At 40.5% G+C, this 288358-nt stretch overlaps 6 protein-coding genes across 8 annotated transcripts in view; 5 read left to right on the plus strand and 1 right to left on the minus strand.

The window, feature by feature from the left end:
- The first annotated feature begins 23998 nt into the window (after nucleotides 1-23998).
- Nucleotides 23999-47824, plus strand: LOC311492047 (C-terminal-binding protein 1). 3 transcript variants are annotated; one of them, XM_084550173.1, is made up of 11 exons: nucleotides 23999-24235; nucleotides 34026-34180; nucleotides 36447-36591; nucleotides 37859-37962; nucleotides 38361-38463; nucleotides 40078-40202; nucleotides 40662-40751; nucleotides 41250-41380; nucleotides 43728-43855; nucleotides 44278-44392; nucleotides 45149-47824. In XM_084550173.1, exons 1-11 carry the CDS (start codon nucleotides 24196-24198, stop codon nucleotides 45342-45344), a joined length of 1332 nt encoding a protein of 443 aa, XP_084406299.1. In that variant the 5' UTR covers nucleotides 23999-24195; the 3' UTR covers nucleotides 45345-47824. The 3 variants fall into 3 exon arrangements, with proteins under 3 accessions (XP_084406299.1, XP_084406300.1, XP_084406301.1); XM_084550174.1 differs by having other exon boundaries at nucleotides 43734-43855; XM_084550175.1 differs by having other exon boundaries at nucleotides 45129-45299.
- A 20824-nt stretch (nucleotides 47825-68648) lies between these two features.
- On the plus strand, nucleotides 68649-75580 carry spon2b (spondin 2b, extracellular matrix protein). The gene is made up of 6 exons (XM_084549463.1): nucleotides 68649-68710; nucleotides 69535-69799; nucleotides 70085-70308; nucleotides 71614-71805; nucleotides 72175-72361; nucleotides 74893-75580. Exons 2-6 carry the CDS (start codon nucleotides 69577-69579, stop codon nucleotides 75069-75071), a joined length of 1005 nt encoding a protein of 334 aa, XP_084405589.1. The 5' UTR covers nucleotides 68649-68710; nucleotides 69535-69576; the 3' UTR covers nucleotides 75072-75580.
- A 2120-nt stretch (nucleotides 75581-77700) lies between these two features.
- LOC311492049 (transmembrane emp24 domain-containing protein 11) lies at nucleotides 77701-81457 on the plus strand. Its single transcript, XM_084550177.1, has 5 exons — nucleotides 77701-77902; nucleotides 79858-79949; nucleotides 80335-80460; nucleotides 80561-80707; nucleotides 81008-81457. The coding sequence occupies exons 1-5, from the start codon at nucleotides 77773-77775 to the stop codon at nucleotides 81155-81157; spliced, it is 645 nt and encodes a 214-aa protein (XP_084406303.1). The 5' UTR covers nucleotides 77701-77772; the 3' UTR covers nucleotides 81158-81457.
- Nucleotides 81458-81532: 75 nt separating this feature from the next.
- On the plus strand, nucleotides 81533-88865 carry rnf212 (ring finger protein 212). The gene is made up of 12 exons (XM_084549655.1): nucleotides 81533-82309; nucleotides 82914-82975; nucleotides 83107-83181; nucleotides 83379-83435; nucleotides 83697-83755; nucleotides 83859-83918; nucleotides 85074-85138; nucleotides 85857-85917; nucleotides 87458-87500; nucleotides 87631-87688; nucleotides 88242-88311; nucleotides 88554-88865. Exons 1-12 carry the CDS (start codon nucleotides 82201-82203, stop codon nucleotides 88681-88683), a joined length of 849 nt encoding a protein of 282 aa, XP_084405781.1. The 5' UTR covers nucleotides 81533-82200; the 3' UTR covers nucleotides 88684-88865.
- An 11276-nt stretch (nucleotides 88866-100141) lies between these two features.
- fgfrl1a (fibroblast growth factor receptor like 1a) lies at nucleotides 100142-159189 on the minus strand (the record flags this gene model as incomplete). Its single annotated transcript, XM_084550213.1, has 7 exons — nucleotides 100142-101726; nucleotides 101963-102143; nucleotides 102233-102405; nucleotides 104266-104565; nucleotides 109012-109089; nucleotides 133324-133596; nucleotides 159129-159189. The coding sequence occupies 7 exons, from the start codon at nucleotides 159187-159189 to the stop codon at nucleotides 101299-101301; spliced, it is 1494 nt and encodes a 497-aa protein (XP_084406339.1). The 3' UTR covers nucleotides 100142-101298.
- A 59703-nt stretch (nucleotides 159190-218892) lies between these two features.
- Nucleotides 218893-288358, plus strand: part of slit3 (slit homolog 3) — a 220386-nt gene continuing 150920 nt past the window's right edge. The window contains exons 1-4 of the mRNA XM_084549682.1: nucleotides 218893-219622; nucleotides 233733-233804; nucleotides 239100-239171; nucleotides 242616-242687. Of these exons, the coding sequence (XP_084405808.1) occupies nucleotides 219432-219622; nucleotides 233733-233804; nucleotides 239100-239171; nucleotides 242616-242687 (407 nt within the window). The 5' untranslated portion in view covers nucleotides 218893-219431. The remainder of the gene's footprint in view (nucleotides 219623-233732; nucleotides 233805-239099; nucleotides 239172-242615; nucleotides 242688-288358) is intronic.

Here is a 288358-nt window from a genome sequence, read left to right on the forward strand (position 1 = left end):
GTTTCAAATGGCTAAACTGCTTCAGCCATAGTGCAATGACTGCCATATTAAATTAAAACAGGATTCATAGCATAGAATAGGTTTACAAAATGCCTGCATGACATGACCAGCTTTATACACTATGTTGTCTCATAAAATTGAATTTGGTCATATTTATCGACTATAACTGACGATTTATTGCCTTTGTGTTAGACTATTATCATCAGTCTTTCATGTGTTAATGTGGTATTTGAATATCCTTGTCACACAGCAGAGCTCTATCTATGTGGCTCTAAATATACATGCTGTGGCAATCCCAATAGAATTTTGGAGATTGTGAGAAAATTAAGCGTAAAGATGAAACATCATACAGACTGGAACCAGACACAAGACCTGAACTCAATCATAACAATAGTATTCAAATAAAATTGTGTTCACATGGATAAACCTCAAAACACTTGAACAGGCCCTATGTTCCACATTGGAAGCCTGCATGCAGATTTGCTCCGCCCCCTGGTCTAAACCAGAATTCTTGGTTCGTTGAGTCTTTCAGGATTTTATCGCAGCGGACCACAGCGTTTTTCATACTTTTTTTATTCTGTTTTTATTTTATGTACAGTTTGATATTTATTTTTTACACTCATTTAAGTTCCGTGTGTTTCTGTTCAAGAGAGCCAAAGTTACCAAAAGAGAGTCAAATTCCCTGTATGTGCACATACTTGGCCAATAAAGATGATTCTGATACTGATTCTGATTGTGTGAGATTATCTCAAATGAGATCAGACCCAACATAGATTCAGTAGCATAGCAGCAGGTGGAAGGGGGAGTCCGGCCATTGTACAGTCATTGTCTTGTTTGGCTTCTCTGATTTTGTTTCCTTCATATCTTGTCTTCACAAGACCAGACCAGGCACCCCCACCCCATAGCAATGACACTCCTTGTTGGCAACAGCCATCCCTAACAGGATGCAGTCTGATACAGGCATACACAAAAACGGTTTAGGAACAACTACTGAGCAAGTACTGAGGGATCTGACTAGTATCTGAGGGATGATCCACAAAGCCCCCTCCTCTCAACCGGACCCAAAGACCCCCACTACTTGACCGCTAACCCTCTGGTTCGTGGACAACCCGCTCTACCTACTGCTCTACCTACTGAGCCAAAGCTGTTTGTACAGTTTACAACATTAATCTAACCAGGTTAGCCTACCCGTATGCAATAACACAATGGATGGACGTTCTGACAGGATTAGCTACTGAGCAATGGCCGGTACATTTACACAAACTTGACAGAGGAACCAAGCATGTACACTAAAGAGAAAATGAAGGCATAGAAATCCTTAGATGTCTACAACTATGTCGTGAATGGCCAAGATCAACACTTAAATTACAAAGATTTAACAGATTGTGTCATGTAAACTGGAGAACAAAAATGCATCAGGCTTGGGCTATTGTGAACCGAACTAACGGCTACATCTTGACAGCTAACTGCACTAGCATGGCTGGTTAAGTAACCTACATCTTGGATTTGTTGACTATAAAGTTAACTACATATGTGTTATATAGGCTAATGAATATGCCGATGAAAGCTATTATATAAAGCAAAATGTTGTTAGCTGTGTTATATGTTAAGTAAAATATGAATTAAATGAAACTTGCTATTGAAGTATTAGCATATCGTATTTCTAACACTGGCTAACTTTCTCGTGCTATTTTGTAAAAGCACACAGAAACATTTTGATGATTGGCTCGGTCCAATCCTTGCATTTTATTGTGTTTATCTACAAGTTTTTCTGATCTTCGTGACTCGGAGTGGCAGCTGCAATGAAAGTGGTTGATGACAGAAACCATCCTTTAAGAGTGTTTATTTTGCTCATAGGCCATAAAAGGCTCTGTAGAAAATACCACATGCTGCTTGTCCTACCTTTTTTTGCGAAGTGTTTTAATTGTGTTTTTTTTTTTTAATATATCACATTACATTCCATATATATATTTAATTTTTATTTTTTTATTTTAATTTTTTTATGCATCTTCTGTAACCACTTGTCCTCTGTAGAGTCGCAGGGGCGATGGAGCCTATCCCAGCTGTCATTGGGCAAGAGGCAGGGTACACCCTGGACAGGTCGCCAGTCTATCGCAGGGCTAACACAGAGAGACAGACAACTATTCACACCTACGGGCAATTTAGAATCACCAGTTAGCCTAACAAGCATGTCTTTGGACAGTGGGAGGAAGCCGGAGTACCCGGAGAGAACCCACGCAGACACAGGGAGAACATGTAAAGACCACACAGAAAGGCCCAGTCGTTCCATGGTTTTAAACCCTGAACCTTCTTGCTCTGCGGCATCAGTGCGAACCACCATGCCACAGTGCTGCCTTATCTTTTCATTCATTCATTCATTCATCTTCTGTAACCGCTTGTTCCTGTTAAGGGTCGCGGGGTCTGCTGGAGCCTATCCCAGCTGTCATAGGGCGAGAGGCGGGGTACACCCTGGACAGGTCGCCAGTCTATCGCAGGGCTTACACAGAGAGACAGACAGCCATTTACACTCACGTTCACACCTACAGCCAATTTAGAATCATCAATTCACCTAAGAAGCATGTCTTCGGACAGTGGGAGAAGCCGGAGTACCCGGAGAGAACCCACGCAGGAGAACATGCAAACTCCACACAGAAAGGCCCAGTCGGCCTATGGTTTCAAACCCTGAACCTTCTTGCTCTGCGGCATCAGTGCTAACCACCATGCCACAGTGCTGCCTTATCTTTTCATTCATTCATTCATTCATTCATCTTCTGTAACCACTTGTTCCTGTTAAGGGTCGCGGAGTATGCTGGAGCCTATCCCAGCTGTCATCGGGCGAGAGGCGGGGTACACCCTGGACAGGTCTCCAGTCTATCGCAGGACTAACACAGAGAGACAGACAGCCATTCACACTCACATTCACACCTACAGCCAATTTAGAATCATCAATTAACCTAACAAGCATGTCTTCGGACAGTGGGAGAAGCCGGAGTACCCGGAGAGAACCCACGCAGGAGAACATGCAAACTCCACACAGAAAGGCCCAGTCGGCCCATGGTTTCAAACCCTGAACCTTCTTGCTCTGCGGCATCAGTGCTAACCACCATGCCACAGTGCTGCCTTATCTTTTCATTAATTCATTAATTCATTCATCTTCTGTAACCACTTGTTCCTGTTAAGGGTCGCGGAGTATGCTGGAGCCTATCCTAGCTGTCATCGGGCGAGAGGCGGGGTACACCCTGGACAGGTCTCCAGTCTATCGCAGGGCTAACACAGAGAGACAGACAGCCATTCACACTCACATTCACACCTACAGCCAATTTAGAATCATCAGTTAACCTAACAAGCATGTCTTCGGACAGTGGGAGAAGCCGGAGTACCCGGAGAGAACCCACGCAGGAGAACATGCAAACTCCACACAGAAAGGCCCAGTCGGCCCATGGTTTCAAACCCTGAACCTTCTTGCTCTGCGGCATCAGTGCTAACCACCATGCCACAGTGCTGCCTTATCTTTTCATTCATTCATTCATTCATTCATTCATCTTCTGTAACCACTTGTTCCTGTTAAGGGTCGCGGAGTATGCTGGAGCCTATCCTAGCTGTCATCGGGCGAGAGGCGGGGTACACCCTGGACAGGTCTCCAGTCTATCGCAGGGCTAACACAGAGAGACAGACAGCCATTCACACTCACATTCACACCTACAGCCAATTTAGAATTACCAATTAACGTAATCAGGATGTCTTTGGACAGTGGGAGAACCCGGAGTACCCGGAGAGAACCCACGCAGACACAGGGAGAACTTCCTTATCTTTTCAACAGGTCATAAACTTAACAGGTCAATCTCAGGAACAGCTCTCAACCGGATCCAAGAAAAAAAAACATCAGTGGATGTGAAGCTGAGCAGTTAAGAAGACCAGAAAGGAAACCAATGCATGTTCTCCCTTTTCTGGTGATCGTTTACCATCTGATCAGCCACAGCTCTGATTTCAGAACCCTGAAATGTACTTCTGAGTTCCTGTAATTCTTGTTGCATAGCCTCATTTACTTCTGTCATGGCCTCTTCCCTGGCACAGCACCTTTCGTTGACCTCCTCAAGTTGTGTTTCCAAGGCCACATTTTCACTCTTCGACACACTATAATTGTGTTCCAGATCTTTGAGAGTGTTATTAAGCTCCTGCACTTCTATTTTCGGGGACATGTCGTTTTTCTCCATGACCTCTTCTCCATCGCACAACTTTTTGTTGGCTACCTGAAGTTGTCTTTCTAAGTCCTCAATTTCTTGGTACATGGACTTGTTGTCACTCTTCAACATATTATACCTGTGTTCAAAGTCTCTGAGCTCTGTGAGAATATGTCTGACCTCCTGGACTTTCTGCTGCAGAGCCACATCCTTTTTTCTTGCAGTCTCCTCTTGATCACACAACTTTTCGTTGGCCTCTTCAAGTTGTCTTTTCAAGTCCTCATTTTGTTGGTGCATGGACTCGTTTTCACTCTTCACCACATTGGAGTTTTGTTCAAGGTCTTTGAGAATATTTTTAAGCTCCTGCACTCCTTGTTGCTGGGCCATGTTGTTTTTCTCCATGTCCTCTTCTCCATCACACAACTTTACGTTGGCCTCCTCAAGTTGTCTTTCTAAGCCCTGAGTTTCTTGGTGCATGGACTCGTTTTCACTCTTCAACACATTATAGTTGTGTTCAAAGTCTCTGAGTTCTGTGAGAATATGTTTGAGCTCCTGCACTTCTTGTTGCAAGGCCATGTCGTTTTTCTCCATGACCTCTGCTCCATCACACAACTTTTTGTTGGCCTCCTCAAGTTGTGTTTCCAAGCCCTCAAGTCGCTGGTGCTTGGCCTCATTTTCACTCTTCAGACCAGTATAGTTGTGTTGAAAGTCTCTGAGCTCTGTGAGAATATGTTTGAGCGCCTGGACTTCCTGCTGCAGAGCCACATCTTTTTTTCTTGCAGCCTCCTCTTGATCACACAACTTTTCGTTGGCCTCTTCAAGCTGTCTTTTCAAGTCCTCATTTTGTTGGTGCATGGACTCGTTTTCACTCTTCACAGCATTAGAGTTTTGTTCAGGGTCTTTGAGAACATTTTTAAGCTCCTGCACTTTTTGTTGCTGGGTCATGTTGTTTTTCTCCATGACCTCTTCTCCATCACACAACTTTTTGTTGGCCTCCTCAAGTTGTGTTTTGAGCTCCTGGACTTCCTGCTGCAGAGCCAACTCTTGTTTTCTTGCAGTCTCCTCTTGACCACACAACTTTTCATTGGCCACTTCAAGTTGTCTTTTCAAGTCCTCATTTTGTTGGTGCATGGACTCGTTTTCACTCTTCACAGCATTAGAGTTTTGTTCAGGGTCTTCTTCTTGGTGCATGGACTCATTTTTACTTTTCAACACATTACAGTTGTGTTCAAAGTCTCTGAGTTCTGTGAGAATATGTTTTCGCTCCTGCACTTCTTGTTGCTGGGCCATGTTGTTTTTCTCCATGACCTCGTCTCCATTGCACAACTTTTTGTTGGCCTCCTCAAGTTGTGTTTTGAGCTTCTGGACTTCCTGCTGCAGAGCCACCTCTTGTTTTCTTGCAGTCTCCTCTTGATCACACAACTTTACGTTGGCATCTTCAAGCTGTCTTTTCAAGTCCTCATTTTGTTGGTGCATGGAGTCGTTTTCACTCTTCACCACATTAGAGTTTTGTTCAAGGTCTTTGAGAACATTTTTAAGCTCCTGCACTTCTTGTTGCTGAGCCATGTTGTTTTTCTCCATGACCTCTTCTCCATCACACAACTTTTTGTTGGCCTCCTCAAGTTGTGTTTTGAGCTCCTGGACTTCCTGCTGCAGAGCCAACTCTTGTTTTCTTGCAGTCTCCTCTTGACCACACAACTTTTCATTGGCCACTTCAAGTTGTCTTTTCAAGTCCTCATTTTGTTGGTGCATGGACTCGTTTTCACTCTTCACAGCATTAGAGTTTTGTTCAGGGTCTTCTTCTTGGTGCATGGACTCATTTTTACTTTTCAACACATTACAGTTGTGTTCAAAGTCTCTGAGTTCTGTGAGAATATGTTTTCGCTCCTGCACTTCTTGTTGCTGGGCCATGTTGTTTTTCTCCATGACCTCGTCTCCATTGCACAACTTTTTGTTGGCCTCCTCAAGTTGTGTTTTGAGCTTCTGGACTTCCTGCTGCAGAGCCACCTCTTGTTTTCTTGCAGTCTCCTCTTGATCACACAACTTTACGTTGGCATCTTCAAGCTGTCTTTTCAAGTCCTCATTTTGTTGGTGCATGGAGTCGTTTTCACTCTTCACCACATTAGAGTTTTGTTCAAGGTCTTTGAGAACATTTTTAAGCTCCTGCACTTCTTGTTGCTGAGCCATGTTGTTTTTCTCCATGACCTCTTCTCCATCACACAACTTTTTGTTGGCCTCCTCAAGTTGTGTTTTGAGCTCCTGGACTTCCTGCTGCAGAGCCACCTCTTGTTTTCTTGCAGTCTCCTCTTGATCACACAACTTTACGTTGGCATCTTCAAGCTGTCTTTTCAAGTCCTCATTTTGTTGGTGCATGGAGTCGTTTTCACTCTTCACCACATTAGAGTTTTGTTCAAGGTCTTTGAGAACATTTTTAAGCTCCTGCACTTCTTGTTGCTGAGCCATGTTGTTTTTCTCCATGACCTCTTCTCCATCACACAACTTTTTGTTGGCCTCCTCAAGTTGTGTTTTGAGCTCCTGGACTTCCTGCTGCAGAGCCACCTCTTGTTTTCTTGCAGTCTCCTCTTGATCACACAACTTTACGTTGGCATCTTCAAGCTGTCTTTTCAAGTCCTCATTTTGTTGGTGCATGGAGTCGTTTTCACTCTTCACCACATTAGAGTTTTGTTCAAGGTCTTTGAGAACATTTTTAAGCCCCTGCACTTCTTGTTGCTGAGCCATGTTGTTTTTCTCCATGACCTTGTCTCCATCACACAACTTTTGGTTGGCCTCCTCAAGTTGTGTTTTGAGCTCCTGGACTTCCTGCTGCAGAACCACCTCTTGTTTTCTTGCAGTCTCCTCTTGATCACACAACTTTACGTTGGCATCTTCAAGCTGTCTTTTCAAGTCCTCATTTTTTTGGTGCATGGAGTCGTTTTCACTCTTCACCACATTAGAGTTTTGTTCAAGGTCTTTGAGAACATTTTTAAGCTCCTGCACTTCTTGTTGCTGAGCCATGTTGTTTTTCTCCATGACCTCTTCTCCATCACACAACTTTTTGTTGGCCTCCTCAAGTTGTGTTTTGAGCTCCTGGACTTCCTGCTGCAGAGCCACCTCTTGTTTTCTTGCAGTCTCCTCTTGATCACACAACTTTACGTTGGCATCTTCAAGCTGTCTTTTCAAGTCCTCATTTTGTTGGTGCATGGAGTCGTTTTCACTCTTCACCACATTAGAGTTTTGTTCAAGGTCTTTGAGAACATTTTTAAGCCCCTGCACTTCTTGTTGCTGAGCCATGTTGTTTTTCTCCATGACCTCTTCTCCATCACACAACTTTTGGTTGGCCTCCTCAAGTTGTGTTTTGAGCTCCTGGACTTCCTGCTGCAGAACCACCTCTTGTTTTCTTGCAGTCTCCTCTTGATCACACAACTTTACGTTGGCATCTTCAAGCTGTCTTTTCAAGTCCTCATTTTGTTGGTGCATGGAGTCGTTTTCACTCTTCACCACATTAGAGTTTTGTTCAAGGTCTTTGAGAACATTTTTAAGCTCCTGCACTTCTTGTTGCTGAGCCATGTTGTTTTTCTCCATGACCTCTTCTCCATCACACAACTTTTTGTTGGCCTCCTCAAGTTGTGTTTTGAGCTCCTGGACTTCCTGCTGCAGAGCCACCTCTTGTTTTCTTGCAGTCTCCTCTTGATCACACAACTTTACGTTGGCATCTTCAAGCTGTCTTTTCAAGTCCTCATTTTGTTGGTGCATGGAGTCGTTTTCACTCTTCACCACATTAGAGTTTTGTTCAAGGTCTTTGAGAACATTTTTAAGCCCCTGCACTTCTTGTTGCTGAGCCATGTTGTTTTTCTCCATGACCTTGTCTCCATCACACAACTTTTGGTTGGCCTCCTCAAGTTGTGTTTTGAGCTCCTGGACTTCCTGCTGCAGAACCACCTCTTGTTTTCTTGCAGTCTCCTCTTGATCACACAACTTTACGTTGGCATCTTCAAGCTGTCTTTTCAAGTCCTCATTTTTTTGGTGCATGGAATCGTTTTCACTCTTCACCACATTAGAGTTTTGTTCAAGGTCTTTGAGAACATTTTTAAGCTCCTGCACTTCTTGTTGCTGAGCCATGTTGTTTTTCTCCATGACCTCTTCTCCATCACACAACTTTTTGTTGGCCTCCTCAAGTTGTGTTTTGAGCTCCTGGACTTCCTGCTGCAGAGCCACCTCTTGTTTTCTTGCAGTCTCCTCTTGATCACACAACTTTACGTTGGCATCTTCAAGCTGTCTTTTCAAGTCCTCATTTTGTTGGTGCATGGAGTCGTTTTCACTCTTCACCACATTAGAGTTTTGTTCAAGGTCTTTGAGAACATTTTTAAGCTCCTGCACTTCTTGTTGCTGGGCCATGTTGTTTTTCTCCATGACCTCATCTCCATTGCACAACTTTTTGTTGGCCTCCTCAAGTTGTGTTTTGAGCTTCTGGACTTCCTGCTGCAGAGCCACCTCTTGTTTTCTTGCAGTCTCCTCTTGATCACACAACTTTACGTTGGCATCTTCAAGCTGTCTTTTCAAGTCCTCATTTTGTTGGTGCATGGAGTCGTTTTCACTCTTCACCACATTAGAGTTTTGTTCAAGGTCTTTGAGAACATTTTTAAGCTCCTGCACTTCTTGTTGCTGAGCCATGTTGTTTTTCTCCATGACCTCTTCTCCATCACACAACTTTTTGTTGGCCTCCTCAAGTTGTGTTTTGAGCTCCTGGACTTCCTGCTGCAGAGCCACCTCTTGTTTTCTTGCAGTCTCCTCTTGATCACACAACTTTACGTTGGCATCTTCAAGCTGTCTTTTCAAGTCCTCATTTTGTTGGTGCATGGAGTCGTTTTCACTCTTCACCACATTAGAGTTTTGTTCAAGGTCTTTGAGAACATTTTTAAGCTCCTGCACTTCTTGTTGCTGAGCCATGTTGTTTTTCTCCATGACCTCTTCTCCATCACACAACTTTTTGTTGGCCTCCTCAAGTTGTGTTTTGAGCTCCTGGACTTCCTGCTGCAGAGCCACCTCTTGTTTTCTTGCAGTCTCCTCTTGATCACACAACTTTACGTTGGCATCTTCAAGCTGTCTTTTCAAGTCCTCATTTTGTTGGTGCATGGAGTCGTTTTCACTCTTCACATTAGAGTTTTGTTCAAGGTCTTTGAGAACATTTTTAATCTCCTGCACTTCTTGTTGCTGGGCCATGTTATTTTTCTCCATGACCTCTTCTCCATTGCACAACTTTTTGTTGGCCTCCTCAAGTCGTCTTTCTAAGCCCTCAATTTGTTGTTGCATGGACTCATTTTTACTCTTCAGCACATTATAGTTGTGTTCAAAGTCTCTGAGCTCTGTGAGAATATGTTTGAGCTCTTGGACTTCTTGTTCCAGGTTTTTGAGGTATTGTGTTATTGAAATACTTTCATATTCAAAGCCTTTGAATTGATCCACGATGTTCTTGAGCTCCTGAACATTTTCTTCAAGAGCCTTGTTCTGTTGCATCGTGCGTTGTACTTCAACACAAAAGCCTCTGTGACCAACTTCATCTTTCTGTGAGTGATTTGAAACGTTGACAGGCTCTTGCATTTCTTCATTCACCTGATGATCGGATTTTTGCCGTGCTTGCCTTTCAGTGTTGTCAATATCTGTTTGAAAGAGTCTTTTCTGCTCAGAGAAGGTCTTTACCATGGTATTATTTTGAAATCTTAAAGAACAGATGTCTTGTTTCAGTAAAGTTGTCTGGTTTGCTTGTTGCCATTCCAGATCTTTCAGGGTTTTTTTTAGGTGTAGAATTTCTCTTTGCAGTGTATAATTTTGCTGAACCATGGCGTCTTTCTCTGCCCTGTGCATAAGGGTCAGTTGTTCTAGTTTTTTTCCCAAGGTTGTCTTCTCAGTTACCAAGGTATTTGACATCATCTGCAATTCCTTGTTCTTTAGGCCGAGAACCTCAAGTTCTTTGCACAAGGACTCATTTTCAGCATACAGACGGTCTGCATCCTTCTGTAGAGCCTCATTCTGAGCACAGAATACCTCATTTTCTATTTGGAGGGCTCTTTTTTTCTTGCATCCGAAAAGTGGATTTGTTATGCGAAGGCCCTCAATAGCTTTGTGGAGGTACTTGTTCTCTTTTTCATGGTCCCTGCTGATTTTTTTGAGGGTCTCAATGTCTTGGCGAAGGATTGCGTTCTCCTCCATCAGAGATGGGAGGGTAAAATGCTGCTCGTGCTCACTCATTTCTTTGCTTTCTGATAGCAGAATAGAAAATGTCTGTGCCTACTAAAAACAATTCTTTTGTATGTGTCTCACAAATGGTAATGAATGTGTCCTTGCTTAGTAGAGTATTTTTACTTACCTCAGCAGTCTAGAATGAAGAGTTGTCTCTTGTATTTTGTGTCCTATAGTACCAACTTATATGCAATCAGATAGAATATAGTGATGTCATGCTTTGACGTCACGTGCTTTGATGTCACGTGCTTTGATGATCAAAGACAGCTCTGCCACACTTCCATGGTTGCTAAGCAACAGCACCAAGCTAAATATTTAGAATGACTGATGCAGATGGACGCACGACACAATCATGGTGTCCATGTGATAATGACAGCAGTCAGTCTAACAACGCAACAATTATTTAAACTGTTGACCTGTACAATTAAATAAACATTGGAACATTTCTTCTTTGAGTCTGTTCTTCAAGGGCTTGACAGACATATTTTCTGACGCGCGATCTCTCTCCGCTGGTGTTGTGTGTTCACCTGTGAGCGTGCACATGTTTCCGTGTGCGCGCATCGGGACGGAACTCAGCCGTGCGCGATACCGAGAGCGGAGGAGAATTGCAAACGTAGGTCAAATCATGTATCGACACAAATGGCATGCCTTTATGTAAATAACATAAAATAAGGCTATTTAGTTTGTTTAACATAAAAAAACAAACAAACAAGGAATAGACTTGTTCTATTGGACAGGTAGCCTTAAATGACTTCTGTTGTGATCTGAATCAAATATTGATATAATGAAATAAAATTAAATAAAATTAACTTGATCCCTAATATAATGGTTGGGGAAACACTGGGGAACTATGCTGCAAAGTGCAGTGGTAGCAGGGCTGCCACCTTTCAGAAATGAAATGGGACGCCCACCACGGCTCCTCGGGGCCATGACCATCACGGGCCGACTCCTGTGGGGCAGGGTGCTCGCAGCAGTGGCATGTTTTATTTTGTGCTGGTGTTTTTAGCAAAGGGGTGATCAAGAAAGCAATTAGTCATACTTAAAGCCTGAAATGCTTTATTAACAATGAACACATTCTCTTATAAAGTGCAGTTAATTAAATCTTAAATGAAATCTGTACCAATTAACTTTTTAACTAAATGTATTTATTTATTTGTTTCTTTATTAACTGTTAATCTATTAGTATGATTTGTTTTTTTTAAATGACCATATATAATATTTATATTGGCTAATACTACTATATATTAAATAAATGATCATTCATTCGTCCTAAACCACACATGTCAAACTCAAGGACCATAACTGTATCAGGCAAGACAATATTTTATATCCATCAGAACTGACCCGCAGGCATTTTGCGTGCGTCAGGTAGGTACGTCATTCAGCTCCTCCTCCCAACTTTATTGACAAACTCGTCAGTCTCACGGTTGCCTTGGCAACCGCTCAGCGTACCGGTACGTCAGCGCGGCGCTCTGCTACAAGCATTAGAGCACTAAATACTAAAATATGCAGAGGTGGAAAGTAACGAAATACATTTACTCACGTTACTGTATTGAGTAGTTTTTTTGTGTATTTTGTATTTTTCAAGTAGTTTTTAAAATCGGTAATTTAAATTTTACTTGATTACGTTTTGAGTGAAGTATTGTATTTCGCTATATTACAAATCCCATCCGTTACTGAGTAAAAAAAAAAAAACGTTGACTAACGAAAACCGAAAAAAAAAATCGCGCCCGGAACCACGTAGTGAGTGACGTATGGTCAGCATGTAGGCTACCACTACCAAGCGCCAAGTCTTTCTGTAGGAGATTGAGAACGAGATGGAGGTGGATCAGAAGAGCGACGACGGTTCAGAGACAGTTTGATTGACAGTTGATTATTTGAAAAAGTTTTATGGGATGGTCAGAACTAAAATTGCACATTATACCTTTCTAAGGGTCTTACATGTCATGTGTGACATGTGTTATGTTGTCATTACATGTGTATACATTTGTATAGACTTTTATACATTTGTATAGATTGTTCTTTAATTAAAAACTAAACAGTTTTGGATGTATGACCCCTTGTCCTATTTTCACTACATGGGAGAGATCCCCCGCCCCGTTCTACAGGTTTTTTTTTTAAATGTAACTAAGTAACTTTTACTTAAAATACATTTTAAATTAGCTACTTATTACTTTTACTTGAGTAATTTTTCAGATGGGTAATTTCATTTGTACTTGAGTAATATTTCATCCAAGTATTGGTACTTTTACTTGAGTACGATATTTTAGTACTTTTTCCACCTCTGAAAATATGTTAACGGAGATCCTGACACAGAGACGCAGTAACGCTGTACCAGTTAGCAGCGTCACTACGTCTTTGTGTAAGACGTACCAGTTACCAGACTGTTTGCACACACGGCAAACAGAAAACTTATTATAAATGACAACACCACTGCAGCTAAACACCAGTCTGTTAACATACATGCTAACATACAGACACACTGAAAGTGTCCGTTGGCCAAATAACAGCATGTTTAACACGGTATTAGCATTAGCATGTTAACTTAGCCCCGTGGTTAGCTCCGCTGATTGAGTTTGACACCACTGTTCTAAACAACCAATCAAACCACAATAGTCTAAAATAGGCTATGACCATGAACTGACAATCTTCTGGCAAAATCATTGACCATTATTGTTAGATTTAGTGTTGATCTGTGTGTGACAGACATGTGTTTTGGACATTTATGGAAATACATGTTGTGTCCCGTATTGGTTTACGGGACGCAACATTTAATTGCCAAATAAGTGACGATTCCGTATTTTACGGGACGGGTGGCAACCCTAATGTGGTAGTGCAATAGTATAACTGAGCTGCCAACTCTGCAATTAGTCGACAACTTGCTCCACCACCACCTGAGACATAGCCGATGTCAGGTCATCATATCACATTGTTATCAGAATCCCAATACACATTTACCTTTAACAGACATCAGGGTTGAATCAACGGCTAATACCAACAACCATGTGCCAGTGGACACCGCATTAGTAATAACAAAGTGCATTTAAATGTCAGTCTGCCTGTACACATCCAACAGGCAGACTGACAAAGTGCATTTAAATGCACTTTGTCAGTCTGCATGCATGTGCCGGATGCGAATACGTCACAGTTAAGCATTGGGCGTCACACCCGTGGGGGATGGGGATGTTGCAACACCCCCACTTTTTCAACAAGGTGATTTCATCCCCCCCACTTTTTACTAAAGTATTAAACCGTTTGCCCGCAACGGCAGTGTACCAGCGTACTGATAATGGAGCGCACCTCAGACATGAAAACCCATTGGTCAAATTAGATTGATTGACAGCCATCCAGCCAATCACAGCCATTTGACCAAACCCACTAGTCCCGGCCGCCCGGGAAAGTAAACAGTTACATGCTAACACGGAGCTGACGTTAATCACTGCCGCAGACAGCAAACAGAGCAGACGAATGAAACGGTAATTTAACAAGTTAATAATGTAGAATTTTTGTCTGTAAATAACTAAACTATGTCTTGCTTTGTGTCATGTCAGCTAATATTAAGCAAGCCAGGTGGCAAACAAGGTTAATGCAAGCCCAGTAAAGTTAACCCCTTAATGCCTAGTGTCGCGAATTCGCGACGCACTGTTTCCGCTCAGACTGCAGCCGAAATAAGCATGTAATACTCCAATGTCGGTTTGTGCACATTCAAAAAATTCCGATGAACCTTTTGCAAGCACTAGTTTCTCGTAGGACCGGTCAGAGTGATAAGCAAAAATACAAATAATTAATTTCTTTATATAATTGAAAAATCAATTCAGGCGTTAAGGTGTTAATGGTAACTTACAGTTTTCTAGAACAATCCACTGATTTTGATATTATTCAACATTATCATTATTCTTTGTATTAGGAATGCCAAAAAGAAAAAATCAGCAGGAGATTGACTTATTTTTCCACTCAAGTTGTCATGTAATTAGGTGACAGGAGGGAAACAGAAGGCTGTCAATCCATAAATGCACTAATTCAACTTTATAGTAGTACATATTCTTGCATGTATGTGTTCATTTACGAGACTTAAAGCTATTTGTTGGAGCTTAAAACTTTCTTTTCAATGAAGAAAATCCCCTACATCAACTCATCCCTTTTACTGCTCTCAGAAACTAGAAAAGAATAGAAATGAAGACAATAAAATGCAATAAAACTATTAAAATCTTAAATAATAAAAGGAATAAAATAATAATATAGAGTATGATAAAGGCTAGGATGAAAGATTAGTTAAAATAAATTAGAATAACAAAATATATGTGAAATAATGAATAAAAAGCAGATAAAAGAACAACAAAAGAAATGAATATTTCCTCATCAAAATCAAGGCTGTAGAGGTTTGTTCTAAGTTTACGTAAAATATTTCAACACTTCCATGTTCAGGAATATTAACATTGAGTTCTTTATGTAGGATGAGGAAGGGAAGTCCAGGAGTCAGGACAAAGGAGAGCATGGAGAAGATGAGGGAGAGAACAGGAGAGAAGAGAGAGAGAACATAAGAGAAGAAGAAAGGAAAGAAAGAAAGTCACTCACACTTGTTCCTAATAAAACATAAATTAATTGCTTAATACCATGGTACGTGATTGTTTGTGAATATCTTGGGTTATATAGCGTTGTGCTATATTGTACATTTTGAATGCAATATTATTTGCATATCCTCATGAAGAAAATCTAGAAATGCATTGCATTAGTTTTCCACACACACACACACACACACACTTTTAAAATTGCTGCTCCACCCCTGCAGTTAAGTAATGGCAAAAGTGCATGAATTATGGGATTTATACTTATGTCAGTCACATAAAATTTTAAGTATACATTACAAAAAGTATGAAAAAAACCCTATAAAACAAAGCGATGCAAGGCATGTTTTAATTAGGCCAGACCATTAGTTTCCTGCAGCGATGCCCTTGAAATTTTCCAAACAGGTGGCCAGATGGGCCCACTGACAGTTGTGGTGGCACACATAAACCAAAGCTTAGCTGATGTTTTCCTTCAAGTCAATGTCGATATTTGTGAGGATACTACTGTTCACTGACTGTAGAGCCAATAGAATAGTAGGAGTTTTCCTTCAGGGCTTTAAAACATGTCTTCTGGCAGAGAGTCGCCCAAGCAGAGAAACTTTAGGAGTCAGAAGCAGTATAAAGGCAGTGACAACTGTACTGTGAGGAGGGAGAAGTGGATTGTGAATGGGCCAAACGCAAGATTTCTGCCCAGGACAGGTTTGTGTCCTGTGTGATTACTTAGTACTTTTAGATTTAGTTGACTTAGTATTTACAGGCCTTTTTAAGATTATGCTGCAATGTGGTCACATGTATAGGACTAAAGCTAGTCGGTCAGATTTAGCTTTCACAACGTCAAACACATGTTAGAAACAGATTCATTTAGAATATTTAAATGAGTATTGAGTCTTTGGACTCTGGTATACAGTTTTTATGATATCACCTTTTACTTGTTTATGCTAAAGCCCATTGTATGTACACATCCAACAGGCATGAAGCAACATTAGCATTTAAGATTCAAGACTGAATATTTAAGTCATGTTTATTGTCACTTCCACAATATGTTCATAACAACATACAGAGGTTAAAATACTATTTCTCCTAGTCCCACTGCGCCACATATGCACACACTATCACACACACTAACCACAACTACTGCTGCACTACTTCACTACTTTATTCACTCCACTAGAACATACTAGTACTGCTATTGATAGATACGACTGTACAGGCTAACCGGAGTGAACATCATTATTGACATATATACAGTTTTTTGTTTTGTTTTGTTTTTTAATGAATTAGCATTTAAAGTTCTAAGCACCCAAAGAATTCTCCATCTTTTTTTTTTCCAGTTGTGGAGATAAGTATTATTTCTGCAGTATTTTTTATTCAAATTCTCCAGTTAGTTTCTGTACCGGTCTTGCATTTGTCTGTCTGATGTTTGGTTTTGAATCAGGGCTTGAAGTCCAATTGCTGTGTCAGTTATTTGATTTATTGTTTATCTAAAAATGTTAGACGCTCTTTCCTTGATTTAGTTCAAGAAATGGAGAGAACCGAATTTGCAGATGGTCAGATGGAGTCCATTTACCTAGCATGTGCACTTCACCAGGTGGCTGCTCAACTGATTGGTTGACAAGGATAATTGCTTCAGTGGTTGTTGGGCCAGTGGGCTGGTTGTTAGACTCACTATTTGACTGATTGTTCTGTGTACAAAGTGCTCAGAGAGGGGTTTTGATTGCTCCTTCCCCATCAGGCCATATTTCTTTTCCTGTGTTTGTGGGAGCACCCTCCCCCCAGCTGCAGTGAACATATTGCCATGGGCTGCAGTCCAGTGCCAGGCTGTGCTGATTGGCTGGTACCGACTGTAATCACTTACAATTGGCCCATTATCTGCTGCATGCCACACCCCCACCCAGCTTTGGAACAAAGTTGAACAGTGGACACACACAGACAGGAAGGTGATGCAAGGTTTGTGATACATTTTTGGCCCCGTATCGAGTACTTCCTGTGTGTAATTTGTGTGTAAATGTGTGTCAGTGTGTGTTGTAGCGGCGGCGCTTACAGCTTGGCTCTGCACTGTGTATAAGTTCTGGAGAGATCACCCAGTGCCAAGCCAAATAAGGGGGAATAACTCTCTCGCTGTGTGTATTTAGATTATGAAGGCTCCCTTGTGTGTGACTGTATGACTATATCACTGTGTTCATGTGTGTACAATGTGTGCCAGAGGAAATTTCCAAAGACATGGTAATAACTTTTTTTTTTGCCAAGTTGTGAGTTTTACTGCAATTTATCAAGAAAGAAGCGATTGGTCTTTAATTATCAGGAACAATTCTTGTATTTTGTGCCCATCTTTCATTACATATTATCACTTGTAAGGAAAATGTAAGGAAGTAAAAGTGACGGGCTGTAATTTGTGTGATGAAACTGAAATTTTATGCCATTGTCATTATGCCTAACAGACCAATGCTGTAAAAAGTTAAGTTTAGAGTGTCAGATGCAGTGACCCACCCTTGACTCTTTCATACTAGAGATTAGACAACACAAATGAGCAGCAGTTACATTGGACAGTATTTCACCAACCCCATTGAAATCATTGTCCTTCCAACTTAACTGATTACACTGCCAAAAAATAATCTGAGATGTGTGTGTTAACATGCCCTAAAATATCAGTCACAGCAGATTTTTTTCTGACGCATAAAGTGGTTCTGCCCATGTGTTTACTCAGCATTGCTGCATACATCGATTTTGACTTACGTTCATCTTTACAAACACCTGTCTGAATACTTTTTCCACCGCGTATGTTTCCATGGGGGCTCTCTAACCCCCTGGAAATTTGTTGTGTCACCTGATGGGACATGGGACAAACAGGCACAGAAAGGATGCATTTATTCCAACCACAGAAAAATGATTGGATTTAGGGTTTACACCACCCCCTTAATCCTGATCAGACCAGTCTGTTCTGATTGAGGTCATTACATGAGACATTTTTATTCTATTTATTATTAGTGTTCATGCAGAGGTTGCGCTAGACTTTTTCATTGTCCATCATTTTGACTAAAAGGGTCATAAAAATGACATCATCTATTTTTACCCATCACTTTAAGTTTTTAAAATGATAATAATGGCATATTCAATAGCATTTAATTTGAGTTTATTTTTAATTAATATTCATTTCAAACAAGCTGAACAGAGAATCCACACCGTGGATACACACATCAAGTAGAGGAATATACGTAGGCTAACTTTTTCTCTGCAGTGACAAAAACAACTGACTGTGGCCTCAGGAGCTACATATGAACAATTAAATGAAACGATTTAACTAAAAATTAAGGCATGGAACAAGATTAAAAAAAAAGAAGAAAAAAAAATCAAATTAATTAGAGGCTTTGTAAGTAATTAATTTTGATGAATCACATATTAATCGCAACAATATTTGCCCCAAAAAGCAACATTTTGTTGACATGGCTACCATATTCAGACATGAATACTGTAAACACAAGCTCTTTTAATGTATTTAATTGCATTTCAATTCAAAACAGTAGAAAAGGAAAGAAAATATCCCTGGCCAAAACTGAATAGACCTAAAGTTAAAGTGCCATTTTAAATACTTTAAGTACCTTTTCAGAACAGTACTGACTTTAAATGGTATAAAAGTTTAGGCTGCCAACACGTCTCGTCCGTACAAGGACCGGGACTGCTAGCGCTAACAGCTCTGGTACCGTAGGATTGAAGTGCTTTGGCGGTATGCAAACTTTTTTTTTTTTTTTGCACAATTTGCACAAAATGCCGCTTTACCAAGGATTCCATCAGGTAGTTTTTGTAAATAAAATTTGCCTTCCATCAGAACTAGCAACGTGGTTTCATCCGAATCCTCCATTTTGGTAGCCGTTATCCAAGCTGGCCGAGTATATACAATCAACGGCTGAGCTCTGACGTGTGCATCAGTGTAATCGGTGTACCAGGAAATCGTGCACTGAAAAAAGTTCCGCGTTGTTTGGAATGTAAAATGCAATTGGAGACAAGAGCCAATAAATAACGTCACTCGCCACCAAGTGGTCAAGTGGTGAATTGCAATCCGTCAAAATGACAGATGGCCTTCAGATTTTTCCGTCACAGTTTTAAAAAAACGGTCAATGATGGAAAATATTCGGTTAACGCGATCCCTGGATGTCCATGTGAACATAGCATGTGTCAAAACCTCGTATTCATGGGAGCATCCTGTTGGCAGCTATTCTGTTCATGATATTTTCACAAAAAATAAGACACTTTTAGACATTACCTTGACTGGTAAATAGCCGTTTTCCACCATATCATAGACCAGCCATAAAAAAATCAGCAGCTGCAGTGTAATTGTTGTGTAATTATGTTGAATGAAGTCACATGGATGCGACCCTTGGATTACCACTGATAACAGACATTTAAGTGTTATAATTGTAGGGGATTGTGAGAGACCGAGCTGGCCAAAGCATGAGAAAACTCAGGTGGTTTAAAGAAAAAAAAAAGATTTTATTTACTCAAGAATGCAAAAAGAAGTAACTTACAAAAATGATTTAAGGTTCTGGGGCCATAAAAGAGGTCAAATTAACAGAACAACTCAGCTGTAACTGAAAAACTAAACAGAACAGACTGAAACGAACTCAACAAACAGACCTAACAGAATGAACACAGTGGGGCACACTTACAGTGGCTGATCAGACCCATAGACACACTAGTGGGAACTGAGACCCACTACTAAACAAACAAGGGGCTGCACAGTGGCAAGGTGGTTAGCACTGAAGGTCCCGGGTTCGAACCCAATTTCTGTGCGGAGTTTGCATGTTCTCCCTGTGTCTGCGTGGGTTCTCTCCAGCTTCCTCCCACTGTCCAAAGACATGCTGGTTAGGTTAATTAGTGATTCTAAATTGGCCGTAGGTGTGCATGTGAATGTGAATGGTTGTCTGTCTCTTAGCCCTGTGATAGACTGGAGACCTGTCCAGGGTGTACCCCGCCTCTCGCCCGATGACAGCTGGGATAGGCTCCAGCAGACCCCGCGACCCTTAACAGGAACAAGCAGTTACAGAAGAAGAATGAATAAACAAACAAAAAAACAGAAAAATCTTCTCTAATCAAACAAAGACCCTTTCACTCAGCCTCCTGCTCCATACCTCCCGAGGCAGCACTGGTAACTACAAAAGAGATAATATAAATGTAATGTGTGAAAAAAAACAGTGTCATGTCTTTTACCCAACTATATGTGTTAAAAGAAAACCTTTTAAAGCAAACTAATTAAGAACACAAATGAACTACAAACTAAAGGTGTCAGTATCTACCTCCCTGCTCCTCCCTTTTCTTTTCCAGCAATCTGATCCTTCATCTGTACCGTCGGCCTCACATATTCCACCTGCTGTCACTCTTCTCTTCCTGCCTCCTCTCCCTCTTTTCTCCTCTATGCCTTTTGCTACCCATCCTCGCACACAGTATTTTAGATTGCCAGTTTCTGCAGCATCTGCTTTCTCCTCTGTAGCCGTATCCACATTGTTCTGCAGTTCACTGTCAGCATCCATAAATCCAATTTGCTGCTCATGCATGTGCTCCAGCATGTGCATGTTTCAGATGCCATTTAGTTGTGTGGACATTCAAGCATTTCATGCATCTAATTTTTGGATGTGCGTGTTTACATGCTTGATTGCAGCAGCTTCATTTTGCATCCTGCTGTCACTACATGTGTTTTCATGCGGCCGCTTGTGTGAGTGCACGTGCACTATACTTTTATCTGTGTCCACGTGCCGGCATATATATTTGTAATTATTTGCGCGGGTGTGTCAGTGATAGCTCTAGGTCTAGTTGGCTGTCAGTCTTGATAAGGCCAGCGGTTGGGAGGCGTTAGCCGGGGCTGCCGCTCGCCTGGCCTCCGTGCGGTTGATCTGCTGAGAGGGAGCTGAACCATTAGACACGCTGCAGTGACTACAGAGGGTGGGGGGAGAAGGAGTGCGAGGGTGAAGATGTATGGTGAGAAAGCTTTAGATGGGAAAAAAGAGAGCAAGAGATGCGGGAATGAGGAATGGGGGTGTGAACAGGATTGAAAGAGAAATTGGGAGGGAAAGGAGACAAAAAGCAAGATGGTCAGGTAGAAGAGAGAAGGTTCGGGGCAGACATATGGGACGTGAAGTAGGGAGGGAGGGAGGTTGAAAAAAAAGATGAGGTGTGCAGTGATAAGGACAGGAAAGGGTGTAACTTGTTAATATTCGCCCTTACACAAATGAGAACATTCACAGCATGAAAGTGTGAAATTCATTAAACGCTATCTTAGGTGGTCAAATCTTTTTATTTATACCCTTTCATCTCTCACTTTCCTCTCTCCTCTGTTCCATCATTTAATATTCTACCAATCATTAGCTTTAATCTATGGAGTACTTGTTCTATCCTCCTCTATCTCTCCATCTCCCCCTACATTCAGATATCACTGCACTGTCGTCTCCTCTCTCTCCTCTCCTTATTTAGAAGTGCCGAATACGTTTCATGTTTCTTCTGTTTCCTGGGGGAATATTGGCCTCTTGTGTGTAAGAGGTAGCTGAAGTGAAATCGCCATCGGCCTAGACAGCGAGATAAATGTGTCTGTAGCTTCTCACATACTTGACACCAGGTTGTCAGTTTGAATTTGGTCTGAGAACCAAAGCCCCTAACTCACTCCTCCTTATAATAAATACAACTGGGATTGTTATATTCAACGCTTTAAGGCGCTGGCTTCATAGGCAATTCGTCAAGTTAAAGATGGAACCGGCATAATTTGCAAAGGTTATTATGTCAAAACATTAGACAGCTCCAGTGGTGCTTCTTCAAACAGCAAGTGGCTGTGGAGCAAAATTCAGTGCGTCACAAACTCGTTATATCCACAGCAAATCACTAAAGTAGCTATTGTGACATACTTCAACATGTGTGATTTTTCTGATCAGACATCAGTGTTCACAGTGCTGACGTGAAAATGGTGGAACCGTTAGGAAAGCAGGGAGGGGCTCGGATCTGGTCGCAGTGGCTGCAATTCATGAATGACTTTAAGCCACGCTTTACGAAACAAACATTCAGTTTTACCACTTCCTCGCGCTGCTGCTGCTCAGATACAGATCTGAAATGTTTACCGCTGCTGTGAGAACTGTGAGTATCTAGAACGGATCAGGCCAGGAGAAAAATCTAACTGATTGTATTTGGTATCTTGTTGCACACAAAATGGCAGCTTGTGTGCAGAAAGATATTTTTGGTTTTAATCTTAGATGTGTCAAAAATCTGGTCAAAAGAAGCTGTCTTTACATTTATTAATATATAATATTGGCCTGAATTGTTCTCATGGACTGCATACTGTGTATTTTATTGAATGACATGAACAAGTCTCATCTTGTCCTAACCTTTCTATCTACTTTGTATTAAAAGGACACACCTAGAGTCACACGCAGTCACAAAACATACCAAACTGTTTCTGCTACTCTCCTCCCTTCTGTCTATCCCACCTCCCTCTACCAGCTAGCCTCAAGCAGATGTGTTCCCTGATATGCTCAGGGTTCTGCTCACTATTAAAGGGAGTGGCCACCTTCTCTTTAGTGCGTGCTCTAGAGGTTTCAAGCAATGTGGAGGAACATCGAGAAGAACCTAAAAGCTGGAGTACAGCGGCTAAAAAAAATCAACCAGATGCCTGGAGCCAATATTCATTTGTATCCCCCTGCTCCATTATCTCTATAAAGCAATGAAACAAGGAGGAGGACACAAATAAATGACAGGAATGATTGAGCCTACCAATGGTGTTAAAAACAATGGTTTCCCTGACCGTCAACCCGGCCCACTGGCTGTCTGTGACATTTACCACTAGTGAGGATGTGATGTAACCATCATTGCTGGTAAACTAGGTTAGGCCCTGGCAGTTAGTGGGGCATCTGAGGCAGCTTATATCACAACAATCATCAAGTGGCCATGTGTAGATGAGAGAAGCTGCAGGAATAGAAAGAGTAAGGCCGGGCAGGTGCACACTGTAGGTGTCAACCAGACCAACTCAAAGAGATGGGTAGTTTTATAAATGTGATTATGTTCTGTAGGGCAGAGAAAAAAGTTTCACAACCAGTATACATGCACGTTAGAAGTAGTAAAAGTGAGAATCAAAAAGTCATAGATGAGATTATCCCGGCTGCTAATGTTAGTTCTGTTTGTGTTATATGTTAAACGTAATTTTATATTTTATAGTCAATGCAAATAAGAATATAAAAAAAATAACATAACAGTAACTTTACTTTGTATACAATATTACAGCATTATGAAAATTAAAAAGTAACACACTTATATTCCTGCATGACACACTGTAGATATGAGTGTTGAAAACTGGGTGGAAATACAGCACATTTAATGCTGAAGAAAGTGTGGAATATTAGGAGAAAGTTTCATGGTTATCAGAAATGAAAAAGTCAGAATGTCTTAAAAGAAGATTAACATACTTAAATCTTTGAAGAAAGTTAGTGGAAGAGAAAACTTATTAACATGGGCTTTGTTGTTATTTATTAAAATGAGAAATGATTATTGTGTTATTTCATATTTGAATAACGACTGCAAATGAGGTTTGGAATTGTTTTCCTGATAATAATAAGAACCGGTTTTTCCTCTCTTTCCACAGCCTTTTAATTGCATAACTCTTCTTTCTTGTCTTTTTCTTTTTTTTTTTGGCCCTCTCTGTCGTCTTTCAGGAAACAAAAGATGAATTTTAGCCGGCACTGGCTCCTCCCCATTCCTGCTGTCTTTCACACACTCTCTCAGACACTCACTCTATGTGTGCTCTGTCTTCCCCCGTCGTCTCTTGTACACTCTCACACTCCTGTAAATGCGGCTCTTCTTGCAGTTTGTGCGCGTTTGCACGTTTCTTTTTCTCCCCCTTTGGTGACAGGGACGGGAAGACAGAGAGATTTTGTGTAATAGAAAGTGAGAGAGGAAGGGGAGGGAGGTAGCTATAGACGGCAGGGAGGGAAGGAGGGAGGGAGGGGTAAGACAGATAGACAGAGCAGGCGAGCGAAAGGGACGGAAGGGAGGGGAGAGAGAGAGAGAGAGAGAGAGAAAAAAGAGGGGGAGCACATGTGTATGCTTGTCACTAAGGGGCTGGGAGAAGGACTAAGGGAAGCGAGGTAGCTGGCCACAGCCGCCATATGCTGACTGGATTCCTGTTCATGTCTGCTGTGTGAAGCTTGTAGGTTTCTGTTGTGTGCTGGCCGGCTGGGGAACGCACCATGGGAAGCTCACATCTCCTCAACAAAGGCATGCCTCTAGGTAAACAACTAGCACTCTGCTTTTATGTGGGAACTCTCTATGTGTGTGTTGTGTGTGTGTGCGTGTGTGTGTGTGCCAATATTTGTGAACTGACTGTACATTATTCTGCCTTCCTCCTTCCCCTCCCCCTTCTCTCTCTTCTCTCCCCTTTTCCGTCTTCCTCCTCCTCCTCTTTAATTCTCTCTCACTCTATTATCTTTTTTTTTCATCGCTCAGCCTCTCTCGTCACTCAAGAACGGTTAGCCCTTTCTCTAAAGCCCTGTGCGTGTGCGTCTCCCTCTGAATGTGTGTGAAGAGGCAAATCTCTCTGCTATTGAAGGCTGCTTGAACACCTCCATTTGCGGCGACAGAAATAGACCTCTCTCTCTCTCTCTCCTTTCGAGGGCTAGCAAGGACATGACACATATTTCCCTTTCATTGTGCTTCTTTTTCACGGAGAGCCGCTGCCTTGAAGCACACACACACAAACACACACACACACATTTCGCAAGCGCGTCCGCAAATGCACATACAGGGAACTCTAGTGACACACATATTCAAGTATAAACATGAATGCCCAATGCACACAGGCAGGTGATAGGTGCTCGGTGTGATGACAGGGGCTTGAAAAGACTGTTCTAGAAAATGGGATCAAGGTAGAGCTGTGAGGAATAAAAGAGGTAGAGGGTGGGGGGTGGGGGGTCGGGTGTGGAGCAGAAGCAGGAGGAGGCGGCGGAGGAGGAGGAGGAGGAGGAGGAGGGTGTGAGGATAATTGATCATCCACCACCCTTGAGCCGAATTAGTACGTCTGTGCTCACCTAAATCTGGATTTGCAGGAGCCATTTCTCCAGAAAGAAGCCATAATACGTGAAGTCATCAGCTGTATCTCTTGATGATATCAAAGATCAAAGTTGAAGCTCAGATCTTTTTTACTTTCTCTTTCTTCCCTTCCCCCTCCCACCATCCTCCCCTCCTCTCCCCTGCTTTGGGAGAGATCCTCTCCGTATCTGCCCTAACAGGTTGAGAGTTCAAGGTCACGGGAATAACGACGATTACGGTTCATGGGAGGTTTTGCCCTTTTTAAGGTCCGCATGCACAAATCACTTTGCCGGTCAATGATTGTGACGCTGATCTGCTCATCGGGTTTGTTACGGCGCGAGATCGTTGGGCTGTGATTGATAGATGTACCGATTCATGTTTCTAAAGGCAGGGGGTCCTCTGATCTGTCTGATCTGCTCACAAAGGCCCAGATCAGTGACACACATCGGTCCTCTCACTCACTAAATAAGATTCCTTCGATAAATGACTGAAATGTAATCCTGTTTTTCTTTATCTAAACACTAATTTGGCGCACCCGATAGAAACAGCTGATAAGCCAGTTACAAAGTAAAGCGCAGCGTGATTGTGCTTAATGGCCCCAGGCAGTTTCCCACCAGGAGGTTTCATGTAGACATGTTATCACGACAAAGGACAAAATCAAGGAAACGGCTGGTGTGGTGACATGTCGTCAGCTTAGAGAGAATCGGCGTTACATGAAATTGCCATGAGATAACAAGTCATTACAGATCCTTGCTGGAATGTTAAAAATAGATAGCTGCAGTTTACACACACTTAAAAAAAATGCAGTTTAAAAGGTGGGTATAATTTACGGTGTTTAGCAAATACACTGTGGCACTAACAACCATTAAAACACTCGGTCTGTTATGCCCAAAATATATCTAAGTGTAAGAAAAATACTTGAAGAAAGCTTGAGCTAAAATCAACAGTGGAAGATCTGCCAGCCATTACTGAATGTCTGATCACTGATCACAGTGTACTTGATTGAGAAACGCTATTCAGAAACGGGGACATGGAAGTAAGAAGGATGACAGTGTAGACAGATGGCTAAATAACAGCCCTGCAATGTAACATCCAAAAACAACAATTAGGAGGGAAGCTACAATTCAGTTATGAAGACTTAGCACTAAGCACTTATTATCCGAGTGCATGCACCGTTGCTAACTACCTATATGTCGGCATACTCAGATGAGTCTGTTTACAGTAAGACCTGAAGATGACTTTCCAGCAGGTAGTTGCTGTTTTCTTTATTAAAACAATTGCACTGCAGTTTTTTTATGTAAAATAAATCATGTTGTCTTCTTTGTTTTTGAATGCATTACCTATTTTAATATTAGATTAGCCATGTTGACGCTAATAAATTGAACAAGTAAAATTGTAAAAGTGTATGTTCTTGAAGTCGGCCCCTAAACTCCAGTTTAGGAACCCTTAATCTACATACAATTAATGCTTCATAGCCTTAATAATCCATTAGGAGGCCATATATACTCCAGAGTGTCCACACTGACCCCAATCCAATTGAAACTTAAAAGTGATTGTGACTTTTTTCTCTCTGCATGTTAACAGTTAATCCATTGAACCATGCTGGCAGCCATACAATAATCCAGTTACAGCCTGTATTTGAATGTAGTATTTCCTGTGGTGCAAGTATTGTTTGAGGCAGTAGCTTTTCCTGTTTTATGGCAGCATTGCGGTGACGTGCACAGTCTTGACATCGAGAAAGGTGTTCGGAAAGAACTGCAGGTGGTGGAAATGTATTTATTTTTACACATTGAAACAAATATATCATATATATTATCGCATGCCCAGCCTGCAAGATTCTATTTTTTTCTGTAATTGTTAAGTGTCTGATTCAGTGCAGGGCTGCAGTGTATATAGTTTTATTGATTTATCGCACTATGCATTATTTATACTATGAGGCAGAAAATTGCGGCTGTTTTATATTTATTTATTTTTTTATGATGGGAACAAAAAGCTGACGAACCTGAACTGTAACTGTGAGTGAAGACCTTGTGTATGTGTGTGTGTCTGTGTCAGAGGCGCCTGCATGGTGAGCTACTCTATATTTTTTATGTGTATCACTGCATATAGCACTGTATATTAGTCAACCAGCATGGGTCGGAGTGCTGAGCGTGCACCTGTGTTTGTGTGCATGTGGGTGGGGCAGAGTGTTTGTGTGTGAGCACATGAACAAGGGAGGACTGGCGATGAGAGATGTGTCCGTCCCCATTCCTTTACCCCAGGGCTGAAATGTAGGTAGGCAGAGATAGAAAAAAGAAAGAATAAACGACTGCAGAAACATCTCTGAACACTTTGTACCTGGACATTTAGGTGTTTTTTTTTTTTCTTTTACAATGATGATATTAAACGCCGCAATGCTAGAAATGGCAGGAAATGGCAGAGGAGATAAAGAAAGCCTGGGGAAGTGAGACTGAAATGAGAGACAGAGATCTGAAAATATGGCTACAATAGATGAAGGGGCGGTGAGATCAACAGTGAGGGGCTGAAAGAGGAGGAGATAGGGGCTTTCAAACCACGCCATGTCGCTGCATGCCACAGGAGCCAGTAACGTTATAAATTGGCTCCCACGGTCACAGACTGATCACAAGTGCCGACAGCAGCGCTTTTCTTTCTTCTCTTCTTTTCTCTCCCTTGACGGTGGAAAATACAAAAACTGCTGCGGAAATGTGTCCTCCGCCGCGGTTCAATTTCAGTTCAGTTGGAAAGGGACTGAAATGAGATTTAATAGAAGCAGTCTGACCTTATTTCAGAATGTAAAAAGAAAAAAAGAGAGAAAATATTAAAAAGGCGCTTGTGTGCGTAAATTTGGCACTAACTGGAAAACTGAATTGTAGTTTAAATAAGCTCAAATGAAGTATGTAAAAACTTATCAGAAAGGCCACGTGCTATGGTGTGAAAGTGGAAGCTGTGTATGATTAGGTTTCCTTTCTAAGAGCTAACTCCTATTTTCATTATGAGTAAATAGTCAAACGTGTTCTTGGTTATTTCATTAATAGTTTGGTCTATAAATGCCACAAAACTGATGATGTCTTCAGATATCTTTTTTTATTTATTTTTTTATCAGATAACTATTCTAAAACACTAAAATTTTAAATGGAGAATAAGAGAACTAACACATCCTCATATTTTAGAAAGTGGAACTAAAAAAATGTTGCCTACTAATTTTATTTGCATCAGTTGAACACATTTTTAGCTGTGTTTTCATTAATAAACACCAAGAAAATGACCATACTTGAAAAGCTAGAACTAGCAATATTGCTTAAAAATGATTTTAATTTATTTCGGTCAATCTGTTTTTATAGTTCAGTGTTTGTTATATTGTAAACCCACAGATGCTCTGGAAAGGCCTTCTTATGTGAGCGTGTGGTGACAGCCTGTTGTTGTGGTCAAACCTGTGGCCAAGCAGCTTGTTTTGACACATCACTCCCTACTCCGAAGGCTGGCAGACTTCCCGGCAACCTGCACATTTAAAACAAAATGAAAAAAAAATTCTTTGTCATCATCTTTGTCGACAGACAGTCCAAAAACATTTTCTCCTTCCTCTGGGACAGTATTCCAGCTGTTCTTGTGAGCAGGTCAGTGACAGCTGGATGTATGCAGGCTGCAAGGCTTTCCCACCGGCTCTCCCGCTGCAGCCATTGGCAGATGCTTTTCCCGTCTCTTAATGTCAGTCAGACGGCATTACCGTCATTTAGGTCTGATTACACATTTTTGCGAGGGGTGCAGTTTTCATATCTGGAATGTCATTTAGTCCAGCCCCTTAAGAACAGACCACACCAGCTCAGCTGTTACTGTACAGATGGCTATTGTTTTTTTTTTGTTTTTTAGAAAACAATGAACAAAACTTTCCTTTTCTTTCTTGTTTTTAATGTTTCCTTGGGTCCAAATCAATATGTATTATTCATGGTGGTGAATCTGAATTAGAGCATAGTTGCAGAGAAATGCTGGATGGAAAGAAAAAGCAGAGTGGATGCTGTGGGCCCCGTTGGCTGTCAAGAGGCCTGTTTGCACGGTGAAAGCTCCCAGCAGTCACCCAACCCCTCGGCTGTGTGTATGGGTGTGTGTGTGTGTGTGTGTGTGTGTGTGTGTGTGTGTGTGTGTGTGTGTTGGGGATGGGGGGTATTTAATGAGAGAGGGAGGAAAGAGAAGGGAGAAATGGAGAGAGTTCAGAGTTTAGAAACTGAGCAGGCAGAGAGGGAAAATGTCTGGGTAATTATTCATTATAATGAAGGGTTTAACGAGTACTTAATGTGACGGAAAAGTGAGAAAATACATTTAATAAAAGAGACAGAGAAATAATGGCCATTTGTTCGATTTAGAAATTCAAAGAAAAAAAAATGGTTTGTGTGAGAGAGACAGTGTGGGACAGTGTTTTATCATATAGTACTACTCAGCAGTCAGTAGTGCTGGTCCTCCCAAGGTCACGCATGGTGCTGGAATGAGAGCTATTTCCTCCCTCAGTGTGTCCAAGTGTGAGCCGGAGAAATGCCTGGAATCCCTGTTACTTTCTTAAAAAGCGCCATTCAGCTGCACAACTGACAAGAATTTCATTATTTCCTGAAGTCATATAATTGTGAAAGTGTTTAATTACACACCTCATCTTTGAATCCCACTCTGTTCATACACAAACGTAATCTTGTAAAAGATTTGCTGTGCCGTGCAGCAAATCTTACAGTTCAGGCAAGCGTGTCCGAGTTACAATGAAGGCTGTGTTGAGTCTTTTTCGTTGTTGTTCAATTGCAATGTCTCCACTATGCTCCATAGATTTTGTATCGATGTGTAAGTGCAATGGCCTCTGGGCAAATCCTATTAGGGAAAGCTAATGTTTTACCGAGCCACATAAGGCATTTCGAGCAGGATTTGAGTTTCACCTTATTGGTCTTACCACACTGTGGGGGCAGCTTCATCAGATCAGGTTTCATGCCGTAATCTGCAGATAAGAAGACAATGCAGAAAATGGTCAATGGGGCGTGCTACGTTTTGAGATACCTTTGATTCAGTGCGTCTTGTCAGGGTTGCAAAAAAATTGTAATGTACTGCATTACCCTTCAATTTGGTTCTATGAGTGAAAGCACACAGGAGATGCCTTCATCTTTATAGAGTAGAGTTCAATTGAGACATTGTCAGTAATACAACTTGCTGTAGGCAAAGTCATGTACCTGACACTGTAACTCTTAATACAGCAAAAGCACTTCCAGTAAGTATTCTTAGACAAGCTGCTAATGTGATGTATTTTCTTACTCTAAAAAAGATCAAGGAAGAGATTTCTTTATACTATATATATATATATTTTTAAAATTTATTTATCCTTTTGTACATGCTATAATAACAGTTTATATTGATCCTGTGTGCTACTGTTCTTTCTCCTCTGCTGCTAGAACAGCACTGTGGGATCAGTAGATAAGATTATCTTGGTTTATTTTCTCTCCCCATCTTATCTCATCTTATGTTATCTTGAACCTTTGCATTTCTGTCATGTCTTAACCACAGTGCAACTTTAAACCAAACACAACCCAAACTAAAAGGTGTGGTTGGACGCAAGCACTACTGTAGGTGCAAATATGCCTAAATGGCTCGGTGCGTGTATCTTGAATGCAACGGCACAGGAGGAAATGCTGGCGTTCTCATTTTAAAATAACTTATACTAAACAGAATTGTGCAAAGCATTTCAATTATTCTTGTTTCACAATAAACACAGACCCCTCAATCCCGTTTTCAGAAAGCACAGCAGAAAACGCTGCAGTGCACTGAAACGTGAGCCTGAAATGCATGTCATCGCTGCATACATTATTTCCCCATGCATGCACACCGTCTCTGTCAACAAGCAGAAAAACAATGTGTCTCTGCAGGGAAAAACAATAAATCCCCACAATCTTACTGTCCACATTCTCGTTTCTCGAGAAACAGGATTATCATCCACCTACGTTGGGAGAGTTCATTGCATGTTGTTCCGGCGTCTCCCTGTTTTTTTATTCATATTATTCATACGGTTTGCACTTATTCACTCCTGGGAGCTGCCAAGGTTTATCACTGTCCTCACCTTCTAGACACTGTGCTGCTCTAGTGGAGCACATGGAAGGAATAAAATAAGACAAAAACAGCTACTAGTAACTGGCCCAATGCACCTGATGTAACATGTCAACACACTTCCTGCACAGAAAGTATTATTTTTAAAAGTATTGAAATTGTCAATGTAAGCGCCTACGTGGTTGTAGCCTACATGAACGTCCTCCTAAGCCGCTGTAAGCATGTATACTTGTGTGCTGGTGTGTTGGCATTGTTCTATATTATGCTGCTAAAACGCTAGCCTGCTGTGCCGAGTTCCTATAAACAACTGTGATTGGAACTGAGCTGCTCATGTTGGAGCTGGAGCAAATAAATATTGAACCTTAACTGAAATCACTACAATAGCAAAAAGAGAGTAGATGTCTGAGTAGGTGTTGTGTAGGAGGCTGAATCTTCAGTGGCACTGAGAGACGAGGCTGAGGAGAAGCATCTGGACCCATTGTTAAATATCTGGGGTGGTGCATCCCAAGCTATGGCGTAGATCCAATGCAGAAGCATAAATCTAGCTTTGGGTGTCATACACAATCAAAGCGCACCTCTCCAAACCATTTTGCACCAACATAAAATGGTCAAACGAGAAGAAATCTAACAATTGTTGAAAAATCGATGGGATGCAATCATGAAACATGTGAACTAGTGTTTTTTTTTGTTTTGTTTTTTTTGCAGTGTTCCTCAGTATTGTCAAAAAACATGAGAAACGTGAAGCAGGTGTCAGTACAAAAGAGCAAGTTAATTGTGTAAGAGAAGCGTTAAGATGAGTCTATCAGTGATTTTTCCTACCATTTATTTCCCTTATAGGCCACTTAATGATAGCTCCTTACGGAGGAATGTTAATCTTCTAACTAATTTGTGGGACTGCCAAACATCTGTCCACAAGTATGGTTCTCAGGGATCCTTGGCATAGACCCTAAAAAGCTTTTTTTTTTTTTTTTTTTTTTTTTTTTTTAAGTGAACTGTTTAAAATGATGTGTCTTCTTTCTCACAATGTTAAAGCTGGAAAACCACTGTCAACAGTGGATCCATCTGGAGGTCTGAGTCTCCAGAAAGTTTTGGGAGGAATAATTTGAGTAAAATGACAGAAAAGGTTGCTTATTTGAGATGTCAGCCCGCACCTCCCAGATGGAAAGACGTCAGGAATAAGTGAAGGGTGCAGTCAGCATCGGCGGAAAGAGGCAACTCTGCATTTATTTCATCTGGAGTTTTAGAGAGCTGTCAAAACTTTACATGTCAAAAGAGTCCCAATGACAAACAAACACACCGGCTTCGATTTTCCTCAGACTCTACATCCGTCCATCCCTCAGATGTCTTGAGTATCAGTCGATTTATCTGCCAGTGATTTGGGATGATGAAGAGAAAAGAAAGAGAAGGGGAGAGAGATCCAGGAAAATTGCTATAGGAGGGAATATTTCAGGAAAACTAATTCATGCTACTCACATCAGCTGCTGTCCTTGTTAAACCAGAACAAATTTAGTGGGGTCATGTGGCATATCTGGCTTCTTAAATGCCACTTATCCTCCTGTAAGGCCAAGCAGCACTCTGTAGGTAATAGTTTAATCTGAGGAAATGATTTAATAAAGCTGTGGAAAGGTTGCAGGAGTGGCTCACACTTACTCGGTTATTGACAGCTCTTAGTTCACTGGCCACCTCTCTTCACACACATCTCTTATAGTATAGGCAGTTTAGACTTCTGCGTTTAGTTGACGCAGAGGCTACGGCGATAACGCAGACACCTTGGCAGACCCTTGGCAGACCCTACGTAGACCCTACGTAGAGCCTAGCGCCGTAGCTGACGTGTACCTCCCCTAGTATTTCTTCAGCAGGAAGTATTAACAAATATTAACCTGACTGGCAAAAAAGACACAGCGCCAACTAGTGTTTGGGTGGTGGTGTTACAGAGCGAGCCAGACTGATGAGTGCACGAGTCCAAGTATAAATGGCTCGCATTGGTGTTGGCTATGTGCGTAGTTCCTTGTGTTTAAGTCCCACAGTACCATATAAGTGCCTTTAACTGCAGCACTTCCTTACTCATCTGCCTAACACTTACTCAACCAATTCATTGTTTTGATGTTTTTCATGTGCATTTTTCTTGTATATATCTGTAAATAGACACTCTCTGTCAAGCATATATTAAATGGAATCTAGCGCTTTGGGCTGCATGCCTCCTTGTTTTCACCCCCATTTTCTTCCAAGTAAGTGGCTCCCAAGAGTCACTCTCAGCAATTCATTTATATCGTCGTTGAATACTGTATAAGAACTAATTATATGAACTGGTACAAAGTACAAAAAGATACCATCATGATGTTTTTGTCTCTCGATATTTGATTTTACAAGAGCGTTTTTTTTCCGAGGGCAAGTGTATCTTTTTTTGGCATTATTTTCTGCCAGCGTACCTGCAATTCCTCCCTCATCCATCTTCCCTAATTACTGCCTGGAATCAGCACATTTTAGAGTCAAAAAGTCTGTAATAATTAAAGCAAGCCAGTGAAATATTTTAAAGTTATGAGGAGAAATACAGTTGTTGATTATGACCTCACACTATGGGAATTAATTAAGACTGACAGCTGCTCTGGGAGATGTTTTTCTTCTGCTATGCTTATTGTCACAGTTGTCATAGCAACTGCATCAGTCCAATCAGTCCAGCAACATTGTGAGATACAGATGAAGCAGGGCCTCGTGTTTTAGTGAGAAAAATGACAAATAATTAATATTAATAGTGGTGTTTAAGATGCTGTCGGAAGATTTGACCACAGAATGAATGTACATGTAAAGTTCTTAACCCCTGTGTGGTATACACTTTTGGGAACCTCTGGTATACATATTCGGGGTTTGAAGAAAAAAAAAATTAACTTTGTTCTGTTTATCTGACACTTTTTCTGTTTTTGTTTAGGTGTCAGGCCACCCATTGTGAATGGGCCCATGCACCCACGCCCACTGGTGGCACTGCTGGACGGGCGAGACTGCACTGTGGAGATGCCCATACTTAAAGACGTAGCAACCGTGGCATTCTGTGATGCTCAGTCCACACAGGAGATACACGAGAAGGTAACAGACTTATTACACACGGATATCATAACATCATTAAAAAGTTTAGAAATTTCAGTATATTTTATTAAAATCAAATTTATTTTAAAGCTACAGTGTGAAATGTTTGTCTCTCCCATCTGGCAGCGAGTGTAATTACATAAACACCGTTGAGGCATGCATATGACAAGAAACCCTCATTCACCTCTCTTATTTACTCCCTGTCCAATTAGGGAATGCCGTGATAATGCTAATCCTTTGTCCTATGCGTGTCGTAAGAGTTTCTTTTTCATATGTAATGTCAGACATGTTTCTTGGAATGCTTCCTATTCTTTTATTCTTCTATTTTCCTTCCTGACCGCCAGAGACGATCAATAATAAAACCTTAGTTACATCTTTTTACTCTCTTCCCAACCAGCTCTTGCATTATTGCTGGTTCACATAAAACACAACCCGACTGGTGCGTCGGATTTAAATCTTTGGATATTTACCTGGTTCTGATTAGCTTAAGTAATTCAGCAAGAGTTTGATTGTTACAGACGTTCATTTAAAAAGCCCACACTCTAGCTTTAAATTAGATCTAAGTAGAGATAAGATTTCACAAAACAAACAATAAAAATCTCCTACATTCATCTCTGGTATGTCTCTGGTATATTTTGGGACACGTTTGACAAGTAACATTAGGAAACCAAGTTGTGGCGTTTGCAGTTTACCCCATCAATCTCAGATCCAAGCAAGCTTGACGCTGGCGCTGAAACTAATTATCACTTTCATTATTAATTAATCTACTAACTAATCTTTGTCATTAAAATTGACAAAGTTGAAAATGATTTTGAAACTGAAGAACAATGTCCAGTTTTCAGACACACAAAGTAATACTATAGTATGAAAATGCTTATTTTTTGTCCGAGCAAAAGTCCAAAACTCAACATTGGACATTGATCTGTAACTGAATAAGATCAAGATGGCACCAAGCAGAAAATTGAATTTAAGGCTTTTTACAGAAATTTGCTATGATGTATATCAAGCTCATCTTTTAATTTTATACATTACTTTGATTGATAAGTGATCTTGGAACAGGAACATTAATTTGCCAATTCACTGCCCATCATTATGAGCCACAGAGTTGGAAAACAGGTTCATATCATCCTCTATTTGATCACAACATATTTAAATTCCAGACTAAATGGAACAAGTTAATTTAGTCATTTGTTCCATCAACACCTGTGATATCTGAAGTCAAATTTTAATTTTAATACTGTCTGTCATTAAAGAGGCCCAGAAATGTGATAAAAGACAAAAAAGAAATATAAGTTAATAACAATAATATGTATAAATAATAAGAATAAAGAGCACAAAGAAAAAACATCAAATGTGGGTCATGCTCATATCTTGCCACCATGGATCATAAATGGGTTTGTATGTCTGGCAGGGTTACGTCTTGTTCTGGGTGTCTGCCAGACGCTCTCTCTGTGAGCACGCTCAGTAGGCCACAGTGTGGGAGAAACAGATGGCTCTCCCCTTCGCTCACTATCTCTCTCTCTCTCTCTCTCTCTCTCTCTCTCGCTCACTCTCTCTCTCTCTCTGTGTGTGTCTCCCTGGTTAGCAGCCACCTCATTGTGTAATTAAAAGGGCTTCTTTACTGTAATTGAACCGCATGTCATTTTCATCCTCACACAAGAAGCCAACTGCTGGCAACGTTAGAAAAAGATCATACGATTAACAGAGAGACAATTAAAAGGCAGCGGCTGACGCTGAACTGGATTTTCACACTGAGCCATATATTCCTATTCTATGTGATAATCTAATTATCCGCCTCTGAGTCACAATATGTCTTCAGCAGTTTAGACAATCAGACACCATCCTGATCAGGAGTCGCTCAGACTCACGTGTGAATGAGAAACCCGCTAATATTAGACTGCATTGCTAGAGACAGACACCTTATCTTGATTCCTGTGGTTACAAAACGGTTTCTATTGTATTTTATTTTGAGGAAATGCAGTTATTCCTTGCAGGCAGCGACATACAAAAACAGGATATGGGGCGACATTAACTACATCCAGAAAAAAGAACAACATACTGAGAAAGACTGATTGTGAACTCAGTGAACTCTGGCTGCACACGCCAACAAAATAAACTCTTACAGATGATATTTACTCCATGAAGTGTGTACTGCATATAGCCAAATTGGTCTATACTTTCTGCTGCTTTAATTCTGTTCATATTGACAGTTACGTAGCTACATTTCATGAAGATGCACTCATAACAAAATCTGTGCTTTGTTCAGGTCCTGAATGAAGCTGTAGGAGCTCTGATGTACCACACCATCACTCTGATGAGAGAAGACCTGGAGAAGTTTAAAGCTCTGCGTATCATCGTCCGCATCGGCAGCGGTTATGACAACATTGACATCAAATCTGCAGGAGAACTCGGTAAGAAGCTGGAAAAAGGGCTGGAGATCAGTCTTTATGAGTTGACACTAAATCACATTAATCACTGGCAAGGACTTTGTTATATTGACCAGGAATGTACACTTAGGTTTTTCTGTTGGCTGGGTGAGATGACCAAAAACAACAACTACTAACTAATGCAACTCACAAAAACTACAGCTACAAACAAAGCTACAACTTTTTTTTTCTACCTAAGCTCAAAATAGAGTTTCTCTACTGAAACTATATTCAGCATCTTTACAAACATAAGCTTTTTAACACATTTTTCCCAGTATGAAATAGCAGCGCTTCTGTAATTTCTTTCTAACTTGCTGCTTTTTAGTTGTTTTTGTTTGAGTGGTTTTGAGATAGGTGTGGCGGTAACATCACTATCTCATAAAGACACACATTCCCATTCCACTGCATGCTTTTGTTTCAAGTGTTGCTACAGGCTTGTTGTGCTGCAACATTTGGCTTTTAAAGACTAAATTTCAAACAGTACATTAATCTGTTCTGTGAATTCAAACCATTTCTAGTTTATCGTCTACAGAAGCTGGGTTTGGGTGAAAACAAATGGAGCACTAATCTGATTTGTGACATTGTTCAAAAGCTTGAATTAATTCACTGGTTATCGCCCAACTAGGTGTTGTGAAGCTTGAGTCGGGTTTGATTTGCTGCTTGCTGTTTCACCAGCGTTGAGTCTTATTAAAGTAATATGACCTATAGATTCAAAAGTAAAAAATGTGCGTTTAAAAAATTAAAAGCAGACGTTGAAGTTTATTTTCCAAATTAGGAATAGGTGCAATGATGGCACAATTTCTAGGTTCATGTGAAGGTTGTAGGTGTGCATAATTAATCCCATTTTATTTTCAGTTACCTAAGTACTAACTAACTTCTAACACCTCTATAACTCTATGACTTACTCTAAGTGCAACAGAGACACGACAAGCTCAGAAATAAAACTATATTCTCCTTACTTATAAAGTAAGTCAAACAGCCAAAAGGCAGCTGCCATGTTTACAAGAACTCACTCTTTTTTTATTAATCTCTTTCCTGCAACAGCCTGAACTTCACTAACTTCCCCTATCTCCTGCTACCAAGAAACTTTGCTATTTTAAAGTATAGTTTTGTGTTTTTTAGAGAAACCTGCTGACATTGCACCTTCTGCCAGGACTTCGCCACCGAAATAGCTTTTACTAAACTTCATCCCTCCCCACAAATGGCCCTAAAAAAGCTATTACTAATCCTTATCTGCTCTCTGGTCCAACAGGCATAGCTGTATGCAATATGCCAGCCGCCTCGGTGGAGGAGACGGCAGACTCCACGCTGTGTCACATCCTCACCTTGTACCGACGTACCACCTGGCTGCACCAGGTTCGTGGCCCCATGTAGCTGATAAAAGAAACTTAAATGAAGTGGATTTAAACTGACTAATTCAAACTGTATTGGTTAGAGGAGTGCATTCGGTTATCACAATCTCAGTTTGGACAATTACTTATCACTGTCTACTGACGAATCAGCAAAATTGAAACGTTTCATTTTCTTTAGAATGTGGCTGTATTTGAAAGACGTTGATGTAAAGTGTAGAAGGTACAGTAACATGTTCCTCAAATCATTATTTAGACTTCCTTCATAATCATGATCACAATAAAATAAAAGGATTTAGACTTTGGTCTTTAAGTCCTAACAGTAAGACATAAACCTGGGTCATGTTAAGCTGCTATGTTTTTGTCTAATATTTGCATGTGATAATTAATTGTTACTCCTGCCAGGCTCTGCGGGAGGGCACGCGGGTTCAGAGCGTAGAACAGATCCGAGAGGTGGCGTCAGGAGCAGCGAGGATCAGAGGAGAGACCCTGGGAATCATAGGGCTCGGTGAGAAACAACACAAACCCATCTTTAGGCCTCGTCACTCTGAACCAAATACTAGGATCAGCATGTTAATGTGCTCACAATTGCTGAGTTTACATAGACTATGGTTTTCAACTAATAATTAGAATAATAGCTTCATGTATAGTCTCTTAATCGGAGCAGACAAAACATTTAGATAATCCATTCAATGGCAAAATATTAGCTCCCTAATAACCATGTAAAAGCCTGATCTGACTGATTTTCTCTGATTGTAATAAATACACACGTTAGCCCTACGTAGGGTGAGCATCAGGTGACGTGGCGAGTTTCCAGGAAGTACAGAAAGTGTTTGGAAGCCAGAATCATTGTAGGCAGCAGATTATTAAAAAACAAAAGCAGCCATAGAAAACAATAAAATAAAGTCAACATCTTACAGGGTGTCAAAGGCCAAGGAGAAGAGATGGGTTCTGGGAAGTGACTTAAAACAAACAGAGAAGTGGCCTGTCTAATGTACAGAGGCAAATCATTCCACAATTGTGGAGCAAGGAATGGTCCCCTCTGAGCTTCAGTTTAGTTTTTGGTAAACTCAGGAGCAGCCGTACAGCTGACCTGAGAGAGCGGGTGTACCAAGTAGTCGACTTTACTGCTGGACTAATTGCCTTCACTGTACCTTCATAGAAGACAGGTGAGGAGCCCAGTAGGTCGTTGCAGCAAACTAGCAGCGGTTCATCAATTAAATGTTATTGAAGGTGTCGATTTATAGGCTTAACATATCAGCACACAGTATTGATAAGTGCAAGTGTTTATGTTCAGTTCTGTTGTGTTCTATTAGTTGACATTGCTGCTGTGGTTGTTTATGGTGTTGACGTGGGCTACAGCCGACCGTGGACCGTGTTCAACAGTCCGTAGCTTCTTTTGTGTGAAACGCTACAATATGCATTCAGGTCAAGAACATAGATTTCATTGTTGCAAAGCATTACTTTCTACTGTGTTTTTATGTGTGACGTCATCGACTAGTCGACACAGACTCGATTTTCACCATATATTAATTGCAAGTCGTTCAAGCCCTAGTAATGAAGGTGTGGCAGCTCAGAGAGGCAGGGTGAGACGAGACCACTGAGAGATTTAGAAGCAAACAAAAGCATTTAAAAATGGATCCTAAAATGTATGGGCAGCCTGTGGACTGAGGCTAAAATGGGGGAAATGTGCTCGTGTTTACGTGTGCCAATTAAAAGACGTTTCAGGTTTGGTTGAAGACGTATAGTAAATGTTGGCAGGTTTTTAACCATTAAGCAGTTTCTCTGTTTTAAATTTTAATTCATGAAGTTTTGCTCCCTGCTCAGCTAAACTGGCTTCCCAAGGAGTTACTTCCAATAAAATATAAGCGGATTAACCAGAAGCAAAATGCAAATCTCTTTCCTGTAGATTGTGAGAGTTTTTTTTTTTTCAGTTAATAATGAGCAAACCTGTGTCCAGAGCATTATATAATTTGTGGAAGTTCAAAAAAACAGGGAAGGTTAACTATGTTTTTTTTTTTTTTTTCTACTTTCCATTCAAATGAATTTGTATGTAAAATGCTCCTGTGTGCATATTGATGTGTGTGTGACTCCATGCCTGTGGCTGCTCATGTGTTTCTAGGTCGGGTGGGCCAGGCTGTTGCACTCCGAGCCAAGGCCTTTGGCTTCAATTTGGTTTTCTATGACCCTTATTTGGCTGACGGAGTAGAACGATCCCTGGGACTACAAAGGCTCAACACACTACAGGTAACACACATACTTACTGGAGTGAGACCGTTTTGTGTTTGAGACTTACAAATGTTTCCACCACTTATGTTTTATAGGAAACAGTTATTTATGCTGACAAGAAGCCCTTCCAGACCTCCACACCCTTTAAGCCAGCCAGTAAATCATTTACCTTGATTCTTACTGGCGTAGCTAATGGACATTTTATGGTGCTGAGGCTGTAAAAGTACTGAAAGCTAATCCATTTCCAGGCCTAATTTCTTTTTTAAATGATTCAGGGACTCAGTTTAGCGAGAAATTGCAATGGATTTGGATTTTAAGCAGTGGCATGACATTTGCCTGTCTGTGAATGAGTTTTGCATTTGCCCACATCCCCACTGCATTGCACTGCACATAACACAGACATCAGCAAAGTATTTATCTGTGATACCTGACTGTCTCCTCAAAATCATTTCCACCTCTGCCTCTCTTCCTCCTCAGGATCTGCTCTTTCACTCTGACTGCGTCTCTCTGCACTGCAGCCTCAATGAACATAACCACCACCTGATCAACGACTTCACCATCAAACAGGTAGAGAACAGCTCACACACACTCATACACACACACACTTAAATGATTTATTTATCCCAACATCAACTACTACATCCCGTAGCTATAAATATTAAACAGGCAGATACCCAGGGAAGCCCACCACCTACATACAGATTAATGAGTTTCTGTACTGTGTGCACAGAATATCTATTGATGCTGGCTCTTCTTCAGCCCGGAGGATTATACACTAGCTCTTAAACAATTCTGACCTTGCTGCAGGAGCAGCACTGAATAGACAATTGCTTTATGGGAATAAATAAAACATCACATATTTATTTTAATGGTTAGGTTTCAGTGTGAATTTCTGAGAGCAGAATATGTGATTTTGAATAGATGTGCTGCATTTATCCTGTTTCATATTTAATGTTATTGTGACTTTAAATGTCCCCAAGACAAAGTGGACCAATTTTTACATTTAAATCTGGTGTACTGCTTTAAGTTGGAGTAAATCACTGGCTTTGTGTATGTGTATTAAAGATGCGACAGGGGGCGTTCCTGGTGAACACAGCCAGGGGGGGCCTGGTGGATGAGAAGGCCCTGGCTCAGGCCCTGAAGGAGGGGAGGATACGTGGAGCTGCTCTAGATGTTCATGAGACAGAGCCTTTCAGGTATTACATTTTTTACATAATATAACCTATCAAGGAATTTAAATCTAGTTTTATAGACACAAAAACATGTATACAGTAGTATTACACTGATCGGCCAGAACATGAAAACCACCAACCTGTGAAGGTAATAACATTGATGATCTCATTAAGAAACCTGGATTCTGGCAATTTGGTGGATGCAATATTGATCATCACCTGAACATTGGTGCAGACCAACCACAGCTGCATGGCAACAGCAAGGGGGTGTTCCTTGTATCTGTGTGCCGTATGTTCCCCAAACACCCATGCACCCAGCGACACCCATGCACCCAGCCATCCGCATGATGCCAAAGATAACAAGATGCACCAGACCAGGCTACCTTCTTCCATTGCTCCGTGGTCCAGTGTGTTCTCATACCTATCTGACACCTACCTATCAGAACCAGCATGAACCTTTTCCTCAGTTTGAGCTACAGTTGCTTGTCTGTTAGATCAGAGCACATGAGCCAGCGTACAATCCCCAAGTGTATCAGTGACCCTTAGCCCTCCATGACCATATCACTAGTTCATAGTGTTTCCTTCCTTGGACCACTTTTTATAGCTACACTGACCACCACAGGCCAGGAACTCACCACAAGAGCTGCATGTTGCATAGACATCAGAATTAGGCCTTTGTCAAACTTGCTCAAAGTCTTCCAAAGATATGTCCTGATTATACACTGCTCAGAAATATCAAAGGAACACTTTGAAAAGACATCAGACCTCAATGGGAAAACAAATCATGCTGGATATCCGTACTGATATGGACTGGGTAATGTGGTAGGAACAAAGAGATGGCACATCATTTGATGGAAATGAAAATTATCAACCTATAGAGGGGTGAATTCAAAGAGACCCCAAAAATCAAAGTGAAAGAATTATGCGGCAGTCTAGTCTATTTTGCTGAAATTTCATTGCAGCACCTCAAAATGGAACTTAGTAGTTTGTATGGCCCCTACATGCTTGTATGCATGCCTGAGAATGTTGGGGCATGGTGTCCTGGGGTATCTCCTCCCAGATCTGGACCAGGGCACCAGTGAGCGTCTGGAGAGTCTGTAGAGCAACCCGACGGTGTCGTAATGACATAATGTCCCAGAGGTGCTCTATTGGATTTAGGTCAGGCGAGTGTGAGGGGGCAGTCAGTGGTATCAATTCCTTCATCCTCTAGGAACTGTCTACATACTCTTGCAACATAGTGTTGTGTACCAGGAGGAACCCAGGACCCACTGCACCAGTGTAGGGTCTGACGGTGGGTCCAAGGATTTTAATCTCGATACCATGGCAGTCGTTGCCGTTGTCTAGCTGGTACAGGCCTGTGCGTCCCTCCATGGCTATGCCATCACAGACACACCACCAAACTGGTCATACTGAATGATGTTACAGGTGGCATAATGTTCTCCATGGCTTCGGGGTGAACCTCCTCTCATCTGTGAAAACCACAGGGCGCCAGTGGCAGATCTGCCAATTCTGGCTTCACAGGCCTACTAGAGGATGTCGGGCCCTCAGACCACCCTCATGAAGTCTGTTTCTGATTGTTTGGTCAAAGACATTCACACCAGTAGCCTGCTGGAGGTCATTTTGTAGAGCTTTGGCAGTTCTCATCCTGTTCCTCTTAGCACAAAGAAGCTGATACAGGTCCTGCTGCGGCCCTGTCCAGCTCTCCTAGAGTAACTGCCTGTCTCCTGGAATTTCCTCTATGCTCTTGAGACTGTGCTGGGACACAGCAAATCTTCTGGCATTGGCACATATTGATGCGCCATCCTGGAGGAGTTGGACTGCCTGTGTAACCTCTGTAGGGTCCAGGTATCGCCTCATGCTACCAGTAGTGACAGTGACCCTAGCCAAATGCAAAACTAGTGGAAAACAGAGAAAAGATGAGAAGAGAAAAAATTCCAGTAGCCTCCACCTGTAAAACCATTCCTGTTTTGGTGGTTGTCTCATTGTTGCCCATGTAGTTCACCTGTTGTTAATTTTATTAACACCAAAGCAGCTGAAACTGATTAGCAACCCTCTCTGCTACTAAACTATCCCAGAGGTTTAACCGACTTGATGCTGTACTCTGATTAAAAAGTGTTCCTTTCATTTTTTAACAGTGTATAATTAACTGATGTATCATTTGATGGATTATTAAATGACAGTTTGATAGTCTGTTCACTGCTTGAGTCAAACAAAATGCCAGCATGTTAAAAAAGACAAAACAAGCAATTTAAACAATGTCACCACTGATCTGGTAAATTATGTATGTGTTGTTGCTGGCAATTTGTAGAATGAGTGATTCAAAATATTGAATAGCGGCTCAGGCTGATTGCAGTGTATTTACATGTGTCAGTTTCAGTCAGGGTCCGCTGAAGGATGCTCCCAATCTGATCTGCACACCGCATGCTGCTTGGTACAGCGAACAGGCATCGCTTGAGATGCGTGAGGAAGCAGCCAGGGAGATCCGAAGGGCTGTGACAGGTAGTACACACACACACACTGTCATGGCAAGACACAGAAAACATGACCCCTGCTAGAAAATGTGAACCGAAGTAAAAAAAAAAAAAAAAAGAAATATATATATATATATATATATATATATATATATTTTTTTTTTTTACCCAGGTGTATTGCTACAGGCCCGTCACATTTCTTATTCTTCCCATTGATGTGGTTTCCCCTGTGGCTCTGTCAGTTTACAACAGGCTGTTTAATCTTGTCCTAACGTTTGGCATAAAGTGGGTCAGTGTGGAAAAAATAAATCACATATACTTTGAAATGTAGCACCGTAACACTAACTAACTAGCTCCCAGAAGTGACTTGTAGAACACGGGACCAATAATTTAAGGCCCGTTACTTCCATAGTTGACATATTTTTCCATCTTTCTTTTGTCTTTTTTCAGGTCGCATCCCAGACAGTCTGAAGAACTGTGTGAATAAAGAGTTCCTCACTCAGAACAACCACTGGGCAGGAGTCGACCCAGCTGCCGTTCACCCGGAGCTCAACGGGGCTTATAGGTAACAGCTGACTTGAATTCTTTCATCTGAATGAACAATTATTTCACAAAAATCTTGGAAAATCAGTTAGATTAGTTAGTTATAAATCTGCAAATGACGATATAGAATGTAGTTAGTGATATGTAGCATGTTGCAGCCTTGTTGGATCTACAGAGTGTTTGCAAATGTGATGACAGCAATGACTACATATGATAAAGGAGGCAGCACACTTGTCTATAATTATACTGACGGACAGATAGTGTCTCCGCATGGCATGAGGAATTCAACCAGGCAGTGACAGAAAACGACAACAACATACTGGTTGCTGAGGAAGTGTGTTTGTGGGGGGGATCACAGTCCAAAATAGCAACACAATTCACATGAGAGGTTCACAGCTCACAACTCCTGTTATAACACCGCTCTCCATTCTATGTTATTAAAAATTGAACAGTTTTTGTTTTATATTCCTCTGAGACTTCGGTCATCCACAAAATAATGTAATAAGCATTTTGTTCTGCTTATAGCATTAATAACAAATGTAACATTTCCACCCAAAATAACCACATACATTTAGATCATTCACAATTAAGCTCTGCTGGACAAATGTAACCATGATGAATGAAATTCAATTAATTTCTGTTGTATTAAAGTTTTTAAGTGGTCAAATAAAACAAAATCTATCTATGATAGTTGGTTTGGTTTTAATAATGTTACATAAATCTACTGCCATTTGAATGCCTCTCTACTGTTGTTTCAGTCTATTGACTCTCCTCTCAGGTATCCCCCAGGTGTGGTGAGTTTGCCAGCGGGCGGCCTCCCTCCACCCGTTGAAGGCATAGTTCCGAGCGCCGTGCCCATTACGCACACCCTCCCGCCTGCTGTCACACACCCACCCCACGCCCCGTCTCCGGGACAAAACACAGTGAAGCCACCGGAGGGCGACAGAGAGCAGCACCCGAATGACCAACTGTAGCCACACATCCACTCACAAAACACGCTTGCCTGTGTTGTCTGGTGACTGGGGGAGGTTGGCAACTGGTGTCATAGCGATAAGTTCCTATAGTGACAGGTGCGGCGTCAGACCGGTCAAGGTCCCAATAACAATCGATGATTCACAACTCTCTGGTAATTGGTTCCCATCAGCCAGTTCAGTCTCCAAAGAGGAAGAAGATGAGAAAGAAGAGTGGATAGCTGTTGAGATGACATGGCAGCTGTCTTCTGCCCCGACAAGATGATCTTTGCGTTCTATGCCTGAAATAAAAACATTAACTGTCTGTTGATTTGGGAAGAAAAAATACTGAATCAAACTCCGCTGTCTTAGACTGTAGTGTGTCGAAAGTTAGAAGGGTGAGATTCATGTCTTTCTCTCTTTTCGGTGTCCTTTCCTTAGTTTGACGTACAAACAAAGTTAGTAGGTTATGAAATGAATGTAACCTGTTTGTGTACAGTTTTTAGACTTGCCGCGAGAACATACTGATATTTGTATTTCAGTCTTAACAAAAAGAAAAGTGATCTCTCTGTGTAGCCAAACTGGTTTGAGAATACGATGTTTTTTTTTTTTGTGTCCCCAAATTAGCAAGCCCCCTACCCCCAAAAAAGAGGCAGCTTTTTGCACACCATCTCAGGAAATTAAGTTTCCGCAGTTGGTATATTATTTTTTAAAAGGTTTTGTTTTATAAATTCCTTTTTATGCCACTTAGTGCTTTTGTTTTTCTACCTGCTTGCCTTTTTGTGTCCTGCTACATTAGAAGAAGAACTTTACCAAGAGCTAAAGTTGGTTCTAATGTGTGCTTTTGTTGGTTATGTTTAAGGGGCATGTGATTTTGCTCTTGGGACTTGTGTAAATGTTTGACCCAAATCGAGGGGGTTGTAGGAGGAAAGGCTGCAGGGAGGTGGAAAAATGGTATGCTTGGCTGGGGCAGCTTCATTCTTTGTCACAACTGTAATTGATATGTGTGCAAGGTGATGCACTGAGAGTTTGTGGCAGACTACAGTTTGAGAAAAGGGGATTTCATCTTGTCTTATTTGTGTCTAATGAGTCAGTTCTACCCCTTTTGCTCACAGTAATTATGCAGGTCATGGAGCATGAACAGTTTCATGAGTCATTGTTTTGCATCATGCTGCTAAATAAGTATTTTCCTGAAGTTGCCCTTTAGGCTACAGACATCACCAAACACACTTGCCAAAAATCGCCTCATTTGAAATTCTGAACCTATTTGTACAGATGTCACATCCAGTTAAGAAAAGTTAATGGTTACTGACAGATATGGAACTGTTGTGTGCTTGAAGTTGGACCAACCAACCAACTATAACTTATTAGTTTGGTCAACCTTCTAAAAGAGGAACAACATACTTGTGAGAATGAAAAAAGTATCTTTCATATATGCACAATGAAGTAAAGACATTTGGTGATAGCATGTCAGATTTCTGCAATTTCCGCCGACTAGTATCCCTTTAATCTTCCAAGATGGGTCCTTCCTGAGTATACCGTTTAGCCACCCTCTGTGGCCTCTGTGTCTATGTGTACATATGGTGTTCTGCCTGCCTGTGTCAATGTGACTTGGTTGTATCTGTGTCTAAAAGAAAAAAAAAAGCAGCACTGGGAGGAGGGGTGGTGGCAAGTACTCTCCACAAGGCATCATTACAAAGACTGCCATCTAAATGCACAACAAAACTAAAACTGCTTTGAACTTGGCTTAGAATTCAGCCAGTAATCTGTATTTCTACTGGTTACATTCCCACAATGTCAACAATATGCTGATATAAAATATCCATAACTCCTCTCTGGAATATTTATTACTGATTACAGTTCATGTGTTATCAGGCCAGCGGAGTGACGGTGCTTTCTGGATCCCCTTCTACCAGCAGCTGAGTAGTCAAAACAGTTTACTGTTGCCTGCCTGGTCTTCTTCATGGTGAGGTAGTAAGCGTAGCAATCAGGGATGGAAATTCCACTAGCCATTGGTGGGTATTTTACAGCTTAGGCCAGTTTTGGGTTCTCACTGAATCTGAGCATCTCATACAGAAGGTACTGTCAGGCTAGAGCCCAAAAATCCCCAAATCTGTGCTGAAATATCCTGATCTCAAGCTTTCCTCACCAGATGCCTGTCATTTTGTGGGGGAGAAACTCTTTGCTAGTTCTTCCTGATGTTAACTAAAAGCATTCCTCCTTCAAACCGACGGGTGCCACACCTCCAAATGACAGACGAGCTTTTAAAGTGTCGAGGTGCTCCTTGAAGTTCCATCCCTGGTAGTAACACACAGTCCACTGTTGCCTACTTTGGTCCCCTTTATGGTAAAGTAGTAGGCGTAGCAATATACAGTATACATATTCTATATTCTACAGTAAATATCATTATTTTTGGTCAAAACTGACAACCTGAAAAAGATATGTTTGTGACTGTATGCATTTGTATGAATTATTTTAAAAGGAAATAAACTGTGGAAAGGTGACACCTGTGTCTTGATACTGATTTGTTTGTATAGTCTCAAACACTTTACACTTTAAAAACACTTTACTCTTGGAAACCCTAAAAGTTGTAAATAAATGCCTTCAAAGATACATTTCAGGAAATAGAGTAGAAATAGAAATAGAGTCTGAGAACAGTTTACAATGCTGTATTCTACTTTTGGTAATTACTTTATGTTTTTGGAGTTGCCTCATCACAGCAGATTATGGCAGATTATGATTTTTACTTTCATTTGTCATCTTATATGAAAAAATTAATTACCTTCGGTATTTTTGGAGAAAAAAAATGCATATGCAATAGTTATTTTCATTATTTCCATTGAAAATAATATTTTTCGATTCTATTTTCAGCCCCAGCTCATCTTCTGTAGACTGCATTTCAACATCCTTGTCAAAGATACAGCAAATGTAGCCTGCATACCAACAAGCTTAGTTCTCAGACGTAATTATATGTGGTATTGAAAAAAGGCCCTCTGTAGTGATTCTGGTTAGATGAACTTGATATGAACGTTTTTTCCTCTTGTATATTTAGTGAGAACGATGCACTGTGCTCTTTTTGCTCAAAATACTGATTGACTCCACTAGGTGTCACTAGCGCAGCTGTCATAATATTGAGAAAGACAAGCAGGCCAAACATAACATCTGAATCTGCAGTGGCCCTGAATGTGTTTGTGGGTTTAATTTCTTTATTTATGCAACAATTTTATGTTCATCTTTGTGTGTTTCTCCAACACACTGTGCACCTGTGTCACCGTAGCACTTTAGTTGTCAATATGACTTGCAGCCCTACTCAGTCAAGCACACAATTAAACAGAATACAGAGTTAATGACTGCTCAAGAATAAAGCCTGGTATCAAATCAAATGTCACAGTGTAAACACAACGTCCAGAATAAGGAAGCTTAGGTGATGAGGTGTGGAAATGTCATAGTGTCTGTATGCTATTTGAGCTGGGTATCGAAAACAATTATTTAAGGACCACAAGGTAAATCAAATGTTATCCACATCACTGGAGTTTGTATTCTAGGAAGTTTTGTATTCCAATCACACATTTGCATTAAAATATTCTTGCAAAAACAGTGGGGTAAAATTTTAGTCTATTCCATGTAGGTGAACAGTATTGACAGACACTGAACAGAGTCTGACTGCTGAGGGGACAAAAGACCTCCGGAAGTGTTCCTTCTTGCACTGTGGGTGCAGCAGTGTTTGACTTTAGGAAGCTCCTTCAGCCAAAGACTGCTCCACCCACAGTGCAAAAAGGAACGCTTCCGGAGGTCTTTTGTCCCCTCAGCAGTCAGACTCTTTGACATCAGCATTCCTTAGCACTGCTGCTGTTGAGCTTCTTTTCTGGACATACAAGAGCATAGTATATACCAAGTCATCCCTGTCATTACCTCATGTCTTTTTTGTGCAATACTTAGTGCAACTCCTGTTGGAGTTTGTTTTAGTCATGGTATTCATGAATGTCAATATGTATATTCAGACTTATCACCTCAATTTCTCTCGTCTACCTTATTCTATTTTTTTTTTTTTGTATCTTTTTGTATCTTGCGCTGTTGTTCCCTGCCGCTGTAACACCCTAATTTCCCCACGGGGATAAATAAAGTCCTATCTTATCTTATCTTATCTCTTTTCATACAATTAAAAACATGAACTTAAACAAAGTCTATGCTTTTGCTGCAGATATAGATTTTGTTTTTAGTTGTATCCTGTGAATCACCTTATCGTGAACCAACTTTTAGCTGACTCCTCATGGGGGACATTTCCACTAACTTTCTTTGACTTTGTTTTTCTCTTTATCTGTCTCTCCCAACATACACCCAAATCTCTCTATTTTGCTCTCTTTGTCAGTTCCTCCCTTTCTGGTTCAGCCATTCAGGGTTACAGCCATTGGAACAAGCTCTCCAACAGCTGGAAACTCAAGATGATTTAATCTAAACCTCAGGAAGCAGGATGGGAACCAGATGCAGTTAAAAACACACACAGACATAGGGCAGTCAGCTAGCATGGGGGACCTCTTAAGGGCACCTTCCAAAGGTGGACAGACATTTTCCTGAAGCTGCTGGAACTTTAAGGGAGGAATTAAGTGTCTGTTTAAAGCTCAAGACCATCACCAGACTTAGACTCAATGGCTGGAGACATTTTACTAAACCATCACTATTTTCTAAGCAGTCACTTCTTCCATAGTGAATACTGACTGAGCATGTAGATTTAAGAGACGCTGGCTTATTCCAAGAATGGAAAGTTTGATGAAATGATAGTTGAATGACTAAGGCTCTCCAATTCTTCAGGGAATATCATCAAGCTGCCCTTGGGCAAGGCACTTAGCAATAATCCATGTTATAAGACTATCCTAAGTTACAAGGTTCAAGTTGGAGAAAAGGTCTTTTGTTCCTTGTTGAAAGTTCAAATGAAACCGCTCTAGCAAATGGACACAGTTTTGGAAATAAAATTCAAAGCTGTGACTGTTTATACTAAATTTAGTTGCTCTTTCTATACCACATCTAATGCATGTCCGTCCATCTTGGAAGAGGGGTTCTTGTTTGTTATTCTTCATGAGGTTTGCTCTATTTTTTTCAAAATTAAAGTTTATTTCACCAAATCAAGGGTTTAAAGCAGGTACCTTATTTCATCTGAGGGCTACTCATCACTTAAATGACTTAACATTTTGTGTCAAAATCAGTTATTAGTGTTCAACACCTAATCATATTCATGTTAGAAGCATGTTAGGAGTATTTCTAGCTCTATATGTTTCCATTTCAACATGTCAAGCTCACAAAATGTACACACACAAAACTGCTGTAACATTGAAGTCAAACAAAATGAGGATTATTTACTACTTGACTACATGATTTATGCATTTTACAACTGTTGTAATTATCTTCCTTTTGTTCTTGTATTAGTATTTTGGATATGGCTCATTAACAGTACAGTTATTCAGTATTATGTAAAGCAGTTATGTGAAATCCGTTAAAGTGACAAGAAGAGTTGTTTTTATGTCTTACCACCATTACCTCTACCATGTCATTGAGTTTCACATCATGTCATACACTGACAAAGCAGTGTTTATTACAGGCTACACAGTTTTAAATGTTAATTTGTCAAATTTGTACTGAATGTGACAAAGACAGAAGTGTGTGTATGTAAGAGGTCAGGCCAAGGTGTAACAGATCAACTGATCGATGATGGACACGGAGGAAATGGGCATATTTTCACACTTCCTCTTTGCATCTGTTTTCCTCTCTCGCTGCTCTCCTCACCTTTCCTCTCACTCCTCCCCTGACCTCTCTGAAGTTTATTTTCTTGTCATTTTCTCTCTTCTGTTCTCTCTTCTGCTGTCATTTCTCCTCGACTGGGCACAGCCCAAATAAAGCCAAACGGGATTATTATCCTCACAAATGTGGTGGAATACAGTGGCTACCCTAACACTGAGAAGGGGAGGCATCCTGCTAAGATGAGCTCCCCACCAAGATTTCCATTAGCATTTGTTTCAGTGGCAGATTTCAGTGCCCAATGGGTCCACAAACTGTTTCATAGGGCCTTCAACCCTGCCAAGAAAAATGTCTGGTGGTTAATAAATACCAGACACGTGCTTGTAAAGGCTGGCTGCTGCCTAAAATGTGCCAACTCCATTGGCTGCTTTGGAAGGTCACCAATATTTTGTTGGTGGCCAACAGAAATAGTGTATTTCCAATATGTCTGCTGTTATGTCGCATTTTATCTTTTACAATGATATCTGGCATTAACTACAATGTTTCAGGGCTTTGCTGATTTGTTTTGCCTCTGAATGTCTCATTCAGTATCTGGGGTTTTAACAAGTCTGGCTGTAGTTCATCAACTTGGTCTATTAAAGCAGATACTATATTGTTGTCCAGGGCCTAAAGAGTTTTTTTTAAACAAATACAACTTTAGAAGACACTGTGCAATAGTATATGAAAAATAAATGGACTGTTGGACAGAGTTTGCACTGCTGGAGAAACCGCAGGAATAAAATGGAGAAAGGCATCTAAGGATAGAGAGGAGAGAGTTATGAGATACGGAGATAACTGAAATATAAGTCTTTTCTCATCTAACATTCTTTTCAGTCATCCTGTTGGCATTTTTCAGTGGGAGTCCTGGTCACGTTTTCACATTTTCCCTCAACGTGTTGTGTCTGAGTGTGTGTTTCCCAAACAAGCCCACAAAGGTAGTGACCCAGTTTCTACAGCCAAGTTTCTGGGGTTTTCTGTGTTTTCTTCTGCTGCCCGCACTCGTCTAATGTAGGAGGAGCTGTTACTTGATAGACTCCATGTGGTTCACATAAACACATACACAGAGAAAAACACACGCATGGAACAACAAGCATGCATGCTGAAGGCAAAATACTAAATGCACATCTCACTTAACTATTTAGTTACAGTTTTGGTACTTTTTTCATCCAGAAAAGACAAACACACGTCATTATCATGTCCTGGTGTCTGTAAAACACGAACAAGCAAAGTCAGTATGACTTTGTTTCAATCTGTACTAACTTCTGTTGTAACCATGGAGACTTTGTGAATAGGTCGCACCACAAAGTTAAAGTAAACTCCAAGTATTTGTGGATATATTTGATACAAAAGTTTTGCTGACAAATGACAACTAGCAGTGCTAGAGGAAAGGCTGCAATTGTAATTGGTAAAATAAATGTATGCATGCTAGCTGGCTAAGGAGATCTTTCCATTTTACTGTTTTGTTTACTCGTCTCTGGCCTTTTGTTCTCTACTGTAATCCTTTCTTAAATAAAAGTGTCAAGATAACAAACTTGCCAGCTAACAAACTTAGCTTGGTTGCTAAGCTGCCAATAACACAACACTGTTTAGTCAAAGACCACTTGTTTTTATCTCTGTCTGCACGCCATTGTATTTCATTTTTTCCAGTACAGTTTTTACTCTGTCAAATGAGTGTATTGGACACCACAGCTACAAAATTAAAACATCTTGTTATATTCTGGATACTGTTCATCACTATGAAGAGTTACTGATAAATATCATTGAATGTCACAATTCACCAAAGTTGAACTATGACACTAAATATTCAGGCTAACATTCACATGAGTGAATGTTAGCTACTGAACATTAAATCACAATGAGTTGAATATACAGCAAAATTGAGCAACCTCAACATAACACCATTCAGTGCATGCCATAAAAGGTGGCTGAGAAATGGAACCAATCTCAGTAGATTACTGCATCAGCATAGTGGTACAGACACATGAACCTGACATTAAAGAACTACTATAACTGTGATTTTGCCTCATGTCGCCATTATTAAAGGAAAACTAGAAGAGCTACTGTTGGCTGGGAGGGAAGTGCACTTGTTTGCTAATAGGCGGTTTAGACTATGTGAAATTGATGCAGAAGTTACGGTGACAGCTTTGGTGAAAGTTTCAAACGCCATTGTTGAAAGTGAAGCAGGAAGTGGAAAGAGAAGCAGGAAGTAGAAACAAAAATTAACCCGACTGGCAAAAGAGACACAGTGCCAACTAGCATTTGGGTGGCATTGTTATAGAGCGAGCCAGACTAACGAACACACAAGTATAAATGGCTCGCAACGGCACAGGCTATGTGTGCAGGTTAAACATAAATAGCTTAAACATAAATCTAAATTACCTATTACAGTGAGGTACACCCAGGATCACTGAGAATAGTTTGTCTGAAATATCAATTTTAAATCTGTATTTCTGTATTTCTCAAAGATTCGTAATAGCGATCCTCCTTCCTCAAAGACTAATATTTAAAAACATTCTCGCTAATTTCAATTATTTGCAACTTAACACACCTCAGAAGTTTTCAGAGACTTTTTGTTGTCTTTCCAAAGTAAAAATCACATCAATCTTGTCGCTAATCTCAAACCGGGACATTTCCAATGAACAACCATCTGCAGAAGTGCCCAGTGCTGTGTTTAAACAAGTCAAGAGTTCTCTTCAGCCTTCTTCTAGGAATAAGTGAAGAATAAATCCAGATCATGTGGGAGCTTCATTCCATCACAGATTAATAACAGCCTGTTTTCCAAATGTTGATCCAGGAAGCTGTTTGACAGACGATTCCTTCACATGACTTTGAGAGTAAAGGCCAACAAAGATGATTGTAGATATTATACACAAAGGGATATGCAGAACAGAGAGACAAGCATGTGGCCAGAATAAACGGAACCATGTTAGTAATTGCAGAGATCCAGGATTATGTATTGACCCTACAATGGGTTGCTAAAAAACAGATGATCTAACAATGTTCCTCAAGGCAGGCAGGATTAGGACAGCACATGACATGTAGGGATCTTTTTAATCAGTTTCTTTAATTCCTACATGTCTGTTTCTGTCAAAATAACAGGTCTACATAGGTTTTAAATTAGTATGACAGATGATCCAACAATCATATGACCGCAACCCTACATGTCTTATTTCAATTTTAATGAACAACTAGGGGCGGCACAGTGGGAGGTGGTTAGCACTGATGCCTCACAGCGAGAAGGTCCCGGGTTCGAATCCATGGGCCGACTGGGCCTTTCCATGTGGAGTTTGCATGTTCTCCCTGTGTCTGCGTGGGTTCTCTCCGGGTACTCCAGCTTCCTCCCACCATCCAAAGACATGCTCATTAGGTTAATTGGTGATTCTAATTTGGCCGTAGGTGTGCGTGTGAGTGTGAATGGTTGTCTGTCCCTCTGTGTTAGCCCTGCGATTGACTGGTGACCTGTCCAGGGTGTACCCCGCCTCTCGCCTGCTGACAGTTGGGATAGGCTCCAACAGACCCCTGCGACCCTTTACAGGAATAAGCGGGTACAGAAGATGAATGAATGAATGAATGAACAACTAGATCTAGTTCTGTGACAGGTGTAGGAACTTGGTTTTCATTTGGATGGACACTCAAAAACATACAGGCCAAAACCACCAGTTTAAGGTATTATGAGAAAACAGATCACAGTATAACTGTATATTTAGTTGAATTTCTAACTCAAAGAGAAAAAAGTTTAATCTGCAAGAAAAGCTTGCAGTAGATAAACAGACTTTCTTTATAGCAATGTTTCCAACTGCATGGCTGCCCTAGTTGCCAGATGAACCTTTTCTCCACACTAACTAATGTGATGTTGATAGTAAAGTTTTACGAACCAAGGAGGAAAAAAATGCCAGAGATATGTAAAAATGTACATGGTGTGTCCATGTTCGTGTACATAGAGTTGGAAGTTTTGAGTCAAATCAAAATCTAAATATCTGCTGTGGCAGTATTTTCTGTCTTCGTTACCCTCCCAGCATGCCTCAGACAGACAAAGTATTGTAAAAAAGAGACAGATACTGTACAGAAAAACCAAGGTGGTGGGTCTTCCTAACCACTGACCCCTCAGCTGTCAGATGTCTGGTTACTACTTCTCCCATCTGTCATCATTATTTCATTAAGACAGAAACCCGAGAAAAAGCGACTGGCAAGGTCATTACCACAAAATATTGAGCAGTAACTGCTCACACCTATGAAAACAAAGCGCAGACCTTAATACACTGTCAAGACGTCACAGGAAACCAGGGGTAGGAAAAAGGAGATTAGGGTGTAACAGTAATCTAATCAAAAAATAATAACTTTTATCTCACTGTAATTATTGACAGATATAGGAGGAAAGAAACTTACATAACTTACAAATTACATAAACGTACCTGTCACCAAGACATTAGTTTAAATTATGTGCAGCATAATAAATGTTCTAAATAGCTGAATTGACAGTTATTTGTCCATATTTAAATAAATCACACACACATAAATCAAGGCAATCGTTTTTCAGTCACAAGGTACCAACTTTGGTAGACTGAGCTCCTTTAAGTGGATTCTGGACTTCAAAGAATAAACTTGAGGCTGGAGACATGCTCAAATCACAAACAGACACACAATTCTGCCAACACTTGTGTCTTGATCATTCACAGTACTTAACTTACACTGACTGTAAACCTATTAAATAATTATCAACTGAAAGACAATAGACCAAAGCTTTATTGCACAACCCAGTAAAGGGTTAAGATTTAAATTGTATTTCCCCTCTTTTGATGTTTAATTTGAGTCATTTTGGCTTTCTGCAGCCATCTGGATTGAAATACGAGGTAATTTTCTAAAATTTCTGGCTGCATGCTCTTGTGGGTAGTCAAACTAACAGCACTTTGAGACTGTACTCAGGCCCAGCTTTCTTGAGCTCAATGGAAATAGAAACATATACTGTAGCTGATGTCACAGACACTACAAACAGTCTGCATCAGACACAGACCTACTGCAGGCCAAGCTGCTTGTTAAATGTCAATGTAACATAAAAACAGTATTTTAAAACCGAGGGCACACACTGTCTGAAATACGTACACCTTTGCACCTCATATGACATCCTGAATGTCTTGATAAATGTCACCAACACAAATCCCTTTTTATTTATTGCACTTGGACGTTTCACCGACGGTGATATTGAATTGCTTTGTAACAATCCATGTATGAACCGCCTCAAGGCTGAAATATCCACCTTCTACCTGTCAAAATCTGTCATGGCACAAGGCAATTTATTGGGTGATTCGAGTGAGGGATCAGAGGTTTGACCTGGGTTCATCTGTTCAGCCAGGTTCATGGAAACAGCAGGTGCTCCTGATAGTTTTTTCTGCATTTGGTGTGGTTGTGTTCAGCGGTTGAATCACAGTATTTCTGGGCAGCAAAGCAGGGTTACCTAACGGCTCCTCAGAGAGGGACAGTAAATCCCTGAACAGAGAGAGACACCAGAAGCATTGGATGATCTTCTTGGCCAGCTTGCCGAAAGCCAATAAGGTGAATGAGCATGTATGAGAGTGTCTAGTATGTCAGTATAGTTTCAGTGTGTGCATTTTTATGTTGTGTGGATTCAAGTCTTTTGCATCCTGTCCTGCAATAACACCATGAAGAAAGCTCTGTATTTTTATGAAGTGTGTGAATGTTTCTTTACTTTCTCTGCAGAACAATTCTCCCTTCAAATAATAGCAAAAGCAGAAAGTCTATAAATTCATCTTTCTGCAGACTTCTGGTCTAACATTAAACCACATCTTCACTTAAGGTTTCTGAATGTGTTCTTGCATATTTATTTGTCCTGCTCTATATTCATATGTGCAGTCCTGTCACTATGTGTGCAAGAAAAGTCAGTGACATTCACTGTTTTGCATACATGGTACATTGCCCAACATCACCACGGCCTGTGAATCAGGCTTTGATTTATAGATCTAACTAGCAAATGGTTTATATACCACAAGGGATTTTGGACAAGGCATCACTCTCCAAGTGATGTTATGCAATATATTGGATTCAGTGGAAAATATTCTATATACACTTTTAGCTTTTTCTTAATTTTCACTTAGTTTAAAGCTGACATCATTCTCCAACATGCTGAGGGAGGGATATGAACTTTATGCCTGCGGAAATCATTCAAAGCCTCCTGTTGAATTGATAAAAAAAAATATATATATATAAAACAAAAAATACAGTTGGCGTCACTTGGAAATGAGAATCGGTTTTCTCTTTCTCCTGCTCTGCAAAAGTGATCTGTCTTGACGGGTCATTCAGTGTAATGTTAGTCTTAAAATCTTATTTCTCCAAAAGCAAGTGAGGCAAAAGGCTAGCTAGAGGGCGGGTTGAACTGGTTCGTTTAAACAATTTTCAAGTGACGCATGCTTGATAATTCTGGAACAAATTCACAATGTCATCACGCTTCTTGAAACATCACTGGCAGCCAGTGAGATAACTTCCCACATTTTCACCATTTTTAAAAGAAAAACAACGTTTAAAGATGGCTCTTGTTTTGTTCATTTTTTTTTTCAGGGTGAAATGTATACGTCTTTAGAGAGTCAATGTTTTCTTTTGACTTATGTGATAATTTAATATCCTCCCCAGTCTCTTTATTTCCAAACTATTAGTAACTTATCTGTATCAAAGCCTGACAGCTATACAGACTTCTGTCCAACAAATTTCTTTTCTCCTCTGTCACTAAAAGCCTTCCAACAAACACAAGACAAAGGACCTTTTTGTTCTGTTTTGATTTTTGTGTGTATCCTAAGTATCTGTTTTGTTTGTTTTTTTTAATTTAATTTCTTAATTTGCAGAATGATCAAGTGACAAATGACCAGACTGCATCTCCAGCTGTTTGTTCAGTGTCTTCAAAATATATATTCATGCAATTTATTTCATCTTCATCTGAGAAACATTAATGGGTCTCAACATAAGCTGTTTAGTTTTAGCATTTGTTACAATTTGTGCAATTTAACAATGCAATCATGTTTTAACCATCACTGTATATAAGATGGACAAACCCTCTGTGATGTCAACCCACCTGTCACTCAAAGCAGCTCCACCTGTAAATTTTCACTTTAAATTTTCACTTTAACTTCAACTTTAATCCTTGATGTTTACTGATTTATATAACAATTTACCCTGTGTAAACTGGGAGGAATGAGTTTGGTGAAATGAGCTTTAAAGACCAAAACATTCTGTGTACCAGGCTGTAAACATGTTTATTTATGCTGTAAAGTTGGGCATTTTAACATGGAGATCTATGTGGATTGACTCACTTTTGGAGTCAGACTCAAGTTGCCATTTGAGGAACTACAATTATTAACACATTGCGTTGCCTTCACTTTGCAGCCACAAAGGCACCACTCGATATTAAAAGCTGTTGTAAAAGCAAAGATTCATTAACGTTGAGAACTTTAAATCTAATTCTTTGTCATACTTACAGAAAGGCATGTTATCTGATTCTGAACGAACACCAGCAGTTATGCAAATTGAATGTAAATACCTGCCATTTTTTCATTCTTGTGTTACAATTTTAAAGCCACACAAGATTTTACAAATCACGTGTCCTTTGAAAATTCAGTGAAAAGTTTAAAAAACCTGGGACACTTCCTGGAGTGAAATTTTGTTTTTAGTGCAGAAAAATGGTATTTGTAATCTTTATGCACTGGACTTGATCTCGACTGATTTGAGGTGGGCAGAGTCACAGAGTCACATTTATGCTTTACATTAAAAAGTGTTGAAGTTGCACTAAGGGGTCTCTAAGGCTCTAAGCTGTCTGGAACTCAGTGTTTCATATTGTTGGACATAAAATCTCATCTGTTAAGTCACTATGTAGGCAGTGTTATGCAACAGAGTCACCTGTGATGACCTTGACTCCATCAGATATTTCCATCAACAGATTATTTGAATAATCTGTTGAGATTATTGATAGTGACTACAAATGTCAAGCCTGATGTGTTCCATCATTAAATTTAGTGAAAGACCTGTAAAAGTTTTCACTTGAAACCCCTGACAGTTTTAAAATGCAGCTACATGAGAACATGACAGCACAACAAGCTCCCATCCATCTATAGGATGAGTGGAAAAATAGAGTGATTTACCATCACAGTGTGTCTGACACAGAGAACAGTGAGCTCCTGCCAAATGTGGTGTTACACTTAAACAGTATGGATGATAGCTTAGATTGATTTCCCAGACAGAAATGAAAATATTAAAGCCTATGAATCACACATGTTGTAAATATAACACAGTTGGTTAAGTAGATTTGTAAGAGATGCAGTTAGAAGGTATTCATAATATTGAGGTGGTCCGGCACAGTTAGTATAAAATTTCAGTCATGATGGCCACCCACGTACAACTGCTGGTACTAAAAGGATATTGATTGTTATTTATCAGTTCTAGCCTACATTTTAATATCTCAAAGCACAAACACTGCCGAAACCACACTATAATAAAATCATATCATTAAGAGTTTATTTAATGACGGAGTCCATAGTCCATTAGCTTCAGAATCACAAGCCTTTGCATTAAAGTTTTCTTCATGCTTTGATGATTACAATTCTCAAATTGGCATTTAATCATCACGCGGAGGAAGAGTCAAATCAAGGTCTCTGTGTACAGTAATACAAAACCTAATTGTTTTACCACATCATGTTCAGAGAAAGCAGTGCCATCAGTTTGCTCCAACTGTAATCCCTTGATTACACAACCAGAATTTATGACCAAAAGGAGCACAGAAATTTCCAAGAATTAGTTGTAGAACTACTAGAACAGCAGGTCTGAAACATGTTCTGATTACCTACTGAGTTGTGGCGTCACTTGTCTGTCTGTTTCCAACTGTGAGCCTGTTTACTTGACATGTAAACTTAGTAAGCTGTACCTTACTCTACCAGAAAATGAACTGTAACATTTGGCACAACTTTTAAAGATAACGATCTAAACTACTAATTCTTGTAGAGCTTGGCTTACTTCTAAATAATAAACTTAACCTCCACCATTAAACTTTTATTCAAACATTTGGTCATAATAACATATTTTAACATTTTAAACTTTTTTAACTTTTACCTAACCATACTAGCCTGGTAGAGACTCAATTCTTCATCAGAATATGAGTCAGGTAATTCGCCAATGGGATTTAATAATGGTGTGTGTTTCAACCAACACAAAGAAAAATATTCCTCTGTACACAATTGGCTAGTCCTCCAACCAATCAGAGCCGTTTTGTTGTAAACTAAATCAGTGCAAACAAAAATGTAGGAAAGGGAAGTTGGGCTGGTTTCCAAGATATAATCATAATATTAATCACCAAAGTTCAGCAAACATATACAGTGTAAACCTAATTAGGAAAGGTCATGGATAACTGTTGTCTTCTGTCATTAACTGGCATACATAGCGAAGAGAGTGATTTAACTTCAATGGCCTGTGCTATTTATAGTTCGAAATGCACCTGTATTATTTATCTGCAAGATAGAACTGTACATTGGAAAGCAGCACGGTCATATTAGCCATTAGCATCTATTTACTTTTTGTTGAGATCTTGTCTGAAAGACAACAGCTGGGGACAACAATGATCATCAATCAAGAATCAGAGAAAACTACTGAAAAGGCTGTCTTGTTAGTTTTTAGGTTGAAAGGCTGGTGATTGTTCACTGTTGCGGTAGTGTTTTTGCTACTGTGGTAGACGGGGTGCATCTTATTGGGTCTCTGTTTACAGAATTCTGGTCAGTTTGGGCTTCACTGTAATGACTGGGGATAGACATCAACATTCCAGTGTATAAATGTTTTGGTGAATGGTCATTTTATATGTTTTTTGATTTTTTTTTTTTTGTTGTCACTTTTTATGTACAGTGTTTTGAAACACAGTTTAGTCCAGTGGGGGCTTTGCTGTTAGTTGTGGTTGCTTAAGTGTCGTAACATTTATGGTTGTTTGGGGTTTGTTATACTGGTGTGTTTCCAGGAGCGACATTAAGGGGCCTAGTCAGACAGTGTTCAGGAGGAATGTCTGTCTGTCTGTCTTTTTTTCTGTGCAATGTTGTTTTCAGATGTTGACAGGATTCAGTGTGTTTCTGATTATGGAGCAGCGTGGTGTGGCAGACAAGTCATACTAGTCAGGTTGCATGTTTTGTTGCCCAAATCTGTCCTCGCGAGTCTGTATTTACAACATAAACACTGTGCACGCAATGGTAGGTGAGCCAGATGATGGCGTGACAATAGTGAAAAAAGAGTGTCAAGTTGGTACTAAAATGATATGGTAAGCCTAAGTAAATAGGTATGCATGCTTTTATCGAGGAAGACCAAACACATTTGTCTTACTTCTGTGGCCAACTCATCCACCTACATTTGAATCACACATTGTCCCCAATGGGACAAGTGTTTGATTTTTATGTCGCAAGGGAAACATAACAAGTGCAGCTATCATTTTTTTCATTACGTTCAGTATTTAGTGGTCAGATTCTGAGTCCAGTCTCAACACAATGGCACTTTTCCAATATACCAGAGGAAAACGTGGGGAAAGCCGACATCTTTAGAAAAGACCTGGCTCATACTTCCCCAAATTTACACCTGGGAGCTTTCCAGTATAAACAGTTCTGCTATTGACCATGGACCTGCTTCAACTGACCAATTAGGGCTAAAATGCCTTGGTTGCTTTGGGAATGGAAACGTTTGTTCACTTTTCCTCTGAATTCTGTCACGGATGTAAGCTGGTAACTTTCCAGCCACAATACTCATCCTCTAACTTCCAGGCGACTGACTTTTGTATCACATTATAAAGTCACTGATGTTTTTTTTATTTTTAAATCCAAATCTGATTCTATTTAAAAGCTGGAAAGCTCCCTGATATAGTATGTTGAAGTACAAAGCTGGTTGTTTTGTGAAAACACGCAGACTATATTAGAGTCACAACAAATCAAATATTAACTTGTGTGTTGCTTTAGAAATGTATGTATTTATTTAAACCACCAATGTTCACTCCTTTTAGTCAAAACAGCTAACCGAATCAGCAATGCAGATGTTGCTGACCAATATACTTACCACACACTGGAATTTCATTCAGTGGTTGAATAAATTCTACTTTACTTTCTTTACAAGTGACAACAATATGCTAATATTGTTTTGAGCAAAGGTAACTGTACTAATACACTTCAACAGGGGTTGGATCAGGGTCCTTGGGCAAAAGACTGAACCTTATTTTATGTCAGAATTAGCACATTTAAATCAATGGCATGCTTGCAGACAGCTTTCCAGAACACTACCACCATGTTTCTGTAGCGCATACGTCATGTAATTCACCTTACAGCAGCAATGGGCAGAGGGCTGCACGTTTCAGCTTCAAACTGTATGAAAAACCTGGCTGAAAAGATGAAAAAGCCAGACTTCATTTAACTGGGACTCTACATCCCATGGTTTCTTTTAAAGCAGAGCATTACAATGTGTCAATACCGCAGCCTTGGGCCTTATGGCCTAAGTGTTGCTCTCACTTCCTCCCTCATTTGGATCTCCCTGTCGCTCTATCCAGACATGTCAACAGAATACATATGGAGAAAACCAAAACCAACTTTATCACTGTTTTCTTCACCGGTGGAAATCCATTTTGGCACTTTTGCAACCTGTCAAAATTGGACCACACCGTGTCAGAGCAAGAGCACCACATTTCAAGAGGAAACTTTGAAACCTGCAGTGAAGCACAGGGCTACTGTGTTGGAAAACGGACTCTCATCTAATGTTTTTTTCTTTCTTTTTTTTTTGGGAAGGGGCCCTGTAAATCATGTCCTTTATACCTCCGGCCGGGGGTTCACTGCCTCACCACAGGGTGGGAGGAGAGCATGATGGGAAAAACATGATGGGATCTTACTTTAGTGGGTCAGAGAGGGATGAAGAAAAAGAGAGAAGAGAGTCATGGGCTGCAAAAGAGGTAAGAGGAGCTATATACACTGGATGGATGAAGGAGAGACACAGAGACAAAGTAGAAGGTAAAATATTGAAATATAGTCAGACAGAGAAAGAGTAATAAAGATGGTGGAATATGAAGACATAAAACAGTAAAAGCAATAAAAATTAGACTTCGTTTTTCAAAACATACACAAGGTATGTGTATAGCTCCATATGGCAGAAAGGGCATAAAATAATAAATAACATTACATAAATATGGTGGTCATGGCTTCACAGCAGAAGGGAGAAAAGAGGGACGCAGTTGCAGATATTTCATTGAGTGGTCGAAGAAACTCAACTTTTCTTTCTTTACAAGTGACAAAGAACAATGTGATAATATTGATTTGAGCAAATTTTACTGTACAAATACACTTCAGTGGGTAATAATTTAATGGGAGGGGGGATCTTAAACGCTCAAAATTTATTTTTTAGGCCTTCTATGTCTGTACTTTATTTTATTTCAAGACCTTTGTGAGAGTAAAATAATATATAACATTATGTGAACTGGTGTGGGTTGGAGCAGTCGTCTGGATTTTATCTTAGGTTTGCCCCCACAAGGTCAGAAACTGAAAACCAGTGCTGTAGAACAAAAATAATTTATTTATATGGCACATAACTGCATTTAATGGCTAAACAGGCATTACAGGCCCACGTTAGTAACAGTTCATAACCCTAATTTAAAGACAACCAGCCCACACCAAAAGACAGAACCTAAGAGAAAGTAGAAATGGGCAAACTATTGGCGTATCTGCTCCAGTATCCCAGCAAATCTGGCAAACATTAAGGCCATTAAAAACTTAACAACACTCATCACCAAGCCTTTCTCCTCTACTTGACCCCTCGCTACCATTCATAGTTACCCATGTGGAGCTTTTAAAAGCCTTTCTGCTAAACCTAAACAATGCACTGCAGGTGCCAACCGCTCAGCAAGTCGCCATGAAACACCCAAGAATGGGTAAGAGGGAGAAAGAACAGCAGACTCAGCAGCTGTGTTTTCCTAATGGTGAATTTATATGCGTTGTGTTTTAATACTCTGCAGTCACATAATACCCTGGAACAGAGCTGTTCATCCATAATTCTCAGATATAAATCGCTTTGGTCTCGACATCTAATATTGGCTTGTCTGACTGTGGTGGTTTTTGATGATTGATGGCACAAAAATTCAACGACGTCAGTTGCAACACAGACAGACTGTTTGTGTGGAGTCAAATCGAAGGACACATAATGAGTTTAGGCAGGTGAGACAGGCTGTGTGATTAAACTATTTTGTAAACATTAAGCCAAAATTAAGATCTATTCGTGTCAAACCAGCAGTAATTTCATAGAGATAGCTGGATAGAATCTGGATCACAAATACAAAGCACTGATTTAACAATGAACACAGCACAGAAACAACCACAGAAACAGTATACTAGCATAAACACAGCTAAACCTGCAGCCAAACCACAGTGAGCCATGTGCTGCACAGATATATAATATCACCACAGACTTACTGTCTCTCGTTTCTGCTCTGACCTGCAGCATCCATTAGAAGGGATACACACACACACACACCCCCCCACACGTGTACACACACACAATTTATCCAGAAATGCGCAAATGAATGCACATGCACACCGACTGCTCCCACACAGAGGAGGAAATTATTCTCGGAAATCAGGGGTGATTATTGCTGTAACAAGGCCCTGGGGATATGCTGTGTGGAGGCTAATAAAGAGAATAGTGTGAAAAAGGTTGGATGGTGAGACCAGGTGTTGGCTTTAAGCAAAACAATGTGTGTGTTTGTGTATGTGAGAAAGTATGAGGCCAGTATTCATAATGAATGATTGATTTGAGAGTCTTTTGTTTTAATAAATATGCATTAAATTTCATGTGCTGCAATGCATGAAAGTGTGTGTGCGTGTGTTTGCCTTTAGACACGTGACCCTGCATCTGTTTGCTTCCATGTGAGCGCGTCTGTTTATCAGTATTTCCAAATGCACCGTGGTCAGCCTTCAACCTCTCTGAAATGAAGCCAGGGAGTCAAAACAATGACATCACATCCTGTCACCATAGCAACACAGGCTATTAACCTAACAACAACATGCCCTGTTATTTTGTGTACAGGCTGTCCGGTCCATTGAGTTGACATATGATGGCCCCTCGGCGACCCTTTAGCATCTTCACATTCACCCAGACACTGAAATTGATGTGTTCAGCCCTGCTTCCTACTTTCTGTTAGAAAGTTCAATGCTCTTACTTGGCAGCGAAGTCAATTCCAGCTTATAAACCAGTTTTGGATAATATTTCTTAGCAATGGAAGTTTCTGTCTCATAAAAAGGTGTTACAACCTTCATTGATATGAGGCATTGGAGAAGATATCAGGTGCAGCCAGGTACGAAAGCCGTACTAACCGCTTAAACTTTTGAGCAAAGTCAAAGAAAAAAATAACATCTTAAACTTAAGCATGTCAATTTATCTTGTTTTCAGATGGAAACTCCCGAGAACTAAATCATATTAAATTTGTTTTTGCTCTCTCTCCAGTACAACCAATACGTTATTTCATTCTTCCAAAATCAATACACAAGCATCAGTTCATATTATACCTGAACCCTCAGATTTCCACAATGTGATGACTCCACACTGGGGAGTCTCTTTGACAGTTGCCGACATATATAAGCTCTAGATAAGTCTAAAATGCCAACCACACTCCCACCTCCCAACCCACATCCTCAGCTCCCACCACGACTGCAGCAGACACATGACAGGCTTGCCTTTTTGGCAGCAGGTCCTTGTGGTGATTTCTGACCTAAATTCTCCCTGACTTTCCTATCTCTAGGTATTTTAAAGTTTCCTTTCAAACAACACAGGAGTCGTCATTCTCTTTTACTATCTACTTAGACCAGGGTCAGTGTGTTCTTACATCAGGGTTATACTCATATGCTGCAAACATAAAAGAAAACTAGGTCAATGTGCACCACAGCAACAGGAGAGTCAACAGTGTGGTAACATTAGCGGAAGCCATGGACAGTGTTTACAACAGGCTCTCATCTCAAAAACATGCATTTGTATGCCTGTTTTTGTCCGCAAACCACATGACAACATGAAAACCAAAAATGAGTTAGTCTTTCTCTCAATAAGTTTTAACTTCCCCGGTTATTCATAGATTTTGAACCACTATCCAATCATTTACTGCTGAATACATAAACTATTATAAACATGTCTTTAATATATACTTTTATAAATACTGGCAAAAAAGGGTACATTTTTAGAAAACATTAACCAGGACACTATATGTGGACTGATTCAGAAGTGAGCATCCTTTCTCGCTTCTGAATCAGTGCCCATATAGGGGTATAGCAATACTTGAATCGCGATTGTTTGGTCGATACTTCTCTAAACTATGGGAAAATCTATGTATCATCATAAAAACCTTCTGCAACTCATAACAGTCTGGCTTTTTATTATTCCCTGTAAATCTTGGTCATACATTTTCCCTGTAAAGCATGGTCATACATTTTCCATGAAGAGAAGAGACCAAAATCCAAAAGATTTTTGATTTCACATTTATGGATGTTGGCCTTTTACCACACTGTTTATTGATGAAAACATATATGACTTTATGAAAAATTCCTTGATATACAATAATACACTGAAATTGTTAGAAAACTTTCACCAGGACACATATAGTGGTCTGATTCAGAACCAAGTAAGTGGATCTTGAATAGTGATTAGTCATCAAGAAACCTTTCTAAACCATGGGAAAATGTATCTATGTAAGACTCTGCAATGCTCATAACAATTTGACCTTTTATTGATCCCAGATTGGTAAATGAGCTCTCTGGGGAAGTGAAGGGTCAGGGGTTTCCTCAGCAACGACAGACCAGGGGTTGGTCTGGCTTCAGTCGCTTGCTCAACCACAGTACAGCACTGTGGATGTTTGCTGACACAGGACTTAAAAGGTCAATCTAGTAAGTCTGGCAAAGGTGAGGTAATATTGGTATATGGTGATGACATGATGTGTAGAAGTGTGAACCAGGCTCATGCAGTATCTGTGAATCCACTTCATGAATCAAGCCAGGAGTGGTGTGCGTGCCACGAGCGAGGACTGAAAACCACTTCAGCCACGCAAATATACTACCGTCAATAAAACTGAACAGAGTGCACCACTGTTCAGTCTGTCTGAGTTATGAGGGTGGTGATGAGTTAACTTTCCTTTTTCAAATGTCAGTGAATGAAAACAGACGGGACTCTGCAGTCCAAACAATATGTAGTGGAAATTGAGAGAGGTTGAGTGAGGGCAACTCGTCTGTGTGTCTGCGTGCATTTGTGTATGTAGGCATTTCAGTTTGTTTTAGAAAGAAACATAACCATATGGAAATCATTAGTTGTAAGCTGATTCAGCGTGCTGGTGTTAATGTGTGTTTGCACGTGAGTGTGTGGTTCTGTCACCTCCTGGTTCTGCAAAGTCAAGGACCACAAACCCCAATCTCCACCCATGTAGCCAAACACACAAATGCAGACATCTTGTACGTGTAGTGCTGAAGAGAGTGTTTCTATTCATATTCAGTCTGGGCCACAGCTTTACCTATTCACATTGGTAAAATATCTATTCACGGAGAAATCAAAGCTCGGAAACAGAAATTTTCTCATACTTTACACTCAACAACTGAAAAGAGGAATCTCTACTGTAGGAAAGTCATATTCATGTCCGAATTTGCACATTAACTTATTATAGGATTTTGACTGGCAAACCTCTTTGGAAAGTCAACTATCCAAACTCAAATCTTGGTCGTGTTGACTGCACCACGGCCATATAAATTTCGTATCAAGTGATTCAATCACTAATTTGAGTGTTGTCAGAATTCAAGTTCATCCAAGTTCTTTAGTATTCAGTACGGTATATGTAAGCTTTCTGCTAAGCCTTGACCGAGTGCCATCAAAAACACAATTTCTTTGTATCTTAAAGCTTATAATTCCACAGCATTTGTAGGGTCATACGTCCACTCGTCTGGCATTTTAAGCCTCTGAAAACACACCAAAGGAGTTATGCAAATTGACTATGACAGAGGCAATATAACTACATGAGTTAAAGCATCAGTGGGACTGTATGGAGTAGCTCAGCTCAAATAAAAAAAACCTGACCAAGAGACATTTAGAGAATTCTAGAAGTACATTATAGGCCTCATTTGACATATATGCAGGTATAGACACCTACAGTATCACACTGTGAAATGGCACTCTACCCATGGAGCTGCACCAGACCCTTGCATTTGAATCCAGAACTGCTGAATACATTAGCAATTTAATGGGCTACTTAAAAAGAGTAGGAGAGAACAGAGGACGAGACTGCAGGAGGGAGAGCCAAAGTCAAAGGGCATGAAAGGGGCAGGGAAGTCATTGGCAAGGAGATAGTGTGGCTGAGAGAAAGAGTTTAGCAAGCTGAAGAGGGGAGTGGAGCACAAGAGGAAAGGAGGAGGGAAAGAAGGGGAGGAAAGTGAGGGGTGAACCTCCTAAAACACATAAATAGGCGAAACAAGATTGGGAGCTTTGCAGTCACTCGTCCCGACAGCCACATCCACAGCCCTCCTCTCCCCTTTTCCTCACCTCCAGCCCTCCTCTCCACCCATCTGCTGCAACCCTTCATTCATCTGGAACCCTGACCGAAACCAGTGAGTAATTTCTACACCACACATTCAACCTGTTTTGACATGAGCATACTGAGAGCCTTAAAGTTGTAAGACTAAATTCGCTAATCTGCACAAACTGAGAGAAGTGATATTTCAAACATATTGAAGTTACCGAGCTTGCATTCAAAGCAATTTAGCAAATTAGTCAAGCCACAAGATATAGAGTAAGCAATTACAACAAGCAGTGCATGGAAACCTAAAAGCACTAAGATTAATTTATTTTCAGAGAAGGACTTCACAGCACTGAAATATTATAGTCAAAGTTCAGGGGCGTTGCAGAATGAAAGCCGAGATGCTGTTCCAGCACTGGAGGAAGGTGTTATGATGTCTCCAAAGTTAGCAATGTCTGCTGTTATAGGTTCATTCTATTAAATAACTTCAGAGCAGAAATGTAGAGATTACAATCACACACAACAACCGCTACATGCATCTTAATTACTACCTTCACAAGTCTAAACAGTGGCAAGGTTTAGGCTTAAAAGGCTTTCTGCTCTGACTGACAAACCCTACTTGTTAAACTCAAACCACAAGTGCAGTTATGTGTGATGTCCAAGAAGATTACAACTGCATGTAGAGATGTTACAAATGAAGAAATCCTCTTCGGGAAATAAAAAATCTGAATCTGAATTTGAATTCTTATGATGACAATGTTCATATTAAGTCCAGGACAGGAAGACCTACTGAGCAGGAAAGAGAGCATGAAAAACCATGTGATGTGATTCAATGTGTACACTGACAGATGTATGGTTCAGTTTGGTAAAAAATCTACACTGACTTTTGTCCTTTCTTTGCCCTACCCTTTATAGATTTATTTCAGGTCCTCCATCCTCCACCAATCTGCTGTTATCATGAACACAACAAAGTATAGTCCTTTTCTCTGTCGCCTCATTGTCATGATGCTGACACTGAGTCAAGGCATTCATTTATTGCCTGTTCCTACTGATGTGCCCATGTGCACGGCCTCAGAAACTGCCCAGTACAGCCTAACCTTTACCGGCAAATGGACGGCGGCGGCTTTCCCTAAGCAGTATCCAGTTTATCGTCCCCCTGCACAGTGGTCAAACCTTATTGGTAAGTGCACTGTGGCTTAGGATTTTCAATGACTCATGGCTCCGTCCTTGAGAGCAAGAACATGCCAACTGGTCAACATCTAGTTTTTTATTTAATCATCAAAATCTAAAAGTAGAGAGGATACTATCAACTTTCTGGGTAAGAATACTAAAGTTGGCTTTGTTGGCTTTGTGTCTAGATGTAGTCTTCTTAATAATCTACTGAAAATACTCCTTTAATATCCCTTAGTGAAGACATATATGAACTGACTACTACATGATCTCCTTGCACTCTCTTTGCTCTAAGGGGTGACCCACAGCTCTGACTACCACATGTGGCAACGTAATGAGTTTGCCAGCAATGGAGTGAGGGAGTTTACAGAGAAAGGCGAGGCCTGGACGCTCATGAAAGAAGTCGAGACGGCCGGTGAACGAATCCAGAGCGTTTATGGGATCCTCTCCGCTCCTGCTGTTGTGGGAGGCACGGGCCAGATGAACACTCAGTTTGAGGTTTTCGCCAGGCACTCCTATGTAAGTCTCTCAACAACTAGTTTCTTACAGTCTGGGTCAGGGCATTAAGTACACACAAGACCTTTTACTGACAGGTTAGTATATACTGTATAACAAGGTGAGGTGATGCCTTCTTTAGCCTGGATCAGAGGCCTAAAAGAATTCTCAAAGTTTTAATTATATCTTTGCCCGTAGTTTATACTATAATTTGTTTTGCTTATAAAAACATTTTACTACCAGCAGACAGAGCCGTACTGTCCAGTACATAAATCATACAGGTTTCCAGTTTGACCACATTTAAAACCAAGGTTATCACTCCACAATTACAGTGGACATTTTGGATCCTTTATTGTTTCTTTGCAAGTAGGTGTGAAAGTTAGTGTTTCAGACACATGGTTTAGACTAGGCCCAGGGTGTGCTTAGCCCATTTTCCATTGAGTCTGTTTTTTTTTTTTTTTTTTACCATGTCTCAGATATTAACTGTAACTGTAAGTAAAGTGTTATATACCCGTCACGCAAAGCTATTAAAAAAAAAGACCAGGATTGTAAAAACTTTAAAATTACCAGCATTTTAATGTAAGCGCCACACGTGTCTCATACTATTCCAACTTGTTCATAATACAAAGAGTTATAGTGAGAAAGAATGCAATATGCAATTTTTAACTAGGCCAATGAAGCACAACTGTTAATGCTCTTGTAAAACTAGCTCCTGGCTGTTTTTTCCACACACTACACCCTAAGGAGAACGTCTGAAAAGTAGCAAGCTTAATTTATGTCACTTCAAATTATGTAAAACTATGCAGAAGTTGGCTGTTAAATTTCCTCCTAATGAGTCTCTGGGTAGGTCATAAAATTAGGGACACATCTAAGCTAAAATACGCTAGGCTTTAACAAGAGACAAGACAAAGCCTGGGGACAAAGTCAGTTGGAGACAGATGTTCAGCAACATAAAACAAGTGGCACTGAAGAACAGAAAAACTGTAACAGGAAACAATGCTATTGGTTGATTGAGTGCTTGTTCTAAAGTCATATTTGTGATGCTCATTTTACTATAACTTCCAAGAAAATCCAATTATTTCAAAAGGTTCCTTTTCTAATTATTGTAAAGTTACATTAATGGGAGAATAAAGTGAATAATATAAGGCTTTAACCAACAGTCCTGATCAAATCATATATAGAGGTATGATGAAATTACAACACTATTTCGTTATTTTCCATCATCCGTGTCTTTCTCCTCCTCTCTCTTCTTATCCCCACATCTTGTCAATGGCCCATCCCCTTTTTTTTCTCCCTCTACACCCTTTGCTTTACCTCTTCCATCTGCAGCTATCGTTTATCGTGCGTATCATTCCAAGCCCAGACTGGTTTGTGGGCGTGGATGGCGTTGACCTCTGTGATGGCGACCACTGGAAAGAAAATGTATCATTGGAGCTGTTTCCATATGATGCAGGAACTGACAGCGGGTTCACCTTCTCTTCTCCCAACTTTGAGACCATCCCACAGGACAAAATCACACAGGTAGGTCAGCCTGAGCCAAGGGCAACACTACATCCATCCAAAGTAAAAATCACAAAACATGTGAGCACAGAAATAAGTATCTTGCTACAGTTGGTGTAGGCAAGAAAGGAGCGCGTTGTTCCAATCCTTCTGCCAGTCACTTAAGGTCACTCTCACAATCTGAGAGAAATTTGAATACCAAAATATGGAATCAAATACTGATACATAAAGGTTTGGTTGATATTTGAACTGTATTAATTCTTCCTACATCTATGTAACTTCTTTAAGTGATTAATTGTGGTTGTGCTACAAATGGTGATAGCCCTGAGAACATCTCTACTATTTTAATTTCTCAAGTGTTATGCTTTGTTCATTTTCCCCTCTCTGTAGATAACCTCATCCTTCCCAAGCCATCCTGCCAACTCCTTCTTCTACCCCCGTCTAAAACACCTTCCACCAATTGCCAAGGTTAGACTGACAAAAGTAAAGAAGAGCAATCAGATACTTAGTCTACCAGTGGAGCCCACCCAGTCCAATCAACTGCCAACAGGAAACGAGATTGAAGACACGCTTATAAGTAAGTCTGACATTCAGAAATAATAAGAATCACTGCCCTCGTATGATTGATTTCACGATGTGAATTCAATCAGTTGTGCATTAAAACAGGATCTTTGTGTGTGCTTTGTGGGAGTATACTGCTTTAAGCAGATGTATGACTTTTACGACTTTCTTAAGTGACCCCAACATCATTTATTGTATGACAGTTGCAAAGTAAACAGTAGAATACGGTGTTCCTGTTACAAAGTGTTTTACCAGGACTATGGCTGTAGCCACCGTCCATTCAAGCCAATAATATTAGTCAATAGGTGATGTGGCATGAATATTATATCCTGTTCCTGTTTGCTGGGAGCCAACAGAAAGATACAACATATTCTCTCTGAATATACTGAATACACTCAGTAACATAAACAGGCCAAATTGTTTAATTGCAAAATATGAATAAAATGTATGAATATGACTAATATTAATATGCAGAAGGTTCATAAGATGTACACGAAAGAGTAAATTCAATGAAAAACTACCATGGATCAGGCTACAGTATGCATTAAAAACAAACTTTAAAGAAGCAAAACCAACCTTTGCGACTGATGATCTCCCCTGACTCTGCGCGCTGCTGTTGAGTATGCAGAATCAAAGTCTATTCTTCAAATCCTGACTTCCTGTATCTGCCCTTTATACTTCAAATACTGTCATATTCAATTTCTAAACAGCCTCTCACCCATCAAAAAAGCAGTAATGAAATATTACTTTTAATTTTTTTTTAAATAAAAACTAAACAGTACGCTCCTTGTTTTGTCAAACTCAGATGTAAAGGTTTAACACGTGGCGAGGAACTTCTGTGTTTTACTGACTCATACAAAAGCATTTGGGAAACATTAGAGGCCACACACAAACTCAATTTCTTCTAGCCAGAAACCAGAGAAGCCAACTGAGTGCAGGGCATCAGAAAATGCCAGGGGCACATCTGGCATCCAGTGTAACTTTAAAAGTGTGTCAAATGGAGAAAGTGAAAGAGCACTTTAAGACAACTTTGTAGAAATTATGCACAGCAGCGTTCAGATCATGACACCAAATGGGACACACATGCAAACGTTTTAACAAGACTTAAATCCATAAAGGGAAGCTAGATTTCCTTAATGCTGGCTCCCAAACTATTTAAGACTCCCTGTTGTAGAGATTATTGGTAATGATAAAAAAATGATAAAAATCCCAAGAGCAAGGAAGAATAGGAAGACAAAAATAAACATGAAGAACGCGTTAAACTGTAAGTCAAGCCAACAATGCAGTAGTCAAATAACGTGTCTGTGTAACTGATGTTCTCCTGTATGAAAGGGAGGAACTTTTTTTTTTTTTTTATAAAAACAGAACTCACCGCAAACAGTCCAAATAGATGACATGACCATGAAAAGTCAAGGTTTTAGGGGGAAAAAGGAACAGATAGCGTGTCAGCCTGGCAAAAGAGCTGACAGTGCAGTAATCAGATTCAGCGCTCAGGGTGACTGTAGCGGTTTGAGTCAGCATCATAGGCTACAGTACAAGCCTGTTGCCCTGACTACCGATCAAACAAACAAAAGACAGTGGCCAAGAATCTGTTGGGGTTTCCTGCCCTGCTTGCAGTCCTTTATCCAACCAATCCATCTGTCTGTCCTTCCCCTATCCATAATAATTTTGAGCTTTCAACCCAGAGCTGGAATGAAAGCTTTCTTTAATGATTAGCAATCACCTGTTCCAGATTTTATCCTTGAGATCCAATGCTGATAAATCAGCTTTGCTTCTGACTGCATGTCACCACATTATCCTTCCCCCGTCCTTAATGGACAAACATGAGAAAAGAAGAAATCAAAATCAGCCTTGAGCTGACATTCAGTCCCTCCATCCGACCAGGCGTCGGTGCAGCTTCCGTACCGCCTCCCATCCTTCTGCTTTTTCACTCTTAACTGACAACTGTGATACAAATCAGCTGTATGCAAGCTCACAGTGAGGTTGGCTCACAATATGGGAGACAGGTCAAGTGAAAACAAGAGAGAGAACATGATGTAACATAAGACTTAAATGATTACATTATTCATTAATTTAACTGATAAAAATGAATCTAAACACAGCCTCCTTTCACTTTCCTCAGCAAGGTGGAATATTCATAGCACTGTTTACTGTTAGGGAGGATTATACTGACAAAGCACAAGCACAGTCAGCAAAAACCCACTCAATAAATGAAGGTTAAATAAAATTAATAGACACTCCAGCAACACAACCACTGCAGAGAATCAGCTGTGAGTTCACAGAGCTGCACCCAGGGCATGCCACTATTTACTGTAACTCACTTTTATTATTTTATTGGCTTTTAAAAGACAAGTTGCAGTGCAGTGATTTTCCCTATTAAGACACATTCCCTCGTTTTATATCTAAACCAATAAAGGGAATTTCCAAACAAGAAATGCCTTGGTTTTTAATGCAATACAGCTGTACAGTGATGAAGAAGGAAAGGCTGAGGGAGTGATATTTTGGAAGAATGATAATTTAAAGTGTATGCCCCCTGTTTCTGTGCAGATACCCCTCTGGACTGTGAGGTGTCAGTGTGGTCTCCGTGGGGCTTGTGCAAAGGCAAGTGTGGAGACTCAGGTGTGCAGCACCGCACACGCTACATTATAATGCACCCAGCCAACAATGGAGCAGCCTGCCCCCTGCTGGAAGAAGAGAGGAAGTGCTTCCCAGACAACTGTTTATGACTAAGCCAGGACAGGCGGGAGAAGAAAGAAAAGAAGGAGAGGAGAGACAAGAAAGAGGGGAAAGCCAGAAAAGGAAGAAAGGGCCGAAGACGGAGAAACAACAGTAAAAGGTCTGCGATATATTCACATGAGGCGTAACTATGATGAATTAGACTCGCATTTTTTCCCTGGCCCCCTGGCCATACCCGCTTTCTGTGGCAATACACTGTCTATTAAACTGAGTCAAACCACAAAATAAATCACATCTTCACGTTTTACAGATAGATCTTACAGCTCTGAAGAGGTGTAGTTTGGCAAATTTGCCATTAGACACCAACTCGGTTTTGGCAGATTATTATTACAAAATTGTGAAGAACAGTGGTGTTTTAAACATAGCCATAAAGTGAAAGCACATGTTCACCGTGTAATTGGGTTTGGTTTGACATTTCTGAAGATCACAAACATTTGTTTGCCCACAGTGGATTATAACTCCCGGTAGCTTTCCTCTAGGAGATTTGGAAACAAATCTATATAAATGACAATTAAGATCTAAAATCACCATATCAAAGAAATACTTAACAGAAAATCCAAATAATGTCAGACTGGGAATAGGGGAAAATATTGTGCTTCAGTAGTTCCAGTAGAAGAAGTAGTACCAGCAGACATTAAAAAACATTAAAAACATGCTGTTTACAGACACATTATGGTTGTTGAAGAAAAAGAATATATTTATTGACAGGATTTTAACCTGTAGTGTACAGTATATGAAACCTGAAAGTATAATTTGTATTCCTTTATGTAATTGAGATATTAGGTCAACACAAAAAATATGCTCCCCTTTTTTGTATAAAAAATACTGAGTATGTAAAAAAAAAATGTATGTATGTTTTCTGCAAGGGTCAATAAAGTGTAAATATTTCTTAAGATCATGTGACCTCATTGTTTTAACAAGAAACACTGCCCTTCTTAAAAGTTTTTTGGTATAACTTTTAATGATCCCTCTAGTTACAGTGCTGTGTATCATCTCTAAATCAGACCCACACATTTGGTCTCCCAAGCTAATATTACCATTGGTAATTAGTGATTAGTCCTGAAGGATCAAATTGATTATATATACATATAAATATATATATATATATATATATATAAAACTGGGTCACCTGCATTTATGTCCCAGTTTTGGATGGGATTCACCTCGATGAAGTGTTGGGCATAAAATTAATAAAGGTGCTTCTCAACTATTTAAAAGAGTTCACCGGAGATTACAGGCTGGAGCTTAAGAGCTATGATATCCATTGGCGCACATACAGACTGTGAATCATAATTCTCAACTAATGAGCAAATTACAAAGCAAAACAATGAAACTGACCCAGTGTTCAAAAAGGGTTTTGAAGACAACACAATTTTAAGTAGATGATATTAGAGTACACAAGTACCCACAAATGATAAGCTCACTTCCCCTAAGCAAACCAAACAACAGATTAAAGGCAGAAGACAGGAGGGACGTCTTTCCGTTCCGAGTAACAAGGCAGAGGAAAATCACTTGGGAGGAACAGGAGCAGATTCTGACATTTCCTAACTGTAGTTTCATTAAATACGTATGAAAGCTAAGTGTAAAGAGTCCAGTATAGGGTACTATTCATTGAAGAATTTATTTTGTATACTCAGCATGTGATTATTTTTTCATACATTCCAATATTTCTAGGAATTTTCAAGGTAAACACAAAGCTCTTCCAAGAAATTAAAAGGTTTTCACAATTCTACAAGAAAAATTCTGAAATCTGAAATTAGACAGAATTTTGCAGAAACTATATAAATGTGTGGTCCTTTAAAGATAAAGTTACCATTTTAATGAAAGTTATGATACACACTGATTTAGGACTCATACCGCTTTGTAGTGTAGGAGGAAAAGCGAATCTGATTCTCTACTTACTTTCAGGGACGACAGCTTTTGCAGATGCTAAACATGAGGAGGGCTTATGCTGTGTGTGGGAGTTTACTTTGTAAGTGACCTCATCAAGGTGAACATATGGCATATATATAAATATCGTATGTGATGGTTTGAATTACATTTCCCACTCAATTACACTGCGGCGCAGAGACGATTAAGCATCACTCAATATGTCATATTGTGCAGTGTGCTCATGTATATTATCATCCTATAATACCATAAAGGACAATCCATGTGAATAAACACTTTCTTTGATTTGTTACTTGTTCTTGGAGATGAGTTTAATATCTGTCAGTTTTGATTTAACTAATGCAGAGCAGGCATTTGGTGGAACAAAACTACTGCAGTGATAACATATTTAATACCATTACCCAACAGAACCTTAAAAATCTGAAGCCATTTTTCATGATATGTCAAGAATGAGTTCCAAAGCACATGGTGCCTATCACTTCCACATTAAAGCCAGATATAATATATTCTAAAAAGGAGAGACTGCTAGTACACACTTACCTTGGCAGCTTTGCTATTGGTTCCCAGGTTAACCAGTTACAAACAGCCACAATGTCTTGTCAAACAAAGTGGCACCTGTGAGTTTCTCACACTCAAACTGTCTCTCCCTTTTAGCCTTTGACTCTAAATATATACCATGGGACATAGGTGTTAGTCGATTAAAGACTTGCTAATTTTCAGAAAAGTCTACAGGAACTACAGGATATACATTTGGTCACTGCCAACTATATTCTACTCTAATTGCTCACTGTTAACTTAAAAATGGGTTTGCGAGGCACTAGTTTCCTCCTTCAGTGTTACCTGATGCTGGCAGCAGCCATGTATTTTGATCTTGGAGAACAGGAGGAAAAATGCATCATTGAGGAGATTCCTGAAGACACGCTGGTGACAGGTGAGTCATGGAGAAGGTCCAGTACCCATCAGTGTCCTTCATGTTCTGAACTGCAATAGTAAATGTGGAATTAGTTTAGAGAGTGCATTTAACTATTATTATCTAATTACACTACCGGTCAAAAGTTTTAGAACACTCCAATTTTTACATTATTTTACTGAAATACATTTCAGAATCATACAAAAAGGCCTTTTTCGGGAACAAGAAATGGGTTAACGCTGCAAAAGCTGTTTTGCAGCTGAAAAAGTCTTATAAGTTGGTGCTACCAGTTCCTACATGTGTCCCAACTTTTCTTGAATACTTCCAACCCCCAGTTCAGTATTGTATTGTACAATATAGGGTGTTGCTTTAAAAACGTCAAGAAACAGTGTTACCTGTAAAGAGAAGACTTCAAGTTGCAGGTTTGGCAGGTCAAGTTGCAGCAAGAAAGCCATTGCTAAGACGTCAGAATAAGAAAAAGGCTTGCCTGGGCCATGATGCACAAATGGACTACTGAAGATTGGAAGAAGGTGTTCATCATGCAGGATTTTTGTACGGTGTCGAGTAGGCAAAAGGATGGTTCCTCAGTGTGTGACAACAACTGTCAAATGTGGAGGAGGAAACGTGATGGTCTGGGGCTGTTCTGCTGGATCCAGGGTCGGTGACTTGTACAGAGTGACAGGAGCACTGAACCAAAACAGCTACCACAGCATTATGCAGCATCGTGTAGTACCCTCTCATATGCGCCTAGCTAGTCAGGGCTTCATCCTACAGCAAGATAATGACCCTAAACATAAGTCCAAGCTATGCCAGAACTACCTTAGGAAAAAAGATGGTGAACTGGTAAACTGGACAGATAAGTGAAAGCAAGGCACCCTACAAGTGCCAAACATTTATGGGAACTTCTGCAACAGAATTGTGAAAAACTTTCAGAAAAATATTTGATTTCCATTTGAGAAAGAATGCCACAAATGTATTCACATGTTATATCTGCTAAAGGTGGCTACTTTGATGAGTCAAAAGTTTAATTACGTTTTGCTTTATAAATTGACTCCATGATTTTTATTTTTTTTGAACTTCAGCTGTTTGTTCTATGCTTTCATTTCAGAGTAAAATGAGACTGCATAAATTTCATTCATTCATTCAGTCATCTTCTGTAACTGCGGGGTCTGCTGGAGCCTATCCCAGCTGTCATTGGGCGAAAGGCAGGGTACACCCTGGACAGGTCGCCAGTCTATCGCAGGGCTAACACAGAGAGACAGATAACCATTCACACTCACATGCACACCTACGGCCAATTTAGAATCACCAATCAACCTAACAAGCATGTCTTTGGACGATGGGAGGAAGTCGGAGTACCCGGAGAGAACCCACACAGACACAGGGAGAACATGTAAACTCCACACAGAAAGGCCCAGTCGGCCCATGGATTCGAACCCGGGACCTTCTCACTGTGAGGCATCAGTGCTAACCACCTCACCACTGTGCCGCCCTGCATAAATTTCAATATATAAAAAAAAGAAATATTCTAAGGCGTTCTACAACTTTTGACCGGTAGTGTAAGTCACCATGTGAAATGTAAATTTCACAGTAATATTGTATGCACTTTCATAACAGTATGTACTGACTTCAACAAAACCCATAAAATCCTTTTATGGGTTTATACACATTTGCACACTTTCCATTACACCCACTGAGTAGAGACTTCTTGACAAAAGACAGACAATGTAAAAGAGAAACTAACAAATTTTTCTCTCTCTCTCAACAGTGTGTGTGTGTGTGTGTGTGTGTGTGTGTATATATATATATATATATATATACTAAATGCTATCATATGTTGAAATATTGAATGTTATGAATCATGTTGTTAAGCCAAATATTTTATGACCTGTCCTTATTGCAAATGTTTGGTATTGGCCTCGGCAACTACTGTGTGTGTGTCTTTGTACTCATGTGTGAGTGTTTTTTACCTTTAGGTTATTTTTTGCTGCAGCCTTGGGATATGAAGACGTTAAGCCACAGTCCTCACTTTGGCGTCACTGTGACTGTAAGGGATCTGAACCATGAGGTACTGAAGTCACAAAAGCGGTTTTTCACCAAAACAGGGTCAAGGAAGTGTGTGATGGTAAAATCAAACATGTCTTGGCTGGTTCATGCATCCAGATCATTCAGTGAGAACAAATTACAGCACAAAGCTTAGCTTTAATACTATTGTCTCACAGAATGTCATTTATCATTTTGCCCAATGATGTGGTCGCAGCATTAAAATACCTTTTCAGATGTTATTTTCAAAACATTTAGAAAGGTTAAAACTGAATAGACATCAATGTGAAAATTCACGAGCTATGCTTGACTCATTTTCTTACAGCACTCGTGTTTGACCACACAAAACCAACCAAGAGGAGCAAAACCCATGAAAATTTTAGCCTAACATTGTCTTTCCTGCTCTTTAGATTGTGATGTCCAAACGCTATGGAAAAATTGGTAAATTTACCTTCACAGCTCATGCCTCTGGTCAGCACTACCTGTGCTTCCAAACAAACTCCACAAGGTTTTCTGTCTTTGCTGGTGAAAAGCTGGTAAGAGCTGTGGAAACAAAGAGGAAATTTATAGTGCAGTATTGACAATTTGATGGTGATTTTAACAAAAAAAATTAAAATCCCCAATTTTGTTCTGCAGAAGCTACATTTGGATGTTCAGATGGGAGACCACCCGATTGACCATAGTGTTGAGAGGACCAAAGACAACATGGAGACTCTGGAGAGAAGTCTGAATCAACTCATAGGTCACATAATGTACATCGGCAGACAGCAGGAGTTCCAGAGGGTAAATAAGAACTGAAATCCCATGATATGATTAAGCATTAAGGATCAGAGAAAAGTCCATGAATGTTCAAGGCAAGTCTCTTCAAGCATCTCCCTTCAACTTTTTACCACGCTACCACTAAAACAGATTACCATTCATTTTCACAAGTAAAATGAATTCATGCAACATCCCATCTCTTATAATATTACTGAATAGTAACCATGTGGAAATGGACCATCTCTCATGGAGAATGGCACTTCTCTGAAAGCATGATTTCATGTCTGTCTTAATCTTTTTATTTCCCCCGCTACTGTCATTCAGGAGAAGGAGGAGACGTTTCGTCAGATGAGCGAGGACGCCAACAGCAAAGTGTTGTGGTGGGCTGTGGTGCAGACCTTCATTCTGCTGTCGGTCGGTTTCTGGCAGATGAAACGACTTAAAGACTTCTTCGTTGCCAAGAAACTGGTCTGATGATGACCTCTAACCTGACCTGTGGAGGCCGCACCTGTACTGTTGACTGTTTGCATGTTCAACCCTCACTTGTACCACTGTATTTTCTGTTCAGGCCTATAAATACTGACAAATTAAAAGATGGTGAGATGGACATGATGTACACTATGTATGGTTACATTAATGCGGAAGTGTAAAGATGTGACAAATGTTCTCTGTGTTGCCAGAGCTACTATTTTACAAGTTTGTTGTCCTTTTCTGTTGCTCTCTCAGCATATAACAATGCATAAGGCTTGACTTCAAATGGTTAGTGTGATGTCAACACATACTTCTAAATATTATTGTATATTTTGTCTTAAATATTATGACAATTATAGTTTTGGCACCTAACTTAATGGGTTAACAAAGCTAGCTAAGTTAACAAAAATAAAACTTTACACTAGATTTTTTGTTATTATTTCTAATTTTAAATGGTAATATACTGTTCATAACTTACCTTGTTCAAGTGTTTCAATGTGAAAACGGTCCGCTGACATACTTCGTCCAAGAGAGATAAGCTAAACAAGTAGCTAAAATTAGCTAGTCTTGTTACGGTAGTTAGCAACTGAAAAAAATAATAACTGTCGCTGTTAATGGATATCTTTTACAACAAATATCTCATATGTAGACTGATAGTTTCGGCAGCACGTTTCACCATTAACTGAACACAACCAGTAACAAAAGGTAACGTTATGTTTTGATGCCTAGTTGACATTAATAAAGACACTGTTAATAATTCTAATCAAACCTCGGTTCGCTTAGATCCGTTATTTAGCTAACGTACGGCTAAGCTGAATTACCATTAGCTTCACCGACAGGTAACCACAGGTAGTACATCTGTTTAATGTGACCTGGCTTATATTATCCATTTCAAGAGACACATAAACTATCCATTGAAACTATTCAGCCAATGTGTGGGATAGCTGTAATGCTACTTTGCTAATGCTAACCGTATCATTACTCGTCAATGTAGCATCGTTAGCAAAGGAAGTTAGCTAAATAAATCCCATTTTGCAGGTCTACAAATGTCTTTCTGGGTCTGCTGCAACTCCTGCTTCCTTTCTCCCAGTGCTGACCGCAAACTGGCTGTCACAAGCTGTGGGCATATCATTTGCAGTGTCTGTTATCAGAAAGGTAGGTAAGCGCTTTTGCAACAAACAGTGTCAAAACAATCACAACATTTACATCACCGCGTACATTTGGATAGATTCAAGTACCCAGTTATTTTAGTTGTGCCTGTTGCAAAAGCAAGGTGAAAATGTAATTAGACAGGAACATCTGTTGGCCCTAAAACGATATTGCAGAGCGGATTGTTCTGTTGAACAGCTGGTATGCAGGTAGCAAATTTAACCTAAACCTTCTCATGTCTAAGGCCTCTCAAAAGACACTCTGCTATATTACACAAGAGAGATCAAAATCCAGGCATGATATGTCACCCAATGCTTCTTGACACACTCTCAATTGAAACAAGAGTGGAATTACACCATTCAACAGTCCCCTGAACCCACTTTTGGGAACCATTTATCTTAATTAAAAGCCACTAGTGTGATCTGAATGGGTCTAATCTCAGTCATACTTTGTCTAATTTGCTCTGACTCCCTGGGTCAGACCCAGACAATTAATACATTTTTGTTCTCCCAGGCAGAAGCACTTGCAGCTCATGCACTGGATTCAGGCTCAGCATATCTCGTATTTAGTATGAACACAGACTTTCTGTTTTATTATTACAATCTTTCAGGCAAGCAAGGCGAGTGTTTAATATGCAGTGCCAAATGCCAAGTGTTGCCACTCTCTGACAAAGTAAGTTCTCAATAAATAACGCCCCTGCATGGATTTCTGAGTGGTGTTACTTTGCTCTTTATAACATTATATATACTAATTTCTTTTTTAAATGCTATTGTCATTACAGTTATGTCAAATGTCTGTTTCAGAGCAGCTCTGATGTGAAGGGCATGTTCTCTGACATCAACCTCGTGGCAAGCAAATACTTGACAGAAATCAGCAAGGTTTAGTCATTTTCTTGCTTCACGTGTTCACATAAAGTATTAAAAAAAGTTCTGTGTATTTAAATGAAATATGTTTAAAGCTATATATGTCTGTTAAAGCAGTTTTTCTCTAAAAGCTGTTGTTGATGTAGATATATTTTACTGTAAATAATGGTTCAGGCTTCACACATGTATCCCTGTTTTCTCCCTGTCGTCAGGTTATAGCGTTCCAGACAAGACATCAGAAGAGGCTGCTGACTTACTACCAGCAAAGGGTGAGGTGAATTTATGTGTGCCATTATTTTCAGTGCATTTGTTTTCATTGTCTAATGAACTTGATTGAGTTTCAGAGGCATTGCTAAATATATTTTGCAACATAAACAATTTATCTGACTGCAATCTGTAACCCACAAAAGATGCTAAAGTGAATGGAATTTAATTTGTTTCTGACTAGACCTAAGTCCTACTGATAATTTATTCGCAGCTGTTGTACAATAGTATCACTACACCATCACTAGATATTTTTAAATTTACAGAATGAGAAGCAAGAGGAGGTATTAGTCAAGATGAAGCAAGAAATGCAGCAGATGATGAAGTAAGATACATTTATAATACATCGCCATACATATTTCTAAGATGAAATGTTATGAAAAGTTGCAAATGTTTCTTTTTTCTTGTTTCTTTTTTCTTTATTAAAGAAAGCTGAATGAACAGACCGCCTATATTACTAAGCTGGAAAACTCTCTTCAGCATCAGAGGTACTGAACTCAAAACATGTCTGTTATATTTAACTACTTCAGCAAACATTATGCTGGTAATTAGACAATCTTTTAATATTTTCACAAGCTGCACTACATTGTCTAATGTTTTATTTTAATTTGCCATCCTCTAAAGGTTATTTGGCATTTTTTTATTATTTACACTTTAGTTTAAAATGTCAGCTGGTCAAGAAAAAGACTATATAAAGATCTGTGGAGGAAGTTAAACACATGCTGGTATGTTCTTTGTTTTTTGGCGACACCTGGCAGCATATCAAGGCACTTACAACCAAGTGGCTGTTAAACCATACTGCTCACTAGGTGTCACTCCTGGACTATTATAACCCGGACTGCATGAACGTAAAGGGGCAGGTCTTAAAAATGCTAGAACAGTGATCTACACCCATCAGCCACAACATTAAAACCACTGACAGGAGAAGTAAATAACATCTTATGACAATTCAGTGTTCTGCTGGGAAACTTTTGGACCTGGCATTCATGTGGAGACATGTACCACCCACCTAGACCAGACCAAGCACCCCCACTCCACTGCAATGACACTCCTTGATAGCAGCAGCCATCCCCAGCAGGATGCAGCCTCACACAGACACACACACAAAAACGCTTTAGGAACAACTAAAAAAACATGAGAAACAGCACAAGGTGTTGACCTGGCCTCCAAATTCACTAGATCCCAAACTGATCAAGTATCTGTGGGATGATCCACAGAGGCCCCTCCCCTCAACCCATAGGACCCACTAACAACATTCTGTTGCCACAAGACACATGTCCATTTTCTGATGAGTCACAACTGATCTGGAGGTACAAGGGAGACCTACACAATATTAGGCAGGTGGTCATAATGTTATGCCTGATCGATGTATTTAACTATATAGGTGAAAGCAATGTATGAAAGTGATCGATCTGAAGAGTCATTTCAACAAATATTTCCATTTACATTCATGCAGATCTACACCTATCTTTTATCAATACTGAAGAAAAATCATTTTATATGCTCTGAAAAAGTACATGTACTGGGAAAAAAAGGTGAAAGGTCCTTGATCACCCTCATTATAGGATGACAATCAACAGCTATACTGCTACAAGCATTTCTTGTTTTGTTGGTTTACCTTATCTTTTATTCTTTTCATGCAGCGCCAAACCTTCATCTGCGTCCCATATCGGCCACAGCTCCCATATGCCACATGGACATAAACCTGGTAAACAGATAACTTTGGAAAGATTATTCTATTAAAGTCTATGTTCCAGTTCTTGATGTTTTTCTTGTTCTCTTGTTTTTCTCATGTGTGGAATGTGAGATAGTATACCCCTGAGTATGTCTGTTTACTGCTGCCATCAGTGCAGTGGTCCCATCTGAGGATGATAAATATTAATATTAATTTTAGACAACATGTTATATTGCATAACACTAAAAGCAGGGCTGTTCTACACACTTTATAAATGTTGTTCTAAGTGTTATATAATATCATCTAGAACATTCATTCACATTCATGTGGATGAGGAACAGGCAATGTATGTAAATGTGCTGTAATGTTGCGTTATTTTGTAAATCCATAATTTAAGATTGTAATAACGTAGACTGGTGCTCAAAGATAATAACATGTGTCTTGCAGCTTGTAGTAAAGACTGGACTTCTGCTGCTCTGAACACAAAAAGTCTGCATCCCCGAAATATTATGTATCAGGGTTTAACATTAAGCATTGTTCCATTTTTTGAGGCCGACCTATCAAGAATTATAATGTCCTCTTTAACAAAGCTGGCTGCAGATAAAAGGGAAAGCTAACAACCCCCTTTAGAAAGATCAGAGACTCTTGTATACCTGGTCCAATTATGCCTTTGCATAGCATGTATGCATTGGCGGCATATCCACTGATACCTCTTTATCTATTTTAATTGCTGTTTCTTGTTCTTTTCAAGTCCTACAGATCCCATATAACTCCCTTGCTTTCCTCTCGAGACACTCCTCAGCCACTAATATGTGAGTATTGTTCACTTTCTCTCTTCATGTCATTATTCCCTGTCCTCTTTGATTTGCACTTGCTTCCCCCTCAACTCATGTTCTGTTTTCTTTGCTCCCTATTGTTTCTCACTGTACCTCAGACCTCAGAGGTAGGAGGTATTTCTCAGTGCAAACAAGTTATATCCTGGGTTCAGCCTTGATGTCTTATGTTAGCTTTAGCTGCTGTATAGATTTGCCCTGCCCTGTGGCTATCCACACACACGCACCTGAATAAGCCAGTCTTTGCTTTGGTTTAGACAGGAATCCCTACTGGGTTTCCTCAACACCGCTGAAACAGGATTGACTGGGTGCCTGAATTTAATAGTTCAAATGTCATGTTATCCACTGAGACTCTTCTAGATAGATAGATAGATTGACAATTTATTTATCCTGAGGGAAATTCGGTGTCCAGTAGCCTCATCACACAGGAAGTGAGTTGTGAGTCCACTCCCATCTCTATTAGCTTGTCTCTCAGCAGGGGCTAGATGGTGTTGAATGCGCTGGAAAAGTAAAAAAACATGGTCCTCACAGCAGCATTCCCCTTGTCCAAATGTGAAAGAGTCCGATGGAACAGTTAGAGGATGGCGTCCTCCACCCCCACCTTTTCCTGGTTCGCAAACTGCAGTGGGTCTAGAGTGCCCCAGGTCTAGTGTTCTAGACATGGGGCCTGATGTGATGGAGTAGCAGTCGCTCCATGGTCTTCACAATACTGGTTGTCAGGGGGATCAGTCTGTAGTCATTCATCTAAGTCCGGTGTAACTTCTCGGGGACAGGGATGATGCAGGATGTCTTCCACTGCAGGGGGACCCTCCTAAGGTGTAGGCTTTAGTTAAATACATGCTGAAGGCCCCCCCCCCCCCCAGCTCAGAAGCACAAGACCTGAGTAACTGTGGGAGCACTCCATCTTGGCCGTGAGCTTTGCTGGTATGTAACCTCCTCAGCTGTCCACTCACCTGAGCTGAAGTGATGGCTACAAGCGACTGCAACAGTGACTGTGGAAGGTGGTGGTGAGGGTGAGGCACTACGAAGAACTTAGAATAGACAGTAGATATTAACCCCATTTGGTGCGGGGTCATTTCCATTTCTATGTAAAAGTGGCAGTTTATTCACTGATATCTGCCCTGCAAAGCTGCTGTGGAACATGGCTGAAGTCTTCTTTAGTCATATGAGTTTCAGGTGGGTACCACCAACAAATGTTTCAGAATAAAATCTTAAATCCCCACCAGTCATTTATAACTAGAGAAGCCATTCTTTAAGAACTATATTTACACATATCATGTCCTGGATAACTGAGAATCTTCACAGACATATTAGAAATTTGCTTTCACTAAAGTGGTTAATAAATTAAAAGTACGACTCTGTGTTCTCCTTAAGAGGACAATGTCAGTGTTTCATAAGTGTTCCTTTTGCTTAGACATATGGCTTGGTTAAAGAAAAAAACAAAACGTTTAGGAACCACTCCAGTGTTCAGCCAACTGAATCCAACAGAACTAATGAAGTGTGCTTTCCTGTCTGGCAGCAATGAAAACATGAACGTGGATGAAAGGAGTCTGTTCAGAAAAGTGAGTTTCATCATTTTACACACGATCTTTGCTATGGGTGTGTTCTGTCGAGATTGTACAACAACCTGAGTAAAGTACCTAGAAAATAAGGAACTAAAATGTCATTTCTCTGTGTATCTGTGGATTTCAGCCTAACCCTGCCTGCAGAGTGACATCTATCAGTCCTTCACAAGACACAAGACGAATGAGTATGTACTTCTCCAAAAATTGACAAAAAGAAGTATCTGTGTCACAGATTGACTGCGACTGTGGAGACTGGTGGAAACGACGTGGATTCTGCTTGTTTATATCGCATGAGAAGCTCTTTGGAAAATCACACAAATTGCGCTAAATAAGATAAAACAAAATTAGGGGGTTTTGTCACTAATCATTCCCTAAAGGGATTTGACAAAGGTTGTGGGGAATAAATGAGGTGACAGCCCTATTACTGCCAACCACAATGACATTTACCATTTGTTGTAGAGCTCACTGCAGCAGAGGTTACATGCCGTAGGTGTTATGCCCTGTTTCATAGCAACTTCTGTGTGTATTTGTGTGTTGTTACTTTTGAAAATAATTCCCACTTATTTATTCTGTCTTCCTGGAAGGTTTTCCAAAATGAAACTTGCTGTCAGCTAATGCGATGGAAGAAGAGACACATAAGCCTATAATGATCTTGAAAAATCTTTTTCTGTAATCACTGTTTACCTGTGTTGTCTGTGTTAAGGACTAACCATTGTTTCATCTGGTGTCATGTTTTAGGCACCATCCCTCGCACGTTGTCCCACCAAAGCTTGTCAGCCAACCACTCAGCACGCTTGGCCACAGTCAGGTGACAAATTGAATTTATTATATGCATCAAAATAACAACAGATGAATATCCTAGCTGTCACCTGTTTCACATTTACAATATTTGCTTTGATTGTCAGTTTAATTTGATTTGTGCATAGTATATATAATAATAATATAATTATGTGCATTATCCGGTGTGTTATTTTCAGTTGAGGCGAAACCTTTAGACAGCTGTGCATCAGGAGTAATAGTTTTCCTCTCCTCTCTCTCTCTTTCTTTCAGTCGTTATCAAGGATCACCTTTGACCCCGGATTTATCATACGGCCATATATCTGGATGGAAGTCCCCCATCTTCAGAACTCCATCCTCCTTCAGATACCCAACATCCTCCCTGGCCTGCTCTCCTCCTTAAAGTACACACACGAACTTCCTCATAAGTATGTATGTGTGTCAGTTTGTTTGCTGGTTTGACCACCCTGGATGTACGAGTACAATAAACGCTTTTAGCTTGACTTGAAATGTCTCAGGTTTACCTGCCACTGTACTGCAGATATCCCGATGAATTCTGCCTCACTGTTTCTACATTGGTAACTGGTATGTATTTAAAGGTCATAAGAATTGCTTTCAGTAATCCAACAGAGAAACTTCAACCCACAAAACATTACAAGCTTTTAGCCAAAGGCACAATGTGCCGATGTGAGGCTGCACCAGCACCTGTTCCATTTACAAAGATAAACTGGGATTATGTTGTTCACGAAAGAATACCTCACTTGACTGGATTCTACAAGATAAGACCTAATCAAGAAAAATATTTTCCATCAGTATAGTTGGCTACCCTTAACAGAGGTTTCTACAGTCCTGGCCTGTTGGATACATCTTCAATAACATGACTTGTGACTTCACCCTCAAACCTGTTAGAAAACAGCTGCAAGTGAAGGCAAAGCAAAGTGTATCCATATAGGAACATGATATCACTTGAAGTCATCGCAGCTCATGTGGTGAAGCGTGAGCTGAGGACGCCTGATGTGTTCAGACAGGTCGATTCCCTCTTTGTAGACCTGCGCTTTTGCCTCTATTGTCCCCGGTTGTCAGGGTGGTGAATGGTGTCTTTTCAAGAGGGCTCAGGTGTGACTGTGTGTGTGTGTTCTGGTCCTGCTCACGCTATATTCAGGCACTTACTTGTTTGTATGTGTGTGTGTGTGTGAAGTGTATAGTACAGAGTCAGTAGGCCTGATCCTCTTCTGCGCTCCAGTGGGGTTTTAAGTCGTTTCCTGTTTTTTAAGGTCCGCTTAGGGAGAAATGGCTCCCCAGGGCAGACTAAGCTGTCACGGTGTCACACATTGACAGGGAGAAGTCTAAATCAGAATAATCCCTCTCTCATGTGCACACGCAAACACTAGGTAATCTGTTGTGCTCTACCTCTCACAATTATCGTAACAATAGATGTGTTCTATGTGTTGTTTTCTCAATTTTACAAAATGTCACACCATTCTAGACACGGTATAAATATGTGTCTTTCATTTATTCCTTGTTCTGTTCTTCTCAGCCTCTCTCTTTCTCTTTTGCACTCACACACACTTACACACAAACCTCCACATGGCTTCAGGCTGTACAAATGAGCTCTGCCACTTCTGAGAGCTAAAGAAAACTATTCTGATGTCAGTGGTAATTATTCAGCAGCGTGTTCCCACAGCTTGTCTACCCCTCCTTCTCTATCTCTCTCTTTCTCTCACAACCTCTCTATCTCCATTTTCTGTGTCAGTGTGTGTGTGTGTGAGAGAGAGAGAAGCTTCTCACTTAATCTGATCCAGATTTCACACTTTGTCACTCAGTATTTTAGTCTTGCACCTTTGGTGCTCTAAGTGTAATCCCCTCTAGGCAAGACATGACATGAACTAAATGATTTCACACTAAAGCTATTTGTCTTTCGGAGGTCCACAGAAAATGGTTTTGTGCTGGTCTAAAGTGTATAATCTGAATCTGAAGAAGACTAATGAAGATGTGATTGTTTAAAATAAAGCCAGAAAACACCGCAAGAAAGATCTATTTAAAAATGTCTATTTGTATAGTTATACCCTGTACCTGAGCAAATTACATCCTGGTATTTTAAATAAATGTTTATCCATTTAAAGATGCATTACAATATATGTAGCTCTGGGGTGGCACAGTGGTGTGGTGGTTAGCACTGATGCCTCACAGCAAAAAGGTTAAACACCTGGGGCCTGTTCTCCCTGTGTCTGTGTGGGTCCTCCCTGGCTGCGTCCTCTAAATTGGTAGGTGTGAGTGTGAATGGTTGTCTGTCTCTCTGTGTTAGCCCTGTGATAGACTGGAGACCTGTCCAGTGACCTCACTTAGATATCTTGCGTATTCCTGATGTAACTGTGGATTATGCACAAGCTTCCTCTGCAAACTCAGGATCCTAACATACTAACAAACAACTTTGTAGTTGTTTGGCAAGAGTACATCAGATTTATAAAGGGTATCTTCAGATAGTACTGCGTTGTTGAGGAGTTCATGATTTCCATGAATCTGATGTCTTCCCAAGACTTCTCTTTGTCCTCCAAGGTTTTATCGTTGAAATTATGATTATGTTGGTTGTTTAGCATGAGCTCCAGTTTCGATACTGAAATCCTGTTCACCACAGCAGATGATATCTCCAAGCCAAGAGCCATATGAGCCATTCTAACGGCTGTTGACCACCTCCCAAGGTTCCAATATCTTGGGTGCATTCGTTCCTATCAACAGGTCAACCTCTGCTTCTGTACTGGAAATATGAACCTTTGACAAATAAGGCAACCTTTCCTAAAAGGAAAATATAACTGCTGTGGGATTTCTGCAGGTGCTCTGACTTTCAACCACATACCAAATTCATGCATTTTAAGTCATTTGGTGATTCTAAATTGCCGTGCATGCGAGAGTGAATTGATTGTCTCTTTAAGGCTGGGGACACTCTACACAGCTTTCACAGTCTGTGCGGATTTTGAAAGGACTAGGAGTACACACTAACAGACTGGCTTCAACAGATTTTTGTCTGACAACTGAAGGACTCACGGATCACACACTTTAAAACTGCGCCTGATGAGGGATCACACACTACATGATTTGTCAAACCAACTAAAGCCAACTGAACGCATCAAATGCACAAGGGTGATAGTTGTGGTATGCACTGCAACCAACAACTCCATTAATCTCTTCTCCATTTCTGTGGTCTTCTGACACTGTTTCCTGTATCCCGTCCTTCCTTTTTCACTGGCTCTCGCAACACGTGTTTGCGGTTGGGTCGCTAATCAGTTCACACTACCCGACTGCGTGCAGATACAGCTCCAAAATTTGAAACATGTTTGATTGACTGTGACTGAGGTCTGGTCAGGTCTCACACACTTCCCTTCATCTTCACTCCCTCACACAGTAACAAATTTTTGTACTAACTACCCATGCCGACTGTCCCCAACCAGTGTAGACTGGCGCAGACGTTTTCTAGTAAAAAGACTTGTAGTGTGTCCTCAGCCTAAGTTTGCCTTGCGGTAGGCTGACGACCTGTTCAGGGTGTATCCTGCCAATGCCCCAGTGACAGGTGGGATAGGCTCCATGCCCCTGAGGATATGCAGTAATACATAATAGATGGATATCTCTTAACATAATCTATACTAGTGTAATAGAATTTGTATGTCTCTTGGAATAAAAATGTCTGTAATAAACATTTAATCACAATCCTCAAGTTTCTCTGCAGGGAGGATTGTTCTAAATACAAACAATACAAGTCCAGTTTTATTTTCTTCAAGTACTGTGATTCATGGTGTCTTTGGATCAGGAAGTAGAATGGTCAGTCCACTAATCAGATGTTTGGCAGCCTATTGGCTCCTGTTCTCCACATGTCGAAGTCTCCTTGAAGAGGAAGATGAAGCTTGCCAAAGGATCAGACATTTTTAATGTCACGAATAGAAAAATGTCCTTGCTGGCGGCAATATAACTGATTAAATATCGGGCTTGACTTTGAATTTATCAGCCTGAAGATGGCAATACAGTCCATCGCAGCCTTGTATATATCATGATTTCTCCAGTATGCATTCCTCTGCTGAGTGCGAAGGCCTGTGGACCACAGCTGCCACAGATAGAGATCGGCAGGATGAGAAGGGGACACTCGGGAGGTCACATACACACACAGCATGAAAGCACACACGCATACAGCCATGCTTCCATCAAACCCAAGGACATTACACTGGCTTATGTTCACTTCCTGGGGATGCTCCCTAACCACTGTCTTATTGTTATGACATGAAGACTTTTATGTCCCTACAACATAAGTAATTCAAGTGCACACACAAACGTCTATTCACATCTACCGCTTTGTAGGAGGAGAAAGGAGGAGATTGAAGAATTGTTGCTCATTCGCAAACAAACACACGCCCAAAGGCAGTTTTATAGCATTTTAGCGGAAGAGAGCTGAATAGGGGCGGTTTATGAGTCAGAGAGGAACAGGTGAGGACTGGTGACCTAGACCGCTCACATACTCTTCACTACACACACGGAGGCATCCCACATGTGAAGGCAGGCAAGCCTTTGAAAAGGGGCCTCCTCCAAATGCCTCATGTATGCCTGAGTGATGTCAGCACGACTGTGGAAAGATTCCTTTCCTCTCATACACACAAACACGTGTGCACAGACACACACATTGACCCACACTACTTCCTTATCACGCACAAATTCTTTTCACGCAAACACTATATTGCCTTTGCATTTTTCTACACTCTCAAACTAATACACGCACACACTTGCTTGGATAACACATGCTCACACACTGTTTTAGCCGCTTACACACACACACAGACGCAAACTTGGCAGGATGTGCAGGGAGAAAAAGGGGCCGAAAGACAACACCGAGATTAGGAGGCTTTTGTCACGGCTCTGTGGCAGACTTTAAAGGCCTTGGCTCCCTTCCCCTCGGCCAGATTTCTTTCTTTTCTCACCCTGTCCGTCCACATCTCTCTCTTTTCACGGGGGGAAGGTAAACATTTGGTACAGAGAGAGGGAGAAAGGGAGGAAGGGTGGAAGAACGATGGAAGCCGCCTGTTGCCTCCTTATTGTGTTTTTCTTTTCCCAGTTTTAACGGTGGCTTTATGGCTGTGCGGAGGATGATTAGAGAAGGAGAGATATGCAAACAGAACGGCGGTGCCAGCCAGGTGTCTGTCTTGTTCCCATCTGTGAGCGTGCGCCTGCATGTGTGTAATGCACGCAAATGTGCTTTTGCATCTGTGTGCAAACCTTCATGCGAAGTTGTGTGCTGATGTTGCATGTGCACATTGCTAAATGGTGTCAGCCTCTTGTCCGTGTGAGTGTGTCAGTACCTTTCCGGTTTCTGGGAACAGATGTTTGTCCAGGTGTGTGCGTGTTTGTGTGTGAGAGAGAGAGCTCTTCATGGTCACTGACTCCATTCACCTGAGCGCTCCTTTCACATTGAAAAGGCATTTGGTGGTAAAAAGCTCTTTGGACAGCTTCTCTTCATCACCAACCACAGCTGCTGTTGACTCAAGCGCCCAAGAATCTCCTCCATGAGTTCACACCCTTTTAACCAGCCAACCGCACACCAGACCGCACTCCACGAACAAGCAAAATGTCCTTCAAGACCACAAGGCATAAAGATCCGGACATGCATCCCAGCGATAGACAAGTTTATGTCAAAATGCAGCGTTCATATTGGCCAGAGGGAATGGGGCTGCAAAAGAGAGAGAGAAGAGTACTTTTACTACACATACTTCCTCAGAAATATGTGTGCAAAAACTAAGCACACCAAGAGAAAACTGGACTTGGAAAACCGCAATTTGTTGGACTTTTGCCTCTTTGGTATCCATTGGTATTTGGCATCTTCAGACACACTGTATTATTTCTGATTGTAAACTGTTTAAATAGTTTTGCCAATGTTCTGTTTCTTCAAAGCAATAAATGACCACAATCATATAACAAATTGATAGTATTCTGTGAAAGTAACTAGTAATTGACTGGAAATTTGTAGAAAAAAGCAAAACTAGAATGTGACCTTACCTAACAAAGGACTCACCGTACATCTCAGGATTGTCGTCCATGATTATGACCCTTCAGTTTAGCCACACAAACAGTAACGCGTACACCAGAGCAGAAATGCCTTCCTGTACATTCCTTGACCTTTAATTTCTATTGTGATTTGTAGGAGCCATTTGTCACAGCTGAGTTAAAACCTTCTCTTACAAAAATGTAAGAGAAGCTTTGTAGCTTTGTGTTTTTACAATTTAAATAGGGAAATCTTGTATCTGATGAGAATCAGAATCAACTTTATTGGCTAAGTATGTGTGCACATACAAGGAGTTTGACTCCGGTAACTTTTGCTGTCTTGTACAAAAACACACAGAACTTAAATAAGCGTAAAAAATAAAGATCCCAGGTGTAATGTCCTATACAATATATACAAATACAAATCAACTCAATAAAATGAGGACAGATGTTTCAGAGTTTATATCCCCACTTTTTCTTAAAAAGATATATATATATTTTTTTTGTATATAATCAGTTAAATAAATAAATAAAGTGATGATGGTGCATTTTATGGATTTTCAGTCCAGATGTTTTTTGTCCTTCTTAATCATTAACTTGTTTGTTTTTGCACAGAGCTCAAACTCCTGTGGAGATAACAGGTCAGCTGTAACCAGAGCCTGCATTTTGGGTGAGGGATTTCTCTAATAAAAATCCACTTTGTTGATGCACATAATGGAAACAATAAATCAGGGATTAATCTTGCATGAAAAGCGCTCTTGATCTGGCGGGTCACCTGCACCTCACATCCAAGAATACCCAGGGCCAAGAGACTGAGGGTTGATGAGTAGAAAGGCCCTACTCTCTAATTTGAATAAAAACACAGCCAACCACCTGTCCAGGGTAAAAAGAAAATTCCCTTCAAGATATCAAATATCAAATTCAGTACATGTTATCAAAATACTGTAAGAAAAAAGAAGAAAAGATGTGTTTTCATTAAATAATTCTTCACATGGTGGAAAATACTTGGTGATTAAAAAAAGTAAAAACAAAAGTTTTTTGTGCAACAGGATCCTTCACTTGATATTTTATGTTTATTTATTGCATATATTGCATATTATACTCATGGAAAAGATTTTAATCAGACTGATCAGACTGAGGCCTGGGTAAACCAAGGATAAATAAAAATACACAGAAGATAATTGAATTTCCAGCAAGTAACTGAAAGACATATCTAAGAAAAATGATAAAACGTTCAACAATGACTTTTATTTGAGGGTTTTAAGTGACAAATCAAAGTTGAGACCAATAGGACAGGCGGGGGAATGAGGCCTCAGTGACGTTTTCTCATTCCTTCCCGTCCTGCACATTTCTTTCCCCTCTCATTTGACACTTCCACACTCTTCACTGATCTCCTCTCCATTTTCTCATCTCCTCTCATCAGGTCAGAGAGGCAGTGAGCTCAGCGCATCTGTCAGCTGCTCAGCTCTGTGTCATCCTCCTCCTCCCTGCCTCTCCTTATCTGTTCCTCCTTTGTCTGTCCTCCCCATCTACCTCTGCCCAAATCTACAAGACAATCAAACTCACACACGGGGGAAAAAAAAGCAGGAAAAGGCTAATCTCTCCGATAAGGAAAAAAGGACAGTTGAATGTCAGGGGTGAAAACATCCAAGAACGTTTCTTCACATGTATCCCTTGTCAAGTTTTTCTTTTCACACAAATTGAATGCACTTTTGACAGCTGCTATGTGTTTAAGTGATCCAGGATTTTGGGAAGGTCGTGAGTAAGTGCTGAATTTTGCAAAGATTTAAAAACCGCAAAATCTTTTCCTTCTCTGTATATTTTCATTGTTCTTTTTCCAAACTTCTTTTCCATTCTCCTCCACATCCAGTATGCCCTTAAGCCCTTGCTCAGTCTTTAACCAACCCAAAAAGTTACGAAACAATGCAGATTACCAATCCTGTTTTCCAACACCTGAGGGGAAACTATATTTGTCAATTCAAAATGTGATGTGTCTTACCATTCTTTTTTAGAGGATATATTTAATTTTATTTATTTTTTAATCATACTTACTGTAATGACTAGTTATGTTGAAGTTAAGCTACCGAAAAGTCAAGGTAATGCTGTCATTGTTAGAGGAAATCCCCATTAAACACTTCTATTCAATTTCAGCTGAACTCAGAGTGACCTCCTTAAATCTTTCTAGTGATAAACGTCTAGTGTCTAGTAAGTATTCGCTAGTAAAATACACTTGTCACGGATCCATTTTACTCTCCCTGTATTGTATGTAATCTGGGTTGTTTGTAATAAACAACAGAGGATTTAGTAGGGGTGTGACAGCAGCAGTGTATTTTGGGAACAAACAAAATGCTGCATGGGGTCAAGGAGCCCGTACGTATCTAAATGAGTATATAAATCATGTGAAAATTGTTGATATTTGACACCAATCTATATATCACTTGATTGTGCAAGTCCTCTCACAATTTCACAGTTCTGGATCATTTTCACCACTTTATTAACAACTTTACTAGACTGGAAAGGTAAAATAAATCCCCTCTATGCTCTCTGAATATACTGTACCAGCTGTTGAACATAATGGAGAATTAAGCAGGTAAAGCTCTGAGTAGCTCACTGGTAGAGAACAAACACGCAAAAAAGGAAATACTGGACTTAAATTTACATAAAACCAACTCCAAATAGAAATAAATGTTGCACCATGTCTGCAGGGTGTGTAAATAGCCAACTGAAAGGTAATGCTGTGCCAACTGATTGCTTCTGCCCACAAGTGGCCAACAAAAATAAGAACAGCCTGTATACATTGATCAGCCACAACATTAAAACCACTGACAAGAGAAGTAAAGAACATTGACCATCATGTAACAATAAGGGACGAAGCCAGACACACTAAAAACAGTTTAGGAACAACTCGAAAAGACATGAAGAACAGCACAAGGTGTTGACCTGGCCTCCAGATTCACTAGATCCCAAACTGATCAAGTATCTGTGGGATGATCCACAGAGGCCCCTCACCTCAACCCATAGGACCCAAAGGCCTCCACTAACAACATCCTGTTGCCAGACACCACAGAACACCCTCAGAAGGTCCATGTCCATTCACTGATGAGTCACAACTGTTTTGGAGGCACAAGGGAGACCTACACAATATCAGGCAGGTGGTCATAATGTTATACCTGACTGATGTATGATTGTTGGAAATGGTTCGATGTCACTGATGCAAAGCAATAGATACAGGCACTCAACTTTATCGATGCAAAATCCAGCAACGTGTCACAGTCTAGCAGTCTTTAAGACTTTCATGCCGAACTTTCTTTGGTTTGCCTAAAAATCTGAGTAATGTGCACAAAACAGTCTTGAGTAGTATTATCAGTATTCTGTTCTCACATGCAGCCCCGTTGCTTCCTCCACCCCGTTTCCAGTGCCCCATCCTTTCAACAGCGTTTTCTTTCACCATCTTCCCTTCCTAAATGAGTCAGAGAGGAGAGAGACGTTGTGCCTTCACACCCTCCATCTGCACGCAACTCTTGTCCATCTGTCATCTCTCCAGACAGACACGTTGACAGATGAAACGCCGGCTGCAGCTCTCGCAACTGAAGGGCTTTGACTATTTAGAGAAGGACATTCACTTAAAGACAGTCCCATGGCACTGTGAGGTATTGTACTGGACTGAAGTGGAATCCCTGCCTGTGTGACCGGGAATGGATGCAGCAAGACAAACCGTTCTGGGTCACGGAAATGAAAAGATCAAAGTTCTTCTTGGCAAATGCCTTCGAGTGAACCTTAATTGAATCTCTGAAGACCAAGACACTTGATTTTGATTTTACTTTTTTAATGGCACCAATAACATGATTACAATGGAGAGGAAAAGATTTTTAACCTAAATGACAATAAACTGTACAAGATTGTCGATACGAAGGTTATCGATATAATTTTGTATATTTTGTCAGCACGTATAAATACAGTATCTTACAATGACATGAACCATGGTATCTGCTACATAGCTTACATTATGACTATAACACAAAATCCATTCATGCAGTATAATGCCCAATTATATGAAAAAAATATAAACATGTCAAAGAGAAAATAAATTAGAAACACACTTTCGTTTTTAATCGAGACAATTTAGCATTTAGGATGTTTTGTGGGCCAACATGTCGCGACTGTATGGTCCAAAGCACTCTCACTAAATCATCTAAGATTTTCTATAGTTCCAACACTAATGGCATTCCACGTACATACTAGTGGTAAGTGCACATATACACAGTCTGTTTATTGGCAGTTTATTAGCTTTGACACAATAAAAAACGGTAAGTAACAGTGGCTGCAGAAAATGTTATGTGTTTGTTTTCACGCTGTTTCCAATACAGGAAGGGAAGCATGAAAGCAGTGAAATGTACACAGTTCAGCTATTGTTCGGGGCGACTTTGTCAGTAGATGTTTCAAAAGAGAAGAGACAGGGAGGACGAGAAAAACATCTCAAAGAGAGAGAGACACTAAATATTTCAAATGCTATTTTGAGTCACAGCTGAGGCATTTAAATGAACTCCCTTTGGAACTGTATCACAGTCATTTAGGCAGCAGAATGAGCACGCCTTTCCTTTTCTATCGCTTATTTAATTTAGGTTCATATAGAAGGTAAGAGGAAGAAGTGTGATCAAATAGTGTATTAAGAGTATCTGTAAGCTGTTGTATGGTTGTAAAGTTGAATCTGTGAGTAAAGCTTGAATTCTCTCTGACTTAAAACTCACAAAAGAAAGCACAAGGAGGTTTAAATCTCTGGTCTGCAGGCTTTCTGTGCAGAGAACACACCAGGGAATAGTATGTAAATAAGAAATGTAAGAATTCTCTATAAAAATATATTTGTAAATTGTCCTTCTTAAATTTAAAGATTTATGTGCAAAAATAAATGGAGGAGAGCAAGCACCGAAGTCACCATATGATTTCAATATATCAGTTCCTGTCACATGGTTATTTAAACACAACCTTGTAAAGTTCTCGCTGTTGTATTCTGAGGAAGGGCTGCAGAGAGAAATGCTGACTTAATGCAAACAGTCAAGTCTATGGCAAGCGTTCATATTTCATGTAAATACATCTCTTCTACACTTTATTTATTTATTATTTTTATACTTTAACATCTCTGGACAGAGTCACCCTCCCACTGTTTCAACCATGCTCTCAGCCAGCGCTATAACGCAAAACAGCTGTAACATAAATCTTATCTTAGCATATCATTTAACACAGTTTTTATGTAGTGGTCAGATTCATGAGCACACACAGCAACAACAAGGTGGACACCTGAGAAGAAAAAAAAAGAAAAAAAAAAGAACGAAATAGAGGATGTTGTAAATAGATGTGAGCTGAGGTTTGCTGCAGCTGTTTTGTTTTTTTTGTTTGTTTTTTTGAGGTTTTATTCAGGCTAGATGGTTTTATAAAAGGCTGGTGTGGGGAAACGTCCCAACAGCTACCAGGAACATTGAGAGCTTAAATGCACTGATACACAATTAATGAACAAAAAAGTGAAAATGGTAAAACCATCCTCAGAGATCCTTTAGTAGATTAAGTACCGAGCTAATGTTATGTTTCTGACCTGAACTTTGGTTGATTTCCAAAACAGTTAATTATGGCTAATTATGGTCAGCACTGATTTGTTTATGGTCAGTTTATGGACTTTGTTTTTAAACTGTATCCCTCCATTATACTTTATTAACATTAACATCTTCCGTTTTCCTAATCAGGGAGATGGATGACTCTATTGCTTTATCCTAAAACTTTTCTTCTTTAGATGAAAAAACAATATGCAACAGATGTAGAACAGAACCTCTTCCAGTACACCACACATCACACGGTGTCACTGTGTGACGTGTTTAAGAAGAAGAACTGAGTCTTGTCCTAAATTTTTTAAGCCCTATAAATCTCATAACAGACTCACAAGAATCTGTGACGTATCTAAAGAGCCAACAGTGATCCATGAAACGTGGAAAAAATTTCTAAAAGGCCCCATTTAACATCAAGGCATTGTTGGTTATTCTGTTTGTGCTGGTGGCTTAAGAATAATAACCTACATCCAGATCTCTACTAAAAAGGTCAGCAAACATTACACAAAAGGAGATGACGCAAAACAGGAAATGCCTCCATTCTCTAGAAAACAAAGGGACTTTTAATGACAGAGTAGGTTTATTTACCCGAACCTCTGCAATCTTTTCTGAAACGTCACACCAAAGCGTTGACTAAAAGAAATCCAAGCTGTATTTCAGTTTGACATGCCCTCTCTTTTTCCCCCGCAGGACCCCAGATAGCAGCTGGACATTCGGCAGAGCGGCCGTCAGAGGCAAACATCAGCAGCTCTTTTTCTTGCAGAGGTTGTGGAGTTTCTCTAGATTAGTGTTATTTCATGGCTCAGTTAGGCCGATGCCTGAGATATACTCTGAAATTAAGCTATTGCATTACATACTGTATATGCTATTCTGCTCTTTATAGATTACCCAGGAGGAAGTAGCACGCTAAATGCCATATAATCGTTTATATACATAAGTAACTACTGTATATTTGAGGCGTTGTAATCTAAACAATGTGTATTTCTACTGTTACTGAGGAGGTTGTGTAAAAAGTAGAGACTGATATATTGTTTTTTAAATTACCTTGATACTGCACAGTTCTCTGTGGCTTCAAATAAGGCAGTTGCACAAAAGAAAATATGAGCAGTTTCATAAACATGTGGGGTTTACTCATTGATTTCACTGGACTGGCTGCCAGACTGAAAATAAGGACCTTCTTTCTTTACATTCTTCATTGTTCATGTGTTGTCCATGTACACACAACATGAGGCTGCAGCAGAGTTGCGTGATCCAGAGTTCCTGTATATGAATCCGCATAGTCTCTTGCATGTGCTTTCCTTTGTATTTCAGCAGTTAGTGTGGACTGTTATGACTGAGGCTGCATGCACCCAAACATGTCAGTGTACGAGCTGAACTGAAACAACCGAAGCCTGCTGCTCACCTCGCTGTTAACACTGGTAGTGAATGTGCTGATGCTGGTGCACTTTTCCATCCACGTGTGAGTGCGTGTGCGTGTGAATGTCCGTGTAGACCTTTGGGTAGACCTTGGGAGCCAACCCCGCGCCTCCCTGAGAGAGGAGCAGCTGCTGATGGGCGACGTAGTCCTCATACGAGAGACAATCTTTATCCCCGCTGGCCGGTTGAGGAGAGAGCGCCGGGCAGGCTCGGTCTCGATTTGAGGAGGAGGGCAGACGCTGGGCAGCGGGGAGAGTGGAGGAGGAGGATGAAGAAGAGGAGCAGGTGCGTTTCGATTGGCAGAACCAGAGGAGGGCTGTGCCTAAAATGAAGGCCACACCCGATGGTATTCCAATAATGACGGGCCAGGGGAGGCTCGGGGATGTTGCTGTTGGGACAGAGTTGGGTTGAGGCTTCCGGTCTGCAATTCAATAAGAGATGAAGAAATAAATGACAGCTCAAAATATGACACAATCATCTGTCTAAATGCTAATGAAGAACACTCTTGCTAGTCAGCATAACAGTGGAGGTTATCCAAGCAGCTGAGAACCTCTGCTTTGACTGACTGTCTATAGGTGATGATTAAAAATCTATTTTGATTCATAGAAAATTATTTTTATATATGAACATTAGTTTTCATCTCCTCCTTCCTCTAACCTGGCAGCACAGTGAGGTAAGCACTTCTGAAGCTGTAGCCCATTGTATTGGCTCCCAAGCAGATGTACATGCCGGCATCTTCCTCCTTGGCTCTGGTTATCAGCAGCTTGTTGAGGTAGGATCCATCGGGACGCGACCAAACCTCTCCCGTCGGCAGGACCACAAAGCGATGGTCTCCAACCTTTGAATAGAACCCATAAAGTTATAAAATCATTTAGTCAAATAATGCTAAGTAACCATAATTTGTGTTTCGCCTGTGTGCGTTTGTACCTCTATGGTGGAGTTGAATTTGTTCTCGTCACCGGGTTCAACTCTTTTTAGCCACTGGATAACCGGCTTGACGTCACTGCGGACTTTACACTGGAAGGACGTGGTTCCTCCGTAGTCCACAGTGGTGTTGACAGGGTGAGTACCGGTCAAGATGGGTTTAGAGTTGGTGCGCTCTGAAGAAAGACACAGAAGAAACAGACAAACAAGTAAATACCCACACTCAACACACACACAAAGAGAAAATCTATTTAATGTTATGCTCTATTGTAGTCAACAACTTCTGAAAAGGCTAAATGGTTTGATTATTTTATTGTCAAATTCAGCTAAATTAAAGTCTGGAGACTATAAAGACATTTATTGAATACATGTGAACTGATTGAAGATGAAAGGAAAGATTTTCAGCATCACAATCCTCTCTCAGTTTATACTGTAAACGTAATCTTATGTGAACAGTACATGTGCAACATTACAGATGTCTTGCAGTGGAAATGACAAAAGTGTGAAATCTGCATTTAATATATTTAATCTGAAAACTATTTTAATCCAAGTTTTACAAAGTACTCCAGACTGCTTTCTTAGCAGGTGCAAACCCATGTGGATCCATCTGATAATTTATGTTCCTATGTACGTAAGCATCTCCACTTTTTTTTTTTTTTCAGTTTTCTGAGCTGGACTCCATTTTTCTCCTCATGACTGACAGCTGATTGAATCTCAACCAAAAAAAAGAAAAGTCACATTTGACGTGAGTAAGCAGCGGTTTGATTTACTTCTTTTTTATTCATGCGTGTGTGCGAAACTGTCTTTCAGGAACGACTACAGCTGTAGTTTAATGTCGAACAGATGTGGCGAGTAAAGTGAGAGTCGAGAGAGCTAGTTTGAGGCTCTCTGCAGAGCTATAACTTTTGGTTACACTCAGTTCATTGTGCACACATACATTAATTTAACACCAACTCTCACCGACCAGTTCAACGTTAAATCATCCAGCGTCAAAACAGCTTTTGCAGCCTTCCAACTGGAGCCAATACGTCAAAAAACAGCCACTATTCGTCATAAAACACATTCTGCTCTCAGCGGTAAAACTATACCTTTTTTAGACTAAAACTGTAGCTGGCTCAACTTCTGAACTGAAAGAATTAAAAATATTTGCTAGCTTGAATGACCTTAACTATAAATGCCACTGAAAGAAAGTTTTAAAAGTTATTTCAAACTTGGTGCAGCTCATAAAGCAACACAGAATACTGTAGATTGTTATTATTGTGCTGGAGGACGAGCAGATGATATTTTATTCTATACTCCTTTCCAAATATAAGATATCACTCCCTGGCAACAAGTCATTTAAATGGTTGAAAAGTTAATTATAGCTCTCTTGATCATCTGATCTTAAACATTCTGCATAATCACTGTATTGTGAGCCGAAATGGACACAACACCCATTTCAAACCCTGCTATTTAGTCACACAGGCCTCTCAGTAAAACAGTAATATGCACACGGTGTCCAGCGTAATGTATATTTTTGTTTGGTTGAGCAGCATTCCTGCTGTTATATTATAAACCAGCAGGAATTCCCAAACACCACAATGCCACAGATGTGCTTTCTTGATGTGTCACGGCATGAAACAACCACAAGCAGTCATATTTTAAAATATATTAAACATTTCATACCATCTTAAAAGTAGTAGCATTTTAAGATGGTATGTAGAAGTACAATGCACTAGTCAGTTGATTAAGCAGTTAAATTAACTGATATAGTCAAGAAAACACTTCTTACAATAGTGTCTAAAACAGACATATCAGACAGAGCTGACCTCAGGTTGTAAACGGCAACATATTACGTATAACATGTGCTTTTACTAAAACACTAATCAGGAGGACAGTTCCAGTCAGATCCACGTGGTCAGTGTGTTTTTCATTAGCCTTCAACTAATTCAACTAAAAGCTGAAAAATATGGCACAGCTTCATTTTTATACTCCAATAACTAACCCTTATCTTTAACTCTGAGTATAAATCTTTCTCAGATACATTGGTGACTCACGTATGACTTCCACTTTGTAGGTGGCGTTGATCTCTCCTGCTCTGTTGGAGACGTGGCAGGTGTACTTCCCGCTGTGCTCCGGCGTCAAGTTCCTCAGACTCAGAGTCCACCTCTTCTTCTTCCCTTCCCCTGCTGCCCCCGCTCCACTTTCGTCATCCACCAGCGGCCTGTTGTCCTTCAACCAAACGATGTCGGGCCGGGGGTTTCCGCTCGCCATGCATTTCAGTCGCACGGAGCTGCCGACCGGCCGCGCGATGACGCGTTTCCTCATCTTCGCTGGCTGGGTGAAACGTGGACGAACTGCAAGGTGGATTAAAACAGTAATTAGAGGGAGTTCTAGCAAGGGAAGCCACGTTGTGTTGCTAGAAGATGCCTGAATAAGACAAGAGCTGAATTTACATGCACTTTGGATAAGGGTTTCAATTAAACACAGTATGACCAAATATTAATTAAGCATACAAAGAAAGGTAACAACTCTCTGTCTCACTCTGGTGCAGGCCAAAAGAAAGAAAAAAGCAGTTCTCTCTGAAAGGAGCAGACAGTTATTAGCAGAGGTAACCGGTTTATGGAACACGTTTATATTTACAAGCAGTCTTCTGTTCTTTGGTGCAGTGGAAGGAGACCAGATTGGGGAAAAATGGTGGAATTTATTGAAGATTCCTATGTGACACTTTTATTAGACGTACAGAGCAATCAAAGCCATGTTATCTGATATAGTCTGTGACACAGAAAGTGTTCCTTCTGGCCTCCTGAGTTACAAGTTTTAGCTGCTCTTTACATCCAGGAAAGTGGCTATTTTTGCTATTAGATGCTATTAGAAAGATGCCAGCATGTAGCATTTTATTCCTCTGGGCTGTTAGAAACTCACCTATGTACTAGGGGTTGTACCGACTAGTCGACTTTACTGCTGTACCATGACGCTTTAAGTAGGAAGTCAACTAGTCGCCGATCACGTGACAGTAACAACACGGATGCCTCTGAGAAGACAGGTGAGGAGCCCAGTGGGTCATTGCAGCAAACTAGCAACGGTTCATCAAGTGTGTGGAAATACTTCACTAAAGATGAAGCCCATTCTACCGTGCATGTCAGGACATGTTAGTCCTGAAATACAACAAAAGTAGTACTACAATGCACACTCATCTGAAAAGACATCCGCTAACGCTAGCAGAGGAACGGTCCAAATCCTCTGGACAGTAGTCAAATAACAACTTCACCAGACGTCCTGCAGTAACAGAGAGAAGGAGGCTGCACATCAACAATTTACTGGTAAATTTCATTGTCTAATGTTATTAGACCTTTATCTGCTATACACGGAAAAGGATCTGGAGATATACTGCTTTTTTTTTATCCCGGCCACATCATCCTATCTTACAACACGCTTTTAAGTACCATTTAATGCCACTGACGGTGCTGATTTATATAGGCTATACATATCTGCAGCGCACAGTATTGATAAGCTCATGTGTTCATGTTCAGTTCTGTTGTGTTCTATTAGTTGACATTGTTGCTGTGGTTGTTCAGCGTGTTTTTTTGTTTGTGTCTTGCCGAGCAAGAACCGCATATTAGAAGTGTCACACTGACTGTGTTTATGGTGTTGCCGTGGGCTACGGCTGACAGAAGCCCGTGGTCAAGCTCCAGTTACCTTGCAGAAAAGCCTTCGTAACTTCCTTTGTGTGAGACGCTACAATATGTATTCAGGTCAGGTATGAATGTAGATTTCATAGTTGCAAACCCTTACTTTCTACTGTGTTTTCATGTGTGACATCATCGACTAGTCGACGTCGACTTTCACCACATATTAGTCGACTTTTAAAAATCCAAAATCGTTCAACCCCTACTATGTACTCGTGTTTCTTACTTACTATGTCTGATGGTTTGCATGCACAAATCTGCAGCAATTAATGTCATTACAAATTCATTTTCTGCCCCAGAAATAGTCAACACTGGTGCATAACAATTTATTATGCACCATGAAATCAATTTCTTCAAAGTTAATAATAATTAGAATCTACACAGAAGAGTATTCATGCCTGATGTGAAAAGGCTATTGTTTGTCCTTGGTAATGTACTGACACATGTTTCAATGAAGTTTGTAAATAAGAAAAATAGAATTAGGAGCAAAATTGAATGATCTCAGCCTGTACAGATATTTGAGACGTTTTGAGGACTGAATGCGAGACTTAGTGACTTGTTGAGATGGACATTTTTTGCAGCGTGAGGCTCGTCAGATGGGCTGAGGTCACTGCTGCAGGCAGTGCCAGGAATTCCATGTTTCGCCTTAACAACATATGGCAACGCGCCTCTTGGTATATACAGTCTAATTTGCTGTAATAAACCCTAATTGTTTTGTTTGAGAAAAAAAATCTGAATCACTTCCTCTTCTCCCTGATAGAAATGACTTATTGACATGTCCACAAACATACACAAACACACACACACAAACAAATGCACAAAAAGACACTGGATTCCTTATTTTCCTATGATCCAGCATCTCTTGCTCCACATTTCTGCACTGTGTCAAAAGCAACACTTATTTAAGCACAAATCAAACATCCATGAAAAGATTGCAAAATCAGAAAGTCTCTAGGCGACTGTGTAAAATCACTTTTAATTATGGGTCATGAACGTTCAAGACATAAAGAGCCAGACATTGACTTGGCATCAGACCAAACATCCGTTCATTCATGCAAATACTTTCTTGGAAGGTATAAAAGAGTCAGTTAACCTAACATATATATTTATTATAAACATTTTCATCCCTTCTACCAGTGTCATGACTTAACTCCATCTAGCTATTCAAAGTTAAATATACCTAAGAAAATGGCAGAACGCTTTTAAAACACAACGATCAGTGAAAGCAGAGCAACAAAGAAAAAAAAACTAACCAGTTGTGAGGGAGGAGAGAAAATCATTCACAGGAGCGCTTGATTTTATTGCCCTCATGTTCTAACCAGAGCAGATAGCCATCAACCGGGGCGATAAATCACCCTCAAACTACTGCAGTTGCATCTCTTTCATTGGACACAGTTATTATTCTAGCTCTGGGTAAACAAACAGGGGGAGAGTTATGTGACGGGGTTTGAGCGGTCAAATTGGGAGATTTCACCAAAGCTGCATTACTCAGTGGAATATAGCTCTCTATCAACAGGCCCGAAGCTGGGCAGGATGACAAAACAAACATACCGGAAAGGCTTTTAAGTCTCGCCTCTGTGCCCCCTGAGTCTGAGAAAAGCTACTGGACTACAGCTGAACTGTGACCAGACAGAGTCAACAGATCTAGCACAGAGTGAGGAAAGCAGAGTGGACGAGACAATGGTTCATAGTTTAATGTCAGGCTTTGATGATTACATAAATTCAGCCTGCGTGGCGGCTGAAATTAACAGTAATGAGGGGGGGAGCCAAAGCAAAGAGCAGCTGCACTGGATAAATACAAGAGAGTGGAGGATGAGCAAAATACAGCAAGGTGTAACTGAAATGACCTGGATATATACCATCGAAGATGAACCAGATCAAACAAAAGTTAAGAAGAAAGCAGATGGAAAAAAACTGGCGAAGTTCATGTTTAGGTGAATGCATAAGGAAGACTGCAACTTGAGAAGACTGCTAAAAATGGACGAATAAAATTTGAAGCAATGGCAGAAAAATTGAGAACAAAGAGTTAAAACAATAAAAAGCAAAGGTAAAAGAGAGGGCACACGAAAGAAAAGGGGGCAGAGAGAGAGAGAGAGAGGGAGAAGAGAAGCAAGGAAGAAGTGAAAAAGCAATATGAGAGAGAGAAGAGGAGAGGCTAGAAGGTGAGAGCCGGAGTGTGTAAAGGGCAGGCTTGTTCTGGGTCTCAGGGGCCACTTCAACGCCACACTTCACAGTGTAAAAATACTGGTGACCCTCTGACGGACTGCCTTTGATCAGACAGTGAGCCAGAGAAAGAAAGAAATGAAGAGACAGAATGTGACAGGGAGTGTGTGAGTGTGCAATCCAGCAGGGGTTTTACATACTATCTATGATAGCGAGAGTTTTAACTAACGGAGGTCATTTTGGCTCATTTTGTACTTCAGGTGAAGGGTTAATAAGGATAATAATGAAAATACTATCAAACATGGTGGAGTGTTTAGGATAATTTATCAGTACATTTCACTTCAGAGCATTCAGAGGGAGACCCTTCCAAAGATAAAGCATATACATGGATCTCTGATTGTGTATGTATGTACCCAAAAGCAGTTCATACATATATTGGGTTTGTTTGAGTGAGGACAGAGAAGCAAATTAATAAATAAAAAACTAAAGGGAGAGTTCAGCTAAAGTGCATAAGAACTGATATTTGACAGAAAAAAAGTGAGAGAAGGGGAAGGAGAAAGAGTCTGATGAAAGGATAACAAGCAAAGAAAGAAGGGTTAAGTTACATGACGAGAGGGTCCAGGGAGACTTGGGGAGAGGGGGGAAAGGAAGGAATGTGTCCCACCAAATCACACCTCACACAAATAGACCGCTCTCAACTCTGTCAGAGCCAATTACTTACACAAACAGCCACCCTGATGTGTGCCTGTGTCTATTTGTGTGTCTGTGTGTGGGCATATACCGTCACCTTCTCCCCTCTGGCAAGGTGTTTATTATACAATCGGCTACTGTACTTCTTAAAATGTTACACAGTCTCATGTGTCACTTTTTTTCTGTCAGGCTTTTTTTTTCACGTTTTCAAATGTTAAATATCCATGTTGAGATGATATCTGAGAAGTTATAAGTGCTTACCCATTTTTCCCGCGAGCTCTGGGGTATGCTCTGAGTGACCATGGGCTGCCCCTGCTCCATTTCTTGAGCTGGAGTCATCTGGTGAAAAAGAGAAAGACAAGAGATTAAAAACTAAGACATAAATATTAACTCTATGCACAAAGCTATGCTGGAGTACAAAAATAAAAATTTCCAGTTTTAATGAAAAGGCTCAAACGTTTTCACATGATACAGGTGCTTTAGTACGGGGCCAAAATGCATGCTCATGTGTTCAGGACAAAATGAAGAAATCAGTGATTTATGGGAAGATGATTGAAAACTGGGAGGAGAATGTTGTGCAGGTTTTTAGCTAAAACCTCTGCAGCACAAAGGGTAACGAAAGACATGAATAAAAGTTAAACTGTTGGCAAATAAATTCAAGTTGAAATGAGAGGTTAATAAGTAACTGCTTAGCGCCTTTGATGTGTAAAAGATTACTCTGTGTGTGAAGAAATAGTGATGTCCCATAATACAGGACAATTGCTGCACCATTTATTTCTACTTTCGGATTTCAGAAACCTAATTTCCATCTAGGCCCATTCAGCCATGGACCAGCACCACATTCCTTGCTAAGCCAGAAAAACAAAAGATAAATAATATGACACAGTAGCGTATGCTTGTCCATTTGTATTTATGTGCCAGAGACTTTCTGCTGTTGCAAATCACAGGCAATGAAATCTTTAATTCCAGACACATGGCTCTGAGAAAGTATGATCATAAATTTGGGTCCTAGACTTCACAAAAAGAGGAGAGGAAAATAATTTTCTTCATATTACCTTTCAAGGAAAAAACTTTCACACTTGTGTATTAGGTTCACTCGCTCATCTTCTCTTCCCACATTGATTATAATACAGATACAAACATCCGCCTGAACCTTCACACTAGGAACCACTTCAAGATGGAACCAATGTATCCAAGGGGCCCTTTACAAGGGATGGTGGGGAGGTGGGAGGGTGATACAGTCCAATATCAGGTCTGTCAAAAATGCATGCGGTTAACTTGGCTTGAACCTGAAACTTCAACCAAAACCTGATGTAGTAATAGAAGGAAAGAAAAAGGAACCTAACAGCCTTGGACCACCTGCAGAAAGTACGCGAGAGAACTGTAAATGGATATGTTTATCGTGCATGTTGGTACATACAATGATCTTTTTAAGAGTTTAGAAGACCACCTGAGAGCTTGGAGCGTTTAATGCAGCGCCAAATGTTTTTAATGCATCACTATTTGGGTGATGGAATAAAAGACACATTAGAAATGCAAACACGCAGCATGACCTGCATCCTTAGGGCTGGTATTAATAGCATAACAGGCCACGTGATGCAGGCCCTGTGTGTGTGTGTGCGTGATATGAATTCCTGCATGGGTGTGTCGGTGCATGCGTGGATGCGTGTGCTCTGGCATTATTTGACTAAATGGTAACTTGAGGTGCCGTTATTTCAGTCAAACCTCACTCCTCTTTCCCTCTTTCGGACTCCCCCTTCATCCCTCCCTCCTGCAACATGCACGGTGAGTTCTGAGAAAGGGGCAACGTGTTTGAAGCCAAGCGGCATGGGGGTCTGATCTGAAGGGGGAGCATGGTTTAGCACTCTTACCAGAAAGCCAACCCTTCCCCCTGCCTTGTGTGAGGCTGTAAACCTTTCTTGGCAGACCTCCTGCTAACCCACTCACATACGGGAACTGAGCGGCTTCCACGGTCCATACAGGACAGAGAATCTACTAATCTATGCTGTGCATCCAAACCTTGCTAAAACCCACAAATGAATATTTATCAGTACATTTTATAAATGTTTCCAAAAAATACTTGTACAACTTGTACAAATGATGAACAGGGTCTTTACAGAATAGGTCAAATGAATGTATAAACTGATTTACCTCTGATTGCAACTTACATCCAGACTCAGACTCGGATAATATATGTAGCTGAAGGATTTAATTTATTTCGTTTTCGCAGAAGTAGGGTTGACTTTTTTGATATAAAATTTACCCACTTAATAATTTTATTCGTTTGTGCACGTTATTATCATTAGAACATGATTTGTTGAGTGCGTTGAGTTTGTTTTCTGAGGACACAGTGATCACCAAATTCTAACCAGTTCCTCCTCGACTGAAAATTTGGGTCAAATATGAAGAATTTCCATCAAGACATTCCCAAAATATTGCCTTCAAAAATACGGGGTGGCTGGATGAACATATGTATAAACTTATGGACTAACTGAATGTGGACTACCTCAGTGGTATAAAACTATAAAGCTGTCAAAGGAGGACAACCTTCTAAAATAACCAAAACCAGAACCCTATTTGATCCAAAAATAAGTGTGTGATTTCTAAAGTGAAATCATACAGCTGTACTGAGGCCAACGGGCCACTGATGCCAATAAAGACTTAATATTTGACCACAAACACATGTTGTTGAACTGTTGACCAGCTGACCCCTCCATTATCACTCATGACTATGAATATGAATACAGTATTAATAGAGGGCAGAAAGAGTGAACATAATATGTGTGGTTCTACTAATCATAGACAACTTGAGGACTTGACGACTCATTGCCCTACATACATATTTTTAGGTGTTGGGTGTTTTAAACTTTTCAGTCCAAAACCTGTAAATGTATTTCAGGTTTGGCATCAAGGCTTTACAAACGGTTTCTGCCAGCAGGATCCGTTTTACACATTTCTTCAGCTCTAGCGCAGGTTTCGGGAGTAGAGTTAAAGCTTCGCTGTTTGTTTCAAGTTGAACACACACATAGTAGAAAATCTATTCCCTCCCTGCCCCAGCTGTTTTTAATAAACAAAATGTTTTCTTCTGATCTTGTTCCACCTTCTAATGTTCAGCCAGATACTTCGCCTGGTGCCTGCAACAGAAATTTACACTCAGCCAAAGTCAGATAAGCACACACATGGCCATGAATGCAAGGAAGCGTGTACAAACACTGCCGGTAACACTGCTTTAAAACAACAAGTGTGTACATGATTTGAGTGTAGTAGTGACGCATGTCCCGAGTTTGATTCATTCATATCAATCACAAGTTTAACACTGGTCTAATAGAGCATTTAAGCGTCCGTCCCTAGATTGCATCTAACTTGAATAAAAGGGGAAATTGTTTGCTGGTCTGGACATGGCAGACTAGAGGCTCCTGAACTTTTTCATCCTTTTCTTTGTTGTCACTGGGTTCTACAGCTAAAACACATAACTAATCAATCGCAAAATGACACCTGCATCAGATCAGCACCTTACTCAGGTCAAGAAGAGGCGTCATGAGCGATGTTCAATTGACCTGTGTAGTCATTCGCATTCTGTGTAAAACTAAATCTTGCTTTATATGTGCAAATATAAAAATGCAAGGAATTGGTTCTCTGCTCTTAACCCATCTATTTGTATACACTGGTAGTAGTTTTGGGGTTATGTGGCTTGATCAGGGGCACTACAGCCATGATTTCAATTAAACGGAGTTAACTTTTATTTATGTAGCGTCAGTACAAATTGTCTCAAGATGCTTTGCAAAACCTGACCCCAGAGCAAGCACAAACTTTGACGGTGGCAAGGAAAAACTCCCTTTTAACAGGAAGGAACCTTGAGCAGATCCCAGCTCATATGGAGGGACCCATCTGCCTAAGGGCAGCCGGGTAGAGACGGAAAGAACAGCAGGAGGAACGAGATAAACATACATCTATCACAGATACATACATCTGACTAAAGCGTACATGGAGAATCTATTCAAATGTAGACAGGATTTGAACCAGTGACACTATAGTTTACTTCCCTAACAGTCTACTTCTCTAACATATATACATTTGTAATGTGACATATTTGACTTGTTTTAAGAAATGGCCAAACTAATTACAATGTATTTTACATACTGAATATTTCATGCAGCCTTGTTTCTTCCCAACACATTTGCTGGTAATGAATTACTATCTATGTTCGTAGAAGACATGGAGATGTTTAAATTTGCAAGTGTGTTGCCTGGTGTGAAGTAGCTTGTGATTGTGTAACAAAGCCACAATGAGTTTAAAATATATTTGCATTACATTTACAATTTATGATTGTTATGCTTTTTCTCTTGTTTTCTCTTCTTTGTTTCTTTTCATTCATCACTCTCTTTATCTGCAGGGGGGGGGAGATGGTTCAACAGTGAGCTACATTTCACACATCCACTGGCTGGGTACCCCTGTGTGAGAGTGTGTGTATTTGTATAACCTCGTCTTGTATTTGCTTTCAGGTCTGTAGAGAAAAGGCAGCAATTGGACATGAGCAGGCTCAGAAATATGAGTCTCCCCAGTCCAGTGTGTGTGTGTGTTTGTATCTGTGAGTTTGTCCGGGGGGGCAGTGTTTTCCTAAAGGGTCATGTCCTCCCAGGTTTTAATATAGAGACACTGGATATGTGGACAGAACCTCAGTATGTGTTAGAGCCGAGTGTGTGAGGGGAGAGAAAGAGATGTTCCTGTGTCAGCTTCCACTGACCGCCGCTTGCTGCAGCATCAGGGCCAAAACCAGCAGTCCTGATGTAAGTCTGTGTATCTGACAAACCCTGCAAACCACTGTAAAACCTCTAAAATTGACCATGGTCACAGTTTCAGGCTTTACACAGCCACAGCTTGCTTCACATACAGATGATTTACTTCATAATTCAGACAGGGTATACCACAAGGTACACGTATTAAATAAAGCTGAAAGATGAGGCATTGTTCAGTTAAAGCTGCATCTCAGGAGGGTTTATTTTTGCTAAAGCATTCATTGAATGTTGTAGTGGGTAGCACTTTAGACCAAAACTGAAGTTAAGCCACACTGTGTGCTTTGTAAATGATCAGAAATCACCAATCATTGCTTTTTGGTACGTATTTTAACTCAATAAATCTCATGGAAGAAGCATATTTAGGCAGATTATTAGACAACAAACATTCGTTCTTGACGACAGAACATCATTTGAGGTTGGTTGGAGTCTGAGCAAAATGACAGAGATGTAAGAAGACGTAGTTTATCACTGTATTTTAGACATCTGATTAAAAACAGTTTTGTCGTGTTGGTTATAAAGAAGGAACTTTCTTGGTAAGAGTTTATGGTTTTATTCCTTTGGTTTTCCACCTGTCTGTACTGCTGTAAAATCAGTTTTCAGTTGTTATGAACTGACTGACTGACCAGCTTCTATAACAAAAATGTTTCTTCATCGCAGTCATAGGAGTAGATTCAAGCAAGTTTTAAGGAATACGTTCTAATGTTTTCGGAAAAAGCAATAGCTGTCCTTATCTAACAGTGGTTATTAAATTTATTATCTGGACTTGAATGTTCTCTGAATCTGTTTAACAAATGACTCTTGCATTGCCACAGTAGGTTAGCAGAAGATTAGTAAAATTGTAAAACTATAAATTCATGCATTTGGGTGTCCCACACGTGAACTTTTACCTCCATACAGTTGCGCTGTGATCTGTCCTCCTAAAACCGTGTACTGTAACGACCACCAGAATAAACACCATACGTCTTAGAGCGGCCGGTTGGCCTGTCAGTGCACTGACCCCCTACAATAACACACACTGTCATTATAACTCCATCACTTCAGTGATACCATGAAAACAATAAAACCACATGTTGTGTGGTTCTTTCTTGTGTTACGAGCCTATTATTGTGGGTGATGGAAGAACACAAGAGATTACATATTTTGGAAATATGGTAAATCGAGAGACGTCTGAACTCTCCCTCTGTTTCGTTATGTTTGTCTGCCTTACTTTCACAAACTTTTACACTACAGTCGACCTGGATTTTGACCCCACGATCCAAACATAGTTTTCTCTCCAGCGACACTAATTTTAGGAATATTTATACAGATTCTGTTGCAACTTGTTGCAACATTACATGCTGCGTCACTGTAATGAATGGTTAGCTTTACACACTGTAGCTCAAAATTTAATACTGTAGATGGTGTGCTGAAACTTTCTGTCCGCAGTATGGGTTGTGTTTCATATGCAGTTAACAGCTCATGTCACCCTCTATGGACAGTACATGTAGTAAACTCAGGGACAGCCAAACCACTGACCACAGATATGGATATCAATCTTGTTTTTCCCTAATTCAACAAAATAGTGACACAGGGTTATTATAAAATGTAATAAAAATAATAATACGGCTAATATTTTGATAAAACAAACCTATTTTTTTTCTGAAATTTGACATCCATCCATGTCAAACAGTCCTCTTCAGTAGATGTAGTACAGTATAGCTGGTAGATGTGATGCTGTTCTGTTGTTATTGATCTGATGGATCTTCTAGAAAACTGAGCAGACTCTGAAGCATTTATACTAGTGTGCTGGTGTGTCAGCATTGTTCTTTAATGAAGAAGCTACAACGCTAGTCAGCTGTGTTGAGTTTCTCTGTGCACTTCAAACAAAGGGAACTGGAACTGAGCATCTCATGTTGGAGTTGAACTAAATAAATGTTGAACAACAGTTACTTTTATTGAAATCACCGCAAAGCACAACTGACTGAAGATGTCTGAGTAGGTGGTGTGTAGGACGTAGTAGAAGTAGGACAACTTTCTGCGCTTGTGCAGGCACTGAGAGACATGAACGAGGAATTATATTTTGGAGCAATCACAGCTGATGCAGTGTTGCCACAAGATGTAGTGACATTTCTGGGAAGATGAACACCATGCAGTGTAGGCTACAGCGCAGATCTGAAGGCCAACCATAAATATGGGCTTTTTGTTTTTCATTCATTCATCTTCTGTAACCATTTATCCTGTGAAGGGTTGTGGGGGGGTGGAGTCTATCCCAGCTGTCATGGGGCGAGAGGTGGGGTACACCCTGGACAGGTCTCCAGTCTATCACAGGGCTAACACAGAGATACAGACAACCATTCACACTCACACTTACGGCCAATTTAGAATCACCAGTTAACCTAATGAGACAGTGGGAGGAAGCTGGAGTACAGAGAACATCCAAACTCCACACAGAAAGGCCCAGTTGGCCTGGATTCGAACTCGGAACCTTCTTGCTGTGAGGCATCAGCGCTAACCAACACAACCTTTTTGTTTTTTAATCTTATTTTTACGGTCAAATATTGAGCTTGATGATTATGTTTTTTTTAGAACTGAATCAAACAAGATCCACAAGGATTTGGGCCAAGTAAACTGACAAAACCCTCTGCTAAGTTGAAACTTGATTTGCTGTTATGTTCTTGTTTAAGTTAAAGAAAAAGATTTTATCTGATTTTTTTCTTCCTTATTCATGATTTATCAAAACAATCATTTAATCATTTAAAATTATTGCAATTTTGAAAGTAAATGTCATCTTATTTTGTTCCGACATGCGCCTTACACAAAAAAAGAGAAAACAGTAGGTAGTGTGTTAGTGCACACATGTGTCTATGTGCACACATGGTTCCTACACACACACATATGTGCGTCACTGTGATTTACACGTTTGCCTGTACAGAGTCTGTGTAGCCTTATGGAAATCATTATATCCTGTGCTGCTACATAGTCCTCCATTAACAGCATGAGAGAGAGAAACACTGAACGGGGCTGCGACAAAGAAAGACAGCGAACAAGACGGGATCTGACTGACTTTTAGAAGAGGTCAAGAGGCAGCAGGAGTGAGATGAAAAAGACAGTTGGGGAGAAAAAGGCAACAGTGCAGAGAGAGATTTATTAACTGTAACCGCAGAACAGACAGTCATATGCAGCAGTTAACGGCTGGTCTCTAAGAGCGACAACACAGGCTAACCTGACAGATTAACTGCCCGTATAGGTGTAAGCTCAGAGTATTTAGGGGCCAGTGATCACACTGGAGACGTGTGCCCGAGGCGATGATGTTTTCCATTCATTAAATCACTGAATCACACACAGAACCAATTTCTTGGTTAAAAATCCTCGCCAGATAAACATCTTTCACTCTTAAAACGTTTCTGGAACGTTTGATTTCATTACACCTCATCATCATACTCACGCAGACACACACCAACACCTGACAGCGTTTTCTCTTCCAAGTACCCGCTCTCACCCGCTTTCCCTCGGCCCCCTTCTGGACCGCGCCAAGCCAACAACAAGCTTTTTACGAGTGCAACTTTACGATGCTATTTACAAATGTGATTACACGATGTGCAATTCTGGGCTTGAGCTCTCTGAAATATGAGGAACACACGTCAACGTTGGGCTGTGAATTGCTTCCAGCTTTCTGACTTATTTGGTGCAAACCTAGGTGTGTGAACACATCACACACACACACGGGCAGCAGTTTCATATAGTGATCTGGATATGTGGTTGATTGCCCAGCATTCCTTGCTGGCAAGAGTTTTGGAGGGAAGGCAAGTTTAAGGAGGCTCAGGCTGTACATTTTTGTTTTCTATATATTCTTAAAATCTTGATAACTTACAATTCTTAAGGAGTAGATTTGAGTACAGTGTATGTTTGTTAAAGATGGATGTAATCTAACAGCAACTACTTTTCATTTAAAAAACAAATCACATCATGTCTTTTACTTTTTAGTGGAACATTTGTTATACAACTGGATAAAGAGGTAAACACACAAAAAAAGACAAATGTCATGTAATGCAAAGTGTGTGGGAACTGAAAAGAACCGATACAGAGGTACCAATCCATCCATGCATCCATTTACCAAATGCAACATGTTGATACTGGACTTTCAGTGACACATGAATCATTAATCTTCTGTAACCACCGTGACCCTCCAGGGGACAAGCGGTTACACAAAATGAATCAATGAATCAAATCCAGGGTACATACAGGTCAAAAAGCAACAAATGATGAACAAGAGTCTGCCAAGTGTTGGACCATCAAGGTCTTCTGGAGGCTACAATAAAAACCATCAAATTAAACAATGTGAGGACTACTTTTTCGTTTTTTAATCATGGTCCAGTCTTGTCTGAATCTTTAACAAAGTTGGAAAGGTTAGGAGGGATATACTGAGAAACCCGTCTGGTCATCAATAAGGAAAGCTGACCACACATAGCATAGTTTTTCCTCCAGCAGCATTATTCCTGCTTTTATAACCTTGTGCCCAGCTGGTCCGGCTGTAGAAGTTCTGCTTACCGCTGCAGCAAAAACCAACTGTGTGTATACTTAAGGCTGATCGGAGATGCTGAACTTTTCAGCCGTATCTCAACGCATAATCCCCAGCTCTCCACCTTCTCTGTCTGCATTCTCTCTCTGCACAAGTAAACACTGAGTGTGCAAGTGTGTAAGTTCCAGCAACAAGTCAAACAGAGCTCTGTTTCACTTGCAGACTAAACAAAAACAGTTTATAGGGAAACCTTTTGTACAGCAGCATCAGGCCGGAAACAGAGAAAGGGAAATAAAGAGTAAAGGCGCATGCGTATTTGAACGTGTGTACAAGTGTGTGTGTCTAAATCTGAGCAGATCTGTGTGTTTCCTGAAGCCGGCCGGCCCACAGTTTGATCTTGTGCCATGAATGGGCTCTACACACTAATGACAGCCACCTGTGTGGGTGTATGCGTTTGTGTGCGTGTGTGTGTGTGAAGTATTAGTGAATGCATGAGGGAGGAGGGTGACTGTATGGTCATGAATAAAACCAACCTGCTGTTTCCACACACACATTCACTGAAAAAAAATTCTGTAGCGTCATACTCTGAGGAGGCATAGGGGTTGTTTTCCACTGTGTATGTGAGTGTCTGGCCTATGTCAGGTGGGTTTCATTCACTTGGGCTTTAACGGAGTCTCACAACCAGGCAGCAGTGTGTCTGAGTCTGTATGTCCAGCTGTCAGTCACTTAATAAAACCGGGAACACACCGGAAGATAGTTTAAGTCTAAACATGCAAGAAAACTCTCTGCCTCTCTCTGCCAATTTGACAGAGATTGGACCAACTTCTTAATCAGGAATCCATGGAATATATGTACTGCTCACCAGAAATGAAACCGTTTTACTTTCTTCTTGAAAATATTTCATCGTCTTCCCATTAGTTTGCTCCCACAAAGTACTCAAAGCTTCGTACTGTCACTTTAAAATCCACCAAATCATGCATCTAATCAACTCAAGCAGGTAAAATGTCTCTGTCTAATTCATACCTTTGTTGAACATTGTAATTTGTCCATGTCCTGTTTGTATAACTTAGGATGTCTCTGTGTTTTATCATAAGGGCAGCAGCCAACCACTTCTGTGTTCGATTAGGAAACCACAAATTACATGCACACGATGTCCTTGTCAGTTCATGTAGTTCATTTTATCCCAAAAGCAGTTCATTTTAGTATGATCACAGTGCAAAACATATGTGGTTCTTGTGTTTCACACCTCGACAGTGTAACTGTAAAACTGGCTTTTGATGAAAGTCGCGCAGTAGAATGAGTGTTTAATAATAGAAAGAGAACAGAAAAGCCTCCAGAGTTCCAAGTTCCTCTCAAAAAATGTCTCAATAAACCGATGCTTCTAGGTAACTAATTTAAGCCAGAGAGCAGGGATTTGGCTAAAACCACTTCGCAATAAAATTCTGTTCAAGAAAGTAAAAACCTGCCACCCAACAGACTAAAACTTTTATAGATATCCTGAATGGCTGCATTTATTGAATTGTTCTCTCTGCGCTCACTCCAACAATGTTGTTTTCTAAGTGAATTCTTATTAAGTTTCTAACCTTTCAGTTGGTGCTCCAATCCTTAATGTGTCAGAAGAAAAAAAAAATGGAAAGTAACCTTAAATCTCTTATACCACAATGCATAAAAAATACTCAGGATAGGGAGATTACAGCCTCACCTGATAATCAGACTAAACTCATGAGTCTCATGAGTCTGATATCACGTTCATGTCACCCAGTTCAGTTCCAGCATAGTATTCACAGTATTTCACCACTAAAATTCAAACCTCTTAAATACATATTATTGATCATGCATTCTACAAAGGGCTGCATTATTGTAAAAATAAAACAAATTGTGCCTCTAAGATGAATATGTCAATACGAAATTCTTAGGTTTTTTACTCATACATATGGAAACTGTTACTTACTGTTATTGAGTTTGGGTTTTATTATTTTTCATGGTACCTCAGCTTGGTCAGATTAGTAATGAGCGTGCTATACATTTTTTAATGTACATAATAGTGGAAGCAGAAATGATTCAGATAGCAATAATTTTGACCTTTTTTCTATAATTCATTACAACTTTTTAATGTGGGATAGAGGATGGCTAAAAAACTAAGCTATCTGCTGTCCTACCTTTATCCCTCATTGCTGGATGGAGGGAAAATAAATGAGATTTTTCCATTGAGAATTAATAAAGAATCACATTACAGTATATACTGACTCTGACTCTGAAGTTTTCCAGTCAGTCACTTTTTGCAAGTTCAAGTACGTCGCTTCCAGCTGACAAAGCACCAATTCTGCCTCAGTCAATCTCCATCTGATATTATCCAAATACACAATATGTGATTAACATGCCACGTTTTTATGAGGCGTTAATAAGTCCAGATCCATTTCCCAGAAGAATCCCTCGAAGATTCAGCTCTGGTTTATTTTCAGATGCTGAGGCTGGGCATGGGCCATGTAGCCTTGGCAGTCAGGTTTAGGTTAACACCGAAGCCTGCGTTTGGTTATGACATAGAAAAAAAAATGCACAGAAAACCAAGAGTGAGGGAACACATGAGGCAACTTGGGCTCTTCCAACGCTGAACATGGACTGTGTCAGAGAGTAAAATATCAACACTGCGATGAAATAACATACAGGCACGAGGCACAAGTGGTTCCACACTCACTCATAAACATCACATAGCAATGACGTTTATGAGTTCTGAAAACATACAGTTAGGGATCAGGTTTTCACTTTTTTGCATGTGTTTGTGAAACAAAAGCATCTGGTTAAGTTCATTAAGTTGAAACCTCTGTATAAAAGTCGTCTTTGTTTTTACATCTACACGTGTGTGTGACTCAGACGCTGTGTAAATCTTTGCATGCAGTGTGTGTGCTTATTCACGTGGCTGCTTTACATCACTGTTCACACTTCACTGATGGAGCAGCAGGGTCAAGCATTGAACACAGGCTCAGATTAGCCTAAAATGGAGACGATATGGAGGCCGCGCAGGAATCTGGCAAACATACAGCTGCAGCCTAAAGCCTCGGCTGTGAGGGAGGCGATCCATGCAAGGTCAGAAATGATTCAGTGGAATTACTGAATTACTTCATGTCCGCTGCTCACAGGGAGGGCTCTGAGATCACAGAAGTGGAAACAGAGCGCAGCACACTCCATACGTACGACAGGTCATGCGAGTTACATTTAACATTTAGCGACACACGTCTAAGAGGTGCCTCACTTTGTCTTGTGAGACCAAAAGAAAGAGCAAATCCCTTAATGACCCAAAAAGAAACCATTTTAAAAGAGGATTTCAGCTTAAAACAAAGCTAAAGAAGGTAGTAGTACTAAATGGTCCATCTTTATCATCAGGAAGAGTGTTTAAAAACCTTCTTTATCTTGACTTCAGTCTCTGCACCCATCTACCAGGTGTGCCTTACACACACCTGGTATCTGGGGCTTCTTTATTATTGTGGCCGCCGATTTCACCAACGGTTCTCATAAAACTAAACTAATCAGTACTGATTTACTGTATACTTGCTACAAAAGGTTAGAGGTAGTTGTTGCTTTGTTTTCAGAGATTACAAACCAAAATGTTTAGGAACCAGAGTGTACTGCAGACCAGTATATTGAATAGGTACTGAGATATGATCTGATAGGATGCAGAAGCTGTTGAAGTTGCACCAAGTCAGGATATATTTAGTAATTTGCTCCAACCTCAAATCATCCTGGCTCATAAAAAACACTGTCATCTCCCAAAAATAGACGCTGTACCCACTGGTAAAGTATTTCTTCTCTGCCCTGTGACAGCTTGCTGTTCAGCAGGGGGCAGAAACATTTAAGTAATTCATACAGGTCGATGGATGCTGAAAAAATGTAGTAATGTAAGACCCCTATGTATTAGTGTTAAAGCTGCAAGAGAATAAAGCTAAAAATATGCATTAGCACATATTTACAACCTGTTCTGTCTGTCGCACGCCTGTCTACATAAAATATGTGTCAGTGGATGTGTGGCTTTCAGAGCATGCATCTACATGTGTACACAATGTGTACATGTACATGGTGAATTAGAGCATCTGCCTACATTTATGTGTGTGTCTGCCTCAATTAGAACGCGTGTCTATGTGCATTTGTACGTGTACTGCGTTTGTGCTAGTGTGTGTGCGTCCAGCTGCTGCCTGTGTAACTCTAGTAAACATCAAGGCAGTGCTTTGCTTGCTGAATTAACAAATCTCTCACATCCATGGCCACGCGCCGCCTTTGAAACACACACCACCGGCCTCGGTTCAGCACTTTGAACTCTCAGTCATTCTCTCGCTCGCCCACCCTGCTCTTCCCTGTATCAAATTATACTCCAGTTAAATATCGACTCATTAGTGCTAGTTATGTACCTATTTAACCTCTTTCTCATCTTACGTCGCCTGATTCATTTACGCAACGGCCCACAGGCGATATCACGGCAGTTGTGGAGACCGTTGTAGCTTCCTCTTAAATCTAACACAAAAAAGTAACCTTAGTTTTTCTATATCTGACCGCTTATTTGACACCTACTGACATGCAATGCTGCAATAAATGTCTGGCAATAAATGGTGGTCTTGTCATATGATTAACACTAAGAATTATTTGTTTCTAACGTGCAGCCTGTTCAACTGCTGCTATGGTCAGTGCTGAGTGCTAAACTCCACTGAGAGGCCTTAAAACCTGCAACACTCCAAGGCAAATACTGAACGAGTGAGTGTGTCATGAGCATGTGAACGAGACGGTTTGCGTAGCGCATACTTGCATGTATGACTGTTTCTGCATAGATCTGCATGTGGGCTCGTTAAGTGCGGCTTCTGTGTGGCTTTGTGTACCTGTCTAGTTGTGTGTGTGCGCTGAGAAAATGCAGTTGTCTTGGCGAACTTCAAAGATGCTGGCACGCTCGGCTGCGAGGCTACATGCTGACAGGCCGTCTTTGATGAACAACTATTTACAACAATGTAAAACTAACCCGCTCATCATGATGCGCCGCTGGGCTGAGTTTCAACATGACTCACGCCAAATGACTGCTTTGTTCAACGCTCGTTTGTGTAACTCAGCGCTGTTTGCGGATTAATAATAACGCAACTTTTTATATGCACCCAGTGGGATGATCTCTTGCTGCTTGCTCACCTATGTTATTGAGTTGTCCCAGGGAACACTAGAGCAGATAATTGCATGTGTTTTTCCTGTTGTACGCATTAGACAAATCTATTAATATCTCACACACTTACAAATGCAAAATAGCGCCAAAGGTCTGCAGAAAAGAGATTGTGGCCGTCACCACACAGTGCATTTTTTTGGGAGCGTATCAGTTTGCAGTATGCTGTCACACTGATCAAACTACAGGCTGATAGCAGAGGCGCCGCAGAACCATTGCTGTGTTTGCCTAAGAACTGCGGGGAAAAACTGCACACACACCCCATCCAGAGAACACAGAGAAAACATATTGTGCATGCATTTATGTGAAACATAACGCGGTGGAATGCCGCAACATCATGCAAGCGAGTACATGCAGACACACGCACCTGATGGCTCAGCTCTGCTGGAGCTCATTTCTACTTTAACAGTGACATTGTCTGTTTCAAATTACATATAATTTAATATATTTCCATCTGCAGCCATCTTCTCTAATCATTTCTTTTGCTTGCTTATTTAACCTCAGATATGTTAAATGTCAAAAAAATACAAGCGATAAAAGCTTTTTATCAAACTTCCTGGAGCTGAGATTTAGCACGGTGGCAGCTTTAAAAGTTGTTTAGTCTACCTACCTTCTAAAGCCGCATAACAAGAAAACTCTGAATAGGGTTTTATCAAATCCAGATAAAACACTGGCTTTTGGATACATAGCTGAAATGGTGATAAACCGTCGATAAGCAGAACAAGTTTTTCCATGTCTGCTTTTTTGCCCGCTTTTATCATCCCTTTAAAAGTTTATTTTTTTCCCCGTTGCATCCTGCGTGCTTGCTGTCAGTGAGATGAGATTGAAAACGGCAGATGTAACTGCAGGAATCTGAGGAGCGACAATGGGAGAATGAAGGGAGGAATCTCTGAGCATAATTCGCTCTTCACGTTGTCATTAAGACATCAAAGCAGCTGCAGAAGATACAGGCCTTTTCAGCGCCGACACAAATGCATTCTCGGGCAGAAGAGTAACAAACGAGAGAAGTACAGAGGAGAAAAGAAAGGAGGGTTGGGGGGGGGGTTGTGTGCTGAAGAACCAGTCTGGCTTTGATGACGGCACAAGAGCAAAGCAGCAGAAAGCAGACAAAAGTTTCTAAAACTTCAAAAGGAAGCTTTTTGTAGCGCAGGTCTGCTCCTGCTTTCTCCCTGATACTTTCATTCTTTCCCCTCCCTCTTCTCTTCAAACATATCTTTGCTAATTGCCAGACCCTGTTCTGCCCTTCGTGGGCTCTCCACTCCTCTCAGGTCTATTCAGCAGGGGGGTTGTTATGGAGAGAAGGCCTAATAACTCGCTCTGATTGGGACAATGGAGCCTGCAGGGCCAGCGACAATCCCCAGCCCTAATGAGAAACGACTCAGCAGGTCTGTCAATAGACTGGCCTATTATGGAGTTACAAGGTGGGGGGTGGGGTTAGAGGTATTGCATCTTTGAGTGTGTTTTTGTTGTTTAATTTATTGGTGCATCCATTTGAGTCAACCTCCAGTATATGACAAATGACATTAAATCAATAAAAAAAATAAAAAAATTGAAAAATGGGTAGAATAAAATAAAATGTATGCATGTATCTGTGTGTGTGTGTGTGTGTGTGTGTGTGTGTGTGTGTGTGTGCGTGCTGCTACCTCCTGAGGGTAACAATAGTGAACAGGACTAATCCTCTAGACCGTATAATGGCCACTAAGCTGTCTATTCAGAAGTACACAGCACCCCTGCTAACGCCTCTGATCAGGCACGAATACCCACACTCACCCTTACACTTTCTTTCTTTCCTTCCTATCTTCTGTCTTTCCTTTGATCTAATATTTCTTGTTCTTTTAGTGCATACTGTATATTGCAGCTTTATTATCTATCTTGCCAAAAACTGGAGCATCTACAGTAATATCCGTACTTATTTTATAATTAGGTTTCAGACAGCCTTCAAATATCAATATTGGGTATTTATTATCTGCCGTGCTCCTTGCCTTTTCCTCTTGTTTCTTAATCCCTCTTATACTCTTCTTCTTGCCTGTTCGCCCCTTTCCTCCCCTCTCCACTTCTTCCTCCTTCCAGTTAATTTTGCAGTGCGTGTGAGAAAGTGAATATTTGCATCAATCAAGTTTTGGAGAAGTTAACCCCGCCGCCTTGAAAATGTGGAGTTGTTGTTGCTGCATGCGAAGGGACCGGGAGCTATGCTGAGAGGGGTGCTGAAGCACCTTGTTTCTTTTCAGATGTGGGTTTTGGAGTGCTGGTGGGTGGTTTTTAAGTGAGGAGGGGGTGCAGGACACATCACCCATAAGCGTCCACTCAAGTAACAGTGAGTGTCTCCTTGAGAGGATTTGTCAATGTCTTTCACATGTTTCAGAGCGCTCCCTGCTTGATTACCTTGATTACCAACTCAGAGACTCAGTTTCTCCTGAAATTAATTAGTTGTTTGATAAGAATGCATTTTGATTTTTTCTTAATATTAAACAGCTATTTTTCTTTTGTTTTCAGGTTGCTAAAAGTGACCGTGGCCTCTGATGACTAGATCAAATGATAAGTAAACAACATAATGAATTAGACATAGAAACGTAAAATTTTTAGTACTTGAGAGGTTTTGATATGCAGAGCTACTAACGGCCAAGGACAATCTTTGAACAAAGACAGATTTTCCCTGCATGTCTTTATTTTGTCCTTTTGTCACACCATAATCAATGTAGCAGTCAGGAATTGTCAATTGTCCTACTTCTCGTACTAACTCTTGCCAGCACACTTTCATTCATTATCACCAAGAATCCTCTCTGTTATTTTCTCCTCCAGCTTCTGCCTCCCCTCTTCTCCCTTCTTTTGTTACTCTTGGACTAACACTGAGGAGGTTGGCCTTAATTGCGTTAAACAAACTGGGATACTTTAAAGCGGCGCCACATCCTCTAATATTCAGTTTCACATAGTTTTACTCACACACACAATCAAGGACCCAGTGCACTTCGTGATATGAGTAATAGGGCACCTGTAATTTTTTTTACTTATTGTACACTCAAAGGATGCAGCTATGCCAAAACACACAGAGAAGTAAAGTTACACCTCATTTTAGCTGTGGGAAAGTTGCTTTGAAAACCCAAAGTGAAAACACGTTTTCTGTAGGATTTTTGTGAACAGCAGGAAAATGAAGTTAAAGGCATAGTCCACCCTGAAAAAGAATTTAGAAAGGATGGAAAAGACATAGAGTCTGTGTAGTAGCAAGCGATGAAATTCATATGGGAATACTGTAGAATAGTACCTTTACTCTATGGGTAAACAGCTGCAGCTGGGAGCATTTTACTGATACTTCAACATACAATACATTTTGCAAATTACACTTAAGTGCTTTTAGGTGACATTTCACTATACAGGATTGTATTTGTATTTTTTTAACTAATGATCCTTTTAAAAATGTTGTTAATATTAAACAATCTTAGTGGGACAAATTAAAAGCAGATGTCAGTTTTCCCTCTTGGTCATCATGCCTGATTCTGACACGCGGCAGTGAAAGGAGTGGGAGGATTTCATAGTAGGAATGTGATTCAAGAGATTTCAAGCTTCAATGAGAGTCAATACCAATTAAACTCTCAGTAATCGTACAAAACGCATGCCTCACTTCTGTTTTGGGGTGGATTTCCTCTTCAAAATGAGTCACTACTTGGGCCTCGGGAAAAAGTCTCGTTGACTGACAGATGGCACCCAGTACGGAGAATTGAAGTCAAAGCTAGCAGAGGGTATTTAAGGCCCATTAGGGGTCTATGAGAGTTTGACTTGGCATGCAATCAGTAGAAAATAAGCCATACTCGCTCACACACATACGCATGCACATACACAGATGTAAATGGTGCATGAAGGCAAACAGGAGGGGGAAGAACGAGAGGGTTAAAGACGCTTAAGACAAGAGAAGTCTCCTTCTGACCGGCAACGCAGAAGCAATACAACGATGAGAGGGTTGAAGGAGAAAAAGAGAAGAAGGCAAGTTCAGGTGAAAAGAACAAAAAGGGACAAAGCCGAGAAGGGGCGAGTGTGTAATAAGTGAGATGTAGTTTAGTTGAGACAATAAATGCATATCCCTTCTAGACAAAAACAGGGTGATGTCCTTATCATTTTGGTTGTGGTGCTATTGCATTACATTTTCCACAGACCACCCCAGTGTCAGGTAAAAGATAGTGTTTTTGTTGTTTTAATTCAGTTTCTATAGCTACACTAGATATAAGTCTCCTCATCCCGACAGTACTTTGGATGACATCTCAACCTGTTAGGACATGGATTAAAAAAATACTTTTCTTTGTCTCCTTTTTTTTCTCCTCCAGACTTGTTGATGTCTTTAAGCCGAAGCCAGGAAAAAACAGGAGCTTTGTTCCTTTTTTTTTTTGGCTGTCTCTCCGTCCTGTCCATCTTCTTTCCGTCTCTTTGCTGGAAGTGAAACGAGGTGGAACAAGAGGATGTGGGACAGACAGCCATGAAATGGAAGCCAGGGCCCCTGATGAGTGTGATTGTGCCGATGTAAGTGCATCTATATTTTGTTCACATCTGTCAGTGAGGTGGGCATGGGAGTTAAGGGACAGATATTTTCCAGTTCCATCTTGTTGACACGTATCTCCATAAAGATACAGTAAATATCTTCATGTGCATCTATTTGATTATCTACACTGTACAACAACAAGGTGGAGAACAGCTTTTGAAACTTGACTCCATTCTTTCTACCCCATCTGTAACTTCACAATCCCCCCCGTGCTCCTTCACATGTGCGCCGCCACACACATATACACGCCAGTATGTTTACATCTCCGTTCTCAGGAGTGCCACCCTGATTTCCGGAGAAGCAGCTTTGTCTACCTCGCTGTAAGGGCGGCATGTTGTTACAACGGCAGGACCAAAGAGAACGGAACAAATCTGAATCAGATTAAATGACTCCGACGGCAAAAACAGACCGCATGTACACACACTCTCTCAACTCCGTCTTAGCTTCCTGAAACTGTTGACTGTTTTGTCAAATTCTGAACAGTCATGAAGGTTATACGCTAAAAAAATCTCTTTTTATTCCTTAGTATAAAGGGAACATCTGCCTTCTTGCATAAGAGAAACAAATGGAGACATCAGAGGAGAGAAAATTAAACCTCAAGTGGAATCTGACTGCAGGCTTGTAAAGGTAGTTGTATGGGTCAAGACGAGGAGTCCAAAATCACTCGATGATTTCTGGTCTCCATTTTAAAATCACATCTTTTTCATGTTTAGCAAGTCATGACCAAGACCCCTGTGAGGCCTCAAACTCTAAAATCAACCCCAACTGAGAGGTTTCTCGAGTGAGCTGCAGCTCCAGGTTCAGTCCATGCATTTTTCTACGATTAGAAGGAAAGTGCAGTGTGTAACCCGAGCAGAAATGGTATGTTTGAAAGTAGGTGGGTGAGGGTTGTGTGTGAAAGACACTGGGTTATTTGAGATTCAGTGCAATCACGCACACTCATGCACTTCGCCGTGTGTGTGTGTGTGTGACTCATGGCAATTAGGCTGCAAACCTTGGCCACCTCTACATCCTCTCAAGATGAGGCACCAGATACCTCAATTAAAAACTCAGAAATCGGAGAACACAAAAACCGAGGGACGGACGAACTGACGGACAGAGGGAGATGATGTTGGTCTGCAACCTGAGCTGATGTGTTAGCTTCTGGCCAGAAGACAGCTGCAGTCTCGCACATGCAATGCAGTTAAGTGTAGAAAGAACAAACCTGGATGAAGGGGTGTGGTTTGCTTTCAAAGATCTGTATGGCTAAAAAAAAAGTAGCCCGAAGCAGCAATTTAGTCTTCATGCAACGTCAAATTGAATTGTCATTACAAACAGGGCTATGTGACGTCAGGATGTCAGCGTGTATTAAGTGATGATTGATTTTAGTTGGGTCCAGCGCCGTTAGTTGACTAATCTTGGCATAAACCCCCAGAAAATTTAGAAAAACTACAAACAGAATAATTTTCCTAAAACAACCATCTCGCAAGTTTTTCCATTTGTCATGTTTCCTCCTTTTTTGTCTTGCTTCAGCCTTCATTACGTATGTGCCGCTTGACGGACATTAATCACGTACAAGCTCATTCATTCAAACATACAGTACGTCTAGGTTTGATATCTTTCTCTGCCTCTCTTTCCTCTTTGTTCTCCAATTATGACCAGATGTCAGCTGCTGTGGTTGAGCTCTTAAATGACCACAAATCATCACATCAGTCACTTATGAATGGACCTGCATGCACACACAGACATTTTTACATTCACATGCACTAAAAGCAATTACAAGCACGCACACACGCACACACCCATACGTTGGGGTTCAAACACCCATACACACACAGCATCAAACCACTTCCTTCCCCGTTACGCACAACTTCCCAGCTCCGCTCCAGACACGCTCCCATTGTCATCACATCTGGTTTGAACAATAAATTTTCTATCATTCACGATCTTTTGGGAGGAGAAAAACCTTCATGCGATCGATTGGAAAGACGTACACCAGAGACAGAGAGTGAATAAGAATAAGAGAAAGTAAGATCAAGAAGAGGAAGAGAATGTAGAAACGATAGCTCTTCTGGCATTTTCAGTTTTTAAAGGACACTGAGTTTTGTAGTACTTCACTGGTGGTCCCATAAATCTTCTCACACCAACGCACACATACACAAGCCCTCAGATAAACAAGCACATATACGTACACACACAGGATTTACTAAGGCAAACATTTGCCAACCCACACACAATAAAAGAACAAACACTTCAAGGGATCTTCTAATTTCCCCCGCCAACAAAAGCCTTCCTTGACAAAACGCCTCTCCATCACTTCCAAGCACCAGGCACGAGCACAGAGGATGCTTCAAGGCAACCAAATGCTGTTATATTAGGGAAAAATGTGAAACTGTGAAAATATTGATACAAATTAAGACGTGGCCAGAAAGAAACGAGCCAGTCGAGAGAGAAAGCAGGAATGAGGGGCGAGATTGAAAGCTAATAAGAAAGAGGTGTTAAAGATACTTTAGGTTAGGAATTGAGAGGGAAAGACAATAAGACGCAGGTGTGCGCTCATTACTGTGAAACGGAGCGGCCATAGAATAATTACCGCAGGGACCACACAGGAGAGGAGAGGAGATGAAAGTGGAGAGAAGGAGACAAGAGGGAAGCAAAAAAGCGAAGCAAAACAGCAGCGAGAACCCTTGACAGAAAAACTACAGCGCAAGAGGAACTTAGACAGAGACAACAGCACCCATACATCCATCCACCCCCCCGTGCTTTGAACATTGCCAGTGCAGATTGTTCCAGCTATGAAAACACCGCTTTCCATGCTAACCACCTCTCCAAGGAGATGCTGTGGCGTGATTCCTGGCTTGAATTACAGGGAGGGGTCATATTTGAAGGTTAACCAGGTGGACCGCAAAGGATCCCTGGGTGCCATTTGTGTAATCTGCAAATTATTACAATTATGACAATTGTATGGATTCCAGCTTGCGTGGCATTTGATCTGCTTATGTGTCTGTATTTTTAACTGATTAAATTCAAGAGTTTCTGGAGGAAAATCTAAATTGAATTTATGTCAGCTTGCATGCTTGCAATTTAAAATCTCCGGAGTTGAACTTTTCAAAAGGCAATCTCATGTCAGCGTCTCTGTAGATGGTGTTGTGGTGCTTACAAGTGCATCACTCATACAGAGCTTTGGAGCTTTTATGAGTGTAATGGAAATAAAGACTTAATCTAACAAGTGGCATTTAGCTAATGTATAAAACTACAATTACATCAAATACACATGTAGAGAGAGAGAGATAAACTTTACTTATTTAATTTGAAGTACTTTCGGCCTTTCCATTTCAAACGTTCTCAGTGCTGAATGAGACTAACTGACAAATTCAGGATTTGTTCATGTGGGATTACCCAATCAATTGTCCCGTAAGCATGTGTGTGAGTGCATATGTGAAGTGAATGAAAGAGACAGTGAATGAGTGTAGTGTGTGTGTGTGTGTGTGTGTGTGGAGGGGGGCAGCAGCTGCTTGCCTGGATGACCTCAGCGGCAGCTGTTGCCTCCCCCACCCTCCTGCCCCCTGTATGCCAGCTCGCCTTTGAAGTTCAGGTCAAGACCGATGCAGCTTTGAATGCATACCGATAATGATTTCTGGAGAATAAAAGGTTATGTACTGTACTGTCTGGGATTAACAGAGTATTCTTGCAACTATAACTGCTTTGCAAACTTGACAGAAAAGGTCATTTAAGGGATAAACAAAGTAATTTTATCTAATTTCATGTAGTTTGAGCAACAATGGAATAAGCAGATTTTATGGATACTGCTGCATCTATAAGACAAAAACCAACTAAAACATAACTCTACTAATAAGTCACTGAATATTAAAAATCTTGTTAAACTTGGGTGCAGAGAATTTAATTTAAAATATAAAAGACAAACATGATTAATCTACAGTCATTATTGGCTGGTTATATCTGTATCGGAGCATTTTACTCAAGCCCATCTTTGAAGTGCCGATGCTGGGCAGGGAGCGATGCTTTAGTCAGATTCTCTGGAACGCTGTGCAGCCTTAATCTCCCTGTTGGCATCCACTCGTCTGACTGAAACCTGACACACACACACACACACACACACACACATACACATTCACACACACAAACCAAGCGGCATGTGCACAAACACACGGAATAATGCACGCATACACCGAGGGGCGTCCGGCACACAGACTCAGACACACAAGTAGACAAACACAGAAGCTCGAATGTGTAAATGTGCACTGACACACTGTCCTTCTCACAGGTATTTTGTTTACATGGATAAAAGTTGAGGGAAGCAGCTATTTGAGCAGCAAGGTTGTCAGAGCCCACAGGGTCACCGACGGCCGCTGCAGTACAACTCAGTTTGTAAAACTGAGACAAACGCACAAACAATCACAATAATCAACATACGATACACAGAGTTAAAGACTCATTGTGCACTCGTACACAGACGTGCTAATCCACTGTGACACAATGTCTGACACACAAACATCACCAGAGAAAATTACAAGCATCTCCTTTAACAAAAGCTTCATTTATAATTATACAGGAACACACCAGAGCAACAATTGTGGTCACAAACACATGCAGAGGCATAAAGACTCAGACAACAGCAGCGCTTCATTGTCTGAAGAAACAAGTTTGACTGCAATTTAAGAACCCCATCACACTGACCTGGCGATATACAGTGATCAGCCACAACATTAAAACCACTGACAGGAGAAGTAAATAATATTGACCATCTTGTGACAATTCAATGTTCTGCTGGGAAACTTTTGGACCTGGCATTCATGTGGATATTACTAAGACATGTACCACCCACCTAGACCAGACCAGACACCCCCACCCCATAGCAATGACACTCTTTGATGGCAGCAGCCATCCCCAGCAGGATGCAGCCTGACACAGACACACACACAAAAACAGTTTAGGAACAACTCAAAAAACATGAAGAACAGTACAAGGTGTTGACCTGGCCTCCAAATTCACTAGACCCCAAACTGATCAAGAATCTGTGGGATGATCCACAGAGGCCCCTCCCCTCAACCCATAGGACCCAAATGCCCCCACTAACAACATTCTGTTACCAGACACCACAGGACACCCTCAGAAGGCCCATGTCCATTCTCTGATGAGTCACAACTGTTTTGGAGGCACAAGGGAGATCTACACAGTATTAGGAAAGTGGTCATAATGCTATGCCTGATTGGTGTGTATCTTAGAAACTCAGAGAGCAGAGTCAAAAGGAGCAGGTCAGCAGGAAAAATAAGACTGAAAATGTGTAATGAGGACAAGAAGATGTCAGAAATGTAGACTTATGCAGAAAGAACGTGATACAACAAACATGCAAAAATAAGTAAACCTGTAACTGATAGCAGCAGCAACTTCAATCCAAGAATGCCAAAAGAATGTAACAAAATCTGTAAATTTGGTGTGACCAACCTGCAAAACAAGCTTCTGTCAAATATCAAGCCTGGATGTAACTGTTGCTTAAGTGCTGATAAACTTTCAGGTTTGCATTAGAGTCCCATGTTACAGTAACACATTTTCACAAAGCACTTACCTATAACAATAAGCGTGAAGTTGATGTTTACGCTGCCAAACCCATTGGTAGCCTTACAGATGTAAGTCCCTGCGTCGTCTGTCTCTACTTCTTTAATACGCAAACCGCTCTGCGACACCTTGAACCGTGTCCAGCCACTGTGGATGTTACGGTTGTCCTTGGTCCACATGATAAGGGGAGGAGGGTCGCCCTCCACAGGGCACGGCAGTTTGACAGTACGACCCAGGTGGACGCTCTGCCGATGGTTCACCCGCTCTGACACCTTGGGTGGACCTTTAGGGTAGAAGAATAAATGAAGAATAAAAAAAAAGTTCCCTTAATTGGTTGTTCTAGTCAGGTTATTTTCAGGTTTCCATTTTTATATTTGTCATTAGCTTTGCATTGGTTGCCATCAAGTGAATGCATTCACAGGTAACCCTAAAATTACAATTACAAGATTTACATCAAAATGAAAAATAGGTTTAGCATCAAGAAAAAGATGGCCTGTTGTAATGTATCTCCTGGTATATCCCTGTATCCAGGTTTGCAGGGATGAAACTCTGATTTTCATCTTCTTGAAAACACATTTTCATCCAAATATGCAAAGAAAATACACAGAAATGTTCCATTAATCTTTGGCAAAGACTTAACTAAAACACTGACATTTTAACACATTTCCCGGGAGCCAACACAAAGCTGAGCAGCAGGTTTAATATCAACTGAGATGCCGTGCCGAGACATAAAATCAGGCGTGACCTTGACCGCTCAGTAGCTGGTCTACTGTGAAACAGCACACTAAAAAAACAAAGGGGGTGGAAAAGTAGTCTGATTGAACTGGAAAGGTGGGAGGAAATTATGGAGGGAACCAACAGGAGGAGGAGAAAGGTTGGAAGGAAGGAGGGATGGTAAGAGGAGAACCAAGGAGGAAATTAAGGGAATAAGGGAGGGTGGAATTTATGGGAGTAAGTCTGAGAAGAAAAAGGGAATGAAATATGGCCCAATAGGAGGAGAAGCATACAAAGAAACATAAACAGGAAGTTAGCGAGAGATGGAAGAGGGAGGTCCAGTGCTGAGGCTGTGCATCTCCGTTTGACCTTTCATTACAGCTTTCAGGTTAAAACAATACTTTCCAAATATAGCAGTAAAAACACTTAATAGGCCACCATGCAGCAAGAAATGTCCTGACAAACAACAAAAGGCAACTGTAAGGAAATCCACCATAAAACAACACACTTCAGGTCATGTCCTGTAGTTTAAACAGTTTAAGGACAAAGGGTGGTTCGTGGTAACAATGCCCCTGATAGAAGCTTATCAAGCAGAACACATACGACCTGATACATGGTGGAAACATAGGCAAACAAGCTCTTAAATGCAGCACAGACACTCAAGGTGTTTACTACCCCATTTGTGTGATACTTGATTGTAACAAAGAAGTGGTATTTACCAAGAAAACCTTTAATTTGCCTTTGTCAGAAAAGGCTGTTTAACTGCTGTAGACTTTTTTTATTTAATTGTTTTGTTGGCTTGTGATTGTGCCTTTTGGTGATTATGTAGAGGTGTGGAAAAGAGTAGTCAGACAATAGTAGAAGCAGGTGGTACACAAAAAGCAGAGCGGTAGATTGTGTTAATAGTGATAAGTTATTACTGCAGGATAAAACACGTGTTTCACCACAGATCCATACACCTGCCCGACTCAGTTCCTTGAGATCTAGCGATGTGGTGACATTGCAGTAGTTGGTTAATTGCTCAATCTGTGGCTGCAATGGAAAGTACTGTGCAGAAAAAAACTTGTACCAAGATGTTTGCCCTTCTGTGTATTTTAAGTGCGGGGGCTCACTATACTAAAGAAGGCTCACATTTCAGATAAGTGAAAGCAAAAAAGACATTACTGGGCAGCAGGAGCCAGCCGCCAACTGTCACCAAAATAAAACTAAGGCCTTGATTTATTCCCTCTCCACGCAGCTGTAGATGCATGGGATGAACAAGACGAAGCACAGTCGTATAAATAAAGCCGGAGAGGTGAGAACAGATTATAAAAACGGGAGAACAGTTACAGTAGTTTCTAGTATGTGCTGTCACAACGGGCTGTTGTTTAAACAGGGGGAGCAGGAGGTGGACACAATGATGAATGGACAGAAGTGAAATGTGTGAAAAAGGCATTAGTCACAGAGGTATTCTCCTCTCTCTTCCCTCCATTCTCTTCCACCCTGCACCGGGGAATATGTTCAGCTGTATGGCTTTCTCATCAGAGGCCCAGCTCTTTCTCCTTTTCCCTTCTTACCCCTCTTTTTTTTTCTTTTCTGCTTCTCTTGGTTTGTCATTTCCCTCTAATATATACATCTCCCTGAGCACATATAAAATCCATTCTCAGTTCAACTTATCTCCAGTTTCTCCTCTCTCTTTTTTGTGAATGTTTATCTCTTTTGGCTCTGTGTGCCACTTTCACATATTGTATCTCAATATGTTCCCCCCTAACGTTAATATTTATTTCTATTTATTTCTATTTCTTTCTTCCTCCAGCAGATTGAAATCTCATTCCCCTGAACTCTTACTACTCCCCTGCTACCCTTTTTTTCTTACCTTAGCCCCCTGTTCCCCTCACTACTACTTCCCGTCACTTATTCCCTGTCATCACTCCTCTCCTTCACTCTCCTTCTCCCCATTTTATTCTCTCATCACACTCATTCTCACCATTCTCTTCATCCATTGCAGACTTCTCTCTCTCTCTCTCTCTCTCTCTCTCTCTCTCTCTCTCTCTCCCTGGAGTGATTTACTGGTCTCCTGTCTTTTTCAGATTTGCACACACACAACTTCCCCAGTGTCTTCCCAAGGGAATTACAGGAGCAGGACCTCTGACTGAACCTCTCAGCTTTCGACAGTTAACCTCTCCTACATCTTCCTCCTCTGCCGCTCCTTTTCTCCCCCCCTCCCCATCCCCTCCCCAATGAAGGAAACACATGAGCAGGGGTCTCTTTTACTCCTCCTTCTTTTCCTCCCAGGTCCATGACCGAAGTAAAGTCATTTTAAATCTGTCTCTCGGGGGTGAAACTGAAGCCAGTAAAAAATCTATTCTTCTCCTTCATGAGACACTGGGTCAATGTGTGTCTGTGTGTGCTTGCCCATTTCTGCATATGTGAGGCTCCCACTGAATCAGTGTCAGTTTAAGGACGAAAAATGCTACACTTATAGTCTAGGGAGAAGGAATGAAATCGTTTGTGAACCTTTTGAAATCTGCATTTACATTTAAAATTTGAACAGATTATCATCTAAATTACCATTATGAACAAACAAGATCTACTTGGTCTAATCTAATAACACACAAATCAGTGGAAAAGTAGTGTGTAAACCTCTAGGGCAATGACATCAACATCAGTGAGCGAACCTTTATCGATAAATTAAGACTTGAGATGAGTATTTAGAGCAATATTGATTTATGAAAAACATTTTGGCTTTGCTATTCACATATGCCAATGTGAACCATGCTTGTTCTGCATAAAGCTGCAAAAAGTTACACAGTCGATGAACAGAGGTGATTCAGCAATGAAGCTAAGATGGGCCCAGTTACAATGCAAGATGTTAAATGTGGTGCAAAAAGGAGGTACAAAGAAATATCTAAAACTGGCCTAAGCTTGAAAACACCACAGTGTTACTTAAAGAAAGTAAATCAACTTTTTGGTGTGGTCCAGTGAGATCAGGACCTTTACTCTATAGAGATGCTGTGCAATAAAGAGTTCTGTAGGAACTCTTCACCCAAGTGTGCACTTAGGCCTCGTCCACACGTACGGAAACGATCTTTTCCCCCTCCGTTTTCCCTGGCATCGTTTCAAGAATATCCGCGTCCACACAGATCCGTTTCAACACGACTGATAACGCTACTTCATATTCCAGGCCTATAGGTGGCGCTGTTTCAGTTTCAGAAATTCACCAAAAACGGAGAGGAAGAGGCGGAGCATGCGCATAAAGCTTGAGCGCTGTTTACAAATCGGCTTTAGAAGAAACCAAACTCAAGGAGAAATTATATTTTGCCCTGGTAACCCTAATAGGCTCAATATCTTCTCCAGCAGGAACACGAGCATGTAGTCCACCATTGTTGTTGATGTTGTTATGAGACGTCTCGCGGGATATAAGAGGTGGAAGGCTGCTCGAGGGGTGTGGCGATCACATCATCGAAACGCTCTTCTCCGTTTTTGTTGTCCACACGAAAACGCAAGAGGTGCATTTGCGAATTTTTCCACCCTGGGACCCGGTTTCAGAAAAGTGCGTTTTAGGGCAATGCGTTTACAGGATTCGTGCGGACGATCGGCCAAAACGATGCAAAACATCTGCGTTTAGACCAAAACGCGTTTCTGTGTGGACGGCCCCTTAATCTTTCCACCAGCACTATTTAATGGATGTGGTCAACAATGACATGAATTAAATCACCATTGTCTAGCTCAGCATAAACACACTGTCTTAGTCTTTGCAGAGTCAAGTGATCACATCATAGCTTAGAATTAATTAATGCAGAAAATCAGGTCAGCCTACATGCTTTCTTGACACTGTGCGGACACTAATGATGTGTGTTTGTGTGCTTGAAGATCATTGTCTGTTTGTCTTGTTGGTAGTCGGCATATTTGAGTGTGTATATATCTGTGTGAGTGGGAACAAAGAAAATTGCAGGGCTTTAAACCGTCTGTTCAGTGCAGTTCTGTTCTTATGGTGCTCCCTTGCCCACAACTAACTTCCTGCGACAATCTAAAGCACCTTGAAGATAGTTTGTGTGCACCCACACACACACTTACGTACACAACTTCCCTCTCTTTCCCTTGATTCTGCAGGGAGTGTGCTGAACGTGCCTGTCTGGTATTCTGCAGCCAAACGACAGGAAAATACAGCCCACGTCAAACACGCACACAAACACACACACACACACTACCCTTGCAGAGACAGAGTCTTCCCACTGCACAACTTCTGCATGAACTGAAGGAGAAAGTCTGAAGGCCAAATAAAGAAGAAATCAGTTCATACATTCTGTTCTTTTAGCAGTTACTCCCAAAACAACTGCAAAAGCATTGCTTAAGTTCCATACTGTATGACGAATTAGCTTGTTTGATTTGGAGCAAATACAGACTTCCGTGTATACCAGCAGTTTCATTTTTCAGCTTTTATTTGTGAAGACAAAATCAGCAAATTTACCCGGGATTTATTTTATATCGTGCAGAAGTGTCCAGTATCAACAGAATTCCTGGGGAGTGTGCTGTTTAGAAAGACCATGGCAGTATAATCATCTGTTCTTAAGGAAAATCACCCTTACCACAAGATGACCTTATTTACAAGAGAATAAGAAGAAAAACTGTAACTTTGAAAACATGCTCACGGAATTATGGTATCATTATTACTATTCTAGAGCTCGTTCTCGTCCTTGGTAATGCAGTTGTAGTAGATCAACACTAACTAAGGTCCTTGACTAGCTTTGTGACCGTTTTAACCCGTTTATATAAAGTGCATGAATTTCCTCAGATGTCACTGAAATTCATCACTTTACGTTCAATGTCAGTTGCTTTTCCAGCTTCAGCCTGAAAGTGGTAGAAATGGAATCACAAAACCTGTTGAATTCACATATCCGTCTCGTATGACAAACAAACTCTTTGATATGGTTGAAAGATCTGGGAAAAGTTAGTGGTATTCATTTGGAATATAGTCGTCTATATTTTATTAAGGCCATCTGTTGGACCGCCGGCCTCTTGGAAGTGTCTGGCTGCTCCCAACTCAAGATTAGTCCAAAAATGGGCAATAAAATGAAGTGTGAATGTCGCTGAAGCAGGTAAGTGACACCTAGACAGATAGCTAGTGACTGTGATGGCACCCAACTGTGACACAGAGTGGCCTTATGCAAAGATTTAAGCCTTAATAGAATTGATATGGCATAGTGGCCACTTGAGGAACTGCTGTTGTCACTTGTTTTAGTCCAGTTTAATTTAATCTAGTCTGTGTAATTTCACCCAATTCAGACAGGTGTATTAATGACTGGTTTGGCTCAGTCCGGTGCGGTTCAGTACCATCTAGTTTAGTCTGGTCTAATCAGTCATGTTTGCTCAGAGTATAGGGAAAGTCTTGCAGATCTGCAGGCAATACAAACGATGTACTTTTTAACTAAAACTGATGCAAACTGCTTTAGTTATTACACTCAAGTACAGAGAGAGTTGCTCTGGGCGTTGCATTTTCACACGCTAACATGTGCAGAAATTATAACTCACAGTTTTAATGTGTTTTCTCTGGTTCTCTATGCTGCATTTTTCTACACGATTAAAGATGATTGTCAGCACACTGCTGTTTGTTCAAATCAGAAACACTAATGCTTTTCCCAGACATGTCCACGAGAGAGAAAAATGAATGCTACACCTGACCGAAAGTAGGAATGGTAACATGTTTTATCATTGGAAAGCAGAACTATAAATGCCAACTCTACTCTATAAAGATACAACTGAGGTTTCTTGAAAGCAGTCAAAAGTTGCTTTAGCATCCAAACACGTAATTTTTCTAAGTGAGAAGAAACATGTGCTAATTTAGTCATTTTTTGTGTTGCATTTTTTGGCAGTGTTTGACGGCCGGGAGTGCCCTTTATGTTCTGGATCGAGGGTCTGGTCTCCTAATGCTCTTAACGTTCCACTGGTCTTTGAGTCAGACGGATCTACAGAGTCCAACACAACGTTGTTGTTGGCAGGGAAGTGAGACTGGGGCGAGAGGGGAGAGCCGAGGAATGCTTTTGATGGAGAGCTCTTAACAGCGGGACACGGCACTGATGTACTGTGCAAGGTAGAGAGGTGTGCGTGTGTGTATGCTGGAACACAACATGCGTTTCTCAAACATTTGGAATACTGAAAGACAAGAATTCACTTCATCACCAGTTTATTGTTGGCGTATAGTTATAAAGGCAACATCTAAATCTTCATTGCTACCTTGTACATCTAGCTCAGAGTCTATGAAACCGGCACAAGATATTTGAGTGTGTGCATTTCAAATTACCTGCAAGTTCGCTATTCATGCCATGCTTATAATCCCATGCTTCTTCTCTCTATACGCCAGAGTGCCGTTATCACATCTACGTATACTCACTAACTTCATTATGACTGGTAGGATTGTTGTTGCAGGAGGCCAGTTGTTCAGACAGCTTACAGTGACAGAATTGACCAGCAAAAAGCTGCCTGAGAACTCACGGATCGTTTTCCCTCCACTTCCTTCTCTTTCACTAACACACACTCAAACACACACTTGGTTGCCTTTCTGTTGCCTAAGGCGTCAGTGGTAAAGTGATGAGTGTACATTAAGTTGTCTTTTTCAGGTGCGCACGCACACACACACACAGCCACACTTTCTCGTCCTGACCCAGTCACTTCCACCCCATCAATAGGTCAACTGCTGCTTGTTAGTCCATCCTGACAGTTAACATTGGGCCTGAGGCTGCTACAACAATGAAGGGCTGCATGTCACACACACACTTCACATCAAACCTAAGGCCTACACTTGTCTCTCTTTTACTCCCTCACTCTTTCACACACAAAAGAAAAACACACAGCGGCCAACAAAACTTTGCGGAATCTGCTGAGTGGTTGGTTCGGCAACCTGATCCCTTCAACAACTCACACCGCCGGCTTTCAGAGAACACACAAACACACATGCACACACGCAAAAGGTGCAAACCTTGTGCAATCCCTTTTTATTTTCTTCTGATCAAATATCCTAAGGCATGATTATAACCTTTCCGAGAAATGATTATTTTTTTTCCTCCTTCTCTCTTTTTACTCTCTCCAGGTTCACCTTTGCATATATCCCTTTGTGCTTTTTAATAGCTGGTTATATTGTTCCAACTTTCTTCTCTTCTGCCGGCTGCACCTGTCTGCTTTTCCCCGAAGGAAAAAGCCTCTACAATCAAGTTTAGGAAGAATCAAAGGTAGTATTTTAAAAAAGGAAAACTTACCAAACAAGTTAACAAAAAGAAAAAAAAAAAAAAAGATCCTATCACGTTGTATTTATATATCCAGAAATAAATTTACTGAGGCTCTGGCCTAGGAAAGATATTAATCACTTTGAGTGACACGTCCTGCCCAGGAGAAGAAAATGATTAATTTATGCAACTCAGGTAGGAGAAGAAGGTTGAATGAGGACATGCTTTTGATCTGAAATCTAGCATACATTCAAGCAGCTGTGGGAAACTAAAGATTTGCTGTCACTGTGTGGATTGGAATTACAATTTATTTTAATAAAAACTGCTAATACATCACCATGAAATGACAGATTTAATTTGGAGTTATTTAGGAAAAATCATTTTAATAAATTGCTGAACGGACTGACCTAACTTGTGGTATCATCATGTCACCGTTCTAAAGTTTTTCATGTGTAGCGTAAAGATCGGTAGGTTTATGGGGAACATACTGACTAAGCAACTGCTTGCCAGGAAAATGTGTCTTAAGAGTGCTCCATATATATTTTTAATGGTAATAATCAGTGTGTTTATTAAAAAGAAACTCATTCGTTCCATTTGTTCGTGTCATAAAGGAGGATGACGAAAAAGAATGATCTCGTTTCACATAAACAAAGTACATTTTTTTTCAGTCAAAAGTCAAATTTATAACAAATGTCAAGACAACCTGCACAAACTGTAGCCTTCATCTCATAAAGACTGAACATACTTGAACATGGGAAAGCGAGAATGGGGCTTTTTGAGGAAACTGAGACAGAGAACATAAAATTGTGCAAACCACCAAGAACCTGAGGGCAGTTTAAAACCAAGTGCATTCTTTTAAAGCTTATAAAGGGCTTTATGAAAACCACATCATGCACCGTATGCACTTGTGTGGGTGTGTGCGTGTGTAGTAACACCATGGGTCCATTATATAAAATGCAGATTCAGGGAAGTGAAGAAAGAACAGTAAGGAGGGAAAAAGGCAGAGAGTTAAAGGACAAAGTCAAGAAGGGACAAAAACAGAGACAGAGGAATGGATCCACATAAACAACCACCTGCTACATTTGGGGATTAACATATAAACTACAGACTGGACAAGGAACTGACATTTCAATGACAACCTTCGATAAACAGAATGTACTTTGCTTTCTATAACTTCGTATTCTAGTCTATTTCTAAAAAAATTAAGATGGAAAATAAAAGAATGACTGGAGACATCGGAAACAGTTCATTAACAATTTGCAGTCTTGAACTGTTGAAAACTGATTGGACAGTCACACCCAAGAAGATGATTTCTCAGTTTCTTCCGTTTTTAATGGAAGGAGACAAAATTAAAAACAGGTTTTACACGCATCAAGACAATGTTGATGCTCAGGCACACCAAACAAACATCAGACAAGCAGTGGTTCAAACCAACACTTTCTACGACTGCCTAAGACGAAATATTTCTTCATATAAGCAGGTGGCAATAGTCTGTATTAGTCATCATCATGAGAGTGCAAGGGCTGTGTATATGCAAAGAATTGTAAAGAGTTGGCCCCATCCTGAATCATGCTGAAGAGTTTGTCTTCAGTTTCTTCATTTCAGATTGGCCATGTTGTTGTGAAAATACTCAAGTATTTGAATGTTCAGATGAGATGAAGATGGCAAACACAAAGATTCTTCTGTGTGATCTCTTTGTCGATTGCATGCTTTTGTCATTGATTTCCTAGGCCAAGTAGTCAACCAGAGTTATCTATCTAACTGACGGGACCTGCTGCCAATTCAACATCCTCAACTAGATGAAAAGCAGAGGACAAGAGGCCGACTAGTGCCAACAGTTCAGCACACACCACATCAATAAGAAACACAGATGCTCACTAATGGGGTAACCTTGACCCTTAAATGATCTCCTCAGAGCCCCTTGATAAAAAAGAAAGGAATGAAAGTGAAAAGACAGGAAGAAAAAGGTGAGCAGGTAAGTGACTGAAGAAACAGAGTAAGAAGACCGGCTAGAGTTGAAAGTAGGTAAAAGGTCACATGTACTATTCCACTTCAGTGTGTATGTTTGTGCGCATCATGCCTGGCTGGTCAGTGCATGGAAGCTGCAGACTGGGTTACATTTTAGTGTAAAGTAAGACCTGTCACAGACAGCGAGTGGACAGTCTGATCCAGGGACAGTTACCATGAAGTATGAGGGTACAGTGAGCTTTACTTCGTCCACAATCAAAATAAGTGAAACCAAAAAAATAAAATAAAATTCGTTTTTGGGAAAATGAAGCAGCTATGTAGGATAAAGTACAAGCTCAAAAATCTTATTGTTGGTGGTTTAAGGCATCAACGGCATCTTCATGTTTATGCTACAGAGTATTCAGAAACAATTCATGTGTTCCATCTAGGTTTGTACAGTTAAAACTTTTTCAAGTTTACAATTAAGGGATTTATGTCTGAAAGAACATAATTTTCATGCACAGACAATATTTATACAAGCAGATACAGAAACGGTTTCTTCCTGCTACTGCAGCCTTCATCTGTGAACTCTAAGACAGAGTTGTTATGCTGCAAGTCTCTCCAAAAAACTGCAGCAGTGGCAGGTGCTGGGGTTGTATTTGAGGAATCCAAGGCTGGGGTCATTTTACTAATTTGTTCACTGTCAGGTTACAGCCACCAGCTGTGGACATAACTAAGCATGGACCAACTGGACCATGAACTGACAGGGAGATAACACAATTTACACACACAACCTATGTGGTAAACAACTATCTCTGACTAATAATCTCAACAGGATGATGACTGTAAATACATCCATTTGTATGCTAAGTACACTGTGCGTCATGTATGTGTCTTTGTTTCATGTCTTACAGATAAAGCAAGACACAGTTGGCGGAAGAAGGGACATAGTTAACACTCTTGAGTGTGTGCGTGTTCGTGTGCATGTGTGTGAGCAGTGTCCTCGACCTGACGTTTATCAGCATTCTGGAGGCAGACGACGTTACTCATTAACGGCAGTGATAAGGGACACAAACTCACACAAGCAGAGCACCGCCACCTGTTTCGGTCCACTTCAGCGATAGAGAGGTGAATATTGTACAGGAGCAATCTATATTGACATCACAAATATGAAGAAGGAGACGAAGAGTAAGACGGCGAGTCAGTGAGCAATTAAATAACAGTGATAAGATCTGAAAGGGTTGTATTCAAGTAGGTGACCCTGAAAGGCCGAAACTGACACAGACATTTGATTTGTTTGGTTTAGCTTAAATTTAGTTTAATCTAAAGTAAGTTTTATTATTTTATTAATGGGTCACTTTAGTTTTAGTTTATCCAAGCAGCCATTAAAGGCTTTGCATTATGATTAATTTGAGGTATAAATGCTTGGAAGTTACTGATCAAACTAACAGAATTGAATTTTAATGAATACATTTCAGTGTGAAGATGAGACCTGCCTCACATTGTCCTGTAAAGTCTGCGTTGTACAAAGACATCTTTTGACCTTCACCTCACCAAATCTATAATCAGGGGGACATTATGTAAATAAATATTACTTTTATCTCTTGCTTTTAATTCTCCAACATCTGGATTAGTTTTTGTATGTTTATTAGTAACCTGGCGATTAACCATAGACTGTAAACTACACAAATGAAAGTAGCGAATAGGATATAACCTATTGGTTTGTGGACCATCGTTCTGAAACCTTGGATGTTGTCATCTCGGTTTGTCGGAGCTTTGAGTGACTGAGTGGACTGAAGAAAAGCGAGATAAAGGGATAAATATTTTATGGGAGACATAACAAAAATGAAGATACAACAAATGAGATGTGCGAGAGAAATTAAATAACTGATGATACGATCTGAAGTGGATGTATTCAAGTAGGTGACTGTGGATAGACATCTGTTAAATTCCATTTAATCTGCAGAGGTTACTTCAGTTTGTTAGTTTGTCCAAGCAGTTAACTTTGCATTACAGTGGAACTTTATTTAAGGTAAGATAAATGTTCTCAGTAGTTATTCATTTAAATCAGTACTTAGGGGGATATAATCTAAATAAAATTACTGTCTTGCTTTTAATTATTCTACATCTGAATCAAATTTCCAGTGTTTATTATGGAGCTGAAGATTAACCCATTACTTTGTGGACTATCGTTATGAAACCTTGGCTGCTGCCATCCTGGTTGCCATTTTTGGGCAGTGATGATGGAGAGAAGCATGATGTGGATCTGACTGTGAAACCTAGGACATTCTGCACACTCATACAACTGGATCAGTCACAAGGTAGCAATGCCTTAAAGCATACAGGCCATCGTTGTTATTATTCTTAATGTGACCATAATTTACAAAATGAAAATCATCCCGTATTAAAGAACACTTGAAAATTGTGACTGAGACCATAGACTAATGAGGAAAATGTTTACTGTGGTAGTAAATCAAGAGAGAAAGCTTACATGTTACTATACAATTGGACTTAATACATCAGACATAATGTAAATGTATGTCTTTGTATATGAGATGAACTGACGCCCCAGCACCAAACGACAAAACAAACCCTAAAACTCTCAAACTGTGGCTATTCTGTATTCTTCTGCTCTCACATTTTCTCCATCTCCTCCACCTGTGTGTTTTCTGGTTCACTGGGTGGGGAGTCAAACATTCCAAGCATGCACATAAAACACACACATAGACACCCATACGTGCATGCATATACACACTAATTCATGCCCCCCCTTTCGACATTCCACACCAATCCTCAGCCGTGACTAAGTCCATTTGTTGAGCTCCGGTCACTGTCTTAGCCTACTGCCTGTGTAGAAGAGACAGGGGATAAGGTGTGTGTGAGTGTGATTGCAAGTGCTTAACCTGAATGTCTGTTTTTTAATCTCTTCGTTGACTGACAACTAAATGTCCCCCAAAGCCTTGAAAGGAAAACTGCAAAAAGAAGAAGGGGAATACCTGAATGAAGATGTAACAAACTTGCGCCAAGACATAGAAGATGGCCTCAGCGTGTAATCTCATGCCCAATTACCCTTTCCCAGCTAACATGGGATTTTAGCTCATTATGCAGCATCTGAAAACTCAAGTCCTCTCAAGTAGCTAAACATGGACCTTAAAATGCTTTTGAAAAACTTGGCCATGTTCTGTGAAAGGTTTCCCGTAAGTCCCTAGCTCACTCACCATTAGTATATGAAGAAGTAATAATATTCACTGGTTGAATCATTCATTTCAGAAACGAAGCATGTGCTCATACAGTGGAGTGAGCCAGGAGCAGAGCCTCAGAGGTGCTGACTGATAGTGGACGCTCTCTCTAAAACACACGCACACACAAACCCAGGAAAGTCCAGATTACTGCCTGAAATGAATCAGTCACCATGTCACTTGTAGCTGTCAGTATGGACTAATTCCTCTGGCTCCGTGTCTCTCTCCATCAAGTTTCTTTAATTTCTTGTTCTTGTTTTCCTCTCATCAGTCTATATATACTGTATGTCTGTCTGTGTGTTACAATCATGGGAGACAAATGGAAATAGATACCATTAAGATACCAAATAGACACAAAACAGCCATTTAAGAGGTAACAGCTACGGAGTGGTAGAAAGGCATTTAGAGCTATTGACTAAATTCAGCAGTATAAAAGTAATACTGGAAGTTGCAGTGGTACATTGTTGTAATTGTATTTTACATTTATTTTGGCTCATTGCATATCTGTTCAGGTGACACTGTGCAGAGCTAGAATTGGAATTTCAAAATGTCACCATTTGTGACAGCTAAACTAACGGGACTATGGAGACAAGTATGGTCAAACAAGTACAGTCTGTGCTTGCCTATACAGTCTCAGAGGTTTTCTAATGAGGGATATTAAGATGAAACAATTGTGGAAAGGACACAATGTGTGTTACATAATCATTATATTTTTTTGGTGTTAAGCAGTAGAAGTTGTAGGCAGGAATAACTTCTGTTTTTCTTCTGTATTTTCATATAAAGTCTACAGCTAACAACTGCAGCTGTTAAAAGTATGTATAGTCCAGTATGTCAAATGTAACACAATTCCCTTGTCAGCGTTCTTAAGCTATATAAACCTCTCAATTATCTGAAAACAGGCCGGTTATTCTGAGTTGAGAATCTGAGGATACATGAAAACTCACTTTCTACCACTGAGAGCTGCATAGAGTAGACAGAGTAAACTACCCTTTTCTCTAAACTAAAACTTATAATCCCATGTGGTTACAGCTGCACACCTAAACTCCCAGCCCGCTACTCCACTCTGATCTAAGAGCTTTCCTTCCCCCCACCTACACCATTTTCCACTACATCCCACCGCCTTGACTAAAGCTCCGACAACACAACAGTTAAACCCCAGAAAGCAGCTCATAAGTACCTTTGTTAATTACATGTGGAAGAATAGGTCTGTTGTGTCCCCGTGTGATAATGGTGCCAGCACAACAGAGGGATTACCTCTGAATAATAAGTACACTGAGCTGACCAGTGTGATGAAGGGCCGCGTAGTGGGAAATAATTAACACAACTAACTGGTCTGCAGGCCTTTCAGCAAGACATCAGCACTGTGTGGTTACTGGCAGTGGATAAATGTCCTCTGTTATTTCACTGTTGCTGTAACCAATATCTGTTTTTGTAATTTTTTTTACAGAGCGGGTCAATGTTTTGTCGTTACTTTGGGAAAAATGCAAGAAATGTCAGTCATGCCATTCTCTGGTGCTTGTCAAATTATTAACAATAATCAACAGATGAAGAACTGTCTACTTTGGCTTCATGTTACGTTTTAGAATAGTTGTCATACCACACTGTACAATGTGGATATGCGCTACATACAAACCCCTGAAAATAAACTCTTTAAATAGGACAAATGGAAGAAATGCAAGGAGGATGAAGAGCAAGGACTTCTCATCTAGGATGGATGGACATGCAACACATAGCTGTATGTACAAAAACATTTAAAGAGCCAAAATCACAATCCTTAAAACTAGGTCAGTTAATTTATAAAACAGATGCTCCCATCTCAAAGCCAAACTTTTTGTGTGTATTTCCAGACAGATTAAAAAATATGCAGATTAAAAGCCAGACTGACAGCGCTTCAAGTGAAATTCACTTACTGAACAGGTAAATCCCCAAATTATAAGAACAGACTAAAGGCGGCATCATCATCATCGCCACCATCATCATCAAAAACTTGTCAAATGAGCAAGTTCTTCTCTAGCATAACAAAAATAGCTAAAATATACAATACTGTACGTCAGTGTACTGTATGTCAACCATTGTTGGAAAGTTATAAATTATAACAAAGTCTGCACACTCTCCATAACCACAGATGGTCATGGGGGGACTGGAGCCTGTCCCAGCTGGAGTTGGGAGAGAAGCGGGTTACACCCTGGACAGGTCACCAGGGCTAACACAGGGAGAAAGATGACAACCAACTAACCTAACACACATGCCTTTGGACTGTGGAACCATCTTGCTGTGAGGAGACGGTTGTTAACCACTGCTCCAAGATGCCACACATAAAATAAACATGCAAATATAAATGCTAAGTATAGGATATTTTGAATTTTGAGATGAAACTTTCTTTTTGATTAGGACATTAAATATCAGTAAACACCAACTGACAGAAATATGTTATTCAGAGTCACTCCGGAGGGCCTTTCTTGGTGAACCCACCCCCACATCTCTCAGACTCTTCTCACATTCCCTCGGCAGTATGGATTCCACATCGACAGCTGGCACAGAGGAAAAAGATGGCTGCATTTGTGTGCGGGGCTTTTCAACTTCCCTTGTGTTCCCATGTTTTAGTGTTATTTTTCTGTGAAAATCTCTGTAAAACTCTGTTCTAAAATGCTATATGCAAAACTACTATGCAGTGTACAGAATAAAATCATTAAGTAGTATATCTACCAGTTACTGTAACTTTGAGTAAGTACATTTAATGTGACATGAATAAGAGCTCAACACAACCAATGTGTCATAGGCCTGAAGCTACAGAAAGAGCTTACAAAAAGTATTTCCTAAAGCCGTCAGCCTTAACATCCTGCCCCTGATCTGTCACCACTTCCTGGGGTCAAAGGTCATCTGTATGTCTGACAAACAATCAAGGTGAGACAGTGTGGCCAACTGCCCAAAGCATGTCAATCACATTTGACACTAAGGTCATAAACGGTGATATTTTTGGTCAGGCTGGTTTCGAGGTCCTGTTTGTCACAGCCTGTAACACACATAGACACAAACACACAACTGCCTCGAGTGCTGTACTGCCCTCCGACACAACCCAATCTGACAGACTGAACCCTAGAGAAAACAAGAGTCTGCTGTCTCCTGTCCCAGCGATCACTTTTCAATGTCTCATTTGTAATGCCATCAGGAATAACAGCTGGAGACTGTGTGTGTGTATGTGTGTGGTGGTGGGGGTTAAAGAGGGTTTGACAGGGTCTGGTTGAAGGGTAGGCATGGGAGTGAGAAACCAGCAGAGACAAAGGAAGTGGCAGAGGAATTAAAATGTCAGAAGGAGAGATAGAAAGTGAGCGAGACAGATCGCAGAGACACGGAGAGATGTAAAGGCAACAGACAGACAAGAAAGTGAATGCCACTCAGTGTCCCTCACACAGCAAATGAACAGACTTCCCTGTAGACTGTTTTTACCGTTTCATTTCACCAGGAAAATAGTTCACAATTAAATTTTTGACGGCTGGTAAAATGAAACAATCTGTCTTCGATAATGTGTTTTCTTATAATTAACACAGCTTCATATTGTTTTGTTGAATCTGGATTTCCATCAGTTTAAGCCCTCCACATCCATATCAAAATAATTTACATTTACAACATATCTGGTGTGTAAAAAGAACCTTAGCTGTAGAGAAGCTCACTCTGTCTTGAGTAAAATTACAACAAATATGAGTTAAGTTTTTGATTGGAGATCTTTTCTGCAGGCAGATAAATTTGTGCAACATTTTGAATATAAAATATAACAGAGAGAAAATATGAAATTCATCTGTCAAAATCTTCATATCAGTTTGTATTAATTCAATTAATGTATTATGAATGTTGGTAATTCTCCTTCTGGTATATAAAGGACAGCAAAAAGAGGAGAAGAAAAAGCGAGTGAAAGCAGTGTGTATTGTCCTGTGGGGTTCCTGTCGTGTTATTACGGTCTCCTCTGGTGCCGGCATGTGCTTCCACTGACCCTACCCTACATACACACACACACTAATAGTGTGCGCACGAACGGACACACACACTCTCCGTGACCTGTCCCTGATCTACTGGCTGACCTTTGACCTGCCGTGCTGTAGCGTTGACCAAACATACCCAAAACCCCACTGAGACCACAATACGGCACTGTGGCGCCACGACCCACACAATACTGCACTAAGTAGGAGACAGACAGAGACGCTGGAGGAGTACGAAAAAATGAATGGGTAGAAAGAGGTGAACGTCAAAATATGTAAGGTCACTTTCAAAAGAGGAATGAAAATAAAAATAAAAAAACACATCTTCCAGCAACATCAGATGTAAACAAATATGAGACGAGATAAACAGATGCTTGGAAATGGAAAGATAAATGAAGAATAGATGAGAAACTGATGAGTGGGAAATATTTACATTCTTTTGAAGAGCAGCTTAATTTGCCCTCTGTTTCCAATATATTTCTACCCTCTTGCTAACAAAAAATTAAGTGGAACGCTGCAATTATGAGTTTATAAACTTGTTTTTGTCTGTTTACTGTAGTATGCATTGAATCTACACCTGCAGTACAGTTCCAACAATTGTATCTCCTAGTCATCCGTTTACTGATCTCCCCTTTCATTTAAATTTCATTAAACTTTCTTCATCATATCCAGATTTTTATTTACTCTAATTAAAGCTAACAAAGGAACAAAGACTGGAACAAGACTGACACGTGCCATATTTCCACTTGATGAAATGATGCTGAAAAGAAAAGTCTTGAGTTCAGTCAAGATACTTCAGGGGTTAAAGGGTTTAAGGGTGTCTCACCATTTCTTTCCACAAAAGAGTCTTTTGCTATCTTATCTGCTCCTGACGCTTTTCTTTCTGCTGCACCCCCTCCACAAACACACGTCACATTTTCACATCACTGTGACACGCCGTCAACCCCCACAGAGGACGCCCAGACAGCCCCATCAATGTCCCACCATTAGCAAAGTCAAAGCAAACATTGACTTTATCTAAATGTGGGCTAATAGACCTTTAACATTAACAGGCCCTGTAAAACTCAGAACAGTGGTTGAAAAAAGAGGGGGTGCAGGCTGCTCCTTGGGGCCCTTCGTTCCTTGCAAATGGAACTGCATCAGTGCTGGTTGATTTGTACGTAATGTTAAACTACATGTAAATTTCATACTTAATATAGGTCGACGATTCCAGAAAGTATGAAGTTTTGGACATCTCACTAGACTGACCTGCAAGAGAGTCATGCAGACAGACGGAGGTCTTTTTGTGACAAATTGCATTACTCTGCATTTGGATGTCTGTGGTAGCCACGGCTCTGCTTATCCAAACAGCCAGTAAGACAGCATTTGGCCCTGACTATAGGATTTAACAAGAGGAACTAAAAGAGTCATTTGGCCCCTTTGAAGCCTCCTCGTTGTCTGTTAATCACTGCATAATTCACACACACACACACACACACACACACACACACACATATAGGAAGGACTTTTTCTTCCCTTAGTTAGTGGAAAAAAGCACTGAAGAGTAATGATAAATTAAGGTGGATAACAGAAGTCATCCAAACTGCTTCTTAATTTTTCATGTTTTTTGCCTTAATTCAACCAAAATGCTTTTCCCTAACTGAAAAACTACGAATATACAATGCTGGTCCAATGCTAGAGAAAATGCACTTTTCTAAAAGCCTCTCCTGTGGATTCTCAGGAGCATTTCACCAAATATTTATGGTGCTCTGGATTCTGAGCTTCCACTGCAAACACTGAGGCTAGCAGGTAGGTGCCCACCAGGCCGTATAATGGTTATAAGCACGTCAAATGGTATTTACGATCGTTAGCTGTGACTTAGAACGCGCTGCATGCTTAAACAGTGGAAGGAGATTTACTGATGTGAGTCCATGAGCACGTCTGTTAACAATGAAGCAAAGTTGTCTGTTTGAAGCGTCTGTCTGTGGTATGCATCTGTTTACTCTGTTTGGAATCAAGATGCCCTCCTCTTCCCACTCCTTCCAGCAGTCTTCACACAAAGAGACAGGCATGCTCACCACTTCAACAGTATGTCAGTTTTTACAAGTTGTAGTCAGTTAGTTGTCTTTATTTATAACATACTGTGTGGGGAAATGCAAAACCAAAAGGTTAAGTGTAAAGTAAAATTGACCTGAGTTTCGTTGATCATGTAGTGGTAGCTTGCTCTGTCTGCAAACTACTGACAGGACCAACTTCTTCCATATTTAAAGACAAATTTTATCAACTCAACTTTCAGTGATGGGTGGGATCATAATTGTTCTGATTGACAGTTAGGTAACCAACCAATTCCATAAAAGTCAAAGAGAGCAGGTAGTTCAGACAGCAGTAATGTTTTCATAGTTCCTATAACCGTTGGAGGAAGATCCTTCCTGTGTCCTTGCTGCAGACCCATTTAAATACCATTTAAAACTTTGTTTAGAGGATCAATTTTAGCTTCTACAAACTACTTAGAACGTTTAGTGATGCAAGTGTACAATGACTGATCCTGACCAGAACGTACATTGAACAAAACATTAACCGTGCAGACAAGAGCTCTTAACGTTAGCCTTCCAAAATGTAACAAAACATGAATGAAATGGACTGACAGTAAGGTCCAGGATGTGTCGAGCCTACACCAATCAGGCACAACATTATGACCACTGACAAGAGAAGCAAATAACATTGACCACCTTGTGACAATACAATGTTCTGCTGGGAAACTTTTGGACTTGACATTCATGTGGATGTTACTTAGACATGTAACACCCACCTAGACCAGACCAGGCACCCCCACCCCATAGCAATGACACTCCTTGATGGCAACAGCCATCCCCAGCAGGATGCAGCCTGACACAGACACACACGCACACAAAAACAGTTTAGGAACAACTCAAGGTGGGTGTCGACCTGGCCTCCAAATTTACTAGATCTCAAACTGATAAAGTATCTGTGGGCTGATCCACAGAGGCCCCTCCCCTCAACCCATAGGACCCAAAGGCCCCCACTAACAACATTCTGTTGCTGTTACCACAGGACACCCTCAGAAGGCCCATGTCCATTCTCTGATGAGTCACAACTGTTTTGGAGGCACAAGGAAGACCTACACAATACTAGGAAGGTGACCATAATGTTATGCCTGATCAGAGTACATGCAATGTTGTTTTTTGTTCCGCAGAACTCAGACACAGTCAGCTATCAATTCAGGGGATACTATTAGCAGTGTCAACACAAACAGAACAAAAAGCAGTAGAGGAGAGACCCAGAGCTGTTTGCATACTAGCCTTATACTAGACTCCTGGTTGGGTGAAGCAGACTATTCAAGACATTCTCTTAGACTCTGGGAATATGTGACAGGACAGTTTCACAATTTGTTGATATTTTCTAAACCGATTTAACAAAAAATGACTTGTTAGACAAAGTAATTGTGAGTCGTAGCTTTACTCTCTGTTTAACACCCTGGTATCGATGCATTGCTTGTGCCTCTGACGAATCCATGCCTTCTTCTCCAGTCTTCTTTACCCAACCACAATTCTCTCCTACATATCATTGTTAGAGTTAGCATGCTAATTACATTCCTCACTAATGAGTGTGTGGAACAGACGTTTGTTAAGTGATTGTGGGCTATGTGTATATGTGTGTGTGTGTGCTTACATGTGTTGAGTAATATTTATGGGTAGCATCTTCTATTTGTATACGTTTCCAGCATCTGTGTATGCGACTGTTTACACTCCGCACTTTCTGTCTGTCATTGTCTGCAGGGACGATGAGCCGTTTTCTTTCCCTGATCCTCAATGTCTGTTTGCAGTGTTGCTTTTTTGGCAGCTTTCATGGAATGAAGATGCATTTTTAATGTGTTTGTGGCTCTTTGCACTTATTATAACTACAAATGAACCCTCTCATCTCTGTGTCTGTTTCTCGCCCCTCGGCACACAAATGGGTGGTCTGTACGGCTCAATCACCTGGAAAACAGGAAACCAGCACGGACAGCACGTTACATCAGGGAACTATGTAGAGAAACTTGCACTCATCATGTAATTTCTGGGTCTATCTTTTCACAAAACAATACAGGTGGAAGTAAAGGAGAAACAGAATTATACTAAATTGTACTAAATTGTGAATCCTAGTTAAAACTATACACTATGGGGCAGGTGGTGTCTCGTGTGCCAATACTTTAGTGCATGCCCTTGAATTGGAGAGAGGCCACTAAAAGAAGGCTGTAAGAGGAAGGACGTCAACGGTAGTGAAATTGGCATACTATTAAATAAACTTGTGTATTAGTACACAAGACTGACAAAACAGCAAATGTTTTGTCAGTCTCCAGGGACACAGAGCAGTGTAAATTTGCAGCCAAAAACATCCCCAAGCCAAGTCCACTGTGATAACAAGAGCAGGACAGGAGGAGGTGGTGATTTTGCAAGTATTCAAGAAATAATTGGAGAGGTGGCACTGACAGGTGTACAGTCAATGCTCCACTTCATAGCAGTACCGCTCCAGACGGATCGGTTTCTGCAGCACTCCGACACACACACTGGTCCACTGCCAGGTACATCAGGGAATCAAGCCCCCACCAGCGATGCATTTACAAACACACCAGTTGCGTAAAGCCAGGATGGCAAGGCTTCTAAGAGCAGTATGTAATCCAATCAGACGCTGAACACGCACAATATCATCTAAGGGTTTTTATAGTCATTATTGGGATCAGTGGAAAATAGTTTCTCTTTATTCCACAAATTTAATATTTCTGACGATTATCAGTACTCTTAAACATATACTATAATCTATCATTTGACTATCTATCATTTGATTAGGCATATCATATTGATGGGTTTTTTGTTTTAAAATGACGTAACCTTGTGTTGGACTAACAATTTATGGACTGTGAAAACAGTCTTATCTTTGTGAATCTCATACATCTTCACCTACGTCTTGTTCACTCCCGAGAGAGCTAGCAGAGCTAACCATTTATGCAAGTTGTTCCATTCAAGACAAAGTCCAACCCTTTTCAAAATGCAACATCTGCTCCTCATAACGTTTTTTAATAATTGTTAAATGCTGAGGGAAATTGGACTAGAGGGAGGCCATTAGTCTTTAACGCTTGAAAGACTCCTGGAGCTACAGTGGAAATATCTTGATATAGGCTAGTAATTCATCTGCATTTGGCTATGGGAACAAACACATCACCACAAAGCAATGAATTAAAAAAGAACTGTTCAACATGTTATGAAATGCGATAATTCGCCTTCTTACCTAGGCTTAGACCAGAAGATTGACACATTGCTCGTGTGTTTACTGTAAAGATGAAGCTACAGCAACAGTTTAACTTAGCACAAAGACCAAAAACAGAAGGAAACAGCTAGCCCGATTCACCGATTCAAGCTTAATCTACTTAGGTTCGCCAGTTAACATCTGACACCTTGTTTTTTAATCTATAAAAAATCCTAAAAACAAAAACAAAAATGGATGATTGTTTGGAGGATTGAGTGCAAGATGATGGTTTGATCACAGTGTCGTTGCGAGGCAAACAAGAAAAACTCCAGGAAGTCACATCATCCACACGCAACTGCCTCTAACAGTCAACCCAGGTTTTCTTTCTGGTCTTTATGCTGAGCTAGGCTCCTCATCTCCAGGCTATTGCATCACTTTGCAGCATACAGATGCAGCTGTACTCCCAAACTTCTCATCGAACTGTTGAAAAAGAGCTAATGAGCATCTTTCCAGCAATGTGTCACTTTTGCTTTCTAAGTATTATACGACAGAGCAGAGTTCAATTCTTGAACCCAGCTCTGTCCACAGCTGCAGGTAGCCTTGAATGCACTGGCCTATTACTAATTTCTGACCCTTGAAATCAAGCTCAGTGTTGTTCTGCTAACATCGGAGAATGCTAATCTCTCAGCTGGTCGGTCTCATGCTCAACTACACACATGCACACACACAGAAAGAGGCCCAAACACCGATTCACACAGCGCAGTTATGTAAGCCTCTGGAGTGTATGACTCTAAATCTGCTGCAATAAGGGCAGAGATGTCTTTATTTTGTCCTCACAGTCTGTCTAAACCTCATCTCCTCCTTTCGTAGCAGTTCAGCAAAGCCCTCAGCTTTCCTGCCTCCTTTTGCCAATCAATACTCACAGTGGAAAACAGCCTTCAGTGCCATCTGATGCTGAACCCCAAACAACTCCAAGGACAACCACAGAAAAGTAACTTCTGGTAACATTTATTACAACAGTTTAGCCTTTCTGGTGTTTATCAATCCATGATTAAATTAAAGACTTACACGACTTCTCTCCTTTGCCACATGGTACTTTTATAGCACGTAGTAATAACTTCCTGGATTCATACAATGGCTTACATTTACTGTCGATGAACCTTGTGTGCAAAGGGGACTGCCCTGACAGATGAGTGCACAAAGGAGTCCATGTTTTCAGCTCTAAATGTCCTGTTGTGTGCTATGATATTTGGCTTTTTATTGTCTATTGTTTATACAGTTGCCCTGAGTAACCCTCCTCCGGTATGCATATTTCTCTGAGATATCTCTGTAGCCTCCAAGTCGCAATTATAAATGTTTCTCTGTAGGATTTCTCTGCATCATTTCTTATTAAATCTGTCGACCCTCTCTAATATAATTTTGCACTCAGATGGGAAATTGTAATCATGAGTTTGTTTACCTACTTACAGTAACATACCAAATATGTATTTTTTTTGTTTAATTAAATGAAATGCATGAAAACAGTTAACAGAATATGGTCGTAGGAAGTCATTACGCCCTACAAAATAAAGATTATCTGCTTATGTTTTATCTTTCTGTAGCTAACTGTTTCCCAGCTTGTTCCAGAGGTGATGGTATTGGAGGTATTTGTTCTTCTTCTGATATTTATGAGACTCATGGGGTTATTTGTTTTGCTTAGACTCAATGTTTGTTCCTCGACAACTATTGTTCAAGTGCCAATGATTGTTTTAATCCTTATCTGCGTACCAAAAAGCTTTTCAGTGGCCGAAGCTAGATTACTGTTTCAGGCCCTTGGCAACTTAAAGCAACTAAAAGTTATACTGTATTTGCTGCCCTTGAACTAGCAGAACCTTTTTAAAATGCTGCACTTTTTCCACATTTTTCAGTTTTATCATTCATAAAAGACAAAACCTTTGTTTGGATGTCGGTCGTTATGGTCAGTACACTCGCTGAGTGCAATCCCTGTCTGAGAGATTGGACAAAATTGCAGGCAAATGTTACAGTGATTTGCTGAATTCGCCTTGAAAACTGTTAGATTGTAAACATGTGGATGACCAAGAAAAATAATGTTGAAAATCTGTATTTTCCTGCAGTGTAATCAGTCATCTTCTCTTAACATTCCTCTGCCTTTCAGTACTGTGTACTGTGCAGTGTCAACTGAAACCCTTAAAGACGGGATGGAGAGAAAGAATAGATAACATGCTGCATAACTCAAGCTCAAAACCACACATTTACAATTACAGAACTATGAACCTCAGCCCACAGTACAACCATAACCCAGCTCCCTCTAATCACACTCAAAAAATGTCTTTCAGATGCCTTTAAGTCTTCAGTTAACATTATGCATCCAGTAACCAAAGTAAAACTTAACTCATTTCATTTCACGGCAGCCTCAGTCAGATATATCTTATGCTGATTCTGTACTTTAACCATCTGTTAAGATCTGTGCAGCAGCTCAAGTTTACCCTGTCACAAGATGAGGCATACCTTTGGCTTCTAATGGCATTTTGTACCTTCTGTCCCCTTTGTGCTCTCATGCCCTCTTTCTCACACCCCCTGTATAATCCGTTTCCTTCCCTTGTCCAGTTTTCCTCCACACTCATGCCTCTAGACTCAATTTCTGCTTTCTCTACTTCCCTTCTCTCGCTCTCTTTTATCATCCATTCCTGTCTCTCCCTGTCCTGGGCGCCTCGTTTCCCTCACCTTGACCCTCTTTCCTCTTCTTTCTGTCCTCAAATCTCTCCCCTCCATTCACCCTTACCCTTGCATTCTGTCCCTCTCTGCTGCCTGCCTTGGTTTCATTGACAGACTGCAGGCGGTGAGGGGGAGGAAATGCTGTGGCATTGTACAGCAAACATCCCTAATAGGCTAATCTAATCTCATCTCTTTGCGGTCTATGGCCCTGTGTTTACTTTCGGCCCCGTGTCTGCGTGCTGGCTCTGCTTCGCCTCGCTGAATGCAGCTTTGTTCCCACTGAAAACTCATCATCGGTGTGATCTCGGGGACAGGCGCCAACTCCACAACTGTCTGCTCATAAAGCATGCAGGCAGGGGGTCATTCTCCTCTATGTACAACTTGTGGAGCTGGAGTTGTTTGTCTTTATTCTGTTAAGTTTTATTGGAGCAAAAAAAAAAAGAAAGAAAAAAAAATGACACTGCTCTGTAGCTGAGCCTGATGGCATAACTAGCTAAGTTTACTGAACAACCAGGAGGTATAAAACCAAATTACTAAGTACACAAGTGCAGAGTCTGAATCCTCCAGATGAGAGCAAGTACACCTGACCTGAACTGAATAACCAATCAAAGCTATCTAAAGGACATCCATCAAGCAATATTAACTAGACAACAAGGGTTTGTACTTCAAAGTTTACGAAACTGTTTAAACCTGTGCAAGCACAGTAAAAAAAACAGATAAGAAGCAAATGCAGCCACAACGAAATCACTGCACAAACAAATATCGTGCTTCAATTTTGTGGAAATCAGTGCTTTTATTACTCACCCCTAGCAGCCGTGGACATCAAGACCACTTTCAGCAACACACAGACCCAGAGAAGCTCCATTTTTTTGTTCTAATGAGGAAGAGATATACTCAGCCGCTGCGATCTGACAGGGAATTAAATGAGAAAAGCAACGTTATTAAAGTATAGCAGGTGAGTAGATGCTATGCAGTTATGACCTATTTGACTGCATCTCTGCAAATGAATCATAACTTTAACAGATGAATTGTTGATTCTACAGCTCTTAGTGGAACTGAAGCAAAAACCTAATAACCTATATTGAATTTTAGATCAGTAAAAGCAGGACCCACTCAATTCTTGAATCTTTGAACGACTTTATGACTCACTGCTTCAAAAAATATGTTTCAAAAGTAAGAAGACGTGTAGATTCCCTTACAAAATGTTTCATCTCAATCCCTTCTTTTCATTGTATTGCCTTTTTTTTCAAACTGTGATCTAGTCCATGGCAGTCAGAACAAAGCAAGGTGGTTATCGCTGACCAGGCGCGATAAACATAAATCCGTCTGAAGATTTTCTGGAAGTCAGACAACTTTTCCACGCAGATTTATTCCGTCCACCTGTCTGTACATATGTCTCTCCTTACAGTGGTTTTAATCTTTCTGCCTCGTAAATTCTTCCCCAAACCTTATGAGATCTTATTTCAGTGCTGTATGTTCACATGCTGTATCTTTGATCAGTGTCTGTCATCCTCAGCTCAACAGAAACTGCTACACACTTTGAGTGCAGTGATTTCACAGCGCGTGACAATCGAGTGTGGATTTTCAAACTAAGCCGGGATTTTCTCTGCACAAAATACTTTAGTGTGATAATAAAATAAACATGTATTCCCTAAATAGCTAATAAGCATTTTGATTGAAAGTAGCTGGAAATTATAGCTAATAAGTTTCTTGGAAAGGGAAGAATGCCTGCAAGCTGTGATTGCTTGCATAGGATGAGTCCTGACTTATTTAAACTTATCAATTGTCATGCTAAAGACTTGGGTGTATGCATCCATACTGTAAGATATGTTCACCTCCATTTATTAAATGACACTTTACTGTGTAAATCCTTCGTTATAGTTGTGAACTTAGAGTGCTGCAGCAGCTACAGTAGTTATACACGGGGAAGATCATATAGAAAAACAACAGAAGCTGGAGTTCAAATTAAACTTTTAAACTTCACATAACTCTGTAGCCTGAAAATAAATGACAGGAGAAAGTATTTAAACTACAAAATGCGACAAGGAAACATTAAGACGCTGTAGTTACGTTATACAACTATTACTTTGGCTTATTAATAGACTTACTGTTAAATTCCCAGCGGTGAAGAGAAATCCTCAGGGTGTTACCATGCCGTTATTCCGCGAAAAAAAAAATAATAATAAAAGTTATTCACCTTCTTTCCAGTGACTTTAGGAAACAAGCCGAGTCATTTAAAAAACGCGCGTCTGTCACTGAAAGCTTTTGGTGAATGAAACTGACTTGGTTAAAGCGTAAACAACTACGCTACAACTAAGAATCAAAACATATATAAATGTGTAAAAAAAAAAAAAAAAAAAATACAAATCACACAAGCTGCGTCAAACACGTGAGCGCTCCAAATCTATGTGTAGTATTTCTGAATGACAGTCCGCATGCAAACCGCTCGAAGGAGAGCACCAAGAGGAAGAAAAGAGCAGAGACGTAAAAGTACTCTTCTACATCCCACCGCTTTACTATTCAGACGAGTCTCTATAAAATAAAATAACAAAAACCCGAATACTACATCCACATAGCCTTCAGCAGCGGTTCAGCCGTCTGAGTTTCAGCCGCAGGCGAGAAAACAAACTGCGGCGACGGAAGGGTCCCACCACGTAACTTTGAGCCAATCAGAGGGCAGGCCAATCAGCGAGCGGACCAATCAGAGGACGAGAAGGTGCAGGACAAATTTGGAGCGGTTTAGGGTAGCGAGGAGGGGACCATTAACTCCAATCATTATTAATCATTTATTAGGAAGAGTAATCGGACACAAAATGGCGTGGACTGCATCAGGGGGGTTAGGGAGAGCTACAGGAGTGTCTGGGAAAATGTCTTTCTACATAGATGTCTACAATAATAGTAAACAGAATAAGCATAAGAATAAGAATAAGAATAAGAATAAGAATAAGAAAAACCTTTATTAGTCCCGCAATGGGGAAATTGCAATCGTTTATTATTAATATTATCATAATTATTAATAGTAGTAGGATTATAATTGCTATTGTCATTAATATTACTGCTGCTACTACTACTACTACCACCAATAACAATAATAATAATAATAATAATAATAAACGGATAATATACATGTGCAGTGTCAGGTTTATTTCGAATAGAAAAATATGTTCTATTAAATTTGCGAAACTAGTCAATCTACAGTGCTTCACTACATATTACAATATGGGCCTATAGTGCCATCTAGTGGCAATTCAACTTTATTACAAGTGGGTTTTTAAAAATATTACTGATACGGGCTACTTTATTTCACAAAGTGGCATAGGGACAGACGAAAACGTCCTCCGGTGTTGGATGTATTAATTAACGAACTGCTTTGTGTGTGTTCATATCCATGGAGACTGACTGTGATCCACAAGGAGATCTCTGACATGACCTCTCTATCACCTGTGGATTTTAAAACAAGGCCTTCAGAAGTTTTGGTTGGGATTAAGTCCTGTAGAAATCAACACTTTGCTGGCTTCAGAAAACTTCTTGCCAGCTGAACAATACTTTCCTGATGCATACTTCTGAGGGTGTCCTGTGGTGTCTGGCAACAGAATGTTGTTAGTGGGGGGCCTTTTGGTCCTAAGGGTTGAGAGGACGGGCCTCTGTGAATCATCCCACAGATACTTGATCAGTTTGGGAGCTAGTGAGTTTGGAGGCCAGGTCAACACCTTGTGCTGTTCTTCATGTTTTTTGGTGCCTGGTCTGGTCTAGGTGGGTGCTACATGTCTAAGTAACATCCACATGAATGCCAGGTCCAAAAGTTTCCCAGCAGAACACTGAATTTTCACAACATGGTTGATGTCATTCACTTCTCTTGTCAGTGGTTTTAATATTGTGGCTGGTCGGTATATAAAGATAACAGAGTAGTCTTATTGCTGAACGTGTATTGCACAGTTGAGAGCTGCGGTGCCATCTAGTGGTGACAAGATGAAAGCACATCCACATTGCGGTACTGCATACCTGACAGTTTCTAAAAAAAAAAGCTGGACGGTAAAATAAACACGATGTGGCTCCATGACTTATTCCCGAAAAAAACAACAACAAAAAAACAAACAAACAAACAAAAAACCTGAAAGGTTTGATTTGAATATTTTTATTTTATTATTTTATTTATTTTGTTAACAGATGCCTGCAGATGACTGGGATGCATAAGCTGGAAAACACAATGAAATAATAATAAACACAATGATAATAATATAAACGGCCCTTGCTAACCATGGTCAATATGATAAAAAAAGACTACAACTCCCGAATGCTTCAAAGTACAGTCAAAATCTCTGTTGTCGCTCCCAAAGTCTCAAAAAATAAGTCAAACAAACTGCCTTGCAGGTAGTTTGCTTCAGGGATGCTCGCCTTTACTGTAACTTTGAACCCACCCACAAGTCCTTCTATTCGAAATATAATTGGCTATTACGAACGCCAGTCATCCACAGAACTGCTTCCAATTGGCTTGAAATTTAAACAGAAAAGAGGGGATGGGCCAACGCGGACTGTGATTGGATATCTTAAGGCTGTCGGTACAGGGCTCCTGTTGGGCCAAGTGAGGTCAAAATGTTAGCATGCTTTGAAAAAAATGTACACATGCTGGCATAATTTAAACGTGGATTTATTCACGGAATAATGTGTTTCTAAACGGATGGACTGGACCACTGACAACGTAGAAAGGCCGTTTTTGTTGTTGGAGTACTGTGAAGCGTCACAGGTGAGTCATGTCAACTTTGTAATTGTTTGTTTGTTGTTCACATACGTTGCTAGTACCATAGCTGCTGTGATCGTATCTTAAAAGTTAAATCCAAGCTTTCCAAAGATATGTGCTATGACTACAGTGCATAGTAGATGCTTTAAAAAAGCTTTCTGTAGAGAAAAGTATTCTTCGGTTTATTCTAAGTGTCAATTCTGTTGTTCACATATTATTGCTGTGGCTCTAAGGTCACTTAAAATCAAATGGAATTAAAACTAATCAAAATGAAGGTCCTCAATCTGATGTAGGAAATATAAAAATAAAAACAGATAAAGATTGAAAGAGAAAGTTTGAACTAGCATTATGTCAGTATAATTCCTGTGTGTCTTAAGCCTCACATATTGTATTTGTATATTAGGGGTATGTAATATCTTGGTGTTTTAACTAAGGTCAACTACGAGAGAGTTGCTTTAGATTCATTTGCACAGTCTTGACAAACAATATGTAAATTAAAAAAGTGTCAGTTAAATAAAAACATATTGTAGACAGAATATGGCATTGGTCGATGTGTGTTGTACGTGGAGGGTGACATGGTTGCTGATATAATGCAGACAGTCCTGAAACCAGACGTGTTTTACTTTGTCCAGCTCAACATAAATTTGAAACTACCTATTTATATAAATATAAACCATTCTAATTTTTACTAGGCATCACTCATTGTTAGTCAGAATCTTCTACAAGAAATAATGTATTGTAAATATCTTTGCTGGCCTGTTTACTTGATGGTAGCCATACAGTAAGGCTGTAAAGCATTTTTATTGATTTTGAAGTTATCAAAGCCACTGGACCTCACAGAGAACAATGCAGAAGTGCTCTCTAATAAGTTAAAATGCAAGTGAGTGAACTCTTGTTGTAGATTTTGTGTTAATTATGTGGAACACCAAGTCTATATGGATTTAAATCTTTATGATCTTTCCAACTTTGTAAAAGCATGTCTAAACAAGATTTTGGATGTTGGTTTAAAAGTTTAAATATAAATGAATGGTAACCTCTGCAGTCCTACACTCCTGGATGGGATCTCACTTCTAGCTTGTGCCGAGGCTCAAAACAACCACTTTTGCCAAATTGAGCCGAAGGACATTTTAGGACATGCGGTACTTTAAATCAGTTAAACTGTCATTTCATACGGCCATCTCACATAGATGATTTGATTTAACTGTGAAACACAGCAGTATTGTCTATGGCTGTGTTCCAGCTCCGTGGCTTTAACCGCTATGTTTTATTTCAACATCAGGAGAGGGCCAAACTCCCTTAGAGTGTCTGGGCAGCTGGGAAAAAAGCTATGTGTGGGTTTCTAAAGAGCAAGCATGAAACTCTTTTTACACCTTTTAATGGTACGTTTAAATACTGAGAGCAAAACCAGAGAAAAGAAACAAAGAGCAGGCATGTGCACATAGAGAGTTTAAATATAATTGAGGATGAAGAGAAAAATAACAGTAGGGACAACAAAATGGAAAGAAATCGCTGAGGCCATAGGTCGCCATCATTACCATGGTCTGTTGCTGTATTTATAAAGCCAGCAGCACAGGAAGTATTCAGACCCTTCACTTAAGTAAAACTAATGACAAAACTTTAATCAAACCAGCTTTAATCAAAAGCATGCAAGCATTTGATCTAGATTAATATTTTTGCTGCATCAGCGTGTATGTTGCATGTTAACTATTTCATAAACTAATGGGTAGTTTAACATGCAGCAATGCATTGACTTCTGTAATATCATCATGTGTTTGTAGTGTTGCAATTTTGCAAGAAACACATTGCCTCAGGGAAAAACAGTCTACAGTGTGAAAGGTGTATTTTTCTAATTAAAGAGTGGTTTTCAAAAGAGTAGGAGAATTCTCTAAACCCAAAGGAAGACTCAGTCCTTTAATTTATCACAAGCATCCATATTTAAAATCAACGTGGATTTCACTGGGCAGGAGAGATATTAAATTTACATCTGAAAAGTGACTGATGCCGTCAAAAAAACGGAGAAATGAGTGGATAAAGAATACCATCAACTTATTCTGTATTAGACTGAGTACATTACCGTCAAGGGTTTTAGTGCAGTTTAGCTCCATGTTTTCACCACTAGATGGTAGCAGAGGATTATATCAAGGGAACAATTACACGCGTACCCACACACACAGTCTTTTAAATATAAAACACAGCTACAGTTTAAACAACTTGCTTTTCTTCTTAAAGCTTCATGACAGATGGTGGGAATATGGTTGAGTTTGCTCCATTGAAATCCATGCACTGTGGCAAGCAGTAGGCTGGAACAATTTCTGGTACAGGCTACTGTGTGTGTGTGTGTCTGTGTGTGTGAGCGAGCAACGCTTGTGTGTGTTGATTTCTGTCAAGCTACCAGTCTTTGAATTCATGATTTATTCACCTCTATATGTCTAAGTATGTATATATAGTCTGTACTGTGTGTCTGTAACACCTCCTGATGAGGCTCTGGTGTATTGAAAATACCACATGTGGAGTTGCCTATAAGCTGCACACTTGCAGAGTTTAATGATTTTCGCCTCATGCAACTGTTAGGGAACATAAATGACTTTTGCAAGTTCCTGCTCTGGACTTTGTTTATATATCATTTACCTGTGCTATATACGTTCTTCTGCTGTCTGCCTTAAAGAAAGCTGCAGAGAAATGGTCCGCCAGCAGGGATGGTGGCTGCCAGTTTGTTTGTGAGGAAATAATAACGTGCGCAGAACAGCCGCTGTTGGCAGCAGATTACTGCACATACTAACATTCTTGCATAACTGACTATCACTGGCACACCTTAAGGTAGCAGCTCGGACTGTGTAATTTGAAAAGACACTTGGTTTCTACTGATATTTAGACAAGTCAGATTTAATCACACATTTACTAAACGTTGTGGCATCCCAGGAGAGTAGATGAATGAAACACTTTGTGGCATGAAAACGTTTCATACTCATCAGTCTCAGTTTTTCACATGTTCATTACATTAGCAATACTGTGAATATGGTTACACAAACATAGGCAATGAGTTTGTGTGGTGACTTTTCACATGCTATTGCAAACATGGTCTGTTGTTGTACCGATAAAACCAGGGACTTGTAATCTTTGTTTAAAAGTGGTAATACCACACTGAGAAAGTAAGTGCATGTGCTAAATTCAAAACCCTACTTAAGTAAAAGTATGCAGGTATTGTGTGAGGTGGTCAGCCAGCAGTGATGCTGACTGCCAGTTTGTTTGAGAGGGGATCATGGTAGCAGCAGATTATGGAAGTTGTATGTTTTGTGAAGGTATGATTGGTTTGTATTGGACTGGGACTTCCTTACCATTTCCGCACCTTATTTTCAGTTACTGCTTGCACATTTTGCTACCATGTTCACAATATGAACACCCTCTCAAGCCCTCTGTGTGGAGGGATGGTCATGACTTTACAATTGTTCAATTTATAAAATTTGCAGAGAGTTGTAGAACTGTATGATGTATGTAGAGTATGGGAAATGTTTAAATATATACAGAGAAAATGTGTACAAGTAGTTAAAGATCTGAGACACTGTGGGATTTTGTGGGTCAACAGACTTTGGTTGTAGTAGAGAGTGTGTGTGTGTGTGTGTATCTGTAGTAGCTTAGTGCATAGGCTGGCTGTCTGTTGTCTGCTGATTACCCTCAACATAGTGGCGTCATGACTATTACAAGCAATCGCAACAAAAAATGAAACGGAGGCAGCACAGTCCGAGTGTATTAGACTGCAGTAGTATTTTATTCTGTAGGTCAGCAGGAGGAAACCTGAAAATACAGCCTTCCAATCGAGTTAAAGCACTAGTTAGGACGACAGGGTTGTTTTCATTATTAGGTTTTACTGGGCTTCAGCCAGTGCAAGACTGTGTTTATATTCTGCAGGCGCAGCGAAATGTCACATTCAATCTGTACACTTTGTTTTCAAAAGGTCATAATTAGCTGGCAGTTTTGAAACAATTATGGCCAAAGTGCACCAATTTCCCTCTGAAGCAAAACATAGAATTACTCATGGACAGCAAAGCTGAACTGTGTGTATGTGTGAAACACTTGTGGTTTGGTGTTATTCCATTCTTACTGCTTTGTCCAGTATCAAATGCTTTGTCTCAGTATCAGCGGTATAACTGAGCCACTGGTCACTGCCCTCCTCCAATGTTTCTGTCTTATCTAAGCTAACTGAGTGTGAATGCTTTTTCATTTAAGCAAATTGACGCTTTTACATGTCGGAGCATCTGAGAATAATTACAATTTATTAGCCAGGTTGGAGAGGGTTTTGGTGGTAGAAGGGCACGCAAGCACACACACAAGGGAAATTAAACAGCAGCTGCAGAGAAATAGGAAAGTGTAATTGATTCACTGTCACCATACCTGCTCCAACTCGCCTGCCAATTCATAGATTTGAAAGAGCAATCTACTGAGTAGCCAGGTGTGCCATTGGCAATATCACTTTTTAGATTTGGAGTAAAGGTGAAGTGCTTTATTTGTCATTATACATTATTGTACAACTAAATTGCATGGAGTGGAACAGTGGCGTGGTGGTTAGCACTGTTGCCTCACAGCAAGAAGGTTCCAGGTTTGATTCCAGGAGCATGTTCTCCCTGTGTCTGGGTTCTCTCCGGGTACTCCAGCTTCCTCCCACCATCCAAAGACATGCTTGTTAGGTTCATTGGTGATTCTAAATTGGCCGTAGGTGTGCATGTGAGTGTGAATGGTGAATAGCCCTGTGATAGACTGGTGACCTGTCCAGGGTGTACCCCGCCTCTTGCCTGCTGACAGCTGGGATAGGCTCCATCCCCCCGCGACCCTTCACAGGACAAGCAGTTACAGAAGATGAATGAATGAATGAATGTAATTACATGGTCAGATGGAGGGTTAGTCCTGAGCCGCTGCAGCGCCAAGCACCCATGTTTTTTGATGACGGTGGGAGTAAACCGGAGTGCCCTGAGGAAACCCACGCAAACACAGGGAGAACGTGCAAACTCCACACAGGAAGGCCCTGAGAATCGAACCCTCTGTAGAAAAAAACTATTTAACATGAGCGCCCCAGTGAAACAATACAGATCACTTTTAGTAACGTTAAGACAGAAGAACATGGTAACAGTGCATGTAGAGCAAATTGAGGTTGAAAGCTCTCAAAACAAATGTGCAATAAACTTTGCTGCCATACAGAGGTCAAATGAGTGATAATGTTATTGTTGCCAGGGCGGTCTAACCCGTTGCTATGCAGCAGTCCCAGCTGTTGTAGAAAATGGTTCTGGTTAAAGGTGGAAAGAAGGTGATGCATCCATAGGGATATTATTGTGCGCTTGTGTATTTCTGTTCATGCGTGTATTTGTGTTTCGGGCAAATGTGTGTATGTGTTAAAGTCTGCATAGGTCCGTGTGGGTACAATTGGCTTATGTATTTATGTGCATATACTGTACCTCTGACTGCTCCTACATATATATACATAATGTGTGTGTGTCTTTAGTTTGGCGGCCTCACCTCAAGCCTGAACCCAGTGTAGCCGCTGGGAGGGTTGTGCATTTATGAAGGAATTCTGTAATTTTCAAAACTGTGGTTTGAGTTTCACTCTTTTTAACAAGCTGGTTTGGGCACTGATAATGGAAAACGGCTGCAGAGGGACGGAGGGAGCGAGAGAGGGAGAGGGAGAGGGAGAGGGAGAGAGAGAGAGTGAGAGAGAGACTTTTGGCAGGCTTCAGATTCACTTCCCATTTCTCAAAATATGTTTTTGCTGTTTGCTCTTTGGGGACTTTTATCATTTCTGGATTATTTAGACAGCAAACTTGAGACAGCAAGAGGAAAGAAAGAGGAAAGTTGGAAAATAAAGAGGGCATGTAATCCACTTCATGAATGGAACCCATCAATCCCACTGAGCCCCATGAACATGGCATCGAGTTTTAGCTCCACAAGCACAGCCATGAACGACTCGGTGTTCAATCTGAAAACTCGCCTGCTTCATTATTTACAAGTGGATGCTCCACACGGGAACTATCCCTGAAAACAGGATTTGAATACTGAATTCTGTTTTGTTTTAATACATGAACATAAATGTGAATGCAGCCTCTGAGGGACCTTCACAGTGTGGACCAAGTCTTGTGTAGAGAACGCTGAGGACTCAAGCTAGTTAAGAATTAGTTTGTTAGGATTTATGGCATTGTAACTGACAAAAGTGCCAAATTTAAGGGGACTTTATTTGACGTTTGCCCTTAAATTTGGGGAATTTAAGGGGGATGTCACCATCTATGGCCAGCCAGTCTTTAGTAGCACTGGTCCTCTCCTACAGCTGTTTATAATCCTACCAATGCTGCAACTGCTACCTGTGTGGGTGTAATAAAAATGTCACTCCTAAAGCCATTAACTCACTGTTACTGTTATTGCCCTCTATTACAATATTAGAAGAAATCTCTGCTTCACAAATGTTGAACAGTTTGTTAGAAACAATAGCTGTTTTTCAGGCAGAACGTCTATTTCCACATCTGGATGCCAGGTAGTCCGACTCGCACACATTGCCACACACACAAATATACACACACTGGTCCAAGCGACCAAGGGGGGGCTGTTAAGTTAAAGGGAGATATTTAGCTCCCAGACTGGGAAAATAAAAAGTGTAATGTAATGGAGCCAGCTGTAAAAGCACAGAATGGTACGGAGTAGAGTACAACAGGACATTGCTTAACATATTGTGACGGAGTCTTAACTTAACATGAGACCGGACTGATTCAGGGTCAGCTCTGGCTGCAGTGACGGCATTATACGAAGGATGTGAGCAGATTGTAGTAAGAGTGTGGGAATCCTGACGTAATGAGTTGTTAATATTGTCAAAATTTTTTCTTTTGTCGTTCAGCAATTTAAATCAAAAATGTTTTAAGTTACTCAATGTTTTCAGTGTATTCCAAGTATAATGTGGTGATTTATAACTTAAATTTAGATTAATCAAGTTTCTAATTAATTGTCCAGTTAATGGTTTCATTTACATCAATGCTAGTATTCCACTAATCATCAGAATAATAGCCCAGTCATAAAAGAAATGCCTCATGTAGCCACCCCAGTCAGAACAGACTGGCCTAATTGGAAGGAATTTTCAATCAAATTGAGGGGGTTAGTTTAAACCTTCGATAATTCTTTCAATAGGAAAATATTAGTTAATATTCCAGAAACATTTGTTCATGTTTGAAAAGATGAACAAAGTCGGAATCGATGCGGGCAGCGCTGTGGAAAACATAGGTCAGTCTTGGTCATGTTCTTCTAATGAATAAATTCAGTGTTTTGGTAAAGTTTTGGAAAATAACACTCTTCTGAAACATTTCTGGCAGATTAGACGCACTTTGCACCTCTAATGTCAAAAATTATTATTATTTTTTTTTTATGTTTTGAGGCATGCAAATATCACTTATATCTCTTATAAGACGGAGTCACCAGTCAGAATGATTCAGTTGGTTTGGAGAAGTATTACAATAAAAATGTAAGGGCACCACAGCGTTGTACCCTGTATCTAAGCATCCGTGCCAACCAATTCAGATTCGGATTCAGAAAACTTTAGGGCACATGTGAGCAGTATGACGTGCAAAAAATACACTTTTACAGAACAAAAAAATAGAACAATACACAGTATGTACAAAAACTGTTCAACAAATGTTTGAAACTTTCCAAACCGTCCACAGAGGACATAAACATGACTGTATGAAGAAATTGGATAAAGTCCAAACAAGATAAGTTTAAACAACCTGCCATTATGCTACCCAACGACATGGCCAAATAGTTGTGAAATTCAAAATATTTTTAAATTGTTGAAAGTATGAATAAAAAAAGCCAGAGCTATTAGAGAAGGAGAGAGTTAGCCGTATTTATGATTATTTGAGGACGGCCAAATGCATTTTCTAAAGAACGAAGAGACTCCATGTACAGCTGAGTATTTTACATCTCCGTTGTGCCTGTGTGGGCCACTGGACTAGTAGTATTGAGCATTTTCATTGCTGCTGTAAAGAGTCTGTGCGACTGTGTGTGGGTCACCGTGTGTGAGTGTATGCGGTGCTGGTGGCTTCCTGACTGCGCTGTTTGCTACGTTCTCCTCCGCTTCGTTCCGAGACGTTTTGTTAAATTGAAGTTTTCGTAACGGCTTTATTATTACGTCCATTTCACGCTGCCCACACTCTGAGGTAATGCAGAGCAAAGGGGGATTTTACAAGCACTTAACACTAATGTTATACTGTTGCTGCAGTCATGAGCTCATGTTCTGAGCCCCCCCACCTTTCACACTGGGTCCATATATATCTCACTTTCCTTTACTCCCTCTGCACTCTTAAAGGTGTTGAACTTTGTTACAGCATTGGGTTTGTATAGTTTCCTAGCAATGACATACTGGTTGTTTCTCTTATTGTTTATTAATTTCATAAATATGTTCTGTAGTCTCAAGGATTTAACTGGGTCAGATGAAATATATGCTTAATTTATAGGAAATTTGAGGCTTAAACCTTTAGATGCTTCAGGTTCAGTTGTTACTATTCTCTTTTGCAGTTATCCCAGTTTTTCTATCCCCACATGCTTTCTATGCTTCTGTCTTCCTGCACACTAAAGACCTCTGCATAACAATTTGTGGTCCAAAATTTCAAGATACTTCCCCTCTGTCGAACTCACTGCATTTCATTACAGAAAATACCAACATCCTTCCGTTTTATTCTATGTGGATGGAATAAGTCATTGTTCTGTACCGATTCCAAAAGGACATATTACCCAAAAGTGTGTTATTTGCAGTTCTTGTATTCCCACCAGAAGCTGTCATTATGTTTTTTTAACCAAATCTGTGACCTCAGCCTTTTACTTGCGTGGAAGAACGACATTAGAAGACAGGAAAACATTGGAAAAATTAAAGAAAAAACGTTAAGTATTCATTCAGAAAGATCCAATTTAGGACCTACCAAAACCAAATGTTCATATACGGTCATATTATTCTTTTTATCACAGTTTTTTTTTAGTTTGCTCAGTAAAGCACTGCCAGTGAACACACTGTCTGTTAACCATTAAATAATTTCTGGGGTCTTTTTTCCCACCCTAACACAAAAATCACACCCGCACCAAGACCCAGTGTTACCTCGTATTGTCCACCTGTAAATCAGAGTCCTGCGTTGAACTTATCAGGCGGGCTTAACAGACCGTATTTATTGGCTGTGAGTGCAGCTACAAGTCTGGAGAAATTCCACAGTATTACCCCGAGTATGACTTACTGCCTATAACTCTCTACACATGCACACTTGCAAGTTCACACATGACAGTATATGAATGTAGGTGAAGTCACTCACATGAGTCCATGCAAAAGAGCCATTATTTTTTATACTGTTTACCACTGCTGCTAAGACCTAATTAGTCGATTTACACTCTCAGTCAGCCTGTATGTATTTGAGCATTCTCCTTTTATATTGGATGCAGGTTTCCGTTATACTTTTCTTTTTATGGGCCAATTTAAAAGCATTGAGCAGCCAATGTTGATGCCTCAACATGCTTTGCAGCTCAGGTCCAAACTAGTTAAGCTTGTTTAAAACTTTTTCTCTTCATTCTGATGACTGAAGAACCACTTCACAATCCTTATTTTGGGTGAGTGTTGCTTCTGCTTGAGTCATTTGATCTGTTTACATTAGGTCTGAATGAGACAACCGACTTTGGAAGGATGGATCAATCAACAAATGGGCGAACTTGAAACAGCAGGAAACTGGTAGTTGAGGTCAAGTTATTTTTAATGGGAGTGAATCAAAGGGAGTTTTGATTGATGGCTCGACTCATTCTGAGAGCGTGAGAAAGTGGAGTGCATTTATTTATGCATCCAAATTTACGCATTTTCTTTCTTCTTCTTTCAAATTTGACCTCTATTGCACAATTAAAAAAAGAATCTCTATAGACATCTTAACCATAACCCTTTCAGAGCATTCTTTCTTTGTGTTGTACATCTGTTTTTGACTTTTACTTACTTACTTTTGACATCTAAATCAACAGGCGTCTTCAGTGTTTGATCTGGAAACATTGGCTCTTGGTAACCCACATCCATGTTGGTTTTTTGGTGTCCAGCTTGTCCCCTTAGTAGCTCCGAAGAGGCAATAAATGCACCAGAGTTAGAAATAGTGATGACAAATTCAGCCGAGTGTAGCTATATAGTAAATGCTAGCTGTATGTGTGCAGGCTCCTGTCACTAAAGGCTTTCTATAATGTCTGATGTTTCTTAGATATAGGTTTAGACTGTCAGAAATGTGACAGCATGAGCCCTTTCTAAATTAAGTCAATTCTGTGGCTAAAGTTAACAACAGACGTAAAAGGTGTGACCCTGCAGTGTGTTGGCTGAATCTTCACTTTCTCACCCTCATGAAAAGCTTTTTATGAAGCTCAACAATCTGCTTCCTTCCTTCGTTTTATTAAAAACCTTTCATAATCAGTTCTTGGGTGTTTTGTAAGAACTCACACCCTGAGGTGAAGACATTTTTGTGATATCATTCAATGCAATTAATGGTTCTACCTGTTACAAACTGACTTTAACACTTCATAATGGATTTTTAAAAATAAAGCATTTTCCGATGATATTTTGTGATCAAAAAAATTCCAAAAGAGTGGGCCTAGTCAGTGGGAGCAGTTGATTCATGATGGAATAGACCTTTTAAAAATTCTACTTTAACCTGAGTTTTCTTGTTTCGGTTTCCAGTCAAGAAGATTATTAACATTACCTGGAATGAGTTACTCAACACAGGGCCTTATCAGGTAAAATCAGTTTCCCAAAAAAAAAAGAGGATGGAAAAGTTGCCATCACCACCACTTCTACTGAGAGAAGATCAGAATTTGGGTGGTGTATTCCAAGAAAATTAATAACTTATACTGCTTCTTTTGCAAGTTCTTCTCCCAAAAAACGAATCAAATTAATCAGTGATGGAGTTGATGACTAGGAAAATTGCAGTGAAATACTCAAAACTCAGTCCAGAACATTGTAGGTGCATGACATCAAGGGAGGAACTGGAGACTCTTTATGTCAAAGGCCAAACAATAGACAAAGTAGAAATAATAGAGGCTGAAAGGAGGTGGTGTGAAGTCCTAACCAGGTTGGTGGCCATTGTTCATTCGTTGGCAGACCAAAATATTGCAGATTCTCTTTATAAACCAAATTATGGCAACTTTCTCAAGGAGTTAGGGCTCATGGCCCAGCTTGATCAAGTACTGAAGCAGCATGTTGCTAAGGTGGAAGGAAGAGCCAACCATACATCTTACTTAGGAAAAAATATTCAAAATGAACTGATAGATTCTATTAGTGGAAAGATTGTGGAGTCTGTGGTTGATGAGATTAAGCAATACAAATACTTTTCAGTAATTTTAGATTGCACTCCTGATTTGAGCCATAAAGAGCAAGTATCTGTCATAATTCGACAGTTGAGGGCACCCCACAAATATAAGAGCACTTTATGGGGTTCCTTGAGGCAGAAGAAACCGCCGGAGAAAGCCTCTCGACCCTCATTCTAAAGAGACTCAAAGAGCTCAACATCTCCTTTGAAGACTGCAAAGGGCAGTCTTATGATAAATGTCGAAATATGAAAGGGAAGAGCAAGAGAGTCCAAGCCAGAGCTTTGCTTGTGCCACGCAGAGCACACACACTAAATCTGTGCTTTGGCATAACGTCCTGACAAAAATACAAAATGTCTACAAATTTTTACAGTCTGAGACAATGCAGATGGATGCTGCAGTTGACCTGAAGAAAACTGTATCCTCTCTCAGCTACAGAGACACTGGATTTGCTTCTGCCCAAGCGTCTGCAAAAGAAATCTGAGGAGATGAATGTGAAACCTGTTCTTAAGCAGAAGAGACAACTAAGAGAACAATGAGGCTCCTGATGAGGAATTGATTGATGCACTGAGGAAAATGTGGTGGTGGTGGATGTCTCCATTGTGTCACTGTGAGAAAGATCACAGACCATGGGTGAAGTAGAGAAGAAGTTCAGTGTGCTTGTCAAGTCCCCTGATCTGCCCAAAGAGGAGCTGAAGAAGCAATGAAGCAATGTGGAACACTGAGCAACACCCTGAGCTGTAGTGGTCAGTCAGACTCAGTCAGAAAGGAACTGACATTGGAGTTGCAAACTTTCACAGATTTGCCAAAACATAATACGACCACCTAAGAGCTTCCCAGTATTATACAGGAGAAGAAAATGAAGGTTTATCCTAATACGTGGGTGGCCCTGAGAATTGCTGCCACTATTCCAGTGACAGTTGCTGCTGCAGAGAGTAGCTTCTCCGAACTGAAGCTCATCAAAACTTGCCTGAGATCCACAATGTCTCAAGAGCGTCTCAGTGGACTCGCTTTAATAAGCGTAAATCATGAGCTTTCTAGGCAGCTATCATTTCATAATACCAAAGATGCCTTAAATGAAAAAAACAGGAAGAAATATTTCTGTCACTGTGACTGACAACTTTTGTGTTCTGTTTTTGTATAATATTGCACAGTTTTGTATTGTTTGAACGTAGCACCTTTTTATTATTAATATTGTTGTAGCTGTCGGGACCAATCCATAATATCGCCTAAGGCACCAAAATGCCAAGAGCCGTCTCTGAGTACTAGCAATATTTTAAATAGACATAAGTGCATTGGTTCCTGCTTTGTCCCCTTTTCTGTTCCATAAAGCAGAAGTAAGAAATACAGAGTATGTTCTTCAAGTTTGTTGTGGATGAACTGACCTCAACCCCGTTCAGTTTCATGAGCTGAAAAGCTGGCTGAGTGGAAATTCCTACAAACTTATTCTCAAACTTTGTGGAAAGCCTTTCTAGAAGATGCTGCAACATATTAATACCATGCCATTGATACTGATCTCAGCATCGTAGAAGGAAGTGGTTGAAACCTGTTCTCATTCCAAGGTTGTGTTTGTTTACTTCTTATCTTCTGCATATGAAAGCCTCCTTTGTACTGGTTGCTCAGTAAACAACAGGAAACCCACAAATGAAATGATGCTGCATGGTCCTGATCTTTTTTTCCACTTATGCTTCTCTTTTTATAATCGCACACACAAACACACACAAACAATACATCTGCCTTTTCACACTGAAACACAAACATCACGCTCGCTTATAAGAACCAGGACCCTGCTCTGTGGTAAGGTGAACATCTCTTGTCTGATATGATCCTTATTTTCCCAGAGATCAGCTTCCTTAACGCCACACCTCACACAATAGAACTCCTGTCTGAGCCCACCATAGGGCGTCACTGCATTGATAGTTGCCAAGCAACGGCAGCGAAAACATCCCTTTTCTGTGATGGCAAAGTGTCGTGACCCCAGATACAGTAGCATGCATCTGCACAAATACAAACATATGTTGTGGATGCATGAATAATATGAAAAGAAAAAGAGAAAAAAAAAAATCGCACACAATCTCAAATTTGGATGTAGTGAAAATAATGTAGAGGGAAAGGTCATAGAAGAGAATTACATGGCAGAATGTTTAAAACAACCTCATGACTGTGTGCTCTGAATAGTAAAGTTGCTAATAGGAAAGAGTTATTTAGGATCAGAAAATTGTTGTTTCCTACTTTTTTTTTTCTTTTCTGGAGCATTCTGTTAGACAATGCTGTTAGACAATAAGTAGAAAAGGCAGTTGGGCTGATTTTAAAGTAATTAGTGCCACACCGCATATATCTGCAGCTACAAGCCTGAAGACATAAAGACCTAAATGTATATTTCAACTATTACTCCGTTCAGAATTTTTTCTTGAGAAGCTTCTTTAACTTGCTCTTGGCAAGTTAAAGAAGTTTACTTTGTTCAGTCTAATTCAATTTTAAGAAATTGGACCATTGATGCAGGGTTTTTCTACCAGCTTTAATGACAAAGTGCTTTAGACTTACCAAAGCTCTCATCCTTCCCAAACAAGCCTGCTCTCATTCTTCTGAGGGTTGTAAAAAGGCCTATTACACATTTTGGAAAATAAAACTCACAATAGTGTGAACGTCGGAGCTTAGCACACCGTTCAGCAGCTGTTAACATGCATTCATTCATTGACCATTGATTTTAAAATGCAAACACCTTCGCAGGCATCATGTAATACACAGTCGAGACGGATGCATGTAACAGACCGATGGAGACAAAGAAACCTGCACAGGTACTGATAACATATACATGAAAGCTCAAAGCACCCACACGCATCCTGGTGTGTTTGTTGTTGTTTCCATAGCTACTTGTTTTGACCATGAATACAGCATCTCTGATTACACCAGAGACTGAATATTATTAGATTAGTGTTACGTAGACATATTTCTCTCGTACAGTGTGACTGAGCCATATGGTTAATGTGTCTAAACTGGGCATTTTGGTGCTGTTGTTGACAGATTTTATGACTCGCTTTTGAAAGAGATCACTCTCATTAGCTGTTCAGCAAAGTGAAATATAGTGGTTTGCAGCTGCTGGCTTCCACTTCTGAACGAGAATACAGACTACTGCCACCTGCAGGTATGGAGAGTTATCTCCTCTCATACAGACAAAGAACATATATTTGCCTGTAGTCTTTGCAGTGTGCAAGTGCAGTGTTTTGAAGCAAACAAGAGCCAAGTAAAGTGATGCCATAGTCTGTGTTGTTGCTAGGGCTGAACGATTTGGGAAAATAATCTAATTGCGATTTTTTTCCCCCAATATTGCGATTGCGATTTAATATGCGATTTTTTTAATTTATTTTTTATTTTATCCTTTTTTTCCCCAACAAAACATAATGAATGATTTAAATATGAACAACACAATATTAGATACTTTTAGTGTAAATGTACTTTCCCATAGGCTGGGCCTATTTGTTAGAATTAAATTAAAAGATGTATGACTTGAAATAAATTACATTTTTATTTAACTGCTCATTACAGAAACATCTGTGGCTTTGCCACTGTGCATTTGAAGGAAAACTGTTTTTTACAACCTGGACCTTATGTTTAGCATAAAATATCATCGTTTACTCACCAATATCACTTTTGTTTCATTTGCACTTGTTCAGGAGATAATTAGATCAGTGTATATCCATATAACGGGAGTGGCCAGGGCATCGAAACGCAGCCTCTAAATAATACATTATCTGCAGCGAAACTCGTTCATTCCACCAATACTTTGTTATGATACGCTAGTGCTATTCCCCGTTGAGTCCGGAGTTATGTGTTAACATCATCCGGGGTCTGTAGGTCAATGTACAGACCCCGGATGTCTTCTAACCTCTGAGCGGCGCGCGCACCCGCTACGGTTGTCTTGTTTACCAGTAATTTGCTACTGCTATGGTTCGTCCACAATCTCAGAGTCGGACAAATATTCAGCCATGTTGCAAAAAACTAGCAGTAGCAAATTACAGGTAAACAAACCGACCGTCACGGGTGCGCGCGCCGCTCAGAGACATCGTCCAGGTCAGAAGCTTATCATCCACGTTGCTCGCGTCACATAACCACCTTGTAATCGCGCAAGTTGCGGTTAGAAAATCGCATTTTATCATATCGCGATATTATCGCAAATGCAATTAATCGTTCAGCCCTAGTTGTTGCTAGTCCTTCCTTCCAGTTTGGTATCACTGGACTTTTAGGTTTCGGGTGAAGGAGAGAAAAAGTTAGATAATTTATCTTTTTTTGAGTCTACACAAAATGGGTACCGGGAATAAACACTATTACATGGCTTTTATGGCCATGCATTGATGTTTTATTGTATTTTACTGGAATATATTTCTTTATTTCTTTGTTACTGATTCTTCTCACACTTTTGATCATTCTTTCTCCACATTTTCTTCCTCCCTCCTACTGAGTGTCTTCTTTTCCCACACTTGTTTTTTGTCAAATTGTCAGCTTTGTTGCACTTTGTTGTTGTTGACACTGTTGCTATTTAGTCACTCTGTTTGAGCCTATTGTGTGTTTTGTGTGTATGTGAGTTCTCCGTGTGGGCACACATTAATTATCTCTGTCATTACCTCATTTACTTTTGTTTCTGCTCTTGTAATAATTTATGCAGTCACATGGCTGCCTTGATTATGTTGTGATATATTGTGTTCTGTAATAAATTCATTTTTTTCTTCATCTTTTCTTTCACTGTTGCTTCATTTGACTTTAGAGTAACTGCTGTTGTGGCAGTTCTGGCAGATGCACAATCAAACTAGTTTCTAATGTGAATTTTAATGGAGAGATACTTCATGAACCATTTGTTTATATTACCTCAACTCTGACAAAGCATGAACTTGGCCCACAAGACTTCCCCAAGTAATTAGACTAAATGTTACCCTCGGCGCTACATCTTTGGATTAGCATAGCCTCCAAGGGAAAACAATGACATATGCTTGGATTTGTTATTTCTGTTTCTCTAATTGGGAGTAAATCTGGTCAAAATCTTTTAACGTGTATCCACCCTGCCTCTTGAACTCTTGAGTGCATACATCTGGGTGTAATCTGTTATTTTTTCTTTGATGGTGATAATCAGTGGAAAGCAATGAGACCACAAAAAGGGAGAAAGTGAGAGTAAGAGTAGAACATGAGAGGAAAAAAATGAAGGCAAACAAGTGTTCAAAAAGGTACAGAGAGAAACGGTACGAAACACAAGAAATTAAAGATTTCCAAAGAATGTTTTTACGTTTCAAATCAGCGCCTTACCTTTTTGAGGTTTGCTCATTTGGTTGATTATTCTCATTTGTAGTCTTCATTTTTGGTTTTGTGCTCAGTCTAATGCAACGCACACCCGCAAAAATGTCTGAGAGAGAAAGAAAAAGGGAAATGAGCTCATACTCTAATCCCTGTGCCTCTACATCAGTTAAGTAACAATATCTCTAACAAGTCTTTCTTTGATGGCAGTGATCTGTCACACCTGACAAAAACATACAGGAAAAAAAAAGTAAATGGAACAGGAAAGGAGAAAGAAAACATGAACTGCTGATTGTAGCTGTAATTTGAATATACAACATATGGCTCACGAGCAGGTCTCTTTTTTTATGCACCAGCAGCTGCTGATCCATTTAATCATTTAATGTTTTTCCTGTTTCATGTTAAATTATGCACATTTTGTTATGCGTTCTCATGCTTTTCACCCACGAACGTACACAGATGCACAAATTAATTTCCTGACTCTCCCTCTCTGTATTCACACAACCTCACTTTCTTTTGATTGTGTGTAAACCACAGACGGTATAAAGATATTTATACAGTCTATGGATTGTTTTTCATCTCCTTGTTCACTTTGCCGACATTCTAAGAACAATGAGCCAGGAGTAGTGGAAATTATTTCTGCATCAGTGCGTCTGAGCGTCTGTGATCCTAAATTTTGCAGCGTCTCCCACATCGTTGCCACCAGCAGAACCTCTGTCGGTAAAAGAGATCACTCTGATTGGTCGAACAGCTAAGCAGACAGTGCACAAGAAGAGAAATTTATGTGCTGAAAGTAATCAAACAACTTGTCAAGAAGGCACACACAAAAGGCTCTTCTTGTTTTAGAACTTCATCTAATCTGAACATTCAAATCTTAAACTTTCTAAACATCTCTCACATCTTAGTTTCTCTGTCGATCTTTAGACTGATCATTATGGAGCTCTCGGATGATTTTCACCATCTTCAGCACCGCCTCCATTTTTGTCTCCAGGAAAAAACATCGGGGGATATTCTGCAAAAGGTACAGAGATTGGACTGCTGAGGACTGGGAAGTCATTTCTATGGTCTCCGATTGTTTGGGACATCCGGAAAAAAGCCTCTCCAGAGAAGAAAAGGTGAGTGCTACCATCAGCAGTCTAGTGTCATGCCAATATATGAAAGTCAGCAATGCCAGTGTCAAGCATCCCGAGACCATTCATGTGTGGGGTTGTTTCTCAGCCAAGAGAGTGGGCTCACTCACAATTTTGCCTAAGAACACAGCCATGAAAAAATAATCCTAAAACATCCTCTGAGAGCAGCTTCTCCCAACCATCCAAGATCAGTTTGGTGAAGAACAATGCCTTTTCCAGTGTCCATGGGCAGGAAATTCCCTAGACTCTAATCCTATTGAGAACTTGTGGTCAGTGCTCAAGAGGCGGGTGGACTAACAAAACCCTACAAATTCTGAAAAACTCCAGGATGTGGCCCAGAAGTTGACTGACAGCATGCCATGGCGAATTGCAGAGGTCAACACTGCAAATATTGACTCTTTGCATAAACTTAAACATAAACTAGCAACATCTGACAAGAAGATCTAAAAACACTGAAAGAGCAAACTTTGAAAAACAATACTTGTGTCATTTTCTGAACTTCTGGCCACGTATAAAGTGCCCTACATTTAAGTGGGTCTTGGGTTTTAACATTGTATGAATTGGGGTTTTTGATTACTTCTGGTATTTAGGTTTGGACTCAGTTCAAACTGTGACCATCGGACTCTGCATTAACAGAAACCACGCATTTACAAATTGGCTTATTGCAATCACAGGTAGGATTACGATGAGCCTGATAAAGTCTGGATACTACGGGATGAAGGGTTTCAAGGAGATAAAAGTGCATGAGAATAAATGTCTCAAAGCTTGTAGATGCTGAGGAATCCTCGGAGGTCTTCTCACTGTGCGTGCACATTTCAATGAGCTTGGTTTCACAAAGTAGTATCATACAGTTGTGGATAAATAGCATGCCACTTGTGGCACACTATACGATTTCAGTATTTTTTAAAACGTCAATGACACAACAGAGGGTTAGGACTTAGGACAGGGGTAGCTAGTAATTCTTCAACATTCAACAGCAAGAAATAAGCCATAAAACCACAAAATGTCAACGGAAAGCACAAAACGTGTCAATCATACACTCGGCTTGACTTCATCATCCTCATGTCTTTCCTGTATTCAGGAAGAGACTATGTGAGTTGTGACCACAGTGTCAAACAGGACCAAAAGAGGTTAGACATGCTTGAATAGATGCTTAAATCTGGATAATGGCAAGATGCAGTCTGGTTCCTGAACTAAGGCCCAATTCGAACTGGATGCCCTTATTATAACCCTGAAAACTTTACTGTAAACAGTTTACTTTCCTGTCAGTGGAAAAGTTCTTATTATCTCAGACTTATGAACATCACTTCCTTTTTATGGTAACAAGATGACTATTAGATATCTGATAGTCTGTTTTACCATTTGGAGTAGTGGACAGAGAATCTCTGTGGAGTACTAAATGTTCTCTACTTCTGCTGCAGCGGTTACGTGTGGCCCCTGTTAACCACTCATTTAGACCTACCACAAACTAAGTGAGCAATTACAACGTGATTCCAAGTGATAAGAAAAAGTTACTGGAAGTTTCAATATCAACATGTTTGCCCCCACCTGAGCCAAAGATGTGGGCAGCTGTAGCTTATACAGATATGTTGGCTGTTCTATCAAGAATATGATCAGACCTTTGATATGCCAGATAGTTTCTGAGATACTGCTGTAAACAAACCTCTCTAATATCTATGAGTAATGTTGTAAAACTATTGGCTGGGTGGTCAGGAAACTCCCCGTAGGAGATATCAGATATTTGATAAATGGAGCAGAAATCCTGTTTCGAGTCTGGTTATTACATCTCATCACCTCCTTCTTTAAAGTATAGTACATGATTAAATGGTTTCTTTTTGTATATATTTTTTTCTTGTGTCTTTCTTTCCCTCTCATCATTATGAATCTTTTTGGATACCAGTGTTCTCGTATGTCTCTTACAGTGCTGTTTTTTCACAGTTTTTGCCATTCTCTTTGGCTTGCTGCCTTACTCTATTACTTGTATCACTGCCAATCAGATTGCAGACTGCAGAGCGAGCTAATGATTCTAGGAATATTTTGCACAAACCCTGGTGAAATGTACTGAGAGTAAGAAATGGACCAATACTTGTTATGCATTAAAAATATAATGCTTAATAATGCACATGACAGAAGCTGGCAGAGCATCCAGTGCTTTTGTTGTATTTTTAGATCCAAATATATGAAGTCTGATATTTATTCTTATGTTTACAAGACTCTTTAATCTGCCTTTATTTTGCTCAATGTTTGCTCAGGTTCCTGGTCACCTTATTGATAATAATCTAGTATTGTTGTCTCGTAGGAAATCTTCCTAAATAGAAAAGGTGGGCAGAGACGAGCCCCAGAATTTGGTACCAATCTAGCTTGACACCTAATCAGGCCAGATTTGGAAGGTATAAGTTCTGAATGCTGTGGTCCTTCACCTTCTCATAGATCATCATACCTAGCTTTCCACTAGGTAAAAGGTCCAGCACGTCATGTGGCATCACTGTGGCCACATGGTTTCAACGTAGCCCCTCTGTAGATTTGGGTTGCTCCATCACAATGATACACAAGTAGACTGTGGCACAGCAAAACACATTTCCCAGCAACAATCTACAATTCATATTCAGTGGAAGCTGGCCATATGAAGTATCAAACTGACAGCCAACTCTTGTCGCAACTTGACTGGCATGTTGAAGCTGAGCTGGCGTCAATGTTTTTTTACGCTCCAATGTTAACTTTGATGTAACAAACAATGTACACGTACACTTGTTACATTATCTGATAAAGTGCTGGAAGATGGCATGTACTTCGACATGACGTGGTGTTGTTTACAAAAATCTCAAGTGGATACAATTTTTAATCACCAATTCTGATTTCCACATCCATCCTTTAGTTATACAAGCTTTTCCTTAAGGGCTGCCTCAGCTAGACTTCTTCACAAGACATCATAAAACATATAACAGCGGTCTTGGTCGTCGCTTTAATAAGATTTGAAAGTTACAGCACAGAATACCACTCCACTCTATGCGTACAACATGGAACAATAATACAATTCAGAAAATTGGACACATATACATTTTACAGTCTTATCAAAGCACCATAATTAAAGAAAAAACGATCTTGGCACCTGAAGAAAACATATACTGAGGAAAGTGAGAAACATGTTTATTGTGTGCTTTACATGAGGATGATTGTACCCAGTGTGTGTAAGCTGTTGGTGTATGTGGGCTTTTAGTTTGACTTTTCATTATTCAAAATGGACACAATGCAGAAACAGCCCATTCCAATGTGGTCTATATCACTCAACAGCGCACACAGAGAACACAACTGCAGTGTTTCAACACTGAGCGTGTGTGACACGTGCGTGTGTGTGTGTATAAGCTAAATTAATTTCTGCGTCTTTGTTTTCATTTGCGGTTGCATGTACGGGATGTGTGTAAATATATACACCTGTGTTGCAGAGGTCTTAGCCTTCTTTGTGTGCGTGTGTTTAAGTGAAAGACTCCCTTCTAAAGGAGATACGTGTTGATAAATCTTTGAAATCAAGCCAAGAAACTTAAATGGGACAAAAAAAAAAAGAAAAGCTTTTAAATAATTTCAGCTAGGATGGAAACATCGTTAGTCATCCAGACATCGGTGCACATTAAATCTCTCTCTGGGAGAGGCGTACAGAGGAGCCATCACTCTTTAAAACATTTTCCTGTACAAATGTTATGACAACCCCGTCATTTTTCACATATTTTTAATACCACCAAAAGTCTTAAATATTGAGGGAAGATAATCTGTTGGTCTGGGATTTTGATTAAGTGCCAACATTTACAACAGCTTTGACCTTTCTGCGTAGCAGTGCCTCCCTCCATCCTGCCAGTTCACCTTTCCCATTCCAACCCTTGTTTTTCCACCCTCTTTCCTCCTCGATTCTTCATCCCTGGTTCCCTGATAACTCACTCTTTCACTTCCCTATCCGCTGATTGCATTTTTTCTTTTTTACCTCCATCTTCTCCATTTTCTCTCAACTCGTCTTTTCACTTCTTCCATTTACTCTCTTCCTACTCTCTTCCTTTCAGGATCTGGCTTCATTTCTCTGCTGACCTCTTTGCGTCTTCACCCAACACTTCTTCTAACCTCCCTCTTCTCCTTTTTCCTTATTTCTTAACCTGCCCATCCCCCCATGCTTTTCCTCTTGTAAAATCATAAAAGTGCAATTATTTGGTCTTCACTGCTGGCTCCAGGCAGCTTGACAGAGGGAGACAAAAGCAGAAAGAGAGGGACAAAGGAGGAACATACGAGTAGAAAGTCTGAGATGGAAGCTTTCAGAGAGAAAAATGAGGGGATGAAATGCAGAGAAAAGACGGGATAAGCAGAAGACATGAAGATGAAGTTGAAATTGGAGATGGATAGCAAGACAGAGAGAAATTAGCATTTCAAGAGAAGACAGATGTGAAGATGATTTCTCCCGGGATAGAGCGAAGATATTTAGAGAACGGAAGAGATTGAAGGCAGTAAAAATGAGAGAGACAGGAACTTCAGTGGACTCAGAAAGAGATACACAAGTGCAAAGACAACCAAAATTCAGAGAAACACCCACAAAGATGGAAACAAATCAAAAGAGAGAAAAATGGGCTTTTCTTTTTGATCCTTCCCAGGCCGCGGCAACACTCCCAGTAATCCGAGGACATGACTGAGAACAATTCATGTGATTGGTGTAACGTTAGCCTCCGCGACCTCCCTAAGCACTTAACGAGGAAATGACCGCCACACTCTGGGCAATTTGTGCCAATTAACTACTATGGCAACCACTGATGTTGGGGTATCAGCTGTCCTTTAATCAGGCTGCTGGATTCAGCTCAGGTAATCCTGAGAAATGTGAGAATTTATGTCTCATTGACTCATAAAGACTCATGAGGTATAGTTTCTGTTAGAGCGGACATTCCTATGATGATCTCATTGAGGCAAAGCAGACCAGTACATGAAGGTTTTCTGTAGCATATTTATGTACGTTACAACACAAGCTTTTTCTTTAAGGTAGGTCGGGTTGTGCAGGGATGGAGGTTTGTGTTCGTCTGTTCCAGCGATTTCTCTTTTCCAAAATTGTGCAGTCCATTTTTTGATATTAACCTGATTAAGTAAAAAATTTGGATTTGCCTGTCGTTTTGAGGAAAATTAAAGGGATCACCAAACTCATTAAGATGAATTCACTAGGTACAACAAAATTCACTATGTTAACAAAATTCAGTGTCAATCCATCCTGAGCCAAAGAGTGGACCAACCAACTGACTGGCAATGACATCATTAAACTGGTGTTGCTTATCTGGCTTTTTTTTTAATATACTTTATTTTTAGTGTTTTTAAATGAACAGAACAATAACACAGAGAGGCCGGGGGGCCAGTCATTTTCACATAGATTGAGGCACAAATGACTGGACAATAAGTGGATCATGTGACCATAAAAACTTCTATTCCTGTCAGAACTGCCGCAAAGATTTATATGTGATGAGCAAAAGGTTGTCTATAAAGTAATCTGTGGTTTAAGCACTTTCCGCTCTCATAAAGTTGCAAGCCCAGACAAGTTTTCATTGTTGCACTTATAACCAAACCCAACAACGATGTTATATATTTACTCTACAACATACTAGCAGCTGTTGCCTTGTGGTTACATAAATGGGGTTTGGACTGCTGGTCCTTCGTTCGAATGGCTGAACAGACGGGAAGAAAGTGTGCGCGAGTTGAAAGTCTTCAACATCTATGGCTGAAATGTCCCTTAAGCAAGACACCAAGGTCAGCCGCTGCTCCGAATGTGCTCACTATGGTTTGCGGATGGGTTAAATGGATCATTTTGACCAGGATTCTTCTTCTAATAATCTTTTTTTAAGGTTTATAATTCAATAATCCTCAGACAAGTCTGGTAATAAGCAATGCCATCTCAGAAATGAATGTCGACAACAAACTGCTGGGTTTCCTCACACTGAAGGATAACTGCTTCAAGTCATAAAATGGGCGCTGTTTTACAGTGCACATATTACACCACTATAATTATTCAGAATGACAGTTAAAACCTCTTGGAGCAGGTTGCTGCTGTTATGAAGGCCTGCCATTGGCTCTTTTCCCTCTTCTTTTCAAAACACATTCACATGGCCCAGGAAGCAACAGGCTTTATAGGAAATGTGGTCTTAATTTTGAGAAACAAAAAAATGTTACAAGTTGCACCTTTAATATACTTTATGAGCACCAACTTAACACCATTGTTCTTGCACAGTAAAGCCCACGCATGCGGTTTGTGGCTGGAAGGGAGCCAGCTTGAATCCGCATACTCGCGGTGGAAATTTGGTTCAGGAGAGAATAAAAAATGTCCTTGCTTCTTTCAACACTGTGATATTGAGATGAGTGAGGCAGGTAACCCCCTCCCCGCAGTCGCAGTGAAGCGGAATACTTGTGGGCTGCGTGATACGGAGCTTGAAAAGAGAATGCATGTTCAGCAAGCTTTCCCTGAATAAATAAAGGTTAAAAAGAAAGTCAACATCCCATGTTTCCACCTCAGCATTGACTCATCTCTGCTGGGGACGGTCGTCCTTGTCAGCTCGTCTGGTGTCTGGTGGCATGAAGGGAGGGCAGATGGATGAAAGTTCAGCATTTTTGGCTGCAACATCCCTCTAGTCTTCCTCCTCATATTCTGGTCCCGAGCGCTCCACATGGTTTTCATTTGCTGCGCAAGCCACAATGTCAAAAAATTATCTTTGGATGTCTGCAAAAATCTTTTTTTTCTTCTCCTGTATTTAGACTGTTTTTTAGTTTCCAACCCACCACTGACAGATATTTAACAGACAGAGAAGGAGAGACCCCTAAGGTATTTCTAGTCAGTTTTTATCTCCTTTGTGCTTCTGTCCATTGTGGCAATGGGGAAGTGGTTTCTGCAGTGTGGGCCATGTTGGCTACAAACACCAGAGACAGACAGATAATTATATTGTCAGACGTGGGGGATCCTCCGGTTGTGCAATATGTATGTGCAGACAAATTCACACAAATCCCTTGTTTTTAAGTGATACAATTTGTCTGTGTCATTTTACTGAACATTTTTTCGCACTAAAATTTATAGTGCTCACAGCACTTTGAATATTTTTTTTTTAACTTTTGGTCTTTGTAGTGCTTCACACAGACTTTGGTCAAATCCCAAAAGGCTGGACTTGCCTGCGAGAACCCAGACTCTGAGCTGCTCTCCAGCCAAATGCAAACAGGATGGGAGCTGTCCTTCAGAACAAATGCTTAATGCCAAGACGGCTCCCGTGAGACGCTCTGGAGCTCTTCATAAATTATGTGGCTTTTCGGCAGATGACAGTTAGAGCTGGGCACACTGGGTGGCACTATGAGTATGGCACTCAGAGAGTAGTTGTGAGGAACATTACAGAGACTTACTTTAAGTGCAACACTGTGACAACAATTTCACGACACGGAATCAAGTGGTTACATATCTTTGTTGTTTCAACAGCAGGGATCATGTATAATGTGATAAAATACAAAATGAATATGATATTTAATTGATCAATAGATCGATAGATTTTACTCTATATGCAGTTTTGTGTTGCTCATTGCAAAAGCCAAACAGTGTATAGTGGTCAACAAAAGACTGACCAGCAACTGAATAAAACTGCTTTACCAAACATGCTTTATAATATCATCAATATGTCGAAAAGATGAACATATAAAATAAAACAGTCTGAATTTATTTGAAGTTAAATAGCCCAGTATGTAATTTATGGAAGCAAAATTATGTAATTTTCTCCTCACCTGAAATTATTCTGTGGCTGATATTGCGGAGTTAAACATTTAATTCATTACAGTCTTGCTAGAGATGATTAATCTTTTCTTTTTTTATGAACATATTTTGCCCTGTGAATGCCATCAAGATCAGTTCAAGCTCAAACATGTAGAACAATACATATTTTTAGCAATCTGAAAACAAAGGCTCAGTTAAAAAATGGTTGATTGACTTATCCTTAATTAATTGAGAGTGCATCAACAAAAAAAGTTCAAGTATTTCATTTTGTTATTCAATATGCTGTCTTTGTGTCTTCTATTAGGCCATAATATCTAAAATATGCCGTAGACATCACAAGAATGGCTTTGGTGTAGTTCCCTGAATAACAAAAGCAGTGTGATTATTATCTTACTAACAAGGACAGTGACGCGTCATGATCAGGTTGGGGAATGAGAATTGTTGGAATACCTAATCTAAGCCATCATTTATGTTTCTAACTCTGAGAAATGCAATTTTTCTGCCAAGCAGCGCGCAGTCACAAAGACTTAGCCAGCCAGCCATAAACAATGGTCTCCCGTCAGCTTGATCAAGCACTGGTAGGAAAACACAAAGTGGGCGCTTTCCAGTCCAATGGCCAGACTCGACTCGGACATGTAGTGGGCATAATGTATACACACACATACCATGGCTGACAAATCTATGCTGTAGAACCAAGTGAAAACCTGCAAATTCCACATCGGACTCTAGATTTATTTACAAAATTATGTTTTTTGCAGTGTTTTATCTGACATAACTGACTGACATGACTCCCACTGATATTCATCCTACTACTACTGTATATAGGAAAAGAAATATCCATTTATTTATTTATGCAAATAAATTACGCGTTCTAAGTAAGAAGTAGCGGTTCTACAGACCATTATATGTCATACTTGTCTTTGTCAAACATAGTCACCTTAAGGCAGAGGTCTTCAACAGGGGGTCCGCGACCCCTAGGGGGTCCGCGGAGGTACTGCAGGGGGGTCGCGAAAATGTTTTGATTGATTAGACATTTTTTTATATTCACCTCCACAATTTTTTTTAAACACACATGAAGTTCTTTTTAAATGTTATACAGCTTGGGGATTATGGGGAAAAGAATCAAGGCTCTAACTATTATATAACATATATTTATGGGCGATTTCCTGATAGTAGTGATCATAAACGGCAACAGAGTCAACCATCTTGATGTAAATAAACGATCTATGCTGCTGTGCCATACTATAGGACCGGTTTAATATAAAACACAATTTTATACAATATATATATATAAGTAGGGGGTCCCCGCTCCATCTCTCCATCAGATTGGGGGTCCTTGGCCTGGAAAACGTTGAAGACCCCTGCCTTAAGGGTTTGGGGGTATTTGGCTGTGAGCTAGCAGGGTTGTATTGCTATTGTTGTAGTAGCGTTGTTGTCACTCCCTTGGTTGACTTAGGAATTAAACGACCCTAGTACTCAAGGAGAGAAACTGAAATCTCTCATCTCAGAGGACGAGTACATGACAACCTGCCCTGACAATAGTTTCTAACGGTCTTATTCTGAATCCTCCTGGATGAGAAGGTGTTACTCAGCAATATGTAGTTTCTGTTCCAGAACAGCTAGAACTGTGTCTTTCAGATTTTGAACAGCTAGATTGTTTTGTTGCATGGTATGATTTTGACTATTTTTGAGTTGGTTTTGAGATTTTATTTTGTGTTTCAGATACAATTAGGTAATTATACCAATCAGCCACAACTTTGTGACCATTGACAGGTAAAGAAATTACCATCTTGTGACAAAGCAGTGTTCTGATGGGAAACTTTTGGACCTGGCATTCATGTGGATGTTACTTAGACATGTACCACCCACCTAGACCAGACCAGACACCCCCACCCCATAGCAATGACACTCCTTGATAGCAGCAGCCATCCCCAGCAGGATGCAGCCTGACACAGACACACACACAAAAACAGTTTAGGAACAACTAAAAAACATGAAGAACAGCACAAGGTGTTGACCTGGCCTCCAAATTCACTAGATCCCAAACTGATCACTAACAACATTCTTGCCAGAGAACATAGGACACCCTCAGGAGGCCCATGTCCATTTCCTGATGAGTCACAACTGTTTTGGAGGCACAAGGGAGATATTAGGAAGGTGGTCATAATGTTATGCCTAATCGGTGTATTCAGGGTTTAAAGGGTCATGTTAGTTCAGATTTATATGAACGTGATGTATATAGCCTATATACTTTCAGTTTATTATTTGTGGAAGTGTTGATGTAAACTATGAAAGAAGAAACCCTAACGCTGCTACTTGCCTTCCATGAGCATACACTGTGACATTAAACCCAGCACACACAGACTATGGCTCCACTTCAGGTAATCCATCCCAGTCCTCTGTCAGATGAAGAATCCTGCTGCGCATTATCATCTGCGGTTAGGAGGTCTCTGCCCAATTCATGTGCTGTGCACGGCTCTGGGGGAGCTTATCTCTTGTATTTATCCAGTGCTGATCCACTGTAGCTCTGCCTGGAAGCTGTAGCCCAGTCAGGAATTCAGAGTTGTGACAAGGTTTACGTTGGCTGAGCCGCCTGAAACTGGAGCCGAGCGTTGCAATGCAGTCAAATAAATCATCTAAAGAGAGGGATGGCGCAGAGAAAGACAAACAAATAGCTTCGTACAAAATAGTGTTTCCAGCAATAGTTTTTTTTTTTTTTCTTGGCAAGACGCAGCGAGAGACAGAAAGAGATGCACTGACACCGACAAGCAGAAAGAGATATGATCCGCAAATGCTAAATACATGTCAGGTTCTCTTTAAGTGAATTTATAGTAAAGGCTTTTGTTGAAGATTGGATTCCTAAGTGTCATTATGTGGTCGGCGGTTGCATTCATAGCCCCAAGCTTCATAGCACCAGAAAGACAGCCAGTGTTCACTGTCTTTAAACAGTGGTTGATTTTCTAGCCGTCATCAACTGATAGGGGTCTTTAGGAAAACCAGAGAGAAAGAAAGATAGATGGAGGGAGGAGAAGAGAGGAGACCGGAGGGTGACTGAGATGTTGATGTGGAGTATTTTTGTGTTTTTATCAGACAGCAAGAGACATCAAAATGAAAGAGAATTACCCTAAAATAAGACAAAAACAAAGCCAACTAGACTGGGTTGATGTTTCTTGAAGCTATTTCACTACTGTCCTCTTCGGTTCTAACGGGCTGATTCTGGTTTTTGTTTGGAGCATCAGTTGCAGGTGATGTTACTAGGATTAACCTGGGTGGCATCTTCTTTGCACTTGATTCCTTAATGATCCGTTAATGGCCAGACACTCTTTAGATTTCCTTTCTTCTTCTTAGGGAGATGTTCTCAAATAAAAACAAAGACTCCCCACCAGTCAGTTTGAAGTAAAGAAACCTCTTGGATGAGAAACCTCAAACAAGGCCAGTTGCTTTTTTTTCTTACCCAAGAAATTTCAGAAGGACTGAGAGTTAATGTCTGGACTGAGCAGACAGATGAGTGACATGAGAGGGAAAAAGACGATTAGAAGAATTAAAAGAGAGGCTGAGGTAAGGAGAAGAAAAAAGAATGATATAGTGGAGCCAGTGGCTGATGTATAAACATCAGGTCTAATTGGAGCTAATTTTGCTTTTCCAGTCAGTTTCAGTATGAATAAATAAGTCCGTTCCCTCTGGACAGTGGCCTTACCTCAACAATTGCTGTCTATATGTTGATGTGACCATGCCCTCATTATTTTAGAGAAGCTGTTTAATGGCAATTAAGTACAGGACTGATGTTTTGCACTGCTCCTGTGACTCTTAAGGATAACTACTATTTTTTTATTATTATTACGATATATTATAATTGGCTGTAGAATTTTAAAATGTTGACTTGTTTTTCAGGATTTCTAATGAAGGCTTTAGTTGCAGAAGGTGCCATTCAGTGTACATCGTGTACAGTTCAATGTAATCCCTGAGGCTGCATAGCACAGTCTAGCTAGCCCTCCACAGTATTTAAACAAAGGCTGATTTTCTAGGAAACATCTGCTGATGAGGGTCCGGAGAGACAAAGACATACCGCCTCACCATTCCCAAACATGGTTTACTCCACGCCCAATTTGGAAACTATCTGACTATGTAGCATTGATATAATCCAGTCACAATGTGTTTTGACCCATTTTAAATAAAGAGTCAGAAAGAGTAATGTGGTCACATGAATAAAGAAATGCAGTCAAGCAAAAGAGCGTGCAGGTGTTCTCAGGACACGTGTCTCTGTGACTGTCAAGATATGGTAAATTTTACAAAATTGAAAACACAACTTGACAACCTAGATTTCTGAAGTGAGCTCTCTGATGTAAGTTTTTAGACTGAATGTACATTTTTTCTCTGTCTATGGCTGCATGTTTTCTTAAACTGTAACTGTAGAGAATAAACATAAGTGTGCCCTGGTTAATGTAAATCCATGACTGTTATGACTGAGACTAATTTCATAATTACAGACTCACAGAAATAGTGGCCTCTTTCCACAATTGTACTTCCTCTTTATGTTGAGTTCTTGCCTCTCCATTAATCTTCCCTCCAAACTAATTTTCATTTTAATCATTTTCTTCTGTAATTTCCCTCTTCCTGTAATATTCTCTTATTTTTTCATGTTTTTGAATTCCTGGAGTGTAATGAACAACCATGAGAACATCACACTCTTTTCACTTATTCTGCAACTCTTCTAACAGGAAGAAACCAGAGGTCAGCTCACCTCTGATCCCTGACTGCTGTATTTCAACACCTCTATGACCAACAGGAAGGAGTAAAACAATTGTAGATGAAGTATCAAGCTCTTCAGCTCAGAGGTTAATCCTTTGCTTTTCCTTTTAGTGTCAGTTCAGATAACAGATCTTGCTCTGAAAGAATAAGCCGAGAAAACTGTAATCATAGATAAACAAGAATAGAAATGGCTTGTTCGTTTGGAGAATGTTAGTGGCAGTTTTAAATGAGGTCATTGGTAGGTTTCTTGTTGCAACACACGACAGACGTGACATTGTGTCCAATATGAATGTTCATTAGTTTTTTTAGTAATTACCCCTCACCCTAGCCCCTATGCTCCCATTGAATAATACTTAAGGCGCTATGTAATGAGTGGTAGCTAATGAGTTAAAATGTGCGAGTGCAGATCCATTCATGGTTTTCTTTTTATATATATTGGCACCAACCCACTATGGACAGACGCAGTACATTCTACTCAATTAAATGTCATTACATGTGTGTAAGCAATAAAAGTTAATAGAAAGTGTGATTAACTCAGCGTGCAGTAGTACTCTCACTGTGGTTGGAGTCTGACTGAGCTTCCACTGTTGTAAACTCAGTTCAAGGTCATGCTTTGCAGGCTGCGTTCAGAGGAATCCCAATTGAGAGTCTGAACTACAACTGAACGCAACATTTATTTGCAATTATTCTTCTCAAAAACTAATTGATTATCAACTGATCAGACATTTTTATTTTCTGGATCAAGCTTTCGTCCTTGACTGACATAGTTATGACTAATTCGAAAGTGGTGGCCACATATCGCTTATTGTAACCGCGTATATTTCCCATCCCCAAACGTTTCCTAATGAAACAAGCAGAACAACAACAATATTGCTAGAGTATGGACCGAGCTGCTGCTACTCTTCTTGCTATCACCACTCTCTATTTGAAGAGAAAACACAGCTGCGCTATCTGGGTTTACCCGACACTCCAAGCCTGCTGTCAGCATTGTGAATTTGGGGATAAAAACCAAGTTGTGGACTGTGTTTCCTTGCAATAAACATTTAGGAACTCTGTGTTAAATATTAGTCTATATCAGTCACTTTGCTTCAAAGTGGAGAGTAGTTCATCTTGGTACATGCCCACTTTGTGTTGCTATGTTTTTTTTCTCCAATCGTCTCTACAACTCGCCTTCCTGGTCATTTTTCTTCTCTTAACAGTCACAAAACCTTGGTCAGTTTGACATTACTGCTTCTACCTTAGCCGATTGAACACCATGTTGCTGCCATAATTCACACAGCGTAGAGAATGTACAGTAACTGTTGTTGTACATTTGTATGAATGCTGCATTGATAAGAACCCAAGCTGTGTTGGCCTCTGTGCTTCTACTGGTGTGAAAAGATTGTAAGTTAGGCAAAGTTCAAGTATGTAAGATAGAAAAAAATATCACTTCATTCCACAAGTGTTGCATTAAATTCAATGTGTAACCCTGGGTGGAAATGAGCCTTACAAGAGCTTCGGCCTCTGCTGTCACAAGAGACTTCCATGGAGCCAGAGTGCATTTAGTGCTTCTTTTTTTTTTCTTTTCTTTAGCTTTCTTTTCACGCCATTTCTCCTCCTAACTCGAACCATTCCACCTTGGCTGCCGGCTACCACAGAACAGAGGTTGTTAATTGTGCTCTAGATCGTAGGAACTCTCTGCACACACACTCAAAGAAAAGTGCACGCAGGCATACACATTCACATACACATTCACATACACATATAGCAGAGTGATAATAATTGAAATCCAAAGTGTTGGGTATCCAGGAGTGTAAGCAGGAAGAAGGTCTTAAAACTCAGCTCTCCTGAGCATCCTAAAATACTTTATTGAATTTTATTGTGTAGTTCTCTGTGTGAGCATGTTTGCGCGTGTGAAAACATATATATATATATAATTTTGTTTTCAGTGCCATGTGTTCTGGCATTGTTGTGCGCCCATGACAGCATTTAGTTGTAAAATATGTGCCAGAAGGGCTTGGTATTGTTTGAGGGCTAAACATAATGTTTCCCCTAGGATCACGGGGTTGACTGAAGAGGCTGGCAGGGCTGTTAAATTACAGAGAACACTGTACAGACCTCATCCCGGGCTGCAAAATCATCTGAAAACAAATGGCATTGCAACATTTTGCATTTTATGAACCCACCAGCCCATGTATTAGAACATGAATAATCTTTTTACGACTTTCCGTTTTACGCATTTGTTTCTTCAAAACAACAAACAGCGTTAAGATTTCCGAGCAGTACTCACAGGCAGTTTGATCATATCTTTGTTATATTTCCTGACACGCACACAGGCAAGTAAGACACACACACACCACACCGTGCCTTACGTTTTTTTCACATATTTGCAGTTTCACACTACCAAACCCAGCAGGCAAAAACGCTGCGGCTTCACCAATCACAGCACAGAGGTTTAAGTTCTCACAGGGGAGCCAGCCAATTAGACAAACCGGTAATGCACCACATATGAGCAGGGGCTTCTGGGTAGTCCCAGCAGGTGTTGTGTTGATTATGATCTGACACTCTTGTCGGCTGCTAACTAGAAGCATTCCGGACACAGAGGAAGCAGTCCAGCAACTAACTCTTCATGGGATTCATTTAGGAACCGGGTAATACTTGTCTTCTCAATGACATCGGAAGATGATGCATGTGTACTTTTTATATGCTGTTTTTGCACACAATAATATGATAGAAGTAACAATTTTTCATTTTAGTTTCCAGCAGCCATGTTTGAAAATATAAGGCTTAAGGCATTCTATCCCACTATCAATGTGACTTTGGAGATCTGATCTTAAAAAAAATTTCATGTTATGTTATGACATCCCCGTCGGTCTCATAATGCCTTTTATTCATCTCCCGTGGTTTTATTTAATTAAATGTCCCGCCACATTGCTTCTTCCCGCGCCGTTCTACTGTTTACATTTTGTGTCCCACATGCTGTCTGTAAACATGACTTTTTTTTTTTTTTTTTTTTTTTTTATGGCTGCTATCACTTTTATGCAGCTGCTGTGATAACACTCACACTGCTCTGGAGTTTATGGAGTGTACTGCAAGAATATGAATTGTGCTGCCCTTTTTTTTTTCACGTGGGTTTCTACATACGCTTTTCATTATACACAGGAAAAAATAATGTGTTTCTACCCAGTGGTTTTTGCCACACATAAAACAAGAAAATAATGAGTTTTTGTTTAGACGCAGCTTATTTTATTCAGTATTTCAAGGTCATGTAAAAAGACTTTAAGTCATATATAGTATGTCTTTATCTTCAGTCTTTAATTTATTTACCCACATCGTGGAGACACAATCGGAACGCTTTTTCTTTTAGTGCTTATGTGAGAAAGGAAATAAGTGTAATCTGTTGATTTTTCTCTAAAAAATAGAGCATTTTTGGGAGGATTTCCCCTTTGATAGTTGAATAAACAGGTTAACCGCAAAAGATGCAATGCAGTTTTTCACAAGAATATGTAACCTGATATTGATGAAAAATCTAACAAACAAAATCACGTATGTTTTAACTATATGAGCAGCTAATTATCTCTAGAACAGATGGCAACAATGCACAGTTGCAACAAAATAAAAAAAAAACACCAACTGCAGGACTGTAAGATCTTATTTTCTAACAGCAGCACTTTAAGTTCTATCTACATCCAACTTTACATTACATTTACGATAGCCCATATTTCTAACCAAGGCCATATGATGCCACGGGGGACTAAACATCCAGAGTCTGGTGGTTTCATCTGAGGGAGGTTTGTTAAAGTCATCTATCCATGACATGACAGTCAGACCTCTAGCTGTGGTCGAAATCAAATACTCCCATCTTATCTCCACTTAAAGACCCCCTCCCCTAAATGCTTTGCTTTGATCTTGTTTGAACTAAAGGGAAAGTAAATGGGGAAGTTGAGGTGAATAGAGGGACCAGAGCACTATGTTTATTGAGCTAAAAAAGGAGAGTGGAACTGTAATGTTTAAGTTAAAAAAGTTTTAAAAATAGAACTTTTGCCAAAATGACCAAATTGGAAGTTTTATCATTCCTTCAGATATGACCCATAGAAGTGTATGTTTAAAGCTGTTGAAAAGTTATGGCCAAACAAAAAAGTGTTGACATTTACTTTGAAACTGGCAGGAAATAAACATAGGTCCAATGTATTGCTGGCCCATCCATCCACCCCAGCTTATCATTTTGTGGCTCTGCTACAGTTGCGCCCACAGTGATTACAACAGCCACTAGAGGGCACTGTGACTTGATGGTAACCATACAGTATGTTGTTTTAGGGTAGTTGCTAAAGTCACTGTTGCTGTCTGCACAAACAACTGACTAGGGGCTAAAATATTATGGTTCAATGTCTGAGTCCAAACGTGAAAATAATGGCTTTTTGGTTAACTTTCAAGCCCCAGTTACAGTTACAATCACTGCGAAAACTCCAGTGCCTTAAAAGTTGGGTCAAAGTTAGTCAGCTTTTACTTTAAAGACAATAACTTGAATAGAACCAAATTGATTTTTGTTATATGATTATATTACCAGAACAATGACGCATTCTGTGGTGGAAATGTCACTTCTTAGTTCATGAGTCACTGTGTGAAATGTGATAATTGCTGACAGAATTTAAACTGCATTATCGATTTAAGTGATTCAGTAAGGACAGAATAGTCCAAACCAAGGCAGCTGAAATATGTCTGCAGCATATATCAAGCAACAAAACCCCTCTCATAATACAGCACTATTTTCCAGACTCCAATCTCTGGCAAAGGCCTATATTTTTAAAGCTCCATGCCCCAGTTTGTAACTCTTTCTGCAAACGCTTTCTGCAAAGTTGAAGTCTCAACGCTCAGCATGAGACAACCGTGATGACATCATCAAGGTTGTTTTGTCAGACAGAGCTGTGTCCCCTGAAAAATAACTCCTGGAATGCTTGGAATATCATAAACTGCGGATATCTAACAGTCAAAGTGTATCCAGGGGAGAGGGAGGTCTGTAAATTTTAAACGGTTCAGAGCTTTGATCTGGTCTAACAGTCGGGATGGGGCTGTACAAATGCATGGCTCTGTAAGTACATTCTTTGATTTAGTTAACTGGTTGGTGAAATGATACTAAAATGAAGCTGTTCTTCATTTTTATTAGGGAACCGCAGGGTTTCCTTCGAGGACCTGTGATAGGTCCCCAGGCTCCACTCTGACAGTCACTCCAGCAGAGGGATGAAACACATTCACCAGATGTGGCAGGAACATGCACAACAGTTTTATCCATACAGATGAAGCAATCAGCCGTAAATGGGTCAATCCTTTGTGTTAGGTTATCGACATCTTGAGTAGGTTTTGTTCTACGAGCAGCCTGGATTATACCGTAACTGAATAAAGGTGGGATCTTAGCACACAGACACACGTGACAGTAAGATAAACATACGTTTAAATATAAAAATGAGGAACTACCCATAGGCCGTAGAAGGTGAGGTGGCACTTAAAACACACACATACACACCTTCTTTCTCTTTCGCCACACATCTGAAAGTAATTCCCGGCCTGTGTGTGTGTGTGTGTGTGTATGTGCGGTAGGAGGCCTGCCGGATTCCTGGGCGACCCCCCTTCACCAGGATGGTGGAGAAAAGGGGAAGGAGGGTGGGCGCTGGTGGTGGGGAGAGAGGAGGTAGGTAAGCGTTTTGGGAAACGTGGAGCAAGCGGCAATTAAAACCCCCTTTTCTCCGTCCTTTTGATGGAATTCCCGGCGGAGTCAACTCAAAGCGGGATTAATCACCAGCCCTCATCCCCCTGAAACTTACATCGCTCTCTCCCTCTTTCTTTTCTCCTTCTTCCCTCGCTTTCTTTCTTTACAAGTGTGTGTCATTTCCTCATTAATATCCTGGGAAAGGAAATCGAGGGCCCAGTGAAGCAATGTAAACCCTTTTTTTTTTTTTCCCTTTCTCGGCTCTGCTCTTAAATAATTTTAACAAATGTTTGGTTGAAACTGTAAAGACATTGGCTCCTTCTGCTCTCTTTTGTAAACTAATACAACAATTATCGCAGAATCAACGGTTAATAGGCATGCGTAGCAAAGTTTACAGTCTCATTTTAAAAGGACAATGATTTGTGTGTTTGTGGGTGTGTGTATACGTGATAAAGACTTGTGTGCTTGAATATGGGCCTGGGCCAACCCTCTGACTCTTTCCCTTGTAGCTGAACGGCCTTGTTATCAATGTAAGCCATGCATTGTATTACAACCCGTAATTTAGTTTACATTGTGCTTGGGAAGGCACTAAATTACATGGGTTTCTGCTCAAAATGAATAACCAGCTCACTCCACATTGAGACAAATGTCTTTGCTTTTGCTACCAAGTGCAGATTTTTTTTTGCTAACAGTGCTCAGAAACATATAATTTTGTCCCAAACTCCTGGCTTTTAAAAGCAAAGTACAGTGAAATCTAATAAGCCCCTTTCTAAAGGGGATTTTCTCCTGCTCTGTCAAATGAAAGCTAGCTATTCCCACTCACATTTGGATAACGTTTCTACTCTGCCCCTCTCGCACTCATTCCCCTCCATCGGTCTTTCACTCCCTTGCTCTAAAACAAACATCCCAACAACCCTCAGGAAAACAGTATGGATGTGCAGACATTTCATCACTTCAATTAATTGAGTCTGTGACTCACAGACTGCTATTGATGTTTAATGGTATCAGTCATCTCGTTCTGGCATGAGAAGAAGACTGCCATTACACAGTTTTAGTTTCTTAATAACTTGCACATTGAGAGACAACATCTTCATTCCGGGAACACAAAGGCAACATGTGACGTTTCACTTTTATTATTGATCAACTCTGACAGTAGGTGCTCAATTTGTAGTGATATCTTCTAAATTGATGCTTAAGTTATAAACTTACGTAAGACAAAGTAGACTTTGTTGCCAGCAAAGATTTACATAGATGCTAGAGTTTTACAGTAGTTTGTGAATCATTCCAGGATTAAACACCATTTTCTGGGAAGGGAGATCTAAGAATCAGACCACCAGCACCACTGAATGAAAAACAGCCCCTTCCTTCCTGTGACCCCTGTTAAAAAGGGTAAAATCTAAGCTTGAGTGTTTTGATGGCACAGGAGTACTGGTGTATTTGGTATAAACACTCAACAGAAGAGGGTTTCAACAGCACAACACCAATGCAGCAAGTAAGATTTTAAAAGGAAGTCAAAACAGGTTTGGTATACAGGTGACAAGCCAGCACAAAACAAACCTGGCAAGGAGAAGACAAAAATAAATCATGGATACGAGAACTATGGTTACAAAGGTTGGAATGCTCAATACAAAGTACAAAGACAATCTGTGAAAGTTGAAGTAAACAGTAGGACAGAATACTGCTGCCTTCAAATGCAACTTGTGAGCTCATGATTTCGACACGGGAAGTCGTGTACGCAACTCGTGAGCTCTGTCTTGTTGGAAATTCCATTTACAAGGTTGTCAGTACCACAAGAGGTGGCACTTCATATAGACTGAACTCCGTAAACACGACCACATTTGAAGGCAGCATATATGAGATGCAGGTGGAACACGTCAGGGTGGGGTGAGCAATCCCAAGAGCGGGAAACCCACCAGGGCAGGAAGAGAATCTGAAACAAGAGATGTAAGTAAAACAATAAAACAGAAAATGAGTATCATAATGGTTATCACATTAGTATAATATAACACAGGGCAAGGTCTAACAATGGTTCAGTCAAAAAGGAGAGACTGATTTTAATTGTACTGTAAATGTTATTGCAATAAAGAAAGGTTGTGCAGCAAATGAGGCTGTGAGGTTCCATGTCAGTCTAGAAGCTGGTTGTGGAGTAGAGACAGAACGTTTAAACTCTCATTTGAGTCCCTCAAAGCAGAAGGCTGTGAGTCATGTAATAGGAGATCTAAAAGAAAGGCTCCCAAAAAGATTTCAAGAGCAAGACCAGAAACTTAAACAAAATTTAAAAATGACTGGATCTCTATAATAATGTTGGAAAAGATAGAGAAGCAAAGAATAAAGATTGGAAATGTAAGAAATCCACTGATAGAAGAAATAAAGGTGACACAAAGAGGCAACAGAGAGACATTATGCTATGATTGTGCAGTCATCCAATGTTCATGAAGGACACTTTTACTGTGGCTCATTTATTCCAAAACATGTACCTGAAATATCAAAATCAAATAAGCATTTTTCAGTGATTTTTATGGTCCTTTCAGTCTCGAGGGAGAAAGCTGCCCTCAGCACTTTATACTTTAGGTAAGCTGTCCCCAGTGACAGTAACCATTACTTAATAATTCCTTCAGCAGATCCTTTGGTTCCCTAAAAGAACACTTCCACCACTTATTCCTCTACTATTTTAATAAATCCTAAACGTTCACGCATAAAGGCCATTGCCCTCCTGCTTTAAGTTGTGAAGCAGCTCTTGCACATTTCCATCTAAATGCAGCAGTTGCTCACACAGACAAAGCCTCCAAATGCTGTCAATCATTCACTGAAAGCCTCTGTTTACTGCTGGCATACAGAAACCTTTAAGTGTATCATGAGGCATTCTGGAACACGCCATACATTTCCGAGGCTGTGTGTTTGACCTTTTGGCACGAGACTAATTCTCTCTGTCTCCCGTGTTTCCTGTCTACATCCACTGTAAAATAAAGTAAAATCCTTTAAAAAAGAATAACAAACGACCATGAAAGAGCGCTGCTGTGTCCACACACCTTAAACTCTTTCAAACTGCTCCAAAACCATGTAAATCTCCAGTCATGAGAACGTACTCTGGCTGAAATCTGCCTCAACCGTTACCTCAACTGTCTCTCATTTACTCTCTCAACTCTTCTCTATCCTCTTCATCCTCCTGTCCCTCAATCAGTTCTTCCATCCATCCCTTCATCCATCTCTCTGGCTATGTGCACATAATCCCCTCAGACACTTAAAATCCTCTCTTCCTTATTATTTCCGCATCCGTTCTATATTTTCATCTTTATTTTGCTTTATCTGATTATTGCTATCCTTCTTTCAATCCCCTTCATCCCCTTCTCCTCACTCTTTCCATTCCTTCATCCATGCTTCCTATCCTACCATAGCTTTTCTACCTCTCACTTTCAACCAAATTCATCTCCTTGTTTTATCCTCAGGAGACAGAGAGCTTTGCAAGTGTACGTAGCCGACACTTAAATGTCCGAATAAAATTTGCTTTGACCCTTCAACTGTCAGGGCCACATCAAGTAGAAAATGGAAAGTTGACAACGAAGGCCCCCGCTTCCAGGAAAGGTGGAAATTACAATATTTTTTACTGAAAGCTGAGATAACTGCGTGTCTAATTTGCCATGAAAGAGTTGTCTTGTTTAAGGAATATAATGTGAAGAGACACTACGAGACAATACATGCTAATACTTACGACAAGATATCCGATAGTGACTGAGTTCAAAAATTAAAGCATCTCCAGGACAACTTAGCCACGCAGCAGCGGTTCTTTACATGGGCCAATGAGTCCAATGAAAACACCACCAGAGAAAGCTATGAAGTGGCTTTGTTAATCGTTAAGAACGGCAAAACAATTTACAGAACAAAATAGCAGAACACGTCTGCCCTGAGAAGAAGACAGAATTTGCTAACGGTTGCCTTGCTCGTGATACTGTGGCAATGCAGTCATCACACCCCTCGTTGGTGAGTTCAGTGACCGATTTTAGGATTTTGACGCTATCGAAAATGACATGTTGATATTCTCCTGTGACAGCGAATGCCGCAGCCAACACCAGCATCTCTCTCTCGTGCCTTTTTACTGGCAGCCTGATTAGGGCAAGTTCCAGAGATGCGCACATTTGCAAAGAAAATGTTAAGCTTGTTTGGCTCCACATATTTGTGTGAGCAGACAGTTAAGAACTTGGACAAGAACCGCTTGAGATCAAGACTAAGTGACTCCCACCTACGTGACATTTTACGCATGTCTACCTCTGCTCTCGAACCAGACCTGGCATATTTACTGAGAGCTAGAGCTCAGTTTCACTCTTCACATTAATGTCTGTGGCTTTCCTGTTGCTTTGTTACCACACAGAGTTGTATATTGCAGAGTTTCTGTATGTTTCTGCTGTAACTTCAGATAACTTGTGTGCCCTGATGTGTTCATCTGAATGCTTACATTTGGTAACTCCATTGTCTGTTGCACATAAATGAAAATATTTAAAAAACAGAATATTTATGTGCGTTTTTGTCTGTTTTTTTATTGTTGTCAGGGACTGTTGGCCCTCGGACACTTTCACATTATCAAATCAGGCCCTCCTCATAAAAAGTTTGGACACAGACTTTGGAAATAGATTAGAATCTAATCTATTTCCAAATGTTTACCATCAAAAAAAAAAATGACATATTTTCATTCATCCATCCATTATTTCTTAAATCTCTCCATCAATCCATTCATTCATCCATCCACGTCTCCTCATTGTTTCACACGAGATATTTCTCCGCCTCAATGGGCGCAGGTGCTTTCCATTACATCCACGCATACGTGGAAATACAGTACGGGCGCGCACACACAAACTTTGAAGTACAGGGCTCCATCAGATCCAAACCACAGGAAGGGAGATGGCGGATCAGAGATAAGCTAGCAGCGTGGAGCCGTGCATGTTTGCTTGTGTGTGCGTCCTGCCATAGGAGACTCCTGGTGAGTTGGTGTTGCCTGTTACCAGCGGGCTCGCAGCTTTGATGTTATGACTTCAGCATCTGAGAGTAAAAAACTGTGGAAATTACAGTCCTAACAAGATTTATTTCATTAGTCAAGAGAACAAAAGGTACTTGAACACCAGATAATGCAGTTAAACAAAAAAACCAAATTACAACTTTTTTTTTCGTCTTCCCGCATACACATTACTTCAGAACATGGCCGCTTATTTTACAATGGCATTTTGTTTTCAAGCAGCCTCCGCTGATCTCCAAATTCTGACCTTAGCATTAGAATATTTTCATTTCAAATGTGATAACAGTAGTCTTGACATCGATGAGACTGTAAATACTTAATGTTTAACTCAAAAACTTTTCACTCTGTGATGATGCAAGGTGGTCTTATGTTGATTAGTTGCTGTTGTAGACCTGAATAATTAAATTTAGGCATTCAAGTCAAGTCTCAGATACTTTAAGTCAAAAATTTCAACCCCATGCCAAACACAAGATTTCAAATGAGTCTCTGCAGCTGTTGTTTATCGATCAAAATGTTGGTAAGTCAGTCTCGAGCGCCTCATGTTTATACATCATCATATAACTGCTACTGTACGTACAGTAATTGATGAAGTCTGAATTTTGTCACACAAACGTTACTTTGGATCGAGGATTCCGAGTGTGTGCAGTCCAGGAGTGTACAAATGTGTTGTGAATCAGCCCGATAAGTGTCCTCTGTTGTAGAAGGTGACCCCTGCACTGCCCTATTCTCCTTTACAGGAATGGCTGGGGGGTATTCACAGAGGAGCGAGGGTCACACATCAAACACGTACGCACAAACACGCACACCTGGGAGCTGCCCAGTTCAAGTGCAATCTTGTATTGCTGACCACAGAGCAGCTCCTCTGAGCTCACTGTTTTGCTTCAGGGCAGCTAGTTTTTGTTGAGGCTGAAGAGAGGAGCGCGTTGTTATGAGGGTGAGCAGAACTTCTTCATTTCCTCTTCCTGGATCCCTGTCCTTCACCTCACTACTCCTGCTTAGGGTTTGACAGCTATAGTTATAGGACTGAAAATGGGAAACTTTTGTTCTTACACTCTCGACTTTGACCACAGGGCTATGGATTTCTTTTTTGCTTTATTTTCTCTCTGTCATTCATTACTCACACCCTTTCTTCTGTGAACCTCTCTGAATAACATACTCTATGTGATATTTTCGTGTTTAACCTTTAACATGTGCATCAGTAATATGTTGCGATATGCAGTAGAACAGTTTTGCTGCTGTATTTAGGATTACATCAGCCCAGGAAATCAAGTTATACATTGTCAGACAGAGCCACAAATTCAAACGGTGGAAACCATTTTAAGATGTCAGTACCACAATAGTAATAGCAACAGTTCCTCAGGCAAAACAGAAGTTTCTTACTTTTTTCCCTCATATATAACAGTAGTTATTTGTTGAATCATTGTGTGAAGCACACAGCACGTGGATACGAGGTTCAATAAAATGACATACTGAAATATTAACAAAAAAAGTAGTGACAAAAAAAAAGAGAAATACATGAAGTGCACAAATATCTGCACTGATTTATAGTGAACTGAGTAGTCTGTGGGGCTGTAAATAGATATTCAAAACAAATTTTAATTATGAAAATGAATATTTGATTGTGAAAAAGGCAGCACTCTGCAAGTTTTTGTGCGGCTGTAGACTGAGGAGATTTTAAATCATTAAAACATTAGAGATAGAAGCATCACGCGCTGACTGTGGCTCCCCAATGGTTTAATAATTATTTCTCCTTTCATCTTAAGAAAAGTTATCATTGTTCGATGTTCGATCGAACAATGCACAATCATAGCACAGCTCACAATTGTTTAGTTTACTTTGTAAAAGTAGTCTGTGTGATTTATTTCCCTTTTTATGGACATAATGCACAATAATTGGAGTTGTCCAACCATTTGGTTAGAAGGAACAATCAAACACTGGACAATTCTGACAGTGCCAATAAGCCATCCCGGTATTGTCTTGTAATGTATTTTAATGGTGTTTAGATTTAAAAAAAAATAAAAATAAAAAATCAAATTCTAACGTGCACAAAAATACATATTTACACACACGTTCATGTATGCACGTCTCATACCACGTTGAAAAGCTGCATGTTTGTAATCATATCTTCATGAACGGAGCCGATAGCATCGCAGTCAGAGAACTGGGGGTGGAAATGAGACTCTGATAGGGTAATAGCATTACCTAGGATCCTGTAACCTACCCACACATACACACCTGTGATGGTATTCCCCTGGTGGATCAGGTAACATGCTGTGAATTAGTCAGTGATCTATGCTGGCAGTTAAGCGGGGGGAAGTCAGCTCAGGTTTGTGTCAGAGCGTTTAACGAGTGCCCAGTTCCATTAAAGGTTTCTGTGAACTGAAATATTTCCTATAGTTTCATACAACTGTGATTCTGATTTAAAACTGATGTGTTTTTGTACATTACACAGCTAGTTTGGCATCTCTTTATGCCATGAAATCTAAACCTTGCCCAATTATTGTTGCGATTGTAAATTAAGATACTTTCTGCTATAAAGCTGATATCTACCAAAGACCTAATTTTATCTTTTGCTGCTAAATTAAGACATCAGTATTTTGCCCTTTATATCACACCCTCATTTGTGTGTTCAAACACACACACACACAGGCGCGCGCAGACACACACAGACATTTTGTCCTCTGCTTTGGCATGGCTTTTATATCCAGCTGCGATTTACTTCTGTTTGGATTGGCCTTCAGAGCGGAGTCAGACTCGCTTGGAGGTGGCGAAGAGGAATGTATCCACACCAAGCATACACACACACGCAAACTCTCTGTCTCACACACACACACACACACACACTTATTTTTACATCACTTTCCTATCTCTAAAGACACACACCCGCACCTTGCTAAAACAGACAGGGTCTTTCTTCTTCTCTGCGACACATTCACACAAACTAAAACTGCTCCGTTAACTTTGCCTCCATATCTTAAACTAAAACACACACACACCAGCAGAGACATACACCGGCACACAGCAGGCAGGAATGTGTTGTTGTTACGGTGGAGCCGCTCAGTACGCCACACCGATAACACTGCAGCTATCTGATAGAGAAGAATGCAGACAGACAGAAAGGAAAGGAAAGTGCAGAGATGGATGGAAGGAGACAGGAAGTGAAAAAAGAACAGGAGGATAAAAAGGTAGAGGAGTGTGTTCAGAATTCACACTTTGAAACTTTGAGCTATGGTAACTTCTGCAGCGAAGTCAGTAATTTGTTCGTGTTCACACAAGAACGTGCAAATACAATCAAAACAGGAACAAGATTTTATTTAAAAAAATAAATAAGACCTGATTTGGTTGGTTCCCAGTCTCCTCATCCTGCAGTTAGACAAGATACTTTTCAGAATTACTTTTCCAGTGTTTTCACAAGTCAGATTTCAGACAACAAATATTGTCTGCATGACGTAAGGAAGTTCTATAAAACAATATTTTCAGAAAATTGATGAATTCATGAATTTTTTTAAACAATATAATTTCAGTCATACATGCTGAATGACCACTTCTATTCAAACAAAAAAAGTGCAAATGTATGGTGGCTGAGAGCCGGGTGCATAGCAACTTAAGAAAACACATGCAAATTAAGAAAAAGACTTTCAGGTTTTCACGATACATTCGCTACAAATACTTATAACCCCAGCAAATACAAAAGGAAACACAAAAATGACAAATGACTACAGGAAATATTTCCCAAGGGAGCATAAAAATTAATGAGAAGAATCATAATGAAATGTTCAACTAATATTAATGGTGTCAATCTGCAAATTAATTGTGTATTTTGAATCATACAATCAGGGTGTTAACTTAAATAAACACCACAGATGAGTAGCAAATGTTAGCAACTCCACAAATCATAAAGCTTTGAACAACAAGTTCGTCCCAGCCAGGTTAATCAGTTTTTGGAATCATGTTTCTTTTCTTTATAGGTTTTGTGCGTTCCTCTATTCGGTTGCTGTGAGCATTTGCAGCGCATTTGTTGTCAGCCTGATGTTTTTTTTTTTTTTATTTATTTATTTGTTTTTTTTTAAATTTAATACGTTTCCATGTTTTTTTTGTGTTGTAGTGCATTGAGTTCTGTCAGCCACTGTCCAAATGTCGTCCTAAATCAAATGATTTTAGTATAAATCTGGAATTTGGGGATTTCTCATGACATTTCTTTCCTTTAAACATTCATTTTGTATACCTTTAATAAATGGCTCAATGAGAGAAGAGGTGCTTAAGTTTCCGGGATAGATGCATGTAATTAAAGAAAGGTAGAAGTGTAAAAAGAGTACTAAGTTTTGAGTCTTGTAGCTTTGCTGTTTCCATACAGTAGACGTAAAACATAAGACATGTTTATTAATCCCACGTATGGGAGATTACCTTGTCCTTGAGTACTGATACTCACCAATATTACAAACATCAACAGATGAAAAATGGATCCATCACATCTTGAGCCATTAAGCACTTGTGTTAGTGTTGTAACATTTGCATCTATAGTAGATGGTAGTAGATAGTAAGTGTGTGTGAGTATGTGCTATTTTAAATGACATTATGAACATTAAAAACGTCTTGTTTTTGAACATGAGATTTTAACGATTAAGTAAAAAGGGATGTCTGAAATGATTAGGTGCTGACTAAACATAGATTCAAATGCAGCCTCTTCATAATACATTCATTTTTAAATCATGACGTGTCCCTCTCTCTTATATGATGACATTACCAGCTACACTGAAAAAAACTCAATATTTGAGAACCTCGTGTTACTCAGAATTCCAACCAAATTTTGTGTTGAGGGCCACCTCTACGGTCAGCTGTCACCCGGTTATTTATAGCCATTATTAGACATCTGGCTCCCAATCAGCCCAGAGTCTCCTTCCCTGCCTCCTTTTACAATTTATCCTTTCATCCCTCGTTCCTCCTCTGCCTTCATTTGTATCGCGACCTCTGACCGTTGCTTGTTAGGGAGGAAAGGGAAGAGGTTAACCTCTGCACTGCATACACATACACACACTTAAGCACATGCATACTAGTTCGGGGTCCCACAGCCTTCACTGAGGCTGCACATAGAGTGTAGGTATACAGATCAAGATCTAAATTCTTAGCCTTCACTTCAAATTAACTGAAGGTGACAGACACTTAGGCAAACTGACTATATTTGAACTACTCTGAGTTAATTGGAGGCAATCATTTTAAAATGTGTCATATATAATAATTACATGCATAAATAGCTCATTGGCTACGCCTGTAATTACTACATCACTGGTAGTTTACTTTAGTTATTAGCACACTCCTTTTAGACTTTGATTAGCATATTCAGTTAAAATTTTGCTGAAAGAGAATCAGTCAGACTGTAAGTTAGTATTTTCTGTCTTTCTCGTCGTCTTGGCCACACACTATTTTGTTATCCCAGCTCAGTTTCTTCCTGTCAGACAAAGGATTGTAAATGTGGAACCTTGTGTGTGTTTGTGTGTGTGTGTTTTTTTTTTTCTAGCAAATGGGGCCTCACCAGTGTCCACCAGTGTTAACAGAAGTATTTTACTTTGACATTTACCATCCATAACCTATAAATATATCTTTCTCACTTCGTCTTTGCCTGTCTGCCTCTCTTTATCTCCCTCTGGCTCTAAACCACTTGATAAAAATGCATTTAAAGCGATTTCACTGATGAAACTCTCAAAACGATGCCAAAACTGAGCAACAAACAACGTACACTTTTGAATGCTGTGACAAGAGTTTTGCTTGTCATGCCAACAATGATGTGAGGAAATGAAAGACAAAGAGTAAATGACTTGATCATTCAAGTCATATTCACCGCCGTTAGGCATAAACACATGGGCTCACAAAGACCTGTTTCCTGTCATGCTGTCTGCAGACAAATGCTGTTGTGTCTGTCAGTAAATAGCTTAGGGCTGTGGTACAACACACACATGCAAGGGGTCAGCTGTGCAGATGTGCTGCTGCTCAATCAGTAGTTTAATCACAGAGGTTAGAGTTTAATGAGTTATTATTACTGAACCCTAAATCACACACACACATGGCTGCCCAGCTGTTAGAAATGGAGCATGTGTGTACTGTATATGTGTTCAGCAAATAACAAATTGCTCTGCAGAACTGTACTGTGTGGCTTTTCTAAATGCTTCCAGGTCAAGATGTACTTGTGTTTCAGGAGATGGACAAGGCAGCGATGTCGGGCGCACAAAAATACATATATTTCCTTTACATTTTTGAAATACAATTCACACAGTAAACGAGCGTTTGTCGGGTTTTCTTTCAGTGTTTCTGAAATAGTGAAATACACTTTAAGAGTATCGCTAACTCAGCCTGTCCACAGATATTTGGATCTGCCAGGGCAAAAATAGAAATCCTACTAACACACCACCAAGATTTTGGTTTGGTGGTGTGTGTCTTTGTGTATTTGTGTGTCATTGTGATATTCTAGTAGATTAGCCCATCAATCAAACGCAACATGGGAAGCAGCAAGAGAAAAAAAATATCCTCGCAATGAAACAAAGGCGCTGGAGCAACATATGGCATTATTTAACTGCCCTTTACGAAACACCAGTGTGTGTGTTTGTGTGTGCTAGGATTACTATGCTTACAAAGTGTATTCTTTGACAATGAGTTGAAGAATCTCTGTGGACAGTGGAGACCTAAGGACTTTTTTGGTCTATCGCCATGTATCGCACATTTAAAAATAAGTACAAACTTTTGTCCGTCATTAAACTCTTTCATTAAAGTCTGAAAATGTTAACAGACAAAAGTTTTTTTTTGACCACTCAGAGACACCGTTTTTGCAAATGTACTCATCCAAAATGGCTTTCGATTACTGCGTGTCCTAGATTTGACATACTGCCAGCAGCTGTTCGGGATTAATTGGATTGCAGAAATGTGCCTTCGTTTTAATGTGTGGCTCCAGTATTGCTAGCAACGTTTCAAATGGGACCACAGGCATTCTGAAACGTTAAGGGCTTGAATGGAGAAAAAAATCAGCGCCTGACTCTGCATGCAAATTTTTTTGTGCAATGAGGGCATATGATGGATTTGGAAACACAAAATGCATAGGAGGAATTTGAACTTGATGTGCCTTTCAACTGGCATGATGTTGATGCAAGTTTGCCTATTTTTAGCTGGAAGTGGAAGAGTCCCAAAAAATGAATCAACAGTGATGTGGTGACATGAAATGTTAACGACATTCAGTGTTCTGTGTCAATGTTTCCCATAAGAAAACCCTATTTACGACTTCCTACTACCAAATTCTATCTACCACCTTGGCTCCTACCACCAAATTCACCAAGCTGATAGCGGGCTTGGAGCGTTGGGTAAAGCCAGATGGAGTGATGGTGTCAAGGAGCAAGAAGGGCTTGCTCCCTTCATACACTGGCAATACTTTAATGTTCTTTTTATCTTACTCGGAAACATTTGGTATGGGAAATACACAGGTTACCAAGGCATCCAGAGCCTGGAGCGACCAATTTTCAGCTGCCAAGTGATGGGCAGCAAGGAAATTGCTCTATTTATGAATGGGATTTGAGTCTCCCTGTGAGCACGTATTTGAATTTCTTAAACCAGAATGATCTAAAGCTCAAAGATCCCACCTGTCGGACTTGATGGCAGGTAGATTCCTCACAAGCTGGCGTCAACTAAAATAGGACAAGGACTGAAAGACTTGGTAAAACTAGAGTTACTTTAGCATTGTGAATAGTTAGAAGAACAGATCAGTCTGAGGAGGATAAATAAGGAATCTTTTGGTCATGGTTTTCTCCACTCCAGTCAGAAAAATAGCTTGTCAGTACACATAAGCATAATCATGAGTCTGCGAGTGTGTGTGTGTGTGTGTGTGTGTGTGTGTGTGTGTGTGTGTGTGTGTGTTCAAAGCAACATGGGGATGTTATGATAGCCCCCTTTAAAAGTTGGCTTTTTCTTCTCACTCTCTCTCACACACACACAGAGGAAGTGTGTACACAGTGTATGTGGAGATAATAGCTTTGCAGGGGCCACAGTAGAGCTTAGCCAAAGATCTGTCTGGCTAAAGGATCCATTTAACCACACACATCATCTCTTTCACGCACGCACACACACACACACACACACACACACACACACACACACACATGCACGAGGACATACTTCGTCACTGACATATAAAAAAAAGAAAGCTAAATTAGGCACACACATTACCTACACTAATGCCCATACAAAACCTCAAGTAGAACACACACATATACGCATGCCAGGGCACACACACAGCTGTGCAGCATGAACCATTAATGTGCCATCAGATATCAGACAATTTAAATGGATGAGGCCCAGTGTGAAGAGAAGTCCAAACTTTCCACCAATTATTCTCTAATCTGTCCATTGCTGGGATGGAAGGAGGGGAGAAAGGAGGGAAGGAAAATATATGTGAAGAAGAGAAAAGGGTGGTGATGGGAGGCCGGAAGTGGGAACTGCATAAAGAAGAAGACAAGGACAAATGGGAGTCATTCATTTCAAAGGAATAAGCTTGATCAGTGAATCTGGCAATCTGTGGCACTTCACTGCTTCAAGCGTTCAACTTAACTGTTTCTAATAAATGCCAGTCCTTCTATTGTATTCGCCCTATACTATCACCAAGTTTAAGTAACTCTCTTATAATTGAGTATGAACTGCTCCTAAAATGAGGTTCAGCATAATTTGGAACCAGCTCTGGAGTGTTTTTTTTTTTTTTTTTTTTTAAATATGTGACCTCGATTTAACTTTTACGACTGGCCTGGTTGGAATGCGTTAAAATACATTACTTTGATTGTTTTTTACTGTGAATGAAGAGTGACAAAAGAAAGAGAGATAGTGGGGAGGTGGAAAGAAAGGGAGGAAACGAAGAACTTGCTTTGTCAGGAGATTGTATTATCTTCCTTGCACTGGTTTCAGCTAGTCCCCCTGAGTGGTAAGTGCTTCTGCGCTTGAGTGACAAAGTTCGCTAGTGGAGGTAGTAATTTTGTCAGGTGCAAAGCAAAGGAACATGGAATTAAGATGTTGAAAATTGTGTGTAACGTTAAGGTTGGGATGGATAGATCGACAAAACATTCTTTATTCTTTTAGCCATGACCATCCCTTTACCTTAACTGTGTGTTTCTTATTGTAACCATGACAATGAAGGTCCTTTAACCTCTGCTAAGTACTTATGAAGATGACGCTCTAGAGCGGCACGGTCTGTTTTGTTTCCCGTTTCCAACCGCAAGTCAGTGCTGTTTGTCCTCAGATTTGACCACATCTTGATGTCTCTAACCATGACGTCAAAGTCCCTTAACCTTGACCGAGTCCTCTTAGACTTAGGTTTACCCAAACGTGAATTTAACCAAACCTTATAATCATTGCAAGTTATAAAGCAGATTTATAGCAATTTTGTTTAATTTGGACTACTTGGTTTTGCAACGGCTACGCGTATATTTGTGTTATTCCTGCAAATCTGAGCATTTCATTATTTTTAAAGTGTGACTTCACTCGGCAGCTGAAGCACATGTGTTGGAAGACCATTGTGGTCAATGGTTAATCATTTTAAAGTGCCTGGTCTGAGCTGGGAATCCAAACTCTGGTCCCTGGCATCAAGATTGAACTCGTCACATCCTTATCTTCCCCCATTTTACATAAATCATAAATCCTGCAGTGGCGCAGAATGATGTCATTGGATGCAAATCATGTCCTCCATTATTGTCCAATGTAAATGTAATTCCGAAGGTTCCTGTGCTTGAATATTTATTTGTCTCATAAATATGTGGGAGAGACTGGGTCCACAGAAAGGAAATTTCGTGTGACAGCATGATATTATATGTGTGATTTTTTTTTTTAGTTTTTGCCTCTGACCAGTGAAGTGTGAAGCTGTTACTCCGGTCACTGGCTCAGTCCCGCACCACAGAAGATAATAATTAGTTACACGCTGTCTCACAGCTCATAAAAATACAAAAGCAGGGACAAGAGACATAAAGAGGGAATAACACAGAAAGGAAGATGATGGGATTTGGGGAAGGAAAAGATAAATAAAAGGAGAATGGAAGACAAAGAAAGGAAGTTCAAGAGATTAAAAGCAGGGAGAATGAGATGGAGAGTTGAAAAGGGCACCCGAGGGATGGCACAGAGAGAGAGTAAGGAAAAAAAGAGAAGGAACGAGTGGCAGTAGTTTTGTGGTGTGAGAAGTTCAGCAGCAGCCAAATCCATTCACTTCACAAACTCTTAATGTCTCATTTTGTAAAGGACTCTGCATGATTTTGGTTTTTCCGCTTTTTCCTCTAAAATACAGGGGAGACTCTGGGAGACAAGGCTCGAGAAGGGATTATGAATCAAAGGTCCTGAACACAATTTCAAAACCTCAACCTCAAAAAGTTAATGACATGCATCTCATCCCAATGAGCCCAAACAAAGCCGGCAGAGACTGGTTTCATACGCACATAAGCGGTGGTTTGTCTAAGGAAAAAAAGATGATCCCTTCTTTATTTTGAGTGTTTCAGCGTGTTGTTTTTGTGGCAATGCATTTCTTTTTTTTTTTTTTTCAGTATTTGTTTGCCCGACTCTTGTTCCTTTGAGAGACGGGACTTTTCCAATTGACCACTTTTTCTTCTGTCAGACTCATGGAAAGAATGGTTAGTCATTAATTAATTGTTTCATTTTTAGCCAGTTTGCACATCTTAAATTTGAAATCACTTATATAAAATTTTAAGATTAAAGATTCAAATGAGCTAAAATTGTCCCCATCAGGGGAACTGGGATTTTATGTATGTACATCATAAGAAATGGCCTGCAATTGTTTTTGCCAAAATAAACCGCTATGTCATTAAATACAGGCTAAGATAATTCTAATTAATAAATTCTAATTAAAATGTCGATCAAGCCATCAGGAAGGCACTGTACTGATGTACACTGACCAATACATGATTACCATAGTGCAGCTGTAAAACTGTGTGCCAACCAACCATTAGAATTAATCTTTGCATTATCAGACTTAGATCCACAAAATCTAATATTTGGAAAACCAACAAAAAAAAGATCCATACAATTATTGTATCCAATTCATATTCAAAATATTCAACAGGTAGTCCACAGGCTCAGCCAGAGTGATGCCTTTCATTGTCAGACATAATGGTTTTGTAGTGTTTTCGCAGTTTGATAGTATATTGTGGCTTCATCCCAACACCCCCAACATTCAAAAGATTTGACAATATGATAAAACACGATGCACTGTATAAGTACATATACTAATTTAGTGTCTTTTCTTATTAATAATGTTTAAAAGTCTGCTGATGTGTGATTACAAATTTATAATTGTATGATCTCTAACAACCCCGTGAAGCTGACTTGGTAATGGAACAGCAAAGGAAGGCACATTTTTGTGTAAGGCAACACTCCCCAGACTTGAGAAGAATATTGTTTTTCGGACCATATCACTTCCACAAGTGAATCCACAGTATTAGAATCTGCTCTCCTTCCTCTGTCTTTATCATTCTGTTTTTACTTCACCATTCTCCTTGTCTTTCTGTGGCTCGTCTTTCCACCATACTGCATTTGTAATGTTTTACACAGAAACACATTGTCTTTCAGTTCACTTTGTCCGTATTTGACTAAACTATCATCTTACCCTAACATTAAGTTCTACCAGTGCCAAAACATCCTCATTATCACTTAATAAAGCTCTAATCACTAGTGGATATTCCAAAACTTGTTGTAAGTGAACATTTTACTGATTGCCACTTGGCAATTCTTTAATTAAAAACATTTTCTCAGCGTGTTAACAGAAAATGAAATCTGGTCCGTATTGTGTGTCATTCAAATTTCTTTTGTTGCAAATGAGCTGTAATTAGACATGATTTGAAAGAGGCAGGATTGTAAGTGGCTTTCTTTTATAACGCAGCCTGTTACGACCTGGCTGGATTGACCGACATAATATGGAGACCAGACACCAGAGTTACAGAAATAAATGGTTTATTTCAATAAATCACATTCAAAATCAAAAAAGGCGACAAATGACACATGGTGACTCTCTAGACATGTATCAGTGCCAAGTACGCAAACTTCAGACTTACATACTTTGTAGTTCAGACATGACAAGTTCGACTGTGATTTACAAGGAGGAGACAGTACGGTCATTCTGTAACTGGAACAGCAGTGTACTCGATGACATGTGAAATGCAGTCCGTCCAAAGTCCACACAAGTGAACCTCTGGATGTGTCCTTGATAAAATAGGCTGGGCGAGTATCCACCCGGGCATTTAGACCATAGTTGGTCAGATATGTACTATGAATATGAACTTACTCCTAATACAACTTTGACTTTTTCGTGTATCCCAGCTGTCATCGGGCGAGAGGCGAGGTACACCTTGGACTGTTTACAACATCGATATTGTCTACTACACTAGTTAATGAAAACACTGACATACAAGATAGACAACATAATTGCTGCTTATCTAGAATATCAAATTTCTGTGATATTGTGAGTTTATGCACTTTGCTAGCTGTTAAGAAACATTAAGATTTCAAATGTACCACGTCTTTTAAGGGGAATGTGTTTTTTAATCTTTCAAACTTGTGAAGGGGGAGCTGTCAAAAAATGAAAACCTTGTTTTTCAATTAAAGATTTTGCTAATTTTCTCTTAATGGAAATCTATGTGGTTGTGCTGTATGTGTGTGTGTGTGTGTGTGTGTGTGTGTGTGTGTGTGGCTGCTTGTCAAAACAGAGAGAGAAGGAAAGGACGTCTAATTAGACACACGCTTTACAAAAATTAAATGTTGATAAGCGGTTTGCATAGAGTTATTGTTTTGAATTATCAGATTATTATTATTTTTTTTTTAATCTGGTCTAGAAATTAGTATTTATCTACTTTCAGACTGTCTGGCTTGTCCCAGAGGCCTAGGATGCATTTTGTCAGGATGCTGGTTCCTGCTACATCCCTTCAAGTAAGACCCTGCTGCAGGCAGTCAAATGGGGCTTCTCCACTGAGGCTTACTCTCTTTGACAGGCTGCACACTCCTGTGGTTTCATGGGCACAGCCAGCGGGGAGGAAACCTCAGGGCAGACCTGGGAAACTCTGGAGGGATTCAATTATGCCAGAGGGCACCTGGAGATCCCACCAGAGGAGCTTGAATTATTTGCTTGGGGAGAAACCTGTGCTGCTCTGCCTGCCCTGTCACTGCCATCAATCTGACACAGAGCTGAAAATGCTTTTAAAGCTGTGTCTTTTTTCTGCTGACCTTTAAGCAGGTGTAGGGTTTGCATGAGGGGGGTTTTTCAGATACATTTTTGGGGGGATACATATAGTAGATGGAAGACTAAAAACAAGACATGAAAATAAGAGAAGCACCACACATTTTTCTAAAGCTGACAGTTGACTTACGCCGCATTAAATGAAGCTGAATTACTTTCTGAGAATCATTTCAGTCTTACATCTATGTCACCATTACACACTGAGTGCTATTGTTGTCAGATATTACCCATTCCTTCTACACTGGTGATAACACTGTTTATAGAAATTACAAATACTGCTATTGATAAAGTAAAATGAAAATATAAATGTAAGAAGATTTAATCTATCCAGACTTGGACAGTTATTAGATGCGGAAGTTTATTCCTCATTAGAAACTGACATAAATATGTATATTAGCTAAACCCTGAACATTGGATAACTGACCTCTCTTTAATGAATAAGGAAAAATAAACCCCTTTGGTTGTTGTCTAAAAGCCACAGAGTGTTTATCTTTAACATTTGGTTACAGAATTATTTACTTCAGAATTGATCAACTATTAGACTGGCTGCAAGCCTGCCTCCAGCTCACAGGAAAACCAATGATTTGATTAGCGCGAGTCTTTGAATGACAGAGCGAATTGCTCTGTTTGGGTTCCGGGCATTCTAATATTTATTAACTTTCCACTGTTCATTACTCAATGAGACACTACTGAGGAAAAGGCTCTTCACATTTTGGATATTTGCAGAAAACAAATCCCTAAATGAAGCAGATTAATTTAGAGGGCAGTGATTTAATCAGAAGTGAAATGATTTTATTGCTGTAACTGCAAACTGATGATTCTCTACTTTCCCTACTCCCTTCTACCAATAGAGGGCAGCAGCACTACTGCAACTTGCTGCAGGTTTAATGGATGTGCTTTGGATGTGGTCTCCTCACTTCACTGCTGCACTTTCTGTCCCAACAGGAATACATGTCTGGAAATCAGTGTAGAGACAATAGTTGAAGGATGAGCATATGAATTAACTTTTGCTTGTGAGCACTAAAACGTAGAACGTTTAGCTCAGCTCAAATCCAGGCTCATGAAAATGATTCAGTTATTTAAAAAAAAAAAATAAATCTATCCACAAAGTCTTGTTTGTTTTTCTTTTTTAAGTCAGAATGGACTTTCCAATGCCAATAATGAAATAATTATGAATACATTTCGATGAAATATGACAAAAATATTTATCAGACATCATTTGTGTTGCAGGTTGTTATCAGTGAAACTGACACACAGACTCCCCGGGGATGACGCACTGGAGATATGGCTCAAATAAGACATGCTTCAAAACCAGCATGTGATCACAAAGTAGACCATTAAGTTGATGAATGAGCCATGACAAAAAAAGGGAAGAGTGGCTGGGAAATTGGCTAAAAAATGCACACTGCTACTGTGGACTGTGGAGTTTTAGTCCTCGGTGTGGGAAAGTATTCTCGTTTAAAGCACGGAGAGTTTCTGGGGAAGATAAGGGACGAGTGAAAGTTTGTTGAGCTCGCTCTCACTCGCTTTTTTTGGTGACATCAACCCAGAGAGAGAGAGAGAGAGAGGGAGAGAGAAAGGCAGAGAGAGAGGGAGGGAGAAACAGGATTTTTGGGGAAACCAAATGCAAATCTGTCTGCCTCTCTCACTCTTACAACCTCCGGGCGTACCAGTCTGTGTTGCGCGTCTGCTCTCTCAACTTTTTTCTGATTACAACTCCTCTGCAACTCGCACTTTTTATTCCCTGGCAGCGGAGGGATGTTCCCTGGAAGGAGGTTACACCCCATCTGAGCATTCTCACCTTGGAGAGTCAGGCTGATAACTTTTCGGAGAGTTTGTGAATGGGGAGCATTTGGGGAGACTTTTACGCATCGAACTGAGTGACGCACGGTTATATGTTTTAAAACTTTCTGTTGTGTCTCACATCTAAATCCTAAGTTTTTTAATATTTTTCAATGGCAAGCGGCTGTTTTAATGACACGCTTACTGACCGAGTCCCTCGAGAGAAAGTTTGGTGAACTTGTGTAACTGCGAACTTAATTTGATTTCGACTTTTTTGTAAATTCTAATACGCAGTCGAACCGCCTCCCTTGAAGTTTTTGGGGACCATCACCGGCACGGCGTCTACATTCACCCCGGGGATTTGCATTTAACGTCGGTTGGAAGTAATTTCAGTGGATACCATGCCTCCAACAGGGCCGGAGAGGCGCGCTGCGCTCTGCCGGGTCTGGGCTCTGCTTTTCGCTTTGCTGGTGTCCGCTGCGTCGGTGGATGGTTGCCCACACAAGTGTAGCTGCTCCGGGTCTCATGTGGACTGCCAAGGTCTGGGTTTGAAGACAGTGCCCAAAGGAATACCGAGGAATGCCGAGCGCCTGTAAGTGCGATTGCGTTATGTTTAAAGTCAATCTAAGTGTGCTCTCATCATCTTTCTTATAGATCATCAGTGAGAGCGCTGTGACCTTATCGTGCGCCTTTTGTCATTATGTTCATGTAACATCCCTGGTATAGGCTACAATAAGCTTTGTATAGAACAGACGAAGTTAAACTTTAATATTTTGTTTGAATATCATGCAGGTGGTAGAGATTGTTTGAAATCCAGAAAACACAATTAGCACACGTGTAAACTTAGTGAAACTTGGGAGCGCAGTTAAGAGGAAGCTTGCTTTCTTTTGGTGATGTAATTAAAGGAGCCCACTGCTATTATCTTGTATATTCTACTTTATTTAATGTAGTTCCCTGGGAAAAGATAAAATATCCTAATGCTAACACACCGTAGGCTCTTTAGATAGATAGGTACTTTATTGAGAATAGATGGTGTACATTAAACTGCCCTCCCAAAAAAATAAAAATAAAATCACCAGCAACCCCAATGAATGGAGGCATTTGAGAAAACAGCCTGGAGTGGCTTTTAGAGAGAGTATTCAAGTTTTAAAATGGGTCAAGACGGAAGGTGAAAAGACCTCCTTACATTTCTTCATATTCTTCCACATTCCCATAGGGGTAAAGCTGTTACAAGGTCCTAAAACTGCGCTACAGCCTGTGTGACTTGCGTCAAATCCTAAACAATAATGTTTCTCTTTGGGAATGACTTTTGCTGCTTTACTCAAACCTGATTGCAGTTAGTTTCAAATGATATTCATTCCCAGGGCAGAGGCAGACCCCTGACAGATTCAGCTGCCACCTCCAGCCTGATCTTGACACGTTTACATCAGCGGAGCCACACACATGCACTCACAAACACACACCTTTGCTGCTAAGGTATGGAAGTGATTATGCATGATAACGGAGCAGCAACAGCCCTGCAGGGGATCAACAACAGACCTAACCCTGAGACAACAAACACAATCAGTAGGCCGCAGAGGAGAGTGGGGGGTCGTGTTTGTGGATGTGGAGGTGGTAGATATGGACATGGGATTAGCATGTGTGTGTCCATTTTTTACTTTTGCGTATGTTTGTTTACCTGAGTATGTTTGTGTTTCTGTGCCTGCATGTTCGCCCTTACTGGTGTGATCGTATGTGCATACATATGAGTGTGAACCCCATACCTCCTCCATCCCGTAGGGCTGTTGTGACCTCTTAGGACCTGTTGGCTTTTACACAGCTATCCCCTGAAGACATTTACACCCTAGGAAAATAAATAATTAGAGCGGGTTGTGGTGGAGAGGTGGGATGGGGGGGGTCCTCTGACTCTCGCTATGGTCCCCGGGGTGGAATATTTGGGGTAGCAGTACCCCCTCCTTCCCGCTTCACTCCAGAAACTGTGTTTATGTTTCCCTGATTTATCCAGGTCACTGTTTCAGATGTGACTTTGGCCAAATGTTGCTCTTTTCCTCCCTCTTTCTCTCCCTCTTTGCATGCCTTCATCTCTTTCTCTCTGCAGATATATTTTAGGGAGTCTGAAATGGGAAACATTAAAATGGATGAGATTCCAGTTCTAAAGGTTAAGGCAGATGGAAAACTTTTTAAGAAAGAGGGATGCGTGTTATTGCCCTGAGCAGGGATTTGTGTTTGACAAGCGGGATAAAGTCCATGTGGACAACAGATTCTAACAAAAATGCCAAGTTTGTTAACGTCTTGGTAAACAGGATAATTAACATCAAACTAAACAGGTCCAAAACCCTCCTTCACTTAACCATTAATTAATTTAGAAATAATAAACATACACCAATCAGGCATAACATTATGACCACCTTCCTAATATTGTGTAGGTCTCCCTTGTGCCTCCAAGACAGTTGTGACTCATCAGAGAATGGACATGGGCCTTCTGAGGGTGTCCTGTGGTGTCTGGCAACAGGATGTTGTTGGTGGGGGCCTATGGGTTGAGGGGAGGGGCCTCTGTGGATCATCCCACAGATACTTGATCAGTTTGGGATCTAGTGAATTTGGAGGCCAGGTCAACACCTTGTGCTGTTCGTCATGTTTTTTGAGTTGCTCCTAAAGCGTTTTTGTGTGTGTGTCTGTGTCAGGCTGCATCCTGCTGGGGATGGCTGCTGCCATCAAGGAGTGTCATTGCTATGGGGTGGGGGTGTCTGGTCTGGTCTAGGTGGGTGGTACATGTCTAAGTAACATCCACATGAATCAGAACATTGTATTGTCACAAGATGGTCAGTGTTATTTACTTCTCCTGTCAGTGGTTTTAATGTTGTGCCAGATTGATGTACATTCTTTATGGCCTTAAAATATATATTTTGTTATTGATTTTCAAGATCAATGACTCTATAAAACTACCAGTTTTGATTTGTAAACGGGCTGTGTTTTCTGCTTTACGCTGTATGTAGTTGCAGAGGTTACAAAAACCCCTGCATTAGGTTTTCAAAGCGTAAAGTTATTATTTCAGCCTCCAATAACCTACTGATGTAATGGTTATGGTGGATAAGTAAGTGTTAAGTTACCACTGAAATTTCCATCTGTTAAGAACAGCAGGATGTTCTTAACTTTGAAAGCAATGCAATGTTGCAGTGTTGAGGTGACTGGCTGGGTGCTGGTGTGCATCACTTCAGCAGAACAGTCCAATCCGACACATGCACTTAAAACAATACTGTACAAATAATGTATATATTCAGTCTTACATATTGACCCTCAGTAACTCTAGTAGCTTCTATCTCTACCATATCTATAAACGTAGGACTATAATCCAGCTCAGATATGTTTCCACTTTGTCTTAGGCACAAAACCTTTGCAACCATTGTTATGATAATAAACATATGGGTAGGGTTGAGAATTGGTCATGGTTAAAAAAAACAAAATTCTCTGTTACACAGAAACAGCAGGAAGAGTTACATTAGGACAGATTCGTGACGTCTGAAAGCAGTATCACAGCACCAGAATACTGCGCAACAAGACCACAAGACATGTGGCTTATGAGTAAGGGACAACACTCTTGCCTTATCTTGGGCGGAAAATCTTTTTTGGCTACTATGTCACTGCTCCCTCTATCACTCCCTAAAGGCACCTGTGCTGAATCAAACCAACTCGAGGTTGATGTAGAAAACCACTGTGAAGTGCAGAAGTAGATGACACAGATTGAGGAAATTAGGTATGACAAATCAAAGTATAGAAATTCATGATAAACGTACAGATGTACGGATATATAGCACACAAGAAAATTACACAGTTGCATTTTTCTTTAAAGGTCTGTGGCTGCCTAGAAGCAGTCAAAATGGAGAAGGTTTGGCACTTTAAGGCATGAAATCTGGCAACGAGGTCCTTTAAACTTTAGTTATTCCCTGCTTACCCCCTTTATTACACACAGCATATAATTTATAATCCAGTTCCCTTCTGGTACATGGGGATGTAAAGGTTAAACGTGATATTTGGAGTCCACCTGTCATAACCGCGGAATCAATCTCTTTAAAAGCCAAGGTTTCTTCACTATTGTAAACAGAGCATTTGGAAAGGTTAACGAGAGAAAAACAGTGGTGGCCTCAACTGTTCACTCAGCGCGCACACACACACACACACACACAAGCTCTCACAGGCAGCCTTGCAGATTACCTCAGGCCAGTCAATTCCGTAATGTCCTCCTTGGGAAGCCACTTGAGACCTCATTTGCATCTAATTTGAGTGGAGGAGTTTTTGGGGGGAGGCTTAACAGGCTTAACGAGGCTGGGCAAAATGAATTGGAAAACAGGGGCGGCTTTTCTCTCTCGGGTTCACTTCACACCTGCCCTGCGGCTACTGCGCAGACACACTCACAAAAAAGGCACTCGCACACCCCGGAGTGCTGATTTTTAGAGCTGCAAATTCCAAATTGTTTCCTCAAATGTTGTGAAATGTGATGGAATTAAAAGGCTGTAAACTCTAGAGGGAGCTTTGAGTTGTCTGAGCTGTAGTCAGTGGCGTTTTGTCTTAAAGTGTGTGTGCAAACACGCATGTACGGCTGAGGTTAGAATGAGTTGGCTCCGTCAAGATTTATATGTGTGTATGATTGCGTCGTTATATGTGCAATATGTCAGAATGAGTAAGTATGTGTTGAATGGGCTCACTGCTGGAAGTGGCTGGCTGCCTGAGCCAACTTTACATAAATTGATTCTGATTTAAAACTAATTCTGAACTGCCTATTTTTCTCTTCCCTCACTAACGGCACCTTCAGGAAGTTTTGGCAAGTCTTTTCCAAGCAACACCTTCTCCGCTTTCTCTAGCCTCATCTGGCTTAGTCTCTCAGTCTTACTTTTTATTTCCTTCACCGACTCTTCCTCTTTTATCCCAACTCAGTTTCTCTCCAGCTTTTTCTCCCCATCCTTCTACCTTCCCTCTTTTTCCTCTCTTATTAAGTTTCTCTTTTTTGACACTTTTTCCTTATTCCACCTTCTTTTTCTGATCCCTCTGCATCTCCTGTGCTTCCCTCCGAGCTCCGCTACTCTTTCTCTGACCTCCAACACACACATACTCGCACACCTTGGGTTTGCCAGCAGCATCCCTCCAGTAGAGTTTTCACAGCCCCCATTTCCCCTGGACGTGCCAACCTACCATAGAGCACACAACAGTGGGATCCTGCTGCTGCTATGTGTGCTCAAGCAAGCATCACCGTGAGTGTGTGTGTGTGTGTGTGTGTGTGTTTCTGTGTGTAGAATGGACACACAAGTTCCAACTCCTGTTCCTGGCTCTTATCAAAGCTTGGTGTTGATTGGTCAGTGCACGCTGGAACCACCACACCCTCAGCTATGAAACGGCATTTCATAGTGGGACTGGAATTTTCTGGTGTGTGTGTGATCTTTGAATACTTTAGTTCTATCCTGTGCGCTAAGCAGCCCGACTAAATTGAGCGGACAGAGTTCCAGTTCTCTAAATTAGGATTCATTTGACTTGATCAGGAACAAACTGTAAATGTGTTCACTTTAGTTTTCCCCAGCTACTTTCAGCTGTGATCTAAACATTCATCTGACGTCATTGCAACTAATATTGGGTTGTATACAGTTCTAGCCACACCCAAGAAGTCTGATGCTGGAAGTCCAAGATATAGTCTAACTATTTTGATAACTCTCACATGCTCTTCTAACCACATTCTGCTGATACTTTGCCAGCTTTTGTGAGAACTAGGGAGACAATTATTTTGTTCAAACAGAATTTCTGCATATGTACACCACTTTGCGGAGAAGTTGAGTCTACACGCATGCTTTGTTAACTCTTGAATAAACGCCATCATTCAGTGAAGAGTGGTCTTTACTGTTATCGTGGGTATGGTGGTGATGTAATACATCTGAGAAGCAGCTGAGTGTTATTGCTATAACAGACGAGTCTAAACTAAAAGTAAAAACCACAATGAGCTTGCTGTTCTCAAACTGCCTCTTAATGTCACGCCTATCATCTGGGGCCATCTTGTGGTAACCATTTTGTGCCTTTCCAACTATGTTTGATTCAGTTAGAGCAAGCCAAATGGCACAAGTGAGGGTAACCAATATTTAGGCTCCAGTTCTAGGTCAGTGGGTGATACTCTCTTCTGCAAGTTTCTCCAGCGTGTGGGCTGCTGACCTTTCTATATAATGACTTTTAGGCTGCCAACGAGGCAGCCAGCTGGCACTGACAGTGGGCACTGCCCTTCTGGGAAATGAAGCAAGCTGGATGCTGTATTAAATATACACAATATACACATACTGTGCTCTCTTGTTCTGTATACACAAAAACCCATACACACAAACCGGCAGAAATGTCACACACTCACTGGAACCGTATGGAAAACCAGGCACATGAATGCACAGTTAAAGCTTTTCTTGGATGTACACATAATGTACTGACATATCTTATGTCAAACCCCAATCCAACCCAAATCGAATTTGTGCCATTTGTCTCTCTGTCATACCCATCACAAAAACAAATCAAATTAAACTTCACCAAAGTAATTCCTGAAGTCTGTAAACATTGAGGAAATGCCAGAAATGAGCGATCAGATGAGAAGACAGGTTGCAAACAAGCTTCACCAATGACACTCATTTGTTAGAGGAAACACCAGAAGATGAAAATGTACCTTAGATCCCACTTGAGTGAAACTGGGACCATAAAGAGGGTCTCTATATGTGATTGATTTGAACAGTTTGGGAGTTGATTTCACAGTTTGCCTTCATTTCCCCTTCAAAGTAAGTTTTTCTAACCCAGGGGTTGGTCTAACATATGTATGATTAACTGATGGCTTGTTGTCTTTGCTTTTTCTTTTGCAGTTCTACTGCATTACAAGACCTCTTTGACATGATTTGCATAGTGGTGCTATTATAGATAAGAGTGACGACTTCATGGAGACTGAAATAACAGGTCACTTAAAAATATAGTTTCCTTCTCATCTTCAAACAACTCTTTGAAGTCCTACAGACCAGCTAAACTACCATCAGTGCTTATCCAAAAAAGGGGTTCTCACAAAAATGGTAAAAGAATACCCCCCCACACACACGTGGAAAAGGTACAGTACATATTCCAGGTGAAAATGCATACACATGAAGCATATAGGAGAATTTAGCATGCAGCCCTACACATACAGCGCACATAATTAGGCAAGAGCAGGCGCTCATACACCGCAGTCCACTCTTATGTCTTCACCGGATTAAACATGCAATTGGTTGTAGATGGAAAGTTTGACGTATAATGAGAGAGAGGGAGCCTGTGTCACATAGAAACAACCACGAGTCACGAATGACCTTCTGCGACTCTCTGCTGAAACAGAAGTCCTCAGATTGGAGGACTTCAGAATGTGTCACACCATAATGCCAGTATAGGTTTGTGTGTGCGAGTGTGTACTCGGTACTTGGAGCCGTTTGATGTTAACAAGCCATGCCACTGTTTTGTTGGCCCGCTGTCACCAAAGCAACACGTTATATGCCTTCTGCAGGGACTTGATTTCCTCAGTGAGGGTTCCTATTTGCCCTCCTCTGCACCTGTGTGTATAAAACATTTCTTTAATTTATTTGCGGGCATGTGGTAGTGCATGCAGCACTGAGAGTGTGACTTGCAGCACAATTTTCCCTTTTCGGTTCACTGTTCAGCAAAGCTCGATGTGACAGACTGTTTATGTTAAGCTGGAAGCGTATGGACAAACTGATCACTGCACTGTGAATGTGCGTAAGTGTTTTCCTCTGTCTCTTTCAAATTGCGTCTCTACCCTTCACATTCTCTCTCGGTCTCTCATTCATCTTAATCTCTTTCATTCTCTTATCCTCTCGTTCACCCATTCTCTTTTTTTTTTTTTTTTTTTTTCAAACTTGGCCCCCGTAGAGGAAGCAGCAGGCCTTGTTCTTGTCAAGTGGCCTCTCAGCAGCCAAATTACCCCTCCACCCCCACCCCTTTCACTTACAGTACAGAAGCAGTAAATCTAGACAAAAGAAAAGCAGCCCTATAAACTCCAACAAAGAAAAGAGCTAACCAAATACAGCACTGGTTTACAGCCCCTCTGGCTTGTGACTCTAAAAGAAAGGGATGCTCGCAGGCGTCTTCCCAATGTGGTCAAGCCCGCGTGGTTAACAATCAACGCCAAACTACGAATTTCCTGAGGTTGACTGACATTAATACTGAATAAAGACTGTGAGGGGTTGAGACAAAAAACTCCCCAGGTTTCTTTTTAAGAATATAAAATCAGTTGAAGATAATAAATGCAAACACTGGGACAAAAGCAGGAGAAAGACCAGACCTGATAGAAGGATGAAGATGAATAAAAGAGGAGAGGAAAACTTGAGATAGCGTTGCAGACAAAGTTGGATGCGTTGCGCACCATTCAGACATCATTCCCCTTTATGGAGTTAAAGCGAGTGTCCTTCAGTTTGCTGCAAGGAAAATATTTTGCTGACAAACGGCAGCGCCTTTATCGCCGGTGTCTCCGGTGTTCGTAGCTTTTGTGTAATTACTCTTAACATTGTTAGCATTCTGAACATTGCACATGTCTAAAACAAGTCAGTAGCATATTTATCTGTACAGAAATAGATTTTTTTTTTACTAAATGTGGTAAATATGTGGTGAGCAAAAGCTTTGAGATGCAAACTTGGCCACACAAGAGATAATCTCCAAGAGTGGGAAGGATTTCTCTTTCTGGTGGTAACAAGTGTTTGCTTACAGACGAGGGAATTCAAGGAAATATACCAACTGTGATACGGATGGAAAGAAAAGCATCCTGTAAAAGTATAGATCACCATTTTTTTGATTAGTCATATAATATCTTGCACAGATTTTTGCTTCTGTCATTGCTCACCAACTCATTTATATCTTTTATAGTTCTTTCGTCCTCAGCGAAGATTTTACAAATATCAGAATCTTTAAGGGCTGAGTCTTTCTATTAGTTTGAACTCAGCAAACTTTAAAGAAATCTAATATGCTCCATATCTGTTGCCACACAACAAATCTGGTGCTGACATTCTGAATGCTTTCACATCTCTATGCTTGGCCTGAACACATTCAAAATGAAACCTCAAAGGACATAATCTTGGTGTCCCTAAAGGTAGCTTGTGTCTGCCATCGCTTGTTGCCTTTTGCCGTGTTTGACGTGAATGCCCAGAAACCTTTGAGTGATGATTGATGTGTATCCCAGAGAGCAACTCTGTAACAGGAAAGAGTTCACTACCTATTAGCATCACCAAGACAGAAATTCAAAACAGCAGTAAATGCTTGAACAGGAGACCAAAAGTTCCACAAACCTCCCACATTTTCCAAAACTTGTACATTCTTGTGAACTTTTGCAAAATCTGCAAAATGGAACTTGGGATTGAACAAGTCATTGTTTTGAAAACTTTCCACAATTCCATTTTTCAGTTGAATAATTTAAGTCGCACATGTCTTTTAACAGTAACTATGAAGATGTTGAGGTTTCTTCATGAAAGATGAGTTCTAGCAGTAGTAAACTAGTCACAAAAATATGTAAACTGCTACTTGAATTCAGTTTAAATATTTAATATTTCTGCCACCAGCCACCAGTTGAACATCCTGTTTCTAGTATCTTCTTGACACAGCTCCACAATAGTTTAAGCAATGTTGTCACTTTGTCAAATCTATGAGCACATAGACGTTAAATATACTAGTGCATGAAGTACTTGAAAAGTGAGTGCAGAAGAATTAAATATGCTTTAATTGGATTTCAGCTGCACTGCTTTGGCGCCTGCACTGCATTCTCCTTGGGTCCTGAAAAAAGGCTTTCGTGTAATTGTTCTTCTCCTACTTTTTAATCTTCAAGTCAACAGAGGTTACGATTACCGCGATCAAAAAAGTGTCAGTGGGTGTTACCAGATGTCATATGTAAACAGTTGAAGCGTATGGATTTCAGATATACTGAAGCCAATTTTGAAACAGCTTGATGCCTGGCCTGCGTCTGGTGACAGACTCACTCTAGAGTGTGGCGCTCAGAGGAAAAGGAAGAAGGCAATTAGGATTCCTTGCGTAACTTGGAGATTTGGAGAGCGAAATTGAGCATACCTATCTAAGAGAGAGGAGGATGGAGAACAAGAAAGGAGGAATGAGAAAATGAAGCACTACAAGAGCTTTGTAGAAAATAACCTGAGATTAACACAGGAAGTGAATGCATTTGGAAACAAAGCGTTGGATGGAGCACAACAAAGGATGGAAAGAAGAGAAAGAGTGGAGGGAGAGAAGGATGCAGTGCAACGGAGGGAGTGAAAAAAGTGCAAAGAGGAAATGTCACGTTGTCAGAGACAGATTAAACAGAGAGAGGAAGCCGTGGTGCTTTGTTGTTATTCCACATTGTTGTCCCAGATTGAGGAAGAAAAGAGAACGGAGGTCAAGAAAACAAAAACAAGACAGATGGAGATAGGTGAGGAAGGGAAACACAAAGCAGACATGTTAAACTTTTAAACTCATGTACTGTGATAACACTTACTGGTTTACAGCATTACAACAGCGGCAGTCTAACATATCGTTCCATTACGCTCTGGGGAGTCACCTGATCTGTCATTTGTTTAACATTCCTTTCAAAAGTTGTTTATCTTTTTTTTTTCTCAGTCTGCTTGGTGTAACCAACTGTTCTGTACACAAATCAGCCCCTTCGCCCTCGGCAACCATAGTCAGCCTTAGTCAACCAGTATGTCATCCCAAAGCAGCCAGACTATAAGGTTTACTGATTTCACTGGTTTAGAGTGAGGTGTGTGTGGGTGTGTGTGCGTGTGCGTGTGTGTGCGTGTGTGTGTGTGTGTGTCTTTGTTGGACGGTATATTAATTCAGTGAACACCTGCTGTTTGCATTCTTGTCTTATCCCCCTGTTGCAAACACACACACATACGCAGATCTTACGTCTGCCCGCAATGGAAACAAACAGTGGTTAGGGCTTTTGTACTAAAGCCCCTTGTTAGTTATTTGACTGCCAGCTGGTCAGTTAAATTTGAAGCTAAGTTAAGCTTTACTGCTGGGTGGGGTGGACACCCAAGCTTTAAGAGACCAGGTGCGTAACAATCTCTACCTCATCAACTTTTTGTCTGTGAGATCTGTAGCTGTAATTTTGCCATGCAACATCGTTCTAATTGAGCTTGTCCTTGTTATGTTGTGACATTTTTTAATGACATTGTGTTCAAAGAAACTGTCTGGACCATAAATATGTTGGTTTGAAGTCTTACAAACAAGTTTTTTTTTTTTTTTCCCAGAAAACTTGGTAATCCGAGACTTGGTAATCTAAATGCACACTCACGCAAGTCATGTCTGCTGCCTCATTCATGTTTCATTATCACTGACTCACTCACCAGCTACGTGGTTGGAAGCTGACCAGTAATCCTGTTGTATTCATACATTTCCTGTATACAGGGAGCACCTTATGAGGTGATTATTTCCAGTGTGAGTCTGCTGATCCACTGATAGACTAGAAAATAATTGATAAAGTTCTGTAGACCCTATGGTGTACAACTGTACCAATGGCAAATTCATGAATTCTTCAATGAAGAACAAGTAACATGAAGTCATACTTTACTGCTTTCTTTGACATCACTGTCAGCTGGTGTGCTATTCATTTAACAACTTAATTCATGTAATTTCACGCCTCATATTGTTTTGCCCTGGCAGCCACCTTGACTTCCTCAGTTTGTAGGCAGCGATGTTAGATGTTAGATGCCATTGTGCGCTACCTGGAACTGTATCCTTACTGTTTGTTTGACTGCAGAGCGGTCTCCCTGGTGAGAGCACAAGTTTCCACTGTGAACAAGAGAAAGATGGAGATAAGGATGGAGAGATTAGAGGAACGGAGAGAAAACAGCAAAGGGTCGGAAAAATGTAGCCAACTGTAAAAGAGTGAAAAGATTGAGATAAAAGACAAGAGATTATGGTTGGAGAAAAAAACAGATGAAGGTGAAGAAAAAGTGTTTAGTCAACTGTGAAACAGTGAAAGATAAGACATGAGAGGCTGAGAGAGGGGGAGACACTCAAAAGGGGGAGATTAGAGAGAAAGCGGAAAAAGGGGAAAGAAAGGCTGGGAACATAGGGTGAAGCTGGCGGTGAAGGACTGACGGACTGATATTAGAGAGCAGTGACTGAGGAGAGATTAAAGAAAGATGATGAGAAGAAGAGGGAGCATTACAAGTGAAACCGAAAGATTAGCCAAATATTCAAACATAGAAAGAGAGACATTGCAGAGGGGTAAGAGAGGGAGGTGAGAATGAATAGAGGTGATGTGGTGGGGAGGACACATTTTCAAATTGGGTGCTACTCAATTTGAGTGACTCAAAAGTGAGCACCTGGAATCACACATGAGCAACAAAAAGTTGCTTTCATCATGGATTCAGCTCTGTCCTTAAGTTCAAAATAATAAATCAATGCTGTACTGAGCTTTTCACCACGTCCAAGAAGACTTATCAAGTAATTGCCAGTACGTTGCTTTCCAAGGAACTGCCAATTACACATACTCTGAAAGCCTGTGACAAGAACCAGCAGCATCCAGTCTGGATGATGGCAAAGCAGCCTGCTGTCAGAAACATATCTGGTGTCTTGAATGAACTGGCAAGATGGAGGAGGCTCAACATGAATTTTCATTCTGTTTTTTTATTTTCTTTTTCATTTATCCATGTCATTGCTGCTTCCAAACGCAATTCCAAATGGATTGCTTAATAATGTGGAATGAAAAGTTGTCATGCCTCAGCAAATGGGAGACATGATATTTAATGGAATCAGAAATCTATTTATGTCTCAGTCATTTCAGAATTTGCCATTTTATTGACAGTCATGAAACCTTGATTTTGACAGGAAATTAGTGAAGATGGGAAAATATATGCAACTTTTGGGTTGGGCTCCGACAAGAGACATCGTCAGTGCAATGGACAGTACCTTAAACTCCATAGGCTTCAGTTGTAGCCTGACAGATTGTAAAACTGTAGGAATGCATGTGGTTTTGGGTGCACAAACATGAATACACTTATAATACCAAGAACTGAACCTGAGCTAATAGTTTTTATTTCCACTTTTGGAAGCGAACATGCAGCAGCTCCTTTTACCTCTCTTCTGGTCTCCACCAACTGCAGAGTGAAATATCTTTAGGTGCTAAATGGTCTACTAAATTCAACAGCTAGTTGCCACATTTTTCTTTCTGCGTTTTGGTGCTGGGTATTTAGTGTTCAACAGGTTTTTCAGCACAGTATTATGGAAACAGCTGCTTGCTGTGTCTGGAAATAAGGTTGATGAGAGTGGTGAGAGGGAACCAAAACATTTGAGTTGCGAGCTGTAAAACAAGAACAGTGAGCCAAAAACTAAAATACTTTAAAGAATCAAACCAACCTCCTCTCATGTTACATGAAGTCATTTGATTTTTTTTTTTTTCTTCTTCATTATTGCTGCCTTACTATTCAACATGGCATCGCTGTGAGGTTTCTCTCTCAAATATAAACCACATTAAACCTTGTTTGACAGGGGTCTCATTGTGAGAAACTATTTGTTGTTGCTTATGATTTAGGCCAGCTTTTCTCCACTGCCTCTCTCTCTGTGTTCTGGGTGGGAATCATTGATCAGTGTCAGAGTCATTTATGGTACCTCCCATTGTTTCAGATGGGATATCAAAACTATTCATTACCCAGAAACCCTTTCAAGGACACCCTGGTGAACCTTAGACCCCATTTTGGGCTTTGTGGAAGCACTGGTCTGGCCCACACCAGCCCTCCCTGTCTCAAGCCAGGGTATGGCTCTTATTAGAGGTCCTTACCATGGCAGCTTGGGGAAGCCTTTTGAAACCTAATATGGTCTTAAATCAGATTTATAAATGTTTAGGTGTATTATGAAAAACACACACGCCGACTGCCTTGGCAAAACCAGACTCTGTTTATGTGTATGTGTGAGTAAGAGAGGGTGAGTGAAAGTGGGAGACTTGTGTGTGTGAAATAAGAGAGAAAATGGTGCATGTTGTTTGTCTGTGCCCTCTCCCTGTGTGTGTGAGTGTTTTTTTTCCCTTGCCCTAATTCCTCCAGTTCGACAGCGTTTCAATAAACAGCATACCCGTATAAAGGGAACCAGTCTATACACACACACTCAGGCAGTCAGTTCATATTGCAGTATGTATACATTGTGCACCCGTAGTTAAAACAGATTGAATGACAGCCAGGAAACACGATAAGCTTTTAAACTGTGATGATGGAAAGAGAAAATAATTTCATCCCACTTTTTATTTTTCCATTTTTTTCCCCTGGAAAATTTACTTTTCAATAATTCACAGCAGCAGGAGCCCTGTGTGTCCATACTCTTCTCTGTGTCTATGCAGGAGTGTGTGTTTCTGTCGCTGTTTGTTTGTGTTTGTATGTTTGTGTGTTCTCGTATCTGTGTACTGTATATACGTGCATGGGCTCACATGCTATTGGGCATTCTCACGCTCTGTCCCTCTGCCACATTCAATAATTTTGCTGAGCAAGAACACATGAAGAAACACAAATGCAGACAAACACTAATACAAGCACTGCATGATGTTCATTGTATCCCCTCTTAAAAGGATAACGCAAATTAATGCTTTCAAGATTGTATTATTGACACTAAATTATATTCTTTAGTCATTATTAATGACTAGATCTGATAATCAAGACGTACCTCTGTGTTTCTCTCCGTAGGGATTTGAACAGAAACAACATCACCAGAATCACTAAAGTGGATTTCTCTGGCCTCAAGAACCTCAGGATTCTGTAAGTTTGTTTCTTTCATCTTTTTTTTTACAGTAAAAACATATTGTATCTTAAACCTTATGATGAATGCCCGCATCATCGCATCGCATCACATCGTCAGACTCAATTCTTATTCTGGCCTGTTGTAGGTGGGTGGTACATGTCTAAGTAACATCCACATGAATGGCAGGTCCAAAAGTTTCCCAGCAGAACACTGGACAAGATGGTCAACGTTGTACACTTCTCCTCTCAGTGGTTTTTATGTTGTGGCTGATCGGTGTATGACTTAACCATACCAGCACAAAAATACATTCACTTGCAAAAAGTTTGGTTGCCCCAAATGGCTTTAAAAGAAATGTGCAAGAATATAATTAGAATATATAAAATGCGGGTAATGTGTGTAATGTTCAGTATTTGTGAAAATGCCCCATTTGTTTTTATGACAATCACTGTGTTAAAGTTATGTCTAATAATAACTGTCATATTTCTGTAGCAAATAGAGAAGCAAAGTTTAGTTTATCCTAATCATGAATACAGTCATTATTTACCTTGTTATTGGAAAGCTATCCGTCATTTAGTATAAACATTTTTGATAAATCTGACTATTTTGTCATTTAGATTTGAGGTTAGTTGGATGTAGGCATGAGGCTGAATGCACCAGGTACTGTACCAGAGTACAGGGGGTCTTTTATGTGCCAATTTTCTCTTTATATCCTTATTGTGACCTGTATTTGCGTCTTTACAAGGAATTCCATTATCAGAAAAACGGCCATGCTGGAGCAATTAAGCAAATGCTATATTTACCTAATGGGCCTCTATATGGCTATAGGGGAAACAAGGCTCTATAAAATAAAGTTTCCCATCCTAATGAGGTCTTTCAGGACTGGAGAGAATGTAAGTGTCCTATCCAAGGAGTAGAATTTCGCAATTACTGAATATTTACAAGGTTAAATAGTAGAGTAATTGTGAGCCGACATGCCAGTAACAAGCAGCAAGACTCCCATGTATTAAACCCGACAACAAGATGTTGAACTGGTGGGGATATGATGATAGGCGAAGACTATCTGATGGAATTTCTTGACAGTTGTGTGCAAGAAATTGTGAGTCACTGTTTATGAGAAACTATAAAAGAAAAGCTTGTGTAAGTCTAAGTTCTCCTCTGTCTCCCGTGTCTCTTTGAACAATCAGAGAATGCAACATTTTGCAATGTTTTTGGACATGAAGTCTTAACTAATTCTTTTCACATAACTTCTGCATTTTTGTCTAGAATCGATACTCGCCAATATTAAAAGCCTTTTTGTCAAGTGTATTTTTTTTCTTTTACACTCTGACCAAGACAAATCCCCCTTATAAAACATGATGCGTACACAGCCTGAACTAATTCATGTGTCGTAACTGGAGACTCCTACTATTCTGATATGTGTTCAGAAACCATTATTTTTGCGGCCTGCAAAAGGGTCTAAAACAGCTGAGCAATGTCCCATTCCAGTTTTCATTTTCTGTCCAAATATGACATACCGCATTCAAACTAAACAAGTAGCTGTCAGTAAACATATGAAATAAACATTTATCCAAAGTATGAACCATCTTTATTCTGTCCGGTGCCTTTTTGCCTGCGCAGTCATTTCTCCTCCGAGGAAAACAACACATGTTGAAATCATTGCTGGTGTTACAGTTGCTTGTCGAGCTCATCATATCTAAATGGCTGCGCTCGCTGGAGTGTGACTGCTCATCTCCTCTCAGCTGTCCTAATTGACTTCAAGGGCTCTCTCGCTCTGTTGCCTCGAGTGGCTGAAATTGGTGTGTGCACATGTGTGTCTGTATGTGTGTGAGAGAGAGCTTTAATAACTATAATCACCGTTGGCTGCATGCAGCTTCCCTCCTCACTCTGTTTTAACCAGACTAACGGCAGATAAAAATACACTCGCAGTACAAACTACACTGAGGAGTGGAAATGGGCTTCAGCATGTGTGCGTTTCATTTAAGCGCATTTGTTTAAGCATGCACATACTTGTGAGGACCACTGTGGATGTTGGAACGAATGTCATTTAATGTTTTTGGGTTTTGTATAGGCTTGTGTTGGATCAAATTACATTCAGTCTACATGGGACAAGGCGAGAAAGTCCACAGAAAAAAGGCAGTGTATTATATATATATATATATATATATATATGTGTGTGTGTGTGTGTGCGTATGTGTGTGTTTGTGTGTGGTACGCAAGCAGCTTGTTTCATGTGGTTGGTGATAAACTGCCGTGACATTTCCCCACTCTAAATCTCTTAAAGAAATTGGGAGGAGATTGCTTGGGAAAGAGCAGATAGTCTGAGAAAGTGCACCCCACACACACACGCAGACACACACACATTCTTGCATTTGAGTCAAGGGATGAACAAAAGCATACATGGCCACACATGATAGCCTTTACCCTTATCTTTAGTCAAATAGGTATTAGCGTTATTTACCTGACCTCTTTCTCCCTCTCTCTTTCTCACACACACACACCAACACTAACACACACTAACACAAGTGTCTAGTTCTGGCATTCCTGGTAATTTCATTCAACCATGCCTCCCTTGGGAAAACTTTGCATGTAGTTTAAAGCTACTTACATTCTTTCCGTGCTAAAAGAGTAGAATCTCTAAGGTTAGGGGAGTTAATTTGTCCTGTACAAATACTTGTCTGCCTTTTCATGTACATTCAAACAAGTGATCAGTCAAATGATCTGGTTGTCCATAAACATCAATGATCACAAAGTACGGAAATAAAAATATGTTAACCGGTATAATTTGTTGGTAGTTCGTGTATACCTAAATATGACTGTCAGCCGTAATCTGGTTAAAGATTTGACTTAATTTTGTCTCCATAAACATGCAGTCATATCCAGCAGGCTGAATATTCTTTAATCTTCGCAGTCACACACAGCCTCTCTCTGGATGCTCACTGCATGTGCAACACTTAACGTAATATCTTTGGCAGGCTCACTTTGCAAGATTTTTTCCAGACTGTGGTGAATTTGAGTAATTCCAAACAAATTTCGATGTAGGTGAAGACTTGCGCTTGACATTGAACATTTGGCCCGGAAAAACTTGATGTGGTTTCACCCATTGTGTGTAAACAACAAGTGAAGTTAATACCCCCCACAGTCGTCTCCGTCAGATGCCAAGATCTCGCAGTTAAGGTGGCGTGACATCCTTGTGCTTTTTGTAATGGGTGCTGAGACTTTCTTTAATAAAGCTGAAAGAGACACACCAGTCCCCACACACATGAATTCAATAATTGTTTGCTCTCGTTTCTCCATCTCTCTGTGGATGACTAATGCCTGATACAGACCAATATAAAAACAATACCTCATCTGAGCGATATGCCAGCATCGACTCCCCGCACCATGTGTTTGGCTTCACATCCCTTGCCTTTCTAAACTTCATTCAATAAATCAGCATGTGGTTGATCTCTCATTTGGACAAATACCCTTTGATAGTTATTCAAAGTTATGTCTTGATTTAGCGTTCCCGGTGGTTTACAGGGTATGCTGTTCTATAAGGACGGAGAAAATGCAGCTACAGTGGAGTAAACATGCGGGATTCATCTTGGCTGCGCCGTAAATTATGATTGATGCTGGAGTCAGAAGTGTGCACATGTTTAGATGTGTGTTTGGTTCCCTACCAGTGCTTGACTCCTTATCTACTTTTATGCTTTAGATGTTTACACACATATCTGACATTGCTCATTACTGCTGGGTGTGCATCTCCTCTGTGTATTTGCACCTGTCAGCTTGTGTTTGCCTTTGCTAACTAAGAGTTTAGACTTCTCCAACTGTGATTGCTTTCTGTATACGTTTGCATTTGTATGAGTGTTTCTCTTTAGAATTTGTTTATAAATGTACACTACAGCTGATCATTTTCATTTTTTTTTTTTAATAACCTTGGCATAGACCTCTATGTCTATACATGTGATGTTTGTTAACTGCCAGTAAATATGCCAAGTGACTGGACTGAACTTCAGCAAAGAGTACCCAATAGGTAAAGAGTAAATTCCCCCACCTCCAGGATACTGGCTTTTTCCCCCTTGACCAGAGCGCACGCAATAATCCCATAATGTTTGGTGGAAGAACTGTGCAACATGAGTGTTTCGAAATTCAAGTTTCAAGGTGTCACATTTATTTATTTATTTTTTAAAATATGCACAGCAGGTTTCAGATTTACAGGCTTACATGTGTGCATAGATTCTACATCTATACATATTAAGGCATGTTTCAGTGTGTACATCTGAGTCTCTTATCTTTCACTTTGCACTTTGTTTACATTTTCTTCTTTTTTTAAGGGTGTTTTATATTTAAATGTTTGTGCAGAATTTCCGCTCTTCTCATAATGACAATAAACACTCTTGATACTTGATTCTTGATTCTTTCATCCAAGTGTGTGTTTCAGGCCAACAGATTGCACGTGTGTTTATGTAATGAGCCAGCATGACGGACGATGGATTAATGGTTCAGATACAGCTGCATGTCTAAACATTTTCTTTGAAAGAATATTTAAGGAGGGTCATGCCAAAACAATTCATAGCCCACATGGTCTCTTTTTGACCCAGCTACAGTCTTCTTTGGCTCTATCTTTCTTTATAAATATCTCTCACTCATCTCTCTACTTCCTGTATCTCTGACTCTTCTTCTCCTTTTTTTTCCATCCTATTTTCTTCTGCCTCGCATCATACACTTTGTTTTACTTCGATCTCCCCCGGCCCCCTCTTTCAGGAGTTTGTCACTCCAAACGTCCTCAAGCAGAATATATAAACACACTTATCAGTTGAGATGTTCTCTCTCCCTTTCTCTGTCCCATCTGGAAAACCTTAGTTTGCGCCGAAATGCATGACAACACACAAAGAGCAGAGAAAAGAATAAAGGAGAAGTATGTGTTGGAGGCGCTGCTCGAAAACAGAAGAGAAATGGAGGCTGCGTCCGCTGCAGGATGGGAGAGGGATGAGTTGTTAATTGTTTGTTTTGGCCGGCTAAGTTGTAACATTTGTGAAATGATGCGTCATAAGCTTTTCAAACTTTTGGTTCGTGTCTGATTCCTTTCTTCAGTCCACTGATTGTTTGTTTAAACGACCTGAGTTTGGAAAGTGCAAGTGTCTCTCTCGTTTACCCTGACCTGATATTCACAGCTACATGTTTACCTCCGTTTAAAGTATCCAACTGTGTTGTTTCTTTTTTTGTCACAATGGTCTTAAACAGTCACGTTATGTATGCTGATATTACTTTCTAATTCTGCATTCCTTTAATAATGATAACAACTTTTCTCTCCATTTCCATCGCTTTAGTCATCTGGAGGACAACCAAATCACTGTTATCGAGAGAGGAGCCTTCCAAGACCTAAGACTGCTGGAGAGGCTGTAAGTTTGCTGTCTTACATTGCTATCTGTGGTGCATGAGTGAGAGAAAGTGTAATCTAAACAGCTGATGCAAAGCTAAGGTGTTTTAGGCATTTACAAAAGCCCAGCAGGCTGAGCACACACACACACACACACACACACACACACACAAAACATGCGTACAAGACCATCTTGTTCTGTAAAGCATTTTGACACAGTGTACCTGCTTGATACCCATCCACTTCACACGCCAACTTGGAATCTCCCATGGATACTCCCTTCTTCCTAGTCTGTGTGTGTGTGTTAGTGTATGTGAGTGTGCGCCCGTCAACTCACACCAAGGCTCCAGTCAACAGAATCGAGGTGTCAGTGTACAACACAACACTTCCCACACACACACACACACGCATGTTTATGACTTGCAGGTCTGATAGGCAGACAGCTTTGTAAGACTGTGATTCTGTTGCATGAGACACAAAGACAGGGTGACGCACTTCGTGTGTTGTGAGATGTTCTGAAAAGAAAAAAAAAAACCCTCAACCTTTTTTTAGCCATTTTTATAGGTGGGTTTCAGGTGAATTAAAACACCATCTGGCTTCAATGTCGGAAGCCTTTAACTGAAGAGAAAAGGCTTATTAAACAGGACCTGGCTGTCTTGACAGTGTTGACTTCACAAGCTGAATATTTCTTATGTAATTCTTCATTTAATTTACAATTGATATCTTTTATATTTCAAAGTGAAACACTGACTTTACACGTGGATGGTATCTGGCTATCTACAGACATCCAGTAGAGACAAAAAAGCGAGACACTGCAGTTAGCTGATTGCGCAGTCGGCGGAATTTTCCAGCCCTGCACAAAAACTTGAGAGACACTGAGTGACGGCAACATGTGTATCTTGTCTCCATGTGGAGATCACACGTCTGATAGGGAAAGCATGAGGGGATGTGCTGCTTAAATGTTAAAAGGCTCCTTAATACAGTGTGTCAGGAAGGGTCAGGGGTTAGAGATGAGAGGGGAAGGCAAAACTGTGTCAAAACTCACACAGGAAATGGTATTTCATTTAGGCTTTTTCAGGATTTGGGCAGTTTTAATGCATTTTATAGAGTACAGTTAAAGTTGTACGCCATAATTAGATACAGCAAGGATGACATTTTGCACTAATGCGGATGTCTGTTTTGGTAAAAGTTGCTGTCGTGTAGTGGCGGTGTAAAAGTCCTACATTTACCTCTTTACTATACTGATAGTGAAACGGTTTTTAAAATGCTTAGTTGACAGGGTGTCTGATGTTGTGCCTTCTGGGGTTAAAGGTCAGAGGTGAGAGGTCCAGGTGCTGAGTCTGTGTGATTTATGGAGTCACAATGTGAAAAACATGGACCTTGCGTAGTCATCTCCTTGGGCGAGGACATTCATTTGTGTCAGTGCATGAATTATAAAGTTGTAGGTCTGACTAAAAGGCTTTGAAAATTCAGAAACTAATTATACACTGTTTTTAGTTATGTGGGTATTTTGCAAAAAGAATAGAAGATTTAGCTTTGCTAAAAAACTAGCCCAGTAAGGTTAGTTCTCTTTAGTCTCCAGACCATTTTCCTGGACTTTTTTTTTTTTTGTGTTACTAATAGGGATACACTTCCAAATTAAAATAATAATAAAAAACTTAAGGAAAGAGAAAAAAACTAGTGCCCATGGACTTGTGGTTTGGTGTCATTTCAAAGGTTCCACATATTCATTATTACTTGAAAATACACAAAGGATTTTTCTCTTACAAACCATAACTGTGCTGTAAGTGAGTGTCTTAAAGTGACTCATAACTGTAAAAGTAGCTGATCCTGTGCTTTATTTTCGTACCAGCAGTTATTTTCTAGGAGCAGGGGTCAATTATTTCAAATGGTGGATGTCTCTTTTTTGGAACGCATTTCTCTTTCCATTGGTGCACACAGGAGTGAAAGTCAGGGTCTTATTATCATTATCGCAGGGGTTACAAGGTTGGTGTCTGTGTCTTCTCCCGCACAGATTCGACTTTGTGACCCCATGACCCTCCACCCTCTTTTTTTTTTTTTTTCCCTTTCCCTTCCACGCCTCGTTTCTCAGCCACATGCTTTGGTAGCCTGATAACACTTTCACTCCCTCAGCTCGCACTGTCCTCATCTATCTCCACTCAGCCGACCCCACCTTTCTTTTGCAGACACAAGCACGCACAGGGAGGCATATCTTTCACCCTAACACACTCCATCTCTTCATACTTTCTTTTCACACACACGTCTTTCAGTCAGTCGACGCCATTCTTTCAGCCTCTCCATCTTCTTCTGCCTCTCATTCCACCGTAAATAACTGCCATGTGTTCATTTTATACTCCATCCAACTTAAACGACTTCCACATTCCGCATGTAAAAAATAAAACGGCATTGGCCATAAGAAGGATCTAGAAACACTTCTATATCATCTGAAAAATGTTGCAAAGTTTTATTGAATCTATTAAGTAATAATAGCAATACTATAAAGTAGATTATACACAGACTGCTGCTGTTAGAGCTTGTATGTAAATAGATTATGTACATGAGAACAATACACCCACATGGTCATAATTAGATGTTTTCATTAACTTTTAATGAAAGCCATCCATGGTTCTATTGCCTTAACTAATAATAATAGTAAAAATGTGCTTGTAGAGATAAGAACCCACGGCTCAATGCACATGTGTCAGTTTTCTGTCACATTTTCTCATGTTTTTCACTCGAAATGATACAATCTGTTTGGATTCGAACGACATTTTGCAGAGCTTCTTGTTAGTGTGTGGCATTTTTCACGGGACTGTCGGCCACATGTGCCTTGGCCAGTGTGGGTGGTTTAAAACAGGATGGATGGTCTTCAGTTTTATAAATGAGAAACATGACGTTAGTATGGATCCTTGGGTAAAGTCTTGGATTTTTTATTTATTTTTTTCCTCTCAGAAGAAAATGGGACGCTAATACGAGGCTAACTCTGATTTTTGTCATTTAGCCAATGCACTTGTAGACTTTCTCCCAGTTGATTCAATTTTTTAATTTTCATTAAAAAAACTTTTACTAAAAACAAATATTAAAAAAATATATAAAAACAATGTAATTTCATTAACTAAAAAACTACTTTATATTGAACATGAACACTTGTTTCTTCTCTCACAGCCCTGCAAAGCAAATACAAAGTTAATAGCAATAAGTGGCTTTAGGGAGCTTAGAGACTGATAACCTGACACACACACTCAAAACACAGTGTGATAACCTGTAGGTCATGATCACAGGAAACCAGTCAGACTTTCCCATGAGTTTGAACCCGCTGACCTCTGAGCTGATTCAATTGGCTGTGTGGTGATTGTTCAGTCAACACAAAAGTACTCTGAGTGATTTATTGGGGTGTCTGCCTCTTTCTGTTCAGGATGAGCATAACTTCTTTTATTTTTGTTTCTCCTCCTATTTCTCCCTACAGTCGCCTGAACAGAAACAAACTCCAGTTTCTCCCAGAGCTTCTCTTCCAGTCCAACCCCAAACTAGGACGACTGTGAGTACACTTTCATTTTTTTCTCCATCTCTTCATCCGCGATCTCCCTCTCTCTCTCTGACTCTCCTCCCGTCACTCCCTCTTTCCTGTTCTGCCTCTTTTGATGTGTTACGTGATCCGTTTGAAAACATGGCCGCGGTGCGATGTCAGAACTTTTATCCGAGTTGAGGGTTTGAGTCCTGCGCCAGGTGACACAGTGCGTCTCTGTGCTCCTGTCGAGAGGTTAAAAAGGCTGTGCGTGTCAGATGTGTGTGTGTGCGCTCGCACAATTTTTAAGAGGTGAAAGTGTGGCTGGAGTGAATGTTTTGCTTGGACCTGTGAGGAATTTTTATTCGGGAATATGGAGTTTTCCCAGAGTATTCAGGGTGTAAGAGCAGGTCATACTGATGCAGTGAAGCCTCCCACTTGCCCTCATTCACTTTCTTCTTCATCTCGCATTCCCAGACATACTCTCTCTCTCTGTTTCTGTCCCATCGGTGCATCCACCCTGTCTACTTGTTTTTTTTTTTTCCTCTGCTTTCTCCATCTGTACTCTTTCTTTCCACTCAGGTTGTCAGGTTCTCTATTTGTCTTATCCTCAGAGAGTCTCTGTCAGCTTAGGCTGAAGGCTGAAACACCTTCTAAACTTTATAGCTATTTACATTGGACTGCCTTCAAGTGAATCTAGAGTTTGCCTCTCAGTGACTTGCTTTTGGTTTTGTGTCTACAATGATTATTTCTGCGTTCCTGAGTTTACATATCATGCACTTGTGCATGCATACTCTGCATTGATGCTGTAGCTGCATGTCAGTGTCTATGTTCTTGTTTTTGACGGTGTGTATGTGTGTTAGGAGATGTTAGAACAGGTAATACCAACGCTGGGACGTTAAATTACTTCTCACTTCTCTCATTCTCTTTTATAATGTTTCCATGAGGCAGAATGCCTTGGAAGCTACTGTAACTTTTCAGTGTTGAAAAGGTGTATTGTTCTGTTTAGTCCTTTGAGTTTCATTTTATTGAGGTTATAAATGATTTTAAAAAAAAAAGAAAAAAAAAAAAAGAAGAAACTTTGAACCTGCATTTAGGTATTAACGATTCATTGCCCAGACCTGAAAACTCTGCACAGATAGTGGCAGCTTTAGTCAGCTTGGATTTGCCATCCAAAGTGGATTCCAATAGCAAGCCAGTGTCATGGCAGTGTCACAACAACACCAAGGTATCAAGTAAAAATACTGCCTTCCATACCAAATATTTAGACATACTTTTCCAGTTTAAACTTTTAAATCCTCGTGCTTTCAGATCTTTGGCAAAAGTCACCTGGACTTGAATTGGAGACGTAGATTGTGCTTCAGTAATGTTGAAGAAGGCTCTGTGGACATTGTTTGACGAGCTGATTTGTCATGAACTTTGGATCCACAGCAAATCAAATCCTTCCCACCGTATCTGCTGTGAATCCAAACTTACAAGATGGAAGTGAAGCAGTTTGAGGACATTTACTCACTTTATTTCATTTGGAGGGCTGAATTAACCATGAAATGCACGGTACATCAGCTCATCTGTCCACGGCGTGTCTCTTCCAATGTTATCACAAGGTTTATCTGCAGTAAATAATAGATCATTGCTGTCCAGTGCATATTTTGAGATTTTCAGTTTTCGAGTTAAACCGATGCATGAAATGCTCCTTTGTGGTTTCAGGCAATTCCCCTGTGTCTACCTAAAATCTGACTAAATTATCTACAAGATTTGTTGCCATGAAGTTGAAACAGGGCTGTTTTTATTTCTTGGAAAGTTCTTGGAAATACGTAGTTTTCATTGGACAATAGCTGTTTACACTCTTTAAAAAAAAATGGCTTGTGTAACATTCTCTTTAAAATACAACACATCCTTGTGTTCAGAACTTTTATTTTGAAACTGAGTAGTTCAAAGTTGTAAGGATAACAAAAACTGCAAATACAGTAATAATTATAGTACTTTATGATGATGACAATGAACAGATTTGTATTTCCTGTCATTTACTCAATGTGATATATTGTGTTGGCAGAAAAGCCACAGACAGATGAAATCTTCTCGGTGGAGTGCACACTGTGAAACCTCTATTTAAAAGTATGGACAGACCGTTCATGTGTTTAATATGTTTGTGGTGGCGTGTGATGTATTGCTGAAGACAGCGAACTAGACTGTAATGGCAGAAAGAAAACTGTCATTTACGTCAACCGTGGCTTCCAGGATCACACGCGGCCGAAGCCCCTCGTGTTAAAGTCGGAGACTCACAGAATAGCAGATGCAAACACAGACGAGCACCGTATTTCATCACGCTCGCACATTTACTCGCACCCCCACTGTGTCATTTATTTTTTCCAACCCTTTTTCTTATTCTTCCTGAGTGACAGTCTTATTTCCTCCACCTCCTGGCTTACTGTTCTATAAAACCCCTAATTGGTCTCGATAGCTCTTATTTATCACCGGTTGAATATGCATCCCTATAGACCTCTCACACAGCTCAGGAGAGTGGAAAGGGTGAATGCGTTCCAAACTTAACATTATAAATCTCATATTCTTTATATCCCTACTTTGCCATCAGCACAATCTAAATTACAGTGTCTGGAGTTTCCTCAGGCTCATTTTCTCTTTCCACTTTTCACATTTTCTTTCTTCCATCTTCTCCGTGTGTTTTCCCCTGTCCACGCTGTGCAAATTAAGGAAGTGGTGGCGATGTGAATAGAAAGGTATCCTGAAGAGAGAGTATGTTAGAGGCAAAGACCGAAAAGGAAGAAATGGATGTTGAATTATGGGAGAGAAAAACTAAAAGTTGGAGGGAGGGAGACTTAAAGAGAGAATAACAGCAGGAGAGTAAGAAGGAGGAGACAGGGAGGTTTGCTGGTGGCTTTTTGGTTTGGGTTCGTAACCTTCCTCTCTGTCGGCCTCGGTTAGATATTAAATGATGGCAGTGTGATAGGAATTACCTCTTAACCCCCCTATTAAAGCCCTGTGGTCTGAGGTTTGGAGAAGGGAGGAGATGGAGGGAGCTGGACTAGCATTAAGGAAAAATAGGCATGGGCTGGAGGCTTTGCTTTTGAGTAGGGGGGCTGGATAAGGACAAGTGGTATCAGGATGGATAATATGTTTTTAGCGTAGTCTTTAATCCCGCTGAGATAAACAAAGTGTATGAATCAATCAGAGTGGTTGTCTCCTTGGAAAAATGTAATTTAACAGTATCTGCGGCTGATGAGTGCCTGACAAAGACAGATGAAGAATAGGTATTGGGGAGGTCATGTGAAGGGAGATGGATGGTCAAAAGGCTGCCGATGGTGGATGAAGGTTGTGAGTAGATGGATGGTAGGATCTGAGTCTGTGGCCCCTCTATGTGCTTGGTAGGGGGGAGAGAAAACAGAAATGGGGATGGTGAGATAGATGGATAGTGGACTGGAGTCTGTGGGTTTGAGCGTGTGCAGTCTGTGGTTGTTTCCCCCCACAGTTTGCAGAGACTGTGGTCTCACAGCACATGCTCCAGACACACACTGATTCACACAGTAAGCCTGAGCTTTGAGTAAAATGCATTTGCTAATAGAGCAATGAATTTCTGGTTTGAAGTGCAAGACAGTCATAGAAAGCTTGAATGGGAAAATATAAGCCATTCGCTTCAGTGCACATTACGCTGTAGCAGGGGTGTTACTTAAAGTAACATGATGGCTGTTAGTCTTCTGTCTAATAACACTGACCCAGCCTGCGCCTCATCCTGTTATCTTCACTTTCTCCTCTGGGAGTTTGCGCGTGTGTGCGCGCATGTTTTATGTGTTTGCGTGCTTGTGAAAGTGCCCCCTCCTGTGCATTTGAACTAGCTCTGGTTTACAGCCAGTGATACTCATGAAAAAACATCATTGGCCTCCATTAAAGCAGCTCAGGTTACGTTTGATTGGTTTGCATGAGTGCATGAGGAGGAAGATGAAAAATTGGAGTAATGTCAGACTAAAGAGAGGTTTCCTCTTGTCCTTCACCATTAGGGCTCTAGTGGGACCTCCGATGATGGGTATTACATGATGCAGAAGGTGAACTTTGATCGTGTTTCAACACTCACGGGCAGTGAAGTACTATAAAAGCTCTGTTTTACCATGTAGCTGGAGAATCACTGTGCTACTACCCAGTTCATTCCGCGTTCATAAAAAAAGGGGTTTTGAAGCTACAGCTTTTCCTGGTCCAGTATGAACAGTAACCATTGTGGCTAATGTTATCAAACTTTAGCAGAGCTATTGTTGTACGATGAGTATTTGTGAGTCGGTGGGCTGAATTGTGGACATGGGCCTTCTGAGGGTGTCCTGTGGTGTCTGGCAACAGAATGTTGAGGGGAGGGGGCCTCTGTGGATCATCCCACAGACACTTGATCAGTTTGGGATCTAGTGAAGGCCAGGTCAACACCTTGTGCTGTTCTTCATGTTTTTTTCCTAAAGCGTTTTTGTGTGTGTGTGTGTGTGTGTGTGTGTCACTCTGCATCCTGCTGGGGATGGCTGCTTCCATTAAGGAGTGTCATTGCTATGGGGTGGGGGTGCCTGGTCTGGTCTAGGTGGGTGGTACATGTCTAAGTAACATCCACATGAATGCCAGGTTCAAAGGTTTCCCAGCAGAACATTATATTGTCACAAGATGGTCAATGTTATACACTTCATCCGTCATAATGTTGTGGCTGATCAGTGTAAATCAGTTTTATTGCAAAAAGCATGCTCAGTCTACAGTAGAAAAACCTTGTGAAAAAAAAAGGAAACACACATTTTCCAGTTAGATAACATGTACCGGGATAGTAAAGCTTGTAATCCTTGTGTCTTCTTTAGCTTTTTCCTCCTCTATAAGACTGCTGCTTTCCTCCATCAGTGTCCTCGCTGCACCCCATAAACTACATCACAGTGGGAAACCAGAAGCCAAACTTTAAGACTAAAAAGGTTATTTGGAGGCTTAACAGAAAGAGAGAAAGTGAGCTGGCATCCAGAGGGAGGCTAGTGAAGGATTTTATCCAATCAGAGTGTCCTTGAGAATGATGCTTCATCCCTACATGTTCACTGACTGTAGACCAGGATGGATAAAAGCATTAGATAAACACCTAAAACTGTTTAGCAAAGGCTGGGAAAAAGAGCTAGCACCGGGAAAGTGAAACTGGATCAAACAGGAGTAAAAGACAGGAAAAATGACCAGCGTGATTCTAATGGTCAACAAATCATGACCTGGAAGGTTGCCAGTTTAAATCCCTGCACTGATGACTGCATGGTAATGAGATACACTCTTCAGCACCATTAGGTTACCCTTGTGCAAGCTACTTAACCTCCAAATGCTGCAGTGTAGCTTCCAGATGTGAAAGTGTGGTCCTAACCCTTAATGGTTACTGTAAATACAACTCGCTGGTTCAGTCGGGGGAAAAGAAGCCGGACAAAGAGAGAGGAATGAGAGAGGGAGGGAAGGTTGAAGTAGCAGGGGGTCATTTGAGATGTCTTTTCCTCCTAATTAAGTTAATGGAGAAAGACGAGGAGGTTGCCTTTAATCTTGGCTAATTGTCCATTTAGAGGCGACTGCAATGGTTTACCTGCTGGAATGTTATGGTTAGTGTTACAGGAAGTGGGCGCACGCTATGTGTCCGGTGATTGGCTGCGACGGACTGGGCCTCACCGGCGATTGGTGGGAACGCTCTGGAAGGGTGAGGGGTGCACGTAAACTGTCTGAACTCACGTGTGACTGCTCTTTTTCGTCATTATCTGATTCGCTCATTGACTTTATTTCTTTTTACTTTTTACCATATGGACTCTCTTTCCGACCCACACTCCTGCACAAGCAGAACACAAAGCTTTGATGTCGGCATTGCTGTCAAGAATTGTGAGAGAGTGTTCTTGTCACTAGGCTCCCGGCCCTTTGTTTGGTTTTCATGACACTGGGTGCCGGAGAGAAACAAATAAGTCTCGAATACACAAACACAATATATATCTCTCTCACGCCACCTCTCCCACTGATTCAACACCACAGACACTGGCTGTAGAAGTGTGGGTCTGCGCTGTGGAGTGCAGTTCAGTGTAGCGTGTGTGTGTGTGTGTGTGTGTGTGTGAGAGAGAGTGTGTGTTGGAGCATTGCAGACTTTATACCAAACCACACACCCACGACAGAACTTACTAATAATTAAACATGACTCAGAAGTACAAACCATGGTATGCAGCTGCACCACAAGGCTTGTAGGACCTGACACGCAGCTGCGCCACAAGGCCCATACACACCAGTGAACTGTGTGTGCATTTTTAACATGTTTATCAATCTTCTTTATATCCAGACTTAAAATCTTACTGTGTGTAATTGCTCTCTAAACCAGGGGAAAACACGCCATTTGATTAAAATGGCAGCAGCAGCTCTCGCGTGACACTGCACCAGGAAACTCTTAGGCTCCGCGGTGATATTCTTCGGGTACTTCGGGAAAGGAAGACTTTTTCAAGAGGAACGGGTCTGCTGCTCCTCTAAAATAAGTCTGCTCACCGTGGCTTGCGTTTGCGTGTTTCCCACAGCTCGGGCGGCAGTGTGATTTTGATGCAAGACATTTTTAGATAAACACACACTGCAGAGTGTGACAACTGAGAGAAAGAGAGAGGGAGAGCAAACAAATTATACTGGGATATTTTTAGAGATTTGGCTACACCTGGACAATTTCCATTCGATCATGTGTGCTGTCTTAGATATACTGTACTGTCAGTGCATAATGCTCTGTTAAATACATGTTTACCTGTGCTTGTGTGCGCTTACATTCCTGTGTCAGTGTTGACTGTGGAAGTTGGATTTCCTCAGCATCACCACCAGTGAGAGTTCACCTTAAGTGGCATATACTGTATTCAGGAAGAGACTAGCAGCGATGTGGTGCCATGGGATTTTAATGTGGATCAATGAGTCGGAGCAATACTGGACCTTGGCGATGAGAAATGGGTGGGTACCAAGTGGAACTAATCTCAGTTTCAAGACAACGCGACATATACGACAACCAATGGGAGTGTCCGATATAACGGACTGACATATGATGCAAACGCAGGATTCACCAAATGTTTACTACAAGGCAACACCATTTTCGACTTTCATTCCTACCACCAAATTCTCCATGCTGAAAACGGCTGTGTTAGGGCAACCCAGAAATATATAAGATTGTTAGCCATGGTAGATGGTCTTTCTACTTATTGGTACTCAAAGGGCATTACAGTCACAGACACATTCACACAACTGCCATGCAACCAGAGCCTAGAACGCCGTCTGATGTCAACTACAAAGCAATGTAGTTGGGTGACGAGCAAATCATTTTACATGTAGATCAGGCTATAGTCAACATTTGGCTGGTTACCAATGAATCTTTCAAGTCTGTGTCACTTATTGTAGATACATGGGACAGTTATATGAATGGAAATATGTAGTCTCTATTCCTAACTTTTCCTTTATTTCTTGTGCATTTAATGTTGTCCAACGCTGTGACCACATTTAGTAACTATTTCACCTTCTCGCACAAGTTTTTAGTCTGAATGCACAAGTTAAGCAAGGTTCTCTTCCTGTGAAAGCAATCAAGAGTCCAAAAGTCATAAAGTCTCAGTATGCAAGTGTGTAAGTGTGAATAAAACAAGCCAGAGTCTTCCTCAGCCGGGCAGAATACACCAAGCAGGCGGTCTTTAAGTTCACAGCAGCAACACCGTTCCCTTTCAGCTGCCTACTTTAGCAGCTAGCCAGCTAGCTAGCTTGCCGCAGGGCCAGAACCTATGAAAGGATTGTGGGAGGCTGCGTGCCTGTTGATTTTTATTTTTTTATATATATATATATATATATATATGGCAAAGTATTTTTATATGTTTACACTGAAATAGCACAGAGGCAGCATGTGGTAGTAATTTCACCTCACAAATAAAGGTGATTTGAGTGTAACCGCCCGGCTCCTAGTACACATACTCTCAGACTTTCCTGTTTACTCCAACAGGAGAGATGTGTCGATACATACTGCAAATCCATGTGTGTGCATCTATGCGTCTGTATTTGCGTATGTCCGTGATTGTGATCAATGTTGCATGTCTTAGTCAGTGCAATTAGCATATATATATAGGTATAGAGCTATACAGTATGTGGCATATGCTTGATTAAACAAGCCCATGTGTGTAGTCCTTTATGAATGCTACATAGTTTAGTAATTTGTGTGTCTACTCGGCCTCCTTATTTGCCTATATGTTTGTAAATGTCTTCCATTTGTTTGTACATGTCCACTTATATGTGCGGCTCTCTGGTTTCGCTCGGGTGTGTGTAAGTGTGTCAGTCTGTACGTGTTTTCAAGAAGAGGCAAACTTGATACGGGTCCAAGCGTACTCACACAGTGTTTGTTTAATCACAATTTAGGTTTACATGAGAACGCTAATCGAAAACAGACGCAGCTCACTGGAAAGCTGGAGGAGGAGGAGAGGGAAGGAGAGAAGTGAGAGAGGGCAGGACATGACTGGGGGAGGTTGGTTAACAGGTGAAGACAAGAGAAAGAGTGAACGGAAAAGACAGAACAGGAGGAGATAGAGGCGATTAGGGGAAGCTGGAGGATAAAATAGGGCAGTGGGTAATTTCTCCAAATAAGAAAATAGGGGCTTTTGTTGATTGTTGACCTCCTTTTTCCTTCTTACGGAGCAGACTAATGATCTGGCTCTGGTTTCAGATGCTTTATTTTTCCTAAAGGATGTTTTAAAACCTGGCAACTGGCTACTGGCCCGCTTGTGTGTGTTTTTGTGTGTGCAAGGGGTGTTGGTAGGTTGCCGTAGTAAAAGCACAATGGAGTGATAGACACACAACACTTCATTACTGACAAAAGAAAAAGCACTAAACCAATAAAATGCCACCCCATAATTAGGTTCATGCGTCTAAATGATAGAAAAGACCGGTTCTTTCCCCTGCAACACTTTCAGTTCAATGTGTCTTTAGCAATTTTCATAGTGTCACGGGCAGCGCAGTGAATGACTCATAGAGGTAAACGGAAATGTTCAATCACGCAAAAATTCTACCTTAAGGTCGATTTCATTATAATCCACAGTACCATTATCAGATGTGTTTTTTGGTGTCCTCATGTTCTATTGTGATTTAAAAATATAATGGTTTGATTTCATGTTACACCGTAAATCTTTCTTTTCAAATAAATCTCTTGCAGCGGCCGACACTGACTTACATTCCTACTGCTGTTGTAGCGTCACTGTGATATAATCTAAAGGTGCCTGTCTTCAATCACCTACTGCCAAATTAAGGACAAAACGTACGTTTCCAGATTTAGGGAGGCAGGTGGACTTTTACTCCGTATTAATTGAAGCTCCAGCTTAGGGTGGGGTCCCAAAAGTGTTGAAACGTCTCTGTGAGTGGAGAATGCTGTAACATACGTCTGGAAAAAGATGCTGAACAAGAGCTGCAAAAAGAGCTGCTCAAAGTCTGAAATTTTGAGCTTGGGAAAACCTCTGTGAAACAAAAAATGACAGACAATTACAGCCTTTTGGACAAATCTGCACCTTGCTATGTAATCAGCATCAATACAGAGGGCCTTCTGTGAACAAAGGCAGAGGCCAAGGGTGAATTTCATTCAGGTTTCCTTTAACCACAAACATAACTCCCATGCACAGATACTGCAGAGATGTCTGAGATCATTTAGTTGCCAAGCCCGCGTTATTAAATTGCCTGTCAAGATCAATTTTGACTCCACTGTAGAAGGTAAAAGTGTGTCATTTTAAGAAATAAACTAACGTGACTTTGAGGGTCTGTAGATTTCATTATTAACGTTTTGATTATTAAAATCAGCTGATGTCTACAAAACGACTTGGAGTGCATGCTGTGAATAGTTTTCATCACATTGGTGTTGCTGTTTCTTCAAAATGACTACTCCATAAATGGAAATATTGACATAGGATGTTTGAAAAAAACTGACTTAACTTTTAACTTATGCACCCACTTCAGATGCTTGGACATATTGCAGATATATTGTACGGTGTGACTGACATTCGGGTTTAGTGAATGAAAGTCAGTGTGTCGCGTTTTCACTTTGTGGGAGGTCTACAGCCTTCTTTGTTGACCATTATTATGGCTACAGACTACATGGCTGGAACTGGCTAATGTCTCGAACACACATGCAAAATGTCTCCGCGTAAGAATGCTTTCTGGGTATGAACTCGCAAGAGAATGTGCGTGCGTGTGTACGCTTCAGCTCGTGATTTATACTGTTTACGTGAGGTCTGATTGTTACAAATGAACCAAAACTGTTATTATTGCTTGGGTGTAATCAGAGTCGTGTACACACATATACACTTGCGTGAAAGGACCCGCAAACACTCTCTGTATCTTACTGTCACACACACAGTAACAGAAACAGTACAGATATACACATGGAGCCACGTACCGCTTTGGAGAGACACAAACAAATACAAGCCAGCTCTGCCTCTCTTTTCATCTCTCCTCATCTGTCACGCTGTCACACATTCTTGCAAAGGTCGGGATAGCGATGTGGCAAGTGTTTCGTAACTGAATGAAGAGTCAAGGAAGCGTATTGGTGAGATGTAAATCCTGATTAAACTGTATTTTAATATATGTAACACTCTTTTTAGCTAACCTAATGGACTTCTTCTAGTGTTAGAGACTCAGATAGCTGAAAAAAACGAGCACATTGAACTATGTGATCAGTGTGAAAATAAATACGATCTTGTCATACACAGCAGTTTGCAGCACGGTCTAGATTAACAAGTATACATGTTCAGGTAGTGTGTGAAACATGTCAAATCACACATTGTTTTCTATGTAAACCACCACACTGACGGTTTCTTAACAGGCATAATGGTGTTTTGATGGACGCGGATGTGTTCACAAAGACATTTAATCCCATTTGCACCTGTGAACTCCACATTTCAGCCGCTTTTTGCTTATGATGTGTCTTCAGCAGGGGAGCTTCAAATGATCGGTTTCACATGACAAAGAGTGATTGAAGGAAGTTTATTGCTTGATAAAACCTGTTAGAGATTGAAGAGAAGGGGTGATGTAGGGATGGAAGAGGTGAGAGGGTGGGGGGCATGTCTCAGGAGGATATGGCTCCTTGTCCCCCTGACTCCTGCAATGAAAGGGGGAGAAGGGAGCAAAGAAACGAGAGGTGTGGAGGTTAAGAACTGAGACAATCAGAAAGAGAGGGTTTCGACTCGCTTTCATAGGTGAGCGATGATGCACGGTGTGATCTCGTTCCTGGACGCACGTTATAATAACATCATTTAAGAACACATGTCCCCTGGAAGAACAGCGTTCACTTCTCCAGTGAGGTATGAGAAAGTTGCCAAGGAGCACTGAAACTGCTCTGGCAGCCCTCGGTGGAACAACACCTTGTGCTGATTTTTCCTTTCATTTCATTGTTTCAACATTGGGGGAAAAGAAGAACATTTTAAAAGCGAGCCTGCACACTTCTGTTGAAGTGCTGCGAGGGTTTATGAAACAAAATGTTGGCGCACTGTCCGTAGATATGCGGAGACTTGTGAAGAAGAGAGGGACGAGGTGGAAAGAAAAAATACTGACATAAGGATTTAGATTTACAGTGCGTGGAGAGGCAACAGTGAAACTGGAGAGGGGGATGGAGATAGAGGAAATGAAAGACTCAGCAGAAAGACAGGGAGAGAGAGAGAGAGAGAGAGAGAGAGACAGCCACATGAATGGGGTAAGACGAGATTTAACCAGGCCTCTTCTAAATACAGAATGCCGCAAAGCCACTTTAAAACCTGCACAGATATATTTATACGTCGCATACAAACACTGACAAAAAAAACACTTCAGAACTGAATACACACTGATGGTATTCGCAGTTCCCCTGTTTCTGCCTCACTCTACCTCTCTCTCCTCCTGCCGGTGTCTAAAACAGACGCACATGCACAGACACACACACACACACCTCTTGTGTGCGCGGGTGCACTTGTGTGTGTGTGTGTGTGTGTGTGTGTGTGTGTGAAAACAAACCCATACAGACAACCCTAGTCAGTCTCAAACATGGCTTTCCAGATTTATTATGTAACAGTTGGGGCTCCACCTGTTGAATTCAAACAGAAAGCTTTGAACTTTTAAATAGCTCCACATTTTTTAGTTCAACATTTACCTTAAAAACATTTACATTTGTCATTTGAGGTTAAAGTTTTTATGTCAATAATGTTGCATATAAAGCATAGTTTATAGCTGAACCTATCCAAATAAAGACATGCTGCAGTGTAAAAAAAAAAAGGTTAATGTTGTTTGAAAAATCAACGAAAAGATAACTTACAGTGAGCGTGTAAGAGATGGTTATTTTTAGGTTGAGAAAGATAATTAAAGATCCTAAAAAGCCATGAAAGTTTGTATACATTGCTCCAGTCTGGTTACAAACATGAGGGTTTATCTTGTTTGGGTTGAGAATTCTTCTCACGGCCGAAACGTGGGTGGACGTCAGTGCGCGTTGTACGTGCATGTGTAAATAGTGTGAGAAGCATAGTATTAGGTGTTTTGTTGTCTCAGCATGAGCTAAACATGCGAAACGAGAATGTGCATCTGTATGTTTAAGAAATATGAAACCATGAAAGAATCCACATTCCTCTTCTTTTCTCCTTCATTCTGTTTTATTTTATGTTTATATGGCTTTAATTTTGACAGGTAAAGTAATTGGGTAACCTGTCAGAGGTGTTTACTTGTGTGGGTACTAATTGCCCACACAAGTACTAATTGTTGTGTGTGTAAGCGCATGTGCATTTATTTTCTGTGTTTGTGCAGTAGGAGCATCTGCTTTTGACTCCCTGTGTGTTATAGTTTATGTGGGCATGGTTTGAGTGATTATGTGTCAGTACTTCTCTGCCCCCTTTATATATCCTTCTCTTCTTCAAGGTATGCGTTCATCTGCAAGAAAGCTAAATGTGACTTACAAACTCATAGATGCTTAGGCTTACACACAGACCAGAATAAAATGTGTAGACAGATAAAAGAAGTGCATATATATTTAGAAATCAGAATAAAAATAGAAACAAACAGCGCTCGGTGGCGGAGTGGAGAATATGCCCTGCCGCACACATTGTTCTCCTGTCATCTTGAATTTTGGTCACTTTTACAAGCGCAGCGTCACGCTCGTGGTGTAGCCCCATGGCCTTGTGTGTGGCTCAGCATGCCTGTGATAGGTTTCTGTTTCAATCAAAGACAATAGGCTCCAGTTGCCTGGCCGCTAATTTGTAGCTTCGTTTTATAAGGCCACCAAGTCACCACAGCCTCCCTGGTATAAAACAATAGAACTGACTCACATCCAGCATCGTTTAGATTGCTTTACTCTTCTACTACTTGTGCAAAGTTGCTCCAGCTTTACATAACCTTTTGCAGTGATTACACTAAGTGTGAAAGTTCAAATCTCTACTGAAACCTGTTCTCCAAGGCTTCTTCTCTAAATAAATCTGTCAGCCTGTTTTTTTGCTGTAGTTATGGCATCTCCCTTGGGGTAATTTGTATAATTTTGGCAATGCGACACAGTTGTAGTGTAGCGAGATGCATGATTCAGTCCAGTTGTGCCAAAATCCAGCTATTGGTGACGATATAAAGTAACAATGCATGATGCATAAATGGATGAATGTAAAGATGAATGAATGTAAAGATGAATGAGTGTGTGACAGTTTCATTTTGCAATTTAAAGCCAATTACTCTGTCATCATAACCACATGCCAGATTGCTCATTATATTTGGGAATAAATGTAAACCTTCTGTTGTCAACTTTGTCAAGCTTGAAATAAACTCTAACGTACTACCCTATAGATCTACAGTATGTGTGTATGCTTGATACAAATGGCCCACTTACAAATAGATAAACAGAAAAACACATACCCTCTATCTAATAAACTTCAGGATCATTCTGTGTGGTTGTTATACTAGATTCACGATATTCACACTGGTTCCACTAAAGAGCCACCTCTATAGGTACAGTATTTGGCCCCCCCAAAAAACGAAAGTGGGACTGTGGGAGAAAGAAAAACAAATTTCGAATGCCAACAGGAGATGATGATGATGATGATGTTGATAATGATGATGATGATGATGATGATGGCAGAGGGATGTTTGATGTACGGAAAAGTTTGTCTCCACCGCTGAACATCAATAAACTGGCAGCTGCTCTTAGCAACACAGACAAAAGAGAAATAAACTGTGGAGATAGAGACACATTCCAAGAGAAAAAATGATCACAACTGACGCAAAGAGCAAAGACAAGGACGGAAAGAGAGAGAGAGTAGAGAATGGAGGGCGAAATAGAGAGAATGAAAGAAAAGAAATGAAATAAAAAAAGAGACCATATGAAAGAGGGAGAGCGCAGTGAGACTTTAAACAAAGAAGGACGGATACAGTACATTTACATGCAAGGAATCGGGTTGCTGGTTACTGTAAAATCAGTGGTTGACAGTGTTCTTTGCAGTTCTCCCATGTCTGAAACATACTTTGAAATGATAGACAAGAAACATCCTCCTGATGGCATAGTTTCCTTATAATTATTATTTTTTTAACTTATCCTGGTCAGAGCATTTCAAGATTTTTCCTTTTAACGCAATGTGTCTCAATTACTGAAACGTTCAGACGGCAACTTGTTTAACCACAGAAAGATGATTTATTATCAGCTCCAGTTTTAATCTGGCTTCGTGGAAATGCATTTTGAATACGAGGATGCAGTGTTAAAATGTCCTTTAATATCACAGCTGCCCCAGATATTTCTACTGGCAGCAGCGGTTGTCATACGCATGCATACGTGCAAAAAGCACATCTGGAAAAATCCACCAGGGGAAATCTGTTTCTTATAACCCCTAATATGATTACAGAAATCAGATTTCTTGTTTACATGACATTGTAGTGGTTCAGACCAGTTGAGACATCAGAACATTGGAATCAAAAGTTATAGTAACCCGGTTACTCATTGCACACAAATGCTCTCATAGTTGTAATTATATCTAAAGAGACACACACATAAAAAGCAGAGAGACAGAGCCATAAAGAATCAAAGAGAGCCATGCTGACAGAAGTACCAGAAAAAAAAGCATGTGTAATATCTAGGCACACACAGACCAGAACAAATAATCATGTTGTTGAGAGTGAGACGGAGAATGTCTGGGATGGACATATGCTGCAGAGGAAATGACAGAGCGAGCCTGCGAGACACAGACACAGGAAAATCAGGAACCTAAGAGAGGGAGAGCAAATAAATGCCGGCATCAGTTAGTATTCGCGAGAGACCAAGCTAAATAAACAGCCACAGGCGTCAAGTGGCGCAGAGCGCTACTGAAGTCCGCGCCACCCACTGCCTGGTGGTCACTTTCAAGTGGTCACTTAAGAGATGATGTCACTGGCCGCTCCTTGGCTGCGTTTCCACTGCTCTGCTACAACTGTTTCAGCTCTTCTGGCTCTGTGAGAGGATTGACGGGCTGATTCACACCACATGTGTCCAACCAAAATCAATTCAGTGGCACCAAAGGTGTTGTTTTAAAATCAGCACATCAAAAGTCTTCCTGTAAGCTATGACATGTCTTCATCAAGATACATGATGTATCTGTGATACATGATGAAATGTGATAGATTAGAGATAGTCTGTAGGGAAGCAAAAGGAATCAACCCATTACTGCAACTGTTTAGGGTCAAACTGTCTGTCATGTCATAGTTTTATGACGCTGTTGGAAAGCAAACATCTTCTGAAGAAAATCTGTCTGTCTTTGGTAGCAGACACAGCGTCTGTTCTTTACAAGGTGTTGGACACACTGCTGATGAGATGTTGGCTGACAAAAGCATGAGCATGTCTGCTCACACACACAAACATACACATAAACGCATAAACACATTTGTGTCACCTTGCTGACAAGGTGCCCACTGATCCTGCTGCCATGCATTTATGTGTGTGTTTGAGTGTGTTACACTACAATGCCTTGTGCTAGCCAGAGAGAAATCAAACACGTGCGTTAGGTTTTCTGGCAGATTGTACGGGCATTCATAGCCAATGAAATCATTCTACAAGCTCACTAAGTGATACAAAAGTATAATGATGCCAAGCCCGTTAAATAATTGTATTAAATAAAAATGACCATTGTTTAAAGCATAAAATGAAAGTTGGAACAGTTTTGTGTTTTACTTTATCTTATTGGACTACATGTTAACATAAGAGCTATTATCAGTAATTAGTTTTGGTATTATTCAAGGAAGTATTCTAACTTTTAATTGGTTTGGGTCTTTCCTTATCTTCTGGGCCTTCATTCCTGTCCTCTTTCTGACATTTTTGGCATTTCTTCCATATTTGCTCGGAGTGAATCAACTCTGAGTCACACAGACATCTGGCTTTCATTAGACTGTCTTTGTAGGGTTATTATGATGAACAAACGGACAGACATGAACGCATGCACACAAATACACAAACACAGACAGGGGACCATATGGATCCTCTGAAGTCTGGAGTGCATGTGGTCACATTATTTTGTGAAAGGTGTCCAGGCACTGTTGTAGGGGATAAACTTTAATGTGTGTGCATGTGTGTCATGTCTGAAAGAGGATTCATTTTCTGAGTAATGAGCCGGCGTCGTATCAACAGCAAGAGGATGTGTAATTGCGCAGCAAGCTCTCTGCTGACAAGATTAAGTTAGGACTTCCACTTCAGATTTTCAAAACCAGAAGTACATTAAAGAAACAAAAAATGATGGGAAAATGTTCCAAAACGGAACTGTATCTTAAAACTGGGAGTGGTACAGTCATGTAGATGTGAAAACTTTACATTCCTTTCCAGGAATCTTAAATCTTCTTGTTAGGTTGTAGAAAAATGTTGACCAAAAGTGGCCTGTTTACCAGTTGTGTCATAATTACAGTTTGTTTCTTGCTCAACATTCTTCTTAGCCAATCTTAACATTTAAATATTTGCATTTTCATGACAGCTTGGCAGACTCTAGCGCTTTGTTATCTGTTCTTTCCCAGTTAAAAATGAACTTAACATAAATTCTTATTGAGATATTGTCAGGCTTATAACACTGCTTCGCCAAGAATGACCTCACCTTGACCAAGTCAGACAATCAAATCACAAAAGCATAAATCTGTGGACTGGAGAGTACTCATCGCAGATTATCATTGTTGTCTGATAAAAGGCCAACACTCAGACAATCAGACGGGAGCAAAAACTCAAGAGGCGTCGCTGACGTCACGGACCCACAAACACAGAGGATTGTGGGAGGCATAAAGGCGGGAAGAATTTAACATCGTTGGCTTTGAGAGACTGCAAAGATGCCAGAGATTTGTGTGTTTACATTTCAGTGGATCACATTTTGTGCGTGTTTGCGCTTTCTCAGAGTTTGTGTGCCTTTTTTTTATGTGTGCTTGTATTCACCGGTTTATGTGTGTATCTGATGACATGCAGTAATGTCATGGAAGGCGAACATAGCTATGCTCTGAAGCTGTTCTGATTTTAATTAGCCCCGTCTCGTTAACACACACACACACACACACACACACACGAGCAGTTACACACTCCTTCCTGGAACACTGCAGACCTACCACACTCATATATGGATTATGTTTTAAATGACGGGAATGAGGCTTTGAACACACGCGCAGACGCACACACACAAACAGATGCACACTTTGGGGCCCTGATGCCCGCTTTCTTTGAAAACCTTGCCAAGTCTAGAGTGGCAGACATTATGTGTGTGCGAGAGTATGTGTCTGTATGTTTTTTTGTGTGTGAGCTCCATTCTCATCATCTAAAACATATCAGTGTGTATAATTACAGGCCTCCGGTTGGCCAAAAACATCTTCTGGAGCCAATTGGAGTGTCTAAGTACTCAATTTAGAAAACGCAATAGCAACAGTATTTCAGCAAAGCAGTCATCATCATCATCACTGATTTTCTTCATCATGATGATCATCAGCATTCGTTATCTTGAGTAGGTTGTTTTCGGTTGATTTCCTTCAAGCCAGACTATTCTTTATCCTCACATCTTTTGTAGGTAAACTTGTTGTATTTGTGTCCGTTGCGATCTTCCTAGTGACACTTTTTGATGCAATCATTTGATGCACGCTGACCAAACTCAATTCCCATGAGGATGTTTTTGTGCATGCGTGTAGAAGAAAATCAAAATGCGAGCCCCGGCCAATGACAGACGAGAGTAGACAGAAGACTGAAAGATAAATGCCAGAATGTGAGAAAGGGATAAAGAGTAAACGAGAATGAGAGAGTAAGTCAACAATCAACACTGACATAAATCACATCCCGCTCCTCTTTTCTTCTCTGCTTGTTTTTCTTCTCCTATCCACTCCTCTGCTCTTTGTCTCCACAAACATTTGCTGCCAAAGGCTGACATCCAGGAGAGGCGCAGGTCACCCCCTAAACTATGCTGTCCTGACATTTCTGAAGTTATAGATCATGTTGGAAACACTCTCACACTCACAAAAGCATGTGGCTTGAAATATATCACCTTAAAACAGACGGGAGTTCGGCATGTGGTCCAGAAGAACGTTTTCACTGGGACATGTCTAGATTTGACAAAATATTACAGTGCTTTGCCATTGTATTTTCTGCTCAGCCTAAATTGTGGCATCTCCGATAGCTTTTATTTTGTGTCCTACTCCCCAGTGCAGATACAATCCTCTCACTTGTCTTCTCTGGCATTTTTTGGATAATTGGAGTTCCTTCTAGCCCATTGTGTGTGCCTCCAGTTCAAAAGTTTGACTCTTTGTGTCCGACAGCAGCACTGCCCTGTCAGTGGGCTTCATGAGTGCTTGTCTTGTTCGAAGTCCGTCTCGGATTTCGCTCTGTCCATTACAGATCGTCAGTGTAGGTGTAAAATTGTGTCAGATATGAAATTACTGACACCACCTCTTCGCTTTTCTAATGAGGTCCTAAGTCTAAACAGTCTTTCTTTCATAGTGACCGCTGCAAACACAGTGAGGCATTTTTGAATTCACAAATGTGTTTTTCATAATTTTGTGCCTCGACATTATCACAAATATATTATAATATATTATAACAAATCTTCTTGTGTATCCTCCGAGCGAATACAATCTAAAGTTAGTTCTGCTTGTTTAGATTCTGATTATGTCCATTAGTGGCCCTTGCCTTGGGTTGCAGTATAAATCATGCTTCTGTTTGAAGTGTCAAGATAACTGCAGAAACAAATTCCCTAAAAGTATCCCTGGATTTAAGCAAAGAGAGACTCGGTATTAAATGGTTCGCTTTGAGGTTTAAAACACTTAATGGGCAATAAAAGGAACGTCTCTCTTCCCCTCTGATAATCCGTCTTTTCCTCTAGAGTGTTTCCTACTCTTTGTACTGCTGTAAGTCACTTCTACCACACACACACACACACACACACACTGCAGACATACTATACACTCACTTACAGACCTTCTATTAATCACCGGTCTAATTCTGGAGGTAGATGTAGTAATAATAGCAGTTTCAGCTTTTTGGCGGTGCTCCCCTGGTAAATAGACCATTCTGCCTTTCCGGAAAAGCCTGTGAGATGAAAGACTCCTCAAGGAGCCACGTTAATGAAATCTGCTGAGTGAAAACTGAACTGGGAGGAAGGGCCCTATACCTGAAAACACACACACACACACACCCACGCACGCACACACACCCATTCACACGCGAGCATAAGCAAGCTCCGTGTAGGTAAGGAGGCATTCAGAATCACACACAGAACATACACACAGGTTTGCTTTGGAATATATATATCCTGACGTGCATGTGTGCACACACACAAACGCACACACACACACACACCTGACTGCAGTGCTGAGGGAGTTCCCTGCTGTCTGCAATGGGTCAGTGAACAGCAGCCATGCAAAGACAAGTACCGACCTCCTGTCTATTCTGTTCTTTCTCTCTCTCTCTCTCTCTCTCTCTCTCTGTTTGTGTGTGTGTATACTCATTGTGCGAACAAAACCCTTTTTACACAGTTACATTATGCTGACCCTCCCTTTTTATTTTTTGAGGCTAAAAAGCAGGTCCCTCAAAATGTAAATCATTAAAATTTAAGTATGAAGACTTGGTTTATTCTCCAGGAAACGAGTGTCAGTCAGTGTGTGTGTGTGTGTGTGTGTATGCGGTGTGCTTGCATGTGAGTTATTTAGTGTAGTCACTCATTTACACAGCTTTAAATGCATCCCTTAATTAGCCCTCAACCTAATTGGCCTAATCACAACTCTGACAACCTCTGCTGTGGAAACAGTTGCCATGACGGCGCAGTCAACTTTAGCAGATAGAGTATCTGGTTTTGTATTTGTTTACTTCGCTGAGAAAACTTGAGGGAAACATGGTAGCGGATATTTTCGGGTTAAAAAAAAAAAGTCAAGGATATTCATGTTCAACATTTTAGGTTGCAACAATGCATTTATGCGTGAGGGCTACTTTGAAAGTAAAGGCAACTTTGCATTCTCTTTTGTCCAAACACCTGTTTTATGTTTCTCCTGTAGTTATGGTTGTGTGTTATTAAAGAATCAGATTCCACCACTAATTGTAAAGTATGTAAGAGCACTTCCCTAATCATTTCCAGGAGCCATCCTTACTAAAACTATAATTTAACTTAAAATACGTTTCCAGTGGTTGCTAAACAGGTACACTGATATTTGCGTTGTTTTGAGCATTTCTTTTGAAGGTTTGGGTCAACCATAAATGAGCCCGTATCATTTTCTCTCAGTTTAATGTTCTGTCTAGATTTCAGTTATTTTCTAGCACTGGGCTTTGACCTTTTCTTTTTCAGGAAGTAGTCTTGGATTGTATGTCTTTCTGTGTGAGATGATTCTGTCAGATTTAATACTTTCTTAGTGTTGAAGGAAAGGTCAAGACAATAACCTTGTCACTGATTCACATACTTTTCAGTCTTGTTCTGTGTGACGCAGCTTCGCAAAAACTAATGCTAATTGCTAATTCTGCACTGCCTCGTACGGAGATGCGCTTGTCTTAACTCGACCTGACAGAGCACCAGAGACTGAGGTGTACTTGAAAACTGTTCTTGGTCTGTGGGGTTATAGGTTAAGAGCAGACAGCAGTGCAGACGCCTGTAAGGTTAGATATGACTCCCATGATGCCTTGCTGTCAGCGCTGACCCAAAAAGCCATTAAGCGGTGTTTGTCCGTGTGCCTGACGAGTGGGAATCACAAGCATCTGTGTGTGTGCTTGTGTGATAGGTCAAGGATGTGGTAAGCTGTTCTGCTATTTTGTCTAAGTGCTCTTCCAGACCTATTTGGTTGTTTACCTTTAACGGACACTCGCACATACGTGTACACCTGAGTCCCCTATAGACTTAACTGCTCTGGCAGGTCTGTGCAGAGAGACATGGGTTATTGCATAATATCTGAACCCTGAAACAACCCTTCTGCTGTTGCCTCGTACAGTCATTTCCCCCCTCTCTTTATCTTCCTTTCAATCTCTTCTTTATTCCTTCCTTTTATTCACTTTCTGTCTCATCTGCCAAATGTTTCCCCCCAATTTTGTTACAAGTGATCCTTACGCTAGTGGTGATGATGATTTTTAACATCTGACAATATGAATATCTTGTGCTTGTGCTTTAGTAATTTACAGATTTGCTTCCATCAACGGCTCTCTATGACTCTTTTCTCTGGTGAAAAGTGTACTCTGTCCTCTCCGTCCACCCATCCACTCTCCACAGACATTCAGAAACTCATCTCTTCTGACATTTGTTTTCAATCTAAAGCGTCATCCTTACTTTCCACTCTGCAGAACTCCAATAATAGAATTAACCTATGTGCCGGAGTAGACCGCAGGAGAATATCCCTCCGTCTGTTTTCTGTCCTCTTCTCTTCACCTCTGCTCCTTATCTGTCTCTCACTCTCTTTCAGTCAGACAGAATTTGTTGCACAGTTTTTAATGCTGCAGAAGGACCCAAAGTCCAGAGGTATAGTTTTGTTTTTTTCATTGGGTAACAAATGACCAGTTATTTCAGTAGACAGTAGACAGTGCAACTTGTCAAACTTTGTAGAAGTTGAATGTGCATCCTAGAAGAATGTTTTCTTCTCTGTTTTTCTTCCTGTGCTTCTATCTGTCCCTCTCTCTGAGCCCTCAGTATTAACTGTAAAGGGCGAGGCTTTGGTCTCTTCCTCCACTTTCATCTTTTTTTATTTCCCCTTTCTTTTGACGGCCAATATTCTTTCTCCTCTCCGCCCTTTCTTCAGAGTTAGTGGGCATGTGCAGAAGTTACTTTGCAACATAGCTACCATGCGTGTATTACGTCTTAAAAAAAGATATCGTAACTCCAGTAGCTTGTGCCGTGGTGAATGTGGCTTCTCTCCCTATCACCTTTAGAGGTTTCTGCTCCCAATTCTCAAGTCAACTGTCCAGGCTCATCGACAAAACAGATGTGAAATCTGTTTTATTGTGGAAGAGGCTCCAGCACAGAAATATCATCAATTATCCTCCACTCTTTCATCAGATGACCTCTCTCATTTCTGTGGTGCCTGACGGAGCAGCGCTTGTGGTCACTGTGTACGTGTGTGTATTCGCCTGCGTACGTGTCCGCCTGTGTTTGTATTCAACTTTGTGTTCAGGTCTGTTTGTTCATGTTTGTGTGTCAGCAAATTTGAGTGCATCTGTGCGTGTGAGTCTATGTGTGCTTATTGAAATAGAAACCCTTGGTTTTAGCTTCTTTGCTCTGGTTTGATTCTGCCATTAGAGATGAATTTATCATTGCTTTGACTCATTTAAAACTGTTAGGGAAGAAATGAGCACTTTTCCGTGTGGCTGACCAGCACATTAACAGCACAGCAGGCTACTCTTAGCCCCCTCTGACAGAACATGTCTGGTAAGCTCGTTTACAGGGCCAGTATTAGCATATGGATGCGGCTGATTGAGTCATAAACCAGACATGGAGACCGATTTCAAAATCCTTGTCTTGTTAGGATTTTATTTTAATAAGTTCAACAATTATTAAAAGCTAAAATTAAATATTTTCCTGGCTCCACTCCAGAGCAGGGAGTTTGCTTGATTTTGGTATTTTCTGAAATCAAAATGCAGGCAAATCCAATCATGGACTTGATATTACGATGATAAATGGCATGCTGCGAAGACCACAGGTCACGTTGTACCATTTGTTCATTAGATAGAATTACACAATCTCATACATCATACTGAATATACAATATTAAAGTAATAGATCTATTACTTTATTGGTTTAAAACATAAATCTTACTCTTAAATATGGCATTAAATATGATTTGTGTTTATTTCAAGCCCAGTGTTTTTCCAATTATATAAAAGTACACAGTTTCTGCATTAATGCCGACGCTCCCATTATCCCTCCATTCAGGTATACGGTCAATTTATTTCAATAAAAAAAAGCAACCTGATGACCCAGTATCTATCTGTCTTCGTGGAGAAGAAGAGTGTTTGACTTTGTCAGAATAAAGGAAAAGACTTCTTGTGGCCATGTAAAGGGGGTTTTGATATCTCTGCTGTATTTAAGTTGGTAAGTTTGTAATAGGACCATGAAAATATGTGTGGTACCCAGTCTCTAAACCCACCAACGCTGTGTTTTGTTGAGGGGGGTGTGGGGTTGGGATTCTCAGTTGGAGGCCTCATATTCAGCAAACCGCTGTGGTTGTTTTAGGGGCAGACAATCTCTGTATGTCTGTCTGCTTGTTGCTCTTCTTGTCTGTCAGGCTGTCTGTTAGTCAATATATCTGTCTCACACTTTTACATGTGCTTCATAAGCATGTGTGTGCCTCAATGCACATCCGTGCGTGTGCCTGATGTTGTCAGGATGTTGGTTTGTGAGGTATTGTTTATGACTGTGGAATGAGAATAGAACAAAACAAGAAAACAACACTGTTTGCATCGGTGTGTTTGTGCCTCTGTGTGTGTGTGTGTGTGTTCTGGCAGGCTCACCACTGGACCAGATGGAGAGAGTTTTCTGTCTGCCCCCCTCTCTCCCTCTGCCTCTGTCTTTCTCGCGCTCTCTCCTTTCTCTCTAATCATAGTTTTCCTTTAGCTGTAAATAGGCGGGTTGGGAAATCTATATGCGCACAGACACACACACACACACACATATTCTGGCCTGCGCTGCTTGGCTTGATGTAGCATTTTTAAACCTCCCACGCTCATATGATCTGAAGGCAGAGGAAATGTGCATGCACACACTCAGAGAGTCGGGCTCATCATACGCTTGCCCTTTTACTCACCCATGATCAGAGCAAGACACACACTCACACAGACACAAACCACATAGAGAGTACAGAGAGGAGCTGATCGCCCACAGCTTCCTCTTTTTACTGTCCTCTAAACTGAAATTACACACATACACACACAGATACCACCAGAAACTGGCACTTTGTGTGAGAGAAAAAAAACAAGAATGCATCTACGTTTTCATAATCTGTAGGTTTGATGCTTCATGTCCATGTCCATCGGATATAATTCTTTACAGAAAATGTATTATGAGGCATATCCAGCTGCAGCGCTTTCCTTTTTGACATTAATGATGCAAATATATTCATGCAATTCTGCACCCAGGCCACATGTTTAAGCAGCTATAATCTGGATAAAGCAAATCAGTTCTGTAAAAGGAGGTGTGCACACTGAGATACAGGAGCAACTGGACTCTGAGCAGTAGATGAAACATCAAAATGTAAACTGGGAACTGGGAATCATTATCTAGTAAGCAGTGAATTATTGATTTGAAGTGAAGAGACGTTTGAATGAGATGAAGTTAAATTTACTTGAAAATGTAGCTTCTTTTAAATGGGACAGTTGTTGAAGTTTTAGCAGCATCTGCTGTCTTTCAAGCCTTGCACGTAATAAAAACTGCTCCAAAACATTTTCCCTGAAACACCGTCTTAAAGCCATCTCAGACAGGAGATGTTTGTAGAAGTGAACGACATTTTCTTGGCCCTTGAACAGAGACCTCGATAATAGAGTTAAAGTGAAATGAACTTTGCTTTCAGTTTGGTGCAACAAACAAAGTCTTTCCTTTTCAAACTCACCATTAAGGCTGTCTGTTTTTAGAGCTAATGAACATAATTGCACAAATAGAGATCCTTGACTCCACTAATCATAATGGATGGGACTGTTTGCCCATGCTGTACTCTAGTACTGACGTCTAACTTAATTGCGGTTCATCATGCCCATTTTGCAGCTATTTTTACGTTGATCAATCGGTCTGATGCAAGTTAATTGTGAGATTTCAGTGTCTGAATGTTCAGTTTGGCCACTCGCGCCCTGGGAAAAGAAAACCTCAGCCTTTTCACCCTCTAACAAAACCCCTGTCTGTCTGTCTATCTGTATTTGGCCCGTCTCTGTCTGGATATTAAGTCCAGCCCTTCTTAGCAATGCCTTGTCCTTCAGTTTGTTTAAAAGCTTTCAGGCCTCCACACAGAGAATCTATTTCATTTAGCCTGGAGGGCCTCTGTACGTCTGTGTACACATACTCATTTTCATTTGATTCACTTCCTTTTTGTTGTTTCCCTCTTTTTTTTTTTCACACCATCCACAACCCACAACCCTGTATCCATAAATGGCCCTTTGTCACGGAGCAGTTCTTGTCGTTTGTCAGGAACTTTGGTCCCACACTCACGATTGGTCAATTTAAACAATGCCACACTGTATATGTGTGTATTTAATACGGTAATCATGGCGTCTTAAAATAAGAGAATATGTATATGCTTGTGAGTGTACCTCCCTGTGTTTGCTTGTCCAGTGTGACTGAAATATACTACATTTGGGTGTCCCAGGAACAATATGTGCCATTGGTATGATGATGGATGAGAGTTGTGCAAGTTGTTATGGCTCCTCAGATCTTATGTTAGCCAATTTGTTTCATGAATACAATTTACATGGCAAAACAACCACAACGGATGTCTTCTACTTTGTGGTGTGCTGGTATGACTTCTCTGGGAGGTTTGGTGGATGTTTGTTTTATTTGACAGTTCTGATCCATCTTGAATTGTGCAATGCAATCCTACTCGTGTCAAGTCTAAATCCTTATTTACTGACTTAACTGAAAATTTCCTTTGTTTTAGGTGTGGACAAACTTTCAGTTTCTGGTGTTATGTGTGAATTTCTTTGTAGTGTCTCGCCTCTCGGTGAGCATGTGTGGAGGCATGTGTTTGCTTCTGTATGTGTGGGTAGCAGCTGTGTCCGCCCGGCCGAGAGTGAATGGCTGTCCTCTTTAAGCTCCTCTAAAGACTGACAACAACGCGACTGCTAAACGACTGGGAAAACTAAGTACCTCCATTCTCTGTCATTCTTCTTTTCTCCTTGCCTCCCATTTGCTCTGTCGCTATGTTTGGTTTTCAGCAGAAGGACTGCAAGCTGCCACCAGCTCTGTTTGAGTTCCCTCAACTTTTAATGAGCAACGAGGGAAGCTGTTTTCTTTTTTTTTTTTTGCTGTCTTTCTTACTTTCACCTTCTTTCACCCCATTTCTGTTTAATCCTTCCCTCTCTCTCTCTCCCTCCCCTCTCTTTCTCTCAGTCACTCCTTGTCTAGCCCTCTGTATCTACAAGCTTCATCTTCTGTTCTTCCCCCTTCCGTTTTCTGGCTGCCAGCTGAAAGCTCTACTGTATTTACCAGCTTAGTTCCCTAATCTCAGTACAAACTACTACAGCTAATGAGTTTCTCACCGGCTGCACTCTGGGTGGCATCAAAAAGAGAGAGCAGGAAAGAGAAAGAAAAGAACGAGCGATGGAGTATGTGTGTAGTCTGTTGTAAAGGAGGTGGAAGCGGAGAGGACTTGGGGGGGGGGGGGGGGCGTGCAGCGTGCATTTTTTTCAGGTATGCACAGGGCAGGTAGAGGTAAAAGATAGCAGAGCAGCAGGTAGTTGGTGCCCAGTCATGCATGCCCCACTAACCCTATTTGTGTCTAGGTGTATGTGTGTGAGTGTGCATGAGACCCCGTGACCTCAGGTGCCCTGCAGGTGTGCGCCTCTGCACAACGGGGGGTAGGAATGTTTTATGCACACATGCACGCACACGCAGACACACACACAGTCTGGCAAATCCTCATCAGCTGCATTCCTTACTGGTTTGGCTGGGGGAGGGAGAAGAGTGGACAAAGACGTGGTCTGTAAAAGAGGAAAAGAAAGAAGCACAGAGGGGTACATAAAAATAGGTGAATGGCAAAATCAGCTATCCAGGGAGTCTCTTTATTTTAGAAAAAGATTAGGAAATACTTTGAATTAGTTGTGTTATTGTGCAGTCAATTACAGTGACACTACAAACTGACATCAACATTAATGTACTCTTTAATTTCCTACTACATTTCTCTATTGTTTCACACCCCATGCATATGCGTACCTTAATTGTAATTTCTTAATGTATTGATCTTCTTTGTGAAGTTTCAGTTGTATTTTGCGAAAGCATTTGAAATGTCCGCAGACATGTGCAAAATGAGAATAAAGATGTTAATGAGTGAGTAAATAAGACACAAGAGAGTCGACTGGAGGGGAAGTGAGTGAATCAGATTGGGGGGGGCAAGTGTTGCTTATTTCCTCCCTCGTGATTACTCGATCTGTAAGTCTATTCATTAAGACTGAACAGGTGCCATCTGTTAATAACCACTCTGTTTGAAAGTCTGTGTCTGTGTGTGTTTTGTATGAGATGACTGTTTCTTCCTCTGAGTCTGCGTGTTGTAGCCACAGATGCTTTTTATGTCAAATAATATGAAGGAGTTAAGAACAAGAGATGGGCAAGCAAATGAAGCGACGCACAACTGGAAAGAACACAGAGAAGGAAAAGTCTTTCAACTGTGACGTTTAAAGTGATAATTAACTGCCTGCATGTGGTATTGTTAGACATGGGAGCTAAAAAGTGTATCCAAAAAGCGTTCAAAAACGGCAACTGGACTTGTAGAGTTTTGAGAAGACGTTTCGCCAACTGAAAAGCAAGAAATGGACTCAACAGTCTTTTCTGTTTCTACTTTCTATCTGTGGCGTCTTACTGAGAAGTCATTATTGAAGTCAAGTCTTGTTAAATTTGCCTCACACACACACACAAACACACCCACGTGCACGCCCACAAACAACAAAACTTGAAAGGAATCTCAGTAATGCCCATCACGTTACCCTCTGCAACCCCTTCTACTGCATCTCTCTCTGTCTTTCTCTGTGTCTGTTTGCCTGCATTTCTGTAGCTGCCAAGTGGATTTCATGGTACAGATTGAAACGTTCCACAGACCAGAATTGAATTAGATTTCTATTCATGTACTTGGTGGAAGTAAACACTGTTTTCTGACTACCATAATGTCATATGGAATTAAAATTAAATCAAGTATATGAAGCTGCAAAAGATTCGCAAATGTAACAAACACCAAAAAAGATACAAGAAAGTGAACTGAGTGACCGGTTCAATAAATAAACTAAATGAAATTAGTATTTCTCGAGGATTTTACATATTTTATAGATGCCCGTTTTACTATGTTGCTGTTATGTGGTGAATTTGAATCAGCCAGAAATTAATTGTTAGCTACCACTTGAGCCATTATCGCTAATTCTTTCAATTTCTCCAACTATTGAGTCTTTGACTTGTTCTTAAAGCTATCAACTCGTTCCTGAGGAGTTACGTATGCATGAAGCACAGCATGTTTGTGTGAATATTTGATCTGTCAGAGAGCTGTAAATTTAATATGAAATATATCTATTCCAAATTTAGTAAATGCAGAAAGGGAGGATAAAGAGAAGGAGGGAAACGAAGGAAGAAAGATGTGGAAGTGGAAGAGAGAAACCAGAAAAGTAAAGCAATTGAAGGATGGCAGTGGGAAAGAAAGGGGACAGGCTGGACAAATATTAGTGAGCGTAGATGTAAAAGCATTCTCCAGAATCAGGCAAACAAAGTGAGATAGTGGCAGTCATCAATCTGGAATTTGTCATCATGAAGCATCTGTTTGCTGAGATCCAGAGAATTTGCACAAGTCATTTTAGATTAAAAAACATTTGTCTATATGAGTAAGGGTTTGTCATAGTACTATTTAGCCGATTCCAATACAGTCGACCGACCTGCGTGGGTCCGCTAAATGCAACTAAAGCTAAAGACACGGACAGTGAGATCATTATTTAAGTTACTATTAAAGTGTCTCAAATATAGTATCTGATTACTGTTGAAAATGTGAATGAGCAAAAGTGCCAGCTACCATCAAACATGCCCTCTAGCAAGGCAGTGAACCATTAAACCGCCCAGGGGTATCATTACACCGGGTGTGAGATGTTGATGCATTAATACCTCATACTATTCTGAGTCTATGCATTTATAAAAGTTTTAATCCTACAGTAATACGTTTTTTTAGGCATCTGGAAGTCGTTACAATCACAGCTTTGACAAGTAATCATCTTTTATGCTGGTGGCTTGGGCTTTTTATCAGACGCACTATTTAGGTCCATCATCATCATCCATTTGCAGACAGGTTTCACCATCACCTGCTGAAGAAAATATACGTCTTAATTCTCCTCTATATACAGTGACACAGCTGCCTCCTGTGAGAGTGAGCAAAAGTGGTAAATGTACAGGCTAGATTGCTTGTTTAAACTCGATTAAATTATGTAAAGCTACATGAAGATTTAGATGTTAATTCTGTGTGTGTTTATATAAAAAACATATTTCCAAGAAGTAGTTAAAACTGGATCTGGTATGGGAAAGGAAATTTAAACTGCCTGAAAGTGAATTATCACTTAGACGCATCACAGTCTGAGTTGGTTTCTGCTCACAAAAGAAGCCCTCATCGTATTTTTCACTCTTGCATGGCGAAGAGGGAAGAAAAGGACATTGTTATTCTCCGTACTGTGCGGGCTCCTTTGTATGCCTCATGTATCCAACAATCGACCTGCATTGGGCCATCTTTGTACTTTAGGTGTCAGTGCATCACCATAGCACTGGAAGTGAGAGTTTGCATGGTTACATACACACGGACATATACATCTATCTTACTAAGGTGTTAGTGCATCACCATAGCTTCACACATTCCATCCTATGAGTAAGTCAAGATTTGTATTTGCTCAGTGCATCAGTGTCTTGTGTGTGAAAGCAGGAATCTGTGAGTGTTGTTGTGTGTGTGTGTGTGTGTGTGTGTGTGTGTGTGCATGTTTGACTTTCCCGTGCTTTGTGGCCCCAAAAGGCGCTTTGATATAAATCTGTCCGACAGGGCCAGAGGAAATATCGAGCTGTGGGAAGCTGTGAATTAGTTTGCATACACTATAGGACATAGGTATCTGTGTGTGTGTAATAAAAACATGACTTTCCTCTCAGGTGATCGGATCTCATTTTATCCACAGCGAGAACCAAGTGAGAGAAATGTGCTTGTGGAACATCCACGTGTGTGTGTGTGGGAAGGTCAGTCACTATATTTGCCGCTGCATGACTCCGTGAGTCACTGTCAGGCATCAGTGAGTCATGTTAGTGAGGGTTAGAGGACCATGCTGGTGGATTTAAATCAAGTTTGTGCTATTTGCAAATCACATCTTTCAACAAACAGAACCGACGGAAAATATAATTTCATTGTTGTCTCGTCCTCACATTATCCTGCGGAGAATACACTCTGAGCTGAGATGGATTTAAGTTTTCTTTCAAGTTAAGTACCAAATCGACATCAGAGAACTACCGGCAACAAAGGCTGACTGTAACGCCGCCTCAAATTGCATTTGTCTGAAAAAGGTGCATTTGAACATACTTAAAAGACTACAGCCGACGGTGAGCTGACACATACTGCATACTACACTCTGCACCTGCGTGAAAAGTAAGTAACCCTTCACACCAGCCGGTGACAATAGTTTTTATTCGTCGTTCAAACGGGGCGACTGAAAGAGCAAGTATTTGTTTGAAGGGCCAGGAGGAGCAGACCATCCTACAAACCTAGCCTGATCTACAGTTTATTCATTCTAGATAATCATGACATGAAGATGTTTTTTTTTTTATTTCGGTGACCACACTAGATGAAGGCATAAAACAATGAGAGCCTCCTGTGTGAGCTCTCTTGGCTTCATTGCTTGCTTACTTCTGTCACTTTCTCTACTCACGCACTGGTTCGCTATGTAGTCCCACCAATCAAAACGATCTCTCTCACCAGTGCAGTTTATGTCATGTTTAATTGATTGATTGAGATGTTCTGCAACACACATGCTTTGTAAACGTTAGAGTCCCAGTATAATTAAAAGGAAACAATCATTTTATTTTTATTAAATTTTATTAAAAGTGTGTGTGTTGAAGTCAGTATGCTCTTTCAATTTAAGTGATTATAGCAGACTATATTAAATTCAGTGACTGAGTTATTCCTCCAGTTCTCTGGCCTAGACTTACCCATAAGTCATTTTTTGACACCATCCTCTTTCTCTCCTCCCACATTTTCATACTCATTTCATTTTATCAGTCTAGCTGATGTTCTTACCCTAACCGTCTTTATGTTGTAACTAATGAACATGCTATGTAAAACAGTATGTGCATATAGATAGCTCATTATCTGTTAACTAGCAGCCCTCACCCAAGATGATAGATAGCTATCTAATAAATGCATTTCTAAATCAATAGGACGGGGACTTAATTTAACCCTGACCCCTTTGCAGATTTGCATTATGCACTGCTAGTTGGTTATCAGATGAGTCTGGGGGCTTGTATTCCATCCTAAGGGACTCGTTCACGGCGGGTGAATGAAGGAACAAGGAGTAAAGTCATGCACTACAGCCAGGAAATAAATATTCAGCTCACGAAGGGGCATTATGTTATGCATTACATGATTTTCAGAGATGACGGTGATGAAACTGAGGAAACATTCACACATCCAGAACAGTCACAGGAGACTAGCCGTGATAGGCGTCAGTTTCTCTCCCTGGTTTTTCTTTCTTGCTTCCTCTGTCTCCTTCTCTATCACACACATACACACACACACACACACACACACACACACACACGCATACACATACTCACCTCACTACTGGCAGCCCTGTTCCCATTAGATTAGTAATGATTTGTTGCTCTCAGATCCAAGACTGTCAAGGTCTCACCGTTGGACGGTGGATGGTGTTTGACAGCCAATACGGAAACACAGATTTCAGCTGAACTGCAAATCTTTGCTCAGGGAATAAGTTGGGGGAGGATGAAACTAAAAAGACATGTGCAAAGCGACTTAGATCGAAGCAGGGGTTATGTGCAAGGGTTCCCAATGAATTCTGGGATCTGAAAAAAACAACTGTTAAACATTACAGACCTGGCTCTATAGGTAAACGAGATTTGTATGTAAATGTTATGGCACGCCGGATATGAAATGCAAGAAACACTGCAGTTATATTATTAAACCTTATACACATATATTCATTCTGGCAGCTTTGTAAGAAAGAAGAAACCATTGCCATTGTTCTTAATGGGTCAAATTTTTCTTGCATTTATGTAATCTCTTTCACATGCAGTTGGAAAATATATTAATTAAACCCTTCTTTGATTTGTGTGCATTTTATTACACTGTCAATCTTAGTGTGTGAGTGATTCTGCAAACCAAGCTGTGTACTTTATCAATTACCATAAATACAGTATATCTATGATTACATTCCCAGTTACAGATATTAGTAGTGAGATTACTATCATCCCACACATACAGAGTCAGAGTTTCATTTAGCCCATTAACCTTGTGACTACTCAATAAACTGACCATTAGGTAAAGTGGAGGGGCAGTGTTCTTCCGCTGGAAACTGTCTGCAGTTTTATGTCCCCTGCACTTCCTGATTTAAGGAACCCATGCAGACTCAAACACACACCTTAAGCTTGTTTGAGGTTGTAGGTTAGGTCTTAATTGATTGGCATCCAGAGCTCTGTAATTAAATCTACAATAAATCAGGTTCTCAGTTAATGAGAGTGAGCTCGATGTGACAGTCATCACACACACACACACACACACACACACACACACACACACACACCCACCCACACTCTGCAGTTAGTGTGTGAGTGGTCTCTCCCTCACCGCTGACCTTTCACCTGGGCTGATGTCGACACCGGCATAGCTCAGTGTCACAAAGATGACCCGTCGTTACCACAGCGCCCCGGGCAGTCCCACCAATCACGGCTCAGAGTGAGATTCCGTTGCCAGGCGGACGTTTGAACCCTTTAATAATAACCTGCCGCAGCTAATTTATGTTTGGTTGATTGGACCATTGAGGCTCCGATAGGGCAGACACAGTGGGTCAACTGAGCTATCTGTCTTTTTAAACTGCTTTTATCTCTTCCTGTAAGGCACCCTTAGTCATTTCCACCGCCAGGAAGGACAGTCCTTCTTTCAAATTCTAAGGCAGTGTTTAAACTTTGTGATTTTGTTTTCTTTCACTTGGAAGCTGTTCATCATAATTTAATTCATCAACAATTCTGTATACTTTTACAGGATCCATTAGGATGCTCTCCAATAGTATGTACCTCCAGAAAGGTTTTCAGTTCAGCAGTTTTTAGCTGAACAACCTTCATCACTGTCCCTGTCTTCGGTCAATCTTTTTCTCGTTTGTAAGGTTTAAAGCAATTTAACCATTAATTGATTCCTTTTTTAATTATTTATTTTCTCTTTCTCAAGATTTATGCTTAAAAGGTTTCAGACATCATGACGGGAAGACACAGCTGTTTCTGGTGTACTCTGTAAAAGCACCGTTTTCTAAATATACTGTCATAGATTTTGCTGTCAGGTGAAGTGGAGAAGGAGGTAAAAATGGGTATCAAGCCACAGCATCTGGCTTTTCCTGCCCTCATTCTGGAAATAGACCTTAAACAGTTTGTTGGGGCAGAACACAAATGAACTCGTCGCAAAGCCCACAGTATATATTTTTTTTGTCCCGATTCCTCGATCCTCACGGCAGTTTCGGAAATCTCCTGTCAGGGTCACTCTCTCTACTTTCGTGAAAACCGGCAATTTCAGTTAAAGTGCATCAAGATACTGAAACAAACCAGCAATCTAACAGCTGTCAAGTCACATGAAGTTAGGATTTTCCTCACGTAGGGAGTTTCTGTACGATATGAGACGTTTATATTTTTCCTTTTTGCACAGTAGGTGATCGGCTGTCAGCTCTAAGAAACACACATGGAAACACATAGAAGTGAGTGTGCCAGGAAAAAAATAAAAAGGAAGCAAAGTGGGCAGAAGGAAGGAAAGAACAGGGATTTAAAATAAACGATGAAAAATGTCCTGTACGACTATTTTGTGTGAGCGTTGTATTCAAAAGAGCCTCTTGAACATCATTGTGTTCAACAAGTGGATTTAATACTGGTCTGAAAGACTTAACCTAGCTATGGCAGCACAAAGCCTCCTCAAATTACTACATCACGCACACACATACACACACATGCACACACATGCACACATAGAAAAACCCAGGATAGGCAGACAAAAGCAAATCAGATGAAGGTATTTAAAGGAAGAGGAAATGTCAGTCAACGGGAGGATTTAGGGACTCTCACCAAGATAAAATTCTCTCCTCTTTCTTGTCCCCTTTAATCACATCTTTTTATCACTCTGCTACATTTTTTTCTGCCGTGCTCTCCTTATATCACCATTTTCCCTTTTCCTTCTTCTTTTCCTCTTACACTCCCTTGCTCTATGCTGTTCGTCTTTTCCTTATCTGCATCTCTAGGCTTCCCTTCTCAAATATTTTCCCCCCCATCGGCCCTTCCTTCCGCCCCTCCTCTCTGCTTCCGTCACTTCTTTCCTGTCTTTCTCCTTTTTAAGATTTCACTTTCCCTCCTTTCCTTCGATGTTGATGTTGGACCTCGCTCCCTTCGGTTGCATGGCTTGTCAGTGGATGACAAATGACTCTGCGTTCCGCTGCTTCTCACTTTTCAGGCAGGCATGCTTTGATAGTATCACTCTGTCACCTTGTTGGGAAGGCAAGGTTCAAGCAATTACTGATGTTGGCAAAGTGTCTGAAGACAAATGTCATCATCATCATCCCCATTACATCACCAGTCAGAACACAGCCAAGACAGGCCAACTTTAAACAGTCACTTGTTAACTGTTATTGACCTTTAAAATAAATGGACCACCCCTGTAGGTCAATTAGGAAATGAAATGTCAGCCCGAGTAGAGAAGTGTACAGTATCATTTCCTGTTTAAGAAAACCAGGAAAGGTTTCTGATTATTGTGTGACTATTAAAGAATTGATGAGCAAAGTTCTTGTTGGATAAGTTTCCTGGCTAACACATCGTTTCAAATCCTTTGGTGTGTTAAAGTTTTAGATCAAAGAGTAGAGTGTCCATCATGTTGACGCAAGAGTACAAAAGGCTTTCGTTTCAGATGTTAAATTCTTGTAGCACCTATTTTAAATCCAGTTCCTCCTCTACTTGTAAGAAGAGGAGGTGCTTCCTGTGCACTAGAGAGCAGAAGCAAATGTTAATTAATGTGAAAACATCCAGGATTATTATTTTAACTGATATGGTCCTGACCCTTTCTTGTCTTACTGCTGGTCACCTTTAACAGTTTCCTCTTTCACTCATTACAAACCACTTTAGAAAAGGATGCTAACTAAATAAACATCTACAGCGTGCAAATGTGAAAGGAGCTTATTATGTATCTGTTATATAATTTCCTTATTATCATCTCTTACGGCCCTCTTCTGTTTCCACCCCTTCTCTCTTTCTCTCTGTATGTGACTACAACTTTGACCTCTGACTCCTTTGTTATGATCCCTGAGGTTTTAGAGATAGTAGAGAGAGAAAGAAGGAGGGAGAGAGAGAGGCTTTGTGAGGAAAGATGAAACCTGTTGATAAAACTGCCTGACATGGCAGTGACACTTTTAGGGAGAGGGATTCCTGACATTCCCCAGTGCTGCAATAACAACACGCACGTGCAGACACCCGCATACACACAGCAGGTCCAAAGAATGACAGGTAGACTTCCATAATGACCAGAACAGATGCTGCTCTGGGAGATCTGGCCCAACTGGAAAACTTTCACCCCTGTCATGTTCCTTTCTGGCCTTGCATCCCTTCTCTCGCTCTCCCTCTCACTGAACTGTATTTATTCTTGTATGTCACTGGTGTTCTGGATATTTTTTTTTTCTTTCCTCCTCTCCTTCTCAACCTGTCTAGGAGAAGATTCGCACCTGGTTGCCGCAATTGAATACACACACATGCACACACGAAACCGGATTTCCTGCCTTAGTTGTAATTCTTTGTAATTACATTTTAATGAGCTTAATCCGTTCATCCTCCACCTTTAAAGTCCCCCTCCCTCAAACTGCTTCTCCATATGCACACAATTTGTCATTCAGCTAGCCTTCCATTTTTCTGCCTTAATGTAGGCAATCAATTGATTTAATATAAGGGCTTTGATGATTTATGTTTTATTTTTTTCAATTGTAAAGCACTATTTAATGGACAAAAGTAATCAGAAGCTCAGAAGGATATCATCTTTTAATCTTAATCTTTTGTAAAGCACTTTGTTTCACCTGTGGGTTGTTGTAAGGTGCTATATAAATAAAGTACATTTACATTTACATTTACATTTACATCAGGTTAGATGCATTTTTGAACTTAGATCAGGACCAGGATCAGTATGTAAAAGCAACAGTAAGTCTCAGAAGTTATTATCTTACTACAGTGCAAGTCTTATTTGGTTAGGAAAGAGATATAAACAGTAGTGACATTATTATATGGACATTACTCTTCTTCTAATAGTTAAAATAGTAGCAAAACCAAAACAAACCTCATATAACCACTTACGTCAGAACAGACACCAACTCAGTCTGCCCTGGACAGAAGGAATCTTGAATCAGATTGGGAAAAAAAAAACACACACATATTTGTGGCATGTGAACACATATGTCTGTTTTATTTTTTGAGCCATCAAGTTGGTATCAGTGTTTGGAATAATTACAGTTGCAGTGACGAAATATTGTCCATGTAAATGTAACTGATGTCTCCGTGTTTCTTGGTAACTTGGTACCACTAGAGCTAATGGACCAGTATATGAGACAAAACCCAAGTTTTAATCAGGGTGTGGAAAGGATTTTGAAACACAGCAAACCTCTTGATTTGAAAGATGATAATGAAGCAGTTGTTTTTCAGCAACTGGAGATATTAAAATTGGATGAACGTGTGTATTTTTCTGTTCTGCATCTTTAACAGGAAAAAATAATATAACCCAATTTATTTGCCATTGTAACTTCTTACTAGTGTTTTAACAGACTCCTCCGAGCCAAGAACGCAGATCCTCTTTCACCGTGACGCGAATATTGAAGACGATAAATGTAGTTGCTGTAATAACGCCAGCCGCTTGTCATCACACACTTAATCTACTGAGAAACGAGAGGGAGAAAGAGAGGTACAAAGCATGAGGAAGAGAGAGATTCCGTAGATTACTACTTTTATTCACACCCGGGACAATTTCCGCTTGATGATAACACTCATCCAGTGTCTTAACCAATAAAGAAGCCCGGACAGAGATGGAGAGAGTAATAAAGAACATGTTCACTTACCACCATTGTGTTTTATTGTTTCTTTAATTAAGAGTTGAACTTTGGGCGGGAGGCTCAATTACTGAAGAACAGCAACTTAAAAGCTATCACTGCACGTGTAGACACATGCAAAGACCGAATCACAGAAGGCTCTACTCAATCACACATGGTTGAGTAAATGTGCAGTGTTTTAGAACAGGCAAAGTTGTTGCTCAATCTGGTCTGTTAATAATCATGACTGTAAACAAATGGAGTTACACTGTGCTCCGTCTTGCATTTCAACAGTTTATCAGCTGGCTATGTGCATACAGACAACACGCAAACAAATCCACCAGTGCAGATGCGGATTCTTTTCATGTTCATATTTTAGGACAAAAGAATGCAAATATGATGCACGCTCACATATGTGCACATGCGCACATGTTCGACCCATCAGTGAAAGTTCACGTTGGTTAAAAGAGGAATGTGTCCGTGTTCTTGTACAGTTATCTTTCTGAGGCCCACTTTGAGTTTTACATTTTAGCCGGTCTTCACATCTTTACAAGGCTGCTTGAGAGATAAGCCTTGGTTTTAGGGCAAAGTTTACAATGAAGCTGATGGTTAGGGTTATCGTATGGGGCTTGGGAACGCATTACATCAATGAATGTCCTCACAAATATAGCTATACACATACTTGTGTGTCAGCGTGTGTGTGTCTGTGTGTGTGTGTGTTACAATTCAGCTTATTTTAAAAGAGGAAATTCCCTTTGTGTGTTTCTGTGCTTGGGTGGCATGAAGTGCGGGATACTATTTCAGCCATTCTTTTGCACGAATGTGTGTGAGCCTGTTAGTGGATTTGAAACAGGCAGGCAATTAAGCCAAAAGCAACTGGTTGTCTTACATTCTTCTCTCACCTTTCTCCCTCTTTGTTTTTTATATGTTTGTTTTAGCTTTCCGTTCACACCCCTTCTGTTTTCATTCGTCTTTTATTCTCTCTCTCCATTCATTTTACCGACTCCTCCTCATCTCTATGTCCCTGTGCCATCTCTTCCTCCCTCCCTCCTCTCTGTCTTTATCTCGGGCTAAACACCTTGTCATTCCCTCACTTTTCACCAGCTGCTGCTTGTTCACACTCCGATCCTCTGTGCCGCTGACACACACACACACACACACACACACCCATACACCCAGGTGCGCGCACACATGCACAGACTGATGTAGTGCAGGGTCGGTTATACAGAGCATATAGATGTGGCTGCTGGCTGATTTGTGGCCTGTTAGGGTGTAAAACAGAGACAGCTCTCTCTTCTGTACTCACACACATGAACATGCACGCTGCCACTAGCATGTGCCCGACAACATCCACTGCTTATGGAGTGATATGATCATGCACACATTCAACAATTCTCCAAAGCTAATCACATATTTCCTTTAGTTTGGATTTGCTAAAAAAAGTCTACTGGGAATTCTTGCTGGATAATGGCTGCTCTCATTTCCCCTTTCTCCATCTTTCAATTTCTCTTTCCCTTGCACTCATCCCTCTTTCTCTCCCCCCTTTGCGTATGGTTTTAGTTTTCATCTCCTCTGTCCTTGGGGCATGCTTGCTGCAAACTTTTTGGGCAGTCTGTTTTCAAGTGTGTCTCTACGTCTATGAGTGACAAACAGTTTCTTCCTGTGTGTGTCAAAGGAATACATTTCTGCGTGTGGAAACAGCAAGGGGGGGGAAAAAAAAGAGCAAGCTAAAGAGAGAGGCGAGCTCTGTGAGGTCTTCGATGTTAGTCCCACTAACCTGGCTGGTTGTGAAACAAGCCAGTCCTCTGATCTGACATCTCTTTGGGGAATACACACTTTCTTTTTATCTCTCCTCCCTCCATCTTACTTTCTGCTTTCGCTCGGTTTTTCTGCTGTAAAAATGCATGAATGTGTAAGGAAAAACGAGAAACATATGCGCTCTCTCGACAAACTTGCCGCCTCCCCTCTGAACACAAATGTTGGCTTTAGGGTGTAACACATACTCACAGACCCACACGAGTACCCACTGACACACTTGGGCACACAAACAATACATAAATACTTGTGGTTGATTTGTACTGCAGTATGCAGTATAGATCTGCTTATGCATATGCACAAAAAATAATTTTTGATATCCATTTTACAGCAACAGCACACGCAGTCACACACACTCAGCGACGGCATGTTTTATAGACCTATAATGTGTGCTAATATATGTGCTGTGTTTAACATAAGTATCACCTTAACACCTTTAGAGACTATTAAGGGATTTTACAAAGGTGTGAGTATGTGTGTACTTGTGTGTTTATATGTGGTTTTATTCCCCTTGTGAGCATCTAATTAATAGCTTTTTTACATGAAAGTATGCTGCATACATGATGCATGTGTTTTGCATTCTAACCTGCATATATGTACAGGATACAGTAATGTATGTTTTGTTTCGTTCACCAGTGCAGGGCACCATAGAGTGCAAGAATTAAGTTCCAACTTTAACTGAAGCATTACTGTACTGTCCTTTGAGACTAGAGTCCAAAATATGTAAAAATGTATTTTGATTAATGACAAGAAAGTCGACATTAGCAGGGTTCCCTCTTTTTAATCTTATCTTATCGTAGCTTACTCTGACCTTGTGGCAGATCAGAGAACCGTGCAGCATGTTTAGCTCCAGTCTCCCATTGAGCACAGCAATTCAGATCTGCGTTCAGGCACTTCAGAACACTGGTTCCCGTACAACATAGTAAAATCCATGGATTTGACAATAATACCTCTACACTTGCAAAGCTCCATGTCATCCTTCATGAGGGATTTGATCCAATCAGCCCACCGGCAACAAAAACAAAGAGACAACATTTGGCCATATCCAGTCAAACCTTAATGCAGTGAGTTAAACAAATGGAAGATGATCCCTGATTTTGGAAGGGAATCCTTTAATCCTTCGTACTCAGTCTCGCATCCCTCATAACATTGTTTTGTCTCTTGCCTAGTTCACCTTGGAGCCACATGAGCCACGAGACCGACTAGATTTTTCTCTTCTTCTAGTGAACTCTGGTGTAGTCATAATAACTGGCTCTGTGAGTGGTCCAGTCAGCAACAGGGAGTCACAGTTTACTGACCTAGTAATGTGGAGCACTGACCTTAGCATTGGTTTAATTTAAAGTTTAGATAAACAACATTAACATTAAGAAAACTTTCTAGGCGCAGTTATCCTCTGCACTACTATACAGCTTTCCATTCAGTTGAGCAAGTCGAATCTGCGATGAATCTTGTCGTTGAGGGATCTGATTGTGTTGGCGAGTCAGCTGGTACAGCTTAACAAAGCAGTGCAAGAGAAGAGAGACAGAAGTGACAGAAGTAAGCAAACAACGTCAAGAATGAACACATGTTTTAACATTTCAGTATGCAAATATTATGACAATGACATGGTCATCTGGACTGAACAAACTGAAGACCAGCTAATCAGCAGGACTCAGCCAGCTCTGTATGTCAATTTCTACATCCGGTTTCCCCTTTTGAACATTTACAAACTACTGCCACCTGCTGGTGTGGAAGGTTATTTCCTCTCACGCAGTCTCAGGAATCTGTGTGCTAGTTGGCTACTAGCTGTAGGCTACCACGGTTGGATGTGTTGCACCAAACTGTGTTGTTGTTTAGTGTGCCTTGGCTGCTAAACATCAACGGTTGTATGTCAGGTTGTGTGAAACATATTATAAGTGTAACTCCTAAAATGTCCTGTAGTTTTGGCAAGAAATTTCCATCTATATCCTGATTTCCATTTAATAAATATATAAAGCAACGTGAAAAGGAAAAGTGAAAAGTTCATCAACTGTTCTCTGTGTGTGTTTTGGCTCTGTTTCAAAACCTGAGGAGCAAAAACTTGTAGTATTACTTTACAACCAGCATCGGCTGCTTTAGAAGTTCCCGACAGGTTTTGACGATGCAGACACCTCGAACATTCTCCCTCTTTGATGAGGGATTCCTGCGGACTACAGGGCAACTATCGCTGGAGGGGGGAACACACACCAACGCACATGCAGGAACACAAATCTAAACAGTCACACACATGCCAGCACACACACGGTCACAGACACTCTTAGAAATGGATAGCTGTAGGGGGAAGCACACACACGCACACACACACACACACTCAGTCAAACAGACAGACACACAGGACGTGTCTAGGCGGGGAGCAGATGGAAGCTGGCTTTGATTGCTCTGTTGACCTCTGACCTCAAGGTGAAAAGGTACCAAAGGGTTCAGCAACACACACGCACGCTCACACACTCTTGCATGCACATATACCACAATGTTACTCTCTCTCTTATTTTTTTTTTACACATACCCACCCTCCAGCATTTTGCAAGAAGGTCTAGCTGCTGGACCACTGTGTGTGTGCTGGAGGGTTGGCGGGTCACGTCCCACCGCATGGAGGTTAGGATGACTACCAGCTGGATCGACTTTGATCTAGGAGAGAGAGAAAGAGAGAGAGGGAGGTAGAGATCAGAGTGTCAAGGTCCTACCTCTGCCTACTTTTGTTCATCTGTCATAAAAAAATATCATTGGCTGACTACAACAGTAAAAAGTAACTCATGGTCTCCTCTTGTAGACGTACGTAGAAACATAAAAATGAAGATTCCAACTGCTTTAGTTATATTTATATTCAAAAGTAGGTCCTCAGTGATCTAGTGAGTGATCCAGCTTTCTATAGGTTTGTTGCCCTGTTGTTAGACACAATCAAATTTAAAGAAGAATGTCTCAGTTTAAGCAGCAGAGGTGGAGGAATCTAGTAGACTTTATCCTTCATTTTCCATGATGCACTAAATGCCTGATATCTCTTCATTGTGTCCACTTTTTCACAGTCTGTTTCCCAAGTGTGCTCCATACCCCTTTATCACGCTGACTAGTGGTTCACATGAGGAGTAAGCAGATCTTTGTAGTTGAACCTGATGTAGTTCTTTTTAAACAAACTTAATGAAAACGAAGCATGGATAATTGATTTTGTCAACTACCTTTGTTCAAATATATTCAAGTTGACATAACATGAATACATAGTTAAGGGCAACCCGATAGGCAAATGGTCGGGACGAATACCACATGGGCGCAAATGCCGTCAGCGTCGAATACTTTGCTGGCTAGACCTTTGCTGCATGTCTTTTCCACGCTGTCTTATTCACAGCATGCCCTGTAATAAACAAAACTATAGTGAAAATGTGTAATACTAAGAGACCGAGAATTATCCAGCATCAGAGACACACAGGTCCTAACTTTAAGTGTAGATCAAACTGCAACAAGAACCTTTTTGTGACCCAGTGTAATAAAAAACACTTAAAGCTGGTGGGTGGAACGGCAACTTGACAGCAACTGCTTAAACTCTTAAATAAAATAACTTTAAGTGTAAGATAAGATTTTCTCGTCATCAGAAGAAAAGGAAATAGGCCATTGGTGTGATAGCATCAAGCTACGAAACTAGTTTTAATGCTTGAGCTTGCCAAAGCTTTCTGTATACCGCAAAAACATTTTGCTGTCAACAAACATCATAACTGCATTTTTAAGCAATGAAAAAAGGCCATCTGTATATTCTCACCCACATGCTTCTGAAGTGTGTTTTACAGTGTGTTTTTGAAAATAGTGAAAACCGTCAGAAAGGCAGGGTAGTGATTTGATGTTTTGTCCTTTCCGACAAGAAGAATTTTGTTGTCATGTCTCGTAATTAAAACAATATGTTTGTTCCTGTTAAATGTGCCAAACGCTCCCCCTTGCTTGACGTGTACGCACAAACACACGCCTGCACGGTTTACCGCCTGCCCTTATCAAAGCTGTTTTTATACGTTCACCCGGATCTGATTCAGAAGGTGTGTCATGTTTACAGACCCAGTCCGCTATGAGCTCCACATGGCTGTGTTGTTTACCGGCAGAGACCTGTTAAAATCTCGTTATAAAAGCGGAGCGCTCCTCTTTATCCCCCTCCACCTCGCTAAGCAGCAGACATCAAACGGAAACAGAGATGTGTGACTTTACGACTGATGGCCTGACCTGACAGACTGATGGGGCCGGCTGGACGAAGATGAGTGTGTGTCTGTGTGCGTTGTGGTAGTTTGACTGCGCGTTATTAATGGAAGGATCCTCTAAGTTGCTGCAGCTGTGACCAGAGCCTCATCAGTCTCCCCTCAGCTCTGTCTTCATTAAGAGTTTGATTTATGCAGAAATGCAAAAGAACATAGATTTATTTTTCACGCTAAATGAAGTTGAATCTCCCCAAAGTTAAAAAACTATTGTGGTCTACCCTTTCAGGCCCATTCATTTGCCGTGACTAAACAATGCAGATGTTTCTGTAAGCTTTGACTGTGAAATCACGTTTTATCTCAGCACTATTTTCCAATCATATAAACTGTATAAATTTCACTTCTTACTGAAGAAAAAGAAAAAAAAGACACAAATATCCCCTACTTCAGTGAGTCTACACTTTTTCTCTACCCAGTGGTTAAGCCCTGTGCTTAAACCTACATCCTGTCTGGACTCAAAAACTCATGTTAATGTAATCTTAGCGCGGTGTGTGTGGACGTCTTTCAGCAGCACGGCCCTGCAGCGAGGCAGGTCTGATTAGGTTTTTGGAGTCAAACTCTCCCCATACTCTGTCATTAGTGTCATTTTGCTAATGTTTGACTAAAAATACCCATAGGAGTGTACTGTTAAAACACAGCGGTGCAGTGTTAATCGTCTTGAAACACTAAACCCCTCTCCGCCTCTCTCTCTCCTCTGTCAGTCACTCTTGCCCTCTCGCTCACTCTCTAATACTTCGCTCTTGTTCTCTGTCATGTCGCACGCACTTTTTTTTTTTTTAATCTCTGCTTGTCTGCCCCTCATGAGTCCTATTACGAGATGCTATCGAGCCCTTGCTGAATGCGTCGCCCACTCCCTAATGGTTGAGCTTGATTTTGAGAGAGGCAGACAGAAACGGAGAAACATGAGCTTGTGTGTGTGTGTGTGTGTGTTTCTGCGTACAGGTAATTACAGTATATTTTGGGAGGAGTTTCTTTATGAATCATAGCATTGGCTTTAAGCAAGCTGACCATCATCATTATTATTATTAGCTCTGTGTTAGACATCAGAAACATGTGTTTGGGAATTATGCCAAAAAAACCCATCTCCATGACAGCATGCTGAGCCAGTGTGGCTAGGGTGGGTATTTGGGCAAGAAGCTTTGGCCACTAGTCGTTGGAATCTATTAATTTAACATGAGAGTGCAACAACTCAGCCAAAGTTTATGTTGCCATGGGCTGATGTCATTATGTTTTATGCTGTGGGAAGAAAGCGTTGTGAACATATCGGCCTACTTCTGCTTTTCTTTCTGAACATGTCCCTTTAAAAAGGAAATTTTGCGGGTGCCCATCAAAGTTCATCCATGGATGTGCTCCAATATATATGTGGTGCATGTGTTTACAAGTGTGTGTGTGTGCATTTTGTCCACGAGTGGAGGTGTATGGCAGGGTGGAGAACTTTTGATGACACACACGGAGACACACACAGCGGACAGCTGCGCTCCAGATGTACTCTGCAGAGTCATGTCTGAATCCCATTTGTTGTCTTTATGGATGGTGGACATCGGGACCAGTCCCATCCAACACTGCTGACCAGTGGACTCGCTGACCCCTCAGCTCGCCTACTGATGAGTCAAAACGGCGACCGCGCAACTTTGCAGCCAAATTAAAACGCAGCAGCGAGGAGGCAGATGTTCAGAAGGAATGCCAGGCAGTTTGGAAAGCTGCGTGGCACCTGCAGCCTTTCTCTAAAGCACCGTGGAATATAAATTTTTAATATCTGCAGTTACTTTATGGCAATGGACCGTGGTTGTAAAAGGTGTTTACTCATAAATTCACATTTATGTTTACAGAACGAGTGCAGTGTGTGAATTTAACTGCATTTTAGAACACAGTGTGTTCAAAGTCATGTTTTTGGTACAGTTTTATACCTGAATCATTGACGGTCATTCTTATCCGACTTTTCTCATCGGACGATATCACATTGCTGCGGGGCCACCAACTGCTGATCTATGGAACTGTCTTCAAAAAATGTTGATTGCATGAACCACGCTAGAGTGTGTGCATATAAATCCTTGCGTATGTGTGTTGTACCAGCAGAGGACTCATCAAAACACTGCTCCTTGGTGTCACCTGTGGTCAAAACCATGGGTACAACTAAATTGGCTTTTCTTTGTATAGGTATTAGTTTTACGTATTTTAGAAAGAGGTGACTCTTAACATTCAGATGGAGTTATGTGTGTTCACAGTTGTACACAGTGTCCATTCGG

This window comes from Chelon labrosus (assembly GCF_963514085.1).
Source record: "Chelon labrosus genome assembly, chromosome: 8".
NCBI lineage: Eukaryota > Metazoa > Chordata > Actinopteri > Mugiliformes > Mugilidae > Chelon > Chelon labrosus.

What these genes read in the sequence shown, in the direction of transcription:
- LOC311492047 (XM_084550173.1), top strand. Translation starts at nt 24,196, where the DNA reads ATGGGAAGCTCACATCTCCTCAACAAAGGCATGCCTCTAG. An exon ending in CCTGGGAATCATAGGGCTCG is followed by an intron (nt 38,464 to 40,077) that starts GTGAGAAACAAC and finishes ATGTGTTTCTAG; the next exon opens with GTCGGGTGGGCCAGGCTGTT. An exon ending in ACGACTTCACCATCAAACAG is followed by an intron (nt 40,752 to 41,249) that starts GTAGAGAACAGC and finishes TGTGTATTAAAG; the next exon opens with ATGCGACAGGGGGCGTTCCT.
- rnf212 (XM_084549655.1), top strand. Translation starts at nt 82,201, where the DNA reads ATGTCTTTCTGGGTCTGCTGCAACTCCTGCTTCCTTTCTCCCAGTGCT. An exon ending in CAGTGTCTGTTATCAGAAAG is followed by an intron (nt 82,310 to 82,913) that starts GTAGGTAAGCGC and finishes ACAATCTTTCAG; the next exon opens with GCAAGCAAGGCGAGTGTTTA. An exon ending in AACTCTCTTCAGCATCAGAG is followed by an intron (nt 83,919 to 85,073) that starts GTACTGAACTCA and finishes CTTTTCATGCAG; the next exon opens with CGCCAAACCTTCATCTGCGT.
- LOC311492049 (XM_084550177.1), top strand. Translation starts at nt 77,773, where the DNA reads ATGGGTTTGCGAGGCACTAGTTTCCTCCTTCAGTGTTACCTGATGCTG. An exon ending in TGAAGACACGCTGGTGACAG is followed by an intron (nt 77,903 to 79,857) that starts GTGAGTCATGGA and finishes TTTTACCTTTAG; the next exon opens with GTTATTTTTTGCTGCAGCCT. An exon ending in TAAGGGATCTGAACCATGAG is followed by an intron (nt 79,950 to 80,334) that starts GTACTGAAGTCA and finishes CCTGCTCTTTAG; the next exon opens with ATTGTGATGTCCAAACGCTA.
- spon2b (XM_084549463.1), top strand. Translation starts at nt 69,577, where the DNA reads ATGAACACAACAAAGTATAGTCCTTTTCTCTGTCGCCTCATTGTCATG. An exon ending in TTTTCGCCAGGCACTCCTAT is followed by an intron (nt 70,309 to 71,613) that starts GTAAGTCTCTCA and finishes TTCCATCTGCAG; the next exon opens with CTATCGTTTATCGTGCGTAT. An exon ending in CACAGGACAAAATCACACAG is followed by an intron (nt 71,806 to 72,174) that starts GTAGGTCAGCCT and finishes CCCTCTCTGTAG; the next exon opens with ATAACCTCATCCTTCCCAAG.